At 44.9% G+C, this 247,277-nt stretch overlaps 1 protein-coding gene and 1 pseudogene across 3 annotated transcripts; one reads left to right on the top strand and one right to left on the bottom strand.

Annotated features, from left to right (window-relative positions):
- Positions 1 to 8,997: 8,997 nt before the first annotated feature.
- On the top strand, positions 8,998 to 232,227 carry TULP4 (TUB like protein 4). 3 transcript variants are annotated; one of them, XM_067011103.1, is made up of 16 exons: positions 8,998 to 9,120; positions 60,792 to 60,889; positions 74,190 to 76,413; positions 165,860 to 165,988; positions 172,813 to 172,974; positions 187,495 to 187,675; positions 189,995 to 190,129; positions 193,536 to 193,702; positions 203,273 to 203,497; positions 204,817 to 205,051; positions 211,917 to 212,061; positions 214,723 to 214,867; positions 216,929 to 217,022; positions 220,516 to 220,659; positions 223,130 to 225,645; positions 227,339 to 232,227. In XM_067011103.1, exons 3-16 carry the CDS (start codon positions 76,162 to 76,164, stop codon positions 227,453 to 227,455), a joined length of 4,647 nt encoding a protein of 1,548 aa, XP_066867204.1. In that variant the 5' UTR covers positions 8,998 to 9,120; positions 60,792 to 60,889; positions 74,190 to 76,161; the 3' UTR covers positions 227,456 to 232,227. The 3 variants fall into 3 exon arrangements, with proteins under 3 accessions (XP_066867204.1, XP_058939514.1, XP_066867205.1); XM_059083531.2 differs by lacking the exon at positions 60,792 to 60,889; XM_067011104.1 differs by lacking the exons at positions 8,998 to 9,120; positions 60,792 to 60,889 and adding an exon at positions 46,838 to 46,949.
- LOC131768006 (actin-related protein 3 pseudogene) lies at positions 90,434 to 91,789 on the bottom strand (annotated as a pseudogene).
- Positions 232,228 to 247,277: the final 15,050 nt, after the last annotated feature.

Consider the following 247,277-nt stretch of genomic DNA (forward strand, 5'->3'; position numbering starts at 1 on the left):
TAAATAAACAAAAATTTGAATCTTGATCTGATTCAATCTGATATCATGGTACTGAATAAGTTATTCCAGTAGGAGGAGCCCTGACCAAGAGTTTTAAAAGCACAGACACATATTATCTGCTTTGAGGATCCAGACCTTCCATGCCCTAGAACTTGTCCTTCCTTGCTCCCTGTGTCACATCAGTGAAATAAAATACTGCTGCAAATTATATTTTTTTCTCCTTAGAAGCAGTACATTGGAATAAATGAACTCGATTTGGATTTCAGATTTAATTTCTACCAGAGAAATAATGTAATTATCTTGTTTTGCCAAAAAAGCATAATTTCCTACTTTAATAAACATCCACATTTGAGGATTTCAAACAGTGTATATATATATATATATATATATATATATATATATATATATATACATATATATATTTCCTTCCTTTAAGACCACTATATAGAAAACTTTACAAATGCTTTTTTGGCCTCAGACCTCAAATTTATCCTTATGTTTCCACACTCCCTTTACTATTTAAAAAAAACAACAACAAAAAACAAAGCCCCACACAGAGATTCTGGAGAAACACGCCTTTATCAGCAAGAGCCATTTTTTGTAGTTGTGTTTTAATTTTTATTAATTTAAAAATATTTTTCCTATTTTATTTTGACTTTTTTTTTTTTTTTTCCGGTACGCAGGCCTCTCACTGCTGTGGCCTCTCCCGTTGCGGAGCTCAAGCTCCGGACGCACAGGCTCAGCGGCCACGGCTCACGGACCCAGCCGCTCCACGGCATGTGGGATCTTCCTGGACCGGGGCACGAACCTGTGTCCCCTGCATCGGCAGGCGGACTCCCAACCACTGCGCCACGAGGGAAGCCCCTATTTTGACTTCTTAACCTATGTAGTCTTTAGAGGTGTGATATTTTTGTTTTTATTGAGGTATATTTGATAATTAAGTTGTATGTATTTATGGTGTACAATTTGATGATTTGATATAGCCATACATTGTGAAATAATCAACACAGTCGAGCTAATTAACATATTCAACTAACTCTTCAGATAGTTCCACTTTAGCAAGAGCCATTTTAAATAAGTATAATCACTACAGGGAAAAGAGAGAGTATTCCAGAGTGAAATTAATATTTTCCAAACTAACCTCAATATCCTAATATGGGGACAACATACGTAGTTTGTTCCTAACGATCATCGCATTATGCTAGCATTATGAGTTCTTACATTTTTGTCATTTATCTCATAGTTGCCCTTGAAGAGCCTGATTTTAAATCAAGTCAATGAAAGAGGACATGTCTCATAATCTCAGGTTGCTAAGCAACAAGTCTACTTCTCCACAGCATCTCTTCTTTTGTTCAGGAGAATCTGGAAGGTTAGCAGAAAGTATGTACCATTTAAGACAAATATATATATGTATATATGTGCATGTCTATATATACTATTAAATTATTATAATTATATTGATCATATTTACATATCACAAACATATATATTTTAATAGAATAATTTCTAGGAAAACTATCCAATCTGTGGACTTTGTGTCCCCTTATTTCTCCAAGCCAACTACCTATTCCATCTTTCAACCTTATTAAGACAAATAAAATTAATATTTAGAATTCTTCTTTAGAGAAATGAATGTCAATGCATATTTTCTCAGGACTTCCCTGGTGGTCCAGTGGATAAGCCTCCACGCTCCCAATGCAGGGGGCCTGGGCTCAATCCCTGGTCGGGGAACTAGACCCCGCATGCATGCTGCAACTAAGAGTCCACATGCCACAACTAAGGAGCCCACATACCGCAACTAAAGATCCCACATGCTGCAATGAAGATCCAGTGTGCCGCAACAAAGACCCTTCGCAGCCTAAATATTTTTTTTAAATGTACATTTTTTTCTCATCCCTTAAAATTTTTCATATAAGATTTAAGTTATTTGGGGGTCTCCTGGTGACCTAGTGGTTAGGATTCTGGGCTTTCACTGTCTGTGGCCAGGGTTCAAACCCTGGTTGGGGAACTGAGATCCTGCAAGCCATGCAACATGGCCAAAAAAAAAAAAAGGTTTAAGTTTTTCTTAAAACTAATACCAAAACCAAATAATTTTCTTACTGTCATACCAGTTGATATTCATAATTGTCACTGTATGTGTTTAGGGTTGCAAGGCCAGAACTCCAGAAGCTGATGATTTCCTGTAGGGTAGCTTGCCTATAATTATATGTACTTAATTTATAATGATTTCTCATCTTGTATACTTTTACTTCTTAAAATAATAATTAAAAGACTTAAAATAGTACTCATATTAAAATAGATAAATACAGAATCTTTAACCAATATATCTAATCACTCATTTAAAAGAGCAGAGAATAGCAAGATAAAACTCATCATCCAATCACCTTTCCAAGCTGAACATTCTCTATCACATCTCACACCCCTGCCAAGTGGTTGTCCAGTCTCTTTATTCTTTAATACCTCCAGTTATTCCTTTACTCAACATATCCAGAAATAAATACTAGTTAACGTGAACATTTCCCACAAATACTTAGTGTTATTTTTTCCAAACTATTATAGTTTCCACATGAAGACAATTTATTCATGCATCATCCATCCATCCACCCATCAATTTGTTCATTCATTCATTCATTTAGTCATCACATATTTAATCACTACCTGCTACTGTTCTAGGCACTGGAGATGGGGATACAATAGTAAACCATGAGACTTGCTCTTTTTCCTCCTAAAGTAAAAAACTTTTCTGATGTCTACTTAGAGCTTCAACAGTTCAAGACAGCCGAGCATCTATGTTAACATTAGCTGCAGTTTTCAGAAGCTTAACAAAATGAAATTTATTTTGTACTCCTTTAGCAGTCCCATGTAGGTATTTCTTGTTGGCAGTCAGCTCTCCATCCTGAGTGATTCAGAAATCCAGGCCCTTTCCATCTGGTGGCTTTGTTCCCTGGGGCCTCAAGTTCTTTGTGTTGAGCTGGCAGCCAGGGGAAGAGTTAGGGTGGAGAAGCACACCCATTTCTTAACTGCTGTGGCCAGAAGTGACACATGTTACTTCTTCTCACATTCCATTGGCAAGCAGCAGTCATATGGCCCCAATTAGGTAGAGAGGGGTGCTGGGGAATGTTGTCCCTGGCCAGGCAGAGACTTCCTAGTTACAGCCTTAGCTTAGGGTGGACAACTAGCCACCTCTGCGACCCTATCCCAAACTCTTGCATTCTTTTGCAGGTGTGAGGAAGGTTACTTCAATGTAAGCAATGGGGATCACTTGCCTATTTCAATGTAATGTTGCTGGGATGCATCTCTTTTGTAGCCTGGTACTTAAACAGTACTTAAATACTTAGATCTTTCAGAGCTTCCCTCCTTCTATTTTTTTTTATACAACAAAAGTTATTGAGTATCTAATAAGTGATTCTCTTTGGAGCAATGCTTAATTATATAGGTATGACTTCATATTTGTATTCATTGGTCTTATTGGTAAACAGCACTTTCATCAGAGTCTCTGATTCTCAGAATTATCAGTTCCAAAATCTAAGCTTTTTACGGAGCTAAACTGAAAGTGGCTATGATTTACATAGAAGTTATCAATTTTACAAAACAGAGACTGTAATGGTTTAAGTAAATGGTCTTAATCAGAGATTTATTTTCCTAAATGTGTGTGGGTTCTAGTATATTTTCACTGATTTGGCTATTTAGAGTGCTGATAAATTAGAGTGCTGTCAACTTTCATGAATGACAACTTTATCACATTTTATTCTCTATTCAATTTTTGTCTCAGGGCTTCACTGTCTTCATTTTGTAAGTAATGTCACTGATTTGTTTATGGAAACATAAGCAAAATGTGTGTAAACGTCACTGAGGTCCTCAGAACTAAATGTAAAGGACAATGGTTGCGAAGATTTTTCAGCTAGTAAGAGGGAACCCCACCTAAAACTGCTCAAGCAAGAGGGGGATTTATCATCTCAGAGAACAGGAAGTTCAAGATAGTGAAAGATTGTAGAATACATACCAGGGTTGGGTCTTCAGAGGGTCAACGTGGCCTCACAGACCAGTTCTCGCTACCCTGCCATCCTGGCTGTGTGAGCTGACACCTCTGGTGGTCACAAGATGGCAGCAGCAGCCCCAGACACTGCATCCTTGCCCAAAGGAGCAGCCTTCGGACTTTCTCAGGACTTCATCCTTTACATTCTCAACAATTAAGGGCCCCAAAGAGCTTTTAAAATATAATTATATGGGTTATATCTATCGATGTTTACCACTTTATAAATGAAAACTGAGAAACTTTAAAAAATATTTATTCGTTTATAATAGTACATCTTTATATGTTAATATAAATCACACATTTTTAAATGAAAAAACAACTATGTTTTCCAAAACAAAAAAAAATCTAGTGGGAAGAGTGGCATTGTTTTCCTTTTTTTTTTTTTTTTTTTTTTTTACAAATCTCTGTAATGTCTTTTAAAAAATTTTATTTATTTTTGGCTGCGTTGGGTCTTCGTTACTGCGGGCAGGCTTTCTCTAGTTGCGGTGAGTGGGCAGCTACTCTCTTCATTGTGGTGCTTGGGCTTCTCATTGTGGTGGCTTCTCTTGTTGCGGAGCGTGGGCTTCAGTAGTTGTGGCTTGCGGGCTCTGGAGCGCAGGCTCAGTAGTTGTGGCGCACGGGCTTAGCTGTTACATGGCATGTGGGATCTTTCCGGACCAGGGCTCGAACCCGTGTCCCCTGCATTGGCAGGCGGATTCCTAACCACCGCGCCACCAGGGAAGTCCTGTAATGTCTTTCTTAATAGAGAACAAGTGGGTTCTCGTATCTACTTCTGCACCCAATCTGTTGTGATATCGCACAGCATGTAACCTCTGGATAAGACCAATGTACATTCATGAGAGAATGAGAGTGAAAATACAAATGACATCTTAGTATTATCAAGAAATCAGACCCACAGCTTTCCCGGGAAAATGTCCTCATATTTTTTTTAGGAGCTAAAAAGCTGTTTTCAAAAGGCTTCCCTTGCAGACTATCACTCAGGTTTAATTGACCAGAACAGGATCACTTGCCTATTTCTAAGAAAAGAGAATAGAATTGTCAAGATTGGTTTATACCAGTGATCCTTCCGTGTGGGTCAGAATCGCCTGTGGAGTGTGTTAAAACACAGGATGCTCAGCCCCCAGCATGAGGGTTTCCATCAGAAAGTCTGAGGTGGAGGCTAAGAATGTGTGTTTCTAACAATTCCCAGGTGCTGCCGTGCCTGGCCCGGGATCCACTGTGAGAACCGGTGGCTGAGACCCGGATGGGGCTGGGCAGTGGCTAGGCAGCCGGGAGCACCGGTCAGTGGAGGACTTGGCCAGCTTAGCACACTGAGGGCTGTTAGCAAGCAAGAGGGGAGAACGGTGGTTGGTCCAACCGTGTTTGCTGTACTTATAGCCTCAGAAAATTTATGGTAGATGCCTGCAAAATGGAGAAATACTTGAACATTGGTCCTGTTAGTGACTTCATACTGGTGACCAAGTATATTTTGGATTCATGGTCAAGGGAAGAAAAGGGTGAGTGAGGGAGGAGGGACAGAAAAGGAAGGGATGGGGTAGAGACAGAAATTCGATTTTAAAATGCTCTTTCTTCTTCTACGGCCTTCCTAGCTTAAGAAATGTAAATTGGGTAAATTTGACATGGAGAAACTAAATGTTACGGGGGAGGTCTACGCTTCGCAAACTCATTTTGGCACTTTATACTTTAACAAGTCCACTGAGGTCTACAATTGCGTTCAGCCAAGCCCCCACCCCCTGGCAGTTCATCTTGTCCTTCACTTTAGCACGACCAAGTTAAATGAAATATTCCTGACAGTGGGTTGTTATGAATATTCCAAACTATAGAGAAGCCACAGGTCAGGAAAGGGTCCTATGTATTTCTCTCTATTATCAAATCTCATTGAAAGAATCATAGAGTTTTAGAGTGGGGAAGGATCAGGGACCAGCACCGCCCCCCCCTTTTACAGGCTGAGCAGGGAAGGTCGGAGAGGTGGAGCATGTGTCCAGGCTCACCCAGTCCCCAGGCGGTGGTACGGGTGATAACCCCGGGCCTCGTGACGATGTCTGTCCTTCCCAAGTTCCAACTAGTTCTTCCATGTGGTGGCTAAAGCAAAGACAAAAAGAAGGTATAATAAACAGGTTGTATACGACAGAATAACAGCTGAGATGCAAGTGTTTAAGGCATCTGATATTGGAGTAAAGTTGTTTCTGCTGTATTATGTTTTGGCTACCAGACTTACAGCCTGATCATCTTCAGTCCCAACACGACAGCCCTCGGCTCTCAGCTCCATGACTCTCATCCCCAGCAGCTTCCCGGAGGGCAGCCAACCTTATGAGGTTTCAGACCAAGCTGGTTCCAGCCCCGCCCTGGCTGTGCGCGCAGCTGCCCCTGGCCAGCCCCAGGTGAGGCCACGATTCCATCTTCTCTGCGCTCTTGGCGCCTTCACCTCCGAGGCCTCCTAGCCGTGGCTGGCCTGTCATGGCCCTGACACTGAGCCTGGAAGAAGCTGGAGGCAGGGGGGCAGCCACTCTCCACTCACTCCCCCTCCTTCAAGAGTAAGGCAGTTTTAGGACCTCGCCAGAAAAAAAAAAAAAAAAGTTTGCCCAAGACAACGATGTACTTTAAACACAACAAAATTAGAACTGTTGCACCAGGGGGGTTTCTAAGGCCAGTGGTAGGGTCCGCATTGCCAAATCTCCTTCTTCATGGCCCCCAGTTGCCTCAGGCAATTTTTATTTCATAATTTGAAAGGTTTTTTTTTTAAGCTTAAAATGCTTAAATTCAATAGATTTCTGTAAATGAGCCTTCAAGTTAAAAATGTCTTAAGGAAACCATTTTCATCCTGAAAAGGCAGAGAGAGGGAATAGGGAAGGGGTTGGTGGAGGTACTGCAGGGGATGAAGGGCACCCATCCTGAGTAACAGGGAACAGAAAGAATAGTAAAAATAAGAACCAGCAAGGCACAGCGTTTGGCTCGTGGCAAGCATTTAATACACCAGAGCTCTTATTTTAGGTTGAGTACCTATTACGTATCAGGCACTATACTCAGTGCTTTACATAAATTATTTCATTTAATTCTTTCAGCAGCCCTGTGAGGTAGATATTGTTATTTGAATGTACTGTTAAAGAAGTGGTGTTAGGCATGTTCTTGTTATCACTTGTTCCTAAGTGGTAGAAGCAGCACTTCAATGAAGATACTTGCTTAGGAGACCATTCACACCACCGCTCACGCTGTGGGAAACTGCAGAGGTGGAAGACAGACCTGAGAGCCTTTGCAGTTTTGCTGAGAGTTGGCTGCATTTGTGCCAAACAGTGCTTGAATAAAAGAGAGTTTGCACATGTGAGCCACAGGAAAACTATGGTATTAGGAGAAGAGTGGTTTCAAGGTTAATATTTTTTCATTTTGCAGAAGAAAGAACACCCACGTTGTTCATGGTTAATGGTATTTGTTAAATCATTTTTAGGCTGTTATATCCATTGCATTTGTTAGGTCAAGAAAAGTTCTTCAACTGCATATTTTCATCTTTCATCATTTTACTAACTCTTTAAGGTCTAACAGTCAGGGTCAGATTTTTCAAAATTTGCTCCAGGTCCTGATTTCTGACCCCAGTTAATGCAGTGGAAGCAAAATACTCATTATGTTGAAATGGGGGAGGATTATCTTTTATGTTTAAGGTACTCTAAGACTTAAATGTAGTTTTACTTCTGAAAGGTGTCAAAATTAATTTTAGAGATGTTATAAAATGCAATGAAATAACACTCATATTAATACTTCTCTTGAACACATTATACTTATGTGCATACGTTAATGAGGCAAATATTATCGTTTAAAAACTTTTAAAAAATTAAAACAATCTAGGCAGCACTTGCCAACATTTGTGAAATTGTAGGCATGTAATTTCAGGATTTAAAGACTCTAGTCCAATTCTTTTATTTTCTTTCTGACAACCAGAAATTCACGGAAGCCAGAATTCTTAACTCTGAAGCTGAAGCTGATGTGAAAATTTTGGTAAATAGGCAAAACAGAAAAAAGTGCGGAACACTTGCAAAGATTAGCTACTATTACTTAAATATATAGGGCATGTTATGCCTCAAATCAAGAAGAAAGGGTGCTGCTCTTGTCTATTTAAAAAAAATACACATACATGAACAGTCACACACTCAGCAGTGTCATTTCTGTGTACGTGATGGAAAATGAAGGACGGATGCATAAAGTTTCCGTTCCTCGCAGGACATCAATTTAATGGGGGAAAAAGGCTGTGAATGCTTGTTCCTCTGTGTGAGTTAAAATGACGCTATCCAGTCCTTTCCCCATTAAGACCAACTGCAAAAGATACGATATGTCTGAGATCAGATCATCACCATCAAAGACACTTCAGTGACTGTCTTCACGGAGACATACGGTGGCTCACACTACAAGCAACGTGCGCTTTCTAGAGACTTTCAACTTCAGTGTGATAACCACTTCTGGCTCAAATTAAGTTCGGACCGCACACAAATCATTACATTACCGGGTAGGAAGGATTCCTCAAGGAAGCGGGGTTCAGACTGGACTAGTTACTGTTTTCACTGTTGTCCAGGCTGTGTAGTTGCCCCGAGGGACGAAGACTGCGAGGTGCGCGTGTGTGACACGTGCGTGAGAACGGGTGGGCGCGCGAGTGGGTGTTCGGCTGTTGTGTGTGCGCGTTGAGGGAGTGCTCGCGAGTGTGCAGTGGCTGGAGAGTCTGTTGAGTTGGGGTTTGGCGCGTGGCAGCAGGTAGGTGACGAGCGGGCCAGCAGCTCGGGCCGCGGCAGAGCGCGAGACGAGGGTGGCGGGGGCCTCGATCCCAGTTCGGAGCCAGCGGCGTCAACGGCCGGGGCGCGGGTCCCCGGGGGCGCGAGGGCGCGAGGCCGGCGGGGGAGGCGCCTGCCAGCCGCGCCGGGTCACGTGGCGCGGTCACGTGGCGCACAGCCGGGCCCAGCGGCGGCAGCGGCGGCGGCGGCCGAGGGAGGCGGAGACTCCGCGGAGACACTGGGGGAGGCGGCGGCGGCGGCGGCGCGGAGCTGCTGGAGGCGGAGGCAGAGAGGCGCGGAGGAGCGCGGGGCCGCCGCCACCGGCGCCCGGAGGTGAGGCGGAGCTGGGCTCTTGTCACGCCGTCCCGGCCCGGGCGCTGCCGCCCTCCCGTGGAGGAGGTGGCGGGCCCGACCGCCGGCCGGAGCGCCCTCCGGAGCCGGGCCGGGCGCCTGTACCCTCGGGGCGGGCGCTCGGGCCCCCAGCCCCGGCCAGGCCCCTCTGCCGGGCGCGGGCGGGGGTGCGTCTGGCGGCCCCCGGCCGGGGCTCGGGCGGGGGGCGGCGGGCGGGCCCCCTCGGGTGGGCGTTCCCGAGGGCGCGGTGGGGAGACGGTGGCCGACACCCGGCTCCGGGCGGCGCTTGCTGCCGTTTAGCGGTTTTAGTCTTTTGTTTCAGTGTCTAAGAAAATGGGGCGATAGAGGAGCTTGGTGTGCGCGCGCGCGCGTGAGTGTATGTGTGTCTGTGTGTAAATCAGGAGGCGTTTGGCTTGGAGCCATTTTTTTTTCCTTAATTGTGGAGACAGAAAACCCCTTAATTGTGGAGACAGAAAACCACCTTAATTGTGGAGACAGAAAAAACGGTTTCCCGGGGGAAACTGTGCTCCTCCTCTTCCTCCCCGGCGTCTGGATGGAGTGGATTTCCCTCCCGGCCTCTGCCCGCCTTCTCGTCCTCCAGGCTGTCCCCCTCCCTCCTGGCCTTCCTGCCTCCCCACCTCCGTGAAACCCCCTAGCGAGCGGGGTGTCTGCAAAGCGGCCCGGTCACCTGCCGTGGCAGCTGCATGGAAATGCTGGCGCTTCTGCTGTTTGGTCTGTGCTGTTTCCTCTGGCAAATCACGGGGATTCCGCTCAGAATGCCAACCCTTCCTCTTTTCTCTCTGCTTAAAAACAAAGTGCATGATGCTGCGTCTGAAGTTTGACCGGCTCGGGCAATTAGTAGGGAGAGGTGTCTACTTTTTCTTGTCACACCACTTTAAGGTTGGAAAGGTGAGGTTCGTCTAGCTTTGTGGAAGGAAATAAGGGTGACACAGTTCTGTCGGGGATGGATGTGACTTATCTGCTAAATTGCCATGGTGATCAGAAAGTCTTCTAACACTTCTCCCCTGATGGACAGTCAGCTCCCCTTACAGGGAGCTCTGCCCTGGATTTCTCTATTTGGGGATTGTCCTCCTCTTTGTATTTTGCAGTAGCTTAGCAGCACCTTAAGGATACCCAGTAGGCAGGTTCTTAAAAAAGCACAGGGAAAATAATTTATTTCTAAGGTTTTGAAGAATGTAAAAAATCATTTGGGAGTCCCTTTCTTTGTGCCTCTCTGTGTCTCAGGTTTGCATTTCTTCGAGTTTAGTTCTTGCAGGCAAGGCCACCGGGAATGGTGCTGTGGTCCTGGACGATGCTCATCCCCAGGCCCTGCAGCACCGATTGCTGGGATTTGGGGTTGTGATGGATGGAAAGTGACAGGGCTCCTTGCACATAGCCACGCTGCAAACCAGAGGCAACTGCCTGGACTCCTGGTGATCGGTGGGGCTGTTGGGAAGCTGATGTCAACATTGTACCAGGATAGCTACACTCAGATTGGGAGGAACTCAGCCGTCCCTTTCTATTTCTTGGTAGTTTACTGTTGTGGAAGTGAGTATATGAATAAATTGTGAATAGCTAAATCTAGTGTTTAAGCATAGTACTTAATTTGTGTGAGAGAGATGCTAGAGGATGTGAATTTCTTTGGAGAATTTTAAGTGCTCTATTTTAGTAAGGGCTGTGAAAGTAGCAGTGTTTTCCTGTGATGGGGGGAGGTGTTGTTGACCTCTAGAGTTGGAAGTATGTAGTACTGAGTTAGAGGGATCATATAGGGAAAATTTTTTTAACACAGTGAAGCTTTATGACATGGGAGAAGAACAGAAAGCCCGAGTTAACTTCCTGTGCCCGAGGAATAGTAATATATTTACTACTGTTTATTTTAAAACCAACTTTTCATTTAGAAAAGATGTGTGTATCATATTGAACTTTTTAGTTTTCATATGGAGCTATACGAGTGGTAGTTTGATTATTTACATTTTCCCCACCAAAACCCTGAATGGGAAAAATCTTTTTTAAGCCATAAAAGGATATGTGGTTCATGAAACCTGTTTTATATTGAACGTTATCCAGCATTGATGCTGAGATCCCCAGTGATGAAAGAACAATAAAGAGACAGCAGCCTTCCTTCAGGCCGCTTGTTAGCCCTCTCACTGGGTGGTGTAGAGGACAGAATGCAAAGCCCAAGTTATCTTTTGGTTTTATTGCAGGTTCACTGAGTATCTGAATTTCTGGAATGTTTGTTGAATGCTTTCCATGTGCAGGGCTGAGCTAGGACATTGTTCTTCATCTGTTTCACTGCATTTACAGTATCAATTATCTCTTTCCTGTTCTCTTCTGTGGACGGAGAAAGATTGAAGATAGATTGAGTGACCCAACTATGCATGTGACTCATCAAATGCATTAAAAAATTGAGTAAAACTTCTGTTATGAAATGTCTTGATTTAGTTATTGCATTGGTTTCTGTTGGTTCCTACCCTGTGAAGTATTTTCAGTATTACCAAAAGCTTTTCCCAAATTATGCATTTGTCCTCAGTGAGACTGCAGAGAATATGTAACTGAAATGTCGAATTTCTTTTAATTTGGTTGGGATAATGTTAATTTAGTCAACTAAATTTTAACATATTGAAAATACTAAGTTTTTTATGATAAAATATACATAACGTAAAATTTACCATGTTAACCAGTTTTAAGGGTTCAGTGACATTAAGTACATTCACATTGTTATGCAAGTGACACCACCATCCATCTCCAGAACCTTTTCATGTTCCTGAACTGAAACGTTGTATCCATTAAACAATAATTTCCCATTCTGTCCTCCCCCCCCCAACTCCTGACCACCACCTTTCTACTTTCTATCTCCATGAATTTGACTACTTTAGGTCCCTCATATAAGTGGGATCATACAGTATTTGTCCTTTTGTGACTGGCTTATTTCACTTTGCATGTTCTCAAGGTTCATCCATGTTGTAGCATGTTTCAGAATTTGCTTCCTTTTTAAGGCTGAATAATATTCCATTGTATGTATATATTACATTTTGTTTATAAAGGTTCTAAATTTTAACATATTAAGTGTTAGCAACTGAGGTAATCTCATGATGATCAAGAGCTCTCACTGGAAATTATTTAATTATGATTTGTTTAATTAAAACAAAATCAAATTAGTTATTTTAAAATTTTATTTAATTTTATTTTTTAATGCACAGAACCTTTTTAAAATTTTATTTACTTATTTTTTATACAGCAGGTTCTTATTAGTTATCTATTTTATACATATCAGTGTATATATGTCAACCCCAGTCTCCCAATTCATGACCCCCAACCCCACCTTTCCCCCCTTGGTGTCCATACGTTTGTTCTCTACATCTCTCTCTCTGTTTCTGCTTTGCAAACTGGTTCATCTGTACCATTTTTCTAGGTTCCCATGTATGTCTTAATATACGATATTTGTTTTTCTCTTTCTGACTTACTTCACTCTGTATGACAGTCTCTAGGTCCATCCATGTCTCTACAAATGACCCAATTTCGTTCCTTTTTATGGCTGAGTAATATTCCATTGTATATATGTACCATATCTTTATCCATTCGTCTTTTGATGGACACTTAGGTTGCTTCCATGTCCTGGCTATTGTAAACAGTGCTGCATTGAACATTGGGGTGCATGTGTCTTTCTGGATTAAGGTTTTCTCTTGGTATATGCCCAGTAGTGGGATTGCTGGGTCATATGGTAATTCTATTTTTAGTTTTTTAAGGAACCTCCATACTGTTCTCCATAGTGGCTGTATCAATATACATTCCCACCAACAGAATGCACAGTACCTTTTCAAAATATGGGAACCATGGGGGATGAAACTAACATGTATGTTATATCCTTTCTGGGTCCTTTAATTTCCCTTCCACATGGATAGTGACATATGGTACATCTTTCTGAAATTTGCAGCTGATGCAGATGATGTTTTTTTTCTCAGCTAATGTTATAATGCTGGTATATTTTGCTGTATGGAAGAGCTTGAAGGACTCACCCTGAGGTATATATTGTATAGGAATGTTTGATTATTTCCCTTTATTTGACACTTTCCAAAATCATGAGTTGGTTCCCTACCATCTTCCAATGGTAATGGAGCTAGAGTCTTTTCTTTCCTTTTTTTAAAATTTCTTTTTGAGGATCTTTATGAACTCCTCTGTTTTAGCATATATGATGTATTTCAGACCATTTCAATTATTGTCCTTTTGATGCTCAAATTGCCGTATCTTTGGGGAGATAGACTTATTCAGTTTGGCTCTGAGTCCTTATGACACAGCTCTAGTAGCCTATAGTAGCTTCCTTGTTTTCTGGTGTGACAGGATGTTCCAGGCTCATCCTATACCTTTCCTGTTCCAGGTTTAGAATCAGAACAGACCATTTTTAAAAGAAAAATAAAAGGGAAATTAAATGACCAATAAATATATTAAAATATTCAATTTTACTAGTAACTGAAGAAATGAAATTAAAAGCAAAAATAAGATACCATTTGTTATGAACCGAATTTCTCTCCCCCAAATTCTTATGTTGAAGCCTTGTCCCCCAATGTGATGGTATTTGGAGATGGGGCCTTAGGGAGGTAATTAGGGATAGGGTGGAGCCTTCATGATGGGATTAGCACCCTCATCAGAAGAGACAGACACCAGAGAGCTCACCGACCTCTTCCAAAACACTTCCCTCCCAGCCCCTCACCATGCACAAAGAAGGGGTCATGTGAGCACATAGCTAGATGGCAACCACTTACAAGCCAGGATGAGAGGTCACAAAAGAAATCTGCCTTGTTGGCATCTTAATCTTGGAATTTTCAGCCTCCAGAATGGTGAGAAATAAATTTCTGTTGTTTAAGCCACCCCAGACTGTGGTATTTTTTAATGGCAGCCTGAGCCAACTAAGACACCATTTTTCAATGATTACATTGGCAATGTAATTTAAACTCAATTTAGACCTTACTAGATGTGAAACAATTTGGTAAAACTTGATATAAAGTATTATGTTATTAGGATTATTTCGGGTATCGCTTCTCTTGGTAGTCTTAGTATTTGGGCATTTCCCAATTTGGAGTGGGAATAAGGATGATAGTAATTCCCAGTGCTGGTGAAGATGAAGGGACATGTATACTCTTGGTCTCAGTAGAGGTGTAAATTGATGCACTTATTCTAATGGGTCTTCGTTGCTGCATGTGGGCTCTCTCTAGTTGCGGTGAGCAGGGACCACTGTTCGTTGAGCCGTGCAGGGCTCTCATTATGGTGGCCCCTCTTGCTGTGGAGCGCAGGTCTCAGTAGTTGCGGCACGCAGGCCCTAGAATGTGCGGTCTTCAGTAGTTGTGGCTCGCGGGCTCTAGAGCACAGGCTTAGTAGTTGTGGCTCGTGGGCTTAGTTGCTCCATGGCATGTGGGATCTTCCCGGAGCAGGGATGGAACCCGTGTCCCCTGCATTGACAGGCAGATTCCTAACCACTACGCCACCAGGGAATTCCAATGCTCTTATTCTAAATAGCTATTATTATGTGTCAAAACGTAAAATTTGCATAGCCTTTAACCCAGCAAGCCCACATTTAGGAACTTATCCTAAAAAATAGTAGGAAAAGTTAGCAAAGATATATGTATACAGTAAAGAACTATTTACTATATACAGTTATTTAGTAAATAACTTTAAGTAAGGAATTGATTAAATAGATTAGGGTACCTTATTTGCATACAGCCATTGAAAATAATGATATAAATCTATATTAACCAATTGGAATGATGCCCGTTATATATTACTGAGTGAAAAAGAGAAGTTACAGAACTGTAGGCATAGCAATTACATATAATATAGGCATAGAAAATGCTGAACGACTAGGCTTTGGAGACCAAGAGTCAGACCTTGGAGGAGGTAGGCTTCAGGAACTGCCTAATGGGCAGTCTGTTTCAGGTGTCATGGTCTTGAAGACAGCACCCACTGATTTCATTCTTTAGTTTTCCTGGGGAGACTATGATTGGCCTTGTTAGGTAATTTGCTGTGTGCGTGTGTGTGTGTGTGTGTGTGTGTGTGTGTGTGTGTGTGTGTGGTGTAGGATTGCTCTCAGTTGACAGTCCCACAAAGATATAGAATGGAGGAATCACAAGGTGAGTTGGGGTGCTTTTAACTAAAGAACGGGAAGACATTCCAGGAAAACAAGGCGATAGATGCCTGCTACACATTCAGTTAAAATTAAATACATTCTTTGCTGATAAACATTGAATTAATTACTTCATCTCCATAAATTACTACAGACTCTGATAAACGCTTTCTTTTCCTTTTAACTTCTGTTTTTGGCATGTTAGGACCTATACCAGTGGGTCAACTCTATTTGATTTCTGGCTTTCATAGAAAATGGGTCAAAATTAAAATTTTGGATTTTTCTTGGATTTTAAAAATTATGCTATTTTCCCTTTAAATGTGGTTAATTCATAATCAAATAAATTTCTCCGATGTCAGTAAGTAGAAATAGAAGTCTTTGCACTTGTGTGGTGACAAGGATACCCACCTTTAAGAGAAAGAGTATTTTAAGAATAGAATGGAAAAGTAGTGTTTATGGAAAGCCTCCTAGTAATGGCATAGTAGGCTGTAGAGTGTAGAAAATTATTCTGTAGGTGTGCAGAGGTGCTGTGCAGATAATACAGACTCACTTGAACATCTTTCTCACTGGTATTATTTCTAATCTAAAGCACAGTTAGAGTCAAAATGGATGTGAAAGAGCTTTGAGAAAGATAACACACAATACAACTTAAGATTTACAGTTTCTCACTTTTTAAAAATTAAAGACTTAATTTGGACCTTAATGGATGTGAAAGGATTTGGAAATGCATAATATAAGTTATTATGTTGTTAAAATTATTTCTGCTATTTCTTTTTTCAGTAGTCTTATTCTTCTTTTTTTTTTTTTTTTTTTTTTTTTTTTTTTTTTTGCGGTACGCGGGCCTCTCACTGCCGTGGCCTCTCCCGTTGAGGAGCACAGGCTCCGGACGCTCAGGCCCAGCGGCCATGGCTCACGGGCCCAGCCGCTCCGCGGCACGTGGGATCTTCCCGGACCGGGGCACGAACCCGTGTCCCCTGCATCGGCAGGCGGATTCTCAACCACTGCGCCACCAGGGAAGCCCTCAGTAGTCTTAATACTTGGACATTTTCTCCCAGTTTGGAATGGGCATAGTAGAGCCGCTGGGTTAAAGTTTTTCTTGTATCAGATCTGTTCGTGTCTGATTAAGGCTAAGAAGTTGGCCTTTTTCATGAATAATTTTTATGACAGTCTCAACCTTTCCTCTTAATTCTCACCTGTTGATCCCAAGCTAGTTACTGTTTGGGACACTTGGTTCTACAGGCTGTTCGGTATCCACTTTCTAAAACTGTTGCTCAGCGTTTTCAAATTCTGCTTTGATAGAGACAAATATCACTGGGTTCAGAAGTTTTTCATCCTAACTGAATGTTTCTTTGACCAGCTTCTTGCAATCAGCAAGGGAAGATTAGTTTAAATTTCGGAGGCAGTTACACCTGTGTGTGTGTGTGTGTGTGTGTGTGTGTGTGCGTGTGTGTGTGGTGTGCGTGTGTGTGTGGTGTGTGTGCATGTGTGGTGTGTGTGTGTGCGTGTGTGTGTAATTTTCAGTCTCTGGCAAGAGAAATGAAGAGTCTTGTGTAGAACATACTTTGAGAACCATGTTGTTGACCCCCTATGAACCTTTCCTTCATCTTTGGTTTTTAAGAGTATATGATACTGTCCTGGGGAACACATGGCATTGTGTCAGAGTGCCAGAGGTCCTCCATGATTACAGGCTGGGTAGTACTGGGACAGTTTTAATATTCCAGAAAAGCTGATCAGTAGTGACGTTACCATGTGCTGAGAATATGCAGGATTATCTTCACATGTAAATCAGTTTCTTAAGCTTCAGACAGTCCTCTTAGCCACAAACCAGATGGACAAATTCAGCTCCAGTGGTTAGAATATCAAAACCTGCATGATAAGAAGTTAGCCTGATGCTGTGGATGAAAGCGCTGGACACCAGAGCTGACGTTTCAGGCGGCCGTAGTTACTGTGTTACATCATCAGGAAGTTTATGTATTAACATCTGTCATACTACACAAGAATGCCTTCAAAAAGTCATTCCTGGATTTAACTTACCTGAAAGAAAGAAGTTTAAGGAGGTTGGATCATGGGGACAGCTAGGTGGATGAATGTGGCTAAACCCAGGTCACATTTTCCAGTGCCTACAAATAGTTGGAACCCTTTTTGTTTTTGTGCTTGCCGTCTTTTCCCAGGAAATGAGAAACCCAGTCTGTGTTTCCTTTGTAGGAAGTTAACTTTTCAGAATTTTCTGATATCTGAATGATGAAATAAATTCTGTAATATTTGAAATGCTTGGAATAAAATACAACAACTCTTAGTAAAAGAAAGCTCACAGTTTGCTTATCTTATTCCAATAGTAGTAATTTTTAATACTGTGACAGAGTGAGAATGAAAGTGGCACACACATTGTTCTGTCTCCTCACCCAGCTTTGATTTTGAGGGACTCGGGGATAAATTAAGTAGCGTGGGATCGGGGTCCCGCCCACAATCCATCGGTCATAGCTAACTGGAGCATCACTTCCCAGCCTTTTTGGATTTATGGCGTCCTGTTTGTGTTTGATTTTGCATCTGCTTCCTCCTCACCATTTCTTACAGCTACGACAGCCAGGTCTCTGTTATCAGTGGAGAGCAAAGTGCTGATATATGAAATCCACAAGTTATCACCATAATTCAGTTTTATCTAATTATGTCAACCTTTAATTTTAACTAATCAGCACCAAATCTTTTCTGGACCATTAACAAGCTGCACAATTACATTGCTGTATGGAATAGATTTATTTAAGTTTTTGATCAGCTAATTAACGTTGTTTTGAAAAATTTCGTGATACAGTACAGTGAATAGGACTTGTACTTATGTGTATTTATGTGCAAGAAGTGGGATAGAGAAACATTAAGTACCATTGTAGGTCCCTCCTAGGCTACAAATGCTTTTCTGCACAGAGGTATTTATAGAAGCAATAATGTTTATGAGGTGCTTTGACATCAGTCTCCTATGAATTTAATGTAATAAGTTTATTGTAAGTAAGTAGAGAAGTCTCAGGATTAACCCGTGGTTCAGAAATGGTGTATCGTTTTTAATTCTGAGAGCCTTGGGATATCCCATTGTCTTCCCTTTCTTTGCTGTCTGTGATTTGCAAGCACCGGTGATCTCTGCTGATTACTGGTCATAGAAATGGAATCTCCTTGGCCGTCCTTCACCCGTGTTCAGATGGTGAAGTTTTTCTCTTTCATGTGACATAGAAGGATGTGCGTGCACTTGGCTTTGGGGAATTGAGCTATTTCTCTGGTGTATGTAAGACAGCTGAAGCTTGTGGGAGAGGGGTAAGCACTGTCCTGTGAACTATACCAATAATCACCGGAGGTCAATTTAAGCCAGTTACTTCAAACCTTTTACTAGATGGTTAATGACGAGCGCAATTGGTTTGAGTTAAACCTCCTTTGGTGCTAATGAGCAGTAAGGTGGACCCAGGGTGAGATGTCTGAGGAAGGAAGTGTGCTGGGGAGTCTGGAGTTATTCACAAATTAGATCATGAATGAGCTTCAAGAAGTTAAGATTGCCTTTAATTCTGCTCTTCGTTTTGTGTCTACTTGGCTTTAAGTACTGTCTTAAGTACTTCGAGTTATTTTAAGACATGAACTACTATCTTGTAGCATAGGAAACTCCAAGTAAGTAGGGCAACAGAAAGTCTGCCTAAGGTTAATAGAAGAATGTAATCAACTGGGATGCAAACTTTTAGCTCCTGAATTTTTATCTAGTGGTTTTAATCATGGTCACACTATTCTGCGTGAAAAATATTTTATTTCTTTACTTCTGTATTGTTTTATGTATGGAACTTCAATGTTCTTTTTGCTTCTTAATTTTAATATGATAATATGACTAACATTAATTCTTAGTATAATTCTAACTGACATAAAGTCTACATATATGGGGACACCTTGAGAGAAGTATATTCTTTCTTCAGATTCTCTGGTCCCCTTCAAAATTTAAAAGCACAGAAATAACAACAACCAAAAAATTACTAAGATAGGTTGGTTCTAATATAAACTGCTGAGTTAGTTGTAACTGTATTTTATTTTAAGAAGGTGCTTTTTCTTTGAGTAGGTGTGTCTCTCTAGAAATCCAGGTAAAGGGGGCTCCAGGTGGGAGGCGACTGCCCACCTGTGGTGAGTGCTTTTCTGATTCCTTTTTTTCTGATTGGCTGGTGCTGAAATTTGAATCTGGTTTGGACCTGCGAGGTCTTTGCACACCTTAGTCTTTCCTCAGGATTCCCACTTCTGGTTGTGGTTTGACCTTGTTTTCACTATTGTGGGCACCAAGTAGGTAGACTTGACATATTGTGCTCATAAAGAAGAAAAGAGTCCTAGATTCTAGAAGGAGGCTTTGGTTAGGAGTGGCCCAACAAATTGAACGGGGTTAGCCGCCGTGGGGAAGGCTGCACTGAAGCTCTGCTTTCTCCAGCAGAGCCCCCAGGTGTGGGGGGCCGTCAGAGGCAGTGGGTGGAATGGGAAGAAACGTGGTTTAAGGGGACTGAATTCGAGTTTGGACATACAGATTTGAAATGTGTGAAAGCAGTTGTAGCAGATGGAGTACCTAGGCATGTGGTCTTTTTTTAAAAATTAAAAAAATATATGAAGTTTGCTGTGTTATGTATATTAACCCCTTTTCTCGTGTGTATATTATAAATATTTTCCCAGTTTCTTGGTTGTCTTTCAACTCCAACTCTGTTCATGGCATATTTTATGTATAAAAGTTTAAATTTTCTATGTAGGCAAGTCTTTCAATCTTTTTTCCGTAGTTTCTACTCTGATGGTTTGCTTAGAAAATCTTTTCCCACGGAGTGTGTTTTTTTCCCCCTTCTTTTTTTTTTTTCTTTTTCGTTTTTTAAGCAGACAGGTGTTTTAAACTTTTTAAAATAAGCTTTGTATCTTAGAATAGTTTTGGATTTACAGAAGGTACAAAGATACTCGGTACAGATAGTTCCTCCGATCCTTCACCCAGCTTCCTCTAATGTTATCCTACAAAACTATAGAACATTTGTCAAGACTAAGAAATTAACATTGATACGTTGTCATTAACTAAACTCTAGACTTGCTTCTGATTGCACCAGTTTCACTGATGTCCTTCCCCAGGGCACTACACTGGATTAAGTGGGGTGGGTTTTGAAGAGGCAGGACCACACATGGCAACGTGCTCTGTGGAGAAGCTGAGCTGGAGACTCTGCACTGGTGTGGGACACGGCAGCTTTATGGTTTACAGAATTCTTTCACACATACACATGATTTAGATGGAAAATATTCTTGATCATCAGTTTTATTAGACACACCTGCCCCTTGGAAGTGTGTGTCTTGGGCGTGGCACTGTTCTGCATGTGTGCGACCACAGGGACTTGGGCAGAGAAACCCCTCTCAGACTGTCCAGACTGCCAGGTGCTGCCTCCGTTTTCCCTGCCTAGTAATTCCCTAAGATGTCTTTGCTCTCACACTGTTGCCTGGTTCTTCTGCCTGGACTGGAGTGGAAAATCATATGTTGTTGAGTTTTTAAGTCTTGGAGAGAAAGGCACCCTCATTGTGAGGAAGCGTTTTCAATTCCTAGACGTCAGAGTAAGCCCAGAATATCACTGCTTTCACCCTCTAGAATCACGGCACTAGGCATAGCTAGTCTTCTGACTTTATTGCCCAAACGAAGGGTGATGTATCTAATGAGAAAAGATGTGGCTGGCGTAGATGAACGCGTATCTTACTCTTCAGATGGGTTTGAGACTCTCTGTGGCTCGCTTGCCCATCTCTACCCCGCGGTAGGTGGAGACAGATGCATGAAGTAAGAGGTGGGGCGGGCAGGTGGAAAATTAGCTAGAACACAAGCCATGTTGGGCGGCTCCGTGCCCACACTGCCTGATAGAAATAGCGTTAGCAGACAGGCCTTAGTTACCTCTGCACTTAGTATCTGTAGGCATCGCGACTCACACGTTAACGTGAGTTGGGCTGAGCTGTCTCGTGGGGAACCACTGGCTTCTACTTGTGCATTCAAATCAGTCTCGCCTCTCCTAACTGAAAACACTTAGATTTTGGTTCTCTTAGCCTTTTCTGACTTGTAAAACACCACCAGCCTGTCTTTTGGTTTAGAAGGCAGTGAGAATATGACTGCTGTGCATGCCTGAGGAGGAGGGATCAATGACAAAGCGAAGAGGACCCTGGGTTGGCTCTCTACAGATGCCTAAGACAGTTTCTACAGGGTTCTGTTCCACCTCAACTCAGAATCGGTAGATCACATTGGAAAGCCTCCGACCAAGTCATAAGTAAATCAATAGAAATACAACTTTTTTTTTTTTTTTTTTTTTTTTTTTTTTTTTGTGATATGCGGGCCTCTCACTGTTGTGGCCTCTCCTGTTGCGGAGCACAGGCTCCGGGCGCGCAGGCTCAGCGGCCATGGCTCACGGGCCCAGCCGCTCCGCGGCATGTGGGATCTTCCCGGACTGGGGCACGAACCCGTGTTCCCTGCATCGGCAGGCGGATTCTCAACAACTGCGCCACCAGGGAAGCCCAGAAATACAACTTTTAAAGCAGAGATCCATTAGTAGATTATACCTGCTTCAGTTTGGCCAGAGACAGCTTTTTTTTGTTTGTTTTTTTGAGGAGTGTTTCTCCGTGGCTTGTGACTTTTCACATTACAAGTTTTAGTCATAATCATTGTTTTTACAAAGCCTTTTTCCACATCTGCCATTTTATCTGGTCTTCACAGTAACCTTGCACATTATGTCAAGCATGTATTTTTTTATTTTATGAGAAAGCTGAGGTCGGGGGCTTGCCCCCGGTCACGTAACTGTTAAGCAGACGTCTTGGGACTTGAGTCTGCACCTGCTGGTCGAAAGTCCCGCATCTCTTCTCTTACCCCCTCGTTTGCCCTGTGGCCTCCCATCCAAGCTTCTGCTGCTGGTTTTATAGGTGCATGTGGGTGAAGCTAGTGGGGTTTTCTCTTGGCAACAACCAGCACGTATCCCAGATTGATAACTAGCTGACCCTGTTGAGTGCATTTCTAACATCCTTTCTTCCTTTCGTCATGGAATTGGGGTTTTGTTTAGATACCCTCCCCGTCAGCATGTGCTGTGGGGAAGGCGATCCATCCCCAGCACGGGGGGGGTAAGTCCTGATCTGTTTGAGCAAGTCATGCAGGTCCCACACCGTCGGTGACTGCTTTGGGGGTAAGCAAGAGGCCTGGCTCTGGTCTGCCAGAGGCTCTGGGAAACTTCTCAGTCTTAAAGTGACAGCACTAGGAAGGATAGTCCTTTTCCTCTGAGTACAGTCCTGTCTGGATGTGGTGCCTGGAGTTGTTACAGCTGCATTGCTACAATCTGAACGTGAAGCTGGTGCAGGGGAGAAGACAGAGCTGAGAAGAGAGCAGAAAGAACTCCTTGGAGCCTACCACATACCTGCCTTTGGACTTATATGTGAAATAAATTTCCCTATTGTTTAAGGCAACCTGGGTTGAGATTATCTGTTACTTGCACTGAAAGACATGCTAACTCATTCATTCATTCATACCATGAAGGAGAAATACAGGGTATAAAGGTGGGATTTGATCTGGTCAGAAGGTCAGAGATGGTTTCCCTGAGGAAATGCAGAGGACTTAGTGAAAGAGATGCCTTTTTGTGCTGGGCCTTGTATCCCGTGTTTAAGGGTTTGGGTCTTTATTGCAAGAGCAGAGCCACTGAAGGGTTTCATTACTGGAGAACGTTGAGCTATAGTTAATTTAAGCTGCCTCTGCTAAAGAAAACCTTGGCTTAGCATTCCCAAGAGTCCCGTTTGCTCGGCTGAGCAGGCAAGGGTCAGTCAGTGGTTAAGGCCCTGGTGATTGTCAGGTACGTCCACAAAACATGAAGGAACATCTCTGCTTGGAATCTGATGAAGTAAACAATCTACTTTTCCTTTTCTTCCTTCTTGCCAGTGTGTGTGTGTGTGTGTGTGTGTGTGTGTGTGTGTACACATATGTACATATCCATGCACAGAGGCAGCTTTCATGTTTTCTAATTTAGGCGTAATTTGTGAACAGTCTGTCGTTCTCTTGGTGTTTGATTATTTAAGTTAAAAAATTGCAGCTAAGAAATCTGTGTTGGAGTTATAAAAACAGGATAGATGATTTCATTGTAAATAAAATTTTAAGGATATATTAATGTGGCTGAAATTGAACTTTTAGCATCTCCAGAGGTTTTCCTCCAGCTTTGATGTAATAAGAGCTGCTCTGATTCTCATACATATGGATATATTAGAAAACTGGATTCCATCCCAGTGTAATCAGGCCGGGAACCAGCCTGAGTTGCAGAGTGGAACTGCAAGGAAAGCTGCAGTCTCCTGTAACCGTATTAGGATGCGATGTGGCCCCTCCCTCTGTTTATTAATTAGTGGAGTTGTAATGAGGCTCCCCCCCATGCTTTTAAGGATGCCGATCATTGGGCATCTGGGCGGCATTTGAGTTGTGTTGGGAGCCTTCTGTGTGCGGGTGGGAGGGGCCAGTGTTTCCGGTGGCGGCAGGTGAGCCTCCCGCCAAGTCGGCATAATGGCAACAGGACTCTTCTGGGTTGCCATCTGTTTGTGGCGGGTAGGAAACCAGCAGTGACTTCTGAGGAGTTTATGTTGAAATACTTAGGAATTAGTAATGCTGAGACTGTGCTGATCAGGTATGAGGAGGTAGGGGAGATAGACTCTGGAGTGGCTTTTCATCACTGCTGGTTTCAGGACGTGGCTGCCTCGGCTCAGCCGCCCCCGCTCCCACCTCCCCCACACCGCAGCTCTCTTGTTCCCACCTGGACGGCCACTCACGTCACCCCGGTTCTGTACTGAGTTGCCCGTGGCAAGGGGACACATTATTGACATGACTGTCTCAGATAACACCGTGCATGGTGTTTGTTGCAGGGTGGGGGCTCAGTCTCTGTGACTCTTGATGTATCATGTTTTTTTGTTGTTTTAAATTGTGGAAAAATGTACATAACAAAATTTACCATTGTAGCTATTTATAATGTGTACAGTTCGGTGGCATTAACTACATTTATGCTGTTGTGTGACTATCATGATGGGTCATGTTTTAACCAAGTAAAAATAGTGGATGCTTCTTCTCTGTTTACCAAATATATGTATAAAAAAATCATCAGCATGCTCTGTCTGATTGATGTCCCCTTGGTTTTTAAGCTGGGATTTGCTTCCTTTCCACATGGGAGTTGACTTGGTGGGATAGAGGGGCCGTTCCCCTGTTGCTCTGGGTTTGGTTTGCAGTTCTTGAACCTGGGAAGCTCTGCCCTCCAGGCACAATGCTTTTTGACGGTACCCTGAAAGCTGCTCTGCCTCTCCTGTATTCTACTTTAAAGCAAGGGTGTGGAATAGAGAATAGCTCACTTCCCTTTTAACCTAGCATTACTTGGTAGGTTAACTAGAGGAGTTGCCCTCGGGTGGCCTGCTGAGGATGTGTGAGGTTGGAGTTACTCTGTTCACCTCCTGCCACTGCATCAGGTTCTGAGGTGCTGCCTGCCTGTCTGACTTGCAGACCCTGCTGGGTTCCGTCTGCCACCTGCAGGTTTCTAGCTTGCCTCCTTCAAAACAATCAACAGAAAGGACCACAGCGCCTTCTGTTAGTTAGCGGACTCCTGGGTATAAGTTAGAGAGACCTAACTGAACTCATTTATACACTAAAGGCAATTTATTGGAAGGATTCTGTGCTGTGTCCTAAAATCTCTGCAGGGATACAGCTGGGCTTCAGGCCAGGAGAACACTGAAGCTTCAGGCTTCAGTGTTCCAGAGACTGGAACACTCTGTGGAAGGGCCTGGGAAGCTCTTTCCTTCTCTCTGTCCCCATCTCTTAGCTTCCTTCAGTGCTTCGAGTTCTTTGTTCCAGACCAGCATCCTCTACTCCCTGGTCCACGTGGCACAACGTGGCTGCCAACACCCATGTTCTTCATTGTTATGAAGAACAGGTGTCTAGAGACTATTTTCTCTGTTCCAGAACTTCCTGGGAAGAACTGATGAGTGGTCATAGAAGATGGAACCAGACTGTGAAAGCACCTAATAAGCTTTGCATTAGAAGTTAAACAGAACAATGAAACTCCAAACGAAATCAAAACAAAGTGCTGCCATCTCCACTACCAACAAAAAATCCACTAAATTGAGGAGATGAACCTGCCAAACAAATTCTGGAATTATGTTTTTTAAAATTAAATTTCTTTTTTAGTGAAATAAATTGTAGCCTATTTTTATGTCAGCATTGTTTGAACTCAGAGAAATTGTGGCCAAAGTTTAATTCAGCAGGGTAGCTTGATGTGGGAGATAGATTCCTGAAAACCTGAGTATAAATAAAATATTTTTAATTAAATTATATTTTAAATACACAAGGGGAGTCAGTGGTTAAGGCCCTGACTGCTTGCTATCAGAAGGAATCCTTTTGTAAATCTTTTTCTAAAATGCAGTAATTTTAACCTTATGAATTTGAATCTTCCTATCTCCCATTTACTCAGATCAAAGTGTACCGGTGGATTGTCCTTCCTTGCCGTCATTATCTTGTCGGGGTCACTGGCTCTCTGGCAGATTGAACACTCCACCGACTTCTGAGGTTATGGACAATAGCAGTTCCTCTTTTAGTTGTTTGGTTACACCCATAGATCCCCTGTATGAATTTGAGAATTCCTCTGTGAGTTGGAATTAGATTGGGATTGAACACTCTCTCTGAACTGTGAAGCTGTGTGCAATAATCCAGGCAGGTTTGAAAGTATCACTTAGTGATTGCAAGAAAAAGAGCAGCCTGACAGTTCTGAGAATCAGTGCCATTTGAGAACCGGGGAATTGGTCGTGTTGTCAAATGTGCGGGATCTGTTGTATTTGCACATCAGTCGTAAAGGTGGTTTATTACCTATTTGACTTATTAGTGTATTTAAAATTAAAAACTCAGTTTCCCTCCTCAGAAAATGTGGGTTGTGTGGCAGTATGAGTATCACTGGCCTTGAGGGGAAGGGCGTGATTAGCACTTGAGTAAATATTGACGTAGTGGAAGATGACACCCTCTGGAAGGTTCTCTATCTGACATGCCCCTCACTGTACTAGATTTCCTACCCTCAGAAGGATAGGAAACATTTATTACTGCTCTAAAGGATTTAGAAGCCACTGGTATTCTAAAATAGTGTTGAAAGAGCCCTGCTGTTGGATGAAACCTGGGAGTACTGCATGTGGCTTATGGGAAACCCTTTATTCCATATGACCTTTCTCTCCTTGTGCAGGCCTCTTGCTACATACCATGGGGGATGCCTCTGACATGTCTTGTCTTAAATAGAATGCCTTGAACCGTCCTTGTCTCTCAGAAATGCAGAGCTGGGGAGCTCTGAGGATTGGGGAGACTCGGTGCTCTCAGAACGACAGAAGTTAGAAGTAATAATGGAAAAACAGAAAAGCATATATGAGGGGGCCGATTTCATTTGGTGCCTTATGACAACCCAGAAAAAATCAAATTAGTATTGTAAATTTGACAAGGCACCACCTTTTAGTTTATAAAGCATGTTACATTCCTCAGAGCATTTTTATAAACGTTGTCACCTTTGATCTTCATAGTGTTGTCAGTAAAGGTGGTCAAGAGTGCAGCAAATCGACGCTCCATTTACGGATGGGAAGCCGTCTGGGAGCAGCTGTGCGCCCCTGGTGTGTCCCCGCCACTAACTAGCACAGCTGACCTGAGCTCCTCCTCCAATTCCTGCTCAGATTCTTTTCCCATTTCACTTTTTCTGACCCTCCTTTTTAAAAGAAATTTTATTTGATGATAACTTTATTTACTTACTTATTTAGAGCCCAGCCTTCTCCCACAAAAGAGTTAAGGTGGCTTAAATGTAATGACTAAGAAGGAAATTATTTTGATAGAAAATTTTGGCTCAAGTAAGGCCAGTTTTCTTCCTGAACTTTGAAAATGAGGATAAGAGGAAAACTTTGATTAAAATTAAGTCCTCTCTGTGTTCCGAGAGCTCCCCAGCAGTTGTTAGGTCATTGCACAGCCCCCAGATATTAAGCATATATAAACCTTTTTCGTGCCCCAAGTCTAGGACTGTACGAATGGAGGAAGGAGTAGCGCATGAGGGAGCTTCGTGGTTACAGACCCCTGAGCCTCATTATACCTAGTGTCTTTCTAAGTGTAAGCATAGCATGGATTACAGTACATTTATAAAGCGGTGGAAAACCATCTGCGGTCTCCACCATTATTATAACTCTTAAGCATAGCATTATTTTGAATTCTCCTACACACACCTTTGTATGCTTTTGAAAATTGAACATAGCACGAGCATTTTTCATGTTTCTATATAGTCTTCATAACTATACCTTTTTATTGCAACAAAATATATAACATACAATTTACTTTTTTAACCATTTTAAAAGTGTGCGGGTCAGTCGCCTGAAGGACATTCACTTATTGTGCAGCCATCTCCACCGTCCGCCTCTAGAACTTTCTGTCTTCCCAGACCGAAACTCCGTACCCGTTAAACAGTAATTCCCCGTTCCCCACTCCTGGCAGCCGCCCTTTTTCTTTCTGTCTGTATGAGTGTGACTACTCTGGTTACCTCATTATATTCACTTATAGTGAAATCATATAGTATTTGCCCTTTTGTGACTGGCTTATTTCATTTAGCATGATGTCTTCAAGTTTCATCCATGTCGTAGCATGTGTCAGAAATTTCCTTCCTTTTTAAGACTGAACAATATCCCATTGTATGTATATGTCACATTTTCTTTATCCATTCATCTGTTCATGGACACATGGGAAATTACACTTTTTTTTTTTTTTTTTTTTTGCGGTACGTGGGCCTGTCACTGTTGTGTCCTCTCCCGTTTGCGGAGCACAGGCTCGGGACGCGCAGGCTCAGCGGCCACGGCTCACGGGCCCAGCCGCTCCGCGGCACGTGGGATCCTCCCGGACCGGGGCACGAACCCTTGTCCCTCTGCATTGGCAGGCAGACTCTCAACCACTGCGCCACCAGGGAAGCCCCTACACATTTTTAAGGACTGTATAATATCCCACCAAGTAGATAAATCATATCATGATATTCCTCAGTGTTTGTTATTTGGGTTGCTTCCATTTGGGGGCTATTTTAAAGTAAAGATGTAGTAAATATCATTGTACTTTTAAAAATCCTTCTGGGTTGTTTCTTTGCAATGATTATACAAATACTTATGTTCTGTTTTGTTTGTCATTTACTGAGTTAGAATTTAGGCTAAACTTTTGGATGAAAGTAATTTAGATGTATGCTAAAAATAAAAAGCATTACTCTGCATTTTACTGAATATGCCTTAGTTTTAATGAGGAAGGGCCATCTAAAGAATTCTTATTACATCAATCAGTAGAATGCCTCCTCAGTGAGAGAGCATGATGCAGTGGTTTAGAGATGTCAGAGATGATTGATGTTTCAGTAGTTGAAGAACTGATTTCAGGACAGTATTCAAGAAGAGTCTGTGGGCTGATGAAAAGATTATCAGATCTTTGAGAAATTAGTCCAGGGGTGAAACTATAATTTTTACAAGACCGAGTGGTCACGTTGGGGAAGAATTGGTGACTTTGTTCCTGTTTTTATTGTTATCAGTCTTTGGCATGTCTGTGAGTACAGAGCTGGAGTGAAAGATGTGATTCTTGACCTCAGAGATCTTACACCCAGGTTGCCATACCACCACGTCAAACAGTTAGAAATCCAAAGCAGCTAAGTGGTAAGAGAAGCCGGCATTGGGTTCCTACAGAGGAAGCAAAAGCAGGCTTCCCTTGCTTTTTAGATAGTTGTTAGACTGAGAGGAGGGTAGGCCCTAAGAGCGTTCCAGAAGAGGGTCTTCAGTTTGATATCCTGCCCTCCCTCCTGCATCAGCTGCTGCTACATTAGGCCTGTGCGTACAGTTTGCGGCCGTCTAACAGTAAGTCCTCCGATCACTGGGGAGCTTCACTTCTTTGCAAGGCTGATCTTCACCCTTTCCCAGGGAGCTCATTGCTGTGGCATCCACCGTGACCTGCAGTGTCGTTCCCCTGCCCACGGATGCAATAAGAAGGCCTGTGCGGCTCACTGACCCGGCGCAGACAGCCATTCTTTGGCCAGACGTTGCCTAAAGCCCTTCAGTGGTGTGCTTGCCTTTGCCCGGCCGAATTAAGGCTCTTTGTGACTCTTCTGTCCGTCTAAACCTATCTGCTCCACGCCTTTTAAATTCCTCAGGGGCCTGTCAGTGGTGCCTGTCTGTTTTCTGCAAAAAAATTCTTGTGGTACTTTTATATTTGTTTGATCATTTTAAGGGAATTTGAGAGGGGAACTAGGTAAACACATAGGCTCATTCATCACTTTGAATTTATTCTTGTGTGTTTTGTTTTCCCATTTTCCTGAACTCTCTTAATAGTACTTAATGTCATTCAATTCTGTGTGTTTGCAGATGGAAGATTATTTATAAATAAGGATTTTTTGCTCTTTTCATTTTTATATGACTTTTTTTTTTTTGCTGTCATAATACACTTCTTGGAATTTTTAGAGTGATGTTGAACAACACTGTTGGTGAACATCTTTGGCTTAATCCTCACGTTAGCCAGACTTCAGCACTGTTGGTTTTCATCGCTGTCTGCGTATTGCCCAGTTGCTTTCTGGAAACGGGGACTAGTATTGAAGTGTACACGTCACCTACAGCCTCACCAGTGTTGAGTGCCCGGAGTATTGCCAAAGCGCTTCCTAATCTGTAGTTCTGTCCTTTGAACATTAAATTTGAGTTTGCTTGTTGGTTATTTCCTCTAGATATTCTGGAGTCCATGAGAACAGTCAGAGTTGGCCTTTATTCATACGTCATTTTGTTCTCATCAAATACTTAAACACAGCTTTCCCTCCCTATTCCAAAGCAGCTTGGGTGTGGAGTGGAAATTACTGGTAACACAGTTTGGTGGAGAAAGTATGGGCCTTGGAGTCAGATATCAAATCATAGCTCTGTGACTAAATAGCCTGATGATTTTTGATAAGCTTAACTTAAACTCTCTGAGTCTTGGTTAATCATTTGTGAAGTAGGGATTTTACTGTCTTAGAGAGTGGATTTGAATGTAGAGGAAGATGCAGAGAGGGCTCTTAGTAATGCAGAAATCATTCTTGCTCCTTGCCTCTTCTCTCCCCAGTGGGTTATTAGCATACTAAGACCATTGAGCAAGAATTGGCCACGATTTTGGTCGACTTTACTTTTACTCAGAGATAAGTTTTACTCCCCCACCACTCCGATTCTTTGTCCCTAATTTTCCAGTTGAAATCAGGGTGAATCATTCTTGTTTTTACATATCTTTTTAATAATTTACTTTATTCCAGTTTTTTTTTTAAAAAATATTTATTTATTTATTTTTCCGCTGTTGGTTCTTCGTTTCTGTGGGAGGGCTTTCTCTAGTTGTGGCAAGCGGGGGCCACTCTTCATCGCGGTGCGCGGGCCTCTCACTATCGCGACCTCTCTTGTTGCGGAGCACAGGCTCCAGACGCGCAGGCTCAGTAATTGCGGCTCACGAGCCTAGTTGCTACGCGACATGTGGGATCTTCCACAGACCAGGGCTCGAACCCTTGTCCCCTGCATTAGCAGGCAGATTCTCAACCACTGCGCCACCAGGGAAGTCCTATTCCAGTTTTTTAATTGCTTAGTGGGTATAATATAAATAACATTACAACAGCAATGTCTAGTATTTTTTGAGCAACTATACCTATGTGACAGGCAGGTAATTAAAGTACTTTGTATATATTTATTTAATCGTCCCAGCAATCCTTCTTCATAGGAAACTGAGGCTCAGACAGGTCACCGAGGTTGGGAGTGTGACCCAGGCTGTACATCCTGGCAGTCTGACTCTGGAGTTGTACTTCTGCTGCCTCTGGACTGCCATCGTGGTATTGAAGGGTTTGTTCCCTTTATTCTGTATTCCTGAAGCCCATTCTAGTGTGAGTGTGTATACATATGTATGTAGAAAAAAAATCTTAGTTTTTGAAAAGGCTAGTTATTATGAAGTTAGATAGCAAGTGTCAAATGTAGAGCATTCAAATCTATTGAATATGTTCATTCTAATCTGTAGCATTAAGGCCTTTTCCTTACCCAGGCAGTATAATTTGATTTCTCCCCCCTTGAAACTGCCACTCAGATCTGAATCCCTCTACTGTGTCTCTAGAACCCTGGTTTCGTTTTGTCCTGGATTATCATAAAGTCCTCGTTATTGGGATATCCTTAAAATTTTTTATTATAAGATATATCTAACATAGAATTTACCATCTTAATCATTTTTAAGTTACAGTTCAGTGATGTTAAATACGTTTATAGAGCTTCCCTGGTGGCGCAGTGGTTGAGAATCCGCCTGCCGATGCAGGAGACACGGGTTCGTGCCCCGGTCCGGGAAGATCCCACATGCCGCGGAGCGGCTGGGCCCGTGAGCCATGGCCGCTGAGCCTGCGCGTCCGGAGCCTGTGCTCCGCAATGGGAGAGGCCACAACAGTGAGAGGCCCGCATACTGCAAAAAAAAAAAAAAAAAAAAAAAAATACGTTTATAATGTTGTGCAACTGTCACCACCATCCATCTTTATAACTGTTTTCATTTTGTGAAACTGAAACTCTGTACCCATTAAACAGCATCCTCCCCCAAGCCCCTGTCAACCACCATTCCACCTTCTCTCTCTTTGACTAACCTGAATAGTTCATATAAGGAATCAGGCAGTACTTGTCTTTTGGGGACTGGCTAATGTCACTTAGCACAGTGTCCTCAAGGCTCATCCAAGTTATAGCATGTGTCAGAACTTCCTTCCTTTTTTAAGACTAACATCCCATCTAATGTATATACCACATTTTGCTTATCCATTTATCTGTTGATGGACACTTGGTTTGCTTCCATGTCATTATCTGGACAGTCTTATCAGTATATTCTCCTTGCTTTGGCCCATGGTTAAGCTCTTTTTTTTTTTTTTTTTTTTTTTTTTGCTTTGCTATTGCACCATCTTCTTATGATCCTACACTGGCTTTATGTTTCCAGGATCCGTCATTCAGTCACGATGCTCTCAGCTCTGCCCCAGTGCACTTGCTGGCCCTTGGTAATAGCTTATATCTTGTAATGTTGAAGTTTACGTGTTTCCCCCGTCTTCTCCGACCATGCGGGGACCTCCTCAGGGCAGGGACTGGATTTCACTAAACTTCGCAGTGCTAGCTCCCCCTGAGTGTCTGGGCCTGGGTGGTGGGTACCCGTGACCACCACCTCGTTTCTTGTTTCGGTGTTCCTCGGCTGCTTTCCTCATTTCATATCTCACTTTGGACTCTTGCAGCTAAAATTAACACACATCATCTATTGATTTGATGCTTGCCCTTTTTAAAGCCTTCCTAAGCTTTCAAAATTTCTTCCTGAAACTCTGCATCCTTCACTGATTAAATATCTCCTGAATTAGAGGTAATTTTCACCCCAGCCTCCATTGTGCCTAAATGTGGCATCTTTCGAGGCTGCCTTCACTTCTGTCTCAGTTTATATGCCAGCCTATTGTAAACATAGACTGTAATAGGTTTATTTAATGTAAGCAGTTTGGTAGTAGTCTCTGCTGTGTCCTATTGTATTTTGTTTTCACTTGTTGCTTATCAGGTGGTAATCGTGAAAGCATTTGCACCCTCAGGTGGGCAGCTGTTTTGGTCCAGCTTCCTCAGGGTTGTGTCATGAGGCATTGATGAGGAGGATGGGTAGAGAAATATCTAACCCACATATGCTTTGTCTCTTAGCCGAGAGAGATTTTTTTTTTTTTTTTTATTGTACTGCCCTTTTGAAATTTTGAAAGGGAGCTTTGATTCAGGTATAACTATCCTCCCAAAGTAAAACAGAAAGTACTGAAAAGTTGGATTTAGAGTTAGAAAGCACTGAGAATGAATCTGTGCCAGGGAGAGCTTATTGGAAGGCTACATTTGGGAATCTGTAGGATTGCGTTTAAGGCGAGGTAAAGGGCGTGTGTAAAGGGTTGTTGGTGGTGGGGGCTCCTTGAAAGGATTTATTAGGGCACCTGAGCAGTGGAGACCTTAAAAGTATTTGCAGAAATAATGTTAGAATCTTTAATTTTTAATTTAGAAGTTTAGTAGTGGAATTTAGGAGTAAAGGGGTTGAATACCAAGAGATTAGCTCAATAATTGCTGTCTCTGAGTCAGATGTGGATGCGGCCCTTGGGGAGGTTACAGTCATGGGGGAGCAAAAGTTTCCCCACTGGGTTTTTTTAAAAAATAAATTTATTTATTTATTTTTGGCTGTGTTGGGTCTTCGTTGCCGCACACGGGCTTTGCCTAGTTGTGGCGAGCGGGGGCTACTCTGTTTTGGTGCGTGGGCTTCTCATTGCGGTGGCTTCTCTTGTTGTGGAGCACGGGCTCTAGGCGCACAGGCTTCAGCAGGTGTGGGACACAGGCTCAGTAGTTGCGGCTCGCGGGCTCTAGATCGCAGGCTCAGTAGTTGTGGCGCACGGGCTTAGTTGCTCCACGGCATGGGGAATCTTCCCGGAGCAGGGCTAGAACCTGTGTCCCCTGCATTGGCAGGCAGATTCTTAACCACTGGGCCACCAGGGGAGTCCCTCCCTACTAGATTTTAATTACAGTAAGATGCTGAGTTTCATGTGATAAGATGGCAGGTGTATTTCAGGCACCCAGAATAAGAATGTTTGAGTTGGGAGTCACCCGTGGTCACCATAGTTTTCACCATTATATTCTTCTTTTCATTATTTTCCCTCTTTGTCCCCAGAAATGACTAATCTGATTAATAGCTAAGAACTTTTGCTCAGTCTAAGATAATGGTATCAATAGTTCTTACTCATTAGGTACTTAACAATGAGCCCTGTGGAACCCAAACATTCCAGGTCAGGTCAGGCCAGGGTGGAGGAACCAGCAATGGAGACAGAGAAAGAACAGTCAGGAGGGGAGAGGAAAGCCAACAGGGAGTTCCTGCCAAGATCTTAGGGGTGGGGAGGCTGAGACTTTGAGTGGTTAAATGACACAGCTGTCTGCAGTCACGCCCTGAGGAGTAAGCGATGGAGTCCCCCTTCTTAAACACTGCTGCTTCCCAGGTTTACAGGTGTTTCCATGCCCAGTTACAATTTCACCCAAAAACAAAGAAGTGTGACAGTTTAGTTTGTATAACTTTGTCTTAGATAGATGCCTAGCTCTCAGTACGTGTTTTACATTTGTGGACTGAAAAAGAATGCACAACCTAAAAGTTGAGAATTTTGATTTATTTGGCGGACAAAACTGAGGACTTAAGCCTGGAAGACAGCCTCTCAAATAGCTTTGAGGGACTGCTCCAAAGGGTAAGAGAGGAATCAGGGTATATGGGGGGTTTTGCAACAAAAACCAGGTAGTTCGAACATCAAAGGATTACTGTTAATTAAAGAAAACCAGACACCTCAAGTTAATGAATTTAGCAGTTTGTTTGGGGAGATTCACGAGTCTGGGCTCACTGACATCATTCCTTTGGTATATGCACCTCAACCATCTACGGCCAGTATCCTGCTTTTCTCCATCTGGAATCCCCTGCTTTTTTCCATTTGGGGGTGGCTGCAGTGGCTGCGGTGGCAGCTAGCTTGATGCTGGCAACATCCTTTGTTTACTGATATGGCAAGACGGTGTTTTTTGTCCACACACTTTATCGTAGCCCAAAGGCTGGGAAGTGATAAGTACATGTTTTAAGTACTGAAAAATAGCTAATGGACTTTGATTAGTGAGTTTTAGATGCTTAGGGTACTCATGACTTGTGTTTGGGAATCTGGTCCAACCTTGCCATTTTACCTAAGGAGAGAATGGACACCCTTGTTGTTTAGGGACTTACCCAAGACCTCACAGGAGTGGACTTCAGTCTTTTGACTCCAGGGTCAAGTTTTTTTTCACTCTACATGGCCTTTGGAATGCATTTTTTTTTTATAGATAGTGTTGTAAATGGAAGTTAGTTAGAGTTGAAGTGAACACATAAGATGCTAAAAATGCCATCGTCAGAATCACTGGTGTAACCTCCACAGGGCCACATCCAGTGTCTTCATCCACCCTGACGTCCCAGCTGACCTTCTTGCTACATTGTTAAGATTCCACTTGGCTTTCCTCCTCCTCTTGACTCTTCTTTCTCAGTCTTCCCTGCTGGCTTCTCCACCTTGGTCTGACCTGGAGTGTTGGGGTTCCATAGGGTTTACCACTAGACTGTCTTTTCTCCTTCATCTTCATTCTCTCCCTCACTGACTCACCATTTTTTGTAGTTAACTCATCTTGATGTGGATGATTCTTAAATTAATACTTCTAGTCCCATCTTCTCCTCTGAGGTTCAGATTCATTTGTCCGACTACTTGCTTGACCTTGACATTTGGATGTTTCACAGACACTGCAAACTTAACATGCCAAATGGAACCTCTTCCGTAGGCCCTCTGGACCTGTTCATAGCACCCTTCTCCCCCATCCTGCTCTTCAATTATTGCCACCACCAACTGGGAATCATCCATGATGATAATAGTAAGAGCTGACATTTATTGAGAATTTATTATGTGCCAGGTGCTTCCTTACAGGCATTGCATGAATTAACTCAATCTGTTTTGTTCTAACAGCAGTACCACGAGGTAGTGATGGTGGTCAGTAGTCATAATGAGAATAGATGATTTAGCTCCTAGCATATACCAGGCACTGTTGTAAGCGTGTTGTAAATACTGACTGATGGAATTCTCAAATCACTGTGGTAGATACTCTTACTATCCTTCATTGACAGATAATGTCGGAAACTGAAACACAGAGAGATTCCGTTCTTCCTACCGCACTCCAGGTCCCCCAGCTAGTACATGCGGAGCTGGAAGGACAGTCCGGCAGAGACTGAGCACGCGCACTGCGCTGGTGCTCTTCCTTACTGTGACCGCGCCCGCTTCACAGGCGGGAGGCGGCCCCTCCGTTTCCTCTCCCACACCCGGTGTGTCAGAATTTCTGTCGGCCCCGCTCCTACACCTGTCTCCAGTTGTGCGCCTCTTCCTCTGTCTGCTGAGTGTTGTAGTTCAGCCACTGTGGGCTCGCCCTGGATGGCGGCCACAGCCCCTGCCTGTGCTTTCTGCTTTCTCGCTGTGCCCTGCAGGGCTCCTCCACACAGCAGCCGCTCTGGCCTGAGCCTGAAAACCAGGACATTTCCGGCCGCTGCGGAAAGCTCTGCAGGGGCTCCCACTGTGCTCAGAAGTAGACGTGCACTCCTTTCTGTGGCCCTCAGGGCCCCCTAGACCTTGTTTATGCCCTTGGTCTCCACTCCCCCCGCCCCCCGCCCCAGTCTTTTCCGTGTCCTTGTGTCTGTCAGAGTCCTTGCTGCCTCGGGGCCCTGGCACGGCATCCCCTTGGCTGGGAAGCTCCCACCCGCCGCCGGCCTTGTCCTACCTCCGCTGCAGTCTCTCCTCAGGCCCGGCCTCCCCGCCACTCCGGAGCTCTCCTCGGCTCGGCACGTATCACCCGTGGCCTAACTTCCTTATCGCTGCCCTTTTGCCGCTGTTTCTCCATAAGGATGTAAGCTCCCTAAGGGGCTAGAGTGCAACAAGTGTTTGTTGAAAGAAAGAAACGCAGATTGAACTTTGGCTGCCTTAGAAAGCTGGCTTTTTCCGGGTGCAAGCGTGTTCTGAGCCCAGCAGAGCTGCCTCTCCCGGAGCCTGGGACACAGCCCACCGCTTGCTGCAGCTGCTCGTGTGCTTCTGTCTTGGGGGGCGCAGGCGCCAGGGTCCCGACATCCCACCAGCTTCCTCACGCACCACAGGGTCTGAACGTTGTGGCACCACTGCTGCCAAAGCCTCGGGCACTTTGTGGCCCGGGGAAGGGAGCCAGGCGGGGACTCTCACAAGGTGAGCTGGCCCTGCCTGCGACAGACCCCTGTCCCCTCCCTGCAGCTCAGGTTCTCCCACAGCCATGACCTCTCTTCGCTCTGTCTGGGTGCCTGCTCTGTCTCTCGGCAGCTCCAGGTCACTGTCCCTGGGGATTCTTCTAGAACGACCTTAAATGTGCATGTCACTTTATCAGCAAGTTCTTTGACTTTCTTTAGTAACTCATTCTCCCAGGATGGGGTCCAAGGAAATGTGCCTTTTGAGAATTCCTGTACTTAAGCAAAAAGATGGAATTTGGGCTAATATTAGTAAACAGGCAGTAACTGTTAGCAAATTAATTACAGTCTTGCTTGTAGTTCTGTTGTGGAGGACAGTAAGCGATCAGCTTGTCGAAGACCCTGTAACTTCCTGAGAACTGACATCCTGTGAGAGTACGGGATGCGGTGGGCCCCGGCGGGAGGTGTAGGAGTGTGCCGGCGTACGGACTCCCAGACTGGGGCCCTCACCTCTGCCTGAGCAGCAGTAGTGGCTGCGGTGACCTGGGGAGACCCTTCCTCTGAAGCAACAAGAACGTGTTCTTAGTTGACAGTGGACGAGTGAACACGCCCCTGATTAATGACTGCTTCAGCTGTTCTCTGGTCCTGAGCTCACAGTTTACACAGGTAACAGCCTTCGGGTCCCCTTCCCACAGCACTCTTTTGTTTTTAATTTGGAATAACTGGGAAGTGATGGGTGTAAAGCAGCACTTTCTCTGCACACGTCCCAAGGTGTTTCTGTTCTGCAAATAGGGCCTAAGCTATTAGAATCTGCAAATGTTCTTTTGTCTGGCTCCTCCTGGTCCCGAATGTCACCTTTAACAGCCCCTCAGCCAGGGAGGGTCAGGGAAAGGAGACGACTTCGTGGACGTTAAAGCGTGCGGGGGCAGGTGTGTTAGCCCAAGTCCATTGTGGGGTGCGTGACTTATGGGCTCGCCTGCATAGCAGTGATAATGCTTGACTTCACTTCGTCAGGATCATTTATTCAGAGTTCCGAACAATCCACTCACAACGACTGTAACCGCGTAGAGTGTGGACTAGCGGGGAAGTTTGCGGCAGGGCCACCAGAAGAGGGGAATGGCCTGGGCCACACAGGCAGGAGCAGCTCCTCCTCCCGGTCCTCTGCTGCCGCCGTCCTGGTCTGGGGGAGCTCAGGGTGGGCTGCGTAGGATCTTGTTTCTCCTGTCACACTAGGCTCGGTGGCTCTGACCTCTTGGTGGCCTGGGTAACTTCTTGCTTTTGTGTGGAAGCTGTTGCTGTGCACCTTGAGCATTAGATCTTACATGGGACACCTGGGGATGAGTCTCAGCTCTGGATGGTTCGGGTCAGTGATGCGCATGTCCTGAAACCACTCCCTCCTGCCGCCCTACAGAAGTCCCCAGTGTGGGGGCACCAGCAACATGCCTCATTTTCTTTTTCTGACAGCAGTAATCTTTTTGGGCTCTGTGGGGCATCTCAGGCTTGGCTTGAGGCAGCTCTGCTTTCTTCACTCAGAGATCATCCTTGCAGCCCCCGTCTCCTAATTCCTGTTAAGCCCCTCCACTTCCTTTACGCCGGGACCTTCTCAGCAGGAGGCAGAGGCAGCTGTGGGTTCCCTCCGTCTCCTGCTAGATTCCTCATCACAGTCGTGGAGTGACAACTTCAAGGGATCTTAAATCTGCCGGTTGTCAGTCGAGTGCACTGCACTGTATTTGCTTTAGGTGAAGTTCTGGGGGAGGGGTAGAGTCTGTTTTCACAGCTCCTTTCAGACTCTTCAAGGTGTCCAGTCTTGGTGGATGGTATAGTGAATTTTATTGACAATACAGCTTCATCAAGAAAGAGCCCAGTCCAGCCCCTGATCTCTCCCTTCAGTTGTTTTGATATAGTACATTTTGGAGTGTTTGGAGGGGGCAATCTAAAGTATTGGGGTTTTTTTTGCCTCTTGTTTTGAATGTAAAATGATCCAGCATTTCCAAAATATGTTTTTATTATTAGAACCGAAAGATGGTGTTTATGCTCATGTTGATTGAATTGATTGAAATGCTTAATTTTATGGACATATGCTTACCTCTTTCCTAGGATGTTACTTTGATAATACTTTTTGGCTGAGAAAATTTTTACATTATGGGTTTAGAAGAACAGTTGCTCTGATAGGAGTGAAAATTTCTTTTGATCATTTTACCTATTTTATTTTTTAATAGATGCCAGTAAGTATTTATTTGATCAAATAAATCATGATTTTTTTTCCCCTTTAAACATCTAATTGAACAAATACTTCTGGAGGGTCTACTGTCTACAGGACACTATGTTAGGTGATACAGACCCAAGTCACCGTCTCTGTATTAGGGAGTCGTGTAGGTGAGGTTTAGCCTTCCTTTACACAGACTCTGGGAGGGGGTGTGGTCAGGAAGACCGGGCATAGTTTTTAATAATGTAGAACAATTAATAATTGTTCAGAGTTTAAGTCTTGTGTTTGTTTTCTGCCATCTAGTTGAAACTTTTAAAAGATACTGTTAAATTTACACATAAACTGCATTAGTATATATCCATGCTTTAGCTCAGGTATGATAGAAGATGTTCTTTTCCTTTCTCTGTTATAATCTAATCTTTTTTAAAGTTTATTTTTCTATTGTCTTCTTTTTAAAAATATTCATTTATTTATTTTATTTTTGGCTGCGTCAAGTCTTAGCTGTGGCACACAGGATCTTCGTTGCAGCGCGCAGGCTTCTCTCTAGTTGTGGCGTGCAGGTTTTCTCTCTCTAGTTGTGGCACGCAGGCTCCAGAGCGCGTGGGCTCTGTAGTTGTGGCACGCAGGCTTAGTTGCCCCGCGGCACGTGGGATCTTAATTCCCCAACCAGGGATCGAACCTGCGTCCCCTGCATTGGAAGGCAGGTTCTTTACCACTGGACCGCCAGGGAAGTCCCTTTTTTAATCTCATCTTAATGTCATGGGAAGATAATAATACAGAGTTTGGTACTAATATGTTTAGAAAATGCTTCCTAGCCTAAGTATATGATATTCTATATGCATCAGTGAGGAAAGTCTTCATTTAATATATGGTTCAAACGATGGAAAAATCAATTTCAAATGACTTCATCAGTATTTAACTTCAGATAATTATGTTAAAAAAGGGAAGAAAGGAAGAATCTCCCTCTCCCAGCCCAGTCATTTGACACTAGCAGAACTGGGACAGTGTCCCTGGCCAGTCTCCTTCCCCTGCCCCTGGAATGGTATGGGCTACCCTGTGTTCTTGCTGAGACATACAGCAAGTAGACCCCTCTTCATTCTCTTCCAAAGAGTTCTTAGATGCAGCAGACAACTGTGAACACTGGATACTTGCGTGGCTTGGAATTAGCATGTGAACCTCTCTACCTAGAAAGTCATTCTCTGGAACATAGGGCTGTTGCTTCAAAACGGTGTTTGAAATTAGGAGATGCCTCTTTATGAGCAGGCTGAATGTTGAGGCATTAACCGTGTGGATAGACAGGAGATGCATCACGGTAGATGAAAGGGTTTGGCTTTCTCAGTAACTGGGGAGTCAAAATGGATAATTCTGTAAGTGAGAAAATGGCATATTTTAAAAATATATTCTCTCTTCATTTCCTTTTATAGATCATCTTCAGTGTTTGTTGTTGAGAGGTAGGCCTTGGTGTGAATTTTAATTAGAACTGTGGTACAACATTAATCTTGGGGTAGCAAGCCCAATGTGTTATGAATGCATTTAAAAAAAGGAATGGTTATACATTATAAAATGAATAATTGAAGCCATGCCAAGTGCACGGTACTATGCTTTTATGCCATTGTATCTTTTTTTTTTTGATATTGCTTTTTTATTTTTAATACTTTCCACTGGTCATTTATTACCTTATCCTCCCTGGTTATTTAACATTTGTTCATTTTCCTTCACCAGGAACCCATTTTCTTAGCTTCTTGGAGTAAGTGGCTGCCTGAATGTAGATTTTATTTTTACAATGAAGATTAGTTTCTTACAGAAATTCTTCAGTGAGATTAAAAAGTGCTTCACACCAAAGGAGAAAACCATGGTCAGGAAGAGTCCCTTCACGAGTTGATCTCCACCTCAGATGGCTGCCTCGGTGCCTCTGTAGCCAGGAAAGCTGTCGGCACAGTGCCTGCTGGCTGCGGGCACAGAGCTGAGAGCCCAGCTGTCCCAGCTGCCCAGTGGCCCTAGTCGGGTGATTTTGTATTTGAGTCCCCAAGCCATTATCGGGTTTGCAGGAGACAGTCTTACATTCTAATGCTATTTGAAAGGTGCATTCTTATCGTGCAGTACACATTTTAACCATTTAAATTGGGAGAGGGAAACACTGTCATTTGTCATCTAAATTAGAAAGTCAGGGATGTGTTTTACTGATAGTTTCTTCACTGCTTAGCACAGAGGCTGGGGTGTAAGGTGCTCAAGTTGTCGACTGAAAAGAAATGCACAGCCTAGAAGTTGAGAAATACGTATTATTCGGCTGATTTAATGAGGGCTTAAGCCAGAAGGCAGCCTCTCAGATTGCTCTGAGGAACTGCTCCCAAGGGTGTGGGAGGAGCTGGAATATACAGGGGTTTGTGCAACAAAAACCAAGTAGTGGGAACATCAAAATACTAGTGTTAATTAAAGAAAACCAGACATCTCAAATTAATGAATTTAGACTCTTCCATGTATGGGAAGGTACGCATTGAAATGAGCACCTTCAGTGAGTCTGGGCTCATTGAAATCATTCCTTTGATACGCACCTTAGCTATCTGGGGCCAGTATCCATCCTGAGTTCCCTCAGGCCTCACTGTGGGAAGGCGCGGAAAAGGGGGAGCCTGTAGTGGCTGATGGCTTGATGGCGGCAACATCCTTTGTTTGCTGGTATGACAGGCCGCATTCTTAGTCCACAGGTGTTTGTTCAGTGAACTAATAGAGGGACAGATGTATGGATAAATAAATTTAGTTGATTTTTATTCTTAAAATATTTTATTTAGATAGAAATAGCAGGTATCTTATGTTATATCTGAGAAAAAAGAGCCACTTTGAATCCTTCGTGCTCCCAAGTTTTGGGGTGAGTGGCTGGGAGGGACATGGATCATCACATAGGGCCTGGTAGAGCTAGCTGCCTCAGCTTGGGAATGTTCTGGGAAGGATATTCAAAAAGGCAGGAGAAAGAAACGGAATTTTGTCATTAGTTTCCATGCATTTTACTGGTATCTGAGAGAGTTAATTGAGACTTTGGGCTCCCTGGGCTGAAGTCCTGGCTTTAATATCCTTATTTACAGAACCAGCCTAAATAGTGGGGTCTTTTTTCCCCATCCTGGCATTTAATCCTTCCATCAGCGCAAAGGGATGAGGCACTGAAGTGGCAGCACTTCGCAGGTGACAGAGGGAAGCCCGGAGATGGAGTGTGAGCCTTAGGGCCCTTATCTTAATGTGTAACTTAATCTGATAAGCGGCATGCTTCTGTTTGTGGTTTGCTTTGCTGTGCAAAAGCTTTTAAGTTTCATTCGGTCCCATTTGTTTATTTTTGTTTTTATTTCCATTGCTCTAGGAGGTGGGTCAAAAAGGATCTTGCTGTGGTTTATGTCAGAATGTTCTGCCTATGTTTTCCTCTAAGAGTTTGATAGTGTCTGGCCTTACATTTAGGTCTTAATCCATTTTGAGTTTATTTTTGTGTATGGTGTTAGGGAGTGTTCTAATTACATGTAGCTGTCCTGTTTTCCCAGCACCACTTGTTGAAGAGGCTGTCTTTTCTCCATTGTATATTCTTGCCTCCTTTATCAAAAATAAGGTGACCATATGTGCATGGTACCCTCAGAATGGGAGAAAATATTTGCAAATGAAGCAACGGACAAAGGATCAATCTCCAAAATTTACAAAGAGCTCATGCAGCTCAATATCAAAAAAACAAACAGCCCAATCCAGAAATGGGCAGAAGACCTAAATAGACATTTCTCCAAAGAAGATACACAGATTGCCAACAAACACATGAAAGGATGCTCAATATCACTAATCATTAGAGAAATGCAAATCAAAACTACAGTGAGATATCACCTCAAACCAGTCAGAATGGCCATCATCAAAAAATCTACAAACAATAAATGCTGGAGAGGGTGTGGAGAAAAGGGAAGCCTCCTGCACTGTAAATTGATACAGCCACTATAGAGAACAGTATAGAGGTTCCTTAAAAAACTAAAAATAGAACTACCATACGACCCAGCATTCCTACTACTGGGCATATACCCTGAGAAAACCATAATTCAAAAAGAGTCATGTACCTCAGTGTTCTCTGCAGCTCTGTTTACAATAGCCAGGACATGGAAGCACTAAGTGTCCATGAACAGATGAATGGATAAAGAAGATGTGGCACATATATACAATGGAATATTACTCAGCCATAAAGAGAAATGAAATTATTTGTAGTGAGGTGGATGGACCTAGAATCTGTCATACAGAGTGAAGTAAGTCAGAAAGAGAAAAACAAATACCGTATGCTAACACATATATATGGAATCTTAAAAAAAAAAAGGTTCTGATGAACCTAGGGGCAGGGCAGGAATAAAGGCACAGACGTAGAGAATGGACTTGAGGACATGGGGAGGGGGAAGGGTGGGCTGAGACGAAGTGAGAGAGTGGCATGGACATATATACACTACCAAAGGTAAAATAGATAGCTAGTGGGAAGCAGCCGCATAGCACAGGGAGATCAGCTCGGTGCTTTGTGACCACCTGGAGGGGTGGGATAGGGAGGGTGGGAGGGAGACGCAAGAGGGAGATATGGGGATATATGTATATGTATATGTATAGCTGATTCACTTTGTTATAAAGCAGAAACTAACACACCATTGTGAAGCAATTATACTCCAGTAAAGATGTTTTTTTAAAAAAAGTCATGCTTTTTAGGAAGACCGGGACGGACACGTTCTCTGTTCACCTCATAGCACATTTCAGACCACAGTACCCTAACCCTCAAAAAACTGCCGTTACCTATTAACGTTAAGTTTTTATTCGTGTTTCACTCTAGGAAATAATTGTAAATCCTCTTGTACATTTGTGTGAGATTGTTACAGACATTATCTTTTCCATCGTCTGATGGCCATTCTGTAGTGCTTTGATACTGAAATTTTTTCAGAATACAGTAATAGAGAAAATGTTTCTTTCCTGGGTAATAGACAGTTTCCTCATTTCTGATAATAAGCTTTATGTAAGCCATCCTGAGTCTCCTTCTGCCCTGGTTTCAGGCATATACTTAAGGCCAAGATTTTTGTGCTCAGTGTTGACATTTTTTCTGTCTCCTTTTTCTTAACTTTTTTCTTTTAAAACTGTTTTAAGGTGATAAATAATCTTATTTTATTTTGTATGCACTTTTTAATCAGGTGCTTTAAATTCTTTCTGGAGAGATTTGTGGTTTTAATAGACTCATTAAAACAACGGTGCATGTTCATTATTCCTTAAGTACTTGCTTTGAGTTTACGCTTGTTGTACTACAGCCTTTTTTTCCTGCTAACTCCAGTCGACTTTTCTTTCTTGTTTAGTCCTCGGCCAGGCTTAGTATTTCCATATTTAGGTATACTAAGACTATTTTATTTAAGATCTTAAGGTTGTGTTGTGGTATAAGAACTTGAAGGAAACAGAACTGATCTGTTTCTTCTGAAAGCTTAAGCTTTTGATAAATGACTCTGAATCCCTTCTGAGAACCTGGGTGATATAAATCATTGCCCTAACCCAAGACTTACGTTCATTATCTCCAGCTGTGATTATTGCCCTTAATTGAAATGCGGTTTCAGGGAAGATTTGGATCATTATCCTTTTTCCTGCTACCCCTGTCTTCTCGTTTGAGGTGATGCTGTTTTCTGGGAGAAGGGTTACTCACAGTGATGAGAGAGCATCATAGTGGAGATTTAAATTCTGCACTTCATTTTCTCATGTTTTATTTCCACACTTACTCAGCCTATGAATTAACTGAATTTTCCCCGACACTTTTCATTCTTGTTAGTGTTACTGTAACAACGCCTGTGGGAAGCAGTATCTGGATCCTGTAGGGGCACAGACGCTTTCCTTGATGAACCCCATTTCATATCAACTTTTTCTCAGTTTTGAATTCTTTCAGCTATTTGATATACAGAACGTTATATTATGTGAAAAGCTACAGAGTTGTGTGCCTGTCAGTGCTAAGATGTGGTGGTGTGACACTAGATCTTTATCCAGCTTCTTTGAGCTTCCTTTTGCTAATTATGACTATCTCCCATGTATGGTTATTACAAAAAAAGAAATAATAAAAAAACCTCTTGAAGCATTATGCTTGACTACATTCAGTAATAATTGAATTAAAATAATAGGCATTTCCAAGCCCTTGGTGATGGTCCACTTATTCCCCAATCTTTATAACCAAATTCCTTTGTAAAGCAGCACCTTAACATGGAATGTGACAAGGTTTGGCTTGTGCTGTGAATCTTATGATTTCACAGTAGCATAACACAACTGATAATTTGTTTACAGTAATGGAACATCCACTTCATTTATCTCATTTCCTGTACATGGGGTTTCCTGTGCCATATCTCCTACTTGAATTTTTTTTTTTTTTTTTTTTTTTTTTGTGGTACGTGGGCCTCTCACTGTTGTGGCCTCTCCCGTTGCGGAGCACAGGCTCCGGACGCGCAGGCTCAGCGGCCATGACTCATGGGCCCAGCCGCTCCGCGGCATGTGGGATCTTCCCGGACCGGGACACGAACCCGTGTCCCCTGCATCGGCAGGCGGATTCTCAACCACTGCGCCACCAGGGAAGCCCTCTCCTACTTGAATTGCTTTAACTTTAGATCTGTGTACTTGTCTTGAATTTTTTTTGATAAGTTATATATACAAATGATAGAGTAATGTTCCTAAATTGTCCTTTTCAACTGGTGGAAGTACTGGTAAAGATAAGCATTGTTTTCTTTTTCTTCCAGTCATCCTTCAGAACTAATTTCTGAAGTTCACATTGGTCTCCTTGTCATTATGAAGTAAACACCTGCGTTTTGTCTTCTGCCCTCCAGGCCTTGTGCGCCACACTCTGGGTCCTGCTCTTCCCCAGCCAGCCCTAGCTACCTCCCAGGTGGGCTTGTGCGTTTCCTTTGCCTGCTCCAGGCATATCCTGCTTTGACTGCTCACCTTGTTTCAGCTCTTGCTCACCTTAGGGATGATTTCTAAACCGACGTTGGAAGGTGGTAGGTGGTAGTGTGTGAACCCCTCCTGGAAATGGAAGCTGACCAGATGTTATGGAAACCTTCCTGCTAGAAACACTTCCACTAGAAATACTGGAGAAAATAAAACAAACACTCTTTTATTATCTTTATTATAAGAAAGTGAGAAACCCACAGGTGGGGAAAAAGATACAGCGGAGTGAACGTTTCTGAGAGAGAGAGAGAGAGAGAGAGGGTTTAAAACCAGAGTGGGACATGACGGTGAGGGGACTTCTACTGATTCTGGGGACCTAGATTTCAAGGAGAAGGTTTCATCTGAACCTCTTTGAAGGGCTAGGCTGGGAGTATGCGTGGGGTGGGAACATCCATTAGCAAAGGGAGGACTTGTCTTCTTAGCTTTAAAAAAATAGTCTCTTTTGAATCTTGTAGGATTTGGGATTTGAATTTATGCCACCTGCATGGTCTGGAAAACCCCAAGATGGGAAGCTCATCTCAGTGCATCTGGGTTGGAAGTGCCCAAGAGCTTGGCAGAAGTAAACACAAATCCCCTCTGGAAGAATGCCACCCTCAACCCCCTGATTATGAGCTCTGAAGTACGGACAGACAACAAAGCCTAGATGTGTAAGGAAATGAGCCACCATAAGGACAGTCACCTTGGAGCCCATTGTGATGTGCCGTTTGTTCATCTCTTCATTCCTCACATCTTTATCTACCAGTCATTGTATATACGAGGTGCGCTTCTCAGTGCTGAGGTTATCACAGCAAAATATTCTGTGGGGAAGTGGGTATTGCTGTTGACCCGAGGCTTTGGTACGTTTGCCCCAGAGTCCTGCCCACTTCAGGTTTCTGAGTCACTTCCAGGAAACTCTGGTGCTTTTTCGTCCCCAGTTTGAAGACCTTTATTTTACAAGTGAAAAAAGTGAGACCACGGTGGTTAAGTAACCTGCCCAAGGTATGAACCTCAGTTTCCTTGTCTGTAGAATGGGGATAATACCTACCTCTTCGGTACTATCATGATGAAAGGTTAACCTACACGTCACCTGCCACAAATAATCCTATTCTTCCTTTTCTGTGCCACTGATAGTCACAGATGGTACGGACTTAGTTCTCCTGACTTTCAGGCTAAATGCTGTTTTACTACTGGTTCGACTCCATGAGATCTAAGACTGTTCAAGCCCGTACAGAGTCCCACACTTTCACCCTTAATTGTTCTCTGATTATTTCATGATTGTGAGTTTTGCTTCCATTAGTTAGACTGTGAACTGTTTAAGGTCAGGGACCAGATCTTGTATTTTTATATTAATTTTGTATTATCTAGTCACGGGCTGGTTACTTGGTAGAGGTTTTATAATATTTGTTTATTGTTGCTTGATTAAGCATGTAATGCCATTGCTATGAGGAAATGAAAATATTTCTGTCCCCAAAAGTTATTATGGTCATAATGTGAGAGTTTTGACAAAGTAAGAAAATACTTCTGCTGGCTGTTTATGATGTAGACATCTGTATTCTGCTCTCTATCCGTGATGGATAAGATGATTCCCACCTGGCTCCCTGCTGCAGTGTGCTTTTGAGTCCAAGACTGCTCATTCATTCAGGGCCGGGCACGTGTGTAAGTGCTGCTCACCAAGCTCCGACTCTGTGTATTGGAAATTATTGAATACCCCACAGCCATTTCTGTGTAGTCCTAAGCACATGTTTAGGATTGGAAATGTGTCCACTTGCATGGGCTCTGGGCCATCAGTCAGCTCTGGTCCCCTGCCTTCCTGCCCTGCCCTCTGCCCCAGGGCACGGCCTCGATGGGCAGTCAGGCGTGCTCTCTGTGTCTGCCCTGTCCGTCTGTTGGCTGTGGGTCAGGCATTCCTGCTCACCATTGGAACCAAGAAGGAATCACTTGGAAGTTATCCCTCCCATAGAACCCAACTGAGGCTGGGCAATAGCTAGGACTCTGTTCTCGTTCAGTTGCTGGCTGCATTTCAGCGATCCATTTGAGCCCACCCCACCCCCCGCCTTTTTTTTTTTTTTCGTGGTACGCAGGCCTCTCACTGTTGTGACCTCTCCCGCTGCGGAGCACAGGCTCCGGACGCGCAGGCCCAGCGGCCATGGCTCACGGGCCCAGCCGCTCCGCGGCACGTGGCATCTTTCTGGACCGGGGCACGAACCCGCGTCCCCTGCATCAGCAGGCGGATTCTCAACCACTGTGCCACCAGGGAAACCCTGAGCTCCTTTTAAAAAAAATTCATTTATTTATTTACTTTTGGCTGTGTTGGGTCTTCGTCGCTGCACGCGGGCTTTCTCTAGTTGCAGCGAGCGGGGGCTACTCCTCGTTGAGGTGCGCAGGCTTCTCGTTGCGGTGGCTTCTCTTGTTGCGGAGCACGGGCTGTAGGCGCATGGGCTTCAGTAGTTGTGGCTTGTGGGCTCTAGAGCACAGGCTCAGTAGTTGTGGTGCACGGGCTTAGTTGCTCCATGGCATGTGGGATCTTCCCAGACCAGGGCTTGAACCTGTGTCCCCTGCATTGGCAGGTGGATTTTTAACCACTGTGCCTCCAGGGAAGCCCTGTGTAATTGCTTTTAACTTATTAGTTTTGTAGTCATATTTCTTTGACACTTATTCTTTAAAATATGTTGAGACTCAACTTTACATGGTAATTTTTTAAAATGTTCTTTTGTGCTTGAGAAGAATATGCATTCTATGAATAGGATACAAGATTCTGTATTCGTTCATTAAGACCAAGTTTGTTAATTGTGACATTAACATCTTCTAACTGTTTACTTTTTTTCCCCCAGCTTGATTTATAAGTAATTGAGAGCTAATTGAACTCTTGTATTTTGATGGTGGATAACTGATTTCTCCCTGTCACTTTTTGCTTTGTGTATTTCAAGGTTATTTCACTTTTAGTTTTATCAGGTTAGAGTTGTGATGTGCGCAGGGTGAATAGGACTGTTGATCACACTGTGGTTAGCTCTCTTCTTTGCTCCATGTTAACTACTTTTGCCTTAAAAATGTATTTTGTTTGATATTAATAGAGTAACCCTAGCTTTCTTTTAGTTTCTGTATACATAGCATATCTTCTTTTTAAAATCCTTTTCTTTTCTTTTTTTATTATTATTTTTAATATCTTTATTGGAGTATAATTGCTTTACAATGGTGTGTTAGTTTCTCCTTTATAACAAAGTGAATCAGTTATACATATACACATGTTCCCATATCTCTTCCCTCTTGCATCTCCCTCCCTCCCACCCTCCCTATCCCACCCTCTAGGTGGTCACAAAGCACCAGCTGATCTCCCTGTGCTATGTGGCTGCTTCCCACTGGCTATCTATTTTACGTTTGGTAGTGTATACATGTCCATGCCACTCTCTCACTTTAAAATCCTTTTATTTTCATTCTTAACTTGATCTTAGGTTTTGGGTATGTCTCTTGTGAAAGCATTTAACTGTTTTTCTGGGTTTTTTTCCCTTTGGTGTAATCTGAGATACTCTTTGAACTGGCAAGACTAGGTCTTTTAATCATTGATGTGTTGTGATGACTAATATATTTGCATTTAACTTCTATCTCTTGTTTTCATTTATTCTGCCTTTTGTTTCATTTTGCTCTTTTCAGAGGACTGATTTGAATCCACTGGCACCTCCTCGGTTTTTCTGTCTTGTGACTGGGGTGTTGTATACTTTGTTTCTGGTCTTTCAGAGATTGCCCTTTACAATTCACCACACGCTTCCCTAAGCGAATCAAGTGTAAAGTCAACTAGTGCTTTAACTTTCTGAACATTATAAGGGCCTTAGGCTATAGCTCTGATCATTCTTCTTTTCACCAAATTGTCTTTTTTTTTTTCTTTTTTTTTCGTTTTCTATTTCCCTCTTCAAATAGACACAGGTCAGTGGTTAATCACAGGGGCTAGAAACCTACAGCCAGTTTGAACCCCAGCTCTGCCACCTACTAGATGAGTAAAGTTGGGCAAAGTGCTTAACTTCCCTGTGCCTCAGTTTCCTCATCTGTAAAGTATGGACAGTAAAAGGACTTTTTTCCTGAGGCCAGGGGTTTTGAATGAGAAATGCAGTACCTATAGAGCATTTAGAACTGTATCTGGTGGTTAGCAGGTGCTGTGTAAGTGTCTGCTATTATTGTTCTTTTTTGAAAAGACAGTGTTTAATTTTACCTACGTGTTTAACATTTCCATTTTCATCGTTTCTTCTTCTATTTTAGACGTTCCTTCTGAGTCATTCTCCTACCTGAAAAATATTCTTTAGAAGTTATTTTGTGAGTTCAGCTGGTTTTAAAATTTAGCTTTTGCCCTTTTTAATCATCTTTGTTATAAACTTTTAATTCTTAGAAGACAGTATTTCTGGGGCTTCCCTGGTGGCACAGTGGTTGAGAGTCTGCCTGCCGATGCAGGGGACACAGGTTCGTGCCCCGGTCCGGGAAGATCCCACATGCCGCCGAGCGGCTGGGCCCATGAGCCATGGTCACTGAGCCTGCGCGTCCGGAGCCTGTGCTCCACAAAGGGAGAGGCCACAACAGTGAGAGGCCCGCGTACTGAAAAAAAAAAAAAAAAAAAAAAAAAAAAAGACAGTATTTCTGGGTATATAATTCTGTGTTACATATCCAGAATAGAATTCTGTATTTTTTGTCAGTGCTTTGAAGATCTTAGTTCATTGATCTCTGCCATTGTTGCTGTTGAGATGTCTGTTCTCAGTCTGTCATTGCTCTGTAAGTCCCTGTCTATTTGGCTCTGTGTTTCGCTAAATGTACTCAGGTGTGCATTTCTTTTTTATTTATCTACCTTGGTGTGTGTGTTTATGTGTGTGTGTGTGTGTGTGTGTGTGAGTGTGTGTAGTGCTTCTTGTATCTGTGGATGTTTGATCAGTTCTGGCCAATTCTGTCTATGTCTTCAGGTATTTTCCATTTTCTTTGTACTATCCTTTTGGAATTCCACTTAGATCTGTCCTCCTTTTCTCTTAATCTTTCCTTTATATTTATATCTCCTTGTGCCTCTGTACTACAGAAGCTTTCATGAGATTTCTTGAGCTGTTAGATCCAGTTCATTAATCCCTTTTTTGGCTGATGTCTCATATATTGCATTCTGTGATAGTGATTAGGCTTTCCTTTTGTCTCTCTCTGGTCAGTTTAGATAGTGTCTTATTGCTTGCTTTTTTATTCCTTTAAGCATTTAACTAATTATTTTATTTCTTCCTTCCTAATCTGGTGAGTTCAACCATATCATTATGGATTTTCTGGCTGTTGGATCTGTCCATTTCTGATAGAGGAGTGTTGAAGACTCCAACTGTGATAGTGGACTCATCTCTTTTCCCTTGCAGTGCTGTCACTTTTTTGACTCACGTAATTTGATGCTCTCTTGTTAGGTACATACACATTAAGGAGTATTACATCTTCTTGGGGAATTGACTCCTTTATCATTATGTAATGCCATTATTTATCCCTGAAAATTTTTCTTATTCTGAAGTCTGCTGTGTCTGAAATTAATATCGGTTCTCCCAGTTTTTAAATTTGTGTTAGCCTGGTATATCTTTATCAATAGATGTAGCTTTTAATCTATATGTGTCTTTTTATATATATATATATATTTTTATTTACCTGTCTTTTTTTAACATCTTTATTGGAGTATAGTTGCTTTACAATGATGTGTTAGTTTCTGCTTTATAACAAAGTGAATCAGTTATATATATACATATGTTCCCATGTCTCTTCCCTCTTGCATCTCCCTCCCTCCCACCCACCCTCCCTATCCCACCCCTCTAGGTGGTCACAAACCACTGAGCTGATCTCCTTGTGCTATGTGCTAGATATCTATTTTACATTTGGTAATGTATATATGTCCATGCCACTCTCTCACTTTGTCACAGCTTACCCTTCCCCCTCCCCATATCCTCAAGTCCATTCTCTAGTAGGTCTGTGTCTTTATTCCCGTCTTACCCCTATGTTCTTCATGACCTTTTTTTTTTCTTAGATTCCATATATATGTGTTAGCATATGGTATTTATTTTTCTCTTTCTGACTTACTTCACTCTGTATGACAGACTCTTTACCTCACTAGAAATAACTCAATTTCGTTTCTTTTTCTGGCTGAGTAATATTCCATTGTATATATGTGCCACATCTTCTTTATCCATTCATCCGATGATGGACACTTAGGTTGCTTCCATGTCCTGGCTGTTGTAAATAGAGCTGCAGTGAACATATTGGTACATGACTGTTTTTGAATTATGGTTTGCTCAGGGTATATGCCCAGTAGTGGGATTGCTGGGTCGTATGGTAGTTCTATTTGTAGTTTTTTAAGGAACCTCCATACTGTTCTCCACAGTGGCTGTATCAATTTACATTCCCACCAGCAGTGCAAGAGTGTTCCCTTTTCTCCACACCCTCTCCAGCATTTATTGTTTGTAGATTTTTTGATGATGGCCATTGTGACTGGTGTGAGATGATATCTCATTGTAGTTTTGATTTGCATTTCTCTAATGATTAATGATGTTGAGCATTCTTTCATGTGTTTGTTGGCAATCTGTATATCTTCTTTGGAGAAGTGTCTATTTAGGTCTTCTGCCCATTTTTGGATTGGGTTTTTTGTTATTGAGCAGAATGAGTTGCTTGTAAATTTTGGAGATTAATCCTTTGTCCGTTGCTTCATTTGCAAATATTTTCTCCCATTCTGAGGGTTGTCTTTTGGTCTTGTTCATGGTAGCCTTTGCTGTGCAAAAGCTTTTAAGTTTCATTAGGTCCCATTTGTTTATTTTTGTTATTATTTCCATTTCTCTAGGAGATGGGTCAAAAAGGATCTTGCTGTGATTTATGTCACAGAGTGTTTTGCCTATGTTTTCCTCTAAGAGTTTGAGAGTTTCTGGCCTTACATTTAGGTTTTTAATCCATTTTTAGCTTATTTTTTTGGTATGGTGTTAGGGAGTGTTCTACTCTCATACTTTTACATGTAGCTGTCCTGTTTTCCCACCACCACTTATTGAAGAGGCTGTCTTTTCTCCACTGTATATTCTTGCCTCCTTTATCAAAAATAAGGTGACCATATGTGCATGGGTTTATCTCTGGGCTTTCTATCCTGTTCCCTTGATCTATATTTTTGTTTTTGTGCCAGTCCCATACTGTCTTGATTACTGTAGCTTTGTAGTATAGTCTGAAGTCAGGGAGCCTGATTCCTCCAGCTCCACTTTTCGTTCTCAAGATTGCTTTGGCTATTCGGGGTCTTTTGTGTTTCCATACAAATTGTGAAATTTTTTGTTCTAGCTCTGTGAAAAATGCCAGTGGTAGTTTGATAGGGATCGTATTGAATCTGTAGATTGCTTTGGGTAGTAGAGTCATTTTCACAATATTGATTCTTCCAATCCAAGAACATGGTATATCTTTCCATCTATTTGTATCATCTTTAATTTCTTTCATCAATGTCTTATAATTTTCTGCATACAGGTCTTTTGTCTCCTTAGGTAGGTTTATTCCTAGATATTTTATTCTTTTTGTTGCAGTGGTAAATGGGAGTGTTTTCTTAATTTCACTTTCAGATTTTTCATCATTAGTGTACAGAAATGAAAGAGATTTCTGTGCGTTAATTTTGTATCCTGCTACTTTACCAAATTCATTGATTAACTCTAGTAGTTTTCTCGTAGCATCTTTACGATTCTCTATGTATAGTATCATGTCATCTGCAAACAGTGACAGCTTTACTTCTTCTTTTCCAATTTGGATTCCTTTTATTTTTTTTCTTCTCTGATTGCTGTGGCTAAAACTTCCAAAACTATGTTGAATAATAGTGGTGAGAGTGGGCAACCTTGTCCCTGATCTTAGTGGAAATGGTTTCAGTTTTTCACCATTGAGGATGCTGTTGGCTGTGGGTTTGTCATATATCGCCTTTATTATGTTGAGGAAAGTTCCGTCTGTGCCTAGTTTCTGCAGGGTTTTTATCATAAATGAGTGTTGAATTTTGTCGAAAGCTTTCTCTGCATCTACTGAGATGATCATATGGTTTTTCCTCCTTCAGTTCGTTAATATGGTGTATCACATTGATTGATTTGTGTATATTGAAGAATCCTTCTATTCCTGGAATAAACCCCACTTGATCATGGTGTATGATTCTTTTAATGTGCTGTTGGATTCTGTTTGCTAGTATTTTGTTGGGGATTTTTGCATCTGTGTTCATCAGTGATACGGGCCTGTAGTTTTCTTTTTTTGTGACATCTTTGTCTGGTTTTGGTATCAGGGTGATGGTGGCTTTGTAGAATGAGATTGGGAGTGTTCCTCCCTCTGCTATATTTTGGAAGAATTTGAGATGGATAGGTGTTAGCTCTTCTCTAAATGTTTGATAGAATTCTCCTGTGAAGCCATCTGGTCCTGGGCTTTTGTTTGTTGGAAGATTTTTAATCACCGTTTCAATTTCAGTGCTTGTGATTGGTCTGTTCATATTTTCTATTTCTTCCTGGTTCAGTCTCGGCAGGTTGTGCATTTCTAAGAATTTGTCCATTTCTTCCAGGTTGTCCATTTTATTGGCATACAGTTGCTTGTAGTAATCTCTCATGATCCTTTGTATTTCTGCAGTTTCAGTTGTTACTTTTCCTTTTTCATTTGTAATTCTATTGATTTGAGTCTTCTCCCTTTTTTTCTTGATGAGTCTGGCTAACGGTTTATCAATTTTGTTTATGTTCTCAAAGAACCAGCTTTTAGTTTTATTCATCTTTGCTGTTGTTTCTTTCATTTCTGTTTTATTTATTTCTGATATGATCTTTATGATATCTTTCCTTCTGCTAACTTTGGGGTTTTTTTGTTCTTCTTTCTCTGACTGCTTTAGGTGCAAGGTTAGGTTGTTTATTTGAGATGTTTCCTGTTTCTTAAGGTAGGATTGTATTGCTATAGACTTCCCTCTTAGAACTACTTTTGCTGCATCCCATAGGTTTTGGGTCACTGTGTCTCCATTGTCATTTGTTTCTAGGTATTTTTTGATTTCCTCTTTGATTTCTTCAGTGATCACTTCGTTATTAAGTAGTGTATTGTTTAGCCTCTATGTGTGTATATTTTACAGATCTTTTCCTGTAATTGATATCTAGTCTCATAGCATTGTGGTTGGAAAAGATACTTGATACGATTTCAATTTTCTTAAATTTACCAAGGCTTGATTTGTGACCCAAGATATGATCTGTCCTGGAGAATGTTCCGTGAGCATTTGAGAAAAATGTGTAGTCTGTTGTTTTTGTATGGAGTGTCCTATAAATATCATTTAAGTCCATGTTGTTTAATGTATCATTTAAAGCTTGTTTCCTTATTTATTTTCACTTTGGATGATCTGTCCATTGGTGAAAGTGGGGTGTTAAAGTCCCCTACTATGATTGTGTTACTGTCGATTTCCCCTTTTATGGCTGTTAGTATTTGCCCTATGTACTGAGGTGCTCCTATGTTGTGTGCATAAATATTTACAATTGTTATTATCTTCTTCTTGGATTGATCCCTTGATCATTATGTAGTGTCTTTCTTTGTCTCTTGTAATAGTCTTTATTTTAAAGTCTATTTTGTCTGATATGAGAATTGCTACTCCAGCTTTCTTTTGATCTCCATTTGCATGGACTATCTTTTTCCATCCCCTCACTTTCAGTCTGTATGTGTCCCTAGGTCTGAAGTGGGTCTCTTGTAGACTGCATATATATGGGTCTTGTTTTTGTATCCATTCAGCCAGTCTGTGTCTTTTGGTGGGAGCATTTAATCCATTTAGATTTAAGGTAATTATCGATATGTATGTTCCTATTCCCATTTTCTTAATTGTTTTGGGTTTGTTATTGTAGGTCTTTGCCTTTTCTTGTGTTTCTTGCCTAGAGAAGTTCCTTTAGCATTTGTGTAAAGCTGGTTTGGTGGTACTGAACTCTCTCAGCTTTTGCTTGTCTGTAAAGGTTTTAATTTCTCCATCAAATCTAAATGAGATCCTTGCTGGGTAGAGTAATCTTGGTTGTAGTTTTTTCTCCTTCATCACTTTAAATATGTCGTGCCACTCGCTTCTGGCTTGCAGAGTTTCTCCTGAAAGATCAGCTGTTAACCTTATGGGGATTCCCTTGTGTGTTATTTGTTGGTTTTGCCTTGCTGCTTTTAAATGTTTTCTTTGTATTTAATTTTTGATAGTTTGATTAATATGTGTCTTGGAGTGTTTCTCCTTGGATTTATCCTGTATGGGACTCTCTGTGCTTCCTGGACTTGATTAATTTCCTTTCCCATATTAGGGAAGTTTTCAACTATAATCTATGCAAATATTTTCTCAGTCCCTTTCTTTTCCTCTTCTTCTTCTGGGACCCCTATAATTCGAATGTTGGTGCGTTTATTGTTGTCCCAGAGGTCTCTGAGACTGTCCTCAGTTCTTTTCATTCTTTTTTCTTTATTCTGCTCTGCAGTAGTTATTTCCACTATTTTATCTTCCAGATCACTTATCCGTTCTTCTGCCTCAGTTATTCTGCTATTGATCCCTCTAGAGTATTTTTAATTTCATTTATTGTGTTGTTCCTCATTGCTTGTTTCCTCTTTAGTTCTTCTAGGTTTGTGTTAAGTGTTTCTTGCATTTTCTCTATTCTGTTTCCACGATTTTGAATCATCTTTACTATCATTATTCTGAATTCTTTTTCAGGTAGACTGCCTATTTCCTCTTTATTTGTCGGTCTGGTGGGCTTTTACCTTGTTCCTTCATCTGCAGTGTGTTTTTCTGTCTTCTCATTTTGCTTACCTTACTGTGTTTGGTGTCTCCTTTTTGCAGCCTGCAGGTTCGTAGATCCTGTTGTTTTTGGTTTCTGTCCCCAGTGTCTAAAGTTGGTTCAGTGGGTTGTGTAGGCTTCCTGGTGGAGGGGACTAGTGCTTGTGTTCTGGTGGATGAGGCTGGATCTTGTCTTTCTCGTGGGCAGGTCCACATCTGGTGGTGTGTTTTGGGGTGTCTGTGGCCTTATTATGATTTCAGGCAGCCTCTCTGCTAATGGATGGGGCTGTGTTCCTGTCTTGCTAGTTGTTTGGCATAGGGTGTCCAGCTCCAGCACTGTAGCTTGCTGGTCGTTGAGTGAAGCTGGGTCTTGGTGTTGAGATGGAGATCTCTGGAAGATTTTTGCCATTTGACATTACATGGAGCTGGGATGTCTCTTGTGGACCAGTGTCCTGAAGTTGGCTCTCCCACCTCAGAGGCACAGCACTGACTCCTGGCTGGAGCACCAAGAGCCTTTCATCCACATGGCTCAGAATAAAAGGGATAAAAAATAAGAAAGAAAGAGAGAAAGAGAGAAAGAAAGAAGAAAGGAGAAAGGAAGAAGGAAGGAAGGAAGAAAGCAAGCAAGCAGGGAGGGAGGGAGGGAAGGGAAGGAAGGAAGGAAGGAGATAAAATAAAGTAAGAAAATAAAATAAAGTTATTAAAATAAAAAATAATTATTAAAAAAGTTTTTCTAAAAAGAAAAAAAAACAGTGGATGGACAGAACCCTAGGACAAATGGTGAAAGCAAAGGTATACAGACAAAATCTCACACAGAAGCACACACATACACACTCATAATAAGAGGAAAAGGGGAAAAAATATACCTTTCTCTCAAAGTCCACCTCCTCAATTTGGAATGATTCATTGTCTATTCAGGTATTCCACAGATGCAGGTGCATCAAATTGATTGTGGAGATTTAATCTGCTGCTCCTGAGGCTGCTGGGAGAAATTTCCCTTTCTCTTTGTTCACACAGCTCCCAGGGTTCAGCTTTGGATGTGGCCCCGCCTCTGCGTGTAGGTCGCCTGAGGGCCTCTGTTCTTTGCTTAGACAGGACGGGGTTAAAGGAGTAGCTTCTCGGGGGGGCTCTGGCTCACTCTGGCCGGGGGAAGGGAGGGGTACGGATGCGGGGAGAGCCTGCGGTGGCAGAGGCCAGCATGACACCACACCAGCCTGAGGCGCGCTATGCGTTCTCCCGGGGAAGTGGTCCTGGATCACGGGACCCCGGCAGTGGCGGGCTGCACAGGCTCCCGGGAGGGGAGGTGTGCTCACACACTGGCTTCTTGGCGGTGGCAGCAGCAGCCTTAGCATCTCATGCCCGTCTCTGGGGTCAACGTTGATAGCCGCGGCTCACGCCTGTCTCTGGAGTTCCTTTAAGCGGCGGTCTTAATCCCCTCTCCTTGCGCACGAGGAAACACAGAGGCAAGGAAAAGTCTCTTGCCTCTTTGGCAGCTCCAGACTTCTCTCGGACTCCCTCCCGGCTAGCCGCGGTGCACTAACCCCTTCAGGCTGTGTTCACGCAGCCAACCCCAGTCCTCTCCCTGGGATCCGACCTCCGAAGCCCAAGCCTCAGCTCCCAGCCCCCGACCTCCCCGGCGGGTGAGCAGACAAGCCTCTCGGGCTGGTGAGGACTGGTCGGCACTGATCCTCTGCGGGAATCTCTCCGCTTTGCCCTCCGCACCCTGTGGCTGCGCTCTCCTCCGCGGCTCCGAAGCTTCCCCCTCTGCCACCCGCAGTCTCCACCCACGAAGGGGCTTCTAGTGTGTAGAAACCTTTCCTCCTTCACAGCTCCCTCCCACTGGTGCAGGTCCCATCCCTATTCTTTTGTCTCTGTTTTTCCTTTTTTCTTTTGCCCTACCCAGTTACGTGGGGGAGTTTCTTGCCTTTTGGGAGGTCTGAGGTCTTCTGCCAGCGTTCGGTGGGTGTTCTGTAGGAGCAGTTCCACGTGTAGATGTATTTCTGATGTATCTGTGGGGAGGAAGGTGATCTCCGCATCTTACTCTTCTGCCATCTTCCGCATCTTACTCTTCTGCCATCTTCCTCAATTCCCTACCTGTCCAGAACAAGAAGCAAACTGAATCCTGCCTGACTCGAAAAAGAATTTTTGAATCTCGAGCAGTGGAGACATACATAAAGCTCATTGGAGCCAATACTTTTCTTTGCACGGGAAGAAACTGAAGATGTCTAGTCCAAGGCCAAGGTGCTTAAGGACTGGGTGGAGACCCACACCCATCCCTCCATGTGTCTTTATATTTACAGTGGTTTTCTTGTAGACAGCATATAGTTGGGTATTGTTTGATCCACTCTGACAATCCCTGTCTTTTATTTGATGCTTTTAGACCATTGATAGTCACAATGATTATTGGTATAGTTGGGTTAATATTTACCATGTTTGTTACTGTTTTCTGTTTGTTGCCCTTGATCTTGTTTTTTTTTTTTTTTTTTTTTTTGTCTTTCACTCCTTTTCTGCTTTCTGTGGTTTAATTAATTAATTAATTAATTAATTTTTGGCTGCATTGGGTCTTCGTTGCTGTGTGCGGGCTTTCTCTAGTTGTGGTGAGCGGGGGCTACTCTTTGTTGCAGTGCGCGGGCTTCTCATTGTCGTGGCTTCTCTTCTTGCGGAGCACAGGCTCTAGGAGCATGGACTTCAGTAGTTGTAGCATGTGGGCTCAGTAGTTGTGACATGTGGGCTCAGTAGTTATGGCTTGTGGGCGCTAGAGCTCATGTTCAGTAGTTGCGACGCATGGGCTTAGTTGCTCCGTGGCATGTGGGATCTTCCTGGGCCAGGGGTTGAACCCTTGTCCCTTGCATTGGCAGGCAGATTCTTAACCACTGTGCCACCAGGGAAGCCCCTTTCTGTGGTTTTAATCATACATTTTATATGATTTCATTTTATGTCCCCTGTTAGCATACTTCTTTTCTCACTATTTTTAGTGGTTACCCTAGAGTTTGCCATGTACATTTACAACTAATCCAAGTCCACTTTAAAGTAACATAGTGCTTTGCATATATTTTAACTACCTTATAATTACAAAATAATGCTAATTCTTCCCTCCTATCCCTTATATCATTGCTGTCATTCTTTTCACTTATAAATAAGCATACATAAACATACAGGTAGCACACATATACATAATTGAATACGTCATTGGTATTATTATAATATTTGAATAAACTGTTTCTGTTAGATCAAGAAAAAGAAAAAGTTTTTATTTTACTTTCACTGTTCCTTCTTTGATGCTCTTCCTTTGGTAAATCTGGGTTTCTGACCTGTATCATTTTCTTCTTTTTAAGGAACTTTTGTTTAACATTACTTTTGAGGTATGTTTACTGTTGGCAAATGTCCTCAGTTTTTGTTTGTCTGAGAAAGTCTTTATTTGTCTTTCATTTTTGAGGGGTAATTATACAGGGTATAGAATTCTAGGTTGGTGGTTTTTTCCCCAACACTTTAAACATTTCATTCCATTCTCTTCTTGTTTGCTTGGTTTCTGACGAGAAGTCAGATGTAATTTTTATCTTTCCTCCTCTATATTTAAGGTGTTTTTTCCCTTTGGCTTCTTTCAGGATTTTTTTTTCTTTATATTTGATATTTTGTAGTTTGAAAATGATGCCTGTGTATGTTTTTTTTTTGGAATTTATCCTGCTTGGTGTTCTCTGAGCTTCCTGCATGTGTGTTTTGTTGTTTGACAATAATTTGGGGGAAAGTCAGTCATTAATGTTTCAAACATTTCTTCTGTTCCTTTCTGTCTTTCTTCCCTTTCTACTATTCCTATTACATGTATGTTACAGTTTGGTAGTTGTCCCTTAGTTCTTGGATATTTTGTTTATTCCAGTATGTTTTTCTGTTTGCCTTTCAGTTTTGGAGGTTTCTGCTGAGATATCCTCAAGGCCGGAGATTCTTACTTCAGCCATGTCCAGTCTGCTAAGAAGTCTGTCAAAGGCATTCTTCATTTTTGTTAGTGTTTTTGATCTCTAGTATTTCTTTTTGGTTCTTTCTTAGAATTTCCATCTCTCTGCTTACATTGCCATATGTTCTTTCACTCTGTCTGCTTTATCCATTAGAGCCCTTAGCATATTAATCATAGTCCTTTTAAATTCCTGGTCTGATAATTCCTATATCTCTGCCATTTCTCAGTCTTGATATGATGCTTACTCTGTCTGTTTAAACTGTGTTTTCTGCCTTTTTAGTATATCTTGTAAATTTTTCTTTATACCTGGACATGATGTACTGGTTAAAAGGAACTGCTGTAAGTGGGCCTTTAGTAATGTGGTGGTAAGGTATGGGGTTGGGGGAAGCGTTCTGTAGTCCTGTGATTATGTCTCAGCTGTGCGTGTGTGTGTGCGTGTGTGAACACAGGTTTTTTGTTTTATTGTGAAAAATGTATAACATGAAACTTACCATCTTAACCATTTCTAAGTGTACAGTTCCATAATGTTAAGTACATTCACACTGCTTTACGATCAATCTCCAGAACTTCGTCTTGTAAAACCAAAACTCTGTATCTGTTAAACAGTGACTCCCCATTCCTCCCGCCCCATAACTCCTGGCAGTGACTGTTCTCTGTTTCTATGGATTTGACTACTTCTAGATACGTCAGATAAATGGAGTACACAGTATTTGTCTCTTTGTGACTGGTTTATTTCACTTAGCGTAATGTTCTCAATGTTCATCCGCGTTGTGGTATGTGTCAGAATTTCTTTCCTTCTTAAGGCCAAATAATATGCTTTTGTATGTATGTACCACATTTTGTTTATTTATTCATCTGATGATGGGCACTTGCTTTGTTTCTACCTCTTGGCAGTGGTAAATAATGTTGCTGTGAACATCGCTGTGCAAACATCTCTTCAACATCCTGCTTTCAGTTCTTCTGGGTGTATATCCAGAAGTGGAATTTCTAGATCATCTGGTTGTATTTTATTTATTTTTCGAGGAGACTCCATATTCCATAGCAGCTATACCATTTTGCAGTCCTGTCAGCAGTACATAAGGGTTCCAATTTCTCCACATCCTTGTCAATGTTTTTTTTTATACTAACCATCCTAATGAGTGTGAGGTGATATCTCACTGTGGTTTTGTGTGTGAAGAGTTCTCATACTAGCACTCTTTTGAGTTTCTCCAGAGCACTGTATTCTCTTGGTCTTAGCCGTGGTCTGAGCACGTGCTCTCCCATTTGCTTGGAATCCCTCCCTTGGCTCCACTATCCCTGACATTGTGGATTTCACATCTACTCTTCCTTCACGTTGCAGCTTTCAGGACACCATGCACCGTCCTTTGTAGCTTTTGTCATAGCTATAATCATTTGATTAATATCTGATCTTCATCACTGAACTGTAGGCTCCTTGAAGGTAGGACCACATCTCTATTTGCTCACTGTTGTCTTTTTAGCACCCAACTTAGAGCCTGGTACATAACAGTAGCAACATTAATAATAATCACTAACACTGTGTAGCATTTATTCTGTGCCAGCCACTGTTTTTCAAAGTTAATATGTAATTTGCATACAGTAAATTCACCCCTTGTAGGGTACAGTTCTGTGCATTTTGAGACGTGTTAACAGTTGTGTAACCACTACCATATCAACATATGGAGCAGTTCCATCACTTCCAAAAGGTTCCCTGTGCCCCTTCTCCCCCTTTTTTTCCCTGAGTTTCATTTTTTCTTCCAACATTATTGAACCATAATTGACATATAACATTGTGTAAGTTTCAGGTGTACAGCAATGACTTGATACACTTACATATTGCAAAATGATTACCGTAGTAGGGTTACTTAACACCTCCATCACCTCTCAGAGTTAGCATTTCTTTTTTTGTGCTGACATTTAAGATTTACCCTGTTAGCAACTGTCAGGTATATAATAGAGTGTCATTAACCATAATCCCCATGCTGTCCGTGACATCCCCAGAACTCTGGGTCTCAGTCTTGTGGTGGGCCTTTGCCTCTGGGCCGTCCTCAGGTATTTTTCTCAGTTTCCCTGCCCCCTCTTAGTTGGGACAGGTTGGCCAGAGTGGGCTGGAGTCGGGTGTGTCTCTGCTCCCAGGTCACTTCTGCTCTTACGAAATCCTGGTTTGTTAGGCCCTGGTTAAATTGTTTTTCTTGAGGGCAGACCCTGTTAAGAAGAGTGGAATGCTCTGCTGTATTTCAAAATGATTCCTTTTCCCCTGCCAGAAGTGAGGGTTACTGTGAGGACCTGCTGAGCTCCTGGAGGTAAAACTCACCAAAGTGCGTCCCCCTGAGGCTTTTATCTTTCAGACTTGCTCACTCTGAGCCTCCGACAGTTCATCATTTACAGTTCAGGTTTCCCTGGGTCCCAGTTGGGAATGTTTTCTGAAGACAAGGTGTGCATTTACTCCACCCTAGCACCGCTGTGCTGGGAGTTTGGGGCAGCTTTAGTTTCCTCCGTGGGCCCTGCTGAACGTGTCATTCAGGTTCAGTCTCTCCACTTTGAGGTTGGACCAGAGTTTGGATACCTGATAGCGTGACCCGCTGTCTTGTTTGCCCGGGATTGAGGAGTTTCCTGGGATGTGGGACCTTCGGTGCTAAAACTGACACAGTTCTGAGGAAACTGGGACAGTTCGGCACCCAGTTCTGATTCCACTGCTTATATCAACATTTGTCCAGCAGTTCTGGACAAATATGTATCTTATGTCTTCATTTGCTGGGTAACTCCGGCTTTCTCCTTTTGTGTGTGTGTGTGTGTGTGTGTGTGTGTGCCTTCCTCAAGAGATTTCTCATACTTTCCTGCAACTCCAGCACAAACTGTTTGTTGTAATTTACTCAAAATCTAGTTATAGAGTAGTGAGCAGGCCCTTCAGAGCATCCTGGGAGCTTAACCTGTAATTTCACTTTTTCCTTTTGGTATTCAGAACATGTTACCATGTCACTCCCTAGTAGCCTACAATATAATTGCTGGTGGTTGCATATTTTTTCTGTTTTACGTGTGTACCAACATTTACTGAACCAATATCCTGTTTGAACATAAAGGTTATTTCAGATTTTTCCTTTATAAAAATGCTGTGGTGGAAACCCTTATAGCTCAATCTTTGCAGAATCCGAGATTATTTCCTTTTGATAAATTTCCAGAAGTAGAATTGCTGAATCAAAGGGTTTGTAACATTATAAGTCTTTTGAATTATATCACCACATTGGTCTCTCATTTCTCTACACACTACATGACACTAGGAATGATCATTTCTTTCAGTCCTTGTCACTTTGATAAATGAGATGCTCTCCTTTTCTAGTTAAGGCACATGACTTTTGAAACCAGTGAGTCCCGTATATAGCACCACAGTATTTTTTGTTTCATTTTGTTTTTTGATTTCAAAAAAAATACCTTTATTGGAGTATAATTGCTCTACAATGCTGAGTTAGCTTCTGCTGTATAGCAAAGTGAATCAGCCATACGTATACACATATCCCCATATCCTCCCCTCCCTCTTGCGTCTCCCTCCCACCCTCCCTATACCACCCCTCTAGATGGTCACAAAGCCCCCAGCTGATCTCCCTGTGCTATGCGGCTGCTTCCCACCAGCCATCCATTCTACATTTGGTAGTGTATATATGTCCATGCCACTCTCTCACCTTGTCCCAGCCCACCCCGCCTGCTCCCTGTGTCCTCAAGTCGACTCTCCACATCTGCGTCTTTATTCCTGTCCTGCCCCTAGGTTCTTCACAACCATTTTTTCTTTTTTTTAGAGTCCATATATATGTGTTAGCATGTGGTATTTGTTTTTCTCTTTCTGACTTACTTTACTCTGTATGACAGACTCTAGGTCCATCCACCTCACTACAAATAACTCAATTTCATTTCTTTTTATGGCTGAGTAATATTCCATTGTATATATGTGCCATATCTTCCTTATCCATTCATCTGTTGATGGACACTTAGGTTGTTGCTTCCATGTCCTGGCTAGTGTAAATAGTGCTGCAGTGAACACTGTGGTACATGACTAATTTTGAATTATGGTTTGCTCAGGGTATATGCCCAGTAGTGGGATTGTTGGGTCGTATGGTAGTTCTATTTGTAGTTTTTTAAGGAACCTCCATACTGTTCTCCATAGTGGCTGTATCAATTTACATTCCCCCCAACAGTGCAAGAGGGTTCCCTTTTCTCCACACCCTCTCCAGCATTTATTATTTGTAGACTTTTTGATGATGGCCATTCTGACTGGTGTGAGGTGATACCTCATGGTACTTTTGATTTGCATTTCTCTAATGATTAGTGATGTTGATCATCCTTTCATGTGTTTGTTGGCTGGCAATCTGTATATCTTTTTTGGAGAAATGTCTATTTAGGTCTTCTGCCCATTTTTGGATTGGGTTGTTTGTTTTTTTGATATTGAGCTGCATGAGCTGCTTCTGTATTTTGGAGATTAATCCTTTGTCCGTTGCTTCATTTGCAAATCTTTTCTCCCATTCTGAAGGTTGTCTTTTTGTCTTGTTTATGGTTTCCTTTGCTGTGCAAAAGCTTTTAAGTTTTATTAGGTCCCATTTGTTTATTTTTGTTTTTATTTCCCTTTCTCTAGGAGGTGGGTCAGAAAAGATCTTGCTGTGATTTATGTCATAGTGTGTTCTGCCTATGTTTTCCTCTAAGAGTTTTATAGTGTCTGGCCTTATATTTAGGTCTTTAATCCATTTTGAGTTTATTTTTGTGTATGGTATTAGGAAGTTTTCTAATTTTATTCTTTTACTTGTAGCTGTCCAGTTTTCCCAGCACCACTTATTGAACAGACTGTCTTTTCTTCATTGTATATTCTTGCCTTCTTTATCAAAGATAAGGTGTGACCATATGTGTGTGGGTTTATCTGAGCTTTCTGTACTGTTCCTTTGATCTATGTTTCTGTTTTTGTGCCAGTACCATACTGTCTTTGTGATTACTGTAGCTTTGTAGTATAGTGTGAAGTCTGGGAGCCTGATTCCTTCAGCGCTGTTTTTCTTTCTTAAGATTGCTTTGGCTATTCGGGATCTTTTGTGTTTCCATACAAATTGTGAAATATTCTGTTCTAGTTCTGTGAGAAATGCAGTTGGTAGTTTGATAGGGGTTGCATTGAATCTGTAGATTGCTTTGGGTAGTAGAGTCATTTTCACAATGTTGATTCTTCTAGTCCAAGAACATGGTATATCTCTCCATCTATCTGTATCATCTTTAGTTTCTTTCATCAGTGTCTTACAGATTTCTGCATACAGGTCTTTTGTCTCCTTAGGTAGGTTTATTCCTAGGTATTTTATTTTTTTGTTGCAGTGGTAAATGGGAGTGTTTCCTAAATTTCTTTTTCAGATTTTTCATCATTAGTGTATAAGAATGCAAGAGATTGCTGTGCACTAATTTTGTATCCTGCTACTTTACCAAATTCATTGATTAGCTCTAGTAGGATTCTCTATGGATAGTGTCATGTCATCTGCAAACAGTGACGGTTTTACTTCTTCTTTTCCGATTTGGATTCCTTTGATTTCTCTTTCTTCTCTGATTGCTGTGGCTAAAACTTCCAAAACTATGTTGAATAATAGTGGTGAGAGTGGGCAACCTTGTCTTGTTCCTGATCTCAGTGGAAATGGTTTCAGTTTTTCACCATTGAGAACAATGTTGGCTGTGGGTTTGTCATATATGGCCTTTATTATGTTGAGGTAAGTTCCCTCTGTGCCTACTTTCTGGTGGGTTTTTATCCTAAATGGGTGTTGAATTTTGTCAAAAGCTTTTTCTACATTTATTGAGATGATCATATGGTTCTTCTTCTTCAGTTTGTGAATATGATTTATCACATGACCAGTTTGCGTATATTGAAGAATCCTTGCATTCCTGGGATAGACCACACTTGGTCAAGGTGTATGATCCTTTTAATGTGCTGTTGGATTCTGTTTACCAGTATTTGTTGAGGATTTTTGCATCTATGTTCATCAGTGATATTGGCATGTAGTTTTCTTTTTTTGTGACATCTTTGTCTGGTTTTGGTATCAGGGTGATGGTGGCCTCATAGAATGAGTTTGGGAGTGTTCCTTCCTCAGCTATATTTTAGAGGCATTTGAGAAGGATAGGTGTTAGCTCTTCTCTAAATGTTTGATAGAATTTGCCTGTGAAGCCACCTGGTCCTGGGCTGTTGTTTGTTGGAAGATTTTTTTTTTTTTTTTTGCAGTACGTGGGCCTCTCACTGTTGTGGCCTCTCCTGTTGCGGAGCACAGGCTCCGGACGCACAGGCTCAGTGGCCATGGTTCACGGGCCCAGCCGCTCCGTGGCATGTATGATCTTCCCAGACCGGGGCAGGAACCCGTGTCCCCTGCATCGGCAGGTGGATTCTCAACCACTGCGCCACCAGGGAAGCCCTCAGCACAGTATTTTAACATCTACGTTTCCATTGTGGATTCATTCTCAGAAGTATCTAGCTCCCACTCTTTTAAACTTGTAATCAGTCTGTTTGTCTTGCAGCCTCCATGCCCTCCTGTCTCTGTACAGATAATTAGATGTTCATATTCTTAGAACTGGCTGTAGAAATCTGGCACAGAAAGTAAATAGGAGTAACCTTCCCTGAGAATGTATCTCTGCAGTTCTCTGAACACAGCAGTGGACTTCAGCCCTCTCCCTAAATTCTTCCACTTGCATGGCTGCAGTGCCTGGCGGCCTCAGGCTTTCAGAAGGCCCAGATCTGAATGGTTGGTGTTAGTGACCACTTAGTCAGCATTTAGTTTCCCTTTTTCTTAGACGACTGTTTGGGACTCTGAACCATACTTAATAAAGTGCTGAACACTTCATTAAACGCACTACTGGTGGGTACTGCAGGTGAGATAAAAATTGGAGTTCGGGTGTTTGTGGTTTAGTAGGTATGGTGGATTATACTGAAAAATAGCTGTACTATGAGCAGAGACGACCCTTGCCATGTGAGTCTGGGCAGTGCTTCTGTGTACTACGAGCATCTAAAGGAGCTAGTGCTGTTTGGAATAAGACAACTTTTCTGTGGAAAGCGTCTCTAAGATTTACAGTCAACAGGAAAGTGATGTGACACTCACACAATTGTAGTAAAATTGCATCTTTTGAATAAGCCTGGGTATAACCATACTTATGTGTCTTTAGTTATTATCTCACTAGCGTGTTTTGAGAATTAAGAGCTAGAGAATAACACGATAAACCTCATAGTCCCCTACCCTTCTTTTGCCCCTCCCCCTTACCTCTCCCACTGGTAAATAGTTTGTTTTCTATATCTGTGAGTCTGTTTCTGTTTTGTTATACACATTCAATTGTTTTATTTTTTAGATTCCGCTTTTAAGTGATAACATACACCATATTTGTTTTTCTCTGTCTGACTTATTTCACTAAGCATAATACTCTCTAGGTCCATCTGAGAGTATCCCTGCCTTTAAAGGCAGTCTTGGAAGGCAGATCTGAGCTAGCCTCCAGGCAGCTATTGAAACTAATTAGGAACCAGTTAGAACTCCCTTGATGTTTGTGGGTTGTGGAAAATTCCCCGGGGAAAGGAGTGACTGTAATTAGAGGAAGGTCAGTGTAGTTACTTTTGTCAAAAAGAAATGTGGTGTTCAGGACCTGTTGCTGTCTGTGGAAAGGAGGCATCAGGGGAGCCCCAGTGCAGCGGCAGCCACCCTCCCTCCACCCTGCCGTGGAGCTGAGCCCAGGACAGCAGGCGGCCAGTCTGGGAGCAGACTCTCGGGTGTGCTTAATTTACACCGCCAATGAGCAAAACTCATGTTTATTTCCTTTTCTTCTCTCAAACCCGCAAACAACTCTGTAGGCAAAAGCTTAGTGTTGGGAATATTTTATTCAAAAGTTTCTACTTTGTTTTTTTTTTTTCCTGTTTTGCATTCATCTAACAACAACTATGTATTTTTTTCCTAAAATCTACTTTCCGCTTCTCATCTCAGTCTTCTGCCTAACTACTGTATAAATTTTTATCCTTTAGAAAGAAATAGAGCTTTATTCTGAAATTTTCTTATATCCATTTGTTACTGTTAATATGTTTTTTCTTTGTGGATACTTTCTTAGCTTGAGAACTAAAATAGCATTTTTGATACTTTATTGGGATTTTCTAGATTGAGAGAGTACTCATTAAGGTTGGATATAATAACTAAAAAAACTCTCTTAATAATTGATTTAAATTATCAAAAAACCCCAGAGAACTGATGCCTAATATAGTTCACAGTGCATTAAACCTGCTTATTGTGAGATGTACCATCCATGTAGAAGAATATGTTAGACACAGAGGTGTAGTAAAGAATAATTATGGAGTGAACACCCCGTAACTACCACCCAGATCAAGACATGGAATATATGGAATATTGCTAGTGTCCCAGCAGTACCACTGTGTGCGCCCTCCCCAGGCACAATTTCCACCCCCCTTTCCCCTTTCAGGTAACTACTAAAACAAGTAAGATGCATTTTTATTCCTCCCAATAGTGAATTTTATCCATGTTGGTGGAAAGTAGGAATCAGATAAAACAGAATAACCTGTAGTGAAGTAGCTTAAGTTAGCAAACAGAATATCTAACCAGGGGCAGCACAGGGGCCTCCTGCGTAATAGATGTTCAGTTAACATTTGTTGGTCGATTAATCCAGGAGTGCCTGTAATTAGTACAGAATTTTCTTGATGATGTACAATTCTGTCCCTGAGTTGTACTTTCCCGAATTCTCGGGCTCCTAATTTGCCATTAGAACTGGATAGTATGGGAAGTTAGAGTGTGAGGCATCTTAAATGTTTACTGTCTCCTAGATCACTGTCAGGTTATTAATTCCATCAGGCACATGTATTACTTGCTTTAAGATTGTAATCTTCTAAAAGCAGATTACAATAGAATTGGTACAATAGAATAGATTTTTCAGTGATTTACTATAGGAATAGTCTGAAAATAAGCTGCAATTAACAGAAGCAGGTTTGGGCCAGAATTCAGCGGTTAGCATTGTTTATTCCTAATGAAAGCCTCCAAGGACGGCTCATGGGCCTGTATTACAGTTTTAGGGTAAAAAACATCATAGTGCCAAACTGAGTATTTACTTTCAGTCTGTTATGAAAAAACTTTGTATGAATAGTTGCTTTTTTCACCTGATTTTAAAAATTGAGGTGAGATATACGTAACAAAATTCACCATTTTTATCATTTTTAAGTGTACAATTCAACGGCCTTAATAGAAGTACATTCACGTTATTATGCAGCTGTCACCACTGTGCACCTCCAGAATTTTTTCATCATCCCAAACTGCAACTCTGTACCCATTCAATAATGACTCCCGTGTCTCCCCGCCCTCAGCCCCTCACAGCCACCTTTTCCTCTGTCTCTGTGAAGTTGGCTGCTCTAGATACTTCATATAAGTGGAGTCATACTTACATGCATTTGTCCTTCCGCGTCTGACTTATTCCACTCAGCATAATGTCTTCAAGGTTCATCCATGTTGCAGCATTTGTCAGACAGAATTTGTTTTTTTATTTTTTTTGAATAATACTGTATGTCTTTCCACATTTTGTTTACTCATTCATCTGTCTGAGGACACTTGGGTTCCTTCCACCTTTTGGTTATTGCGAATATTTGCACATCCATTTGAACATGGATGTGCAAATATCTGTTCCGAGTCCCTGCTTTCAGTTGAATAGTTGCTTTTTAATCTTTTTATACCAAACCCCTTTACTAGTGTGGATTTGACAGTCAGCTTCTCTCAGAAACTAGTTAATCAGTTAGAGCCTTAATTTTCTCATCCTCATGAGAAAATAAGACAGAAGGGAGGTACCCGACATCACCTATTTCTATTAACGGTAGCACTAAGGTAGGCACCGGCCTTTCAGTAATTAGGAGACTATGATAGTAGTTTTTTTGTTAGATTTTTGTATCCATTATCCATTTGAGAAATAATAAAAGCATGTCATTTTTCCTTAAATGATCTGCCTTATTTTGTCTAGCACATATGGCACTCTGTAATTTTAAAAGTTTGATTAAAAACCATTAGCAGCATATATAAAATGAGACACTTATCTGCGCTTTTACTATGGAAATTTATCCTACATACTTTATTTCAACAGTTATTTAAGGCTTATATTCTAGAAAGTTAGCATATGTCAGTGATTTTTAACCTTTCTGGTTTTAGGGCCCCTTTGTATTCTCAAAAATTATTGAAGTCCGTAAAGAGCTTTTGATTATGTGGGTGTTAGCTCTTGATATTTACCATATTAGAAATTAAAACTGAGAAATTAAAAAAAATTACTAATTCATTTAAAAGCAATAAACCTATAAATGTTATAAATAATATATTTTTTATGAAAAATGACTATTTCTGACTAAAAATATTACTGAGAAGAGTAGCATTATTTTACATTTTGGTAAAATATCTTTAATGTCTGACTTATTGAAAAGATAGTTGAATTCCTATATATGCTTCTGCATTCAATGTTACAATATGCTGTTTTTGTTGAAATGTCTGAAGAAAATCTGACCTCACACAGATATGTAGCTGGAAAAGGGAAGAGTATTTTAATAGTCTTTTCAGCTAATCATGAATATTTTTCTTTGATACTGTACTAAAACTCAACAAGTGGTAGTTTCTTAAAGGTTCGTAGCAATGTGGAATTTTAAATATATCCGTGACTTTTTTGTACTTGGTTATATTAAAATCCATTTGTCTTTCTTACACCTTGAATGGCTCTGTCCAGCATAATTGGTATCATCATTCACTGGTCACTTGAAGAATATTGCTTCAGCAAATTATGCGAATCTTCCAAATATTGACACACTATGAAATATACTGTCAAAAATTCACATTATTAATATCACCTTCTGTTGCTTGCAGAGTGTCTTTAAATCTTGGGGAGCTATCAAGCTCATAGTGATAGATACTGGTTCTCCCACAATTCTAATTTTAACTTGAAAGCTCTACTTTTATTATCAGCAACAAATACCATCAGTTGTTTTCTTTAAAGTGACAGCTCACTTTGTTCACATTAGAGAAAAATGTCCCAAAGACCCAACCCTAAATGACCATAATTTGTCATTCATTCTTTCCAGTAAACATGGCATTTCATGAAAAAGCAGTTTGCTCAGCCCATAACTTAAACTATAGCACCAGTGCTTTTTCTCAGGATTACCACTGTAGTGCCATAGTCAGCAGAAGTGCTGTGTGTGTATTTACTGTTTGAAACACAGAATATTAAACAACCATGTCCTCAAGGGGTGAGATGTAATAAATTAATAATTTTTACTGCTGCATTAAGAACTTTTTTTGTTTTTAATATTTATTTATTTATTTGGTTGTGCCGGGACTTAGTTGCGGTGTGCGGGATCTTTAGTTCTGGCATGTAGGATCTAGTTCCCTGGCCAGGGATCGAACCTGGACCCCCTGCATTGGGAGCGCAGAGTCTTAACCGCTGGACCACCAGTGAAGTCCCAAGAACATTCTTAAGTGAAGCTGGCATTTAAAAAAATCTGATGAGCACTGGTGCTGGCTGTTGCTGGGCCTTTATTTGTGTCACAGAGCTGGCAGTTTGACCCACTGTTGCTTTCGCACCGTTGATAGAAATTGTCAAGGCGGTGAAGAAGACAAATAATGTCTTATTTTGAAATAATGTTTTATTTTGAAAATAATGTTGACGTTATAGACCCCTCTCCCTCCAGGACGGTGTGAGGGAACTGATGGTTTACATTGTTGTGTTTAATGTGGGTGCTTTAGTAATCATGGATTATGCTCTTAAATAGTTTAAACCCTGTGTATATATTGCTGGGTCTTGAGAAGTTGCTTTTGCTTTTCGCCTCTGTGGTGCTGTCCCCATGACCAGGGTAGGGACTAAGGGAGTATTATACAGTGGCATTAGAATTTCAGGAGGAAGAACATGGCATAATTTGAATTTTATAGCATTTGTTTTCACTTTTTCCCCTTGGGTACAAGTGCTTCCTGAGGGAATTTGTGTTGTTTTTAGACACATAGGAAGTATATGTCCTATGACTCATCTGAATTAGGGTATCTCCAGGAAGTTATCTGTAGCTGCTGCCTTGCCCCCGCCTGCATCCTCTTACAGACTTTTACTGAGTAACTTGTTTGTGCTAAGCTCCTTGCCAGGGACAAGAAGGGTAGGCTCCCAGCCTCTAGACGCAGTGAGAGGAAGACTGTTGCACGGGTTAGTACGGAGTCTCTGGGAAGCTTCACGGGAGAGGGGGTGTTCGGCGGGTGTTAGGGGGGTACGGGCTGGCTGGGCAAAGGAGCAGCAGGTGTGGAGACATGAAGGAGAGGCGGAACTCGGTACCTGGGGACATGGTTCAGGGAGTGGCCAGAGGGCGACGGCTGCAGCACAGGCTGGACGTGGAGGCTGTGGCAGAAGAGCACAGGTTGAAATCACATCCTAAGGGGTCTTGCTGGGACTTGATCTCATAGGCCATTGGTTCTCAAAGCTGGTCCCATACCAGCAGTGTTAGCATCTCTCAGTAGCTTGTTAGAAATGCAGATACCGAGGCCCAGCCCTTGACCTTCAGTGTCAGGTATTTGGGGGTGGGGCTGGGCTGTCCAGTTTAGCTAGCTCTCGGGGTGACTGCCTGGGCGGGACGAGAACAGTTCAGGCTCTTGGGGCAGTCTTGAATTTTAGAAAGATCGCTCTGAGGGTCCTCTGGAAGGTGGGGTGGTGTGGGGAAGTTAGGGATCAAGTTGTCCAGTGTCTTTGCGGATGTGACATGGGCCTGGACGGAAGGCAGCAGGAAGGAAGAAGGGATGGGTTTGCTGGAGGTAGATTCTCTAGGACTGTATTGCTAGTAGATGATGTAAAAGCCGAGAAGACAGCTGTGCCTTGTTCTGTGACCTGCCGGCAGTTAAAGGCCTTCGCTGCCTTGTGTCTTCAGGGATTATTTTTAACTGAAAGTGAAAACATCAATTCAGATAACTTGCCTGAGTCTCTTCTGTCTCCTTTTTGAAGATGCCTACTTAACTCAGGATGATGACCTCTGGATGGTAAAGGTGCACCTTCAGGGCTCACAGTCCTAGGAGGGACAGTCTTAGGTGTTATTTCATTCACTGTGCACAGCTGCTGGCAAATTTAGTAAATGGTACCTAGCACTCAGACTCCTCATGTTGTCTGTAAGCTGGCGAGGAGCACCCTTTTACTATTCCAGTGTTACCAGTCAGTTGCTCCATTTGATATATGTAAGTGTCCAGATGGGTCTCTGGTTTCAGTTACAGTGATTATTATGTTATTATATGATGTTCATATGTTCATGCAAAAAGCTGTATTAGAACCTTTATTCTTCAATATTTTAAAGTTCTTTTTTTTATGTCCTATTTTGTTTTACAGATTTGTAAGACTCCAGGGCCTTCAAGCTGTGATTAATCCCATGGTTCCTGAAACGGCTGGGAAAACAGACGTTTCGTGTGCCAGTTGAAGAGTGTATGTCTCTGTATATTTAAAGCCTTCTTTCTGTACATACACATTTACACGAGAAGGCAGGCTCATTCTTGTGTGCACTTGAAGAGTTTTACAACTGATGAAAATTAATTTAAGAATCAGATGGAGCAACTTGACACCACTGGGCTTGGGAGCCCGGGGAGAAAAATACATCACTAATGGCCAGTTTTCCATATGGTCTTCACGGGTAAAGAAGGTTTGCAAAAAGAAGAAAAAAAAACTTGCACAGATCAAGCCTCAAAAATACCTCTCCAGTTTAAAGAAGGAACTAAGTGAGAAGGTGACTGAGGGAGAAGTGTGATTTCAAGCATTGCAGATGGGAGCATGCAGTGCTTTTTGCACTTTATTTTTCAGTGGGTCTGGTGATTTGGACAGAGGTGAAAATTCTGGACTGAAGAGTGGCTCTTACTGTGTGGTTATGACTGGAGGAAAGCCAGTTAGGGTATGATGGGACAAGTTTGAACAGTGAACTGATTCCTTTGCCTTTTTTCAGTTAACTGTATTCCAGAAATGTTAATTTATTACTTCCCTTTTCCTTTCCTACACCTATAGGATAATACCTTAAGGTAGCAGTTGGAACTGATAATCACAAAATAATTATCAAGGAGCATCCGAGTGAAACTTCTCTCCTTGGACTGTACACGTGGCGTTTGGAGACGGTCTCTGGAGGTGATCAGGAAAGTGCCCATCAGCCGAACGTGGCCACTGCATAGGGGGACAGTGGGGAAGAAGCTGACTCTCACCTGTGTTTCCGTTTCACGGGATTCTCTTCCGTGCTGAGTCCAGGAATCTTTGTATATAAGCGGAAGGCTACTTGATGGGCTTATTTCTGAGATTAGTTTTTTTCCTTCAAGTTGGAAAAGTATGTGATCTTTACAGGCGAAAAGGGGAGAAGTGACTAGGGTAGGAAGGGAGGAGACACAGCCTGCAGCCCAGCTTGGCTCCCGTTTGCCAGCAGGATATTTAGGGTTCACCGGGGGCCCACACTCAGACTCCCTCCTGTGAGCGCTTTAGGCCTTCTGGCTCTGCTGAGGGAAGGGGCTTTCTCGCCCACCTCTATGGCACCGAGGGGTGCATCAGCCTGCAGAGGGGCCCTCCCCGGGGACACAGCCACCTGCTGGGAAGCCAGGTTGGGCTCTGAAGTTGGAGGTTTCTGGTTCTGAACAGTGGGGAAAGAGTCCTTTTTTCTCCTAAAATTTGGACTGCTGTCTGCACAAACTCTGGTCTGTTTTGCACGGTTTGTGTGCCTTTTTTTCCCTTTATGCAATCTTTTTCAGCTTTAGCAGCAGAGATTTGTCTAGTTGAGAAAACAAGCCAGAGGGTGGCTTCAGAAGGAAGATGATCCCTGTGTATTCTGTCTCTGCATCTGAGCTTTTGAAGAGAAGATTCCAGCTCGAGGGATTCTTAAAGCCTTAAGTTACTTGAAATCTATGTATTTGCAGCCCTTTGTCTCTGGAATCGCATTACACTAAACTGGAATCTCAGGCTGAATAAGAAGAACCAAGCTGAGTGAAAAGAACACTCAGTTTCTTTATCACCACTTGTTAACAATGCTCTTTCTCCAAAGGGTCAGCCCCCTCTTCCTCTGAGGACTTGAAAATAAAAATGGACCCTACGTTGTTTTTAAGCATTACCTTTTCTTAGCAGACTGCCATCATCTTTTATAGAGGAATTTTTTCACTATGCATTTGGTGGATCTTTATAAAATACTGACCTTCTAATTAGAACCGGGTCAGTCTTAAAAAGGGGGTCAGGGAAAACAGCGCAAGCCAACCACAAAAATAACATCGATCTGTCAGTGAAAGCAGTTTTTCAGCATTCAGCATTACTTTTTAAGTAAAACGGTTCTTCAAAAAAAAGTATGTATGCAGCGGTGGAGCATGGGCCTGTCCTGTGTAGTGACTCCAACATCCTCTGCCTGTCCTGGAAGGGCCGTGTCCCCAAGAGTGAGAAGGAGAAACCCGTGTGCAGGAGGCGCTACTACGAGGAGGGCTGGCTGGCCACAGGCAACGGGCGCGGCGTTGTTGGCGTGACCTTCACTTCCAGCCACTGCCGCCGGGACAGGAACACTCCGCAGAGAATCAACTTCAACCTTCGGGGCCACAATAGCGAGGTGAGCGGGCTTCTGTTTCACTTTTGCTCTGGTCACTAACAGTGGATTTGAGCCCGTGCCGCATGGATTCCAGTTTCTCAGACTTGCTGCTGAGGGAGACTTTTCAAGCGTGAACCCTGTCTTGTGTGTGTGTCCCAGTCGGAGACAGTTCCCAGAGGACTGTGTCACCTCTCCAGCGTCCCTCCTCCTCCTCTCCCTGCAGTGGGTGGGCTGCCCCCTGGCAGGGACACCAGGGCGGCTTTCTCACCAGGTGTGAGGTTGGATGAGGCGATCCTAACCTGCCTGTCACGCTCTGAGCCTTTATGGTCGTCTGTATCCATGGCAAAGAGTCACTGCCTCAATGTCAGACAGGCAGTGCAGGCCATGGCAGTGGTGCTGTCTTGGCCGTGCACAGTTCACATCTGCACGCTTTGTGATGGTATAACACCTAGCTTGTATTCTTGTACTGGGAGGTAAACAAAGGAATTAATTGGACAGAGGTGAAAGGAGTAATTGGACAAGAGTCATGGTTTTTCACATCTATGGGGTATATTCTGTTGAGGAGATTATGCTGTGTATACATGCGTATAGATTCCTCTGGGCTTCTGAAACATAACCATGGTCATTATCTTTGAAATTCCTTCAACCAGCATTTAGTGAGCAGTGTGTTTACAAGAAGAGGTGTATTTGCGTAGCGTGTTAACCTTATTCATGCTTCACTGTTCACTAGTTTCTTATGAGGAATCCACCTTGAATTGTCACTAGATGGTTTTTGGTTAGTCGTTGTAAAGGGGAAGAATATTTTTGAAGTGTAGCATACAGTAAAGTGCATTAACCTTACGCATACGTAGGTCTCAGTGATTATTTACATACGCAGTCACCCATGTAGCCTTCGCCCAGATCAGGGTGTAGAACATTTCCAGGACCTCTCACAGGTACCTGCTGCCCCTTCCCAGGCCCTACAGCCCACTGAGAGGTGACCCCGACTCTGGCTCTGTCATCACAGATCAGCTGTGCCTGTGCTTGAACTTCACGTAAGTGGAATCATTCATTTTATTCTCTTTGTATCTGGCTTCTTTCCCCCAACATTGTGTCTGTGAGATTCATCCCTGTTGTGTGTGCTGTTAGTTTGTTCTTTTTAATTGATGGTAGCTTTCCACTGAAGGAAGACACCACAGTTTTTCCATTCCTCCATTCTTCAAATGGTGAGCATTTGCAATGCTGCTAGTTTCTCGCTGTTTTGGTGAAACCTGCTCTGAACATTCGTGTGCGCGCCTTCCGTGGATCTGTGCACGCATGACAGGTTTCCAGGGGACAGCGTGGGCATGCACTTAGGTTTAACAGGAATGGCCAGGAACACTTTTCCAAAGTGATTGTGCCGTTTGATACCCCTACCATCAATGTATGAAAAGTTTCAGTTGTGTAAGAAACGTCGTTTGGATTTGAACTTTTCACATTAAAAAAGGTACTTTTATGCAAGGAATTTCGGTTTACAGATTCTTCTGTCCTTACTGCACACACACACACCTGTAATTTTGAACTGGATGCTCTCTTAAAAGACGTATTTTTCTTTTTTTAAAAAATAGGTCTTTGTTGGAGTATAATTGCTTCATGATACTGTGTTAGTTTCTGTTGCACAACAAAGCAAATCAGCCATATGCATACACGTGTCCCCATGTCCCCTCCCTCTTGAGCTTCCCTCCCATCCTCCCTATCCCACCCCTCTAGGTCATTGCAAAGCACCGAGCCGATCTCCCTGTGCTATGCCGCTGTTTCCCACCAGCTAACTATTTTACATTCGGTAGCGTATATATGTCGATGCTACTCTCACTTCACCCCAGCTTCCCCCACCGCACCGCATGTCCTCAAGTCCATCTTCTATGTCTGCCTCCTTATTCCTGCCCTGCAATTAGGTTCATCAGTACCATTTTTAAGATTCCATATATATGTACGTTAGAATATACGGTATTTGTTTTTCTCTTTCTGACTTCACTCTGTATGACGGACTCTAGGTCCATCCACCTCACAAATAACTCAATTTCATTTCTTTTTATGGCTGAGCAATATTCCATTGTATATATGCGCCACATTTTCTTTATCCATTCATCTGTCGATGGACACTTAGGTTGCTTCTATGTCCTAACTATTGGAAATACTGCTGCAGTGAACATTGTGGTACATGACTCTTTTTGAATTATGGTTTTCTCTGGGTGTATGCCCACTAGTGGTATTGATGGGTCATATGGTAGTTCTGTTTTTAGTTTTTAAAGGAACCTCCATACTGTTCTCCATAGTGGCTGTATCAATTTACATTCCCACCAACAGTTCAAGAGGGTTCCCTTTTCTCCACACCCTCTCCAGCATTTATTGTTTCTAGCTTTTTTGATAATGGCCATTCTGACCGGTGTGAGGTGATACCTCACTGTAGTTTTGATTTGCATTTCTCTAATAATTAGTGATGTTAAGCATTTTTTCATGTGCCTCTTGGCCATCAGTAGGTATGTCTTCCTTGGTGAAATGTCTGTTTAGGTCTTCTGCCCATTTTTTAACTGGATTGTTTGTTTTTTGATATTGAGCTGCATGAGCTGTTTGTATATTTTGGAGATTAATCCTTTGTTGCTTCATTTGCAAATCTTTTCTCCCATTCTGAGGGTTGTCTTTTTGTCTTGTTTATGGTTTCCTTTGCTGTGCAAAAGCTTTTAAGTTTAATTAAGTCCCATTTGTTTATTTTTGTTTTTATTTCTGTTACTGTAGGAGATGGGTCAAAAAAGATCTTGCTGTGGTTTATGTCAAAGAGTGTTTTTCCTATGTTTTCCTCTAAGAGTTTTATAGTGTCTGGTCTTACATTTAAGTCTTTAATCCATTTGGAGTTTATTTTTGTGTATGGTGTTAGGTAGTGTTCTAATTTCATTCTTTTACATGTAGCTGTCCAGTTTTCCCAACACCACTTATTGAGGAGTCTGTCCTTTCTGCATTGTCCCTTGTCATAAATTAGGTGCCCATATGTGCATGGGTTTAACTCTGGGCATTCTATCCTGTACCATTGATCTATATTTCTCTTTTTGTGCCAGTACCATACTGTCTTGATTACTGTAGCTTTGTGGTACAGTTTGAAGTTGGGGAGGCTGATTCCTCCAACTCCATTTTTCTTTCTCAAGATTGCTTTGGCTGTTCGGGGTCTTTTGTGTTTCCATCCAGATTGTAAAATTTTTTGCTCTAATTCTGTGAAGAATGCCATTGGTAGTTTAATAGGGATTGCATTCAATCTGTAGATTGCTTTGGTAGTATAGTCATCTTCACAATGTTGATTCTTCCAATCCAAGAACATGGTACATTTTTCCACATGTTTATGTCATCTTTGATTTCTTTCATCAGTGTTTTATAGTTTTCTGAGTACAAGTCTTTCACCCCCTTAGGCAGGTTTGTTCCTAGATATTTTATTCTTTTTGTTGCGATGGTCAATGGGAGTGTTTCCTTAATTTCTCTTTCTGATTTTTTGTTGTTGGTGTATAGGAATGCCAGAGATTTCTGTGCATTAATTTTGTATCCTGCAGCCTTACCAAATTCACTGATTAGTTTTAGTAGTTTTCTGGTGGCATCTTTAAGATTTTCTATGTATAGTATCATGTCATCGGCAAATAGTGACGGTTTTACTTCTTCCTTTCCAGTTTGTCTTCCTTTTATTTCTTTTTCTTCTCTGATTGCCATGGCTAGGACTTCCAAAACTATGTTGAATAACAGTGGCGAGAGTGGACATCCTTGTCTTGTTCCTGAGCTTAGTGGAAATGCTTTTAGTTTTTCACCATTGAGTATGATGCTTGTTGTGGGTTTGTCATATATGGCATTTATTATGTTGAGGTAGGTTCCCTCTGTGCCCATTTTCTGGAGAGTTTTTACCATAAATGGGTGTTGAATTTTGTCAGAAGCTTTTTCTGCATCTATTGAGATGATCATATGGTTTTTATTCCTTAATTTGTTAGTGTGATGTATCACATTGATTGATTTGCGAATATTGAAGAATCCTTGCATCCCTGGGATAAGAGATATTTTTCTAATGCTGTGTAACAAATCACAATCGACTTGGTGGCTCATAACACCCACTTCTTATCTCACAGTTCTGTAGGTCTGAGGTCCGGGCTGGGTCCTCTGCATGGGGTCTCATGGTGGCATCAGGGACTGTGAGCTCCTCTGAAGCTGGGGTACCCCTCAGACGCATTCAGGTTGTTGGCAGAAATCAGTTCCTTGAGATTGTAGGACTGAGGCCCTCAGCTCCTAGAGGCCGCCCACCACTCCTGCCATATGGCCCTCTCCACAACATGGCCATTTGCATCTCAAAGGCCAGCAGGAGAGCATCTGCTGTAGTTTTGAGTCTGACTTTCCATCTCTGAAAAAGGGCACATCTGATTAGGTCAGACCCGCCCACACTCCAGGTGAGGGAATCATATAGGGTGTACACACCAGGGGCTGCTGTTTTAGAATTGTGCCTACCACAAAAGAGGTAATTATATATAATTCCTAGGGACATAGATATTTCACTACTGAAACTGTTTAATGTGATTTTTCCATTTTGTATTTTTACTTTTAATTTCTGTTCTTTTTTTTAAAATTGAAGTATAGTTGATTTACAATACTGTGTTCCTGATGTACAGCAAAGTGATTCCGTTATATATACATACATACTTTTTCATATTTTTTTCCATTATGGTTTATTACACGATACTGTAATCGTTGCCTGTGCTAATTTCTGTTCTTAATATGAGAATAGTTCCTATTTATTGAGTGCCTGCCAAGTAGGGTGACCAGCCATCCTGGTTTCCCAGCATGTGTGACTGTCAGTGCTAAAACTGGAAAAGTCACAGGCAAACTGGGATGTTTAGTCATCCTACTGCTAAGGGCCAGGCACAGTACCAGGTGCCTTGCAACCTAATTACTTCGTGTGGTTTTCACAGTAGACTTAGGGATAGATACCACTTTCCTGTTTTACAGGTCAGAAAGCTAAGGTTTATGGATGCTAACTGGTTTGCCTAGGTTCATACAGTTTGTATGGAGGAGAGCTGGAGTTGGATCCCAGAGCTCTGCCATTCTCCTTCAACGTACCTTTATTTTCTTAAACTTGTGTTAGGTGTAACTTCTCAGTCCCTTATCCACAGTTGTGAAATCTAAGGGCTCTGAAAATGGAAAGTTTTTGCATGACTCATTTAATGGCAAGACATGAACTGATGTGAGGCTATTTTTTGTCATCATCCTGTCATGTCAGCTGCAGAAATATTTATGTTTTATTATGGGTGCCGCCCAGACCCTGCTGAGGGTGTTATATATTGATGGTGTCTCCTGTTTTCAGACCTAAAATTTCAAAACCTCTGAATTTCAAAACTTACCTAGCTGCAAGGATTTTGAGTACATGATTGTGAGCCTGTATCTTCCTTTAAGGGAATCGTGAAAAGCAGCCTCTGAAGAGTTTTATGTTTTTTCATTTTCAGGAAGGCTGACATTTAAGTCATCTCTGTCCATTGCTTAGTTACCTTATCTTCTCTGCCCTTCCACTCGAGGAGCCAAGTCCCCCTGCCCCACCCTGCCCCACCCTAAAAACTCTAGTCAGGAACTGTCGCAGGATGTTACTGTCTTCTGGCCACGGGATGACCAAACTGCGCCCATCAGATCTTGTGATCTGCTGTTTCACAGCTGAAAAACTTGGGAATGTTTTTCTTCTAGACAACAATTTATTACGGTTATTATTGATGACATGCAAGTTAGTCACTGATTCTTCATTTAATGAGATTTTCTTCACTTAAGTGCGGACAGGCATTCATGCGTGTTTGGTGGGATTTGTTTCATTACAGGGACACATCCACTGTAGGAATGGTGTCTCCTGGATTCTTGGATCTGGTTACTTCTTCTCTGAGAAGGTTTTTCTGACCCTCTCCCCCCACGACTCCCCACCCCAGCCTGTACACTGTACACCGTACACCGAACAGACTTCTGTGCTTGCCCTGGTAATGCCTTATTACAGTTACCTGATTGTGTAGATGGGTAAACTTAGTGAAGATTGTCTGTTCTTGTGTCTTAATTTCCTCACCTCCTACTATTTAAAATGTCATTCGTTTGTTTTAATTTCCTTTAACTTGTTAGCCCACTTCAGTGGGGCTTCTTTTCCCACCACTCCACCGAGATGGTCACATTCCCAGTGACCCCACGTTGCTAAACCCGTAGGCCACTTTATTGCACTTGCTGTCTTGGAAGCATTCAGTGGAGTTGCAACGTTATTTTCTCTTGCTTTCCAGGACACCAGGCTCTCTTGATTTTCCTCTTACCTATCTGGCCTCTACTTTCCACCCTTTTTGCTGGCTCTGCCTATTTTCACCTCATTGTTAATAAATGTTGGAGGGCCCCAGGCACGCATCTGTTTCTAGATAATCTCTCCAAGTTGGTGCTAAATCTACCTATATGCTGATGATTTCCGAATTTATATCTTCCACCTGCCATCACCTTCTAGTTCCAGATTCTCTTCTTCAGTTTGATATATGAGATATAGAATTGGACATCATCAGTCACTAACCTTCTCAAACTGCAGGTCCTCTAAGAGAGAGCTCCTTTTCCCATTGCCCTGTTAGCCTCCATCTGTCTTCTCCATCTCAGGAGGTGGCCCCGTGGCTGGCCAGTGAGTCGCACTGTATGCTGTACGTGCGGCAACCTCCCTGCCCTTTCCTTTTTTCCAGATCCAGTTATCAGCAAGGCCTCCCACTGTATTCGACTTGCAAGTGATGTCTGAAACATGTCTTCCTTTCTCCTTCACACCATGCTGTACAAGCCTACTCACAAATCTTTTGACTTAAACTCTGTTGTTAACCCATTGTGCTTACCAGGGTATATTTAGTTTCTCAAGTATTGTTAAAGTATTCTAATTTATATCTGATGTACTTCAGTTTTCTTTTCTCTTTCCTAAAAATACTGTATGACATAGGTCATAATTCTGAAAAGAATGAGAATTTCTGGATTATAAGAATGATCTCCCCTTGTAGTTGAATCTCAGGTTTCTGTTATGCTCCGTGGTGTGTCTGGTTCACCCCTCCTTTCTAGAAACCCCAGGGCTCCGGGTGGATTGCCGAGCCTGGGCTTGTTTTTGCATCACTGTGCATGGTGATGGTCAGCTTTCTTAAACTTAAAAGAGATTTGAAAACTGCTTTAGATTTATAAACAGTTGTACAGGATTCCACATATTTAAGGGTCATACACTAATTCCAGAGAGAAAATTTGACAAATTTTAGATTAAAGCCATTGAGAAGACTCAGGGAATCTTTTATCTTCCTTCTAAATTCTTCATAAAAAATGACTTTTGGTAGATTTGTGGTCACCCACTATGGTATCACAGTGATCGATGGAAGGGAGGACAGTGATTTACTGCCTGTGGTGATGGCCTAGTTCTCCGCTCTGTTCCTGTTTTTCTATATCTCTATTCCAAGAAGTTCTAGCTCTACCACTTAACTAGCTGGTGTGTCCAAGCTGTTCATGTCCTTATTTTACTCATGGTTAAGTTGAGATAGTAATTTCTTTCTTTCAGAGTTGTTGTGAGAATCTATGAGAGTATATTTTTGAAAGGACTTCTGTTTTTTTTTGAAGAACATTTTATTAGCCTAATCACATAAGTTTCTATTAATTTTCATTTCCATAATTAAACTCATGATTTTATATAGTTCCCCTGACCTGCAGTCATACTGTAAGCTATTGCAGCACACCGAGCGGTGGAACCCTGTGAGGCCAACTATATTCTTAGCAATTAAGCAGCAAAGTAAATGTCCACTGAGTACTGCTAATATCTGTGTCAAGTCGGTTGTCTTTCATCCCTGCCTTTGAAAGGACTCTGAAAATAGTGAATGCAGTGTGTATAAATGGTGATGTTAAAGTATTTCATACTCTATTTACTTACTCATTTTGGCTTCTGTAAATACTTGAGGGGCCACACTAGGCTGGAAACTGCTGGACTTTGGCTCCACGGTGATGAAAGAAGAGCCCAGATGACCTGCGTGTCAAGAGAATGGATATGGTTTGCAAGGAAATAATGTTGCTACTGCTGATGACAGTTGCCACATATTATATGGCCACAGTTTTTTATGTGCTTTATGTCCACTGTTTTGTTTAGCCCTCAGAACAACTCTCTACAGCTTTGTTTTATTATCCCTGGTATGCGGTTAAAGAACCTGAGGATCAGAGGTGTTATGGGAGTTGCCCGAAGTGTAGAGCTAGATGCCGACAACGCCAGCCTGGGATTTGAATTCACGCGTGTGTGTTTCCTTCTGTAAGATACAGCTTCGAAAGGGTGAGCCATAACGAGCAGAGGAGCAGAGTTATGAGTGAGGCGGGAGTGTAGCCACTTACAAACTGGACGTGTTTGAGAAGCAGCTCTTTTATTTTATTTTTTTTTTTTTGCGGTATGCGGGCCTCTCACTGTTGTGGCCTCTCCCATTGCGGAGCACAGGCTGCGGACGCACAGGGTCAGCGGCCATGGCTCACGGGCCCAGCCGCTCCGCGGCACGTGGGATCCTCCCGGACCAGGGCACGAACCCGTGTCTCCTGCATCGGCAGGCGGATTCTCAACCACTGCGCCACCAGGGAAGCCCGAGAAGCAGCTCTTTTAAAAGTGTCTTATGAATTCTAATTTTGAGCAGAGAACTGTTCTAGTGAAGAGGCAGAAATAGGCATGTTTCTGGATCTTTAGGTCAGAATTTCCTAAGACAGAATTTGTAAATCATAAATTTTAAGACTTGTGTGTCTGAAAATACCTCAATTTTGCCTTTACTCCTGATTCATAGTTTGGCTAGGTATATATTTCTAGGTTGGCTCCTTCAGAATTTTGAAGGCATTTTTCCATAGTCTTCAGAGTTGCAGAGTTATTACTGAGAAGCATAATAATTAAGAGTTCAGGCCCTGAAGCTGGACTCAGTTTGAGTCCCAGCTTTATCACTCAGTGGTGTTGTGACTTTAAGGGTATTGTTTAATTTCTTTGTACCATAATCTTCTCATTTGTGAAATGTGTTGGTTGTAAGGATTAAACGAGTTACTATATGTAAAGCATTTACAACAGTGCCTAGTGCCTCATGAGGACTTGGTAAAATTGGCTATTATTATATTATTATTCTAAGTCAGTTATATGTGACCTTTAAAAAAAACCTGACATCTGCTCATTATCCCAGATATTCTGAAATTTCATGATGTTTAAAAGTAATGTATTGGAAATCTTTTTGTCACCTCTGTGTGTATGTGTGTATAGGCCGGGGGGGGGGGGTATTTCAGCTGATGGGCTTTATTGTGGAGTAATCTGGGGGAGAATCGACTTCTGTTGCTGACTGCTAAATGTCGGCAGCCAAGCATATTCACGGGGGTTGTTCAGTTTCTCTACGTAAGGCCCTTCCGGTTGCACGCCTGTGAATTTACTCCTGCTGTCAGCATTCTGAGAGCCTGAGGAGGGGGTGTGTGTGCGCGTGTGTGTGTGCGCGCGTGCGTGTGTGTGCTGGGGGAGAGGTAGTGGTGGTAGAAACAGAAGGGGCAGGGGGAGGAGCTAATATTTATTGAGTGCTTGCTGTGTACTGGCCCCACTGCAAGAGCTTTACCTCGTTTAATCCTGGCATCCGCTCCAGGCCTTTGAACCTATTTATTATCATCATCTTATAGATGAGGAAACCAAGGTACCGAGATGTTGAGCAGCTTGCCTAAGGTGACGCACCTTTGCTAATTGATGGAGCTGAGACTGAGCCTGGAGCCCCTCAGAGTCCACACACTTTTTTTTTTTTTTTTTTTAATGATTCCATTGATTGGCGTTACCTCCAATGGTCAAATTCATGGAGACAGAATCTAGATTAGAAGCTACTGGGGGTAGGGGAAGATAGACTCCACACTCTGAACCTCTGGGAAAATGCCCCAGTTGTCAGGCCTCTTTACTGTCTTCCCTGTGCCCAGTGTCCCCAGGGGCTGCTTTCTGTGCTTCCCTCTGCCAGGGGATTAAGCCTTCAGGCTCTGACGCTGCGGTGAGAGTTGCCTGGCGCTGTCTCTGACAGCTCGGGGGACGGGGGCGTCATCTGGCCGCGTGGGTGCCTGCGCTAACGTGCTCACCCCTGCCCTCTGGCTTCAGCCCAGCCTGCACCTCTCGCGGTCCTTGAGCCTCATTCCTGAGCCTTTCCGGGCTTCCTTCTCCCAGGCACCTCTCTGCAGGCACCCTGTTTGGCCTTCCTCTGCTTTGTGAAGCCAGTTGCCACGTTCCTTATCCATTTTCTGTCTTCACATGCTGTGGTCAGGGCACCTCGAAGATGGCTTTTGTGTGTGTTTTCATGCTCCTTGTTTTGAGGTGATTTCTAAGAGATGGATTAGGATCTTCTTTATTTTGACGTCTTAAATCTGAAATCTCCTGTTAAGATATTTTCAAAAGATTCTTAAAGGCATTAAATGCAGATTTATTTTCCCTAAGCAAAACCCAGAATATAATAGAATTATATTTTATTAAGAAAATAGGGCTTCCCTGGTGGCGCAGTGGTTGAGAATCCGCCTGCCGATGCAGGAGACACGGGTTCGTGCCCTGGTCCGGGAAGATCCCACATGCCGCGGAGCAACTAAGCCCGTGAGCTATGGCCGCTGAGCCTGTGCGTCCGGAGCCTGTGCTCCGCAATGGGAGAGGCCACAACAGTGAGAGGCCCGCATACCGCAAAAAAAAAAAAAAAAAAAAAAAAAAAAAAAAAAAAAGAAAATAGAATTTGTCAAAATAATGGCATTGTTCATTTTTTCTCCTTTAGCAATGTGGTTTGTCTAATTTTTTTCTCTTAATAAAAATAAATGATCATATCTGAAAGTACTTTAGACTCATGGCAAGCTATCTTTGGGGTGTACTTTTGCTAGAGAGAGTGAGAGAGGGATGTGGGTACAGGACAATAATTTTTTTGGTAGTAGCTTCTTCGGGAAGCAGCTTCAAGCTTCATGATGTCAAAATGAGAGCAAATGAGAATGAGATTGTTACTGAAGTCCTGGGCAAAGAAATACTTCCTGAACTGTGGAATCTGTGTTCATGATTTATTAATAGCTGAACCTATGGATTCTTGAGCCAGATTGCTTGGGTTTGAGTTGACCCCCTTTCTGTGTGATTTGGGACAGGTACTTACCGTCTGTGTGCTGTGGTTGCATTATCTCTAAGGGAACATGACACCTGCCACCTAAAGTGGTTGTGGTGACTGAAAGATGTGACCCACAGACAATGTACGTAGAAGGGCTCATTAAGTCCTAGTTCTTACTTAATTATTTTTAGACTCACTGTCATCCTTGGGTGTTTTACCCATCTGCATTTCCTCCTGAAGCTAGAACAGTGGACATGGCCTCTTTTCTGACACTGCATGAGTTGGCCTCATGATGGCAAAGCACGGAATGGAATGTGAGGTGGGAAGCAGATGAGGGGTTAGGAGCAGGATGGGAGGGGTGGGAGGTGTCCCAGCCGGGAGGGAGGCTGGGACCCTGTGCTGTGAGCCAGTTTGGTGATTCTAATTGGTTCCGTCCACATGCTTGACCCCGAACTTCCAAAACAAACACACCTATATGCACATTGCCCAAGACTATACTGCTGGGTGTCCTTATCGTACCTTCTGGCAACCTACGTTTGGTTTCTCTCCCTAATTGTTGCTGTTGCATAGAATTCTTACTGACATTTGTTGTTTTTCCATTTGTCCTAGTTAGATGTGGATAACTAAAATACAGAGGAAATTGTCTCTGTCCCAGGGACCTTTCGTTATCCTGAAATAATCCTATTTAAGCTCGTGCCCGGCTTTCCTTTCTCCTCCCTGTGTATAATCCCTAAAATAGTGTTTCAAACAAAAACCAGTTTTGTCTGTCTTAGCTCAGTTCTCCTCTTTTTTTTTTTTTTTTTTTTTTTTTATTTATTTTTTTCGGTATGCGGGCCTCTCACTGTTGTGGCCTCTCCCGTTGCGGAGCACAGGCTCCGGACGCACAGGCTCAGCGGCCATGGCTCACGAGCCCAGCTGCTCCGCGGCATGTGGGATCTTCCCGGACCAGGGCACGAACCCGTGTCCCCTGCATCGGCAGGCGGATTCTCAACCACTGTGCCACCAGGGAAGCCCCCAGTTCTCCTCTTTATGTCCTTCTTAAACCTTTAGAGTTAAGGAAGAGTTTGTCAGTCAGAACCTTAAAACGGAAAAATAAGTAATGTTGTAAATAACATTGTTATCAGTCAAGTTTACTTCGTAAACTCCTTGGTAGCAGAAGTAACTGTTTAAAGGCTTTGTTTATAAGATACTATAAGTTAATGTTTAGGATTTGGGAAGTTGATGTTATTCATACAGAGTTTGAAAACAAGTGTGAAAACCATCTATTATTGTCTTCCTATTCACTTGGTATTTTCATGAGTTTAGATTTTATTTTTTCTCCTCTTCAGGAAATTTGCTACAGATGGGATGGGATTTGTGGCTAATCAGGTAGTTACTTAAACAACATGACCAGAGAGCTCTTTCTTGTCTCCTAGGCCTTAAATTTTTCTTTTCCCTTAATTATGCCTTAAAAAAACCTAATTATCTACTTTATTTCCAAGATTGAAATCACCTTAGGGGAGTCAGAATCTGTAGTGTTCCTTGCCATTTTTCTCTAGTAATGAAATACTTGTTTAAGAGATCAACAAACACCTCTTTTCAAAAGTATTATTATATTTTAGATCAGCATTGTAAGAGAAATACAATTTGAGCTACACGTGTAATTTAAAATTTTCTAGTAGCCACATTATAAAGTAAAAAGGTGAAATTTACTTTAATAATATATTTTATGTAACCCAATATGTCTAAAGTATCATCTCAAATGTATGTAATCAGTATAAAAACTCTTAATAGGATAATATATATTCTTTTTCATATTAAGTCCTTGAAAGTTGGCACGTCTCAATTTGAACTAGCCACATCTCAAGTACTCAATTGCCACGTGTGGCTCATGGCTACCATATTGAACTGTGTCGTTTTGGACATTCTGCTTCTTTTTGAGGATTATGGCAGAGCTGCATGCTTACCCCTGAGAGCTTATTTATTTATTTTTATTTATTTATTTTTTTACAAAAGAAATGTGTGCCTTTATTAGAATGGTGTTAGGCTTTAAATATACCGATCTGGGTAATCAAATTATTCATTTTTTAATAAGAAATGACACTGCAGAACTGCAATACTGGTCCAACAGTCTTGTCTTTACTTTTCCTTTAAAGTGAGAAACAGAATGCGAGGAATCAGAAAGCACTAGCAGGCATCAGTTAACCCAAGATACTAGCTTCTTAGTTCCAAAGGCACTTGCAAAGAAAACCGTTGGGGGGCACAGGGTATGGAAGCACTTCCTAATAACTGGAATCCCATGAGTGTGTGTGTGTGCCAAGTCTCGAGGCTATTTTTTGTATTTATCCTTTACTTGGTCACTTTTTTTCCCTCAAGTACTAGTTTTTCTTTGACTTTTTGTCCTCGAAGTATAAAAAGTATGAAATATAAACAAGCTCTTGCATTGCACACTTCAGAGTGTACAATTCAAGCATTATAGAGCTATCTACATACCGATAAATCCCATCAAATCTTGGATAATTCAATAATATACAAAATAGCAGGGCACAGAAAGAACTAAAACCCACTTCTTTTTGTTACACATAAGATTCAAATATTCAATCTAAAGAAAAACACTTAATCGTTTTGGCTCTCCTCTACATTCGCATGTTGATATATTTATTAAAATATTCCTGTATAATTATGTTTGGTCTTATTATTTCAAGTCAGGTTTACAACCTCAAAACCAGCCATCCTTGGGCTTCCCTGGTGGTGCAGTGGTTGAGAGTCCACCTGCCGACGCGGGGGACACAGGTTCGTGCCCCGGTCCGGGAGGATCCCACATGCCGCGGAGCGGCTGGGCCCGTGAGCCATGGCCGCTAAGCCTGTGCTCCGCAACGGGAGAGGCCACAACAGTGAGAGGCCCGCATACCACACACACACACACACACACACACACACACACACACACAAAAAAAAAAAAAAAACCCAGCCATCCTCCAGACAAAACAGGTAATCAGAAAGATTATTTCTTCCCCACCTCCCTAACCCCAATAACTATAAAGCCAATTTTACGACATGACTCCAAACACTGGATTGTGATGACAAATGCTAGGTCCAATTTCTTCATAATCCTTTTTGGTGTGGCATACTTTGTAGAACTCAGGTGTGGAAGCCAGCATGGATCCTCCAAACCAAACTGCATATCGCTGCATGTGGTGTGTAATGACTTGTACATCAATAGGTTTTGGCTTCAATCTACCACCACTCAATTCCTCACTTAATTTCAGCCTGGCATCTACAGTTCTTTTCAAATCTCTTTGCAAGCGACGTCCGAAGTCCCTGAACATGGTTGAACCTCCAGAGAGGACAATATTCTTGTAGAGAGGACATCTGGCATCAATAGGACAATTCTGAATTACTTCATCTACAACTTCTGAGATAGGCTGAGTAAAGTCTGGGTTAGCAAACTCTGGATGAAAAAATATTTCAGGTCCCAAGAATCTCTCATATCCAACATCAGTGGAAAATTCTTTCTTTGAGATAGCGTTGATTCCAGTATACTGTTTAATCCACTTGGATCCATCTGTATCATACTTGTTAAATTCTTTTACTAAATCTGAGCAGACATAACTATAGCGCTCCTTTACTGCCTTAGCAGTTTCCAGGGATTGCTCTGGAGGAATTCCTACTTCTCGGTCTCTCAGCAATTGCTGAATAAAATATGTTATATCTCGTCCTGCGATTGGAATGTGCTTAATACAGCTGCTAGTCACATACCCTTCAGCCACAGGGATGACATGAGTGACACTGTCTCCACTGTCTATTACCGTACTGGTCAACGTCCGTTCTTCTACTTGTCTGGAGGTCCAGGATGCAGCTAAGGCAAGGACAGCCTGGACAGCAATGTACTAGCCTGGAACATTGAGGGACTCAGACATTATTTCAGCAGTATATTCCCTGTTTTCTGGAGTACTCAGTGGAGGTTCAGTCAAAAGAAAATAATGGCCTTCAGGTTCTGCCCTTAAATATTTAGAGATCACTTGCTCCATAAACCTTTCCACCAAGTTCCAATCTTCAACTATACCATGGCGGATTGGCCAATTTGTTGCATGTGTAGGTTTTTCTATTGCTTCATCACCAATGAAGAAGTCTGGGTCATCAACACCTTTCTTCACCCTCCTTTGAGCTTGATCACCACTTTTGCTGACTCCTTAATAGCAGTACAGGAAGGGATGATAAACTGTGGTTCCATATTTCCAGCATATCCTAGTTTTGTACACCCCGTGCCACAGTCCACCGCACAGGCCGGCAGCCGTCCCGCCATCTTCCTCCTTGCCTGCTGCTGCCGCCGTCTGCTCCGTGCCGGTTGGGGCCAGGGATGGGCGGTGAGAGGTAGAGGCTATCTGACCATCCACAGCCAGGCCGCCCTCTGCGTCCGCGGGGGAGCCGGGAAGCCAAAGCAGTAGCGAGAGAGCAGCAGGCTCGGTCAGCGGCTACCACTTCCGCAACCCCGGCGGGCAGGCAGTCCCCAGAGAGCTTGTTTTTTATTTTATTTTATTTAATTAATTAATTTATTTATTTTTTGCGGTACGCGGGCCTCTCACTGCTGTGGCCTCTCCCGTTGCGGAGCACAGGCTCCGGACGCGCAGGCGCAGCGGCCACGGCTCACGGGCCCAGCCGCTCCGCGGCACGTGGGATCCTCCCGGACCGGGGCACGAACCCGCGTCCCCTGCATCGGCAGGCGGACTCTCAACCACTGCGCCACCAGGGAAGCCCCCCACCCCCACCCGAGAGCTTATTAATGTATGACTTAAAAGGCTTTTTGTCCAGGTCCTAAAACCTTTTTACTTGGAAATAATTTCAAACGTACATAAAAGTTGCAAGAAAGTTAAACACTTAGTCTTTCCACAGATTAACCTGTTGTTAACTTGTGCTTGCTTGTGTGTGTGTGCGTGTGTGTGTGTGTGTGTGTGTATTTCCCCTCCCAAACCATTTGAGAATATATTCCTTGAATTTTTTACCCTGATATACTTCAGTGTATAAATTCTAAGAATAAGGACATTCTCTCATAGAACCACAATAGTACAGTTATCACCTTCAGAAGATTTATTGATAACATTGATTCGATGCTTTAATGTACTGTCTATATTCCTTTATTTTCCCCCACTAAATGTTCATATTTATTGCTAACTTGGGGCCTGTTAACATTTAGAAAATACAGTTTCTAAGAGGCAGCTGCTAGAGATTGGCCAATTATAATTCACAAGTCAAAGAGAAAATCTTATTTGACTTTAAAATTCTGTACTTATTTTCTCCTTTCATGAATTATCACACAGCCAAAGCACCGTGTGTGTGAGAGGAGAGATACAACAGACTTGCTTCCCAACTGTCTGCAAAAATGCACCACCTCAGATGACCTTGGTTCTTTCTACACTAAATAAGGAATTTCCTTGTTTTGATTTTACAACCGATTTAATTACAACAAAAAATTGTGTGAATAAAATAGATTGTGATTATCTTTATCTGTTTTCAGTTTCTATGAGGAATCTTGAAATGTCACCAGTTCTGTAGGAGAGCGTTTGAGTCATTTATTACAGTGTGCCTCCTGTATCGTGATACATCCAAAAGTCGTATCAGACCGATGCTTGGTCTCCCAGACAGGTAGTTTTCAGAGCTGGGTTAAAATTCTGAGTATATAATAGTTCTTTTTTTTTTCTATATTTATTTATTTATTTTTGGCTGAGTTGGGTCTTTGTTGCTGCGTGCGGGCTTTCTCTAGTTGCAGCAAGCAGGGGCTACTCTTCGTGGCGGTGCACGGGCTTCTCATTGTGGTAGCTTCTCTTGTTGCAGAGCACGGGCTCTAGGCATGCGGTCTTCAGTAGTTGTGGCTCACAGGCTCAGTAGTTGTGGCACACAGGCTTAGTTGCTCTGCAGTATATTCTGTTTTTTGTCAAAATTTTTTCTCCAGTACAGAATCTAATTTAGGCTCACAGATTGCATTTAGTTATTATGTATGTTTAGACCCTTTTAATCAGGAACAGTTCTTCAGTCTTTTTTTTTTCCCCATGTCATTGGCATTTTAGAAGAATACCCTTCCCCATCTCTGATAGAATGTTTCTGCATTTGGGGTTTAACTCAGGTTAATTGTCCCCAGCTGAACACCCTGTAAGTGGTACTGGATGTTGCCTTCTTCTCAGATACTATGTGGAGGCTCATAGTATCTATTGGCCCCTCATTGCTGATGTTAATTTTGATCACCTGGCCAAAGTGTTGTCCAATTTCCCTGCTGTGTAGTTACCATGTTTTCCCCTTGGATTTGACAGGCATTTTATGGGAGGACTCTTTAAAACCACTCACATAGCCTGTTCCTTATCAGGATGTTCTCCATAGGTTTATCATCCATTCACGATTCTTGCTTGAGCCAGTGTTTATTACGATGGTTGAGAACTGCTGATTTTCGGCTGCAGTACCCCCTCCACAGAATGTTCCCAGTGGACATTCTGCGTAAGCAAGAGCTCCTCATTCTCCCCATCCATCCATTCATTTACACATCACCAGTGTGAGCTTAAGGATTTCAGGTTTTTTCTTCAGTGCTCATTGTACTTAATTGCTGAGACCCAGTTTTGCTGCAACTGTTCCATGTTTGGCCAGTGGAAGCCCCTTCAAGCTGGTGTGTCCTTTTGATGCACTCCAGTCATTGGGGGTGCCTCTACTTTCTGACACAGCAGAAGAGAGCATATTATATATTTGTTTTTTCTCCTGTTTTATTGAGATATAATGGGCAACATTGTATCAATGTTAGGTGTGTATATATATATGCTTTTTTGTACTTTTGCTTTTCTACTTAGCATCTGGAAGTGGCCCGATGTCAGCTCATGCAGAACGTCCTCATCTTTTTTTATAGCCCACAGTGCTCCATTGTGTGAAGGTACCAGAGTTTGTTTGGACAGTGTCCGAGTTTGCATATTTAGAGAGTGTTCTGTAGTTTGTAATTATAACTAATGCTGCAGTGAATAACTTGTACATACATATTTTCATATTGGTTTTTAAAAAATATTTATTTATTTAGGCTGCGCCAGGCCTTAGTTGCGGCATGTGAACTTCTTTGTTGTGGCCTGCAGACTCTTAGTTGTGGCATGCGTGGGGGAATCTAGTTCCCTGACCAGGGATCGAACCCGGGCCCCCTCATTGGGAGCACCAAGTCTTACCCGCTGGACCACCGGGAAAGTCCTGTATTTTTGTATTGTTGGAGGTGTATCTTCAGGATAAGTTCTTAGAAGTGGGATTGCTGTGTTCAAGTGTGAAAACATAAGTAGTTCTGTTGGATATTGCCAGACTCCTTTCCATGATGATTGACCCACTTTGCATTTCCACCAGAAAAAGTATTTTCAAGCTTTAAAAATTTTGTCAATCTTCTAGATGAGGAATGGTAACTCAGAGTAGTTTTGATTTGGATATCCTTTATTATGAGTGAATTAGAGCATCTTTTTAAATATTTAAGCGTCATCTTTATGTCTTATGGGTTGTCTAGTCACATTGTCCGTTTTTCCATAGGATTTTTGATTACTTTGCCACCTTTACATTTTAAAATTTCTTGGTGTATTGGGGATATTAGTTTTTTATTTGTAATATATATTGCAGATGTTTTCTCCCAGTTTGTTTTTGATCTTTTAACTCTTCTTATATTTTTTGCCATACAAAAGTTTTAAAAAAATTATCTAGTCAAATTTGTCAGTCTTTTATTGCATCTGGATTAGAAAGCCTTTTTATATACCTCGGTTATAGAGAAATTCACCCATATTTTCTATAGGTTCAGGAGAAGACTTGTAACAGAGTACTGCTCGGAGAAATCAACACATACTTTGTACTTGCTGTGGAATCTGTCATCCACGGCCTCCTTACGGCAGGACAAATGGTAATTATGAACTCTCGGACCTGCCAGGCAGTTGGGTTTTGAACTGCTTCTGCAAACAGATAAACTAAAGAACAGAGAGAACCATTCAGGTTAAGTTAGAATTTCAGTCAGTGACAGAATTGAGAATGTAACTCATTTTTCAAAACTCTTTGTGTTCTTCACCTATTTTGAGTTAGTCCCTAAGACCGATCCTCTCTTTCCTGAGATTCTTGTTTGTTAATTGGGTCCTTTCGTTTAAGGTGATTTCCTGATTTCCTAGAGCATCCTGCCAAGTCTCACCGACGTCTTAGAGCTGTGTTTGTCTTAGCATAGTGCCGAGGTTATCCGGAGAGCAGTTACAGGCCACGACATTTCTTAGCCATCCTTCGTGACCCCCACTGGGCAGAGGTTTAGGGTGGTGATTACCTCTGTGTGGGCGGGTGCAGAAGTCAGTCCTCACATCCCTTTCTCTGAAGAGCTTTGTGTGAAAGGCCCCCTCAGCAAACGAGCTCCCAGCAGTCCAGGGGCTGGGAGAGGGCAGGTTCCCTCTGTTACTGAATAAGTGAAAATAATGTTGTAGTGACTCATTTTCTTACAGTGAAGTACGAAAACGGGGGCCAGGGAGCAGCAATGAGTAGATGCTGGTGTCTGGTCTCTGCAACTGCCCGTGTGATCCCTGATGGATGGAACCAGTGGGAGGGTCCTGTGCCGGCTGGCAGTCACTGACGTAGGACTGTCGGCCAGTGCTTTCTGACCTTTAATTTCCTTTTTCTTAAAATCAGATGGTCTCCAAGAACCTTCCCAGCTCCAAGCTTCTAAATTCTTCTAGTGTCTTTTATTTGCTGCTTGTAATATAGTCCCCAAACTGCTAAGCACTTTTGAGTCTTCTTCTTCTTCTTTTTTTTAACCGTTCACTTCTTTCTAAAATTTTCTTTTTGAACGCTCTTGGTCTTAAGAGTATTGGTTAGATAAGTAGATTGGTCCTTGACCTTTTGTCATTTCTGTTTGAGTGTAAGCTCCATGGGAATGGGGACTTGGCGTTAGCACCTTAAACTAAAAGGTAAATAGTGTATTTCTTCTTGGTGTGGCTTAGTTTTAGAAGGGTAATCAATTCTAGGGGCTTAGTAACATTGAGGTAGGCCTTAATGTTTCAGGTTTATTACCATATAGACCAGCAAGCTGTCTTTGTTTCATGATCCTACGTTGTACCCTTTCATAATTATGGCCGGTGATCATGAAAGTTCATTGTTGGGTGCAGAAAGGTTGGGTGAGAGTGTTGCTTGATCCTTGCAGATCCATCCTTGAAAAACAATGCAAAATATGGTAATGAATTTATACTGAAGCCACATTCAGTGTTAGTTCCCCCTGCCTCCCAGCTTATGTTCTACTGTTTCACTTGTAAAATGGGATTTCCTTCATATCTGAAGAATGGAGAATTTAATTTTTAAGAAGAAAATCCATTCCCAGTTGGAATGACAGTTTTTAAGAACATTTGGCCCTATTGTTGAGCAGCTATCTTATTTCTCTTATGTGGAAAAAAAAAAAAGCCAATTAAAATTTCAAAGTTGTGACCCAGAGCCAAATGTCACTTGAGGTAGCCCATGTCCCTTTTGTAATGATCAAAGGTACAAAACAATTCACGTTGCCATATAACAGTCAGTGGTTATCATAGAGTTAGCTTAATCAGGAAGGAAATGCCAAGAGTTTTGTGTAATATAAAATTCTTTTAAGTTCCATGGATTTATAATAATTACTGTAAATGGAAGGCTTCTTTTCCAGTGTGGATTATGTCTGTAAAGTCAACTTTTCTTTTCTTTTTTTTCCTAGTGAAAGTGAATTGTGGTGGTTGTTTTACTGTTGAAATTTTAAAAGGTAGAAATACCCATGTAGGGAGTTGCCTGGTGGCCTAGTGGTTAGGATTCTGGGCTTTCACTGCTGTGACCCGGCATCCATCCCTGGTTGGGGAACTGAGATTCTGTAAGCTGTGCAGTGTGGCTAAAAAGAAAAAAGAGAGAGAGGAAAGAAAAAAAAAAAAATTATATATATATAAAAAATACCCGTGTAAAATATTTTGACCCTAGGTTTTTATTCAGCTCATTTGAAAAAATATTAAGCATTTTCTGTGTGCTAGCTGCCATACTAACTGCTGTGGTGAGGGGTGAAGAGGATGAACATAGGTTTAATTAATTATGATACGTTTGGTTGTAAGCACAGAAAAGCTACTCGTATTGGCTTAAGCAATTAGTGAAAGGAATGTGCTGGCTCATGGAACTAAGAACATTCAAGAGATATCAGGTGTGAGTAGTGGCTTGAGCCATCGGGACCTGGTGACTCTCCATCTCTCTGCTTCCGTCTGTGTGGGCTTTGCAGGCAGGCTCATTCGACATGGTTGCCCTTGGCAAGCTAAGCTACTCATCTCCTGGTTCTCACTCTGATAAAAAAGAGAGACCACTCTTCCCCAATGAAACGTTGGGTTTGACTCTTATTAATGTGGACTTAGTCACGTGCCCAAACCTGAACCAGTCGCTGTGGCCAAAGTGAGGCAGTGCTCCGATGGGCCAGGCCTGAGCCAGGTGGAGAGAGTTGTCCCTTTTCTAGCACGACGGCTGAGAGTAGGGAATAGCGGTCCCAGCGGGGAAATCCAGGCTCTGCCCTAGAAGCAGGAGTGCATGGAGTCAGCGGTAACCATTGTCTACCTTACAGCCTAGTGGAGGAGGACGGAATTTCAACAGCAGTGACCGTAAAGGGCGGTGGCGCTCTGAGAGAGCAAACACAGGCTGCCGCGGGGGCACCCGGCAGGAACACATCCGTGCAAATCTTACTTTAAAGTGTAACAAATAACAACCATCAAAAACGCACCCTTAAAATCACATGTTTTAAGGACACGTCATGTGGTGAAGGAACGTGGCAGTTAACCTGATTTTGGACATTCTCGGGCAGCAAACCGGTTGAGTCAGTGCCTGTCGTCTCTTTCTCTTCGGCCAGGTCTCTGCTGGAAGAGGACTGGCTGAACCGGGAACTGCTCCCGGGCCGCCGGGGCAGTGACCTCTCATCCCGTGTTCCCTGCAACGGTGAACATCCTATGTTTCCATTTAACAAGGGCTGGTTCAGTATTGTGATAGTGGGTCAGTCACCTATGTTGCACCTTTAGTCAGAGACAGGCAAGTGGGCTGCAACGGGAGGTCTGCACAGGGACCTGGATCACTGCCCCAGTGATGGAAGAGCGTTTCATGGACAGCATGGCTTTGAGATAGGCCTTGATTATGACCAAGGTTCCTCCTGACTGTGGGAGCCCTGCCTCACTTCGTCTGGTGTCTGCCCTCTTTGGAGTCCCTGAGGATTGCTCTTCTCATGCAGGTGGAAGCGCTCCCGGGTGGGCGGACGTCCCCCATGCGCACCTGGAGGACTTCCTGAGCCGATTGCAGAGCTCAGGGAGCGTCAGCCCAGTGGCCGCCTGAGTGCATTTGAGGTCCGTCTGCTCCTGGGCACTGAGTGGGGCTCACGGTGAGGACAGAAGCCAGGAGTGTGGTCTGACCTGGTGCCTGGGGGCAGCTGCTTGTTCTCTGGCGGTGTCCCCCCCAAAGACGCTGCTTCAGTGGCCACTAGCAGGCATGCTCAGAGATGGTGATTTCATTTGGTGGTATGTACTGTAACTTTGGTAATTTGGTGACTAGTGAAAATGTTATTTTTCTGGGAAGGGTGTTTATCAGAATTGTTTTGTATTTATTTAGCCATTATATTCAACAAACCTCAAATAGTAGTGTAGACATTCAACTATAAGGCTACTCGTAACTAGTGAGTACAAACCAACCATGTTTACTGAATTAAGGCCCCATTAATTCAGTTGTATTTTCTTAAGTTTGTCCCTGAGTTTCTGAGTGTCCTTCCCCACTCCTGTGTGTGTGCGCGTGTGGGGCGGGCGAGTCGGGCAGGGGCGGGCTGGCACACAGCCTCAGGTGGGAAGGGCTTTGCTGGTACTGTTGCTTAGAGGAACGAGGTAGCCTGGACTCGTTCCCCAAACCATCCACCGCAGCACTGGGCCTGCGCCCCCTGCATTGGCAGGCGGACTCTTAACCACTGTGTCACCAGGGAAGTCCCTAAAATATTTTTTAAATTAAAAAAAGATTTTATCTTTAATCACACCCTTCATATCTCTAACAATCACATTTAACTTTGTTTTACAGTTAAAACAAATACGTAAATCCCTTCTGAATATTTATCATGATTTAAATAACAAAGGAAAGGCAAATAAGATATTTTTCCTTTCAAAATGTTCTTTTGTATTTGTGCCACCTTAATTTTTCTGACAAATTTTACTGTCATTTAAAAAAAATTCATGATCGTCAGGGCTGCAGAGAGCAGGTTCTAGTTATGAAAAAAAATTGGGCCCCAAACCCAAGTTAGGATGAGCCAGGCAGAAATTTTTACATGGGATTGATGTTGACCTGTGGTGTGTGGTCTGTCTGCCTCCCAGACGGCTTGGCTCCAGTAATGCGTCTGCTTCCTTCATCCCCACCTCCTGTGGCTCTGCCAGTAGTTTTCATCGCGTTTGATAATGCTTTAAACCTGTGTATTAACTGGGGCCATGTCTCCATTTCTGTAGTTAGAATTCCAGTTAGAATCCTCCAGTATCTCTCCATTTGTCTTTATCTCCCATTAGAGTTTTATAATTTTCTTTAAATAGATTGCTTATGTCCTACTTTAAGGTAATTCCCCCAAATTGCTCTTACTGCAAATTATAATTGCTTTACAATTTCATTTCGATCCTGTAGCTGTGTATAATTTCTCAAAAATTTGGAGCCATAGAACAATAAACATATTCAGTATGTATATATAGTTTAGTACATGCTCTTCATAAATTGAAAGCAGTCTGCGCAGTAAAATTCTCAGTGTGTTCTTGTTTTTTGCTCTACCTGAAAATGCCTTTCCACCTTCCAGCTGTAAGTTTACATCTTCTTTAATTAGTTCAGACATCTCTTTTACTGGGTGCTGTTTGTGGAGAGACAGGTAATGAGAGTGTTAAATTGCTGGATTGCTTGTTAGTTGATATCTTCAAATACAGTACTACTTGTATCTTCTGTCTTTAAATTTTAGATCTCTGAGAAGAGATCATTCTTAAAGTCCCTAACATTTCTTTTTTTCCTGGAGCTTGAAATACTATGAATTCTCTAACAATAAAAATCTCCCAAGTAAAGCCTTTGACTCTGAGATTCTCTCAAGTGTTTTTTGATTGTTTTTTTGTGTGTTTGTTAATGTGGGCACTTGTTAAGGATGTCAGAGAACAACATCCTCTCTGAAGTAGCTGCAGTGGTCGCTGTGGGAATAGGCTCTGGAATCTTCAGGGAGCGTTTCCGCTGACCCAGAAGATGCTGTGTCCTTACCCTGGACGCCCAGCAGCGTTCTCCACCACCACTCTCCGCTAAGGAGCACCTCTGGAATTTGGGGGGTAATTATACGACCACTGTATATTAGGGATTTTTATTAGACGATTGTTACGTCTTCATTTCCCCCAGTATTTGCACTTCTTCTCGGAAAAAGGTATTTAATAATTGTTAGTTGTCAGAAAGAACGAGTGAACTAGTGAGGCTGGAAGCTAAAGTGTGAATAACTTCTATGTGTTTTAACGTGTTTTAGTTCATCTCTAAGGCATCTGGAGAACGTCCAACTGCATGACAGCATCACTGAGCGAGTGCGGCCATGGGTGCGTGCTCTGGTGCCAACATTTTCTGTTACTGTGTTTGCTGACTGGTGTCACCATGAACAGGTCCAAAACTCTGTCCTCTGACAGATTTGGAGTGTGTCTAACGGGCAGGCTTAGTAGAGTGTCAGTTTTTTCTTGTTTCATGGCTTATTAAAAAAAAAAACCCAAAATAGTTGTTGAGGCCACTTGTCGACAAGTGTGAATAAAGGATAAAATATTTGTCCTCAAGATGCTCATTGTCAAGTATAAGTAAAAATTTCCATACGGTGAAGTAGTTGGGTAGAGGTGTGTACAAGGTGTTGGGAGCTGTGAGGAGAATGTGGGGGAATTCTTCGGGGGACGGTTCAGACCAGACGGACTCTAAGCAGTTTCGAAGGGTAGACAGAGCTTTGTGAGGAGACCCGTTTGTCCAAGAGTCAGCGTAGTATGAGAGGAAGCGGGCGAGGTGGGGCCTTGTGTACCGAGTGAGGCACCACGTCCCGTTGATGGTGGGGCGCAGCTGGAGGGGCGAGAGCATTTGCACGTACGCACAGGCTCTGTTTGTGGGGTGTAGGTTCTAAGTGGCGGGAGAAGAGGGCCTGGGAGCTGGGGCGCTGGGCTGCCGCAGGAATCTAGGCACGAAGGGTGCGCTCCGGCCGCGGCAGTGGGAGTGAAGAGGGCAAACTTGAAAGAATGGAGGAGCTCAAATTACAGGGTTGCTGACAGGTCTGATGTGGATGGCAAGTGGGGTGGAACCCAGGATGACTCCCACATTTATAACTGGGTGTGATTGACTGAGATAAACAATGTAGACTTCATTCTAGGACATGTTGCATTTGAGGATCAGGTAGGATACGTATTGAAAATTCAGGTTCAAGTTTACACGCACACAACAAGGATGAATCTCAGGACCCTTATACTGAGTGAAAGAAGCCAGACACAGATAACTGCACACATAGCACGTGGTTCCATTTATGTGAAAGTGTGGCAGAGGCAGATCGCATCTGTAGTGTCAGAAAGCAGGTCAGTGGTTGTCTGGGGGCTGAGTGAATGGGTGGGGTACATAGGTACATTAGGAGAGCGGAGGTTGGATGCAGATGGGCCTGTTTCCTCTTGGGGAGCAGGGTGGAGGAGCCGGCCGAAGGGGCGTGGAGCAGCCTTGGAATAGCTGCCGGGGAAGTGGGAGTGGGACTGGGACATGGCCCCGGAGGAGCACAGGGCTGCCGAGAGGAGTTAAGCCTGCAGATTAGAAGCTGCCGGGGTTCGGACTGGACGGGCTGTCGTTTCTGCAGCCGTGCCCAGCCCTTCAGAAACACGGGTTTCTCTCGCTAAGACACAAGGCGACTAGGTAGCCAGATTAACATTGCCTTTGATCTGGTTCCTAAGGGGCATTGCCTTACGTGCTGCAGAAGGTCATCTCCGTCTGCAGCCCCCCGCGCTGTCCAGGAGGGCGTGTCCTGGGCCCTTTGCCCCTCCGCATCTGTGACCACCGTGCACTGGACGTGAGACTGGTAGGGGTCGTGTTTGTAACTGACTTTGTGCCTCTCCGAGTAAAGGTTTTGTTTGACTACAAATGAGAGCCTTTTGCCTGAGGAGAATATGCTCTCCCCGACCCCCAGCTTTATTGAGATATAATTGGCATGTATGTTGAGTTTAAGGTATATAATGTACTGGTTTTACGTATATATTGTGAAATGATTACGACAATAAGATTAGCGAACACGTTGTTCACCTCACGTAGTTACAGGTGTTTTTTTTTGGTGGCGAGAACTTTTAAGATCTACTCACTTAACAACTTTCAAATGTACAACACAGTTTTTGTTTTTTAATACATCTTTATTGGAGTATAATTGCTTCACAATGGTGTGTCAGTTTCTGTAGTACAACAGAGTGAATCAGCCATATGCATACACATGTCCCCATATCCCCTCCCTCTTGCGTCTCCCTCCCCCCACCGCGTCCCTATCCCACCCCTCTAGGTGGTCACAGAGCACCGAGCTGGTCTCCCTGGGCCGTGGTGCTTTTAACTATAGTTGCCGTGCTGTGCATCAGATCTCCCAGAACTTACGTTCACTTTGACCACCTTCAACGCTGCCCCCCATGCCCCAGGAATATGCTTTCTTTAATGAAAATCGGCTGAAGGAGTAGCAGTTGGTGTTCCCTGGCAGAGTTGGCAGAGGGCTTATGTCAGGCTTAAATCTGAGCCATCAGGCGAGAGTCTCTTGTGCCGTCTTCTAACAGGCATTTGAAATGTGACCCTTAGCTTCCGGTTGGAGGACCACCCTGAGAACACTCTCTTTCCCAGGACCCATGTTGGCGTATAAAGCACCTCTGAGATCCTGTGTAGCAATGACCACAGCAAGCTCACAGGACCCCAGATGCCAGCAATTCCATCAGCTTAGTGGAGAAAGTGCTGTGGTTTCCGCCGTTGTTGTTACTGGCGGGAGAGCTCCACCTTTCTCTGTGATCCTGTGCCCAGAAAAGGAAATGTTTTCTGGAACCAAAAATGTTTCTCTGGTTCGAGGCCTGGCCCTGCCCTGCTGTGAGCGCTGCATGGCCCAGTTTTACCAGGGACTCCCACGTGCCTGGCCTTTTCCAGGTGCTGAGTTCGTTGGGTGAAGCAAGGCAGAGAGCTTTCATGTCCACCTTTGCTGCTTACTGGACTCTAACCTCTTGATTTCTTTGTAAAACTTAGGACCTCAGTTATGTGCTAAATTCAGAAAGCATGGGTTTCTAAAGATCCAATGTAAGTAAGGAGGTGAGGTTGGGCATATCACTCACTTCACCTTCTGCACCTAGTGTTCACCTCTGGCTGGATCGTGATTATGTCTGTCCCGCCCGTCACATTGGAATGCCCTGGGCATTAAATAAGAGGGTTTAAGCAAAATGCTTTGAAAAATTTAAAGCACCACGCAAATGTTAGTTTTTAATGTTGTCCCAAGTCCAGAGAAGACCTTGTTGACTTTCAGCCTCTCAGCCTTTCCTATGCCACCCAAACAGCTGTTTCTCAGAGTCTCCTCCTCAGAACAGCATGCGGGGCGCAGGCGCAGGTGGGGGAGCGGAGAGCAATTGTGTCTGACAAACTCTGACAATTTTTTAAACTAAAGACTCTGTTTAAATAAGATAATGATAGAGCTGTATGAACTCTTCTTTGAGGCAAAAGTGATTCTTTGTGTAAATTTTAAGTGTGCTTTGCCATCATTGTTGCAGAATTGTGCTCAGAATGCTCTACCCTTGCCCTAATTTAAAGAATCCGAATCCATCGATCCTCGTGATGATGTCGCTTTATTTAATTGAGTTGGTCCATTTGGGAAAAACTTGCTGACTCACATGGACTTATGCCTTACTTATCAGGCAGTTAGCACCTGTTTTACAAAGAGAACTTGAGGGTGAAGCCTTTCTCAGTGTCATTCTAACAAGGAATAACAAATGAACTTGCTGGTTCTTGCAGTAAAACAAGTGGCCTCTGTTGTCATATCTTCTTTGGAGAAATGTCTATTTAGGTCTTCTGCCCATTTTTGGATTAGGTTGTTTGTTTTCTTGTTATTGAGCTGCATGAGCTGCTTCTATATTTTGGAGATTAATCCTTCGTCAGTTGCTTCATTTGCAAATATTTTCTCCCATTCTGAGGGTTGTCTTTTGGTCTTGTTTTATTGTTTCCTTTGCTGTGAAAAATCTTTAGGTTTTATTAGGTCCCATTTGTTTATTTTTGTTTTTATTTCCATTTCTCTAGGAGGTGGGTCAAAAAGGATCTTGCTGTGATTTATGTCACAGACCTACTAGAGAATGGACTTGAGGATATGGGGAGGGGGAAGGGTAAGCTGGGACGAAGTGAGAGAGTGGCATGGACATATATACACTACCAAACGTAAAGTAGATAGCTAGTGGGAAGCTGCCGCGTAGCACAGGGAGTTCACCTCCGTGCTTTGTGACCACCTAGAGGGGTGGGATAGGGAGGGTGGGAGGGAGACGCAAGAGGGAGGAGATATGGGAACATATGTATATGTATAACTGATTCACTTTGTTATAAAGCAGAAACTAACACACCATTGTAAAGCAATTATACTCCAATAAAGATGTTAAAAAAAAAAAAAAAAGCCCTGTGTGAGAAATGGTTCTGTACTCACAGGGCTCTTACTTGACAGCAGAAGACATGCTTGTGGGCTAGTAATATACAAACTGTGAAAAATTCTAGAGTAAGTGAAGGACTAAAGCACTGTGATAACTGAGGCATCATCTCTGGTGACATCAGAGAACACTTTCAAAAGCAGGACATTTGAGCTGGGTCTCGATAGGCGATGAGGGGGTTCCCTAATCGAAGAATGGAAAACAAGTGATGCCAGCTCACGGCCCTTGCAAGGGATGTGAGGAGACAGGCAGCTGGTGTTGGCTGGGGCCTGGGAGGGCCTGGCCGGGCTGGAAGCGGGTGCTGGTCCAAGCTGTCGGAGCTGGGTTCATACGTGCACGTTTCTCTTCAGTTCAGCTGCTGTGATGTTAAATTAGAAGTAAGATGTGGTGCGCTTGTGTTATAACATAGCTTTTCATAGGAAGGTTCTGCCCCAGTTCATTGTTTTTATTTGTGTAGGTTTGTGCCATCCGCCCTCCCCTCCCTCATTTACCTAGAACTAAACTGAGAGAAAATGGGCGTCTCACTGTTTACAGAGGAGGTGCATGCCCGTGGAACTGGGGGAGATACTCCCTCTTCTTTGAAAAGACTTTGGTAATTACTGCTCTGTTCCTTCCTAGGTATATCAAAGACAGATAATATGATCTTTTACTGGTAAGTTAAAAAGTTTTAAATGCCCAGCATTTGTCCCCTCTTCTTAGTTAAATAGACCTTGGTACAGAAGGTTTATACTTTTGCTTATTATGTGATGAGCTTGTCTGTGGGCCCGGCAGATTACCTTTTGGTTTCTCTTCAGTTCTGGTCCTTTGCTCCATTTCATCTGACCCTGGGGGCTCGCTGATTATTTGGCTCCACTGGACTGAGGGTTAAAGTAACCGCTGTGATTTTGGTAAACTAAAGAAATTGAAGCTTTTGTGTGCCCTGCCCCCTTCCCCTCAAAGAGTGTGGGGTTAGGGTAATCATACGTAACAGGAATTACAGTCTTCATGCCGGTCGGGGAGCAGCTCTGTGTTTTGCTCCTGTGCACCCTTGTCATTCTTGGTGTCCATTTGTCCATCTCGGAGTGCTTGGCAGGGTCCAAGGGAAACAGAAACCTGCGAGAACTGACAGACCCTCAATGCACCTTCTTCTGGGTTTGCAGCCTCTAATGAGATTATTAGTGTCTGCCCAAGAGGATTCTTATTATATAGCATGTGCCTTAAGAACCATTCTTCCAAGTTGATGCTATTTTTTCTGAGTGATGTGGAAGATTGATTTAAAAATATGGTTGGCCTGCAGTGGCAGCAACAAAGATGTGACATTTATGAAGAATTGGGTCCTATTACCAAATGAGTGAGTAGCAATAACCAGAACACTAGGTGGGAGGGGAGGAAAGAAATCCAGTGCTATTTATTTTCCAGATGTTTGCTGCTCATACGTTTACTGAGTGCTGGAAGGTGGAAGATTATGAGAATACTCTCTCACGGGCAGGCTCTGAGCAAGTGACTCCCTCCCCGATAAAGAAGTCTAGCAAAAGATGCAGCCCATGGTGACATTTTCCCGTCAGAAATTAGCCTGTGACTGCATTTATGTTGCAGAATGACATATAATGTAATTATTGGTACAGTCGGACTCAGGGCTGCTATTTTTCTATTTGTCTTACCTCCTTTTTTCCTTTTTCGATTCGTCTGATCCTCCTTTCCTGTCGCCTTTTGTGTTAACCAAAATTTTTTCCGATGTTCTTTTAACTTGTGGTTTTCAGTTGTTTCTTTGCTGTATATTTGGGTGTTTTTTTAAGTGGTTGCTCTAAGGATTATAACGTTCACTTTTGGATTTGTCACAGTATACTTAAAGTTAACATGCAGTCACTTCTGGCGGATCCAGGCGCCCTGCAGCAGCGCCACATTCCGTTTTCCCTCGCCTCGTCCTTGGTGCTGTCGCCCTAGGGTCTTGCCCTTCCGTCTCAGTGAGTCAGTGAGTTGGGGCTGTTGGAGTTGGGAGCAGAGAAGTGTCAGGAGGGGCTGTTGCTGCCAGGGCTGTGTCCACACCCACTGATGACTTGAACAGAGCGGAGTTTAATTGTAGTTTGTTTAATGACGTTTTTTTCTTTTGAAAACCTATGAGTAGAGTGTTTTTCACTGTTGAGAAATAGCATGTGTTGCTCCTTAGCATTGAGAGAGATGCGTCCCTGAAAGAGAACCTTAAAAGCCTATTTGATCAATGTGCCAGACTGTTTGGCTTTTCCTTAGTTTTTCCTGAAATGGTGGATAAGTGTTATATTTCATTTAATTAGAAGTGAATCCCTATCTTATAGCTTGTTCCTCAAATCAGTTAGCTTTTTAAGTGTTTTTGACTTTTAGAGGTGCAAGTGGCTTATTTTCTTTTTGAAATTAATACTGCACTTTCTCACTGTAAAAACCTGGATGCTGTATAAACGTATGGAGTAAAATGTGAGTTTTTTTCCCTGAAGGGAAGTCTCGTGGCACATGGAGAGCTGCTGTCTCTCACCACTTCCATGTTCATTGCATCTATTCTTTCTAACAAAGAGTGTGTCCTCCTCCAAATAATACCAACTTCCTCCTGATTGTAGAGGTTAACTTACGGATGAGTCTGTCTGTTCCATCTACTTCTCCTTATAGCTTAGAACATTTCCCAGTCACCAGCGTAAAAGTTTTAGGTGGCTTATTGGTTTTGCCTCGAGAATATTCAAGCTCTGCAGCTTTGGAAACTTCTCTGGTAGTTGAAAGATTGGTTTGAGATTAGTTTTATTGGATTCCACAGAGAAGGTCCCATAGCATCATTGAAAGAGTGCTGTTGCATAACTGTCCTGTGTCTAAAAATAACGGTTGAGTAGCATCAGCTCTTGCCCAGGGATGTGAACACACACTCTTTTGGTTATTTGTACTGACTCTGACCACAGACTGGCTTCCAGTGTGTCCTGCCAAGTGATCCTTTATAGGAAACACCAGGCTTGTTCCCGTGCGGTCTGGTGCTGTTGTAGTCACTAACAGCACGGCAGACAGACAGCACTTGGTGTCTGCCCAGGCCTGACCTGCCAACATTGCGGGATTTTCATAATTGTTTTTATACTTCTCTGAGGCCTCGTTGCCTGGGGTTGAAGATTGTCTGTATCTGCACTGAGCCGGTACACAGAAAGTGTCTTGAAGTGAACCTTCAAGTCAGATTCAAAGTCACAGTCCCTGTATTAGGGTCAAGGTGTGTTTTCCAGCTATACACTTTTGAAATTAATACTCCCTTTATTGCCTGTTTTATTTATCACATGAAAAACTGTTGACCCTCCTCTTGCTGGCTGTCTGTACATGGTTACGAATGATTTACAGAGCCTAAAATAGGCAGACAGTTGCTCTGGGATCCAGATGTGGAGATTGTGGGATGACTTATTAGGGAGCGTGTGAGCGTACCAAGGGTTGTGCACAGGAACCAATGTTATATGTGAAGTGCTGTTACAGCTTTGAGGGCATCTATTTTTTTACTCACGTAGAGTGCCAGCTAGACTTTTATCTATTATTTCAACTCCTATTTCCCTTTGAATTAAGGATATGATAGTCACATGTGGTTTGTTTTCATTAAGTCAGTACACAGTTGGTATTTGCAAAACCCACTTTAATAAATGCATATTAAAATAGCAAAATAATTAGGATCATATTAAAAGGAGCATGCAGCATAGACAGAATTTCTCTTCATTTGCATACAAATCAAACACAATTATGAACTATTTATCAAAACTTCACATTTTAAAATTAGGTGAAAAAAATCATGATTTTGTGTTAAATATAGAGGAAATGGAGTGAATTGTTAAGGGCCAGGTAATTTGACCAAGGAAATGCAGAGTAAGTTAAATGACTAGTAAATAACTTCTTTTGGAATTCCTCCTCCTTATATTTATACTCCAGGGAAGTTTTAAAATTTAGAAAGGAGGAATAAGAATCTGAACGTTGTGAAAAGTATTTTGCTCATATTTAGGAGCTGTCAACTTGGGGGTTTTAGATCTGAAAAATTAAGAGACAGAGAATTAGTTGACAGGAAAGAATACTAAACTGGCAGTCAACATACCAGGGTTCTTATTTGTATCAGCCATTAATTAGTTATGAAACCTAAAATAAATCTTTTATTTTCTCTCTTAGCTTCTTATATTACCTTTCAGTTTTTAAAATTATTTTTGTTGAAAAATAATTTTATAAAACTAATGAAGAATATAATATTCTTTATTAGTTTTTGTAGTAACTGTCCGTAGAAGGTAAACTGAGTCTTTATGTTTCAGGGAGAAAAAGTCTTTATTTCATTCTCACTCTTCCTCCTTACAGATTCTAGGTTAACAATGGTTTTTCCCTCAAAACTGAAAATATGAATTTATTGCTTTCTACATACACTTTATCGTTGTTATTGAGAAGTCTGCTGCCAGTCTAATTATTGCTCTTTTAACTCTTCCCCCCCCCCCACTGTGTTTCAATCTGTTTTTCAAGATTCCTTTTTTTCCTTGATGTTTTTCAGCCTCACTACAATTCATCTAGGAGGAGATTTATTTTTATCCAGTCTGCTTGGCACTCACTGTGGTCTTACAGTATCAAGATTCATGTCTTCAATTCTGGAAAATTTTTGGCATTATTTCTAACACTGCTTCCCACCATTCCTTCCGGCTTCATTTCTGGAAATACTGTTAGATGTGTTTCTCTGTCTCCCTATTGTGTTACTTAACTTCTCTGTATGTACTTTATCTCTTTTTCTCCACTCTGAGCAAACTTCAGTTTACTAGTTTTCTCTTTGTGCCTGGTGTTGAGTTTCACCCATCTACTGAGTTTTTAATCAAGACCTTTTTTTTTTTTTTTTTTTTTCATTTCCAGGATTTCCAATAGACTTGTTTTCAGATCTACCTCTTTATCCATTATCTGACGGACTTTGGTTCCAAAAATTTGGGGGTGGTTATTTTTCTTTTGTATCTCTTTGAAGGTTTTAACACATTTATATTAGAGTGCTTTTCAGTTTGCCATGTTTTCATTTTGTCAGGAGTATCTTTTTCTGATGGTTGAGTATTTGTCAGTCTTCTTTGTTTTTTTTTTTTAACTAGATCTTTATCGGAGTATAACTGCTTCACAATACTGTGTTAGTTTCTGTTGTACAACAAAGTGAATCAGCCATATGCATACACGTGTCCCCATATCCCCTCCCTCTTGAGCCTCCCTCCCACCCTCCCTATTCCACCCCTCTAGGTCATGGCAAAGCACCGAGCCGATCTGCCTGTGCTATGCTGCTGCTTCCCACCAGCTAACTGTTTTACATTCGGTAGTGTGTATATGTCCATGCCACTCTCATTTCGCCCCAGCTTCCCCCTCCCACCCCACGTCCTCAAGTCCATTCTCTATGTCTCCCTCTTTACTCCTGCCCAGCAACTAGGAATTTTTTTTTTAAAGATTCCATATATCTGCATTAGCATACGGTATTTGTTTTTCTCTTTCTGACTGAATTCACTGTATGACAGACTCTGGGTCCATCCACCTCACTACAAATAACTCAACTTCATTCCTTTTTATGGCTGAGTAATATTCCATTGTATATATGCACCACATATTCTTTATCCATTCATCTGTCGATGGGCATTTAGGTTGCTTCTGTGTCCTGGCTCTTCGAAATAGTGCTGCAGTGAACATTGTCATACATATCTCTTTTTGAATTATGGTTTTCTTAGGGTATATGCCCAGTAGTGGGATTGTTGGGTCGTATGGTAGTTCTATTTGTAGTTTTTTAAGGAACCTCCATACTGTTTAACATAGTCGTTGTATCAATTTACATTCCCACCAACAGTGCAGGAGGGTTCTCTTTTCACTACACCCTCTCCAGCATTTATTGTTTCTAGCTTTTCGATAATGGCCATTCTGACTGGCATGAGGTGATACCTCACTGTAGTTTTGATTTGCATTTCTCTAATAATTAGTGATGCTGAGCATCTTTTCTTGTGCCTCTTGGCCATCGGTATCTCTTCCTTGGTGAAATGCCTGTTTAGGTCTTCTGCCCATTTTTTAACTGGATTGTTTGTTTTTTTGATATTGAGCTGCATGAGCCATTTGTATATTTTGGAGATTAATCCTTTGTCTGTTGTTGCATTTGCAAATTCTTTCTCCCATTGTGAGGGTTGTCTTTTTGTCTTGTTTCCTTTGCTTTGCAAAAGCTTTTAAGTTTAATTAAGTCCCATTTGTTTATTTTTGTTTTTATTTCCATTACTCTAGGAGGTGGGTCAAAAAAGATCTTGCTGTGGTTTATGTCAAAGAGTGTTTTCCCTGTGTTTTCCTCTAAGAGTTTTATAGCATCCATTTAGGTCTTTAATCCATTTGGAGTTTATTTTTGTGTATGGTGTTAGGTAGTGTTCTAATTTCATACTTTTACATGTAGCTGTCCAGTTTTCCCACACCACTTATTGAAGAGGCTGTCCTTTCTGCATTGTATGTTCTTGCCTCCCTTGTCATAAATTAGGTGCCCATATTTGTGTGGGTTTATCTCTGGGCATTCTATCTTGTACCATTAATCTATATTTGTTTTTGTGCCAGTACCATCCTGTCTTGATTACTGTAGCTTTGTAGTATAGTTTGAAGTCGGGGAGGCTGATTCCTCGAACTCTGTTTTTCTTTCTCAAGAGTGCTTTGAAAATGATACAGCCACTATGGAGAACAGTATGGAGGTTCCTTAAAAAACTACAAATAGAACTACCATATGACCCAACAATCCCACTACTGGGCATATGCACTGAGAAAACCATAATTCAAAAAGAGTCATGTACCAAAATGTTTATTGCAGCTCTATTTACGATAGCCAGGACATGGAAGCAACCTAAGTGCCCATCAACAGATGAATGGATAAGGAAGATGTGGCACATATATACAATGGAATATTACTCAGCCATAAAAAGAAATGAAACTGAGTTATTTGTAATGAGGTGGATAGACCTGGAGTCTGTCATACAGAGTGAAGTAAGTCAGAAGGACAAAAACAAATACCGTATGCTAACACATATATATGGAATCTAAAAAAAAAAAATGTCATGAAGAGATTAGTGGTAGGATGGGAATAAAACACAGACCTACTAGAGCATGGACTTGAGGATATAGAGAGGGGGAAGGGTAAGCTGTGACGACGTGAGAGAGTGGCAGGGACATATACACACTACCAAATGTAAATTAGATAGCTAGTGGGAAGCTGCAGCATAGCACAGGGAGTTCACCTCTGTGCTTTGTGACCACCTAAAGGGGTGGGATAGGGAGGGTGGGAGGGAGGGTGACACAAGAGGGAAGAGTTATGGGAACATATGTATATGTATAACTGATTCACTTTGTTGTAAAGGAGAAACTAACACACTATTGTAAAACAGTTATACTCAAATAAAGATGTTAAAATCTTAAAAAAATAAATAAATAAATAAAAAATAAAAATAAAAAAAGAGTGTTTTGGCTATTTGGGGTCTTCTGTGCTTCCATACGAATGGTAAGATTTTTTGTTCTAATTCTGTGAAGAATGTCATTGGTAGTTTGATAGGGGTTGCACTGAATCTGAAGGTTGCTTTGGGTAGTATAGTCATTTTCACAATATTGATTCTTCCAATCCAAGAACATGATATATTTCTCCATCTGTTTATGTCGCCTTTCATTTCCTTCATCAGTGTTTTATAGTTTTCTAAGGACAAGTCTCTGCCTCCTTAGGCAGTTTTGTTCCTAGGTTTTTTATTCTTTTTGTTGCAATGGTAAATGGGAGTGTTTCCTTAATTTCTCTTTCAGATTTTTCATCATTAGTGTATAGGAATGCAAGAGATTTCTCTGCATTAATTTTGTATCCTGCTACTTTACCACATTCATTGATTAGCTCTAGTAGTTTTCTGGTAGCATCTTTAGGATTCTCTATGTATAGTATCATGTCATCTGCAAACAGTGACAGTTTTACTTCTTTTCCATTTTGGATTCCTTTTTCTTCTCTGATTGCTGTGGCTAAAACTTCCAAAACTGTGTTGAATAATAGCAGTGAGAGTGGGCAGCCTTGTCTTGTTCCTGATCTTAGAGGAAATGGTTTCAGTTTTTCACCATTGAGAATGATGTTGGCTGTGGGTTTGTCATATATGGCCTTTATTATGCTGAGCTACGTTCCCTCTGTGCCCATTTTCTGGAGAGTTTTTGTTGTAAATCGGTGTTGAATTTTGTCAAAAGCTTTTTCTGCATCTATTGAGGTGATCATATCGGGGGGTTTTGGGGGAATTTTTGAATTTTATCTTTATTTATACTGCAGTTTCTTATTAGTTATCTATTTTATACATATTGGCATATATATATGTCAATCCCAATCTCCCAATTCATCCCAACACCAACACCACCACCCCCTTCTGCCACTTTCGGTCCTTGGTGTCCATACATTTGTTCTCTACATCTGTGTCTCTATTTCTGCCCTGCAGACCTTTTCATCTGTACCATTTCTCTAAGTTCCACATATATGCGTTAATATACGATATTTGTTTTTCTCTTTCTGACTTACTTCACTCTGTATGACAGTCTCTGGGTCCATCCACGTCTCTACAAATGACCCAATTTCATTCCTTATTATGGCTGAGTAATATTCCATTGTATATGTGTACCATGTCTTTTTTATCCATTTGTCTGTGGATGGGCATTTAGGTTGCTTCCGTGACCTGGCTGTTGTAAATAGTGCTGCAGTGAACATTGGGGTGCATGTGCCTTTTTGAATTATGGTTTTGTCTGGCTATATGCCCAGTAGTGGGATTGCTGGGTCATATGGTAATTGTATGATCATATGGTTTTTATTCCTTAATTTGTTAATGTGGTGTATCACATTGATTGATTTGCATATATTGAAGAATCCTTGCATCTGTGGGATAAATCCCACTTGATCATGGTGTATGATCCTTTTAATGTGTTGTTGGATTCTGCTTGCTAGTATTATTATTTTTAAAAATATTTATTTATTTATTTTATTTTTGGCTGTGTTGGGTCTTCGTTTCTGTGTGAGGGCTTTCTCTAGTTGTGGCAAGCGGGGGCCACTCTTCATCGCGGTGCATGGGCCTCTCACCGTCGCAGCCTCTCTTGTTGCGCAGTACAAGCTCCAGATGTGCAGGCTCAGTAGTTGTGGCTCATGGGCTTAGTTGCTCCGCGGCATGTGGGATCTTCCCAGACCAGGGCCCGAACCCGTGTCCCTCCATTGGCAGGCAGATTCTCAACCACTGTGCCACCAGGGAAACCCTGTTTGCTAGTATTTTTTTCAGGAATTTTACATCTATGTTCATCAGTGATATTGGTCTATGATTTTCTTTCTTTTTTTTTTTTTTTTTGTGTGATATCTTGCTCTGGTTTTGGTATCAGGATGATGGTGGCTTCATAGAACGAATTTGGGAGTGTTTCTCCCTCTGCAGTTTTTTGGAAGAGTTTGCGAAGGATCGGTGTTAGCTCTTCTCTAAATGTTTGATAGAATTCGGCTGTGAAGCCATCTGGTCGTGGACTTTTGTTTGTTGGAAGATTTTTAATTACGGTTTCAGTTTCATTACTTGCGATAGGTCTGTTTATAGTTTCTAATTCTTCCTGGTTCAGTCTTGGAAAATTGTACCTTTCCAAGAATTTGTCCATTTCTTCGTGGGTGTCCAGTTTATTGGCATATAGTTGTTTGTAGTAGTCTCTTCTAATCCTTTGTATTTCTGAGGTGTCAGTTGTGATTTCTCCTTTTTCTTTTCTAATTTTATTGATTTGCATCCTCTCCCTTTTTTTCTTGATGAGTCTGGCTAAGGGTTTATGAATTTTGTTTATCTTCTCAAGGAACCAGCTTTTAGTTTTATTGACCTTTGCTATTGTTTTCTTCATTTCTATTTCATTTATTTCTGCTCTGATCTTTATGATTTCTTTCCTTCTACTGACTTTGGGTTTTCTTTTTTCTCTAGTTGTTTCAAGTGTAGGGTTAGATTTTTTTGGGGGGGGTTAGATTGTTTATTTGAGATTTTTTTCTTGTTTCTTAAGGTGAGATTGAATTGCTGTAAGCTTCCCTCTTAGAACTGCTTTTGCTGCATCCCATAGGTTTTGGATGGTGTGTTTTCATTGTCATTCGTTTCTATGTATTTTTAAATTTCTTCTTTGATTTCTTCAGTGATCTCTTGGTTATTTAGTAGTACACTGTTTAGCCTCTGTGTATTTGTGTTTTTTACAGTTTTTTTTTTCCTGTAACTGATTTCCAGTCTCATAGCGTTGTAGTCAGAAAAGATGCTTGATACAGTTTCAATTTTCTTAACTTTTCCGTGGCTTGATTTGTGACCCAAGATGTGATCTGTCCTGGAGAATGTTCCATGTGCACTTGAGAAGAAAGTGTATTCTGGCAGTTTTAGGTGGGGTGTTCTATAAATATCAATTAGATCTATCTGATCTGATCTATTGTGTCATTTAAAGCTTGTGTTTCCTTATTTATTTTCTGTTTGGATAATCTGTCCATTGGTGTAAGTGGGGTGTTAAAGTCCCCTACTATTATTGTGTTACTGTCAATTTCTCCTTTCATGGTTGTTAGCATTTGCCTTGTGTATTGAGGTTCTCTTCTGTTGGGTGCATAAACATTTATAATTGTTATACCTTCTTGGATTGGTCCTTTGATCATTATGTAGTGTCCTTCTTTGTGTCTTGTAATAGTCTTTATTTTAAAGTCTGTTTTATCTGATACAAGTATTGCTACTCTAGCTTTCTTTTAATTTCCATTGGCATGGAATATCTTTTTCCTTCCCTTCACTTTCAGTCTGTATGTGTCCCTAGGTCTGAAGCAGGTCTCTTGTAGACTGCATATATATGGGTCTTGTTTTTGTATCCATTCAGCCAGTCTGTATCTTTTGGTTGGAGCATTTAATCCATTTACATTTAAGGTAATTAAATGTACTTAATTACCTTTAATTAATTGGGGGTCATTGTCAGTCAGAAGGAGGCAGAATTTACTTTTGTACAAGCTTCTGAAGTCTGTCTCTTGATGGAGGATTGGTAGAGCTGTTTGTTTATGTTTTAAGAATAATGTTTAATGAAGAACTGCCAAAATTGCAGTTAACATTTTTCGAAAAATAAATAACTTAGCAAGGAAGCAACCATATGGTATCTGTTTAAAACTGGAGGTGTAGAATCTATTTTAAAAAATAGATCTACAAAAAGGCCAAACACAAATCAAAGCCCTCCTCCACTTTAATAAAAATAGTCTTTAACCATTTATGGTTAAAGTTAAAAATTAGACCTAAGAGTTTTAAACTTTTACAAATAGCATATTCAATTTGGCAAGCAGAAGTTCTGAGGAAATGTAAATTTGATCCCAGTGCAGTGGTTCTCAGTGATTCTCCTATTGCTAACCTAAGCAGAAGAAAGAATTGCAGATGACTGCAGTTTTTAGGGAACCAGGTGCTAGGAGAAGAATGGGGTGAGGGCCTGCCATTAATTAGGAAGGAAGGCAAGGAGGTAGTTAAAACAGAGGGGAGAAATGGGCTCCTGAGTGGAGCCCAGGAGGAGAGGGTGGTGCTGCTGTGACCTGATGCCCAGGCCGGCTTCTCACGTGGCCCCCACCTCTTTGACACACACACAGGTGCTACCTGAACATCGGGACCTCAAAACTGGAGTCAGAAGTGACCTATCAGATCTCAAGTGGAACTTTGAGCTATCCATGAATTTCCTTTGTTATAAATTCTGTTGCCTCTTGGTTAGTTTGTCTGTAAAGTAAAAACCTATCTATATAAAATGATTAGAATTTTTTGCATGAGAAGTTATCGTTAATGCTAAAATGATTTATAACAGATTTGAGTTGTACTCTTTAGTTTAACTGCTGGATTCAGTGTAATGTTCTTAGCCCTTTTGAACAGTATCCTGTATGCCTTTTGTCTTATGTTGAAAGCATATCAGAAACCCATCCCTAATAGTCTTTGATGGCATTTGTGAATTGGGCTAATAATTAGCCCATTTGGTTAAAACACTCTTGGAGAGAGCAGGGTATTGCTTCAGCCCCTGGGTTGGCCAGTTAATTTCTTTCAGTTTTCTGAGTACAGAGCCTTGGTCCCCAAAGAGGAATAGATCCTCACATCACCATTATAAAAACAACTTCAGGGTGCACGACTAGGGCATAGTGTGTATGTCAGTACCATTTTCATTAAAATGTATATACACACAATGTCTTTTTTTAAGTATATAAAAATTACATAGTTGCCTCTTGTGGGACAAGCACATAGTTACATTTTAAATACGTTTTTATCTTTGCAGTATTTGTACAGTATTTAGCAGATTATTTATTCACTCCTTATGGTATAAAGATTCCTTATCATATGCTTCTTGGCCTCTGTGTAACCATAATCTTGAAGAAAACTGTGCTATGATGTAGTTTTCTCTGTTTTGAAGGGACTTTTTAGAATTTTATAGTGCCAAAGAGCCACTGTAGGAAATATGGTGCCAGATTGCAAGAAATGTCTCCCTTTATATCTTACGAGAATCAATTTTAAGAATACAAATAGAGTTTCGTTGAAAGGCCATGATTTTATCCTCAAGATAACTCTTATTTTGTGCAGCTTTTATTTTGTTATAATGGCTTGTGATGAATGTCATTTTACGAGGGAGGAGACAGTATTAAGAGGCTCCGAGTTAGCCTCTGCCATAGGAGGCCAGGGCAGGAGTGGAGTGAGACCACCTGGGTGGGTAACTCTGTTGTATCTTGCATTGAGACAGCTTCACTTGATGAGACTTTCAAAGGTGGGAGCAGAGTATGTTTTTTTAAAGCAAAGTACAGAGCAGATGTTGCTGTAATTTGGTTTTGGAAAGTCATACATGTATACTTCTATACGCGTAGACTATCTTCAGAAGTTATTACACAAGAAAATGGTAACCGTGGTTGCCTCTGGTTGTGGTAAGTTGTGCTTGGTAACAAGACTTGGTGGAGTCACATAATAACTCTTATCTTAGGGAATTAATTTATCTTCTAGGCTCAGTTTTCTCAGAAGAGGGGAAAGGAGAATATAGTAGACATCTGTTGTTTTTGACATCTAGTATCCATTCACCCTTTATGGCAGCCCTACTGGGGTTCTTGCTAGGGTTCCAGTGCAGCTGCGGGTGGTCCCATGACCTGGAGCTAGGCTTTAGGGTTCCCCGATCTACAGCGGTTGGCTCAGGAATAGGGTCATGACCTTGACATAGTCAGTGAGAGGTAGAGAGACTTTTGTTAGCACATCCAAGGATGAAATTCTTGTTCGTTCCCACTGGACTTGACTGAAAAAAGGGTGTGAGGTTTGGAATAGCAGTCATCTACGTTCTAACCCTAAGAACCAGAGAAAAAGCCAACAAGGAGGAAAGCATGGAGCCTGGAGCCACAGGTTGGGATCAGGCGACCCCGGCAGCTCGTTCTTCCCCAGCTGATGACTAGGCTCTCCACGTACTCAGGCCAATAAATGCACTTTCTGGCTTGAGTTAGTTTCTTGTCACGTATGTGAGAAAACAGAATCCCAGCTGGTACAGGGGAGTAGCATTTGAATTTTAGGATCACTCGTTGATTAAGTGACACGTATCTGTTAATACGAAGTGTGGTGCCTGGCACGTTGGTCATTTTGGAATATTTAGTCACATTTTACTACTAACTTGCTCTGAGGTGGAGTAGAGGCTGCAAGAGAGACGCTAACAGGTATTTAGCTCCCAGGCCTGGCACAGGTACGCTCTACTTCTGCTCAAGGCCAGATACTGTGTTAAAATAAAACACAAGTCTCTTTGGTGTATTGCAGCCGGGAAACACTAGCTCTGCTCAGGTTTCAGAGTTGATTTGAATTCCCTGTTGTTTTCGAATTAAAAAAAATACAATTCCATTCTATCTGCTACTCTTTTTTAAAAAAAGAAAGCTATGTTGGGTGACTTTAAAAAAATAAAAAACAGGAACTCAACAATAATGAGCATCAAAGACTGATCAGGTCTCCGGAAGACAACACCTCATGACGGCATGATGATTTTGACTACCAGGTCCTCCAAGGCAGAAAAATCAGAACAAGCAACTATAGGGATGGAAATGTGTTGTTTTAGGTTGTTAGCATTGAACCACAGAACCCACTGGGTTACATAATAGCAGAAATATCATTGTTGGTTTTCTGACATCTCAATACTCTCCTAAAAGTGCAGTGTGGCATATTTTTAAAAGATTAAATTGAATTAAAATCAGTTTCTATTCTGAGAATTTGAGTAGAGTGAGATAATTACAAAGGCCCTGGAGTGCTTCAGTAATGATTGATCATTGTTCTTAATGAAAGAAATGAACCCTGAAATGACAAGCATTTTATACCCTCCAGCTAACCTGATTTTTAAAATAAAAATGTTTCTAATGCACAGGGAGCTCATGGCCCCTATCTGCAATAATCTTGACCTTTTTTCCGCTTAGGGCTTTTATGTGATTATCTCATCCCGGACACCATATTTCTGAAGTGTCATCTTTTTTGTTACCAGCAAATATAACATACACAGTATATGGTTTTGTTTTTGCTGCTTCATTGCTTTCACATTCTGAAAAAGTAGCACATATAGCAAATCAGTCAGAAAACCTTAGGCATAAATATAAGGAACCAGGAAATCAAGCTGATATTTAGATTATTTTCACGCAGTAATAATGGAAACTGTTGCTAGCATTCCATCAGCAGGCACCACTGACAGTGAGCAAGGTCTGGTCCGCTGGCCACTGCTCGGAGAGAAAGAACCTGAAGGTTAAAATAGGCAGTGAGTAGAGTAAGGTGGGAGCTTGACCGTAACTAAATGGTAAGTCAGGTTCTTAAAGACGGAGTTCTTTGAAGCCAGTGTAGAGTCTGTCCACAGTGGTAAGAGGAATTAAAACAGCAGCAGTGGTTTATACGTACACAGCTCTCACTGTGTCCCAGGCACTGTGCTAAATGCTCTACATCTACTAACCTACTGAGTCCTCTTAGCAGCCTCCGAGGCAGGTGCAGGGGAGCCAGGGCGCAGGGTGGTGAGGTGACCTGCTCCAGGCACCCAGTTAGCAGGTGTGAGCACTGATGCTGTTCACCACCTCCTGTCTCGCCTCCCAAGTGGACGGTCCCTCTGATGAGCGACACGTTGAGAAAGGCAAGGGGAGCTCTGAAGAAGCCATCCTTCGTCCTGAAGGCTTTGCCCTTGAGCCAGACTTAAACGCCTTGCCCAGCTGGACGGTACGGGTACTTCTTGAAAAACCATTTGGTTGGTTCCACTTACAGTTACAGAGTTCATCTCCTCTTGATAGTACTGTCTTAATGAAATTCATGCTTTTCAAGGGAAAGACATTTGGAATAAACAGGTTATGGTATCCCCAGGTTCCTGAATGGTTAATTCTTCCAAGAAGCTGCCTTTAACTTCCTCAGGCCACACAGATTTTTCTTTAGGATTTATTCATGATACTTATTTACCAACTGCCAAGTCCTGTGGCATGTGAAAAGTTATTTTTCATGTTTATGCATAATTCATCAGATGTTTACTGAGCCCCTACTTTGTTCCAGTCCCTGGAGAGAGGGATTGAGGACCAAACTGGTCCTCAAAGACGAGGTAGGTTCCATGTGGGTGGAGAGACCAAGCGATCTTACTGGAGGAGAACAGCCTGTGCAGTTGTTCAGAGAGGACCATGAGAAAGGCTTATTTTCCTTTACTTTGTAAGATACTTCAAACCTGGAAACTGAATCTCTGGGTTGACGCCTCCTGCTGTTTGGGAATCTTGATTGCACAGACTTTCTGGACTTGTTTTAATAGTGCCATTAGGATACTATTAATAACATAACAATGCAGAGGCCTGCTTAGATGCAAATGCTGATTAGAAGTAAAGAGTAGGCATTTTCCAGGAGTGAATTGGTAGTGTGGATGTATTGCAAAAATGAGTGGTATTTTGTGGTTTACATTGATTTTCCAAAAGTGGAAAGAAATGGGAGAAGAATTATGAAATTCAGAGAAGATACTGCCTTGCTAGTCTTTTAGGATCTGCTCTCCAATTTTGGATTCTGTCCTGGGAGCTGTCACACGGACCAAGGAGGAGGTCAGGAGTCTGGCTTTCAGCCTGCAGCTGCCTTAGGTGACAGGGTTTATCCCTTAAGTTCTCCATATAACTCCAAATATTTATGGTTTCACTCAGTTTCTTAGAAGTGGTTAAAGTTGTTTACAGGGCACGTTGCCCATTCCAACAATGCTCATACGAACGTAGGAAACATCATACTGTCCCAGCCGTCACTATGAGTTCCAGGTTTCAGCTCTAAAGCAGTGAATTTATTCACGAGTGTTACCTCCTAGGACTCATTATATTTTTGTTTTAAAATAGGCCTGAAATGTAACATTTTCCCAAAGTAGCTTATTAAGGATGCTTCTTGGTGCGTTTATAGTTATCAGGGTTTTATTTCTGTCCTTAAAGTAGTAGCCTTGCTATGCTTACCTAAACTAAGTGTTAAACAAAATCAGGTTCTCAGTCATAATTTAAGCAATTAAATGGGAGGGGTTTTTTTTTTTTTTTTTAAGTTAAGCTCTTCCTTTTCTGTTAGTTGTTAGCAATTCAGTATGTATTCCTTTTTCCTCCATTCCTCAAATGTTTGTTGAATACCTGCCGTATGTCAGCATTTGGTGCTGGGAATAAAAAACGGAAGACAGTACGGTCATCCCCTTAGTAACGAAGTGGTTTGGTGAGGAGACAGACCCCCAATTCCAAGATAACAGGACAACTGAAAGGAGTTGAGCGTGGAGAAGGGCGGGTGGGAGAAGAGGACACACAGCCCATCACTAAGCGGTGGAGAGACTCTGAGCGTAGCATGAAACACAGGATGCTCAATTTCCTTTACCAAGAGCTTCTTAAACTTCTGCTCCTTACCTGGTAAGGAGGAAACTGATGTATATAGTGCAGTTATGTGTTGGGATCTCCATGAACAAGAACTCATACTAGATCTAAGAAGCCAGTATAATGGGGAAAAAGAATGTGACTGAATGTAATTAAATTTTTAAAATGTCTGTTATGGACAGGGAGATCACTGTGGAAGTGTGAGGCGGGGCCCTGTCCTGAATGAGGATGTGAGGCCGTGTCTGCTTGTGCTGGCTGGGGCTGCAGCTCCAGGTGCGGCAAGAACAAAGGCACGGAGGCCAGAAATAGCTGCGGGGTCCGGGGAAGTGAGGACCGTAGCTGGAAGGACAGCTCCCTTTCCTAAGCCCCTTCTCTTTGGCCTGCCCCCCACTGTTTTAGCTGTCTGCACTGATGCATAACAAATCACCCCAAAACTCAGGGGCTTAAAACAGTAGTAATCATGTATAATCTCTCACAGTTTCTGTGAATCCAATACTCAGGAGCAGCCCCGTCAGGCAGTTCTGAATCAGGGTCTGATGGGAGGCCTGTCTAGTGGTGAGGGACTTGGGCTGTGGTCATCTGGAAAGCCCTTCTCAACCCCCCACCTTGGGGGGGGTCTGACTGCATGATCTCTTCAGCCCGACTCTTCACACAGAGCCTCAGGGCCCCAGAGACATACGTCCAGGAAAAAGGGAAATCCAGGTGGAGTCTGTATCACCGCCTCTGACTTAGCCTTGGCAGTCACCCGGCATCACCTACGCTGTCACAGAACCCCACCCAGATTCAAGAGGAAGGAACTTGGATCCTGTGTCTCAAAGGGGGAATTTCAGTGTCTGTTTTAGGAGAGCGTGTGGAATGGGGTATATTAGTGTGGCCATCTTTGGGAAATACAACCTGTCACAACCACAGAGCCTGTTCACTTTCTTGGCCTCTCTTGTGGGATGTCAGTGAGACATAAGGAGGAGTTGGCTGGCAGCCCTGGGAAAACCTTTGTTTTCCACGTAACGGGAGCAGACATGACTGTCACTGCCTCGTGTTTACCCTGCTGGATGTGGTGGTTATGCCAGGAGCTGTGGCAGCCATTTTGTGACCATGAGGGAAGGGCCCAGGGAATCAGAGTGGTTGGCTCTGGCACTGTCTGTCATTTCGGGTGCTGTAACAAAGTACCATAGACTGGGTGGCTTATAAACAACAGAAGTTTTATTTGTCACAGTTCTGAAGGCTGGAGGTATGAGATCTGTGTGCCAGCCTGGTTGGGTTCTGGTCATCCTCCTCTTCCAAGTTGTAGACTACCAACTTCTTGTAACCTCACTTGGCAGAAAGTGGGTGAGGTTCTTTTTTTTAAAAAAAAATTTTATTTATTTGTATGGCTGCATTGGGTCTTCGTTGCTGCACATGGGCTTTCTCTAGTTGCAGCGAGCAGGGGCTATTCTTCATCGTGGTGTACGCAGGCTCCTCATTGTGGCGGCTTCTCTTTGTTGTGGGGCACGGGCCCTGGGCACGTGGGCTTCAGTAGTTGTGGCACATGGGCTCAGTAGTTGTGGCTCATGGGCTCTAGAGCGCAGGCTCAGTAGTTGTGGCGCACGGGCTTAGTTGTTCCGCAGCATGTGGGATCTTCCTGGAGCAGGGCTCGAACCTGTGTCCCCTGCATTGGCAGGCAGATTCTTAACCACTGTGCCACCAGGGAAGCCCCTAGCGGGGGGTAAGGTTCTTTGGGGTGAGGTTTTTTTTTTTTGGTCCTTTTAATAAGGGCACGAATCCCATTCATGAGGTTCTACTTTCATGGCCTAGTCATCTCCCAAAGGCCCCACCTCCTAATACCACCTCTTTAGGGGTTAGGATTCCAGTATGTGATTTTTGGGGGGACACATTCGGTTCATTGTAGGAACTTTAGACAGCCCCGGACAAGTGACAGCACCTGTTTGCCTCCAGGCTTCTGTTTCACGGAAGAGAAAAACTCCTGTTTGTCTGCGACACTGTTTCTGAGGTTTCTGTTGCTTCATCTGAATGCCTTTCTAAGGAGAGAGTATGTGATATTATATGGAATGGAAGAGGTAGTAAGATTTTTTTTATTGCTGCTGCATGAGAGTAGTTGTAAATTTAATAGGCAGTGGGAAGCCACCTGAGCTTCTTGTGTAGCGTTTGAAATCAACCTGTTGCTGAAGTATTTATCAGTGTCTACTACATGCTCAGCAGTGCTATGCAGGATGGGAATAAAAAACGCACAAAGTAACATCACTGTTACTAAGTAACTTATAGTTCACTTGAAAGGAGAAAAGCAAGTGGGTAATATTAATACACATATATATGACTTTTTATGTGTCAGGTATTATGCTAAGGATATAACGTGAATTATTGAATTTAAGCTTAGAAATCTTATGTGAGGAAGGTACTCTTATCTCCTTTTTTTTTTAATTGATGAGGAAACAGATGCTTAGAAAAGTTAAGTAGCTTGCCTACTTTTAATTGTAAGGTTTTCTGTTGTTTTAAATGTGAAAGGAATTCGCCCTGGAAGTGCAGATTTTTCAGATCATCGCTTGACATTATTTAGCCTATATTTTGAGCCTCTGCACTTGTGCTGGACACCATGTTGGGTGCTGAGAACACAGAGAGGAAAACATGATGGGACCTGCGCCTTTGAAGAGCCAAATGGAGCGGGAGGCTGACCTCCATGTAACCACATTTGGGAATGTGACACACATCTATCGAGGGCCTTCTGTGAGCTAGGACGTTTTTAATATGTTCCCTTTTAATGCATCAAATTAAGTTCTTTAATGGTTATTTATTGTACCATAACAAACCATTTCAAAACGAAGTATTGAAAGCAACAGCTGTTTATTTAGAACAAGCTTCTGTGCGTAAGCGCTTGGCTGGGCTGAGCAAGGCGGCTCTTCTGTGCTCGACCAGACTGGTCTCACTAGTCACACTAGCCACACCAGTCACACTAGCCATGCGTCTGCGGCCAGCCGCCGGTCAGCTAGCTAGCTCTGCTCTGAGGGTTGGTAGGCTGTCCTTTGGAATGACAGGGGCGAGCAGGCCACACGTCCTTCTTCATCCAGCAGGCATCCAGGTTGGCCTGGGCTTTCTTTCATGGCAACTGGGCAGTATTCCAAGAGAGAGAGAAAGCAGAAGTGTGCAGGGTCTTCCGAGGCCTAGACCTGGGACTGGGACATCCTCTCTTCTGCGGCCTTCTGTTGGCCACAGTCACAGAGCAAGCCCGGTTCCAGGGATGGAGACTAGGCTCTGACTTCTGATGGATGGAGTAGCTGCAGAGTCACATTGCAAAGGGGAAGAGGATGAGTTGTGGCCGTTTTTATAATCTGCCCCAAGTGTTATGATAGAAATGCGTTCCAGTGCATCGAGACCTGAGTAACTGCAGGGTGTCTATCTTAGGAGTGTGGTGATACCATGTAGAAAAATGGAGTGATTGGCACGGGGAACCCAGTTCTGGGGGGGAAGATAAGTTCAGTTTGGAAATGTTGAGTTAGAGGTGACAGTGGCTTATCCAAGCACACGCGAACTTGTATTTAACTGGAAATTTGGACCTGGAAAAGTCAGGGGGCAAAAGAGAACTTTTTGGAATCATCTTCCCAGCGTGACAGGAGGAGGAGCCATGAGAACGGTTTTGCCCTAGAAGGGAGGAGGGCAGAAATCTGAGTGCTGTCTAGAGGCCGTAGGAGGACCGGAGTGGAACAGGGCGACAGTGAGGGCTGCGGGAGTTTCCTGGGAGAGAGACAGGCTGGTGGCACGTGTGATGATGGTGAGAGTGGATTCTGGTAGAGGTGACAGGATTTGCCAACGAAGCACATTGGAGGCGTGAGATAAAGAGAGGACTCAAAGCTTTCTGGCCTGATCAGTTGGAAGGGTAGAGTTGCCGTTTACTGGGGTAGTAAACATTGAGTACCACATTTGCGGCAAGAATTCAGGACTTATTCTTTGAGCTTCAGCTTGAGATGCCTTGGCTATCAATCCAGGCAGTGATGTCAGGTGGGCAGGTTCATAAAGGAATCTGGAGTTCAGGGAGGAGATTCAGGCTGCAGATAAAAATTGGGGGTTAGCTCTGTATAACTGGTATTTAAAGCCACTTTAAAAAAAAAACCCACTAGATTGGATGAGATCACCTAGGGGTGCTGTAATAGATGATTAGGGACTGGGTTAGGGTGGTGGCAGCAGGAGTAGAGAGCAGGAAATTCGAGAGTTATTTAAAGAAAAGTGAATGGGACTTGGTGATAGTTATGATTTAAAACCTTAAAGATAGGGAGGATTTACAAATACCTCCTTGATCTTAAGAGGAGTTTGAGGATAAAAAAGGACAAGCTTCCTGGTTTTGTTTACCTTAAGGTCTTGTCAGCAGACAGTTTTTTATTTTTTAATTAACTGCTTTTATTTTTGGCTACGCCCTGTGGCATGCGGCATCTTAGTTCCCAGGCCAGGGATCGAACCTGCACCCCTTGCGTTGGGAGTTTGCAGTCTTAACCACTGGACCTCCAGGGAAGTCCCAGCCGACAGTTTTTAATTTTACTCTATCTCATATATGAGAACTGTGACCTGGTGAAAATGGAGCACAGTTACGAGACCCTCCCCAGAGGGTGCAGGCTCTGCACAGCCCCTCACCACCTTCCGGACCACACTTCCCCTTGCTTTGACAGTAATGTAGAGTTAGGAGACAGTTGTGCTGAACAGATGTTTCTCAGCCTTCAAACAGCCTTTCTGTGCTCAGCAGCCAGGCCTTAAATAGCTCCGTTTTGTGTCTATCTCACAACTTTAAAGCAAAGCAGAGTTCCAGGAGGAACACGGTGGCCCAGGTGTTGCTCCGCATTGCTGAGGGCAGGGCAGTTCGGTAAGGGTGGTTTGTATCTAGAGTTGGGGTGACTCAGGGGCTACACAGATGAATTTCTGTCGGGTAAGAGCCCAGGCACTCTGCCGGGCCCCAGACGGAAGGACGACGACGACAGCTGTGCCCTTGCCTGCTGAGGGAGATGGATGCGGGCCAGGCAGCGGCGCCAGTGTGCCAGGTGGAGGCCCGTCCAGAGCCCTGGAAGGGCGGGGCGGGCGGCGGGGGTGGCGCCAGAGCCGGAGCGGGTTTCCTGACCAGGTGTGGCACACTGTGACTCGTTTGTACCTTTTGCTCTGACTCTTGGTGATTTGGGGGAATGTCTGCAGGCAGGAAGATAGGTACTTTTTACCTGACCGTGAAAAGTAGTGTTTCTTTGATTTCTTACTTCCCCTATGCTTCCGAAAGCAAATACAGCACCATAATTTTATCTGAGCCTCTGTTCTTGAATTCTGAATATTTTGAATTTTAGAAGGTATCGGACGCACATACCATAGAGTGTGAAAGATTCCTCGCAGGGCTGGGTCGCACTGTAACCAAACACAGTGTTTCAGCACAGCTCCCTAAATGGATGAATAAGGGCCTAACTGAGCCAACGTGCCAGTTCAGAACATGATTTGTGGCCAAGTAATAAGTCAGCTTAGGTTTTATTATCAAACGAGTTAGTGAAAAACATCGGATTTTCAGAGATTTCTAGAGCTCAGAATTGTGGATAACTGATTGTTGCCCCGTATTCCCAATGTAGGGCGCTGCTTCCTACTTTCTTCTTCTGTTACGGACTCGACGTTCATTAGAGCCGCGGGGCATATTTTACAGTGCGGGGGTAACGTGACTGAATTTGTGACTTGCTGTGTGGGTCGAACCCTACATTCGGAGCTGAAGATGTAAACTGCTACCAAGAAGGCCAATTCAGGCGTGCTTATTCTTTAATAATGACAATAGTAGAGTTTCATTTATCTTTCTAAAAGCTCAAGTTATGAATATTTAACTTTTCTTCATGAAACTCCAAGTAGAATGAGTTCTCTCTTAGTATCAGTAATCTGTGTTCCTTGGATCTGGCATTTCGTTACGGGCGACGCCGTTATTTGTCTTCCTCAATAGACAGTAAACCCTTTTCAGGCAGGCGTTGTCTTTTTCTCTCTGGTGTCCGGCATAGGGGACGCTTAGGGCCACGCGCGCCAGTCGGGAGAGCGGCGGCAAGAGGAGGAGGTGCCGGTGGGCGCGCCGCCCTGGCCTGGCACGTGGATGCTGCCTCCCGTGTTCTTCGGAAGCCTCCAGAGGCGTCAGCGTGCCTCTGGTGCTGAGCTGGCTGTCGGGAGCAAAGCTTTCAGAAACAGCTCTCTGAGGGTCCACCTGGCTGGCTGGCTGCTCTGGGGGGGGTGGGCATTTTATCTCTGTGTCTATCTCTTTAGTCTGGGACTCTGTCCGTGGCCTCTTGTGCCCGCTAAGCCTTGAGAAGTGGAGGTTTCGGGGCCCTGTGGAGTTTGGGGACCTTCCCCTGTCCCTTGAGCACGGTAGACCTCTCCCTGCACGAGGATGACAGGATCCCTCTTTTTTTCCCTCTCCATTTGCCATATTCCTCCGGGCGGTAGAATGGGTGAGAAAGAGCTTTGGAGCCCAGCAGACCGGGAGTTGAATCCTTGGTCCGCCATTCCTTACTAGTTTCCTTTTGGTGGAATTACCATGAATCTCTGAGCTAGGTTCTTACCTCTGAAATGTTGATTAACAGATAAGCTCTACCTCCCAGGCCCGCAGCAAGGATGAAATGAGCTATTTCTGTAATGTGGTGCAGGACATGCCACCAGGGCAGCCTGGATGAATGGAATTTCCACCGTTGACCGCCCCTGTGTGTGCCTTGAGCCTTTGGAGAGGAACTCCGGCATTTGTGTGAGCAGTTGAGGTGTCATTACAGCAAAGGTTGACTTATTAATTAGAGCAATGTCCTTTTTACATAAGTGAGTCAAATACCATAATAAATACCATGAATCTTGGGAAATCAAAAAGGAGATCCTCAGAGGCAGAGGGGGTGGTGCTGAAAGTGGAATGAGAAAATCAAGGTCACACGGCTGATTGAGCCCCCCGTGCGTCATGAGAAGTGTTTGCTGGAGCAGTTTGGCACAGTTTGTTGAATCTGGGACTAAACTGAACCCATCTTGCCCTGGACTGTTCTGCTCAGCACCTGCCTTCAAGTCCCACGGCCTTTAAGGTGTAGAAGCTAGATTCAGACCCAGTCCTGTGACTTCTGAGCCGGGCATCTCTTCCCCCTCCCCCTGCCCCACCTCCCGGGGTACGTTCAGTAGGTGCCAGTGATGATGAGAACACGACTTTGTGAATTCTCTGAAATCTTGTATCCCGTTCCCTGCCTGTAACACAGGAATGATTATATTTACTTCTGCGTACTCTTGTGAGTATTGTAATGGAACGAGTCAAGTCAACGTGGCACACACAGCAATTTTATACACATTTCGGCTGTTATTACCAACGTGTGGATTTACATCGTTTGGGTTGGGGTAGTGCCTGTTTTCAAGGCTGTGGGCAACTAGTCTGGAGATGAACCTTATGAAGGTGAAAAGAAATGGACCGTTAGCATTATAGGATGGACAGATAACCGACTAAGCCACACCAGCGTGGGGGTGACAGGCGAGCCCACGGCGACGGGGAGCGAGCGTGCTCTGAGCTGGACTTGGAAGGCCCGGGGGACCCAGCAGAGCACAGCCTGGCCGTTCCGAGTGCACAGGTGGAGGCTGAGTGAAAACCTGGGAACGTGGCCCACGGAGGTACTGGGAGGGGGTGAGGGTGGGCGCAGGGTGGGAACTGCGGACCATCAAAGGGGCTTTGTTCTGATCTGCAGGGCTGACTGGATGAGCACACTCGGTGAACCCCCTTCTAAAGAGTGCCAAAGAGGGTGACCGTCTTCCTAGGAGTTGGAGGTGGCTTGGATAAGGCTTTGGAAGAAAATGAGAGAAAAGAAATATCTGGATTTGGCAGGGAGTAAATGGATGAGGATTCGTACTGCGGAACCAGCCGTTATCTATCACAAGACTTGTGGATGGAGGATATGGGTCTAGCAGTGACGGCTGAGTCTCGTTGGTAGGATTGGTGGGGAGACTTTGGTGAAGTTCGTGAGCTCTGTCCTAACCTTCTGTATGACTGTAGTGTTCTTTCTTTAAAACAAATTACCTCAAATATTCTGAACACAATTTTTTTCCTAGCATATAAAGCCAATTCTTTCATTCCCTGAAGGTAGTAGACATTATGACGAAGTAATTTAATTTTGAAAATGTGACTTTTAGTATAAGAACTATATGCTTGTTTTGCTCTTACCTTTCTATCTTCTTCTTAGTTGGCAGTGGTTGATCCTTTCTCCAGGCCAAGCATTTTAATTGTTTGACAGGCCATCAGCTGGCTGTCTAAGATGGGGTGAAGTGGCATTGTCACCCCAACTAGGATGCGGGGTTGACTCCGTAGCCGTCTGGCGTCGGACCTGAACGTGCCCGTGTTGGTTGTCACCGAAGGGCTCTAGGAGCAGGACATCCGGGCCTTGTTGCTTTGGAACGAAGTCAAGGGCTCACCTTATAAATGTTTGGAGAGTGTTTAACATGAAGAGACTGCAATATCAAACGATCCGCTTGGAAAACTTCCCAGCAGTAGCTTTAGGAATTCTGAAATTAATTCCGGATTATATCTCCCAGTACCCAGCCCCAAAGTTAGGCTTTTAATTGGGTTAAGAGCCCGTTGATGACAGTAAACAAATGGATGCTTTCATCTGGAAAGCAGATGCCCTCACCTGCCTCAGGAGGTGCTGTTGTGAATGTAGGCTCTATTTCAGTACGTCACTCAGTAATTACCAAGAAAAACAGAAAAGGTGCACGATCACCTGCTGGCCTTCCACCTCCATCGCCCACCAAAATGGTCATCTTGGTAAAATTATCAGGGGCTTATGATTTTATGATGACAGTTCATTACAGGCAAACGTTCCGAGGCCGTTCTTGCCGACTTTCTGTTGCCTCTGGCTGCTGTTCTTTCTCACCTGTGCAGTCAGGGCTTCCAGCTCACCTTTAATTAGGTTGTACTATACGTGATAGCCCACAAGGGATGGTTTTGGTCAAAACAAGCAATGCCATCGAAACAAGCAATGCCACGTGGCAGAAAAGAGCATGGGTTCTGGGGTCAGCAGACTCTGGCTTCAAATCCTGCCTTTCAGTTTAGTAAGTGGGTCACCTGAGCAAGCTTTTAACCTCAGAGTGTTCTGTGAAGTGGTGAAACCTCCGCCTCAAGGAGTTGTGAGGATTAAGCACATATATCATATATACATACATACATATATATACACATATTGTATCTACATATATACACCCATATAATTATATATACACTATGTAAATATACATTATAATTTATACATTGTATGTATCATTTACTATAGTGCTTGGTACATAAAGTTCCTTATTCAGTGTTAATTTTGATTCTCCCTTCTTCCCCATAATCATCTTGCCAACAAATAATGGTGCCGTGTAGCTCAGGTTACGTTGATTAAGGAAAAGCTCACAGATACTCTGTAAAATATCTTGATTATAAAGATTGCAGTTGGTAGCTGAAATATTCACCCCAGACATTATTTTATTTTATCTTAGCCACAATTGTCAGATCACTGCCCCCATTAATTGTAAGTTTTATTTCTGAATTAGAATGATAAATTTGGAATTTCAGTGCTCAGACCTTAATAAAACAGTGAATTTTCAAAATTTAACAAAGTAAAACATTATTAATTAGATATAGTTTGGAGAACATCCAATCTTTCATGGTGACGCAGTGAAATTTACTATGAGGTTTGTACTCTAGCCCTCTTTCAAGAGAACAACACCTGCATAAGGTGTTCATAGGTGCTGAGAGACACAGTGGAGTAAACCCATCTTTTTACTAATTTAATGTATATAAGTTTCTTTTTTAAAACAAAATAACATATTACAGACGTAACTTATTTCATGCATAAGGAGGAGCCCTTAATTCCTTGACTACAGTTTAATTTAGCTACAAAGTTCAGATAGGACAGTCCCTATTCAGAAAGACGGTATCTAAGCACACAGACATAAGCCAGACTGCCTGGAGTAGAAATCTGACTTAACCATTTATTAGCTGAATGACCTTGGGCAAATTCCTAAACATCTCTGTTTTCTATATCTTTATTTGCAAAATGGGGACAGTTATCATTCCTGTCTCATTGGGTTGTCAAGGGGACTAAATGAGTTAAAGCTTGGAAAGTACTTAGAATTGTATCTAGCACACAGTGTTAGCTGTTTTTTAAAACTTTGAAAATTGAGGAAGAATTAGTTTATTTTCTGTTTATTCCTCTCATCTCAAAGTGATTACAGAAATAAACAGGTTAGGGAAAATTTGGTGAAGGTAGTCAAAATAGGAAAATGTTGTAAAAGCAGAGGATAAAATCAGGAAGAAACTGTACAGTACAGTTGGGAGAGCAGGTAGGGGCTAAAGCAGAGAGGGAATCATGCTGCCGCATAATAAACGTGGAGCTGTTTGTATAGTTGTCGATTAATGCAAGTTCATTGTATTTTACCAAAGTGCAAATTGAAATTTGAAGGTCACGTCTCGTGTAGGACATCAGAATTGCTATATGCCTTATATATTAAATGCGCACCCGCCAGTTACACGTGTATCCTAAAGCTTCAAGATGTTCTCCAATGTAGCATGCCTTGGCAGATGTCCTTATTTGAAGGGATTGAGACTGGCAGGTGGTTGGTTAATCCAAAGGAGAAAAAAGAGAGAAAAGTTGGATAAGATAAGGAGTCGATTAAAAAATGATGCATTTTACTTTAAACGTTTTACTTTAACTTAAAGCATAATTTCTGAGCAGCAAATTAACCAGTAAATAGTTTTTCCATGTGTTCGCTACATGGATACCATGATGTTTTTTCCATTGTCCAAGACATGTGCTACTTGCCATGAAATACCACACTGCCAGTGTTTTACTCAAGAAAGATACTGATGGGATTTCAGGTTATCTTTCTTACCCCCCCCTCCCCATTTACCCTGAGACAGACAGACAGACAGACACGCGTGCGTGCGCGCACACACACACATACACGCACACATACACTCACACACACAGAGGCTTCTTTTTTAAAATTCACATACCATACAGAATTCACCTGTTGAAAGTTTGAACGTTCAGTGTAATGGTTACAGCCGTTTATTGTGAGCACAACGAAAGCCACTTGGAAGGGAAGGCTCACAGTGGACGCTCTCTCTAGATTATTGTCTCTGATTTTTGACAGTCAGATCACCCTCAATTCAACTGAAATCTTTCTAAGTGACCTGCCTTCATTGAATCTTTGCAAATTCAACTTAGTTTTCATAGTTAAATCATATTCATGAATGTGCATGTGAACAACTCTAACTCAGTCCTCCCAAAAGTGAATTTTTAAAAATTAATTAATTAATTAATTTATTTATTTTTGGCTGCATTGCTACGCATGGGCTTTCTCTAGTTGTGGCGAGCGGGGGCTACTCTTCGTTGTGGCGCGTGGGCTTCTCGCTGCGGTGGTGTCTCGTTGCGGCACATGGGCTCTAGGTGCACGGCCTTCAGTAGTTTTGGCTCGCGGGCTCTAGGGTACAGGCTCAGGAGTTGTAGCACGTGGGCTCTAGAGCACAGGCTCGGTAGTTGTGGTGCACGAGCTTAGTTGCTCCGCGGCACGTGGGATCTTCCCGGAGCAGTGCTTGACCCTGTGTCCCCTGCATCGGCAGGCAGAGTCTTAACCACTGCGCCACCAGGGAAGCCCCCAAAACTGAATTCTGTAATCAGTTCTGCTGTCTTATTTTAGTGTATATAGCATAGTTGCTTAGAGAAAATTGCTGCTTTAAGAGATTCAGGTATCTCAAATGGTTTAGCTAGAGTAAATATAAATTATCACATCTTTTCTGTTTTCTATCTATTCTAGCAGAATGCCAAATTCCATCCAATTCATATGGCATAGGACTTAGTAATTTCTCTGCTTAACTAGCAAATAATTAGTCTTGAAATTTTGTTTATATAGAAGACTGGTAATAAAATTTGGTCTCATCTATCATGTAAGATTCTTAGAGAAAAATAGTATACTCCTTTTCTAATGAATCAAAGAAAGCCCTCATCAAAGGTACAGTTTTTCTGCACATGTATAATTATGTTATTATTTTAAAAAACAGTCGCCTAAAAATTTTTTTTTAGTTTAAATTTAAAAATATCTTCCTGGGGCTTCCCTGGTGGCGCAGTGGTTGAGAGTCCGCCTGCCGATGCAGTGGACGCGATTTCGTGCCCCGGTCCGGGAGGATCCCACGTGCCGCCGAGCGGCTGGGCCCGTGAGCCATGGCCGCTCGGCCTGGGCGTCCGGAGCCTGTGCCCCGCGATGGGGGAGGCCGCGGCAGTGAGAGGCCCACGTACCGCAAAAAAAAAAAAAAAAAAAAAAAAATCTTCCTGAAGTAATCAAAGTAAACTCTGTAAATTAAGGTCAAAAGTAAATTAACTCTGTAAATTATGGTCAGTTAGTGTCACACTGAAATCTTACTAAGAACTGTAAAGCACAGACTAGACTAGACTGGATCACAGTTGTTCTGAGTTCTGTGGTGATAGCGAAGGGGACACTTCCCACCTCGGGGCAGTTTCCACGGTGGCTGCGAATATTTACCGAGAAGAGCACCGGTCTGTTGTCACTCTGTCCAGCGTTCAGCATCCCTGATCCTTATCTGAGGTTTGAGGAGGAATGAAGGTCGCAGCTCAGGATGATGTGTGTTTGCTGATTCACGTTTCAAAGAGATACATGAGCCCAAAGTACACAGTGTCATAGGTTTGCCAGCTATGGTAGGTTTTGCTGAAAGTATCTTAATAGGCAAAGGATTTAATTTTCTCACTAAAACCTACAACTGAAATCAGTAAAAGGCAACTTTTCCCTGAGGTAAAAGTGAGACAACATTTTTTTCCCTTGTACTTCTTATCATATACATAAAAATACATGTTTTGAATGGAGATCAATAGAGGTGGATTTGGGGATTTTATTGTACAAATTATTTCTTAGGTTTTAATTAATATAATTAATCGCAAAATGCTATAAAGGCGGGCATATGAATCGTGTGGTGTGCCTCTTTCCTTGGAGTTGGCAAACGATGCTTTTGATGACATTTCTATTATTAATAAGTGTGGATTTGGCCAGAAGATGGCCAGAGCCCAGTGGTACCCCTCACACCTCAAGTATGGGAAGAGCCTTTGGTTTAAGGTTAGGGTATCTGTTGGAGAGTACGGCCCAGTTCAGGCTGTTGAACAAAAACTGATGTGCACGTGAATAAGCAACCAGGCTAGGTAGTTTTATTTGCTTTGAATAGTGTTAAAACATGTTTAAAACATAAGTCATTCATTTGCATAGTGAGAAATAAAGAAATACGTGAAGTGAAATACCCTCTCCAGTATCTGGGCAAGCAGCTGTTGATAGCAGTTTGGTATTCTTCATGAATTTTTTTGTGCATTCGAGAATAGGCAGAAAGACACGTAACATGTACATAAATGTCCACAGCTTTTTGTAAAACAGAGTTGAATCACGGTACACCTGATCAGCAACCTGCTTTTTTCCTCTGTGAACTTCTTTTCTTATCAGTATACTTTTTTTAAAAAAAAGAAAGGAAAAACAAAAAGGGAAGAAGATTGTTATTCAGTGAATGGATGGAGCATTATTTAATTGTTCAGCCATGCACTGGTGGGCGTTGAGGTTGTTTTCTCCTTACTGATTTGTTAGCATCTTCAAGTTAAAAAAATCACAGTCTGACCCCGTTTGTCAGTTACTGCAGGAAGGACTCCTGGCTGCAGCTGTCTACAGACGTTACTGTACCGTTGACTTCTTCCTAGTTAACTTTATCCCGCCAAGTGTTCAACCTCATTTGAATAGAAGGTGGACCCCTTCTGTTTGGCCTATCAGTCTTTATACTTCATTTCATCAAATACATTTTGTAACTGGAAGTGTCTTTAGAGAACATCTATAGGGCGTTTATGTGACAGTTTCCTAGATACGGAGCTGTTACTATGCCCAACAGATGGGAAAATCAAATCACAGCAGGAAAGGGAGCAAACAGAAGATCTAAGAAGATCGCAACCTGTGTACCAAGTAATTGAAAGGTCAGATGATAGAGAAAAGCACAGTTTATGAAATGGTTTTGTGGAAATTAAAAACTCGAGTGAAGAATTTCCATCAACTAACACATTTATTTTATTATGGATGGGAACTATGTTTATTTTAAAATAGGAATAAAATGGAAATACTTGAATAAATAGCAGTGTGGAGACAGCTTTAGTATTGTAAGGATTTCTTTCTTTAGATAGTATAGTGTTTGTGTATGTATTTATGTCTGGGGGCAGGTAGGGGATGAGAGTCGGTATTTATTTCCTTTTGTAAAATTTAAAGTAAAAACCGTAAGGAAGTGTTTTATTATGAAATGGAATAATATGGATATATCTTGGAAAATTGAATAACAAGTACAGCCCTTGTATACAGCAAGGTCTTTAGCTTTTATTTTCTGTTTCCTTATAGTAATTGCGTTTTTAAAGTTCATCGTGCCCACAGGAGAGGATCACAGGGAGCTGTGACGTAAGCCAAATAGTCACTAGCAACCGTTTAGAATCAGCTATGCTTTATGTGGGTTTGCTCAGGACACTTAAACATAAAGAAGCAAATTTGGTGAGTATTTAAAAAAAATATTCTTTTAGCAACTACATGTTTCCCCTAAGATAAAATTTAAAATAGACCAGAAATACTGAATGGCAGGGGCTTCCAAATGTATTTCCATACCTGGTGTAAAAAACATGGAATTCTTGGGTTAAGGAGAACGAGTTAGGAGTGGGAATGGGCTGCTTTGATACATGAGGTCTGCTCGCTTTCCAGTGTGAACCAGGCCGTCTTGGAGTCTGATTGCAGTTTTATTGTGACTTTGCCAGCATTGGATGTTGTATTTCACAGTCGCCTGTTGTTGTTGTTGTTAGTTTTGCTTATGAATAGGTGCGTAATGCTGTCTGTAGTGCTTAGATGTGCTTTCCTCTGTGCTGTAAGGAGGAAGCTCCACAAGATCAGGCCCTTTCTGCTTTGCTCACTCTGTATCCCTAGAGCCTAGGATAGTGCCTGGAATGTGGTGAGCACTCAGTCACGTGTTGAATGAAGTAACAACATATGCCTGACTGTAGCTTATAGAAGTAGGATTTTGAATCACATAATAGAAAGCCCAGAGGCAAGTGGCTGCTGCCAGTTTTTTTAAAAGCCTGAAGCAGCATCTCTGCCATTCTCTTGGCCTTTTCCTCATGGCCGTAAGATGACTGCTGCAGTTCGCTCCACTGCGTTAGAGTACAAGGCAAGAGAAAGCAGGGTGAGGTGGCTTCGGCCGCTTTCCGCTCACATCTCATTGGCCAGAGCTATGCTATATGACCAGTCCTGACTACAAGGGAGGTGGGGGGGGGGCGGGGGGGCCTTGAAAGTCAGCAGAGGCAGATAAGGAAGGGAGTGTGTGGGGATTGGTTGATAATGGGTAAGTCATCCGCGGTCCTGCACTGCCACGGTATCTGTCTGTTTACATTTACATTTCTTTGCTCACTAGGGAAACTGAGCATTTCCTGTTATTTATTTATTTAGCGTTTTCTGTTCTTAATCCTTTATTGTATTTGATAGACACCTTTTTCCTACTTTAACCTTTTAAATTTACTAATTTAGCCATTTCAGTTAGCATGAGTTACATCTTTTTTGGTTGCCAGTTGTGTAAATCTGACTTGAACTTAGCCCCAAACACAGCATTTATTACTGCTTATGACTGAAATGCCCTGGGTTGCTCTGGCTTGGATGTATTCCGGGCCACACGTCAGGTGGTGTCTTCAGCTCTGCTTTCTCCGTGTGTTGATGGTGTTCACTCACCAGCCTCTTCCACAGAAGCTGGTTTCCGATAGCCCCCAGCTTCCATGACCTCAGCGGTTCACAGCGCCAGGTGAAAAGTTAGACCCGCTGCCTCTGGAGCTGTGACGTCAGCAGCTGCCTGGAAGGCCCGGTTGGCGGCCTGAGTCCTGGTCATCCCGGCCGTCTGGCCGGGAAGCACAGTGACGTGCGGTCCCGGCACAAGCCCCCGGGGTGGATGAGGAGCTGCTGGACTCAGAGAAATGGAGTGTCCGCTCAGACCTGACGGGGGCCTGTGGGTGTTTCTCTACTCGAGTCTCCTGTCTTCCTTTGATTTTTCTCCGGTTGCTTCAAAGCTTAGAAAATTGTCAGTTTTCCAAGATGTTACACCTGTACAATTCTGTTTTACGCTGGATGTGCTGTTGTTTGATAGTTCTGTTCTCCACTCAGTCCTCCTGGAGTTGATCTGAAGTGTGACGCGGGCGAGATAGACGGAGCTGGCTCTTGACTCAGACCCCCGACTTCACAGCATGGCCCGGCCTGCAGCAGCTAAGACATTGAGCAAAGTAGGAAGTCTTCCTGTGCCTCCGTTTTCTCATCACAGAAACTCTGGATAAAAGTAGTTCTCACTAGTGAAGTAATGCTCAGGGTTCAGTGAGGAAATGCATGTAATACTGTTAGCAGAGAGCCGAGCGGGGTGTTGGCCCTGGTGAACGTAGCTGCTGTTATTACTGCTGTTTGCGGTACTGCCTCTCCCTCCAGCCCGTCCCCGTCACAGCTGTCGTGTCAAGAAGCAGCTTCTTTCCTCCCTTTTGTCTTGACCTCATGCTGACTTCATCACTTGCATGTTCTTGGCAAAAATTATCCTTAATTTTAGGCAGTTCGGTCAGACTATGAAGAAACATTTACAGAAAGCTTAACTCTGCATGCCTTCTTTGAGACAGAGGTCCAGTTTTACAAGTCAGGTAAGTACTGTGATAGTCAACTTTGCTCTCTCTACATCAGGTGCGATACTTTAAAAAGGCAGAGTCAGAGGGGTAATGTATACAAAAGGAATTCATTTTTATGAAATAGATCCTTTGAAAATATACTAAAGGGACCAAATTTAATACAACTTTTCTAATTTTTATGTAATCTTTTATATATAAATTTATATAAATAATATATTTATTTTGTAAAAAATATACAGCAGGAAGCATATACAAATCTTTTGTAATCCCATCTCCTAGAGATGCCTTGGGGTATCTCCTTGCAGACTGCTTTTTTTTTAATACACATACACATACGTTGTGATATAACTTAAGATGTTTCACTTAAGTAGTCATAAGTGGGAGAGGTGTTTTTTTTTAACTTACCTGTTTTCACTTCCCTACAAGAAATGTACATGCGTTTTTTTCTTAAGCCCAGGCAACCAGAACCCTGGAGAAACTGGTCGAGCCTGCTTTCTGTCTAATCTGTGGGAGGGCAGCTGGAGGTGTGGTAAGGCTTCAGCTTCCTTGTTATCTTCACAGGACATTAACCAGGGATTGAGGAAAATGGACCATGACGGGATTAGCTGATGTAATTATGAAAAGTGAGAATGTGTTTGCTCTGCAAGAGGGATTTTCAACAATAAGATGAACTTTAGGTGTTAGCTGACAACCACGTGGAGAGCAGCTGGAGGGAAGTTCAGGAAGTGGTCCTGGGAGAACCTGGGAGCAAGGATGCTGCTGTTTGACAGCCTTTCGTTTGCCTTGACTGTGGGCATGTGAGTCTCAGAGTAACCAGGTCAGAGTCAGAAGGGCCTCTTGGAATCTGGCTGTGGTCCCCTCGCTGGTGCCCTGGCTTCTCCAGGGACACACAGCATTGCCCTCCTCCTTCCCTTCAAGGCAGGTGTTTTCAGTTAATTCTCCTTGGCCAGCGAAATACGTGCAGAGCCTTGAAAAGACTTGCTTGACTCTCCACGCCCCTTTTCCCTGCCCTGCTGGTGATGATGGAGCAGCCGGCGGAGGCTCCACCAGCCCAGGTCCCCGGTGAAGACGGCGTGGAGCAGAGCTCCGACTCAGCCACACGGCTACGAAGCACAATCGAGAAAGAAACCGGTGCGATTTTAAGCCTGTGAGATTCGGGCCATTGTTTGTTATTGCAGTGAGACGTAGCCCCCTCTTGATTGATTTGTGGCCTTGGCCCTTGTCCTCACCTGCAGAACCAGTTCACCTGTTCCTGGGTCCAGGCGGCACTGTAATACTGCTTCTGTTAGGTTGGCAATCCTGTCCTCCTAGCTTATGGAGAAGAGGTTCATTTTGGTGTATGAAATATACTGATGACCTCCTATTTTTTCATATGTCATGAAACTTTGAAAGTCAACATAGAGTTAGAAAGATAGATAATAGATGTTCTGCAGGGTGGTGAGGGCAGATCCAGTCCCAGAAAACTACCCAGTGTTAGGTTTGCGCTGGGCCTTCCTGCCTCGGGCTCCAGCAGTCTAGTGGGTCGAAGGGGAATAAAAGTCTCTCTTCTCTACCCGTCTTACATTCTCAGCTGGGCCTCTTAACTAAAAGACAGATGAGCAAGAGCAAAGCTTACTGCACATTTATTTAATATAAGTGTTACGTGACACGAGAGCCTTCGTGAGGAAGTGAGCCGTGAAGGAGTGGTTAAGCCTGAGTGTTTCGTGCTGGGTTTGATGCCGACTGGGAAGTGGTGGGAACGTGATAGGACAGAAGGGCTGTGGCTGAGTGCAGGGAACTGGGGGAGCTCAGCAAGCCTTGTCCGTTCAGTCCTCCCACGTCCCTCCATCTTCGGAGACGATGGTGCTCCTTCCCTCGGGGTACAGAGACGCCACCTCTTACCTGATGGTCTAATGACCTGCTTCAGGGGAGAAGGAGGAGGGCAAGGTGCGAGCCCTTCCCACTCCTGCCGTTTCTCAGATTCCTTCAGTGTAAAATATCCAGCGTGCCAGCGTGTGCATATGTTGGGGAAGTGTGTCCTGAACCCCATCAGGGTGATGACCTAACCAGGTAGCTAGTGCCTGGACACACAGCCAAAGGCTTCCCACCTTCCTCACCAGGTCCTGGGGCTGGCCCTGTGGAGCCTGACGTCCTTAGGTCCATCTGATCTGAGAAGTCAACCAGTTATTTACCCCTGGTAAATACCACACGTGGGAAACGTTTCACTGCTTCTCCAAACCAGGCTCACGGCAGGCAGGCTGCTCTCCTGGATGGCAGCTCGCGACCCAGGGTGACCGCTGGGGCCCGGCGCCGGCGTCCTCAGCTCCCGGTGGTCGTAGGCTTGGTGCCTGGCCCCCGAGGGTTTTGAGGGCCGCCTCTTCCCCACGAGCCCCGACGGTGCTTCCGTGCGCCACTGACCCACATTGCTGCAAATGACGCTGCACCCGTCCTGCGCAGCGAGAGTGCCTTTCGCTGAGGGGCAGCTGTAGCCACAGTTTAATATGCTGCCCTCACCCCAAGCAAAACACTTTTCACTCATGAAACCACCTGTGTAGACTCTGCAGAACCATTTTCGTTAGTGTACAGCTGATGTTGAGTTTTTTTAAATTGGAGTATAGTTGATTTACAGTGTGGTTAGTTTCAGGTATACAGCAAAGTGATTCAGTCCTCTCTCTATGTATTCTTTCAGATTCTTTTCCGTTATGAGTTTTCTTACTTTTAAATGCCTTAACAAAATTACCAAGCCATCGTGACCTCTCAGTGACTGGTATGTCTGGTTCGGTAACACAGGTCGTTGCTGTGCCTGCATCTGAGCGGTGGCCCTGTGTTCCTCTGAGTCCGGCCGTTTCTACCGTCCACCTGTCAGTCAGGGGGTTTCTAAGTAGAGAACACCCTTGATGTGCGTGTGCAGGTGTGTGCGCAGGTGTGCGCAGGTGTGGGTGTGAGCCTTTGCTGGCACCTTCCTCTCATGGGCACCAGTGTTCACTTTTGAAAAAGATGCCTTCCTCTGCCTCAGTTTGGGAGCTGTTCAGAGTAATCCCTAGTTTGCTGGGAATCTGAAAGGCTGGCAGTTTGTCCTAGGACTGCTGAAGTGACAGGAGAAAGGAGAAAAGTCAGGAAGGGCTGATGCTTGGCAGGAATGACCTTGTGGGCTTAAATATGCTCCCTTATTAGCAGCTTTCACCCGGGTGGATTTTCCGGATGCTGAGTGGGTGTCCCAGCATTTTATGTGACCGCACAGCTGGCGATGTGGACGATTAGTCCTGTAGGGCGCTGCCTTGCAGACTTAATTAAACACGCATATGAGATGCCTGTTCACATGCAGATGCTAATTCCCTGGGCCTGGGGTCGCTGATGTTCTGACACTTGGGGTAATTCTGACCAGGCTTTCAGATTCCAGTACTCGAAGAGAAGGTGCTAGCATTTTATAGCCATTGCTTAACAGTCTGTTAGCCTCAGAACTGTACGCTACAAATCACATTTAACAAGATAAAATGTTTACTGATAAACATGAAATTTAACTATGTTATCATTTTACAGAGTTACCATTTTGATAAAGTTTATCAAATTAAAGAATTTTATCTATAAACCTTTTTAAAATTTACTGAAGTGAAATAATGTAAAGGTATTTTGTATACCTTAGCATGAGCTACAAACTCCTTGAACAAGCACCTCCAATCCCCATCAGTTAAAAAAAAAAAAAAAGCACATACTCCAGTAGATGGCATATTTATTTACATATTATATGCTACTATACCCATAAAAAGTGTGTACCTTATAGCATAAACACAAAAGAGAAATTGTGAACGCATGCGATGTCAGTGAAATAGTGAAATAAATAGTAATTTTAAATGTCTTGCCAATCTGATGGATTCATTCCGTCATTAATGTCTGAAGGTAGAGTGCTCAGAAGGCCCCCTGTTGGTTCCCAGTTGTCCTTGTAAATCAGTATCTACGACGGTCATCTCAGTAATTTCTTTCTTGATAAATTGAAATGTGTGTATGTTTATGCATATATATATTTAATATTTATATAGGTTTAATACATGCATGCAGGCCGTGTCTTGTCGGATCTGTCTGGATCAGCCTTGTACTTTTGTCACTGGTGAAGAACCCATTCTGACAGTAGGAAAAATGTCAGTCCTACCATTTTCTTGTTTTCCCTTGTGCTTGCATAATTAGTTTTATCTTCACCTTCGTTTTCTTGGCAATGTCTTTTTAAAACTGGTCGTCCTCTTTGTGAGGTTGGCTTAGGTAAGCTGGGTGCACACTCAGAAACGCAGCCCTGGGTGTGCGTCCGTGCGCGTACCTAGGACGGCAACAGCGCTGCGCGGCTTCCCCTCTTCCTCTGGGGCTTGGCCTGTCGTACCTGACCTGGGTAACCTTTCCGAATTTGGGACCAGAGGGCCCCACTGGAGTTCGTATGTTAAATATTGATAACATTTTTGTTTACTTTAACCTCAAATAGTTACAAGGAAAAGTGTTTTCTCCCCGCGTCCCAGTGGATTGCCTTGTGCACACCTTGTGCTAAGCTGTGCTAAGCTGCCAGGTCAGTTGGAGGAGGTTACGGGGTCCGCCTGTTGGAGCTCTGACGCGGTCCTCAGACGTGGAGGCTTCCTCGGGTGGCAGTGGCACTCAGTGATTGCCGTGTCCCAGTCAAGACCACGGCTCTCTTTACCTTGCAATGGTAGTGTACGGTTCTTCACTACAGCCTTTGGTCGATGATGGTTTCTGTCCTCTTGAAAAATGACCTCATGTTCAGAATGGTCCGGTGTCCGTGACGTGACTCTGCAGTCTCCCCAGGACCGTCGGTCAGGGTTCCACAGGACAACAGTAAGTTTCAGCCTCATAAATGTAAAGACTCAGATTTCTCTTGACTTTCTATAAAGTTCAACTCTACAAATGGCCTCCCTTTTCCAAGTCAATCCCTTGCTCTTACCAAAAATTTTACACAGTGAATCTTGCCTTTCTGGCTTCTGCCGCGGAAATAATCATGCACCGAACATGTGCAAAGGGCCTCTCTCCCTGTTGCCGTGTCCCCCCACCCCGCACCCCCCACCCCGCGTGTCTTCCTGCTGCTCAGGCCTCTCGGGAGCACCCACCCTGGGGCACCTGGCAGGAGCTGGGTTTGCTTTCTCAGCACCTGGAGCTGAAGCATTTTCCACTAAATGGGTACAGCTGCTGCCCTGCCTTCACAGCGCACGTAAGCTCCCAAACGGGTTTCATCGGAATCTCCTGGAGGGCTTGCCAAAACACAGATGGTGGGCCCCACCCCAGAATTTCTGATTCACTTGGTCTGTGGCAGCCTAAGAACTTGCATTTCTCACAGGTTCCCAGGTGATTCTGTGTTGGTGAACCTGGGACTAGACTTTGAGAACCACTGGCTGTGGTAACACCAAGTTTCTCATCAGTCTCATTTTTCCAAACTTAACAGAGCATCTTTGGTGGGCTGGGTGCCCTCGAAGCAGAGCCTGAGATGGGGATTCTTGTTTGAACAGTTTACTGAAAAGGCTCTCAGGAGAGAGGGAGTAGGCGGCATGGGGCAAGCTGGGCCAGACTCAGCACGGGGTCCAGCTTCACCCCTGCAGCAGCAGAGCAATGGGGCAGAGGGCGCAGATCGCCTCCCGGGGCTGCGTGTTTTCTCCCTGAGGAACGTGGGGTGGGAGTTTGGAGACTCCCTAGCGGAGCAGGTGGGAGGGAACGAGAGAGTGCAGGTGACGTGATCCAAGCTGGGGCACGTGTGGACTTGGGGGCTTGAAAGGAAGAGAACGACTTGGGTTTTGTCTGATCACGAGAACACAGGGTGGGATATGATGCCCAGGCCTCTCTCCTGGCTGAGGATTTCTCACCAACGTTAAAAAGCGATGTGCTCCTTAATAGCAGCCACTAATGTGGATGCTGTTTACGGGGCTTGTCCTGTCCAGGCACTGGCCCCAGGGTTGCACTTGCGTCGCCTCTAACAGGAAGGAGGGCAGTTTAGAGGTTCAGACAGGCTTTGGGGTCTGACTGACCAGGGTCATCCCTGGCTCTGTTCCCAGTTGCTGAGAGATTCGGGACAAACTGCTGAGCGCCTCTAAACCGCAGTTTGCTCATCTTTGCGGTGGGGATGGCCCTCCATACCCAGCAGGGCTTTGGCATGAGGATTAAGTGAGGTGCTGTGTGTGAAGAAGCAAGCAGATGGTGAGTCCGCAATGAACGCGAACTACTCTTCTCTCCGGTGGACTCTTGCCGCAGTCCTGTCGGTTAGGTGCTGATGCCTCTGTTTACGCATGAGCAAACTGAGGCTCGGGGAGATTGTGTGACTCACCCAGAGGCTGGCAAGGCGTGTGTCCCATTTTTGGTTAACAGGACTCACAGTGGAGTAGAATTGACTCTTGTTTTCACAGGTTAGTAAAATAGTGGCTGAATTCTTTGGCCACCGTTGCCTTTGATGATTCCCTTCACAAAGAATGTTTGCTCCAGAAATGTGTAGGGCAGTGGATCCTTCAGCAAGATGGAAAAAAGTTGAGCTTTAATAAATAGGAACATAGAGCTAAATGCAAATACCGAGTTGCTAAAGCAGAATTTAGGTTTAAAAGGGATTGAAAGTACATTTCAGGTATTTCAGACTATTGACCGAGATCCAATGAATGGTAAGTTACACTGCAGAAGCACATATGCACAGAAAACTAAACACTGAGAAATATTTTGAAGGGGAAATCTTAAATGCTAAATATATTAGGGAATGTATAATTATAATTTTTTGTTTGTAGCTGTCAAAAAGCCCACCCCAGTTTTCATTCTGAAGGGGAGTACTGGGCCAAAGGGAAGTCTCTTGCTTGTTGAAGGAATTCTAGATAATTAGTGTAGCAGGGAATGCTAACCTCCCCTGGCCCTGGGGGTTTGGAGACACCTGAAAATGTCTTTCCTGCAGGGATCTGTGGCTAAGGAAGCCTCCCCACGCGTTCTCTCTGCATAGAGTGTTTCTGGCACCTCACTGAGCCCATGGTTGTACAGTTACTTACCTGCCTGTCTCCCTGTCCTGAGAGCCTCTCGGGCGTGTGAGCCAAGTGCCAGCCTCGGCTGTCTCTCAGGCTCCAGCACAGTGTCTGGTGCAGGGCAAATGCTCGCTAAGTGTAAGAAGTGCCTCAAGGTCCTCTACTATGTCTTACACATTTTAATTGCAGTGTAAGCCCGGTGTCATTTGCCTATTAATTCTATAGGCTAGCCACCCCAGTACTTTTTGTTAATAATTGCATTGTTGGAAATGACGTAAGTCATCCTGGTAATAGTTTTGGTAACACAGAATTTCTAGCCTTTCAAAGTGTGAAAGAATCATAAATCAATTTGATAAGAAACTCAGCTGGGTTTTTCCCTCCTATAAGTTGTGTTTATTTTGTGTATTTCTGTGTGTCATATAACTTAAAAGAATAATGTCATTTCATTTCTTAACATGGACTCATTGATGGGACAGCGTGGTGTTCTCGGCTGTGTATTGGAATAAGTAAGCAGAAAATAAGGTCTCAGTAAGGCCTCTCAATTGAGAAGAGAAAACCGGCAGGTAGGTGTAGTTCAGGTAGACCAGTTGTTCGCATAAAACAGTGAATGTTTGCCTTTGCTGCTTACTTTCTTCTGTTGCACATGTTCTGGGTTGTAAGTGTATAGTGTCCCACAACCCAATAAGTAAACAGAAGAGGGACTTCCCTGGTGGCACAGTGGTTAAGAATCTGCCCGCCAATGCAGGGGACACGGGTTCAAGCCCCAGTACGGGAAGGTCCCACATGCCGCGGAGCAACTAAGCCCGTGTGCCACTACTGATCCTGCGCTCTAGAGCCCGTGAGCCACAACTACTGAAGCCCGCGTGCCTAGAGCCCGTGCTCCACAGCAAGAGAAGCCACCGCAATGAGAAGCCTGTGCACCACAACAAAGAGTAGCCCCCACTTGCTGCAACTAGAGAAAGCCCACATGCAGCAACAGACCCAACGCAGCCAATTAATTAATTAATTAATTTTAAAATACTTTAAAAGAAAAAGAAGTAAACAGAATATGTCAGACAGTGGTGAGTACCAGAGATGGAGCTGTGCTGGGCCCTTTCATTTGGAGGCGCTGTGGGGACCCGTGTGGGGTGGAGCCTTGGTCAGAGGGTATGGGCGGGGCCTCCCAAGCAGTCAGCAGATAGTCAGCTCTCTGCAACTTAGAGACTCATCACCCGGTCTGTAGCTTACCTGAGCCTAACCTTCTCACTTGTCTCGTGTAGAGTGCTGTCTTCTAACTTTTACTGTTCTCTGGAATCACCCTAGTAGGTGGAGACTACACCTCCTTTCTCTGTTCTTTTGTTTGTTTCTTTTTTCTTTTTTAGGTGGATATGACTTCTTCATAATTTTCAGTGACCATCTGGTTTTTGTAAAAGTGGTTCAATCTATACCTCAATGTGGTTGAAATTAATCACTCAAAAGCAGTGTGGTATTCTGGACTGATTTTTAGGAGCCTGAATCTTCGTGCTGGCTTATAGATAAGTCATGGGAAGGTCTTAGATAAAACTTTGGTGTGTGTTGTCTTATGTGAAAATGCTCCCCGACTTCTGAGAAAGTTGTGAAGTTTCCCGGGGATGTTATGAGGACAAGTTAAGTAGAATTCTTTGGTGCTGCTTTGAGCTTCAAAAGCACAAACATCGCCTAAAACCTAGTTCTGAGTTGACCTCCCATAGATGATTCATACCTTGCATATGGTATTGTCTTCCTAATAACCATGCTTTAAAAAATTGAAATGCAACCAAATGTACAGTGCAATGCAACCAAGGATTCTCCAACAATAATTTTTAAAATACTGGTCTCCCTCCCTTTAACTGAGAAGTAAGAGAAAGTTCAGCTAATTTTAATATGACTATGGTTTTCTGTACAGAACTGCACCATCTTTGTTTCTGTTTTCTCACAGACATCCATTCTTTACTCAACTTTTGTGATACAAATATTATAATTTTGAAAGAATAACCATGGTCAATGCTATCTGCCAGCTGATTAAAAGGAAAAGATGGGGGGGAGGGATAAATTAGGAGTTTGGGATTAACATATACACACTCCTATATATAAAATGAATAACCAACAAGGACCTACACTGCAGCACAGGGAACTATACTCAGTATTTTGTAATAACCTAGAAGGGAGAAGAATATAACTGAATCCCTTTGCTGTATACCTGAAACTAACACAACATTGTAAATCAATTATATTTCGATAAAAAACCCCAAACAAAACACCAATCTGTGATTCCATGTGTGAGCTCTCTGCTTTTCCACTTCAGTTCAGTCCAGACAGCAGTCAGGCACTACCCTCGGGGTTGCGATTGTGCCTGGCGCCGAGATACCGAGGCTCAAGGCACGGGGCGGTACACGCTGCGCTGGGGATTCGGCAACGTGTGGGGTAACTGAGGATGGGGGCGGGGGCAGAGCAGGGGCACTGGGTACGTGGGCAGGAGGAGCTCCCCATGGACGGTCAGCTCGGCTGTGGCCCGCACGTGGTGAAGCCGGTCCTCGCGTGCGCCCTGGTCCCTCTGCGCCCCCAGGCTGAGCCGTCGGCAGGGCTGCCTCGTGCCCTCCTGCTGCTGCCAGTTGGGAACGTCGGGAAGCTCTGCCCTGTGGCCGTCTCTCATCTCACTGAAAACTGTGTCAGTTCCAGGAGCCCCGAGGAGCTCTCTGGTGGGACAGTCCTTTAGGGGGACCGTCCACGGACTCTGGTGAAGATGAGTCAGTGGCGTCCTCGAGGGAGGGCTCCTCACCTCCCTGAAGGAAGTCCGGGCTGGTTAACACGAGCTGCGTTGAGGCGCCGCTTTTCCCGGGCACCAGGCTCTTGTGATGTGGGAACAAGAGGAGACGCGGGGGGTTCGCTCTACCCGTGAGTTTGTGGCTCCGCTTAAACACAGAATTCAGAAGTGAGACCGTGCTCGGAAACAAGAGACTGGTGGTGCGGAGATGATGGCAGGACATGGAATTGTCGTGAGGCGATGTGAGGAACTTAGCTGGTAGAAAGAGGAGGACGAATACACAGTTATTTGGATTAAGGAGTCGTGCAGGTCTGTTCACCAGCAACGGGAAACTATGAATCTGAAGGAATGTGCACCGAGTAGTTAAGATAGTTGTTTCAGAAGTACAGCATCTCAAGGAATGTTCCTTTTCTCCTTACATACTTCGGTAATGTCTGAATTTTACACAGCGTATATTTACACGACTAGAAGGAAGATTAACAGGGAAAATCGTATATGAATATTTGAGAAAAATTGTAAGATATTTGAACTTAATGCTTTAATGTTGCACCAAATGCGGAGCAATCAGAAATTTAAAACAAAAAAATCTTTGTAATTCTAACGTCAGGCGGTGTATTGATTGGGGTTCTCCCGAGAAACGGAAACAGTAGGACATGCTCCTCCCTGCCTCCAGTGTGGAGTAGGGGTCAGGGTCGGTCACCCCGGCCCGCGCAGGAACCCCCTGCTTCGCCTGTCGATTCCGAGGCATGAGGAGCCTACGGTAGCCGCGTGGCAGTGCTCATTCCAGTTCAGTGTCTCCAGGTAGAAGCATTTCTCCCTGTGGAACTAAGACCTCTAGGCCAGCAGAGCATCGGGCTGTGGGAACGGCAAGCAAAACTTTAGCTAGTGGGTCCCCTGGGGTAATAGTGGCGCCATGCCCATCTCCACCCCTTGGTTCCCGGACCTGGGTACACCGGCTGTGGGAGAATTGGCTCCATGTAACGGGACACCAGATCCGTACCCAGAGTGTCCGTTGCAGTCGGGACGGGACCCTGCCCCCTCCACGATGGACCATCGTGATCAGCCTGCCGCGGGGTCGCTGGCTGATGGCCGCGGGGAGGGGTGTGACGTCGCGCTCAGTGCTGACCTCTGCTGCCGGCGGGTTGGGCACTCAGCGGTGGCCGTCGCCAGGTCGGCCTTGGTGAGTGACGTCCACGTCGCCCAGCCCATGTGTCGCCTCCATCCCCGCCGCCGTGGCCCCTTTGTTCACGAGCCCACCGGGCGATGACGGGGGGATACCGACCCACAGAACGGATCATTCTCTCCTCGTGATGACTGAGAGCCTCTTCTGCTGAGGTCGCCCTCTGGTGAGGTCGGCCTTTGGCGGGCATTCGCGTGGGACACAAACATCTTCACCTTCTTTGCCCGTTCCTGGAGGTCTCGCCACATTCCTCCTCCCCAGATTCCTGTGTCACCAGGTCTCCCATCACGTTCCTTCTGAGTATGTGCCCATCGAGCACACCAGTGGCCGCAGCCCGAGGACTGGGCAACAGTTGCACGTCCGGCCATTGCTCCTTCCAAGCAACGTGAGCAGCCGGGCGCGGTGCTGCAGGTTCTGCCGGGGCGGGCATTTCCGTCACCTTGTCCTTCAGGGGTGGCCACGGAGGGGCTGTGGCTCTGCCGCTGTCCGCTGGGGGGCGCTGTCCGCACGTCGGGTAGAACGCAGGCCCCGTCTTCTCTTCGCGGGCCGCTCATGGCGGGGAGCTCCCCGTGAGGCCATAGGTGCGGGCTGGGAGGAGGAGGCAGTGTCGCGGGAGTGGGGGCCGCGGCATCGGGGCCACTTCCTCGTGGGACTTGAGCCTTCCGAGGGCCTGCTCGGGCGGATCCCGTATGTACCGCTTGCGTTCGATGGTGGAGTGCTGCTGTGCACGCCCGGCCTGACGGCTGATGGATCGGGTAGCACCCGGGTCCTGATGGGCAGCTCGGGTCGCACGGTGACTCGTTGGTCCGTGGTTAAGCATTTGGTCTGTTTCAGGCCACGAGCTGTTTCTCAAAAGGAGAGTGGTTGTCTGTGGAGGCTGGCGGGGCTTTGCTCCAAAACCCTAAGGGCGTGCACTGAGATTCATCCACCAAAGGCTCCAGACAGCAGCCCTCTCTGCCGTTGGTGCTTCAGGCACCACTGGATCTGCCGGATCACGTGACCCGGGCGGAGACCAGCTCCCATGGTGGCCTGACCCGTGAGGAGCCTCCTCTTGTTCTGGGCCCCACTCAAAACCGGCAGCTTTTCGGGTCACTAGGTAGATAGGCCAGTGTCACACCCGCATTAGGAGCACGTTGCCTCCGAAATCCAAAAGGGGCCCAATCGATTTGACACATAAAATTAACTATCACTATACATAGAAACTCAATCTGTATGTAACTCTTGAACTAATTACCTAAAAAGTAACATCTCTCAGGTTTTTAAAATTATGAGTGCTTAGGAGGAAACTTTTATTTAGCTCCTAACTCTGAATTGAATTATTATAACATATTCACTCAACTCCCATCAGCTCCCCACCCTCCTGTCAGGTGTTATGTCATGATCCACCTGCTAGATGTTTTTTCTTGGGTGGTAAATAATATTTAACTTTTGCAGGATATTGCACTTAGGAGTGACTAGGCTGTATTTGCTTAGCACTTGACCAAATAGAATCCAGTGTGTCAAAATATTAGAGCTGGAAGTATCTTTAGAAATGGTCTAGGCCAATTTACTTTTTCAGACAAAATGAAGATGCAGGGTGTTAGAGACCGGAGTTGAACTTGGGTTTTCTGTTGTCAGTGAGAAGGGCTTCTCGGTTCTGTCTCTGCCCTGCTTCCTTGGATCTGAGAGGCGTGCTTTAGGCCGGGCTGAGAGTCAGCTTGTTGGGAGATGAGCTGAGGTTCTATCTTCAGTTGGTAGCCTTGGCTACCGATCAAAGGTGGTGACTGAGAGGTAGCGATTTTAAAGAGCAGGATGTTGAGAATCCTGCTATCTTAACTGCTCTGAGAATTGTGGAGGAGCATCTGGAAAATTAATCTACTAGATTAAATGTAAACGACTAAAATACACACCTGGTTGACAAGATTACTATAATATTTAATATATAAATTTTAATTCAAATAGCCAAGTTAACTACTTTAATAATTGAATTTCCCTGTAGCAAATTTAGTGACAGTTTATCACTAGGTAGATGCTTAAGAGCTTAAGATCAGGGTTTTTGTTTTGTTTTGTTTTGTTTTTGAGGCCATAGCATCACTGATACTAAGGCTGCGTTTAATTTTAATTTGTCATCTTGGAGTTGTATGGATGGTGATATGGAGGTCCTCTAGTTCTAATCCAGAAGCATCCCCAGACACACACAGTTGTGTAGGTGAGTTGCTTCCAGGTACCCTTGGCAGTTGGCTGTCCGGCCTCTTTTTTTTTTTTTTTTTTTTTTTTTTTGCAGTACATGGGCCTCTCACTGCCGTGGCCTCTCCCGTTGCGGAGCACAGGCTCCGGACGCGCAGGCTCAGCGGCCACGGCTCACGGGCCCAGCCGCTCTGTGGCATGTGGGATCCTCCCGGACCGGGGCACGAACCCATGTCCCCTGCATCGGCTGGCGGACTCTCAACCACTGCGCCACCAGGGAAGCCCCAGCCTCTTTTTTAAACCCTTTCCAGTGTTCCAGGCGCCTTTTGAAGACAGCCCCTTCCATTGATTGTCCGTGCTCCTTGTTAGAAAGTTCTCTTTCACAGTAAACATTGGGCTTATAATTTGCGCTTACGTCTCCTGGTTCTGCCCCAAGATTTTTTTCTAGTTTTCTCAGTATTTTTCATAGCTCATTTTGGATAGTCAAAAATTCTAGACTAGAGATTTCAGCTTTCTAATTGAAAAACAAATTGAGCATCCTTCACAAATACAGTAGTTTTCCCAGGGTGAATAGGTGTTTTCCTCCCCCGCCCACCCCAAATAGGATCGTGAAATGATTCTGCCTTACTTCACTAAGTAGGAAGACACACTGGACTAGGAATGGAAGTACCTGGTTCCCAGCCCCTGCTCTGCCTCTTGCCAGTTGGGTACTTGGGGCAAGTGAACCTCCCTGAACCTCAGTTTCCTTTTCTATAAAGTGAATATGATAATGCCTGCTCCGGGTACCAGGCCCTTTTGAGAATCAGATGTTTTCGTAGTCTGTCCATTTCCTTACAGATATAGGAGGTTAACTCCCTTGTTTTAGAATGGAACATTTTGAATTTTAAATTTGATTTAGTAGGGGCTTTAGATAACAAGTTATGATGATTAAAAAAGGATAGATGATGCTTTCTCGGAAGTCTAAACCCCATGAATGTGGTGGGTTGACAGTTCAGCTTATGCTTTTCTGTTTTTATTTTAGAGACTGGGAAGAGATTTTAAGAAATTCAAGAAGAAATAAAATGTATGAGTTATATTGTGGAAGCTAACATATTTGTTGGCTTAAATTAACACTGCATACCTCTAGTGCAGTCCATGTGAAGATCTTGGTTTTAGCTGGGATCCTTGCTACCTCCACATTAGAATCAGATCTAAATCCAAGGGGGGAAAAGTATCATTTGCTAATAGACGATAATGACTTTAAGAAATTAATGACTTTTGCTGATTAATGCCTTTTATTCAGAATATTTTAATTTCTAATTTGTTCCTGCCTGATTCTACTCTTCTGGTACTTCAGGAAGTCTGCTTTGTTTACAGCTGTTGGCACCTGAGTTCTCTTTGTTTGCTTCCAGTCAGGCTCACCACACTGGAAGGCTGAACAACACAAAGATGAGCTCTTCCCACTGTGAAAATAGTGGACGTGCGGCCTTTTTCTTTCTTTCCCTTTCCCTTTCCTTTTTAAAATCAAGCACTATGAGTCCATTTTTTCACACACTCTTCTTCTCTCTTGCCAACCAGAAACATGTTACTTATTGAGAAATTAATTCCAAAGTATGGGAATTAATACCCATACAGTGGGGTTGTTTCACATTCAAGGTTTTGGGGGGAAGAAATAAAAATGTGTAAAAGGAAATAGTAATACAGTGTTTCATTTGAACTTGGTGCATGTGACACCGGTTTTGAGCTTTTTGTGTATGTGTGTGGATCATGTTTTACAAGAAATGTTTAGTTCTGTATGATAGCCAGTGATAAAATCTTACATCCTCCTTTAATGTTGTTTGAAACTTCAAAAGAAATGACTGAAAATCAATTAAAGCATGTGTAGTATATTTTAATAAGTTTTTAAAAAGTAAATCAAAGCAATTATACTTAGTATGCTTTAATTATGCTTAATATGCTTTTTCAAGTTCCACATATTCCAGCCCCACAAACCATGCCCCAAAATCTGATATGTTTTTATGTCCTTCTTTGAGATACACTGCCTGGCACATTATCTTATGATTTAATGGATTCTAACTAAAATGTAACCTTAAGCTTGAAAAAGAATGCTCTTAATACTCTGTGCATAATGTGTATCACAGTGATCTGATACCTATGTTAAAAAGAACAACAGCCTTCATTACCAACAGGATAAAAGCCCAAGTCCCTTTAGCCTTTCTATTGAAAGACACTGTTGGACCTGACTTAATACTTATGAAATCTACAGGAGGGGAACAGGTAATATACTTCCTTTGTTTCTTTCAGAGGAGTACAAGGATCAGTTTTAAAAAGCTGGGACTTGAACACAAGTGCCAGTAAGTGTCCTCAGAGGTTAACCTGAGTCATTCTAATGACCCAGCAGTACGGTTGTGTCACTGTGCTTCTGGTTAGCATTTACTCATAACACATGATGTTGAGCATCTTTTCATATGCCTGTCTGTCACCTCTATGTCTTCTTTGGTGAAAGGTCTATGAAATCCTTTACCTTTTTGAGTTCTGAGAGTCAGATCCAAACAAGGTCCGTTACATGAATCGCATTAGGTTGACATGCCCTTTAAATCTTTTAATCTGTGGGTTCGTCATCTCTGTATTGTTTTCCTTGCTTTAGGAAAACCCAGATCATGAGAAATTCTGTAGGAAAAGTGGATTTTCCTAATTACATCCCCAGGATGTTCTTTAGTCTGTTTTTCTGTCTGCTGTATTTCTTGTAAACTGGTTGTTAAGGTCTAGAGACTTCAAGTTTGATTTTGTTTTTTGGGGGGTGGGGTGGGTATTGTTTTCTATCAGGAGGCATGTAATACGTGATTGTCTGCCTTTTTGTGATGTTTACGTTGGTGAGTTAGTTAGGGATCGTCAGTTTGATCCATTCATACTGCAGTCCCATCAACCTTTCACCTACAGCCATTGTTCCATTAGTAGTTGCAAAATGATATCCTAATTTTGTCATTCCTTCTTTATTTATTAACTGGAATACTTACACCAAGAAAAACTTTGCCTCATTAACTGTTTGTTTGTTACGGGGTAGTGTTTATAAATAATGGCAGGGTAAATGTGGGTTGTTTTTTTTTTTTTCCCTCTGTGTGCCTGTTTTCAGGGCAGAAAGTTCTATACCATTCTCTAAAAGTTAACAGTGAAGATTTTATTTTTTAGGATTGTCGTGAACTCATGGATTTTAGCATACATGAATTTTAAGGTACTTGTCTCAGCGCCTTGCACTTTTTGATGATCAAATTGTTCCGGCCTTGGTTACTGGGAGCCCTTTCCAGTTGGGTCTAGAGGTCTTTGGGGATCTGTTTTGCCTTGTGGGATACTAAGATGTCCCAGGCTCATCTTGTAATTTGTTGATTTTTTTAATGTCAAAAGCCGTTCACCTACCCAAGTAGCAATGAGCACACCTAGATCTTGGTTTCTTGGATCTAGACACAGACCTTAGTTTCTAGTACCACCTTCCAATAAGAGGAACCAGGGTTCCATGGAGAAATGTCTTATTCAAGGACTGGAGCAGGAAATACACATGAGTCTGGAGCATCTCGTGGTGTCAGAAAAAAAGGTGGCGCTCAGAAAAGAAAACTAAACACGTACCGTGTCGGGGGTATGTCAAAGGGATGGAGGAAGCGACTGAAACTGCTCCCAGTGGCCAAAGCAGGAACAATCCGAGCAGCAAAATACATGAAGTGGTTTTGGATCATAACCCAGAATGTAGAGTAGACGTCTGTTGATTTCCTTAGCGTCCATACTGGTAAAATTAATGGAGAGAAGGCAAATCTCCTGAGCAGAAGGGTTGTAAATAATCTATGTAGACGCTCCTCCCGCAAGGAGGTGGAGCATAATTCGCCAGTCCTGAAGCGGGGGCTGCCCGCGGTCACTTCCTTCCAAAGAGTACAGGTGAGGAAAGCGGGAAGGCAGAGTCAGTTTACAGTGAAGAAGCTGAACGGAGGCTACTTAACCAGGTGATCCGAGTTAACTTCAACAGCGATCGGTCATGTTGAGAGTGTGTACCACTGATGGCATTTCACCTCTGTGGTCGTCCCCCCAAACTCGTAACTGCAGCCTCTCATGAGGAAAACATCACACACATCCTAATTGGAGGACACCTACGAGTTCTCCTCAAAGATGTCAAAGTCGTCAAAAACAAGGAACGTTTGAGAGACGTTCTTGAGTTGTAGTCAAGAGGAGCCTAAGGAAACGTGACGGCTAAATGTGGTACTCGAAATGGGGTCCTGGAACAGATAAAGGACACTACATTAAAATTAAGGAAATTTGAATAAAGCATGGGCTTTGGTCAATAATAATATATCCATATTGATTTATTAATTGTGGCACTATACCATACAAATGTAAGATCTTAATAATAGGGGAGGGCTTCCCTGGTGGCGCAGTGGTTGAGAATCCGCCTGCCGATGCGGGGGACACGGGTTCGTGCCCTGGTCTGGGAAGATCCCACGTGCCGCGGAGCGGCTGGGCCCGTGAGCCATGGCCGCCAGGCCTGCGCATCCGGAGCCTGTGCTCCGCAACAGGAGAGGCCACAACAGTGAGAGGCCCGCGTACTACAGGGGGAAAATAATAATAATAATAATAATAATAATAGGGGAAACTAGGTATGGGACATATATGGGACCTCTGTACTATCTGTGCAATTTTTCTGTAACTCTAAGACTATTCTAAGATTTAAAGTCTCTTAGAAATTTGAAGAGTTGTTTATGCTTTGGCAATAACCCCAGGAGCTGATATTTGTAGAGTGCACCATTGTCTGCAAACACATTCTCAGTTCCTTTCTTTGAGTTTCTCCTCTAGTTTCTAGTTAGGCAGGGGATTGTTTTTCATGAGCATTAAGGTCATATCTAAAGAAACGTGTTGGAGCTAGCACCACAGTTAAAACAGAACTGGGTGGTGAGGATCGAGCAGAGAGTAATCTTTTCTGCGCTGGCCGGGGTTTTCATCCTTTGTTACCGAACAGCCACAGAGGGGACACCACCCACACTGCAGGAAGCCTTGCCCTTGTCAGGGGGGCAACACCATGTCTCTGCCCAGACGGGCCCCCCACCCAGCTGATGGGCCTGAGAGGCAGGGAGGGAAGTCTGCTTTGCTGTCCGTGTTCCTGCTGTTGACAGATGGTGTCGTTCTCGGGGGAGAAGAGCGCTGGGGGGGAAGAGACCTGTTAGGGATGTGCCACGTTTGCCAGGCCTGTCTGGCGTCCGAGTAGAGATGCTGGACAGGATATGGAGTAAGGGACTGAAGACAAGAACTTGGAAGTCCTCGTGCTTCGAGGGTTAAACCATGGATGTAAAGCTGGGGCTAGATCAGATGGCTAGGCAGTCAGAGTAGACTGAAGAGGGCAGGGTCGGGGCTGAGCCTGGAGCTCTGCGCCTCTCGGAGGCTGGAAGAGGAAGAGCTGGCAAAGGGGAGACTGAGGAGTACCGGAGGCCGCTGTGTGTGCACCGTCCCCCCACCGCAGTGCGTGTTGGACACTGAGGCCGCCAGCCGCCAGCTGGTCCCCTGCCCCACTCCCCCGTCCCCGTTCCCGCCAAGCGGCCAGCAGCCCATGACCAATGCCCGGGGTGGCACTGGAGGCCACCCCTGCCTCAGAGCGGGGCCAGCTGTGCCGGAGCCACACACCAGGGCTCCGTGTGGGCCAGGCTGAGGAAGCCGGTCTCCAGCGACACATGTCCTTCCCTTACACCCCAGACCTGTCCTGCCTCGCTCGCTGCCTCTGTCCTGGGAGGAACCACAGGGAAAGGCTTCCGTGCGCGGGTCCCCGTCCCGGGCTCTGCTTTCAGGGACCATCACCGAAGACGCCGGTAGAGAAGACTTACCGAGGGGTGAGGCAAGTGCCTTAGCGAGTGTCGGCTGTCATCGTTCCTTTTCCGGGCACAGACCTCCTTCCTGGAGCCCGGAGCCCGGAGCGTGTCCCCCGCGGGACGGGGAGGCCGCGGGCAGAGCTGGGGGAAGTTGGGAGGCGGGAGCGGCGGGCCGGGCCGGGGGCTGGGGACACAGAGGACGCAGTGCTGTCCACGAGAGGTGGCGACATTGCCACAGAGGAAGTGACGTTTGAACTGCGCGTTGAAGGAAATCCTGCACCAGCTTTAAGGCTTAACTCGAGACCCACGCTGGAGTGGCCCTGGGCCCCCTTTTCGGCTCTGTCGGCTTCAGCCTCCCATTTGGGAGCTCTCCGGGCTCGCCGGCCTGCAGGATATTCACTTTGGAGCCCCGGCGAGTCGGCCCAGAGGAGTGGAGAGGAGGACCTCGAGGGTGCTGTGACGTGTGCGGAGCTGGTCGGGTCTTTAGGCCGCCAGGGCCCACCAGCTGCCCGGTCTGCCCCCTTCCTCTGCCCGCAGCCCAGCTCCTCAGGGCACGGCTCTACCGCCCGCGCTGCTCGCCCTCGGCGGGCCTGGTGGCGGCTGTGTGGCGGGTGCCTAGAGATGCCTGTCGGGCTCGTAAGACGACTCTGCGTTCTTCTCGGGGGAAGCCATGAAGGGAGGCCTCGGTGGTGGGTGCACAGCCGGGAGCCGACAAACCGTCGTCCGGAAGCGCGGTGGAGGGGCGGCGAGGGGCAGAGAGAAGGAAGAGCCTTGGCCTGTCCCCTCCGAGCGTGGCACTGAGACGTGTCAAGTAGAGTAGAGTGGGAAAGTCTGTGGAGATACGGGAAAGTTCAGAAGCGGAATCTGCAGTGATTTTACACGTGTCAGGTTGGAAGACATTTTGAAGCCTGGCCGGGTCGGGTGCATTCGGGCCGAAGGCGCAGCGGGACTGCTGTGGGGGCGCGCGCCGTCCGCCCGCTCTGCAGAGGTGGCGCGCAGCGTGCGGTGGAGGCAGGGCCGCGCCTGCCTCTGCTCCAGCGGCTGCCCGGCGCGGACTCGGGGGAGCCCTGCTCTGGGTTCACGGGAGCTGGTGGCGGCGCGGCCACAAGCGGCCGTGCCAGTGTGATAAAAGCGGGGAAGAGAGGGACGGCAGCCTGAGTGTCTGTCCGCAGGGCGGTGAGGTCACAAGCCGTGGTGCCACAGTGACGCCGGGGAAGCAGGGAGAATGGACGAGTTGGAGCCACGCTTGTCAACGAGGATGCGTGTCACAGCCTGATGCTGAGCTGAAGAATACATAGAGGTTTTAAAGCTTGAAAACATGCAGAAAGCCTGGCCGTGTTTAAGCTGGATGGCAGGTGCATGGAAGGTTATTATCCTGGTTGCTCTTCTTGGGTGTACGTTTAGTTTTTTCTGTAATATTTACAATTTTTAAAGAAACACGAAATACTGAAGTGAGGATGCATACGTATACGTGGGTATAAAAATGCATGTGAATTAAAAGCATGAAATGCCCAGGAAGTGTTTTTTGCCTCAGAGGAGGGAGGGCTGAGGTGTGGGAGGAGCTCACGGGGGCTTCCGATGGTGCTGGTGATATTTTCCTAAGCTGAATGAGGACAATACTTCAGGTGCATTTTTCTTTAAACTGTTATGTCTGCCATAAATATTGTGAAAACTCTTTTTTAACTTTTTTTTGAAAGGCTATGGAAATATTTGTACCTTCTTTCAGCTCCACTTTTTAAATCTGTGACATGGGAGGTTAGAATAACGGTATACCTCCTCCTAAGGTATCTGTGAAGGTAAAATGAGCTAATGTATGTGAAAATGACTTTCAGACTCTTGATTATTATTATTATTGTGAAAAGAAAGTGTTCAAATTCCTTGCTACAGAAATAGGTGAAGCTGGAAATACATTCATTTTGTGGGAAAATCAGAAAACGTAGAAGAATTCTGATGAAAATCCCTTTACTTCACCACCGCTAATGTTTCCGTTTATTTCTCTTTAGTGTATGATTTTTGTTTTCTTCTGTCAGAAGTAGAGTTTGTTGGTACAGCCGTTTTTCAGAATATTTCTGCATCGCGGAAGGCTGACGGCAGGAGTAAGAAAGAAGGCGCGAGGCGGCTTCCGCAAGCTCCCCCGGGCGCTCCTTGAGGGCAGGGCGTCCGCTGCGTCTGTGCGGGTCCCGCGAGCAGCGCCTTGGTGGTGCTGAGGGACTGACGGCCCCGGGCCAGTCCGGTTGCCGAGACAAATGCCCCGCGCCCTGGACCGGAGCGAGGAGACTGAGGCTCTGGCCTGGAGCCTGACCTCCCTCGAGCGCTCCGCGTGACCTCGTGCCGGCCGCCCCCAGCCTCACCTGTGAGGCTGCGTGGTCGTGTCCGCTCTCAGCTGCCTAGAGCCAGTAACCGTTGTCTATACCAAGAGTATTTGGGCGAGAAGAAGTGGGAGGTGACGGTGGAGAACACGTGCTTTGCCCTGGTAAGGTGCTCGGTAAGCGAGCAGCGTGGAGGTGGGAGTCTCAGGGCGTGTTCACTGCACTGGCTTTGAGATGAGCACAGATCGGAAAGTGGCCACGAGACGAAGGCACGGACGGTTGGGTTTCCTACAGACTGTACTTTTGGATAAAGCCATTCAAAGCATTTTATATAGTGCTTTAGTGGAAGACGCTCGCTGCCACCTAGTCGATGGGAAGACATGGGATGGTAATTTTGCATTCGTATCAGGAGACTTGATAGAGCTCTTTTTTTCCTAACTCAGTCCTGCCTGATAATATAAACTCTCCCCCAAAAGAAGAGGTATTATTTTCCAACAAGAAGGTTTGGAAAACATCAGGAAGGAGTGTGTAACTGTGAGTTTCCTGAGAAGCGTCTTGGGGAGCCAGGACTGCGGAAGTCACGCCCATACAAATTCAGATTCAGGTTTAGAACCACATAGCGGCACCTTGGTCCCTGGCCTAGGGCTTAGAAAACCACAGACCCGTGTTTTCTGCCCTAAACCATTTCCTTCGTGGAGTTCTTATCAGCATGAATGAATGAATGAATGAAGACTGGATCTGTGAATATGTAAATGAGAGAAATATATTAGATTGTATGGAAATGAAAGCTAAAGTTTCCCTCAGACAGCACGTTTCAGAAGGCTTAGGAAGAGAAACTCCTGCAACTCACTAATAAAAAAGGCAACCCAATTAAAGAGGGACACAGGATCTGAATAGACATTTCTTCAAAAAAGGCACACAGATGCCCAGTAAGCACTTGCGAAGATGCTCAAAGCCATTAGCCGTCAGGGAAATGCAAATCAAAACCACTTCACACCCACCGGGATGGCTATAATCCAAAAGACATAATAGCAAGTGTTGGAGAGAATGTGAAGAAACTGGAACCTCATACATTGTCGTTGGGAATGTAAATTGGAGCAGCCACTTTGGAAGACAATCTGGCCGTTCCTCAGAAAGTTAAACGTAGAATTATCACTTGACTCAGCAACCCCACTCCTAGGCATATACCCAAGAAAATTAAAACTTACACACAAATGTTCATAGCAGTATTATTCATAAAAGCCAAAAGGTGGAAACAACCCAGATATTTTTCAACTCAGTCGATAAACAAAATGTGGTATATCCATACAGTGGAATATTATTTGACCATATAAGAAGTAAGTAAGTACTGGCACATGCTCCAACATGGGTAAACCTTGAAAACGTTATGCTGAGTGAAAGAAAAGAAGCCAGGCACAAAAGGCCACATATTGTATGATTGCATTTATGTGCAATGTCCAGAATAGGCAAATGTGAACAGACACAAGATCAGTGATTGTCTAGGGCTGAAGGGAGTATTGGAGGCTGATGAAGATGTTCTAAAATTTACTGTGATGATTTTTGCACAGCTCTGTAAATGATACAGAAACCATTGAGTCTTACTTTTTAAACGGGTTGTATGGTGTATGTCAGTTTTGTCTCAGTACAACTGTTGGCGCCCCCACGCCCCGCCCCGCCCTGCCCCAAATCTCACTTGGACTAGTTTTAACATCTTAGTGTTGAAAGAGAACAGTATAAAGTTCTAAAGATATATGGTTAATCGTCCTTCAGGAATATTTTAACTTAGAAAGATTTGTGGAGCGCTACTGTGTGCCTGGCGTCGTACCGGGCTTCAGGAATACAGATGCAAAGAAATCGTCAGGCTGGTGAGAACCAGAGGTGGTGTGCAGGGCACGAATGCGTGCACCAGAATTGGGTAGGGGGACATTGCTGTGCGCCTGGTGCTGCTCTAAGGTCCTGTCTCATCATAGTTTTCACAGTAGCTCTAGAAGGATCGCAGCTGTTACCCCCGCTGCAGATGAGGAAAAGGGGCCCAAGTGGGTCACAGGGTGCCCGAGGCCATGCAGCTGGTGAGCGGTGCGGCCGAGGCTGAGCTCTGGACCTCACGGGACCGTCGTGCCGGTGGGCATGAAGCCATTGTTCACATTGAATTTCTTCCAGCCTCTGTTTCAGGGTGCTTTTGGTTCTGTGTTAAAAGACCACTAAATGTATCTAAAATTCAGTTGGCACTCGTTTTGTTTTTCTTGTACAAGTGAAGTCAGTGCTGTTTCGCTTAATACATTACAGAATGAGAAGAACTGGATGGTAATAATCACAGGGGTTTATAAGCTGAGCTGTTTGCATTTAGCGTGTATCCAAATTATATCCTTTTAGGGTTGAGGGAGATACTTCTGAACATTGGTGATGCTGGTGGTTCACTGCGGCAGCTCCCTGTATGTATCTTTAAAATAGGAATTATATCTGCCAACACCATTTGAAGGGTTCCTGCCTCAAACGATGAACATTCTTGGATGAACGGGTGCCTTAGATTAACTGGCACTAGAGTTTTGTTCTGCCTAAAAATAGTTCTAGAAGTAGGAGGTGAAGTGACTTATTGAGGGCATTAGAGTACAGCCCAAATAGGCCTTCAGCAGACCTGCCCTGTATTTTTAGTGTAGATTTCTCTACCGTTAATTGTACTCAATAAGCATTTATTGATAAGAATAGCTATAAAATGGTAGAAATCTTACATTGGAGAGGGTGACAGGCTGGCATTTTGGGGGAATAGTCAAAGACCTGGGTCAAAACTTGGCTTAGCCTCTGTCTGTAGAGGAGCACATACTTCAGCTAACATGTAAAATGCTGAAGTTCTTTTGTGCCCAAAGCAAGCGGGAGCCCCATTTTCCTTTAAAAGGGAAGGAAAGCTCTGCCTTAGAATGCCTGGGCAGCTGCTTAGCACCCTGCCACGTCATCTGGGCAACCGAGAACCCAGCTGGCCCCTGCTTGGTAATTCCTCAGCACTCTGGTATGTCCTGACATCGCCAAGCAGACTGGAGGGATTCGCAGAAGAGGAAATAAGCGGTCGGGAGATAAGACGGGCAGCTCTGAATCGCAGACGAGAGCGGAAATGAGAAAACGAATCCAGGGAAACAACATCGCAGTTTAACTTTATTTTTAAACCAAGGATCACTGGAAAGATTTCTCTCTCTAATTTAGGGGAGCAACCCACCTATATTCAGTTATACCGGTTATACTCACAGCAAAGAAGTGTGTGTATGGGGGCTGCACCTCTGTTGACTGCTGCATCTCAACTGATCAAGAATTACGAAAAGATGACACTGAGTCTGTGAACTCTTTGTTTCTCCAACAGCTACTACTGTGTTGTCGTAAAGCCAAGAAATCTTTAACGTTAGAAATAACTTTAAAATATTTTTTTGCCTCTGCTCTTTGGTGTTTGTGTCATGCTGCGACTTGCAGGCTGCCTTCATGAAGAAGAGAGGTTTCGTTACTGATAATAACTAAATATGCAATCATGTGTGGCGACGGTTGTTAAAAGAAAAAGGCAAAAGTATAGAAAATGTGACTCACCTCTGTTCTCTGAAATGTGATGCCTTGTCATCAAATATTATTTTATGAGGAAAGTCATAGTAGATGAATGTTCACTGTATTTAACTTAGGAAATAAATGTTCTTATTTGTCATATTCCGCCCTCTTGTAGCCACCTTGAAGTGCATTAGTGATTGTGGGCTTAGGCGACGCAGGTGTCTTTAGGGACCAAATTGCAGCACATTGTAGGCGGCACTGCTCTGGCCGATTGTTGTTGGGGCCGAAAGAAGTTTATGAAGTTGGCTTTTACTGGCTACTTGGAAATTCTAAATTTTATGACACATTCAGTGCGGTGCGTTTAAAGACTTTTATTGTGTTGGTTTTACAATTTTTTAAAATTAGACCGGTAATTTAAATACAGAATTTTTGAAGCTAGACTTAAAAAAAATGAATCTGGATTTGTTGCCCTCCTGTCCGCCTGTTTTGAGTATGTTCACGACTCTGTACTTGTGTTTAGAGCAGGATGTTATGTCTGCTTAGTGAGCTGAACTCCGCAGGGACAGAGACTTCCTAACTTTCTCTCCTCGCAACCTGACAGTTTGTAACAGGCAGTCTGTCAGTATTGGCTCTTGTTAAAGCGCCTTTGGGAGTCGAAAGTAACCTACTTGAAGTAGTTTTCAAAGCAGAACTGAATGAGCATCGTAACTTACGTGTGGCCGTTTGGCGTGATATGCTCAGCGTTCCTGTGTGTCAGTGTTCAGAGGTGAGCACGCCTCTGCCCTTTTCCTCCGGTGGCCCCGCTCAGGGGGAGGAGGGCGCACGTAAACCTGTGGTGATAGCAGGTGGTGTGAGCGGGGCACCTGCAGAGCGGTGACCAGAGCGTGACAGGCAGCCCCGGCGGAGGGACGGAAGCTGGATGGGGCTGCCGGCAGCTGGCAGTGTCCGCATCCGTGCAACTTGCATCCGTTTTGCAGGCGGGCCACTGGCTGGCTTAGATTTGGCCGACAATTGCCAGGTCTCAAAAGATTGCAGCCTTTCAGCTCTTGATGCACGGTTTTAAAAAAGAGCTACAGTATCCTTACATTTTAAGTGGGTAGTAATTTCCTCTTGGACAATTTGAGGATTTTAGTATGCATCTTGTAACAAATGCTGATACCACCAAGCGTGGTGGATCAAGGCTGGGGGGCCTCTCCTAGCTCTCTGGTGCCCATGGTACAACTTTGAGAAGGGGCAGGGCTTCTGTGTTGGTCTGTGGTCTGGACGCAGATGCACGTGAGGCGGGACCTGTGCTCTTTGGAGGTCCCTGACGATCAATGCTTGGCCTCAGCTGCTCGCAGCCAGTATTTTAGAATATAAGTGGAACGTGGAGACCATATGCACCAGTGCCACGTATTCATGAGGGCTGTTAGCTTATTAGGCACGAAGTCCTGGGAGGAGACGGGATTCGCATCTTATGAGCAGCAGGTGTGCTCTTGCTGGCTAGTAACAGTCCTCATTTGACTGACATACGTCAGTATGTGTCCACGTACCCACGGCTGCTCTGGCTCCCAGCTGGACTTTGCACTTGCCGAGGGCAGGCCCCGTCTTCTCCACCCCCGTGTTGGTCACGCGGCAGCGCGCAGCATGGATCTGATGAGTACGAGCCGAACGAAGGAAACGATCACGGTCAGCAGTGTGGGCGGGCCAGGTGACCTCCGGAAGCATTCCCCGTGGGGAGCCCGGCACTGGTTTTGTGCCTCCTGGGACCACTTCATAGCCTTGTGCCCTTACAGGTTTTACTGGGCTCTGGGAGGGCTGATCCCACAGACCACCTACCAGCGGCCACCTTTTACATGAACCAGTGCTAGTTGAGAAAGATGAAAATGATTGTCCACGTTCAGGATTTTTCAAATTTAAAAGTTAAGTTCTCATACTCATCCGTTTGGAAGCTTATAATTTCTTCGTATTTCCTCTGTGATAAATCCTGAACAGCTTAGATATTTCAACTGTGTATTTTTTCCAAATTGGCATGCTTAGATGCTGAACCGCTTGGAAATAATGTAGCCTGGCAAAGGTACAGAAAATTTCACTTTGGGAGAAAATGAGACTAAATAGGCCGCACCCTTTCTTCCATCTGTACCAAGCAAATAGCGCCCTGACTCAGGTACACGGTAGGTTTCGAGGAAATCATTTCCCCGCCCCCCAGGGCCCTCAGGCGAGCGAGCCCGGCGCTGTGGAGGCAGGGGGCGCTCTGGGCCCGCTCTGTGGTCGCGGCGACGGGCGCTGCGGCGCTCTGGTTCGTGGTTTGCCCGGTGCCTGCTGTTTGTCAGGAGGCCACGTCACGTGGACCTGGTCCCCTGAGGCGCTGCCGTGTGTCCTCTCGGCTGGACTCCCCAGCCCCCGTCCTCCCCGAGTCCGTGCCTGTGTCCGTGCGTTCTAGTTAGTTCTGGGTCTGATAACTTCCTAGATGTGCTCACGGCCCACGGGCTCCTTCCCCGCAGTAAGTGTCTTCTTGGTCGTTTCCTAGGTCGTGTTGGTGAGGTGGAACGAGCCGTACCAGAAGCTGGCCACGTGCGACGCGGACGGCGGGATATTCGTGTGGATCCAGTACGAAGGGCGGTGGTCTGTAGAGCTGGTCAACGACCGAGGGGCCCAGGTGAGCGGGCAGGAGGCTCCCCCGGGGGAGGGCGGAGGGCGGATGAGTGAAACGGGCACCCTGCTGCTCGTGCTGCCCGCTGAGCACGTCCCTGGAGCGAGAGGAGGATCATCCTGCCCTCCCTTCTCCCTTCCGCCCTGCGGCCGTTGTGAGAACGCGCCAGGTGCCAAGCTTTCATCGAACCTGTGAAGGCGTTTCTCACCGCTCAGCGTTGCGATTACCGGTCACATTCCGATTTAACGCAGCGCTCCTTCGCCGCCCTGTAGCAGGTGTTTTCCCGTGTTGTCGTCTCCCTCGTTCTCCCACGGGGAGCTCCACACGACCGTCTCGCAGCCTGCCCCCCAAGCCGAGTTTTTAACACTCCCTTCGGTCAGGTTTCACTCGGCGGGGCCACCTGCTGTCATCGCTCAGCTCTCCCTTTCTGGTACCAATTTGTCGCCGCTCTGAGGACAACAGTTGCTCCAGGGACGCCCTGCCAAGCTGTGCTATTTTAAACACCACCTCGTGGGTTCTTGTGGCTGACGGTGTGGCCCTGGCTCTCCCTCCCCATGAGGGCGGCCGCGCGGAACTCCTGTCTCGTGTGTTTAAGGACACGGGTCCCGTGCCAAGGATTTGACGGGCCCAAGTGCTGGGGGAACCTTTATTGACAAGGGGTTCCTTAGTCTGTTTGACTCTCTGGGGTGGTTCCCCTGTGGCTGCCTTTCTATACATTCCTAAGGAAATGAATTCTCACCCTCTCTCCTCCCACCTGTTGCTTAAATAAGCTACGCGCTCTCCAACTTCGAGAGATGCACACCGGTGAGGTGACATAAAATTGCAGGGAATGAAGCTCTTACTAGCAGTTACTGTTAGGCTGAGGAACTTTGTAAGATGTCATCACAGAAGGCAAACCTACCTCTGGGTGCAAACAGAACATACTTTCTTGTGTGAGTTTATTTATTTGGTAGGGTCGGTGTAATAATTTTGGCTGACTCTGGTAAGGCCTTACCGGTTTCCTATATTCCGCCGTGAGTGGAAAAAGGAAGAGGTGGCGCCTACGCTGTGACTACTAACTAACCTTGAAATTGAGCCACAGATGGGGAAACCTCCATGCCCATAAGAAGTTCACGTCACCTAGAAGGTGGGTGCTGTGGTCCAGAGCCTGAGCTCTGGAGTCAGCGTCTCAGTCCATGACGCTTCAGTAGGAGATACTTTACTTCCGTGCCTCAGTTTCCTCATCTGTACACAGGGAGTTTAATGGTACTTGCCTCCACGGACCACTGGGAGGATTACAGAAGATCACACTTGGAAGGCAGTTCCCTGCTAGCCCAGTGGTTAGGATTCCAGGCTTTTGCTGCCGTGGCTCAGGTTCAGTCCCTGGTCAGGGAACTGAGATCCTGCGAGCTGTGTGGCACGGCCCCAAAGAAAACAGATTAAATGTGGAAAATACTGTGACACTGCCTGCACGTGACGGTTGTCCCCACAAGTTGTGATGGTGCCTGAAGCACTTACGAGGTGCCAGCACCCCGTAGCCGCCGACCACAGGGCGTACCTGCCCTTAAGTCGTCGCCATAATGTCATCACCAAAGACCAGCTTTAGGCCTTGAGGCAGCTGCTCTTCACAGCTTCCCGTGAAGTGGAGACTCTTCTGAACTTGCCCATGAGGGTCTTTAAAGTGTCCTTGTTCTCCCATCCACCAGAGTGTGAAGCCTTTCCCTAGAAAGGCCCAGTGATCACGTGAGACACGTCTTCAGACCTTGGCCGGCAAGAGGTCTTAGAGAATGGCACTCAGCGCTGGCCTTTTCCAGGCGTCATCCGTCACCTCCGCAGGAACCCTGTTGGGAAGATGTTGTTACTCTCGGTTAATGGAAGAAAAAACCCAGCTCGGGGAGGTTGGGTAACTCACCCAGGGAAGTTAGTTCATGGTTTGTAAAGCCAGAATTTGAACCCAGGTTTGAGTCTAAAACTCTGTCTTGTTCCCAGACGATAAACTGTTTTCTCTTTAGCAGAAATGCATATACTCATAGTACATCCAGAGAGCTCAGGTTTCACTGCCATTGGCGAGTCCGCCCCCCCACCCCACCCCCCGCCAGCCTGGTGGTGCTGCCACACTGTCTCCTGCTGACGGCAGCTTCTCTGAGTAAGGAGACATCTGTCACCTCCACGTCAGAGCCGTGTGGCCTCCGCCACCGCCATATACCCTCAGCCTTTCTTTTCATTGAGAGTTTGGCGCCAAAAAAAAGCTTGTTAGAAACAAGAACGGATGAATTCAGACCTGGAAGTGAATGAGCTTACATGGACCATAGGACATCTGGAAGCACCTAGAATCTCCCAAGAGCCTGTTCCTTTCAGGTTCGACCAGAGTAATCACTGTATCTTGTGATCTGATCCAGATCTTCATATAGCTTTGCTGTTTGCCACTCTGATTCTACAGACCTCAGAATCCATTGAGCAATTGTTATCGTTAAGCACTTGCATTTGGGGGAGATTTGCCTGCTTTTAATTGTGGTGGAGTCGCGTCTTGTATGAGAAGCGTCACGCACTGGTGGAGGGAGCGGAGGGCCCGTGCACCGGGAGCGGTGTCTGGGGGCAGGAGGGACAGTTCTGTGCCTGGAGGAGGAGCATCCTTGAAGTGATACTCTTTAGAAGAGGTGACAGGTGATCTCTGTTATATAGCATGCCTTTCATTGTCATGAAGTAATCAAACATTTGGCAGAAGCCAAGTGAAGCTTTAACACTCTTTTGTTCAGGAGATGATTATGAGTCCTTTATTTCAAAAATGAGTCTGGAACAGTGCCTGCATTATTTCATAGCATTGGTCACAGGCCGGCTGCGCCAGGCACAGGCCCCGGACCGTCTGAGGAAAGGCTGTCTTGGGCGGCGGGCCATCCAGGCTGCTCCTCAGCTTTGGTCAGTCGTGTCGAGAGCGCCCTGACTGTGGGGCAGGAGTGCCACGGCCGCCCGCATCGGGTGGAACCCAGCAGAGGGCTTTCTGCTCATTCCCTTAGTAGCGCTAGGGACTCAGGTCCCCTGGTTTTGTTTTTCCAGTTTTGGTATAGTCTTATCACTTTATGCTAACCTAATTTAATAAACGCAATTAGATCATGTAAACATCCTCTGTTATCATTTTTTGTGACTGTAAGATGGGTGGTGCCTTGGAGAAGCATCTTGTCGCTGGCTATACGTTTTCGCACTCTAGTAAGATGTTTTTCCTTTAGCACAAAGATAAAGGAGTTAAAACCCATGTAAATAAGTAGCATTATCTTTGCAAAATGAAAGGACTTTTACACTTTATTGCAGAATTAATGTGTTGTCTGTAAAAAAAAAATCTTTTAAGTTCTTAAGAAAAACTAGATAATGTAACTGGTTGAAGCATAAGATCAGAGAAACCAAGATTCCGAGTTGAAAAACAAACAGCTTTTTCCAGTACCTTCAGACCAGCTGTCGAGGAGCTGTCTCACACACCCATGCCATTGTCATGAGGGGGACATGCTGACCACTGATAACCTATAACCCCTGCTGGGAAAACAGCAAGAAGTTCATGTCCTTTTGGTGTTTGTTCATTTGTTTTATTACTACCTGAAGTGTGAAAAGTCCAGTAACGTTACAAATTTCAATGAAGGTGAAAATTTCCAAGTATAAGCAACAGTGAAGATGATAGATAATCAATTTTTTTAAGTTAGAAAAGATTTTAAAAGTAGTACAGGGCTTCCCTGGTGGCGCAGTGGTTAAGAATCCGCCTGCCAGTGCAGGGGACACGGGGTCGAGCCCTGCTCTGGGAAGATCCCACATGCCGCAGAGCAACTAAGCCTGTGTACCACAACTGCTGAGCCTAAGCTCTGCAGCCCGCGAGCCACAACTACTGAGTCCACATGCCTAGAGCCCGTGCTCTGCAACAAGAGAAGCCACCGCAGTGAGAAGCCCGTGTACCGCAACAAAGAGTAGCCCCTGCTCGCTGCCACTAGAGAAAGCCTGCGCGCAGCAACGAAGACCCCATGCAGCCGAAGATAAATAAACAAACTAGTTAATTTTTTTAAAAAAGAGAATATATATCCTTAATTTATGTATATTAGAAAGGAATAAAACTCTGATCAAATGAACAACAGAGTAAATCCAGTAAAAGGAGAAAGAAAATATAATTTAAATAAAAGTAGAAATTAATGCAATAGCAAAATATGATACAGTAGAGGAGATCAACAAATTCAAAAATTTGTTCTTTGGAAAAAAATTTATGAAGTAGACAAACTGCTGGCAAGCCTTGAGTAAGAGAAGAAAGATAAAACCTAAAATAATTTTATGAATGAAAAGTTGAGCATAACTGTAGATAAGGTAGAGATTACAGGGTAGTCAAAGGTAAATAAAAGATGCGTAGGTAATTCAGTGGGGGAAGAATCATCCTTTTTTTTTTTAAATTGAGGTATAATTGACATAAAACATACTGGTTTCAGGTGGGTGTACAACAAAATTTGTATCTACAGGGAAATGATCACCACGATAAGTCTGTTTGACATCCAAGGAATAGTCTTTTTGAAAAATGGTGCAGAAGCAACTGAATATCTGCATTTAAAATTTAAAAAGTAGAACCTTGATTCTTACCATACACCCTGTGCAAAAATTAAATGAACCATAGACATAAATGTAAAAGCTGTACACTTCTTCTGGAAAGTTTGGGTTTGCCACCTTGGGTTAGGTAAAGATTTCTTGGATTGGATACAAAAAGCATGAAATGTAAGAGAAAGAAGTTGATATTGGACTTCATCAAAATCTAAAACTTACTTTTTGAAAGATACCCTTAAGAAAATGAAAAGCCAAGTTACAGAATGGGAGAAATTATTTGCAGCACATATTCTGATAAAGGATAGTATCTAGAATTTTTACAACACAATAAGAAGGTCGAAAACGTCTATATATCTGTATACATACGTGTATGTGTGTGTGTATTTACGTATATAATGAATAGGTGAATGTGAACGGATATACGAATAGATATATATGGCAAGGGATGTGAATAGAAAGGTTCCAAAAGATGATGTGCATATGATCAATAAGCACATGAAATGATGCTCAGCATATTAGTCATTGGGGGAAATGCAAATTAAAAGCACAGTGTCCTACCACTACACACCTGCTAGAATAGCTAAAATTAAAAAGACTGGCAACACCGAGTGCTGGTGAGGTGTGGACCTACTCACATATATTGCTGATGGGAATGTGAAATAGTTTAGCCACTTTGGAAAAAGCTTGGTAATTTCTTATGCATTTAAACATACACTCAGCATATGACCCAGCAGTTAATTCCATCCCTAGGTATTTACTCAAGAAAAATGAAACCGTGTGCCTACAGAAAGTCTTGCACGTGAATACTCATAGCAATTTTGTAATAAGCAAATACCGGAAACAACCCAAATGCCCAGCCCTTTGGGGAGATGAATAAATTGTGGTATATTTATGCCATGGAATATTACTTACCTATAAAAAGGAATGAACTACTGATGCACACAAGAAACCAGAATACTCCCAAAATTATCATGCTGAGTAGAAGCAGTCATAAACAAAAGTGCACATACTGTATGGTTCTATTCATGCGAAATTCCTAGAATGAGCAGCTAGTTACAGAAGTTAGGTCACTGGTTGCCTCAGACCAAGGGTGTAGGGCAGGGAATTGACTGCCAAGGGGAACTTTTTTTATTGCACGTAAATTATAGCTCACTAAAGGTGATATTTAAAAGGATAATAAGTACTATTAACAACTACTTGCCAACAGTTTTGAAAACTTACATGAACTGGACAAATTCCTAAAAAAATATTTTAATAGAACTGACTCAAGAAGAAATAAAAAGAGAAGCTTGACTGCTGCTAACACTCTTAAATAAATTGAAGCAATGATTAAAAATCATCCCCCAAAAAAGTGCAAAGCCAGATGGTTTTACAGGCATGTTCCACCGAACTTTGAAGGAACAGGTCGGCCCAGTTTATACAAATTCTTCCTGGCCGTGGAAGAAAAGGGACTACCCTCTAACTCGTTCTGAGAGGTCGGCATTAACCCTGATAAATTCAAACAAAGACGTTATAAAAAATGAAATCACAAGTTTGCCTCGCTCGTGAATACAGATGTGGAAATCCCAAACACATAATCAACTTCAACTGTATGTGCAAAGGACAATACTTTACCTCAAAGTTGGGTTTCTTCTAGGTATGTAGGGATGGCATAAAACTGGGAAATCCATGGAAGTAATTTGCTGCAGTAATAGATTAAAAGAGAAAAACATGTGGTCCTTTGAATAAATGCAATAAATGCATCTGATAGAACTCAACACCCAAGTATAAGTAATGTGTTCCGGTTAGAGATTATTTCTCATTTTGATTGCGGGAATGTTGTTAGCAAGACTGAGAAACGTATATAATCAGAAACTGAGAGCTTTACTATCTTGATAAGTGACCACGAGACACTGATGGAGAATCTGGTACTGTAAGGGGCAGGACGTAGACCAGTGTCTAAAAGCAAGGATGCTGGAGCCGCACAACCCTTGCTCATTCTTGGCTCTGCCCCTCGCCAGCTCTGTGAGACCGAGGAGAAGTTACCTCTCTCCGCTGTGGGAGGTATTACCGTGGGCTTCATGAATTACCATGTGTGAAGCACTTAGCACCTCCACGCTGGCATATGCTTTTCAAATAATGTGTTTTATGAGTTACTGTTAAAATACATGCAACAACATATTGTATTGTCTCTTTAAGGCCATCTCGATCTTAGCCAAAGGCTAAGGTAATGACGACGTCTAGTCTTTGATAAAAGCGCTTTCCCTTTCAGATTACCAATTGACTCCTTTTATCTGTGTGTCCCAAAGGTGAGTGATTTCACGTGGAGCCACGATGGGACTCAAGCACTTATTTCGTATCGAGATGGGTTTGTCCTGGTTGGTTCTGTCAGTGGACAAAGACACTGGTCATCTGAGATCAACTTGGAAAGTCAAATCACATGTGGCATATGGACGCCCGATGACCAACAGGTAACGCCTCATGAATGTGATGTGTCATGTTAAAACTACGTGAGCTGAGGGGGAAAAGAGGGGGGAAAGCGCTAAGTACTAACGGGGGTGGGGTGGGGTGGGGGAGAGCTGGCTCAAAGGCTGGTAAAGAGTGACAAAGGGAAAGAACACTGAGCTTGTCCAGGCAAAAATTAACACCAAAATTTCATGTGTTTATAGATTGGGGAAATAACATTCCCCACCAATACTGTAAATACTGAGTTAACAGTTTAATTATAGAAAATACTCACACAAATTTACTGTAAAATCTACATAAATCGCCAATTGATAAATGGATAATGGACATAAATCTGGGGGTCTGGGTGAACACTGTGCCTCTTCAGACATGAACATTTCCAAATATGCATCCAGCTCGCCTTGAGTCTTACCTGAGTATCAGTTCACTGTCAGAGCCTTTCAGCTGGCTGTGGAGAACTTGAGACGCGTTTCCGTTGAGAAAGGTAGAGATGCTGGCACGTGATCCAGCATGTGTCTAGGAGTTAGCACTGCTGTCCCAGGAGGAGAGTGAGCAGCAGGTGGATCCGTGTCCGTAGGAGCGGGACAGAGGAAAAAGCCTCAAACTTACGTCTGACGAATTTAGGTTAGGTGAAGGATTTTGTGGTTAAAGTTCTGAGCACAAGAAGAAAACTCCCTCCTTTGCTTTGCGCCTTTCCTGGGAGAACTCGGGGAAGGCGTCTCCCAGAAACATCCCTCTGCGGTGGGGACCAGGGCTTCTGCAGAGGACTTCTCAGGCTGCTGAGGGCCTTGTCCCATCCTTGTCCCAGTTGCCGCTTCTCTGTTACAGCTCCCACGAGAGGCACGTGCGTGGTCTGGGTGCGCCAACCGTGTTTGGATTCGTTTTCAGGGATCTCGGGCGTCAAAGCCACGAGCCCGTGAGGCACGTTAGCGACTCCTGTTTGCACGCAGTCAGTGCAGCCCCTGATCAAACAGGACTCATTCAGTCCCCGCGTTCGCAGCCTCCCTCCCCGAGCCAGGGGTCCTTCCCACTAAACCCAGTCCCGGCCTGCTGGCCTTTCTTGCCACTTCGCCACACTTTCTCCTCGGGTTGCCTGCCCCCTGGGCCCCCGGAGTCTCGGAGCATCTTCTCCCTGGGCTCCTGCCGCGGGTGCAGGCTGTCCTCCAGGCAGCCCGCAGCTTCCCTGGCTGCCGCCCCACTGCTCAGCCCCTTCGGCCCCAGGCCGCACGTCGCTGCTGGCCAGATCCGGCCCCTGTTCCAGCCTCGTCTTCCCCGTCGCAGTGCCGCCCTGCGCCTGCTGCTGGAAACCTTCCCCAGCTGCCCTGTGCTGGAGCTGCCACCTGAGGCTCCCCAGCTCTGTGCTGTGCCCACGTCTCCCTCGCATCCTTGACACTGAGCCCCAGCCGCCCGCAGACCCCGCTGGAATCCCGTGTGGTCCGCTCTGTGGTCCGTCCTCGTTCCTGCCCTGCCCCTCTCATTGCCGATCGCCTAATGCCCCCGACCGGGAGCTGTGCTTGACTTTCCCTCTTCCTTACCTGCACCCTCTACTTAGTCACTAAACGCTGTTGAGTCCACTTCCTAAATACTTTAGGGCCAGGAATTGATTTATTTGTATTTAAAAGTGGCAGACGACTGTGCTCAGACCAGCGTCAATGAAGGTAGGTAAGGCTCCACGTACATAGAGTTCTGGAGTCGGGCTGGTTGATGTGGGGACTCCAGGTTCTTCCCACAGCGCCTCTTCTGCAGCTTCGTCCCTTGGCTGGTTCCTTCTGTCGTGTCCGGGGGCTGCTTCTGCCAACTGGGCTGCCTTTTTCTTGGCTCGTGTCCAGTGAGGGAGGGAGTGGCTCTTCAGCTCTTTGAAGTTGCTCGGAGGTTCCCCTTGGCTACCGCAGTGGCTTGCACGTGGTGTGCGTTCCTCACGGAGTTGCGTGCGCATGCGCCTACCTGGGGCTGGGGGTGGCCTACGGCCCGGGGGGGGGGGGGGGGGGGGGCGGAGCGCACCCAGCAGGCCCCGGGGCAGCTCCACTGCCGTTAGTTTTCGATGTGAGGTTGGGGTGGGAATCTGCTCCCTCTGCACAGTCTGCTTCCGCTCTAACTTCCTTTCCTATTTACTTTTACCAATTTTTATTAAAGAGCTGTAGTTTTTAAAAGTCAAATAGTACTACTGGGTTTATAATGACTATTTTTTTGAAAAACACAAAACACAAGCGCCTTTCAGTTCCCTGTGCCGTCCCTCCCGCTCCCAGATTCCTGCTCCCCGTGCTCAGCACTTCTGCTTGTGCTTCCCTCTGCGTTTCTGAGTTGCGGGCTTATGTGCCAGATCTCGGTCTGGTTTTGGACTCGGGTATTCTCTGCTGACTTTGCACGTGGGAGATGAGGGCTTGGCTGTCTCCGAAGGCCCCCTTCCGTGGCTGCCTGCCCCCCACCTCCCCTCCCCCCAGGGTGCTCTGTCTTCCCACTGAAGGCACCACTTGCACACAGAAGAACCAGGACAGCGTTGCCTTCCTCATGCATTCATTTGCTTTTTCCAGAATTAGCAAAGTTGCTCTGTTTATGTCCTTAGTTTCCTGCGTACCAATCACAGAGGCGTCCCTCTGCTCTCCCCAAATTGAAAATCTCCTCTGAAATGTGCCGCCACCCCAAGCAGTGCATCCGACTCACTTGTTTCCCCGCCACCCCAAGCAGTGCATCCGACTCACTTGTTTCCCGGCGCTGTCCCTCCCCGGGCCCTCAGCCGCCTGCTCCGGCCTGAACCGGTTGCTCTTGGCCTGCAGCACACCTGGCATCCTGAGCACCCGTTCCGTCATCTCCTCCTGTTTCTGGGACGAGCACCTTTACTTTTGTGGTTTGTCCCCTCGTGTTGGTGGAACGTGTCTTCAGGGTGTTGTATGTTTCAAGATGCTGTGCTTTGTCTCTCTCACCTGTTTGGCTGGGACATGGTGGTCATTTTCCAACTTGTCCTTCACCTCCAAGGACTTGTCTTAGTTCTCTGATATTTTCTCTTCTCTTTCTGGAAATCTTATTATTCAGATGACAGTTCTTTTAGGTTGATGATTTGATTTTAATATCTTTTCTCTCCCTGTTTCTTTTCTTTGCCTAATCTTGTTTTTTGGATGATGTCCTGAGCTATATCCTCCAAGTTTTCTTTGACTTTTAAAAAATTAATGCTATCACATTTTTAATTATTAGGAGCTCTTTTTGTTTTGTTTTGTTTTCTGATTGTTCTTTCTTTAAAAAAAATCATTTTATTCTTATCTCATGGAGAACAAAACAACGTGAGGATTTTTTTTTTTTTTTTTTTTGCGGTACGCGGGCCTCTCACTGCTGTGGCCCCTCCCGCTGCGGAGCACAGGCTCCGGACGCGCAGGCTCAGCGGCCATGGCTCAAGGGCCAGCCGTTCCGCGGCACGTGGGATCTTCCCGGACCGGGGCGCGAACCCGTGTTCGCTGCATCAGCAGGCGGGCTCTCAACCACTACGCCACCAGGGAAGCCCAATATGAAGATATTGATTTGAAGTTTTGAAGTATTCTTTTGTATTCTTCATTGTCTTTCTCCTCCAGGTTCTTTCTGGTTTTGTTTTGGCTTCTCTTTTTCATATTAGATGCTTTTCTCAAATGTCTGGTGATCCTTGGTTGTCTGCTTATATTTAAGAGGTGGATACTAAAAAGTACCTGGAAGCCTGTGGAATGGGGTAATGAGTGGACCTGTCCTCCTACTTGGAAGACCCATCTGGACATCAGAGTCTGTCTTTGAGCAATCTTCCTGACCATGGCAGTGTTGGAGGCTGGCTGCCTGTGGGCCTTACCTGGTGGCTGAAGTGGGCTCGCTTTTAGCATTGAGTTGCTGGGTTTTTCACGCTAGGCCCCTGAGCTGTGTCTGGCCTTCTGTTCAGCCCCTTCACAGAGAGTAAGATGCGTACCCGCCTGCCTGGGTGGGAGAGGAGATGCGGAGGGACGACCATTCCTTTTCAGGACTTCCAACCAGTCCACTCTGGGAAGGTAACCCTGATCAGCTTACTCTTGTGTTCCCTGATGGAGCTGTGGGCCTCAACTCGCTCTGGTCTACTCTGTCACTTAGCACGTGCCCATGTGCTGTCAGTTTCTGAGTGGTGACTTCTCTGTCTGCTGACCTCTTCTCTCCGCTGACCTCTTCTCTGCAGTTCTCTGTTAGAGTTCCACGCTCATTACCCTTAATTGCGTGGGGCCCGGGAAGGTGTTGCGTCCATCACGCGACCCCTCGTACCTCTCGGCTCCTCTCTGCCCCCGCTCTCCCCTTCACACCCGCCCTGGCGGGCTGGCTGACTCCCCAGGCCGCGTGGCTTTCCTGCTTCCCTGTGCGCTGGTCCTTCTGCCCTCGCCCCTTGTCTGTCCAGTCAGCTTCCAGTCACCCTCGGAGGGTCAGCTCAAGCATCGCCTCCTCTGTACAGCCTACTCCCTGCCACTTTCCACCACTCCGGCCCAGGCAGAGCTAATTAGACTCTCCCTGCAGTGTTCCAGGAGCGGCTCCCTTATACCAGGAGCACATTTTGTAACGTTTTCCGCATTGCATTGTAGCTGTCGGTTGCATATTTTCCTTCTTACCAGATGCGAGGGCGGCGGCCGTGCAGTCACGTGGTGCGCGCGGGAAGGATGCTTCCTCTAGAGGCGCCGGCCTCCCCTCCCCTCCGCCCGGTGACGGTTAAGTCCTTATCCTCGCCTAGGGAGTTGCCATGTTTCCTCCCGTGCTCAGGTACCACACAGTCGGGAGAGGGCTCCTTAGTTTACCCCACATAGGCTGTCCTGGGAGGGCCCGGCATTCGTTTTTCATTCACAACTGTTTCATACAGAAAAGTCTAATTGTTTGGTTTTTCACATCTCCTGATACTTGTGTGGAATCTTTCATTAGTTAAGGCTGGTTGGATTGAGGGGTGGGGCGGGGCGTTGTAGGTTTTCTCCTCAATGTTTTAGGCTGTGTGGTTATCCCTCCTTTAGAAAGCAGTTTGAGTGAGGATCCTAATAACTGGATTCTTCTTCCTACTCAAATCCAAAAACGGTTTCTGAATATGAATTGTCAGCTTCATCTTGATTCACGGTATAGAAAATTCAACTCAGTGACAATTACTAGCTATTAGGATATATAGTACCAGGAAAATGCACGTGGTTTCCTTGGATGAAGGCCTTTGCAAGATTGCATGTTTCCATTTCCCGGCATGGTGTCCCTGCAGTGCCGCCTGAGGACGGCGGGTTAGGACTGATGACGTCTCCACAGACCACCCCACCCTAAGATTATTGTCCTTTTTTCTTCCTGTGTCTTACCTGGCCCCGCTTTTTCCCTCTCTTCCGTCTCTTCTTTACAGTAATGAGAATGTTTTTATCCTGAACCAGCAGACTCTTCAGTGTCAGTATTCTGAAATTCTCCTCTTTCCCCAGTGTGCCTATGACATATATTCATTTTTTTAACTTTAGTTGTAAGTGAATTACGCACCACTGTTACCATATTGCAGACCTTGGTCTCCGTGGTGCAGGGGGTTACTTAGCCTCACCAGGATTCTCTCAGTAGTATGGTGAATAGTCATTAGTTATTCTTCTTGTGCAGGGGAGCAAAGTCAGGAACGACGATTTCACCAGCTTGGTGACATCATTCCCGATAAAAACCCAGGATGAACATCCTGGAATTACATTCAGGAAGTCTGTAGCCATAGGAGGGACACTTTAAGGCTCTTTTCCCTTAATGAGGACACAGGTCAATATTTTTAAAAATCATAAAGGCAAATACTTGTTCTTCATAAAATTTGGAAGTACTGATAATTACTTTGTAGAGTTTATCCAGGTGACGACAGATACAAACTATGATTAAATTATACAGCAGAGGTTATTGTGTGATAATGATGAACTTCAAAAACAGGAGAACGATACTATACAGTAGAAGAGAGAGAAGTAGACTATGAAAACAAATTTTCTGCTCCAAAGGATTTACAGACACAGTCTTATAAGTGAAACCTATTATTTCAATAGACACACACTATGCTTGACCTTCAATTATAATGAATAACCAGCGGTTTCTCCTTTGGAATGTTCTGTTAGGAAACAAACATTTGTCACATAGCTGGAATATTTAAGTGTTTGCTACTGATGTTAATAGTCCTAAAGAAATACAGGTATTCTTCACTTTATATACTAGATTTTTAAATGTAGGTGAACTGAGTTTTTGTAATCATAATTATACTTAAAGTATCCATGTAAGGAAATCTTTCCTATTTAAGAGAATATTCTGTAGAAATTGCCCTCATTTAGAAGGCAGTTTGGTATGAAATGGGAATTCTTCACCTAATACATCTTTTTGCTAAATGTCCAGACTTTAGTTTACCACGAGTAGAGGTAATGTTTGTTTATATACTAAAACTTAAAACCTGATACTAAATACTAAAACCTTTTTCAAAGGAAGTCTTAAATACTTAAATAGACTTAATATTTTCTTAGGCACTTCAAGCCACGATTTCAAATAAACTAGAAGGGGTCTGGGGTTGGTACGTCTTAAACAGCCCCAAGAGAAGGCTTTCCAATTTTCGAGTCTTAGCACACGCAAATGTGAGTGGGGTGAAATCCTCTCCTCTGGCCTCCATCCTGGTGTGTTGTTTTGTTGTTTTTGTTGTTTTTAACCGAGGAAGAGAAGTTTATTCTTTTTGCTTTTGGATACAAATGGTAGATCCCAAGCCTCCTCTCATCGGCTGAAAGTAAGTTTTTCACAAAATGTGTTCCCTCCTGATCCAGTGTCTGGTGTCTGCTGATGTGACCAGTGATCCACCAGCGTTTTTACAACAACTTTAAATGCAGTCGGTGAAAGTACCCTTTGTGCCTCTGTGACATCTGTGAAGTGAAAGCTGTTTTTATGTACACGCTTCGTAAGAAAACATGACCTTTATTTCTCGTTTGGAGTAGACTGGAGTCAGGACTTGAGTGGTGTAGCAGGATCGTTAAAGGGGATATTTCAGTGCAGGATTAATTCATTTAGTTCAAATAATTTTAAAAATAAAAAAATTTAAATCACTACTATACAGCATCTTTCCAGAGATATGAATTGGTGAAAAACGAACTGTTATGGTACTAATATACGCTTAAAGCTTTAACACATTAGTCGGTTGAAAAGAGTAATTATTCATTTAATTCTGAAATATGAGGCTATGAAGTACCAACACAGAACTCAAGTAGATTTGCTGACTCCCTCGAAGTATTTTAAGTAATAAATGATTCTGTAGGGGTTTTTAATTTTATAAATTTTAAAACTTTGATTATAAAAAATTCAGTAACATGTCAAAAATAAAGAAAGAACCCAGATATTTTACCACATTTGCTATTTTATCCCTTTATTCTTTTTTTTCTGTGCTGTATTTAAGGCAAATTCCAGATAGCATGTCCTTTCACTCATACTGATTTCAATATAAATCTCTTCAAAATGTGGGATTTCCTTCCATAACCACAGTGCTGTCATACCACCTCTTATCTTTACTTTGAAGAAGGTCTTGTCAGATTAAAGTAAATGATTTGTTTGGGGCTTAGATTAGCCATGGCTTTAAAGGAGGGCATCTGTTGCATCAAGAAGATGGGTGTTCATTCTGAAGTTTTTCTTTGTCTTGCACTGTAAGATAGGAAATGGTTTACAAAGGAAACTTTAAAAAGCAATGTAAATCTTTACTTTATCAGCTAAAAATGTGATGTTGCCACCATAGTTTTATAAATGAAAAGTAATTTACTGATATTTGACATACAGGAAATGACTGCCTCATAGATGAGGCCCGATCGTTGACAGAAAAAGAGTCAGACTTACAACCAAAATAAAAAGAGTCACAGTGTGTTATTTGCAAGTTTTTTCTTCACCATAAGAAGATATTCTGCTCTGCTGGCTGTGTCAGTGCTGGTTTTTGGGGTGACTCAGCCGACTGCCCCCCTCAGTGCTTCTCCCACCTCCTCCACTGAGCCGGCATCGAGTCCTTTTAGGTAGTAATTGCAGGAACTGTATAGGTCTTAGCGTCCCTGGAAAGACTTGAAAGCCATTGTGCTAAATAACACAGTGAGAGAAGAACATGGAAATCTCTTACGCAAGCTCTTGTACTCAAATTATTTATTACTGTTATTATTTTTAATCCACAAACTCACTAGAGTAACAACTCAGTGAACCATTCTTATTCTGAGGACCCTCAGTCGCGAGGGAACTGTAAGTGGGTTAAAGGACCTGTGGAGTAGAGCTCCTGCCTACTGGCTTGTGGAAAAATAGCTTTGAAATCAGATTTAATCTAAACCAGTGGAAAAAGTGATTCTCCTCCCTCTCTTCCCATTACATTTTCACATGACTTTTTAGTGGTGCATGTACTAAAAAAGTACTGTACAAGGGAAGCTCATCTTTATTTAAAGCCTTGAACTGAACATATATAGGAATGCTCTTTGCCAAAGTAGGCAAGGAGGATGTGAGTAACAATTAAGGAAAATAATGGAAACATACTCAGGAAAGGAAATCAGGAGATGGCCTCCCACTCATTATGGCTATCTTTATACTACTATGAATACCATTTAAATTTTTTTGAATTTTGTTTGTACGTGTGTGTTCTGGATATTCTGTTGAGCTCTTCATAGGAGAAAATAGATTTCTTTAGCAAAAACAGGTGAAACTACTGTGTTTGTACTATTCTGTGCTATTTTGGTTGAGTGACGTTGGCAATTAAGTCATTTAAAAATTAGATTGCTCTCTGTTTATCTCCAGACTCAGATCATTGTTGGATCACTATATAGAAAACTCAGTATAGATAACTTATAAAATATGCTAAATAGAAAAATCTTTCTTGAAATTTACATTTGGCAATTTAGGTTAAGAATGAAAGATGGGGGCTTCCCTGGTGGCGCAGTGGTTGAGAGCCCGCCTGCCGATGCAGGGGACGCGGGTTCGTGCTCCGGTCCAGGAAGATCCCACGTGCCGCGGAGCGGCTGGTCCCGTGAGCCATGGCCGCTGAGCCTGCGCGTCCGGAGCCTGTGCTCCGCAACAAGAGAGGCCGCGACCGTGAGAGGCCTGCTCACCATGATGAAGAGTGGCCCCCGCTCGCCGCAACTAGAGAAAGCCCTCGCACAGAAACGAAGACCCAACATAGCCATAAATAAATAAATAAATATTAAAAAAAAAAAAAAAAAAAAAGAGCAAAGGGACATCATGGCCTGTCCCTTCACTCCTCCCTCCACAGTAGTGCATTTAGACGTTTGCCACCAACGGAGCTGAAGTTACTGCAGGGCGTATCTCAGGCATGTTGTGGGCTTGGTTCCAGACCACTGCAATAAAGTGAGTCACGCAAATTTTTAGGTTTCCCAGTGCATATAAAAGTTATGTTTACACTATACCGTGGTCTGTTAAGTGTGCAATAGCATTATGTCTAAAAGAGCAATGTACATATCCTAATTTAAAAAGACTTTTAAAAAATTAATTTATTTATTAATTTTTATTTTTGGCTGTGTTGGGTCTTCGTTTCTGTACGGGGGCTTTCTCTAGTTGTGGCAAGCAGGGGCCACTCTTCATCGCGGTGCGCAGGCCTCTCACTGTCGCGGCCTCTCTTGTTGCGGAGCGCAGGCTCAGTAGTTGTGGCTCACGGGCCTAGCTGCTCCGCGGCATGTGGGATCTTCCCAGACCAGGGCTCGAACCCGTGTCCCCTTCATTAGCAGGCAGATTCTTAACCACGGCACCACTAGGGAAGCCCTAAAAAAGACTTTATTGCTAAAAAGTGGTAACCGTCATCTGAGTGAGTCGGTGGAGGGCCTTGTCTCCGTGTTGGTGGCTGCTGGCTGTTCAGGCTGGTGGCTGCTAAGGCTGGGGTTCCTGTGGTAGTTCTTAAAGTGAGACAGCAGTGACGTCTGCCCCATCAGTTGGCTCTTTCTTTCATGCACCACGTCTCTGTAGCATGCAGTGCTGTTTGACAGCATTCTACGCACAGTGGAACTTCTTTCAAAATCAGAGTCACTTCTCTCAAACCCTGCTTTATCAACTAAGTTTATGTCATTTTCTAGATCCTTTGTTGCCATTTAAATAATCAGTTAAGTTCGCCATCTTATATGGACATGGTGTGTGATGCCCCAAAATAATTACAATAGTAACCTCAAAGGTCACTGATCACAGATCACTCTAAAAAAATATAATAATGAAAAAGTTTGAAATATTGTGAGAATTACCAAAATATGACACAGATACACAAAGTGAGCACATCCTATTGGGAAACTGGGACTTGCTTGGCACAGGGTGGCCACAGACCTTTAATTTATAAAACACACAGTATCTGCAGAGTTTAATAAAATAAGGCCTACCTGTAGTAGGCATTTGTAATCACTTTGTTGTCCTCTCCCCCAGCTTTAAATCACAAAAGCAAATAAATGGGGCAAAGTCAATTCCTTTTGTAGCTAGTTCCAATGCTACTGGTTAAATTCTACTACAAAAAAAGGTGAACAGTTATAGAAGCACATATTTTTATAGTTGGAATCTCCTAATATGGTCTTTATTTGAGAATTTAGATGCGTACCAGTCTCCAAAGGTAAGATCACTGGTGCCATATGGCATCACTGGTTCTAAAACATAAATCTTTGGAATGATTTGCTGTCTTCTTCCTACCTCCTTTGGTCTGTGGCTTGGTTCGTTTTTAATTGCTGGTGATAATTGTGTTACATTTTAAAATAATTACATCTAAAAATAGTTTAGAATGGAGTACATTTAAATGGAGAGATTATATGTGGATACCACAATTTTTTAAACATTGCAGTGATACTAAGCGCTGCCCTGCAATAGTGTCCCGTGTCCCTGAGGGACCGCCGTGGAACTGGTGTGGCCTGAGGGCTGGCAGGTTTCTGCCACCTTCTTTGGTTCTTAGTGTACCCATTACAGAGGGAGCATTGTCCCTGCCCCTCTGTGAAGCCTGCAGTCCAGTAGAGAAAACAGCAGGAAAAATATGAGACAGAAGTTTATATCATCCATAACTGAAAGTGTTTTGGAGGCCAATTTTATGGGAGGTTTAGTTGAAAGAAGAAAGGAAAGAAGTTGTTGCTTCATTTGTAGGAAAATTTGGGCAAAGGCCAAAGCTTTGGGCAGAAATTTGTCTGCTAATAGTCACTGAGCATCTGCTCATGACAGGCGGCATGGGAGAACCTGGGGGTGCAGACCTGCCCTCAAGAAGCTCATGGTTTAATGGGAAAGACGGACATGCAAAATCAGAGTGTTGTGGGAGCCGTGGTTAGAGTGAGGTTAATTCTGTGTAGGGGGTCCAAAAAGCCTCGTCTGAGCACCTGTAACGTATCGGACACCATACTGGACACTGGAGATAAAGCCACAGTCTTTGCTGGCAGAGGACCTGCTGTGTGGGGGGGTCAGGGGGTGGGTGAGGTTATGAATCTCATCTGGGACATGTTGATTCTGAAGGGCCTGGCCTTCGACACATCCAGGGGTAGGCGGCTGGCAGGCAGTTGGACCTGTGAGTCTGGAGCTTAGGGGAATGGCCTGGGCAGGAAGCCAGCCCTGAATGGGGTCCCTGAGGCTGTGGATGTGACTCTGACCTCCTAGAAAGGGAAGGAGGTCTGGGGCCAAGCCTAAAAGAGGAAACAGAGCCTGGGAAAGCGGAGCCGGCACCATTCTGTCCAGAGCACCGGAATTAGGGAGTGGAAGCTGCAGAGATGGCTGCATTTGCCGGTTTGTGTATTTATTATTATTATTAGACTTTTCTGTCTTGTTCTCTTGAAGTCGTTGTCTCATAGAAGCTTTATCTCATTGCAAGTGATTCGGCATGAAAAGAACTTGTAATAGAGGAGATTTTTGAAAATCTGATTTTATGTCATATCAGTGTTCTCCAGTTATCTGACACACTTGTTCCCAAACAGAGTAACTTCCTCCGTCACTGCTTGACGACCTGACTGTTAGGGTTGCCTCTTTCCTTCTCTCTGATTTTAACAGTGCATTATCTCTCAAGAGAGACGTAGTCGGAGTCGATTTGGAGGCTGGTTTTTTGTCCTCTTTTGCTTTACTCTGATGCTGAACACTGTAAACTCATGAAGCCACCAGGCCTTTATTCAGGAATTAGATGGTGTCTCTTCTTCTCCAAAATGGAAAAATGTGAGTGTTACTCAAAAGATGCTTCATTTCCTCCTTCCCGTCACAAACCCTGCCATGTGTCATCTGATATGACAGGCCCTGGGGAGATTGCAGCGATCAGAGCAGACATAGTCCATGTCCTCAGAAGCTTACAGTCTAGCATGGGAGTCAGACAAATCAAATAACCACACAGTGAGATATGAGAATAGTGGTGATTGTGCCAGTGGAGACTGTGGGAGCCATAATAGGAGGGGTCTGGGAACTTGTTTGGGGTTGATACATTTTAATCCTGGGCACTTGAGAGGAATAATTGTTTGCTCGTGCCTGCTAATGAGCTACGTTTAGGAGAAACAAAATCACAGGTGATGAAGTAACCCCTTCACGTACACCATGGTACGGGGCTGCCCTTCAGACATGCTTGAACAAATGGGTGAGGATGTGGAAAGGGGAGAAGAAAAGCCTGCTTCCTGGGGTGTTGCTTTACAGTGGGGTTCCCACACGCCTTTTTCTTCTGAAATATGTAAATTGTACATTTCAGTTGAAGTTACAGGGGGTCGCGTTGCATGTTTATCTGCACTGCAGACTGCTCAGGAAGCGTATTCGGTGTCTGCCTCTGCCAGGGCTTCAGTGGCTCTGACCCGCCGCTCCGGTGCCTGCCTCTCTCTGCCCATGTCGCACGAGGTCTTTGTGGACATGCTGGTGGATACTGTTTATTTTCTCTGTTGGCAGCCAAGAATTCAGCTTTTTCTAAAAATGATTTTTACTGTGTTCCTATTACGTCTTATCTGTTTTTCCTTTAAGCAGCGTTCGATGATGATTCATCACTGGCCTTGGGGGAAAACTGTTTTAGCTTCTTTTTTTTTAAAGTTTACAGTCATTAAAAATGTAGATCATGTTTAAAGGAATATTTGATGGACAGTTGGTTTATCTAAAACAGCTCTGTAAATGCTGTGAGCCTATGACTGCTTTAAATGAAATACATCTTCCCTTGCAATTAATCTCTCGTAATCATCAGGATAATTGCCTTTTGATCGTCACTGACTTTAATTCACTTTAATTCATGTAACCGTAAACACTTATTGAGTGCCCACTGTACCCAAAGCTCTGTTAGCTGTCAGGGGTACAGCTGTGGACGTTCTTGGCCCTCAAGGAGCTCAGTGTCAAAATCTAAAAACCAAAAAGAAGTATGGACCTAAAAGTTTTAAATAACTTTCCCTTTGTATAGATCCTGGTATGGTTCTCACAATGAGTTGTTGGTGGATAAACAGATGTCATTAGACACAAAAGATACAAAGATTTCCATGCTGGCAGATGCAGAAATTGCAGAGCCTAGCACACAAAGCAGGAGGTAACACGGTATACTCCTCAGGGAGGTCCTGCTTCCCAGGCCCCAAGGGTCCCCTCCGGGTCATCCAGGGGGATGACACAGTCGGCGGGGGCGGCGGGGGGGTAGCTTTGAGCAGCCACGAGCAGCTCCTCTGCTGCTCGGATGGAGGGCATCCACCGCCGTCCAGTCTCCCCCGCCTGCTTGTGCGTTAGCCCTGGCCGTGTGTCTGCCTGGGGGGCCCTAGGAGTGGCCCTTGGCACACAGGGCGTCAGGCCTGTCTCAGCTCCATGCCAGCAGTGCTGGCACTTAGCTCCAGGATTGTTTTGACAGTTAATGAGGTAAACTGGTTAGAATAGTGCTTGGCCCAAAGTAAGCACTTAATGAATGTATTCATACCATGAATTCATTAGAACATTATTACTTAAATACATCAACACCATTATTCGTCTCAGTGAAATAGAACATGAGGCAGACATGCTTACATACACTTAAAGTTTTTCTTTAAGAGATTTTTAACAATGAACCTCTGCTGCTGCTTTTTATTTTTTAAGAAAAAAAAGAGAATATTATCCTCTTCTTAGCCCTCCTCCTTCAACCAAAAAAACAAAACAAAGAAAACAGGGCTTCCCTGGTGGCGCAGTGGTTGAGAATCCGCCTGCCGATGCGGGAGACACGGGTTCGTGCCCTGGTCCGGGAAGATCCCACGTGCCGCGGAGCAACTAAGCCCGTGAGCCATGGCCGCTAGGCCTGTGCGTCCGGAGCCTGTGCTCCGCAACGGGAGAGGCCACAACAGTGAGAGGCCCGCATACCGCAAAAAAAAAAAAAACAAAGAAAACAGCCCACAAAAGGTGAAACAGTGATTTTGCTGGTGTTTGAAAACGTCCACATAACATAATGAATATATTTATCATAGCATTAGTCACATTTCACTAATAGAGGACTAAAATTCTTCCAGTAACAGCCAGCTAAGTTTCCGCCACTTCCTGCTTTGTATATTTCCTCAGTTGCTTACCTGGTCTCTTTCTTTGGTCCTGGTGGACAAGTCAAGGTGGTGAGGTTTGCCAGAAACCACAGACCTTTCTCCCTGTCCGTCACGAGTCCTGGTCCTTGGTTGCAGGTGCTGTTTGGCACGGCTGACGGGCAGGTGATCGTCATGGACTGCCACGGCAGGATGCTGGCCCACGTCCTCCTGCACGAGTCAGACGGCATCCTCAGCATGTCTTGGAACTACCCCGCCTTCCTGGTGGAGGACAGCAGCGAGAGTGACACCGACTCCGATGACTACTCCCCGCCCCAAGGTAGCGCGCGGGCTCCGTGGGGACGAGAGCGTGGCCGGAGACTGAACCCATCCGCGGGGCAGGGACAGGCCCGCCGTGCGCACGGCTCCCTGACCTACCGGGCAGGGTTCTCAACGGAAGTGCGAGGCAGAACTGGCCTAACCTCTGGTCCTGGCCGGACCGTCTTCTCGCTGCCATCCCTTTTTGCAGAATCACTGGTCAGGTTGACGAAGCTCCGTTGGCTTAGGTTTTCCTGAAACAAGACTTACGGCCGTTTCCATGTCCCTGGGGTGTCGTGGGACTTAGCTGCTTAGTGAGAGGAGGGAGAGCCGAAGATGAAAAATGCTGCACTATTCTTATACCCTAATCTGTGGTGTTTCAAGTCCCTGACGTTATTAAAGCCCGTAGCTTTCGTTGTGTGGGGAAAGGATTAGCTCTGCCCGTAGTGCAGGCCGGTACACGGGGCTGGCATCCACGCGCCTGTCTGTCTTTTTTATTTCAGGCAGGAGGTCTGCGCTTTCTCAGTTAGGTGAACCTGCCGCCCTCACCCGCCGCCCCCAAGCCTCACAGTGACGTTAGATTAGAGTAGATGACGTCGGGGCTTCTTAACGTTTGGACCAGTAATGAAAGATTGTTTCAGACCCTCGGTGGGGATAATTTCAGGTTCCAGCTTCCTTCACCCCTTGCAGTGTGTCTTAGCCCCAAAGCAGAAGCCTTTGGTGTCGACACTGGCCGTCACCAATGTCAGCCCTCAGCACTGGCCCACTCAGGGCTCTGGCTCTTCCCCAGTGTCCCATCCCCTGCTGCAACCTCTCTTTTTAAAGAGGAGAATATGTTAGGGACAGCGGAAGGAAGGCTCTCCCCGTGGTCGCCTGCCGCGGGGCTTCCGGGCAGCTGTGCTCACACTGCTGGCTGAGTGCCCTTAATGGGCCAAAGGCACAGGCTGGACAGTTTCTACCCCTCCCTGTGGCTGTGGGCATGTTCCGCCTGTGAAGGGCTGGTCCAGGGAGAGTATTTTTAACTTTCTCCCCCATCAGCATCTGCCCTCACTGGAACTGGAGTCTTCTCCCTCTTGTCCCGGACGTGATAAAGTGTCATGCTTCCCAGAGACGTACACATGTACATAGTCATTCATTCAGTTAGGGAGAAGGCAGTGTTCAGATCAGTAATGAAAGATTGTTTCAGACCCTGTGAAAAAAATGTCGATTGGCGGTAGTGTTTCCGGATTGGTGGGTCTCGGGAGGGAGAGCGTTCGTCGCTCCTGGAAATCCATCAACCTAGTGGGGCCCCAGCCTTGAGCGAAGTGCTGATCCTTCCTCCACCTCGTGGTGATGAAGCCAGTGTCTTTCAGCACTGGACTCAGCATCCTTTTAAAACAGGACTTTGCTAGATTGAATGCATATTTGCTTATCCACATTTATTAGGGGAGGAAACAAGATCCAGAGACCAAGTTGATAAAGCAAGTCCAGAGTAAGTCTAAGAGCAGAACGCAGTTCCTGGCTACTACTCTAACCTGTTACCCTCTTCAGAAGCAGAGGGCCAGTTTGGAGGATGACTGGGATTTGCCTTTCAGATAGAGCAGGGTGTTTCTTGGTGGCCTAGGGAATCTGAGCACAGAGGTAGGTACCTGCAGCATCTTAAAAGTGAAGCAAAGGAGAGTCATAACTGGGGACCCTCCACAGGCTGGCCCGCCCGGTGGGAGGATACAGAGCCTCATCCCTCGCGGCTCCCTCCTTAGTGCGCAGTCTCCTCGCACGCACAAAGCAGGGCTCCTTTCTGCTGGCTGGGCACTGGGTGTGAGCCACGACCGACCATGGCCTTCTCTCCGGGTGTGGGGTCTCTGCTGGCAACAGCAGAGCTCCTGGTGGCCGCTCACTCCCTGCAGTGCTCAGGGTTGAAAGGCAGCTTCTCTGCGCTTTGGACCAGGATTGAGAACACGTTTCCACCCCTCTTCCCACCTTCCTTATACGTTACGCGACGTTCAGATAATTTACGTTTGCCCATCATCAGAAACATGTAAACCCGTGACCACAGAGGTTAATAAACTCTGCACGCATATGCTCTCAGCACGGCATACAGAGCCCAGGGAGCCCTGCCTGGTGCCCCCGGGGCTGCGGTCACCAGCGCCTCTCATTCCAGGGTGCTCCGGGAAGCGCCCCCGATGCTTTGTGTCGTTCCCGAGTGCTGTGCAGCGTTGCCTTACCTGGTAATATCACAGCCCAGAGTCTGATCGGCACTGTTCGGCAGCTTCGAGGCGCTCCGCGGGATTGCAGCACGCAGGCCTGGATTCCGGTCACGTGCTCGTTGCCTCGTTTTCACTCGGCGCTTCTGTCCCCGCAGATGGTCCGGCGGCGTATCCCATCCCAGTGCAGAACGTCAAGCCGCTGCTCACCGTCAGCTTCACCTCAGGAGACATCAGCTTGATGAGCAACTATGACGACTTGTCTCCTACTGTCATCCAGTCGGGGCTGAAAGGTACGGATCAGCCCGGGGGGGCCAGCCTTCCGAGCTGGGCGTCACAGCCAGGCCTGTTGGTCCCCGGCCTCTGCAGTGGCCTCTTCCGGGCTGAATGGAGTCTGTTCACTCCTCTGCTTAGCTGACAAGTCGATTCCTCTCTAGTCTCACCTTGAGGAGGGATTCCTGACGGTCCCCTTCGTCTTCACCTGCCCTTCTCCCCCCACGGCGGGAGTGATCCTCTCGGGCGTGGGCCGCTTGCCTCCGGCCGGCACTGCGGGTGTTGGGCGGCAGCAGGTGACACACAGGACACCCGAGGCCTCGGTGTGAAGGTCAGCAGTCGGGCTGATGCCGTCCTGGGGGACGTTAATGAAATGCCGTCTCAAGGGAAGATAGGCGTCTGTAAGCATTCGCAGGGTTCTGAATTTTGCAACTCAGGGATACCGTTGAGGTTGCGCCTCTGGTGAGTTCTTCAGGGTTGAATGGTGCGGTGCAGACATTCCAGGGCTGCTTCTGGTCCTCGAGGTGAGGGGACCTGCTATAATCTGAACGGGAGCCATTGCCGGGCCCGGCGGTGGGGAGGCAAACCGGAACCTTCAGTTCAGCTTGCTGATGTCCTTCGAAAGTGGCCATCAGGCCAGAGAGTCCTGGCCATGTTGCTGCTTGTCTGAGTTGTTCAGGAATGCCAGGGATATGGAGAATCAAGTCCACGTACTTAACTGTTGATAGGCGGGAATGCACCATACCTGCCTGCACGCCCCACAAGCACTTAATTCTGTTTCAGAACTATTGGATATTCTTGGAAACAAGTTAAACTCCCTCTTTTAAGTGTCCCACTTGCTGTTTCAAAACTTATAATTGTAAGGAATTATTTAGCCTATAAATTCCGGAGGGACATGTAGAAGTCCTTCTTTATTATCACAAATGGACCCTTTAGGAGCTGAGTAAGTTTCTTTTTACGATGATGGTGAACTTAAATTCCTTGGACTTTTCTGTAAATTCTTTTCTGAATTTTCTGTCTTTCATGGAGCTAAAACAAAAAGATAGTCATCCTAAATTCTCTCATACGTTTAGTGATCCAAGCTCTACTTTTGTTCTTCTAAAATTCTGTTTTCAAACCTTTTGACCAAGTTTATTAATTTCATCAGTACCTGCCCCTAGTTCTGCCGTCCTGAACTTCGTTCTCTGCCAAGTGTCTGATCGGGACTGAAAATATCATAATGACCACTCAGTTCCTTTGTATTCTTTATAGGGTGAGTTTTTCACATTTTTCACCATCTTGGAAACTACCTATGGAAACTTTATTTTTTATTCCTTGGATGTATTCTTTTGTTCTCTATCAAACTAAATTATATTGGAGCAACCCTTCTAACACATTCCCACAATGGGCACGAGAGGATTGGGAACATGAAGGTGAGGTGACTTGGGAAGGCGACCCTAAGTACCCCCCCCAGATGTGAAAGTTCTTGACTTGAGCTTTATGCTAAAAATACAGGCAAATTTAGCATTCTTGCGATGACCTAACTAGAAATCTCAGGCTAAGCTCAAAATGTTTTCAATCATTTATGCCCTCGTGACACGAGATGCTTTTGCACTGTCTTCCCAATTTCAGAAAGTTAGGTGACGTTTCAGTAAATTGGTGTCATCCAGTAGGTGCTGCATGTAGGCAGTTTCTTCTGTCTTGGTTTCAGAATATCTCAGTCTTACGTGTGGTATGGACAGCAGTCGTTTTTTGAAAATTTATTTATTTTTGTCCACCACTTTACGGGATACGTTAGTAAATGCTGGGAAGAGGTCTCCGGGTGCTGTCAGAGACGGCTCACTGCAGCTTCTTCCATCTCACCGGTCCCATCGCGGACAGGTCGGTTGTTTGACTCGCAAGGTGCCGACGGTCCCTGATTGACTGTGGTTCAACCGGGGGTTTTTCAACTTTATGACGGTGCAAAAGCGATATGCGTTTGGTAGAAACCGTGTTTTGAATGTTGAATTTGGATCTTTTCCCAGGCCAGTGATACGCAGTCCCATCCTCTCTCGTGATGCTGGGCAGCGGCAGTGAGCGCAGCTCCCAGGCAGCCCCGCGATCACGAGGGTCAAAAACCGATACACTTAAAACCACTCTGCACCCGGACACTTTGTTTTTCACTTTCGGTACAGTATTCAGTTAATTACGTGAGACATTCAACACTTTATTATAAAATAGGCTTTGTGTTAGATGATTTTGCCCAACTGTAGGCTGGTGTAGGTGTTCTGAGCATGTTTAAGGTGGGTGAGGCTAAGCTATGATGTTCGAAAGGTTAGGTGTATTAAGTGCATTTTCAACTTACACTGGGTTTATCCAGACGTAACCCTGTTGTAAGCCAAGGAAGATCTGTAGACCAAAAGGGTCTAGTATTTCTTTTTTACTGTCTCGAAGAAACATCATCAGAGAACTTTTCCAGTGAAGAAAGGTGACTCCTGGTATTCCCCAGCTGTCACCAACACCGTGATCTGTGTCATGTGCACAAGAACGTACAGTGCTGGGCCCCTCGTGGTCTCCACGGCCAGCCCGCTTTCCCACCCTTGTCAACTCCATTTTCATTGCAGATTCTTGGGGTTGGGGGGATTTTGCCTTGCTGATGTTTGCTGAGGAAGTTCTGCCTCGAAGAAAAATCTGCTGAGTATCCCACCTTTGGGGAATTCTGTTTATCACACAGTGAACTGTAAATTGGTTCCCCTCATTGGGGGTTTTTACCCTTTATTGTGACTTTCCTCCTTCTTGAGGATGTAGCGGGGAGGGGGGGAAAAGGCTATTTCCCCTCTACCCATCTTAGGCTCTCAGACCAGGCCCTGTAAGTTAGACTGACAAAAAAACTGATTGACCAGAGAAAAACACACAGAAGTTTAACAACACATGCACCGTGTTTACCTGCGGAAGCACAGAGATGAGTAGCTCAAAGGGTTTAGATAGCATGTTAACAAAAGAACAATACATTTTTTGGAGAAGTGACAAGACAAGGAGAAGACTTGAAGTTTCTAGGACAGCAAATTGTGGGAAGGTGAATATATGGGGGAGCTAACGGAAGATAAGGGCCAGTTAGTAAAGTTTGTTATGCAGATTCCCCTGGTGTTGATAATGGTCTAGAGTTGTCACCAGCGGTTCATTTCTGTCCTTCCTGGTGGGGGATGGGTAGATACCTTCACAGATTTATGTCCTGCTTTTAGGCAAGTAGGGGGAAGGGAGAGAGCTTTTCTTCTATCTGTTTCTTCTCCATTGCCTTCAGCTCTACATAATTCTCATGCCAATGTGGCATATTTTGGGGTGCACACTGTTATCTTTCAAGGAAAAATAATTCAGTCATGAATTCAGACTCTGACCAAGCCAGAGCATCTTTGCAGGAAAGCAAGGGTCCCACCCTCGTGCTGACCAGTTTCCTCTCTCTGCTTTCAGAGGTGGTGGCCCAGTGGTGCACGCAGGGAGACCTCCTGGCAGTCGCTGGCATGGAGCGCCCGAGCCAGCTCGGTGACCTTCCCAGTGGCCCTCTTCTGAAGAGTGCCATGGTCAAGTTCTACAATGTTCGCGGGGAGCACATCTTTACACTGGACACGCTTGTGCAAGTAAGGATGTGCGCCAGACAGCCGGCCGTGCCTCTGATGTGCTAGTTTGCACCCAGCCTCCGTTATCTGCTCACTGTGATTATCTTTGACTGATTTTACTCTTTCGTTGACCTGAATTAACTTATGGGGTATAAACCAGAAGAAGTAAGGGAAAAAGGAGCTTTTGCCTCTTAACCAAAATACACCCATTTCCATTCGCAAACGAGTGCACAGTGAGTAAGCAGAGTGAGCTGGTGTTTACCATCATTCTGAAGTAAAAACCAGAAGCTTGCAGAGAAGTAAATGCTGGATTTACATGTGTTTACTCTGATTTTGTTTGTTATGCCAGTAATGTACTTTTACAGTTAAACTAAATTATTGTTAAACAGTCAGTAAAGAAGCTTAAAGGTGTTTAAGAAAGTGGGCACATGTGGGCCCCTTTCTATTTGTTTTTATTTCCCAGAAAGCTTTAGACCGCCTCGTTTCTGGTCTGGATCAGTTATGGTGGAGGCAGAATTCCACCACAGTGGAGTGTAGTGGGGTGTAGTCTGCGAGTGAGTTGACGGTTGATGGGCGTGATAATAAACTAGGACTTATGTCCTAACCTTACCCAGCGCATCAGAGAGACAGGTACACCAGATTTGGGGAAATTTGTAATTAGGTGCAGGCATGAATTATTTAAATGTATCAGGGCTTCCCTGGTGGCGCAGTGGTTGAGAGTCCGCCTGCCGATGCGGGGGACGCGGGTTTGTGCCCCGGTCCGGGAGGATCCCACATGCCATGGAGTGGCTGGGCCTGTGAGCCATGGCCGCTGTGCCTGCGCGTCCGGAGCCTGTGCTCTGCAAAGGGAGAGGCCACAGCGGTGAGAGGCCCGCGTACCGCAAAAAAAAAAAAAAAAGTATCTTTTTTTAATTGTAGTAAAATACACATAACATAAAATTTACTGTCTTAACCATTTTTAAGTGTATTACATTATTTTGTAACCAATCTCCAGAATTTTTTCATCTTGCAAAACCAAATCTATCTATACCTTCTTGTTTCTGTGAATTTGACTGTTCTACGTACCTCATATAAGTGCGAGCATACAGTGTTTGTCTTTTTGTGTCTGGCTTACTTCACTTAGCATAATGTCCTCGAGGTTCATCCACATCGTAGCCTGTTTCAGAATTTCATTCCTTTTTAAGGCTGAATAATATGCTATTGTATGTGTACACTACATCTTGTTTATCCATTCATCCATCAATGGATGTTTGGTTTCCTTCCAGCTTTTGGCTGTTATGAATAATGCTGCTGCGAACAGGGATATACAAATATCTCTTTGAGTTGCTGCTTTCAGTTCTTTTGGATAAATGCCCAGAAGTCGAATTGCTAGGTTATATGGTAATTCTGTGTCTGACTTTCTGAAGAGCTGCCATACTGTTTCATGGTGGCTGCAGCATCTTACGTCCGCCCCAGCAGTGCCCAGAGATTCCAGCTTCTCCACGTCCTTGCCAGCACTTGTTATTTTCTGGTTTTTTGATGATAGCCATCCAAATGGGCATGAGGTGTTATCTCATTGTGGTTTTGATTTGTATATCCCTGAAGATTAGTGATGTTGAGCACCTTTTCCTGTACTTGTTGGCCATTTGTATATCTTCCTTGGAAAAATGTCAATTCAAGACCCTTGCCCATTTCCTAATTGGATTGCTAGTTTTTTTGGTTGCTGAGTTGTTACAGGATTTAAATGTATCTTTTGACAGTGTAATATCTTCTGTGGGCAGATAAGCGTATTTGTTTGCTCATTTGTTCAAGCACCCAGCAAACATATTTTGAGGGGCTCCTACACAGCTGGCCCTGAGCTCAAAGCTCTGAGTGCTAGTGCATCGAACGTGATGCAGGAGCCCTTCAAGGTAACAAGCTGCAATCAAGCCCCGGCCAGAGCAGGACAGCGTGGTTTTAAAGTGAGAGTCAACGTTGCCCAGGCCGCCTCTGCAACTCCGAGAGGCAGAAGTGGTACAGGCAGCCTGAAATGAGGAATTGGAGAGATTCATGTAGCAGAGAGACCAAAACTGGAAGGAATTCAGGGAACTGCAAAGGATGGTATAGAAATGGACAGCCAGGGAACCTTGGTGGGTAGCATCTGCTCTGTGACCTGAGACTGGCAAGTAATATAAAGTCGTAATAAGGCATGTTCAGGAAGAAGTGATAAACACAGGATGGGAAGCTGTTCTTGGATAGGAAACGCAGATTCCTATTTTAGACGTGAAGTAGTTCTAGGTGATGAGGCGAACCCAGGAAGAGCTAAAGTGGAGCAGAGTTGAGGCCGTTAGCATGAGGCCAAGGTGTGTGGCAAAATAAACGTAGATATTGGAGTCCACGTGGATTTGGGATTGAAGGAGAGATTACCTTGTTTACACAGTAATTGTTACCCTACTGCCAGTGCACTGCTTAATACCTATGGCATGTATTACACTTTTCTATTTATTTGCCTATTTTCTTAAAGTCAGAGACCACGATTTGTTCATTTTTTTCTGATCTTCACTGTGCTTAGAACGCAGTAGAACCTCTATGGCCTTAACCATTGATTGCAAAAGCTCTCAGCTCGCCCATGAAATTAACGTATAGGTCCTGAATTTAAACCACCTGAGGCTCAGGGATGAGAGGGGCTTGGCTCACCTTCCTTTGGAGAAAGATATTCACACTGCGTCTCAGCATTTTAATAAATTGTTGACTCTCTTTTCATTTGAGAGTCTGTTTCAACCATTGGAAAAATTGCCTCAATAATATAAAGTTAACTAACGATGCTATTAAAAACCAAGTACAATACTGATTATATGTAGCACCAGCTTAACTGTTGTCTGTAATGATTCTAGAATCACATGTCTGTACTATGCTATTCAAGTTGTCCAAAGGCAGGAACGTTTTTATAGCAGGAAGGAAGTTAGGTAATTTATTGGGCTGTTTATAAAAAGAACTAAATGCAGTTTAGATTGGATAATTTATTTACAAGTTAATGAGATTGCAGGTTATTGCGTACAAAGCCGTTGCCCAGCACAAACTTGCGGCAGCCTCACTTTAAAACTGATTCTCCTGAGTTACTCATAACAGCAGTGCCTGTGGCTGAAGCTCCTAGAAGGAAAAAAAAGCTCCTGAAGCTCCTGTAATTTATTTTCTTTTCCTTCCTGTCATAATTTAAAAGTCTAGAGTCGATCACACTAGGTGCTCTCTGTAACCATCTGCATGTAATTGTATATCTGATCCTCTGACCACAGATTTTGAGGGTTAGCACCACTGTCTGAAGTTCACAGGCTTCAGTAATTCAGGTCTATGTGTTTTCTATTTGGTTGGATGGTTGGGTTTTTTGGGTGGGCTGGTTGGTTTGTGTGTGTGTTTTAGCTTTATGAACTTTTTTTGCATTAAAGGCAAGTTGGTGGAGTTGCCTTATATTCTGTAAGGTTCAGGTGTTGATGTAAGATATTTGGGTAAAAAATTAAAAGAGGGAGCTTCCCTGGTGGCGCAGTGGTTGAGAGTCCGCCTGCCGATGCAGGAGACACGGGTTCGCACCCCGGTCCGGGAGGATCCCACATGCCGCGGAGCGGCTGGGCCCGTGAGCCATGGCCACTGAGCCTGCGCGTCCGGAGCCTGTGCTCCACAACAGGAGAGGCCACAGCGGTGAAAGGCCCGCGTACCAAAAAAAAAAAAAAAAAAAATTAGAAGAGGAAGATGGTAGGTGTGGGAACCGAAAAATCAAGTGAGAGAGCGCATTTACAGTCATAGACTTCCGTGCTCTTGAAGGAGAATTCTTTAGCAAAACTGTATTTGCCCTTTTTTTGTTGAGAATTAATTGTACCTGTTCTCTCAAAGCTGCCACAGGTGTGCTTTTCCCATTGTTTGCTGTAAGTAGCTGAGAAAGTCCCTTCTGGGCTGTCTGCTTATAAAATACAAGAACGGCATGTTCTTTCAAAACGGAGATTTGGGCGACTGAATCCTGAGCTAGCTTTTATTACTGCAGCTTAGTTGGTGGCCAGATCATCGTAACTTAATATTCAAAACTGTCCATGGCTCCAGCCAACACAGTTTTACGGTGAACAGTCACCACCTTGGTCTATTTAAAAGTGAACTCTTCTGGAAGGCTTTCCTCCTGTGTACTCGCCTGTACAAACATTAAACACCCCCTTCCACCAGGGGCTGTGAAACATTTGAAGTGCATTTCCTCTAAGACAGAGATCCCCACCTTCTTCCTAGGGGAGCTCAGAAAGGAGGGAAAGCGATTGGGAGACAGGAGACCCCTCTGACATTCCCGGGGTCTGACTCCTCATCCCGGGGCTCCATCAGCCAGCAGCTGTGCACCTGGATGGCCTCTTTTTCTCTCTCTTGGGCCAGTGTAGCTGGTTTGACCCTTTTGTTGCCTCTTGACTCTAATCCTGCTTTAATAGCTTATATTTAACATGGCAAGGACACCCCGCTTTTTATTCCCTTTTAAGTTTTTCGAGGATTCCACGCAGCGCACCGCTGCACACAGAAACGGTGTTGTGGTGAGGAAGCTTTCAGGTCCGGCCACAAGCGTCACCAACTCACTCATCTCAGCCCGCTGCTGAAACTTCCTGCATGGAAGCTTTCTCTGCTCCCCAGCCCCTTATCCTACTGTTGTTACCTCGTAGCATTCTTCACTAGCTGACGCCACCGGGTGGTCCATCCCTGTCACAGAGCCTGGGGCACTTCTCTCTCCCTCCCCTCCCCAGAGCGTCAGCTCCGAGAAGGCAGGGAGCTGCTTCTATTCCGTGTCAATCCCGACGCCCAGCATGTGTCTGGCCCACTGCACACATTTGACAGGGATTTACTGACTGACCGATTGACAGCTCAGGAGGCGAGTACGTGATGGGACGGATGCGTGGCGTGGGTCGTGCGTGTAGCAGCAGGAGATGAGGTCGGGAGGTATTTAGCATCTCTTCGCCTGCCGTAAGGGGTTGAAACAGGCCGTTGACCTTCCATGATGCTGTGGCAGCAGAAGGAGGGTGAGCAGACGAACCTGCTGTCCTCGTAAGTAGCCGGCGTCTGACACAGAGAGAGGGACGGCCTGACTGTCCGTTGGCCGCTTCTCTCGTCCCTCTCCGGCCCAGGGACACCTGGCATCGGGCCAGCAGATTCGCCAAAGCACCAGGTTCCCGCCACATCGATACTCCCCGAGATACAGCTCGTTGTCCTGCCCTTTTGCCTTAGATTTACATGCCGAATTCCTACACAAATTAAGTTCTAGCCATCGTTTCTAAAAATAGTCATTTTGTGCAATTTGAGAAAGCGATGAAGTCCACACATTTACAGCTGAGTTTCTCCCTAGCAGACGGCAGCTGTTCAAAAACAAAAACATTCATCTGCGGGCGTCGCGTCTGTGTGCACCCTCTCGTGCTCCCAGGTTCGCTGGAAGAGAATGTTGGACACGGTCCTCTTCCGCTGCAGCTAATCCTGGTGGGTGGGACGTGCCGGGGGAAGGTGCGCTTGGACACGCTCTGCCGAGGGCAGTGAGCAAGGGATTCCCGTTCTGCCCGCAGCGGCGGGTCCCAGGGCCCGGGGCCGCTGAATCAGGACGCCCCTACCCTGTGTCTGCGGGCATGTGCCTTTACCACCGCCTAGATTCCTGTCCTTTCTGAGAAAACAGCACGCTTGTACTGAGGGCTTTGCAGGCTGGAGCACCAGTAAACAGCACCGGAAGATGAGCACCAGCAGGAAACGAGACTCTTGTAAAAAGTAAGACGACATGTAGAAAACTATAAAAGTACAAACAAGGTATAAAAGGATTTTGTTGTGTGTGTTCATTTTCTTATTTATTTATTTCAAGTTTTATTAAGATATATTTGATATGGACACTTTGTAAGTTTGAGGTCTACGACGTCTTGATTTGCTATATGTGTATGTGGCAGTATGATTACCGCCGTGAAGTTAGCTCTCAGCTCCCTCATGTCACATGATTACCATTTCTTTTCTGTTTTGAGAACATATAAGATCTTCTCTCTTAGTAACTTCTAAGTATTTGTACAGTATTGTTAACTGTAATCACCGTGCCGTGCATTAGATCCCAGGTAGTAGGACTTCCTACGGGCTTACAGGACTTACAGGGATCCTGAGAGGTCATGGCCCTACTTACTGGCCTCAGACTCAATGGTAACTATGACAGTCCGTTTCCCCATGTCAGTGATACCTCAGAATCTTCAGACAAGAATATCAGCTTTCACTAGTTGTAAATGTTTCCTTACTTTTCTAATACAGCTTTAAGATGTATTATGGCAAAGGCACCAGTATTTATTTTGCTCCTTTATTATCTTACGTGGGGCATATGCTGTAAAAATAAATCAAATGAGTGGGATTTCCCCCTTTGGTGAAATAAATAAATCATCACTGACTTGGGCAAGTAAGTGAATGCTGTACCATACTATACTGGACCATAGTAAATTCCTAGTGGTAGTGGTCTTGTCCTGCTCTTAGAAAAGGGGGTTTCCTGGCCACCTTGCTCCAGATAACAGGTCCTTTGAGACCCTGCAGGCATCACTTCTCCAGGCCAAACTATTCCAGGTCTTTTTTCCCCAGTTCTAGTTCTCAGTCCTCGCACGCCTCCTTGCTGAGAATTCTCGTTGTTCCTCACTTCGCGATGCCGGGTGTGGAGGGCGCAGCCCCTCCTCCGCCTTCCGCTGCTTCCCGCTCGCCCGGCAGCCCTGCGTGGCGGCGGGGGTACCTCCGAGTGCGGGCCCCCGCGACCTGGGGGCTCTTCTCCGCCGTAAGGAGTCATTCCGGTCATTCTCCACTGGCGGTTTATGCAGCTCGTTTCTTCTCTTGTCTGTTTGCCTTTTCTACACGTCCGTTGCTGGGTCTGTTTCTGAGTAAGATAGCCTTGACCGAGCGGATTAAGGGAGGAACTGTGGGGAGAATTTGGGTTCATGACTGTATTTGCGATTGACAGAGAGGCAGCGTGTTGCAGTAGGATGAGCATAAGCAGTGGGGTTGGGGGGTGGGTGAGAATGAGCTCTCCTGTTGATCAGCTGTGAGGTACATAGCTCTCTTAGTCTCAGTTTCCACATATGTTAACTGGGAATAACGATGCCTGTGTGGCAGAGTTGAGAGGATTAAATGAGATAATATGGGTGCTTATTAGGATACCTTAATGTGCTACTGGAATGTAGTAAGTTTTTAAGACCTGATTGTTAATTTTTGTTAAGATGGGTAGTGATTATACCTGTAATTATGACAGATAGGATTTTTATCTGTTTATAGACTTGAAAGTCTATAAAGTGGCTTAAATTCCTTTTTTACAAAGCTGTGAGATAACATACTTATCGTAATGATAATCTTATAGGAGACCCTCCCAACACATGTAATCAGCTGTTAACACAGAGGTAATTACTATGAAAAGCAAACCAGGAGGAGGGAGCGGAAGAGAGGATGAATATATGTGTTCTTGCATTGTGACCACTGGGACATCAGGTAGCTGGATTCAAAACTCATGGAAAGTTGGAAGAAAGAAGTGTCTGGTATTTTTGCAGCCAGTTCCAACCAAGTCACGTTGTGCTAACTGGAAACGGTTCTGCATTATTTGAGCTGTAGGTTGTAAATACTATCTTTGGAGACTTGGGGGTTGTCAGGGTGCTTTACAGCTTTAAGATCAAGCATGATTATGCTACTAACAGAGCTTTGTCCCAAACTGCACTTACGGGGGTTGGTCATACTGAAGAAACTCTCTTCGTATATTTTTTATGTGTCGTCTGCCGTGTCTTCGGCAGTGATTATGTCTTGCTCTAACCTAACAGTTCCCTCTGTGGGGGTCTACCCTCTGTGAGGGATCCTTTTATAAGGAGGCCCTTCTTGGAAGTACTCTGAGGCCCCCAGACTGAGCTCCAGGCCCTACGATCCTCCTCCAGGGGACTGCGGCTGTGGTCCTACCCATCGGCTGCCCGGCCTCGCCATGATGGAAATGAAAGATGAGTTATCTTCAGCCTTGCATTTTTGTTTTGAATTTGAAGCTAGAATTAGCTGATCCTGGAGGCTATTTTAAGCAAGTGTCTTCATGTTTCTTTTATCTTGATGCTTGTCACTAAAGTGTTGTGAAAGTTCTCTTCCTGTTTTGTATAAAAGGTCTGGTATCCCCACTTCTGATCTTTGAAACCCCTCAAGACTTCATTAAATTAGAACTCCATCTGTCTGGATCAGAATGAACAAATTCTCTCGCTGCTTCTCCATCACAACCACCCTCCACCTCTTTCTTTCTTCCTTGGCTGATCTTTCCTAGATGGCACCCCTGAGCTTTGGATTTTTTTTTCCAGTGCAACCAGTTTCTAACTTGCATATTTGGATTCCAGCCTGCCTCTTCAAAGCAAATAATGGCCACAAACCCCTAGAGCAGCTGCCACAGGAACTGTGTTCCTCTCTCTCCCCTTTCCTGCCCCATTGGCTCAAGGATGGCTGATAATAACAGTGATTGAGTATCTGTGGGTTATCACCTGTGATGAGTCCCAGAAGCACTCTGATTTCTTTCATCTCCTTTAATCCTCTTTTACTCATGAGAAAGTATGAGACTTTTATTATTCCCTGGGTCATGAGCTTGTGACTCAAATCTAATGTTGATCTGACTCTGAAATGTTCCTTATAGGGACAAAAGGAAAGGGCCATCTGGTCTACTTCCTCCCTACCTCTCCAAGCCTTGGAAACTACCCGTTACTTGAGGATCCAGGTAGCCAGAACCTCAGTAAGGAATACGGGTTACTGTACCCCAGGCTGATTGCATCTCCTGGCAGAGATGTCATTATATGGAGCTAAGTTAGGTTTTATGTCACCAAATTAAATGAGATAATACATGTAAAAGAACTTGGTAACACTGTTCCGGTGTTTTGTGCTCTGGCCTGGGGATCTAACTGCTTTTCAATGAAAATACTGACTTTTTTTCCCCTTAATTAATTAATTTTATTTTTGGCTGCGTTGGATCTTCGTTGCTGCACGTGGGCCTTCTCTAGTTGCGGCAAGCGGGGGCTGCTTTTCATTGCGGTGCGCGGGCTTCTCACTGCTGTGGCTTCTCGTGTTGCAGAGCGCGGGCTCAGTAGTTGTGGCATGCAGGTTCTAGAGCGCAGGCTCAGTAGTTGTGGCGCACGGGCTTAGTTGCTCCACAGCATGTGGGATCTTTCTGGATCAGGGCTCGAACCCGTGTGCCCTGCATTGCCAAGTGGTGGATTATTTTCTTTCTTGCTTTTTTTTTTTCTTTTTTTTGTGGTACGCGGGCCTCTCACAGTTGTGGCCTCTCCCGTTGTGGAGCACAGGCTCTGGACGCGAAGGCTCAGTGGCCGTGGCTCACGGGCCCAGCCGCTCCGCGGCATGTGGGATCTTCCCAGACCGGAGCACGAACCCGTGTCCCCTGCATCGGCAGGTGGATTCTTAACCACTGCGCCACCAGGGAAGCCTGAAAATACCGACTTTTTATAATGTAGGATTTAATACCCTTGATTGTGCTTTTTAAAACCAACATTCTAAAAATCTGTTAGATCGTTTTATTTTGCTTGACACAGAGAGCATGATCTTTCTTTGCTTTTCACAAGAGCAAAAGCTTACACATAGTCTCCCTTCACTTCCCGGCAGCGCCCCATCATCTCCATCTGCTGGGGACACCGGGACTCTCGTCTGCTGATGGCGTCAGGACCGGCCCTGTATGTGGTACGTGTGGAGCACCGGGTGTCCAGCCTGCAGCTGCTGTGCCAGCAGGCCATTGCCAGCGCCCTGCGAGAGGACAAGGACGTCAGCAAGCTGACCCTGCCCCCCCGCCTTTGCTCCTACCTCTCCACTGCCTTCATCCCCACCATCAAGGTAAAGCCTTCCCCCTCCTCCTCCTTCACCCTGCTGGCTGCCTGCCTGCCCCGGAAGGACCGCCGGTAGGAGGGTGGGGTCAGGGAGGCGGGCGCGAGGCCCGGAGCAGGACCACGGGAGTCGTGCGGCCCCCCAGAGCTCTGCCGTAGTCCTCCCTGGGTGCTGTCTGTCCCTGGCCTTAGTGTCCCTGGGAGGGGCTCGCCTTGTGTGATGGATGTGAGCTTTCTTGTGGTAAAGGCAGTATTCTGAGCCTGACTGCCGTGGCCTCCCGACGGTCAGTCCGTCCGTTCAGTCCTGACTTGCGGGCAGATGCTGCCATTGTTCCCATGTGAGATGGCGGGAAACGTGTTCCTAGAGGTCAGGTAACTCGCTCCATGGATAGTTATGAGAATGGTCTGGATTGAGCCCAGGTCAGTCCTAGGGCCTGCTTTCCTCACCACTGTGCTGAGGAAGCCGACCCCTGCCAGCACTCACTGTCAGCTGTCCTTTATACGGGTTGTAACCCAGAAACTAGTCTGTTCTCAGTGGGAGTGTGTGGAACATAGCTGCCAATTGCTGTTCAAGGCTGGGTTTCCCCCTTAGCCTCTGGCCTTCTGCACCTTAGGTTCTTTTCTGTATTCTCTTTTTTTGTTTTTTATCTTTGCTTCTAATTATCAGATTGGCTTGTTGGTTACTTTTTTTTTTCTAAAACATCAGAGTTGGGCTTCCCTGGTGGCGCAGTGGTTGAGAATCCGCCTGCCGATGCAGGGGACGCGGGTTCGTGCCGCGGAGCGGCTGGGCCCGTGAGCCATGGCCGCTGGGCCTGCGCGTCCGGAGCCTGCGCTCCGCTGTGGGAGAGGCCACAGCAATGAGAGGCCCGCGTACCGCAAAAAATCAGTTTTAGAACCTGTTATGATTTTTTTTTTCAAGTTGGTTTACAATCTTGGTTTTGCGATAGTGATTCTCAAGCCTGGCTGCACACTGACATCACCTGGGGGAGTTTTAGACAATGCACGGGCCCAGGCTTGTCTTATCCCCCGGAGATTCCAGTTTCATTGTCTGAGGCAGGATCCTGGCTTAGGTATTTTTTGAAAGCCCCCAGGAGATTCTTTTTTTTCCCTTTGGTCATACCACGCGGCTTGTGGGATCTCAGTTCCCTGACCCGGGATTGAACCCGGGCCCCAGCAGTGAAAGCGCCAAGTCCTAACCGCTGGCATTCTGACACACACCAAGCACTGCACGTCCCTGTTTCATGGCACATAGTTAACCCTTCCTGAGCTGCAGCCAGTGCAGAGTATCAGTGGTGCCCACACTCTCTTCCTTCTGTGTCCTGCCTCCAGCCCCCAATTCCAGACCCCAGCAACATGCGAGACTTCGTCAGCTACCCATCGACCGGTAGCGAGCGTCTGCACTGCACCATGAAGCGCACAGAGGACGACCCCGAGGTGGGCGGCCCCTGCTACACGCTCTACCTGGAGCACCTGGGCGGGCTCGTGCCCATCCTCAAGGGGCGGCGCATCAGCAAGTTGCGGCCCGAGTTCGTCATCATGGACCCGCGGACAGATGGCAGATCAGGTGGGGCCCCCTCCCCCGGAGGCACTGAAGCCCTGTCGGGTGTGGTTGTGGAATAGCCTTCCTGGCGAGCTGTGGCGGGGGGGGGAGGGGGAAGCCTGTGGATGAAATGTGAGCCTGTCCTGGCTGGCGAGGAGCATCCCTGAAGCTGCTCCATTTCCAAAAATCCCGTTAAAGTTAATGACTCTCTTAAAGTACTTTCTGATGGGTTTTTAACAGCGTTTTGTACGGCTTCCGTGTGGCCCGGGCTGTAGAGGCCGCGCGTTCTCCAGTCGCGGAAAGCTGGCAGAGGCCTTCTGGAAATGGCGACTTCCTCTGTCGGTTACTCATCAGGTGTTCACTGAAGACCTTCGTGTGCTGTGGAGGCCATCGGAGAGTAGTAGTGAGGTGCTGTCCCCGCCCCCCAGAGGGCGCGATAGAACTGACGTTGTCGGGCCTTCGGCCTGCTCCCCGGCCTCCCGCTAGCACCTTGCTTCTAGCCGGCCGCCAAGGAAAATGCTTGTAGACTTTTTGGCGTGGTGAACCACCCCTGCCTTCCAGAAACCCTCCTAGACTGGTCTTCATGACTCGCTGGCACGTCCAGGTGCTCTCTGCGTGCTCCTCTCTGGGAGCCTCGAGGGGAGGAACCATGTTCTTTTTGTTGGTACCGTGTGTGCTAGCCCGGGCCCCCCCCCCCCCCCCCCGGTGACTGGCACGGCCTGCATGTCCCCGACAGCAGGACCTGCCGGCCCGAAGGTGTTGCCGCCTCCCTGTGGAGTCTTGCCCGCCTCCCTGTCCCTCGGGGCCCCCGGTGGTTGTCACGCCAGGGCTCTGTCTGGCCCCCGAATCCCGGGGGCCTGCGGGGAGGGAACTGAGTCGTCGTGGTACCCCCAGGGCCTGGCACGCACCTGACCTTGAAACGACACGAGCTGAATTGGGTTTGTTTCCATTAGTTCATCTTTATTCTCTCCCTTTCCCGCCTCCCACTCACGCTCCTGCCCATTAGACAGGGCTCTGCCCCTCGTAATGTCCCCAAAGCTACAGGTCGTGGCTAGTGTCACAGTGCAGTGGGCTTTCTCAGCCTCCTTTTGCCCCTCTAGTGTTTTATATAGTCAGTCCACCTCTGTCTGCTTTTCTTTATTCACTCAGCATCGGTGGCAACATTCTGCTACCAATGTTACTGTATAAAATTGAAAGCAGTACAACTGTACTTACTTAGTCAGTTTTTTGTCTTCAGGAGCAGGGAGAGCAAGGAGGAGGAGTGGAGGCAGGTGAGGAGGCAGGTGAGGCAGGAGGGCAAAGGGAGAAAAACAGGCGAGTGGTGGACGTTAACTTGGAAGGGAAATGTGTTTCAGGGGACGGGACAGAAGAGAGCTGTTGACGGTGCGCGTGGCCGACAAGGGCGCGTGTGGAGAAGGGCTGAGCGGCACACGCGTCCCGGCTGCGCACGGGCCCTCTTGCCTCCCAGGTTCCTCCCGGGCACGTGACTTCATAGAGCCTGTGCTCAGGTGCCATCTGGAGGGGAACTTGGGTGAAGAGCTTGCTTCTGTTCCCCAGGTGCATAAATTCCCTGCTGAAGAACAGGACAGAAGCTGGGGGGTGGCGGGAGGAGATGTTTTATTTTTGTAGTTAAAAGAAGTTAAAAGTTGTAAAGCACAGTGATTCAATAAGGTGTGTTTGGTGCCTACTTTGTACACCGTCCTTGAATCTCCTGCAGCTGTGAAGCAACGCCAGGGCGTCTCTGCTTTCAAGGAGTTTATAATCCCTTTTGGACTGCAAGACAACACTCGAAAAGTTCATTTAAAAAGTCAAGATTTAAATGCCTTGAGACAAAAATAGAAGATGTGTCACAGGCAGAATATGACTAATTGCCAGCTGAATGGTGAATGTAAACCGGGTGCAGAGGAGGAAAAGCTCCCTGACAGGGAGAAGCCAGGAATTTCTCATCGTGAGGAGCGGATTAACTCTTTCAAACCTCCACATCATTGTTTCTCACATGTGGTCCATGGGCCGCCTCCCTGTAAGTCACCTGGAATACTTACTTAAACAGAGATTCCTGGGCTTGCCCCTTAGATTAACTCAACGGGTCTGGAGGGAAGCCTAGAAATATGCAAATTAATGGGTGTGTAGGTGATTGTTAGGTTCTAAAGTTTGTGATCCACTGTTGTAGATATTCTTCAAGCAACTTAACAGATACGTTCCTCAAAATTACTGCTGTATGTTTTTATAATAGATAACATGAATCCCAATAATTTTTTAAGCAAAAATCCACCAGTTCTCGAAAGGAATCCTTAGAGCTTGCGATGGACTGAATTGTGTGCCACCCAAATTCACATTTTCAAGCCCTAACCCAGTGTTACTGTATTTTGGAGACAGGGCTTTTAGGAGGTAATTAATGCTGTCAGAACGGTGGGCTCCTAATCCGATAGGACTGATAGCTTTCTAAGAAAATGAGGAGGGAGAGCTCACTCGCTTGCGCTCTCTCTCGCGCGCGCTCTCGTTCGCTCTCGCACGCTCTCTCGTTCTCTCGCGCGCTCTCGTTCGCTCTCGCGCGCTCTCGTTCTCCAGCGCGCGCTCCCCCCGCCCCGCCACCGTGTGCACACACCAAGGAGAGGCCATGGGAGCACATAATGAGAAGGTGTGGGTCTGCAAGCCAAGGGCACGGCGGTGCTGGCCCCCTGACCTTGGGACTTCTCAGCCAACAGTACCACACAAGCCTCTCGCTCCCTTTTCCTGTAGGTGTGTGGAGAACCCTAATACAGACTGTAGTACTGAGAAGTGGGGTGCTGCTGGAACAGAAACCTGAAGATGTGGAAGCAACTTTGGCGCTGGGCCCTGGGTAGAGGCTGGAGGAGTTCTGAGGGACACCTTGGAAATAGGAAGTTAGGGTGATTTCTGGTGAAGTCTCGGGCTGAGTGAGGAGCATGTAATTGGAAACTGTAGGAAAGTGACTCTTGTTATAAAGTGGCAGGGAGCGTGGCTGAAGTGTGTCCTGGTGTTTTGTGGAAGATAAAACTTGCAAGCGAGTGAAACTGGATCTTTACCCCCTGGAGATTTCTAAGTGGTTTGGAAGGAGTGGCTTGGTTTGTCTGGACTGTTAGAATAAAACGAGAAAGGGGAGGACGAATTGAAGAAGGAACTGTTAAGTACAAAGGAACCAGAACTTGAAGATTTGGAAAATTCTCAGCCTTTCCACACAGGACGAGATGAAGGCAGGCTGTTGGACATCTTGGATTTGCCAGGATGGGATGAGAGAGCTGTTTGTAGGAACGTACTCTGTTCTTCAAGAGGGAAAATGACCCCAGTGGCGATTCAGAGGTCAGCAGGGCCACTGCCTCGGTTTCAACAGGCAAGACGGCCTCAGCCCAGAGCCTTGAACCCCAGCCCAGCGTGCCACGGAGGTGACAGAGTATTGAACCAAAGGGGATTATTCCTGAGCCTTAAGATCTAATGGAATTCCCCTTACTAGGTTTTGGACTTGCTTAGGACCCATCACCCTTTCTTTCTTTCCTTTTTCTCCTCCCTTTTGGAATAGGAGTCCCTCTCCTGTGCCTGTCCCACAGCTGTATTTTGGATGCACATAAGTTGTCTGCTTTCACTGGTTCACAGCTGGAAAGAAATTTTGCCTCAGTGTGAATCGTACCTTGCATTTCACCCACATCTGATTTAGATGATATTTACATGAGACCTTGGGCTTTAGATGAGAGCGTTGATGCTGGTATGAGGTAATAAGACTTAGGGGTCTGTTGGGATGGGATGAGTGTATTTTGCATGGGAGCTTGCCCTGAATTTGAGTGGGGCAGCAGGGGTGGGATGCTGTGGACTCCGTTTGGAGTTCGGGCTCTTAGGGGTAATTAAGGTTGAATGAGGCTGTTGTAAGCGTGGGGTCCTGATCCAGTAGGACTGGTGGCCTTGTAAGACGAAGGGAAGGAAGAGATCTCTCTCTCTCTCTCTCTCTCTCCCCCTCTCTCCCTCTCTCCCTCCCTCCCTCCCTCCCTCTCTCTCCCTCCCTCCCTCTCTCTCCCCCAACATGCACGCACTGAGGAAAGTCCTCGTGAGGACACAGTGCAGAGGGGACCATCGGCAAGAAAGGAAGAGAGCTCTCACCAGAACCTGACCTTGCAGGCACCTTTATCTTGGACTTCCAGCCTCCCAAACTGAGAAAATAAATTTCTGTTGTTTAAGCCCATGTCCGGTATTTTTGCCACAGGCCTCTTGCCATAGACACCTTTGCTGTGAAAAATAAAATAACTGATTGACACTTTGGTTTGACAGTTTGGTTTCGGCTGGTTGAAATGCACTAGCATTTCTCCCAGTTAGCGACGTTACTGATGGCTTTATTGGGCTGACAGATGACGATGATTTGCCCCGAGAGTTGGTTTCTTATTTTGAAACACACTACGTTGGAGGAGAAGGAAGCCGAGGGCCTCAAAGGTGCAGAGCTGAACCCATGTTTCTTGTAGAACTTTGGAACATCTATCAGCGGACCTGGCACCGTATGCCAAGAACAAGAACAACAGTGTAGGGGCTTTCCCAGCTCAACACAAAGCTCAGCCACAAATATGCAGCCTCGTATTTGGAAACCAGTATCTCTCTCTCTCTTTTTTTTTTTTTTGGCTGCACCGTGCAGCATGTGGGATCTTAGTACCCCTACCAAGGATTGAACCTGTGCCCCCTGCAGTGGAAGGGTGGATTCTTAACCACTGGACCACCAGGGAAGTCCCAACATATATCTGTTAATGAAGGAAGAAATTTGGCAAGAAAAAAAAATGTGCAGTGTCAAATGAGGAGACAAATAAACAAGCAAAAAAAAAAAAAAAAAATATGAACAAAAGACTTGGAAGACAAGTGCTTAGTTACAACACACAAAATAAAATCAGTTATTTGCACAGTGTTGCCATGAATCAATACACATCTTAAATGCATTCACATATTTTGTATTTCACAATAAAGTCTATAATTTTGTTACTTCCCATGTTTTATTATGTCCTTTCTAATGTTCCCCTTCCATATTTTATTATTTTTTATGACGAAATTATACACTAGGGAGGCAGCTAATAAAGTAATTACGAATGTTTGTGCCCCCATCCCAAAAAAGGATTCAGGTGTTGAAATTCTGACGCCCAGTGAGATGGTATTAGGAGATGTGGCCTTTGGGAGGTGATTAGGTCATGAGGGCAGAGCCTTTATAATCATGAGATTAGTGCCTTATAAAAGAGCCTGCAGGAGGATCCCTGGCCCCTTCTGCCACGTGAGGACATGGTGAGAGGTCAGCAGTCTACAGTCCCGAAGAGGGCATGACCAGAACCCGGCCATGTTGGTACCCTGACCTTGGACTTCCAGCCTCTAAAACTGCAAGACAGTAATTTCTGTTGTTTATAAGGCACGCAGTGTGTGGTATTTTGTTACAGCAGCCCGAACAGACTTAAGACTTCAGTGAAGGAAACGAGCAAACGGTATGGTGTGTAGCAGTGGTTAACAAGTGTAGGTCAGTGTTGAGTTGTGTTACTGAACTTGCTCAGGTCTGTGGACTGGCTCTGTGCTCATGAACACACGGAAGTGTTCTGTGAGCTCACATGCCTGTTTGAATCATGGCCAAGCTTCCTTTGATCCAGGAATAATTTGCGATTAATTATAAATGAAGTAATAGAAAGCACTGCTCGGGGCGCGGTGGAACTCAGACGCACAGCGCTCTGGCTTGCTGGGTGCCAGAGCTGTGCGTCTTGATTCAGGCAGCAGTTTAAGGGGGTGAGGTAGTGACGGGCTGGGCATCAGCAGCCTCCCCGCCGAGTTGTTCTGCTTTACCTCCTGTGGCCTCAGAGAGGCCCCTGTGCACAGACGTCATCTCCACATGCTTAGAAACTTAGCGCCGAGCTTGGATTAACAGACTCATCCTTTCCAGTATAAACAGCCCTTTGGAACCATCTGATCACTCACATTCTATAAATTAGTTCATGGGCCTTTTTCTACTACCTGGCAAGGCTCTTGGAGCCTGGAGGGATGAGGCTTTGTCAGCAAAGTGAGTCTGAAGAACGGGGTACTTCCAGTGAGGGCAGAGCTGAGTTTTGGGGGGTGAGGGGCGTGAGGGGGTGAGGAAGGCAGCAAAGGAGAAGGGATTTGGGGAGGATGTTAAATGTGAACTTCGTCTGCTCTGCTGTTCGGTGACAGCCAGCTCTATGCACATCACCTTCTGCCTGACGGCCAACTGGCCCCCATAGAGGCCCCTCAGCGGAGCCCACAGCTGCCGCCTAGTGTTCTGCTGCATGGGTCTCCTTCCAGCCATTGCTCGAAGCAAGGCAGCAGCTCCGGCAGGAGGAAGAGCCAAGGCTCACTGGCAACCTTGTGGCACTTCCAAGACCACCTGGCATCCAGACGTAAACTTCTGGGAGTCCCTGAAACAGACCTGACATGGGTCTTAGTCCAGAGTAGGCCTGGAACCAACAGGGGTCTTCCTAGGTCCCAGGCCAGCAGCAGGCCCTCAGGGGAGTCACTGAGTCAGCAAGCCCCCTGCTTGGCGTGGGTTCCGGGAATGCCGCAAGCCTGTGTGGCCCCAGATGGATGCCTGGTGTGTCAGGAGGCGCAACAGCACAGCCGTTTTGGCTCCAGCCTTCCGCACAGTAAACGGGGCCAGACTGTATTGTACATTCCAGAGGCATTAAAATTCATGCCCATTTTGATAGCAGTAGAAGTAAGTGCCTACTTTTGCTTAGGAAATGTAAGAGCATAAAAAGGTAGATGGAAAACAATGTCCTGCTCCTTTCTGTTTCAACCTCTGGACTTAAACTGATGGCCTGGTAGAGTCAGTCTGTCCTCTGGTTTCTAGTAACGACCATTGTTAGGGTCTAATTGACATCACTTCCCTAAATTTTGCTGATTGGTGTCTTACCAGATGAAATCTATGGAAACAGCTTGATTTCCACGATGATTGACAGCTGCAACTGCTCAGACTCCAGTGACATTGAACTGAGTGATGACTGGGCTGCCAAGAAGTCTCCCAAAATCTCCCGAGCTAGCAAGTCACCCAAACTCCCAAGGTAACTTCGGTCTTTAGGGGTGCGCTCCCTTTTTTTGTGTCTCCAGAGGTGTGTCTGTCGTGTCTGCAGCAGAATCCCACTGAAACCAGCAGCTGAACGGCACGGCCAGAGGGCGTCGTCGCCTTTCATCTGGAAGATCTGCCCGCAGTGATCACAGCTTCCTTCATCCTTGCCTTCGGGATAGAAAGAGACATGCAGTAGGAAGTCTTGCTAAACCCGCAGAACTTCCAAGCGTGCTTAGCACTGATGGTGGGTGGCGTGCAGCGGCCATAGCCAGGGAGCTTGTTTTACCTTCCAGTTTGAGAAAAGTAAGACAGATGTGTTTACAGGGTATGTAATGTGTTAAAGAAAATGCAAAAATACATGCCTGTAATTCTGTAATAGGGAAAAAATAGCGAACTAAAAAAAAATAGATCCTCGGGTTTGTCCTAAGGAGTGGCCGAGAGCTGAGAGGAGGTGGAAGGGCCTACGGTGTTGTAGGTAAGAAACCCCGCGTGCCCCATCCTGGCTGCCCAGCCCGGACGCCACTTTCCTTACCTATGGAAGTTAAAGGGTGGACCGGATCTTCACCGAGGTCCTTCTGTGATGCTGTGCAAAACCAAGGTATAACTCACATGCAGGTAGAGTCCCGCCCAATCTTAAACACATAAGCACGCTGTAGTTGATAAACCAGTGTATCCACCACCCAGTTGAAGATGAGATTTCCGTCACCCTGGAGAGTTCCCTGGGCCTTTCCTGTTCGACATCTGCTCCCTAGAGTAATCACCGTCTGACTTCTATTGCCGTAGGTTGGTTTTGCTTGTTCTTGAACTTCATATAGATGGCGTCAAACAATACATGCTCTTTTTTTTTTTTTTTTGGCTTTTTTGCTCAACATAACGATTTTGATTCATGCATGTCGTTGCGTATATCAACAGTTTCCCTTTTTTGCTCTATGAAATTCCCTTGTTACGAAATACTATAATGTATTCCATTTACCAATTGATGGATATTTGGTAGTTTCTACTTTGGAGCTATTATGAATAAAAACCACTGTAGACGTTCCTGTACAAGACTTTCTGGGGACATATGCACTTGTTTACCCCTGGTATATACTTAGGAGGGGAGTTGCAGGGCCATGGGGTAGACATATGTTTAACTTTATGGAAAACTGCCGAACAGTATTCCTAGGTGCCTGTACCATTTTAAATTCCCACCAGCAGTGTATGACAGTTCTCACTGCTTCCATTCTCACCTGCAGTTGAAGGTCACTTAAAAAATTGTGTGCACTTTGGTGGGTGGGAAGTGGTATTTGGTTGTATCGGGTTGGCCAAAAAATTCGTTTGGGTTTTCCCATATGATCTTATGGGAAACCTGAACAAACTTTTTGGCCAACCCAATAGTTTAATCCTAGTTATCTCCAGTGATTGATGATGCTAAGCAGGTTTTCATATGTTTGTTGGCCATTTGGGTATCTTCTTTTGTGTTTTCTAACTATGAGTCCTTTGGCAGATAATATGGATTATCATATAATCTAATATCTGAATTTCTTCTTTTATGATTAGTGCTTTTTTTTGTCCTGTTTAGGAAATCTTTGTCTACCCTAAGGTCATGAAGACATTCTTCTGTTCTCTTCTGGATGCTTTGTAAAGTTTTAGCTTTCACATTTCGCTCTCAGATTAATTTTATACCGCAGATTTAATTTTTGTGTATATATGATTTAGGGGTAAATGTTTGTTTTTTTCCCCACGTAGATATCCATTTGCTCTAGCAACCTGATTGATTTCTTTTTTCATCTTTATTCTAAGCTTGTTAATTTGCAAATTAGATTATGAAATTTCCTACACTTCTGCAGTGTTTCCACTTTTCCTATTACTTAAGCAGAGAGGCCATTTAACACATAAGTAGTCAAATCCTTCACGTGTAAATGTCCATTTGAAGTTCCTGGGTGTGGCAGTCTCCAGAGCTGGTCCTCCTTCCTTCCGTCTTTCCCAGCGTTGAATCCCCTACACAGCAGCCAGGCTGGTTGTCCTCGCACGGAGATTTAACCAGCTCTGTCCCCCTCAGCCCTAGGTATCTTATCAAGCTCTCAAGCAGCATATGTGAGGCTTAATGGTTTTCCTTCATAGAACGCCATCAACCTTACCATGTTCATTTTTATAATACTCTCTTCGAGGTAGATTGGCATTAAACAAGTATGTTCCCCATATCATAAGCATAGGAAATGAAGACAAACTTTATTTTAGATCTGCGGATCTAATTTAAGTATTGCAGGTGGTGGAATGTTAGATAAGTCTGTTGAGTTCCAAACATTACGTATTAGGAGTTGTGAAGTCAACTGTGGTCTTCAGGTGAGAAATAACTCTTCCCACCCACCATTTAAACCCCCGGCAGAAGGCATTTCTAAACATAACTCTTTGTCAATAGGAAGTAAAAGTTAATTCTCAGGGGTTCCTTACAAATGAATCACTTCATCTAATCACAGTATACTTTAAATATATGCTATTTGATATACGAGTCTGTCCTTCTTTCCTCGTGTTCATAAGGCAAAAGCAGGTGGGAGGGACTTGATTAAATTAAGGGCCCAGCCTCTGAGAGAGTGGACACCACGGGGGACTGCTGGAAAGTGAGGAGGGTCCGGGAGCGCCGGTGGGCGCCTGACCTGTGGCCTCGTCTCCGCAGGATCAACATCGAGGCTCGGAAGTCCCCCAAGCTGTCGCGTGCGGCTCAGGAGATATCCCGGTCTCCTCGCCTGCCCATGCGCAAGCCGTCCATCGGCTCGCCCAGCCTGACGCGGAGGGAGTTTCCCTTTGAAGACATCACTCAGGTAGTGTCTTGAGCCCCGCCACGCACCCCTCCTCGTGTGTGCATGACAGCGGCCGAGCCCTCGGGACTGTCTCCGTGCCTGGGATGGCAGTGCCCGACACGGGCGCCCTGGAGAAGAGCCCTGGTTGCCCTCCTCGGTGCCCCCGCCACCTCTTCATCCCGCTGACCTTCCTCCCACCTCGGGCATCCCTGCTGCTGCCACGAGAACCTTCTCCCAGGCAGCTCTGCTTGAGACATATCTTCATGTCCACCTCTGCTCCCTCAAACCGCTCCTGACCCCTCAGTGACTCCCAGTGTCTACGGGAGCCCAGCCCCGGCTGCGGCCCCTCAGTCTGGCCTGCCTGTCTCCCTCCTGGTCCCCCTCACCCTGGGGGCCGCAGCCTCATCGTTGACTGGCCTCTTCCCACCTTTGTGCCTTTGTTCTGCCTGCGTCTCCATCTCCGGGTCAACGGGCCCATCCTCTCGTCTCCTCCCTCTTGTTTCTGCCTTCACGCTTCCAGATATAAGTTCACCTCCGTGCCGAAGCCTTCCTTCGCTGACTCAGCCAGAGTAACCCCAAAGCATGTTGTTTATAGCTCCCTTATAACATTTCTCAGTGACTCTCTGTCTGCAGATAATTACAAGCCTGATCTCCTCCATTAGGTTATGAGCTCTCTTGAGTGAGTGTGTGTGTGTGTGTGGGCGGGGCTGGGGGGTGTGTGAGTGTAATTGAGCTACAACACTATGTTAGTTGTTCCAGGTGTACAACATAGTGATTTGATACTTTTATACATTTCAAAATGGTGACTATGATAAATCTAGTTACTGTCTGTCACCATACAAAGTTATTCCAATATTATTGACTGTAGTCTCCATGCTATACATTTCATCCTTGTGATTTATTTATTTTGTAACTGGAATTGTAGCTCTTAATCTCCCTCACCTGTTTCACTCATCCCCCTCCCCTCCCCTCTGGCAACCACCTGTTTGTTCTCCATGAGTCTGTTTCTGTTGTGTTGTGTTTGTTCATTTGGTTTGTTTCTTACAGTCCACATGTAAGTGAAATCATACAGTATTTGCCTTTCTCTGTCTTATTTCACTTAGCATATATACCCTCTAGGTCTATCCATGTTGTTAAAATGGCAAGATTTCGTTCTGTGTTATGGCTGAGTCATATTCCTCTGTGTGTGTGCGTGTGTGTGTGTGTGCGTGTGTGTGCGTGCGTGCACGCGTATACCGCAGCTCTTTATCCATTCATCTATTGATGGGTACTTCGGTTGCTCCCACATCTTGATTATTTTAAATAATACTGCTATGAACTTTGCGGTGCACATATCTTTTCAAATTAGTGTTTTGGGAGTTTCATTTTCAGAACAATACCCAGAAATGGAATTGCCGAATCATATGGTACGTTCTATTTTTAGTTTTTTGAGCAACCTCCACACTGTTTCCCACAGTGGCTACACCAGTTTGCATTTCTACCACCAGTGCTGGAGGGTTCCCTTTTCTTGAGGAGCTAGATTTTATTCGTCTTTATTATTGCCTTTGCACATGCGCAAACACACACCCTACACATATGTGTGGTTTGCGCACAGTGATAACTTTTTAAGTTTTTTGAAATTTAATTGAATGAAAAACCATAATTGGGTGGTCTCAGGACATACTGGTATCAATGCAACTGATATTTCCGGGAGAAATATCAAGGCTAAGCATGGAGTCAGAGCTTGGTACCTTGTGTAATAGATCAGTGACCGGGGCAAAAGGAGAGGTGAAGAAAAATGTGCCCACGTCACTTCTGTGACCTTTCTAACCTACCCACACACGGGCACGCTGGGACACCACCTGCCCCTCGCTCCCAGACCCAAGAATCAACAGCCCGTGAGCCACCACTTAAAAACAGGGCCTGGCATGCTCTAGTCGGCGTCTGGTATTGAAAACGGTGGCATGATACAGAGAATGAATGTCTCTGTCAGTGCCCACCAGCGACTTTTTAAGCAAAAAGTGTTGGCATGCTTACTTCTTAAGTGATTGATAGAAAATATGGAAAGAGATTGTGGTTTTTCTTCTTTTTTCCCCCCCACAGCACAACTATCTTGCTCAGGTCACGTCTAATATCTGGGGAACCAAATTTAAGATCGTGGGCTTGGCTGCTTTCCTGCCAACCAACCTCGGTGCAGGTAAGCACTGCATGCATCCCAGCTGGAATTCAGGCTGAGAAGTCAGTTTTGACCTCCAGTGGCCTAAAGTAAAACACGAGCTCTTCCGACACCAAAAGATTAGCATGTACTTTACCTCCAAAGTTTAACATCCAGGTTAGCCACCATGATTTTGTAAAAATTAGAATTACTGGTCTAATTGGTTTTTGTGGGTTTTTTTGCCAGTGGTGCTTTCATTTTTTTCTATAAGCCCTGACTGATAAAAATGACAGAAATAACCAAAAGCTCTGATAGGTTTCTGGTTATTTTGGTTTCTGGCCTTTTACCATGGGCACATTTTGGTACGTGTGTCTTTAGGTTCTTGAGGCAAAAGAAACTTCTGAAGAAAGTCGAGAAGAGAGCATTGGAGGCTATTAGAACACGTTGGCTGACTATTAGTACAGTTCTTAGTGGTAAATCTTTGTAGATTTCATTTCTAAGTACCAGATAAATATCCTGTCTGTTGGAAGCTTGAGACATCGGGGAAAATGGAACCAACGGAGGACAGAGCTGGGCGAGAACCCAGAGTGTGCGTCCTCCTCGGTACCCGGCTTGAGTGAGTAGCACTAATGTGTCGCTTTTACTCTGGGCCAGTGAGGGAGGGAGATGACAGAGGTCCTTTTCCAAGTGGCTTCCTCCTGACAGCACAGCCCTGTGTGGGCTGAGCAGCTGTGTTGTCCCCCACCTTGTGGGGTGGCCTGATCATTTGACATGCACACACCTCTCCAGAAGGCCGCCTCGGCCAGCCTATGGCCGCTGGCCCCATCTTGAATGTGCTATGTGTAACCTACTCAAAATGTTTTTGTTTTTTTAAAATTCTGAATCTGCCTATTAGAGCTGTCTCAAACACAGGTCCTTTAAAATAAATCTTGCAAAGCAGACATTAAAAGATATGTTGCTGTGTATGTATCTTCAGAGGCTTATTAAGTAGTGCTGCAGGTGGATTTTTCATTTTGCCGTTATTCAGCTTAAAGGAGAGGAGTAATAAAGGTAAAATATAAAACTGACTTAGGGGCTTCCCTGGTGGCGCAGTGGTTGAGAGTCCGCCTGCCGATGCGGGGGACACGGGTTCGTGCCTCGGTCCGGGAAGATCCCACGTGCCGCGGAGCGGCTGGGCCCGTGAGCCGTGGCCGCTGAGCCTGCGCTTCCGGAGCCTGTGCTCCGCAACGGGAGAGGCCACAGCGGTGAGGCCCGCGTACCGCACACACACACACACACACACACACACACACACAGAAAAAACACTGACTTAGGAAACAAAAGTAGACTATCCCTGTACATAATGCAAAGAAATCTCTTAGGGTATTTTCCACGACCTGGACACCCTCTGCAGAGCACGACAGCCCCGTCTTCCGTAATCCCGCAGCGCACTGCCGGCGTACACGGGGCTTCTGCTGCCTCCGTGTGAGGGTTGCTTGCGATCGTCCACGTGTCAGTACGCTGAGAACTCAGCCATCTGCTGACTATCAACACTGAAAGGAAAGTGAGAATTTACTTACTGGATCTTTTCATTCTTTCTGCCCTTATTTCTTGGGCGTTGAGTAGATCCACGAGTAGGTCAATGAGACCTTAAGATGGGAGGGCGCGTAAGTGCCTTTGAGGCCCATGCTCTGCAGTGTGAGGAATCTGAGTGCCGGAGACCAAAGCCTTTCGTATGACTGTGGTGAAGTCACTGTCCTAGTCATTGACCTTTTTAAAAAGAGGGTTTTAGCTAGTACCATACGTCAAGCAAAGAGAATTTTCCATTTGATTCTACTAGAGAGAAGAAATTAATTCTTGGATTTTAGAAGGTATATTACATATGGGCACCCTATTCAATACTCTGGTAAGCTTACCAGTGTGGATGGAAAGCAAGAAGTCTGTATGGCCTGGCCTGTGGTTATTAAAAGAAGAAAAAAAAAAAAGGGCTTCCCTGGTGGCGCAGTGGTTGAGAATCCGCCTGCCGATGCAGGGGACATGGGTTCGTGCTCCGGTCTGGGAAGATCCCACATGCCGCGGAGCGGCTGGGCCCGTGAGCCATGGCCACTGAGCCTGCGCGTCCGGAGCCTGTGCTCCGCAACGGGAGAGGCCACGGCAGTGAGAGGCCCGCATACCAGGGAAAAAAAAAAAAGAAAAAAAAGTGAGTGCTGTTGGTTCCTTTATATTGGATAATTGGATAATAATTTGTTTCTTTCTATTAGAATGATCTGGCCTGTGAAATTTTCTATTTTTAATTTTTTACATTTCTTAATTTTAAAAATATGGAATAAATTCAAAAGATTTAAAGGAGTATACAGTTAAGCTGTCTCGTCCTCACCCACAGCCACCTAGGTTTCACCCCCCCCCCCCGGAGGCAACTGATATTATTTCTTAATCCCTCCTGAGATTTTAAATTTTATTTCTCTTTGTCAATCTGAATGACAAAGAATAGCACTTTAATGCAGTAATTCTTAAGCTATATGGCCATCTGGAGTTTTTAAGCCGAAATTCATATTCTCTTCTGTGGGCAAGGGAGATGAAAAGGACCTGTAAGGACTGCTGGGTTCGAAAAATCATCTTAGCCCACGCCAGTCCAAGCACCCACCTTACAAAGGTGCTTCGAAAGAGAAAGTCTACTGCTCCCTGGGGCTGCTGGCCAGTCAGCCACCAGGCTGTTGGAGGTGACAGCTGTGGAGATAGGGTTTGGCTTGTTTTAACACAAAACTTAAAATAGTAATAATTAAAGCAACTCTACATATGTCACAGGAAAGAGTAAAAACAGAAAGTTGACGGGGCAATTTCATCCTGATTCTAATCTACCGTGAAACTTAAATTCAGATTCATTATTTTTTTCAGCTTATTTTGTCTCTAAATATTTTAGTTGCAGTCTAGGCCTTCTCTTAAATGTCCCCATTAATCAAAGTAAACCTTAGTATTTAAAGAAAGCATGTGGCAGTTCCCCGTTAAGTATCTATCCTGATCATGAAATTGAAATAGAAAGTAAGATAAGAATTCAGTCCTGAATAAAAGCAGCATTTTATTCCCGCCTGAGTCACGTCACCCCTCGGTCACAGTTGCCTTCAGACAGCTCCTTGATTGCCGGAGATTCCCCTGAGCTCGGCACTCTATTATCACAACCATTTTCACTAAATTATCCTTCTGATTGCAAATGAGATTTTTAAAAAATTTTTTTTTCATACCCAGCTCATTCCAAAAAAGAGTGTAAGTTTTTAACATTTGAACTGTGTGGTTCTGTAGACAAACCTCTGGCAGAGTGGCCGGGCTAGACCGAGAATTTGTTGTCACCGAATCTGCACTGTGTCCGGGGTGGCGGGTCGAGCGCCAGGGGAAGATGCGGAGCTGCCCTCAGGCTCTCAGTCCGCCCGCACAGATCTGTCTTCCGAGGGCAGGGACACCGCAGCCCCATTTCTCTCCCCGTGAGGGACTCTGCTGGCACCCTGGCTGTCCTCTGCCGTGTCTCTGTTGACCGTGCTTTCCTCCTCCTCCTCCCCACCAGTAATCTATAAAACCAGCCTCCTGCATCTCCAGCCGCGGCAGATGACCATCTATCTCCCGGAGGTTCGGAAGATTTCCATGGACTTTGTTAATTTACCTGTCTTCAACCCAAATGTTTTCAGTGAAGATGAAGATGATTTACCAGGTGTGTTCACGCATGTCAGCTGGTTTGTCACAAGCCCACACCCTCGCTTAGTGGGCCGTGTTGGGGGACAGAGTGGTAGTCGTTGAGGGTTACAGCACGTCAGCCTGTGCCTGCTGCCTCAGTGAGGCTGGAAGGCATGTGAGGTGTCACGGCAGGAAGGTCACGTACTGTCACTGGTTTGGGGAGGAGGGGGGCTAGCAGAGCAAGGACGACCGAGCTGGCCGTGAGCGCTTCGACCGCCACCTCGTTTTACCCTCGCGGTGATCCTCCCGGTCACGTGCCCGGACAAAGAGGAGTTAACGGGACCAGTCAGAAATCAGAACCGAAAGAAACCCTGTCTCACGGGCCCACGGGCCCTAGGCCAGCCCTCGTCCTCTCAGCCCCTGCTTAGAGAATGACGTCACACCGATGACCCTATGCCCACGAAGCCCAGTTTCTCAAACCTGCCCCGTCTCCCAGGCAGAAAACCTGTGCATTTCAACATCTCTCTCTTAAGAGCAGTGCAGGTCTCCATGCATAGAATAGAAGCCTGGTATGAGTTAAAAGTAAAATCTGGTACAAGGTTTTAAAATCCCAGTTTACAGATTTTGAAATATCTATAGCATCTTAGGTTAATTTAAGTGCTTTCTAGTCAGGGGGTCCTATTTTGATTAACAGACTAGAATGAATTCTAATTAGTCTCCCAATTATTGTCTGTGACTATTCTCAAAAAAAGTCCACCTGCAACAATTTTATAAACACAGAGATTCCTCTACTTACAACCAAGCAAGGTTCTGAAAGTCTCTGGTTTCCGAGCCAGAGGAACCCTGCATGGGCCACTGACTTTTCCTTTACCTGGTTATTCTCAAACAGAGGGGCTCTCGTCTCGCCAGGGGATGGGCTGGACACTGATCCCAGCTCAGGCTCTGAACGTGGGGCAGTTGTCTGCCTTCTCTCAGCCCAGGTTTTTACCTGTACAATGACTGTGCTTTCTGACAGTAGCCGCCTTTGGTCCTCTGACAATTTACCTCTCCTCACCACGGGTGGAGCAGATGTTCTGGACGCACGCAGTCCTGATGGGCAAGGTCTTGCAACCGTGTTAGCCTGCGGTTTGGCGAGCGTGTAGCCTGTGCCCTGCTAGTTCACAGCCTTGGATCTGGGAGTATCTTTTACACTTTCTTCTTATTGCCTTCCGTTCTCCCAGAACGTGACTGACAGAGCTCACTCTAATGCTCAGCTGTTGTTGTGATCGTCTGTGGTTCCCTGCGGAGGAGGGAACGTTTGGTCTCAGAGTTTAAACTCACTGCTTCGTGACGCAACAGAGACTCTCGTTTCGTTCAGCAGGGAAGACACTTGCCGTCAGTATTCCATACCGAGGAGAGAACATCTGGAAGAGGAAGCTGAACAGGAATAGTAGAAAACTTGGGACAGGGCTCAGATTCGTGCAGCCAGGAGATAGTTACCTCTCACGAGAGGACCCCCCGGGAGGGGGAGAGTCTATTACAGGCGCTGAGGGCGGGCTTAGCTTTTCATGAACCAGCTGGTTTCATTCTGAAGTTCTGGTGAAAGGTCAGCCAGCCTCTGCAATTAGCCTGTTAAATTCTATTTCCTGCTCGGATACTAGTTGCCACACAGCACTTAGAGGCCCACGTGAGCCAGCTTGCCGTGCTTGGTGAGCACTTCAGACAGGGCAGTTCAGACAGTGGCTCTGAGCCACGTGCACGTGGTCTGCAGATCATCGCTCAGATGCATACTTTATTAAATCCCCACTGTGTACAGATGGGATATATTTACAGGGTTTATTCAATGGGGCTCACCTTATATACCATTTGAAATGCTAAAAAGCAGCTAAATTAGGAAATGACCCTTCCCCTCATATGCAGATTTGCTAGAGGAGTCATTTCATTCGTTTCTCTACTGCATTTCACATGGTCCTATTTACAGAAACTTAATTGCTGTACAAATCGCAGACGCACACCTGCTGCATGACACTTCCCACACTAACCAGTCCGTAACCCTGGATGAATCCACTCAGAAGAAACCTAGGCACTGAGTCCTCTGGAGTTTCATACTGTACCAGGGCCCTCTTCTTGCACAAAAGAGTGGGCCGTTTTATGAATATCACAAGTTAAAAGCATCTTTTAAACACTTAATCGTTTGCCATGGTGCCATTCAGGTACATGGTACTAAATTCAGAAGGTTCAGAGGTATTTATTGAAAAGCTCTGGCAGTGCCCTTAGCTCACGGACGACTGCAGGCTGCCCTGAAGAACCCATCGGGATTGCCTGTGTGTCCTTCTAGAAACAGTTAGGGAAGTGTTGTGTAACTTGTGTGAACTGTCCAGCTTTCCCTAAGCAAACACACCTTCCTCTGTAGTGATAGCATTCTGTATGCAGAAGGACTGGATGAGTAGAGATGTGTTGCTTATTCTGACACTTATTCAGGGCAGTGTTTTGTTTGTAAGCAGTTCATCCTTCTAATTTCCTTTCAGTGACAGGAGCATCTGGTGTGCCCGAGAACAGCCCACCTTGCACCGTGAACATCCCCATCGCCCCCATCCACAGCTCGGCCCAAGCGATGTCCCCCACGCAGAGCATCGGGCTGGTGCAGTCCCTGCTGGCCAACCAGAATGTGCAGCTGGACGTCCTGACCAATCAGACCACAGCCGTGGGCGCAGCCGAGCACGCAAGCGACAGCGCCGCCCAGTACCCCGTGGGCAGCCGCTACTCCAGCCCAGGTCAGGTGATCTTCGGGGGCGTAGAGATGAGCCGCGTCATCCCCAACCCCCCTCAGCTGTCCCTGCCGCCGCCAGCACAGGGGGCCATCCAGCTGTCTGTGCTAGACCACGGGGACCGAGACCACGAGCACTTGCAGAAGCCAGCCAAGGCCCTGCGGCCGGTGCCACAGTTGGCCACCGAGGGGGACGCCGTGGTGTTCAGCGCCCCCCAGGAGGTCCAGGTGGCCAAGATGAACCCCCCACCCCCCTACCCAGGAACCATCCCCGCGGCCCCCACCACCGCGGCACCACCGCCCCCACCGCCGCCCCCACCACCCCCGCTGGACACGTGCTTGAAGAAGGGCGACTTCTCGCCCTACCCCACGGCGGCGCATTACCAGCCGCCCCTGGGCTACGAGAGGATCACCACGTTCGACAGCAGCGGCAACGTGGAGGAGGTGTGCCGGCCCCGGACGCGCATGCTCTGCTCCCAGAACACTTACGCGCTTCCGGGCCCGGGCAGCTCGGCCACGCTGAGGCTCACCGCCACCGAGAAGAAGGTCCCGCAGCCCTGCACCAGCGCCACCCTGAACCGCCTGACGGTCCCGCGCTACTCCATCCCCCCGGGGGACCCGCCCCCCTACCCGGACCTCGCCGGCCCGCTGGGCGCCCCCGGCCCTGGTCGCGGCGCGGGCCAGAGACCCGACGGCGGCCTCATCCACGCCACGCTGCGCAGGAACAACCGCGAGGCGGCGCTCAAGGCGGCGCCGCTGGCCGAGCCCCCGCGGCCGCCGCCACACCCGCCCAGGCCCAAGGGCGCGGCGCAGTTTCCGGCGCGGCCCCCGCCCGCCCTGTACACCTGCAGCCAGTGCAGCGGCGCGGGCGCGGCGGGGAGGCCGGAGCCGGGTGCGGGGGCGCAGCCGGGCGCCGCCCTGGCGCACGCGGCCAGCACCTCCCCGTTGACCTCCCAGTCGTCCTACAGCCTCCTGAGCGCGGGCGACGGCGCCCGCGAGCGCGCCGACTATGTCAACTCGGCCTTCACCGAGGACGAGGCGCTGTCCCAGCACTGTCAGGCCGAGAAGCCGCTGAGGCATCCCCCGCTGAGCGAAGCCGCAGTGGCCTTGAAGCGGCCGCCCCCCTACCAGTGGGACCCCGTGCTGGGGGAGGATGTTTGGGTTCCTCAGGAAAGGACAGCACAGACCGCGGTGCCCAATCCCCTGAAGCTGCCCCCTCTGATGGTAGGTCAGAGCCAGCACCTGGAGGTGTCCCGAGTGCCCTTCGTCTCCCCCAGGCCTCCCGCCAGCCCTACTGCCACTTTCCAGACAGGCTATGGCATGGGAGTGCCCTATCCGGGAGGCTATAACACCTCCCCTTTGACGGGGGTGCAGGCTCCCTGCTCCCCGAAGGACGCTCTGGCCCCAGCACAGTTTGCACAACAGGAGTCCGCCGTGGTTCTTCAAACGGCCTACCCGCCCAGCCTCTCCTACTGCACCCTGCCCCCCATGTATCCGGGAAGCAGCGCCTGCTCGAGTTTACAGCTGCCACCCATCGCCTTGCACCCCTGGAATTCCTACAGCGCGTGCCCGCCCGTGCAGAACCCCCAGGGCGCTCTCCCCCACAAGGCGCACTTGGTGGTGGAGAAGCCCCTCGTGTCCCCACCGCCCACGGACCTCCAAAGCCACCTGGGTACAGAGGTGATGGTAGAGACCGCAGACAACTTCCAGGAAGTCCTCTCCCTGACGGAGAGCCCAGTCCCCCAGCGGACGGAGAAATTCGGAAAGAAGAACCGGAAGCGGCTGGACAGCCGGGCCGAGGAGGGAAATGTTCAGGCCATCACTGAAGGCAAAGTGAAGAAGGAGGCTCGGACTTTGAGTGATTTTAATTCCCTGATCTCCAGCCCCCGCCTGGGGAGAGAGAAGAAGAAGGTGAAGAGTCAGAAAGACCAGCTGAAGTCGAAGAAGTTGAATAAGACAAATGAGTTCCAGGACAGTTCGGAGAGCGAGCCGGAGCTGTTCATCAGCGGGGACGAGCTGATGAACCAGAGCCAGGGCAGCAAGAAGGGCTGGAAGAGCAAGAGGAGCCTGAGGGCAGCCAGCGAGCTGGAGGAGTTCAAGTGCAGGAAAGCCAGCGAGAAAGAGGACGGGCGGCTGGGCAGCCAGGGCTTCGTGTACGTCATGGCCAACAAGCAGCCTCTCTGGAACGAGGCCACCCAGGTGTACCAGCTGGACTTCGGGGGGCGGGTGACCCAGGAGTCGGCAAAGAACTTCCAGATCGAGCTGGAGGGGAGGCAGGTAAGAAGCCATGTGCTGGGGTGTGGCCAGAATGCTACTTTCTGGTCCTGACAGGTCTCTGGACTTTGGCCTTTGGGAGCATTTTGCAAAAGGCCAGATGGGAAATGTGGGAAACAGCTGATGACTCTTAGCTGGGGCCGGTCGGGCTTGTAATTTTCAGTGTGCCTGTTGCTATCTTTTCTTTATTTCTCCCCAAAGTAAGGCATGTCCTGATTTTTGGAAGTCAGATGGTTCTGTGAGACCCCTGAGGAAAACAGCAGGCACCTGCCCACTGCCCACAGCTGCTCTCCAGAGGCCAGCTCTAAGAACTCTGTGTGCTGCTTCTGGTGTTTGCCACCATGCTTGTGAAGAACACATTCCTACTTCTATCTCTTGATTTTTCAGTTTGGGGCGTCATGTACTGACTTCTTCCTGAGCACCATGAGGGTTCATTTTCTTCACCCCAACGCCCCCCAACATGTGAACTTTCCCTTCCCCCTTTTCGCAGGTAAATCAGTAGTCATTGGTCCCCTCTTTGGGCCACTGAATATGGTTCATTTCTGAGCCATGTATTATGGTTTAATTACAGTTCGTTTTTTATTGTGTAGGATTTTTACTCTAGATGTAATAATTACCCAGTTTTTATTTGCTTGTTTTTCTGTGTTTCTGTTATTAAGTCCTTCCCCACTTCTCTGGCAGAACATACATCTCCTCTTGGTGCACTTGAGCACTTTGTGTAGTTTGTCAGTTCTTCCTGCTCCAACCTGGAATTGTTGCTGTGGTCCCACTGCATAGCTGTCGTTCTGGGGCTACCCTTCTCAACCATCCTGGAAATTCCCTTCACTGCTCATATTTAAATCTCATCGTCATTAATTCACTCAAGAAATGATTATTGAGCAATTGCTATATGCCTGGCAATCCTCTTGGCCAGGAGTTGGGAAATTATGGCCTACAGGCCCATCCAGCCTGCAGCCTTGTCATATAAATAAAGTTTTATTGGAACACAGCCTCGCCCATTATTTCAGTACTGTCTGCGCTGCTTCTGCCCTGCAACAGAGGTTCAGTAGCTGTGGCAAAGTCCATGTGACCTACAAAGTCTAAAATGTTTTATCATCGGCCCTTTACAGAGAGTTTGGGAACCCCAGTTCTGAGTGCTGAAATTTAGAGCACTGGGGAAAACGGAGGGAGATCTCTGTCCTCCTGGAGTTTACAAAAATGGGAGAAAGACCATAAACAATTAAATATGTGTAACATCATACAATAACATGATACAGTGTGGTCACAGTAAGCACTGGGGTGACAGGAAGGCAGGTGCAAGAGGTGGCGTGCAAGGGGGACCACGTCTGCTCTGCTTGGTCCTTCTCTGAGCAGTGTGCCATCTGACAGATCACAGGAGGGGATTCTCTTAAGCCTCTTTTTAGCCCGTAGATGTTTTTCTCTACTTTTCCTTTCTCCTTCTGTTTCCTTGGTGGAGAAACCGCTTCCTTTGACCCGAGGAGCTTTCCACGCTCTGAATTTTGTGTGTGGCCTCCCCACCGCACGATTTAACATGTTCCTCCATCTGTTTATTTCCGACAGACTCATAGATTGAGAAGCTGTCAGAGTCGCTTTTGTTGGCAGAAATATCTCACAGGCCGCGCTGTCTGCTTCTATCAGGAGCCGCAAGGAGGTTTTCCTTTAACGTCTTTGCTTCACTGCCCCACCCTCACCCCAGGTGATGCAGTTTGGAAGGATTGACGGCAACGCGTACATCCTGGACTTCCAGTACCCCTTCTCCGCTGTGCAGGCCTTTGCAGTTGCCCTGGCCAACGTGACCCAGCGCCTCAAATGAAGAGACTGGTGTGGGGAGGAGAAAGCTGTCTGATCGCAAACGCTGGAGGAGCCTGCACGGCCTGGTGCCCGGGGGGACCAGAAGACAAGGGCAAAACTGGAAACGTCTGTCAGGCCCAGGGGAGGGCACTGACCTTTGGTGTTTGTTTGTTTGGGTTTTTATTATCCTTTTTTTTTTTTGTCTTCTCTTATTTTTTTAAACAAAAGTAAAATACAGGAGAGTGGCGTTTGCAAGCAAAGGGCGTAAGGCACCTACCTGGTGGTGTTTAGGAGGCGTGGTCGCCGTGGGAATGTCCCACTGGGTTTGCTTACGTCGGCGACGGGACAAGGGGCCCTTCGGAAGGAAGGTTAGACTGCTTCTCGCCTGCTGTTCTTCTAGACTAGGAGTGTACATTGTTTTCATTCTCCACAACATCTAGCTTTTGTTATTCCTTCAACATCACCACTAGTGTAAATATAAAAAACTTTCTACGAAAAACACAACCAAAAAATCCTGAAGGTACAGGTTCTCTCGTGGGGGGACAACATTTAATTCACACATATTATGTTATTCCCCCAGAGGTAACTTGATTAATGAGGGGTATTTTGGCAAAGGCACTGTGTTTGACTAATAAAAGTAGGCTTTTTACGGGGGTGCTATCACCAGGTATAAATACGATTTGCTCATGAGCTCGCAGGGTAGCTGGTAGGGAAAGGATGACGGGCGAACACCTGCAGGTGTTCACACGGGTGGCTCACGTCGTGTGACTTGAAGCAGGACAAGGGCCACGCTCCTCTCCAGAGGAGGTTTACACTGAGGCCTCCACTAGTTTCCTAATATATCAAAATTCCGTTGGTTCAGTAATCATTCAGTCTGATTGACTTCGGGAGAAAGATCCCGGAGTGGTGTGGTGTGGGGCAGCGATTTTCTGGGCTGTGGTGGTGGCTGGTTAAGAGACCTGCTGCTGAGAAGTGGGCTTCACTCCCTCTCCCCTCTCATTGTTGAACCTGGGAACGATGCCAGAGACGGTGTCTTCCCCATTAGGTACCACTGTTCTACACTTGCTCTTTCCAAAAATGCTGACAGGGCTTCCCTGGTGGCGCAGTGGTTGAGAGTCCGCCTGCCGATGCAGGGGACGCGGGTTCGTGCCCCGGTCCGGGAGGATCCCACGTGCCGCGGAGCGGCTGGGCCCGTGAGCCGTGGCCGCGGAGCCTGCGCGTCCGGAGCCTGTGCTCCGCAACGGGAGAGGCCACGGCAGTGAGAGGCCCGCGTACAGCAAAAAAAAAAAAAAAAAAAATGCTGACAACACAGTTGAAAGCACTCCTTTCCTCTTTGGAACTGTATTAAAATTCAGTTGGCTAGAGATGTTTTCCAACAGATTAGAAATGTAGCAAAAGAAATGTTAGGCATTTGCCAGCGTATGAAAAGATAAGAGTTATAATCAACTCTTTTGACAAGAGCCCCACAAGCTTTTCTAGAAAAAAAAAAGTTTATTAACTGTACAGACTGTTTACTGAGGAGATAAACCACTGAGAGAACGTGGTTAAAGTTACAGTACTTAATGTAGTTGGTTGACTATTTGTTAATTTCAACAACAACAACAGATGCAGAGATTATCTTTTCCCACCTCCCCCTCCACAGAGGGCGATATTCAGCCCTGATAACATGACCCAGTTCATAGTTTTCAGTTACTGATGTCTGTGGTGGTGTTTAGAGCAGGAACACAAGAACTGTCTACCAGTTTAGGGTCCTAAATTTGGATTTTGTTTGAAAACAAACAGGTGGAAGATACTGCAGAAACGTATTTTCCAAAAAAAAAAAATTGTTTTTAATCTTCTGTTTTAGTTTAAAAATTAGAAAAGAAATAGGCCCAACGCAAGATGACATCACTTACCATTTTCTTCAGACCCAGAAGAAACACAGGTGAGGTTTCAAATATGGTGAAGGACATCTCCCAGCTAATACTAGAGCTTCCCATTTTATATTTTAAAATATTAAACCGGATTCTTTGGTGGGTGAATTTTTCCAGAAAGAATTTAGCAATGTATTCAGAATTATATAATTCTTTTATATGAGTTTCTGTAGCTTAACATGATGTTTCAATGCTTATTATCAGCTGTGCAATAATGGTTATAGCCTATTTCTAAATAATTTAAATGCAGTTCCCCTGTTTTATTGTCCAAAAGTTAATTATTTATCTTGCTTTCATAGTGTTCGTAGGAATTATTTTGTTACTATGTTCTGGTGAGTTATGCCCACTTTATTATTTATTTAGAAAAATAGTATGTTTGTAATGACTTACTTGGTGGCAGTATATTTTGCTGCAAGAAATAAAAGGATATGATAGAATGTTTTTTAACTGGACAATTTGTAACTTTTTCTAATTGGAAAAATTCCTATTAATCCTTTAAAAGCAATTTTTTTTTCATTTTGTGGTATCCGTTACATAAAAGGAGAAGATTTCTTTGAGGTCACGTATCCTAAAATATTATTTCCCCTTCTGTTGAAAACTTTATTTTTAATGAAAATAAAAGGTGAAATGAAATGAGAGTTAAGAGAATGAGTAGCACAAAAAAGGACTTATAGTAGTAAGTTTCAGTTTTTCAAGTTTTGGAATGAACACTGCAGTTGCCTGTGTGAAGAGAAAGTATGTGTCACAAATAATTAAACTTACTAAATTCTTAGCTCACTCCCCAAAGGACCTTTTTCCCACCTGGGGACAAAGGCTTCCATCTTGGATCCGCCTCTGGATGAGCGGCGGTCGCTCAGCTCTGTGGCCCCGGCCTGAAGGAAGAAGACGTAGTCCCCAGTCCAGTCAGACAGGCGTCTGCAGCCGTGGCGACGTGTGTCTTTTCACTTACTGGTGATGTTTTCACTTACTTGAAAAATTGCTTCCATTCGGTCAGTCTCGATTTATTAAATGCTACCAAAGTCAGTACTTTAAGCAGCAGAATTCTACATATTTAGTGTTCATTAATAGCAACTTATGAATGTTAAGATACCTCAGTGAATCTCTAAAGTTAAAAACATTAGCCCAGTAAATAGCCAACCACATACAGAATCCATGCATTTTTGAGGGAAGCAGTATGTTAACAAACGTGAGAGCCAGTTTTAAATTTGGTTTTACCCCATCAAACCAAAGGCACAGCTTGGAGCATAGCATACCCATTGAATGTCTGTATATCCTAAGAAAAATCGGTACCAGGAAAGCAGGAAGACGTCAAAGCTCTCGTGGCAGGATAGGTCAGAGGGCTTGCAGTGTTTTCATCCATGGCTGTTGCTTCCTCATCGGGTGCCCCACGAGGGCACGCGAAGACGTGTAATCATGGACGAAAGTCAGGAGACCCCGGGAGCCAGCCGGCTCTGCCACAAAGCTGGAGGGTGACCATGGGCCTCCATTTGTCTGTAAAAGAAAGGACGGCCTGGACAATTTTCTAAACTCCTGTCGACCAGCTCGAGCGGCTTGAGGGCCCGAAATGCAACAGTTTCATCGATTCCATTTTACAAACTTGGAAGGAAGGTTTCAAAACATTGCCCTTTATAAAGAAATATTTTTTTTTCCTGTATTAATGAGCTACCTACTGAATGTAAACCAGTGCATTTAAAGTAAAATCTTTGGAAGGTTCACCTCTAGAAACGAATGCATCTGGAATCATGTTTGTTCTCGTAAAATTATACAAAAGCACCGATTCCAGGTAAGACAGACAAGCGTCCCCATGAGTGTGCCCTGCTCGGTGGACACCCCAGAGAACAGCCCTAAAATAAGTCACCACTTTGCCCTGAAGAGTGAGTTGACAAAAGACCAAAGGAGTTTATGCGTAGGCTGGCTTGAGTTTTTGAGTGTGCTGTGCAGTGTTGCATGAGCTTTGTGTTCAGAAGGTTTTCTCGAGAAGGAGCCCATTGTGTCCCCATGTGGGCCATCTATCATTTGGCCAAGTGAGTGGTTGTGAGCAAAGTTAGCTGAAACAAAATGTGTCCAAGTGTTTGAGTTCCTGGAATTTTGTCAGCACACAGCTCAAAACTCTTCACCCTTTGTGTATTTCCTTGCCTCTGGCTGATGAAGCTCTGAAGGGTTGTGGTTTTCATTTCTTTGGCTTTGTGCAATTTTCTTGTAACTTTACTTGTACCTATATTTTCTGTTTATATGTTCTTTTAAAGGGGAGGGGGAGGGTTCTAAGATCTTGTTGTTTATTGTAGATAAAATTTTTTTCGTGTTGTGGAAAAGCATGGATTATGCATTTCACTGAAAAAGGCACTGTATTATTTACCAAAGGGGTATTGTTTTTGCATTTGTTTATAAATGCATTATTTTGGTACTGTAAACTTGGATATAATTTCTGAGTTTATTACTACTGGCATTTTCTTTTTCCTTTTTTCCCCCCTAACTGTAAGTGTGCGATGCAGGTGCACAGGTCCCAGACCAAACCAGACCACCAGCATGTTCTTGTTCCTGCCTTGGGAGTGGCGCGCTGCTATGTGTGCCTGATCCCTCTCATGTTGGTTTGTTTGTTTTTTAACTCAGCATCCTGCTTTGTTTTACTTTCCAAGCAAGATCTGTTGAGATTTCTGATTTGCATTCTAATGAGCTCAGCCTTATTTCCTCTCTTCTTATGTATTTTGTGTATTAGATTGTGCAGGAGGTATTCTAGAAGGCATTAATGGTTTGCATTCAAAATGGCGTGGTTCGTCCAAGGTATTTTCTGTCTTTATTACTGAGATGGATTAATCTCCTTATTTTTTTCCTGATGATTTGAAGTTGTAAGAGTTGTCAGCTATTGCTTAATAAAATTTTACAGATCAAAAAAAAATCAGTTACTTGTGTGCAGAATTCAGATGCGGTCTTGAGTCCTTTGAGAAGAAATCACCGCTCTCCATTGGCATGACCCACCCTCTAGCTGCTTCTCCAATCCCTGGGTTACTGCCAGGGGTTGCTTTGACACCTGAGATCTTTATCATCGTTGCTGTTTCTGAGAAGTCAGAGGTTGTGCTGTTTTCCTGGTGAGTTGGTTTGAGTTTGTGTTTGTTTTATTTTTCCTTGCTTTTTCAAAGAGGAGCCATCTATGTCTCTATTTCTGCTAAGATCATCTGTACCATTTTTTTAGATACCACATATATGCATTAATATACGGTATTTGTTTTTCTCTTTCTGACTTACTTCACTCTGTATGACAGTCTCTAGGTCCAGACGCGTCTCTCCAAATGACCCAGTTTCGTTCCTTTTTATGGCTGAGTGATATTCCATTATATATATGTACCACATCTTTTTGTTGTTGTTGTTATTCTCTGCCTCTTGCATCTCCCTCCCTCCATCCATCCCTCCCTCCCTGTCCCACCCCTCTAGGTGGTCACAAAGCACCGAGCTGATCTCCCTGCGTGTACCACATCTTCTTTATCCATTCGTCTGGCGATGGACATTTAGGTTGCTTCCATGTCCTGGCTATTGTAAATAGTGCTGCAGTGAACACTGTCATGGTAGAAACATTGAACTTTGGTCCATATCATTCAGTGTATTCTGATTACATAAATGTTCATGATCCATCCAAAGAAAAGAGGATCTGATTCGCGGAGCTTCTGTCATAGCACCTACAAGATCTGAGGTGCTAGATACGTCGACACCTTTTTAAATTTGTAGCGAACTTGATAAAACCGGTTTTGAGCAATTCCACTACAAGTGCTAATATAACTGTTAATTGTTGTTATTACTAATGAGTCTTAGTGCACCTCCTTGCTCCACCCCAGAGTTCCCTCTGACCGTGGGAGGGAGGCAGGGACTGGGGGGTCAGAGGGGGCGCATCTGTGAACACTGTGGTTCCCATGTGCATTTACAGAACCACCCATTTGTTTTTTTCAGAGATAAAAAATAGACATATAGTCACTCAGGCTGTCATCTCTAACAAATTCTTATCATTAAGTTTTAAAGTAATCATAGGACTATAAATCTGTGCTTTAAATAGTAGTAACCATACGAAGCTAACCCGAATTTTGTACGAGAATCTAAATATATCTCGTTTTATTGTGAAAGTCTGTGAACTTCAAATTAATATTCCTTGTATCTTCACCACTTAAATCAGGTAGCAAGGAAACCTGATCAGGAACAAGCCCCCTCCTCCCCTCCCCCCAAAATCAAGGGACCAAGACCCTAACAGCCAGGCTGTGTTGGTTGGTGCCAAGGACCATGTACAGGAGTCGGGTTACCTTTTCCACCAGCCCAGCCCCAAGGTCAGCTTTGGGGCCGTTCAGTGTGAGTTGGTGTCTCCAGAAGTGATTTGTTTTTTAAGTAAGAAAACTTGGCAAATCCCTTTCCTTCTACAGACTTATTTTGAAAAGGATGCATTCTATTTTTATTCTGGTGTTCAGTATTCTTTTCCCGGTAATGTTAAGAGAAGAGGGAATCAATTTAGCTCTCACATCCTGGTCCCCAAAACTCATTGTAGAAGAGAAATGACTGCCTCATGGAGACTGCATTGCACAGGTAAATCTCCAAACTCTACTATAAAGTGGTTACCTTTTGCCTTCCTTTCCTTTCAGAAGAAAATTGAAGCATTGAGAGATTGAAATGATTCCTGGATTCCATAGACAAAAAAAATGATCCTGAAATAGAATTGAAGATTTCTAGGTCATATTAATGAATAGGCCTAGTTTATTCCAGCTTCTCACTCTGGTGTTTCGTAATGATTTGCCTGTAATGAGCTCTGAGCCACTTACACTTAGTCGTCTCCCTTGAAAGGGGGCAATGTAGGTGGGCCACCCTCGCCCATCAGCAGGTGAGCTCACCCTGTCCACAGCCCTTTCTTGAGTTGTCAGAAGATAGAACGGTTAACTCACCCAGGCATCCCAAAGGAGCAGGTCTGTGTGGATTTGTTTCTTTGCGTGTCTTAGAAAGAGTTGCTCAATCCACTAAAGAAGGTGAAACCATCCACGTGAAGAATGGGCTCATTTCTTAAATCTGCTTGAAGTTCCTGTTAGAACGATAGCTTCAAATGATAACAGGTACACCAGCACAGAAGCAGGACCCCAGCCGGAAACTGAGCCAGGTGTGAAAATAGTTACACCTCATCCCTTCTGCCTTCCCTTTTCTTAGTTTCCTGCTTTCCACGTCGCTTCCCTCTATAGGGAGTGCGTTCTCTGTGCTTTAGGTGACCTTAGAGCCACTCCCTTGAAGCTTCCCTTGCACAGGGGTGGGAGCTTTCAGTGCGGTTTCAAGCCTCGTTCCTTGAAACCTTGCTGTTGAGGCAAAGTAAAAGCTCGGTGGGAAATTATAAAACCATAGCAGAGAACTTAATTGAGTTTATCTTAAGGACAAATAAGCCTGAGGAATTTCTTAAACCTCCGTCACCTTCAGGACAGCATGCACACACTTCGCATACCATTTTTGTCTTTGCCACGTGAAATATCTGTGCCTCTGGTTGCTTGATCGGAAATTCCGGTAGCCCACGCGCCATTTAGCTCTTGCTCTGTTCCAGGCACTTTCTAAGTCCCGTGATTATGCAGCGTTTCCACCGCACGTGCTCCTTCCCTCCTCTGCCCCCGCCTCACCAAAAAAAAATGGGGGGAGCTTGGATATTAAAGGCTGGCCACATCGCGGTATCTCAAAGTACTGATCAAGTCGCCTTCTCTTAGTCAAGCCGGTTACCTTAGTCATTTACCCCACCTTCAGCCGTCAGGGTGCAGAGAGAACCTCATGAGTCCTCTTCCACTCTTCTTCAAAGTAGGAAGAAGTGGCCAGTCCTGACACCATTCCCCGTTGTGTGTGCGGGGAGCCAGGGGTCGCTGCGCGTGTTCTAGTTGGGCCTCCCGCTTGTTCAGACGGTCTCGTGGTTTCTCCTTTCACGTGGATTAATTCGGTGTTGCCTGCCTGCCTCCCTCCCTAGGTGTCACCTTGAGGGCCCACCGTGAACCACCTGTCACAGTGTTGCGTCCACCCGGTAGTGGTGCAGCCGCTGTTGCAAGAGGAGAGATCCTTGCGTCCTTGAGTCCCGTTCTTTTCACACCTGGTATCATGGAAACCTGGGCTTTGCCGGTGATACTTTTTCTTTCTCTCCTGGTAAGGTGAGTGACCCAGACACCACAGTGCTTGAGACACAAACGTGGGATGGATTCCCGCTGTGAGGAGCAGGACTGTCCTCGAGTGACTCATTTCTTTCTGTGCTGGAGCCCCACGGGGTCCTGGTGAGTCTCAGTCACACGTTCCTCAAGAGCCTGTACTGAGTACAGGAGGCCCTTAAGCCCCAGGATTATGGTTTCTTGCCAGTACTGAGGCTTGACTCCTTTGTTTTAAATCATAAGAGAAAACATTTCTCCGACAGGAAGAGGTCGTCTCCGCTCATTCCGTTAGAATAACCAGCCCCAGCCGAGGCTTGGTGCCCAGCAGTGTGGGAGAAGGTCCCGTCAACGCCAAAGGCTTCATTTGTTGACGCGGATCCCAAGCCAGTGGGGGAGGCTAGTTGCTCTAAAAACTGCAGAACGTTGGAGTTACTGAACCCTCAGGATTTCTGCCCCAGCTTAGCCACGTGGAGTTGGCCTCCTTTCCGCTAGCCCTCCTGTTGCCTTCTGTTCCTACGAGCTCCACCGCAGTGGGTCTCACCCTTGCTTCGGGGCTCCCCTCCCATGGGATGAGTTCATAAGCATCCTCTTTTCCAACACCCGTGCCTCCTGGCAGGTGCTGAACCCCTGGGAGGCTGAGAGAGTGAGTGCGACAGACTTTGAGGGGATCAGCCAGGTTTCTCCGCCAGCGTCCCCGGGAAGCCCTCAGACTAGATCACACCCACCTCTTGAGAGTATCACATTCCCCAGACCTGCTCGGTTCCTGGCGTGTAACTCACCGGGTGGATTCTGCCCGCCAGCGGCTGGAAGCAGTGAGGGTGACCCCCCTCCTTCTGGGGGGGTGCCTGCAGCGACCTGCCCTCCAGAGGGGTTGCAGCACGGGGCACACCAGTCTGTCTCTTAATGTTGTGTGTTCATGATGTTGGTCTCTCAAGTTCATGCTTGAAAAATGTGATCTGTGTGTGCAAAGAAGAACTGGTAAACCTGTATTTGAAAGCATAATCATTTTTTAAAGCTAGCCAGATACAAGTGCATCCGTTCCAAGAGACTTTTATTTGCAGCCTGGTACTTTTTTTTTTATCCTCAGTACAATATAGAGACGCAGCTAGCTTTTTAAGTAGCTAAAGGTCTTCTGTTTAACTGGTACAACACAGGGCTGTCTGGCTGTATGTTAGTATCCAAAACCAAAGCAAAGGTAAAAATGACACCAACAACGCAACGCCATAAAAACAGCAAGTTTTGCAAAGCGCAGTGGGAAAGTATGCCCTTGTGGCATATCATAAATCCCTCTTCACAGGCCCTTTGTGGGAAGGTTTGGTCCCAGTTTAGAGATGGGGAAATCAGGTAGAAATTCCTGAGTGACTTTGCTCCAAGCCGGGCAGTGTTGAGAGAAAGCCAGGAGCAAATCTCAGAGCAGCCAAATCACCACTGCTCTTTGAAAAGGGCTCCTGTGAAGCTTCGTAAATGACAGAGAACAACAGCACTGACACCTCCCCGCCTCCAAGCCACGGTGAGTGGGAAGCCGCCCTCCCCCGGGGAATTGATGCCCAGACCCAGAGCCCAGGGCGAGGCTGAGAGCTGTCCTCAAGGTTTGCCCTTCACTTACTCTCTCCTTGACGGTCAGCTTCCCCAGAGGGATGTGACGCTCCAAAGACCCAGGTTTCTCTTGTCCAGAGCCCTGACCAGGGTGTCTCAGAAGTGACAAGAAACCCAGTGCATTAAAGTTCAGAGAAGAGAAACCACTGTGAAGCACAGCTGACTTTTCATCAGAAAGACCTGCCTGGGCGTGAGAGGAAGGGACTCTGCCCGAAGAGAAGAGCCAGAAAGGACAGTGCGCCCAGAATTTTCCACACCAGCCACCCTCCAAAGGGGAGAAAAGAGTTGATCTTCAAACCTCTCATGTGGGCCAGACAAAGAGCTGCATGAGGTGGAAGAGACAGGGGCCTGACCCAAACTTCCCTGCACAGAGGTCTCCTTTAGGCTGCTTTGTGCTATGAAGTGTTCCAGGCTTTGTTCCCTCTTGTCACAGAAGCAGTGAAGTGTTCTCCCAGGGGCCTGGGCTCCTAAGCGCTTCAGCCCTGCCCAGACCTGGTGCCTGGCCAGCTCCACTGGGACAGCTCCATGCTGTGCACCTTTGGAGCTCCAAGGTTACAGGTAAGGGATGGGGCAAATCAGGATTCCAGCTTTAAAACCCAGGCATTTTTCTTGGAAACAGTTCAGATTTCATTTACAGCTTATAAAGTATTCATGTCCTTAACAAATGCCTGTGTGCACCCTCGGATGGCAGAGTTATAATTGAGACCAGACTTGCGTGGAAAGTCCTTGGTAAAGGCTGGGTCACAGCACTCTTTGAATGAGTAGTGACAAGACTATACGAACTGTGAACGGGTTCTAGATCAGTGAGAATACCTGGTTGGGGGTGTCACTGTCCCGTGCCTCGCGGGGAGGCAGCGTGGAGTAGGCTGAGGAACACTGCTCCGCAAGCTGGGAGATGAAGGAGCTTATCCTGCATCTGTCACCAAAATTGCGCAACCTAACGGATAGATGAGGAGACGGGATTAAGTCAGTATTCCCCGGGCGTGGGCCATACTTCCCCAGTAATTGTGCACACTGATGAAAGGAAAACACGTTCCTGTACTGTAGGATTTTCTAGAAACATCAGTATGCTAATGTGTTGTGCGTGGTGGGCCACCAAGAGGAGGAAATACCAAACTTTTTTGCTCTCAGAATCCTATTTTAAGGGAGCTCTTGTAGGACCAATGGCCCAAGGGGTAGATAGGATTAGGGAAATTGGACTGGATGCTCTCCAAATTCTTCCCCAGTTCCAAATCCTGTGCTTTTGTGAATTTTACTGAAAACTTAAGGCAGGTTTCTTTCCTCCCTCTTCTGCTAGGATGAAAGATCTACTTCGCTTCTGTTCAAGTAGGCAAGAGACCCTTGTTCAAGTGTGAAGTGTGTTTGCTGAGCTGCAAAGGTGTAGAGTGTTGTTTTGTTTCTACTGGGTACTTAACGAAGCAGAGCTGTTGGAAACAGATGAGCTCTTGCCCATTACGGCCCACCAAGATGCAAATATTTAGCTTGTTGAGTTTGCAGTTCTAACTCAGACAGATACAGTCCTTCCTAAGGTAACTGAGATTGAGGACGTCGGGTTCATTCTGACCCACCTCGTCTTCTGTCCCTAATTGGTATTTCCAGGTTTCTGTTCTCTAGTTTCACCGGGAGCCCTAGACATCATCTTTCACTCCGTTTAGAGAACTTACGGACAACCAAGCGTTCATCTGGGTTGAAGCCAGTACAGTACACCCTAAGGTCTGTGCTCTCTAGGGGTTGCGAGTTCATATCCAGAAATGCGGTCATAAATAGAACTTCAGCTGGCTGGGTAGGTGATTTACAAAAGTAAACGTCTCTCCTGAACTCTTGCAAAAAGACTTCTTGTCATTTCAATTGCCAGAAACAAGCCAAGGGCTGAGAATATTCATCTAATCTGAAAGTCAGAGCAAATCATGTCCCCTAGGGGCCCCTGAAGGCTGGCATCCACCTGGGCCCTACCTAAATGGGAGGGGGCCAGCTGGTGGCCACCTGGGGATGGCTGAAGTGGGAGGGGGTCTGGGCCTCGTTGTGTGTTCCTGGGAGGGGCCCAAGCCCCTGGTGAGGACCTCCCTAGGGGAGGCCTGGTGCTGAGGGCCCCGAAAGGGCCACTAGGGAGATACTGAATTGTGCCCCTTGATTCCAGGGGGACAGCTCAGGAGTCAGGGTTGCCTCAGGATGATCTGGAAGTTCCTTGTTGTCTTACATTTATGGAAGTAAAGACCGACCAAATGGTGACAAGCAAAGCCTACTTATTCAGAGCTTGCTGGAGCAAGGGAGTCAGCCGTCATCGCCGAGACTGGCAGGGACGCAAAGGCAGCCAGAGGAGTGGGGAAGCTTCTCAGTGAAGAAAGGGGCAGCTTCAAGTGTGTCCTGCTGGAGGCGGCTGACTGGAAGCCTGGGATCCGTGATTGGTTAGCTAGGGGTGCATATTGGCTTTCTCTGGCTGGTCCTAAATTAGAAGCAGGGACAAAAATTAGGGGAACTGTCAGTTATTCGTCAGGTTCTGACTGTTCGGGGCCAGTTGTCACAGGGGTGATGTGTGTTCAGTGCATCGCCAGAACTTTACCCGGACATTAATGACACGAGCACTTTCTGTGATAAATCGGATCACAATTTCTGAATACCGGAAGAAAATTTCCTCAGTTTTTTGGTGCTATTCACGGTGTAATGGCTACTGACATGATAACATTTTTCAAGTTAAACTTCATTATCAACATTGTCTCTATGACTTTCTTAAGTCTAGAGCTTACACTTGAAGCAATAAACAAAACCAAGTTAATTCCTGATTTATGGCTTTTCGCTGATTTTCATGGTGTAAATATTCCCACCAGAGCCAATTTCAAGCAACCAACATGTCACCGAATGTGGAGTTAGAAAGAAATGCGCAGTAAGTAGCAACTTAACGTTTAATAGATGACTGTGTTTAACAATAAGGTCTCAAGATTCCTGAAAATAGAACCCTCGTGAGCCAGTACGAGCCGACTCCAGCACGTCACTTGTGTGCATTGTTTTTCAGAATACAGAGCAAGCCTGGCCTCAGATCGCATGGCGATGTAGGGCTTGTTGAATCTAAGGAGGCTGAGTGCTTCACCAGAAGTTATTCAGCTCGTGGGTTCGAGACATAGATTTTTAAAAATTCTTCCATTAATTCAGCAAATATTAATGAAGTGCCTAGTACGTGCCAGTCACCATGATTCCTGTTGAGACAGGAAATCCCAGGGTGAATAAAATAAGCGCAGCCCTGCCTCACAGAGTGTGTGGTCCCAGCGAGACTCTGCTGAGTCCCTTCTCTCCCAGGTCAGCTCATCCTCTCCACTCAAGGCCTTAGTGTTCTGGAACCCAGGAGAAGGGCTCCCAGCTGTGCAGCCAGCCTGGTGCACTCCTCTCTTCCTCCTCCCACGATGATACACCACCAGGTCCCATCCGCCTCTCCTCCCGGGGCTCTGGAGCCCTCCCACTACCCCACCTCGGCAGCCTCGACCCTGTCGAAGCCCTCGTGACCTTCCGCCTAGACTTCTGGAGCCTCCTAACTGGTCTTCTGGCTTCTTCTTCTTCCCCTGGACCGCTCTCAACTCAGTAACAAGGGTGATTTTTTTTTTTAAATTCCTGTTTTTATATCATTTCTCAGCTTAAAATCCCCCAGCAGTGGTCAGACGTGGTGGTGAGAGACGCCACCTCTAGATCCAGCCTGCTTGGGTGTGTTGCCCACTAGCTGGGTAACTTAGGGCAAGATTACACAGCAGCTCTGGATCTGGTTCCCCACCTGCAGAAAGAGGATAATATAGTGCCCACTGGACGGGGTAGTTTGGGGGATTAAATGCGTTAGCAACGTGAAGTGCTCGGAACGGTGCGTCCCCATCCTTATCATTGGGAAAAAAACCAAACCCCTTACCTGCTTCTGACCACTCTTCCAGCCTCAGCTCTGTGCTCCAGAGCCCAGTGCCTCTCCGCACGCTTCTCACCACGCTGGCCCTTTTGCCCAAGCTCATCTCACTGCCTGCCACACCTTCCCTTATCCACCCAGCTTCCCCTTGAACTCAGCTCACGCTTCAGAGCTCTTTCAAGACCATGTTTGCAGTGAAGCCTTCCCTTGCCCCATTCTAGATCAAGTATTTTGTTAAGTTCCTTCAGAGCACATGTGCCATTGTACTCACACGTGGGTTGGGATGACTGTATAACAGTTCATGTCCTGTCCACACTGCGGACCCCACGAGAGTTCTCAGTGCCTTGTAAAGTACCTGGAACAGTATATGTAAAACCTCTGTAATAAACAGGACTTCCCTAAGACCCATCTGTGAGACCACTCATCGAAAGCAAAATTCTCATCCAGCAAAATTCCAGTGTAAGTTGAAAAGTTTGGCTGCAAGCCTGATTTGCCTAAAGGTGTCATTTGAAAGAGTCAGATCTTTCACCCTAATACTCCCATTTCCCGAAACTGCCAAGAGCCCCGCTTAGCCCCTACCAAGTGCTCAGCATGACGGGAAAAGGAATAAGGATTGTATCAAGACTTTGGGGCCTTTCCAAAGTGTGTTACCCGTGAGGGTCGCTAGCTGTTAAGCCAGCCAGACTTCCCAAGACCATCCCTAAAGATCTCAGTGGGTAAGTAGTTGCCACAAACACTTAACTGAGCACCCCCTGAATACAGGACGTCACTGCAGCTGCCTCACCTTGACTCTGTTTACCAGGAAAGACTGAACTAGAGAAGGGGTCAGCTTCCCAAACGAAAACCTGGAAACCATGGAGGTTCAGCTCACTAAGGTCAAGCAATTCTTTCCTCGTAGGTGCGACACACTTTGTTTATATGTTGTAAGTCCTTATGAGAGAAAATTACTGAAGTAAAAACGTTGTATCAGGGATTTGCTTTAATATATCCCAACAGCAAAAATGGTAGGGAGATCAGATGAAACAAGAATGGCGCTGGTAACGCAGGCTGGGCAAGAGATGGTGGATACGTGGCTGGGGAGTGAATAAGGGAATTCATTAAACTAGACTCCTTTTGAGTATGTGTGAAAATTTCCACAATGAAAGTTTTAAAATAGCCTCAAGAGCAATGAAAAAATGATGGAATGTGGACTGTGTTTGGCACCCAGGACACGGCAGGATGATACCTTCATGAAGGTCCTTGTTCTGCGTGGCATCCGTCAGCTTTCACCCTTCATCCTTCACTTTCGCTGCTGAGCTTGGCTGTACAAACTTGCACTTCCATTTGATAACATAGATTCGATTTTATTTTACCATTTGAGAGACTACTAATAACTAAATACTGAAGGAGAGAGAACACTGAGGGAATGCATTTTTTTATTGTGGAGTGTTTAAAAAAGGTAAACTGCTGCCACTAGAATATGTTTTTATTTAAAGTGGGATTGATTAATCTAGATTGAAGGAGGGGCTGTTCATTTATTGGACCCATTTCCTTAAAATCCAAGCATACCGTCTTTAGGAACAGCTGTAATTTGTTAAAAAAACATTAATTTGGGGTTTTTCCCTGTTCTCAGTTGTCCATGTACATACACATAGTCATATTAAAAGAAAAATCTGTTCAACCAAAAAAAAAATAGCCTCAAGAAATATATAAAGCAAAAATTAATGCAACTGCAGGGATTCATTGACAAATCCACCATTGTGGTGGGAGCTTACAGCACAGCTCTTTCCATTGTAGACGGATCTAACGCTCAAAAGCCTAAGCTCACGGACATAAGTGAAACGTGGCACCCAACAGCTAGAGCATACAAAATCTTTTGAAGCAAAAGTGGAACATTAATAAAACTTGATCACATAGGAGACCACAAAGCAAGTATCAACAAAATTCAAAGAATCAGTACCGTATAGACTACGTTTCTGGAACACAATGCACTTAAGGTATAAATCAATATAAAGAGACAGAATTGTCCAGATATTTGAAATTTTGAAATGCATTCTAAGTAATCCAGAGACTAGAGAAGAACTGTATGATAATGAATCTAAATGAAATGCCATGAAAACGGACTTGGAGTTACATTTGTAGCCTTAAATGCTTATTTTTACATAAGAACAAAAACTGAAAATTAGCAAAATATACATCTTCGGACATTGGAAAAATAACAGAAATTTTTAAAAAAAGAATACAAAGATAAGAACAGATTTTAATTAACATAAAAAACAAAAACATTCAAGAAATGGAACAATGGCTGTCCCTGTGACCTCTCAGTGCTGTCCTGGCTCAGCTACCGACCTTCCCTCTGAGCCAAAGCTAGTCCTGGGGCTGGATTTTATTCTTCTAAGTCATATTTACTCTCCACCATCAAGCATTCACTGACCTCAGAGGAAAGGTCTATGAGCGGTGTGTGCTAGTGACTCTCTCTTTGCTCGCCTCCCCAGATCCTGTGCTTTCTCTGTCTAGCTCTGAGTCCCAGGAGACTGACACCGGTGGACTGCACCACTCAGCAGCCTTGATCCCTGGCTTCCTATCAGGTTGGTTTGGTCAGTGGGAGGCACTGGCGTGAGATTGGCAGAGGAATATGTATGCGTGATTATTACTATCACAACTGTAACAGGACCCTAAACATTTTAGCCTCACTTGTCCTTAAATATAGGGTGTATCTTCAATGGGTCGTGTGATGATGCTATATGAAATCAGGGAAACAGAGCTGTTTCTTAATGGAACTGCAGTAGCTCTTTCTCCAAGTACAACTGGTCTTCAGTGGGGTGCCTCAGCAGAGACTGTACCACGTATTGAGTAAAAGTGAAATCTCTGCAGTCTGACACGTCTGGGATCAAATACAGCTCCTGTTACTTGCCGTGGAATTATGAGCAGATACTCAATCCCTCTAAGCTTCGGTTACTTCAGAATGTCAATAATAAGAGTAGCCACCTATGATGGTTAATTTTATGTGTCAAGTCGACTGGCCATCGGGTGCCCAGATCAAACATTATTTCTGAGTGTATCTATGAGAAGGTTTCTGGATGAGATTAGCCCTTGAATTGGTGGACTCAGTAAAGTTAATTGCCCCCTTCCCAACGTGGGTAGGTATCATCCAGCCCACTGAGGGCCTGAATAGGACCAAAGTCAGAGGAAGAAGGAACTTACCCACTTTGTGTCGGCCTCACTGTTTGAGCCGGGGCCTCTCATCTCCTGTGGTCCGCAGACTGGGACTTATACCATAGGCTTCCCTGGTTCTTAGGCCTTTGGACTTGGACTGGAATTACACCAGCAGCTTTCCCAGGTCTCCAGCTTGCAGAAGGCAATCGTGGGAGTTCTCAGCCTCCATAATCACATGAGCCAGTTCCTCATAATAAACACATATATTCTGTTGGTTCCTGTTGTTTCTATTTCTTTGGAGAACCTAATGCACCACCTCGTAAAACTGTTGAGATAACTGAGTGAGACAGTGCCATCACGTGCTTATCACAGTGTCTAGCACACGGTATGAAATGGGTCTATTATGATAGTTGTTGGTAATAAAACTACCGTTGGGGCTTCCCTGGTGGCGCAGTGGTTAAGAATCCGCCTGCCAGTGCAGGGGACACGGGTTCGAGCCCTGGTCCACGAACATCCCACGTGCCGCGGAGCAACTAAGCCCGTGCGCCACAACGACTGAGCCTGCGCTCTAGAGCCCGTGAGCCACAACTGCTGAGCCCAAGAGCCTAGAACCCGTGCTCCACAACAAGAGAAGCCACTGCAATGAGAGGCCCGCGCACCGCAACGACGAGTAGCTCCGCTCGCGACAACAATAGAAAGCCCGCGTGCAGCAACGAAGACCCAACGCAGCCAAAAAAAAAAAAAAAAAAAAGAGTAAAGATGGGTCAAAAATCATGATGGATCACTACAGACCACTAGAATGGCTACAAGTAAAAATGTCGAAATCGAGAGTAGTAAGGACGTGGTGCAACTGGAACTCCTGCACATTGTTGGTGGGAATGTAAAATGTCACAGTCACTTTGGAAAACAGTTTGACCGTATCTAATTAAGCCAAATATATGTGTAATCTATAACCCAGTGATTTCACTAGGTATAAACCCAAGTAAAATGAGTGCTTATGCCCCTCCCAAAAAAATACAAGAAAGTTCATAATCAGAATAACCAAAACCAGATAAATTACACCATATCTATATACTGGCATGCTGTGTAGCAAAAACAAAGAAACCAAAACCAACAAAACACTGCATGAAACAACATTTAAAAATACAACATATTAAGAGTTCCACAGTGAAAATAAAATCTATGATTTAACTAGTCCAAAAAAAAAAAAAAAAACAACATAATATTCAGCTAACAAAAGTCAAACAGAAGAATGCATACTGTATGATTCTATATAATATTCAAACATAGGCAAAATATGTTTATAATGATAGAAGCCAGAATAGTGGTTACCACTGGGAGAGGAAGTGGCGGGGAAAAGACAAGACAGAGCCTTCTGGGGGCTTGGAATTGTCCTGTATCTTCATGTTCATAGTGGTTACATGGATGAATATATATGTAAAAGTTGGATAATGTCTACACTTAAAATTGCATAATATTATGTATGTTATACCTCAATTTAAAAAAAAAATAAACAGGAAGATAGATGGAACGTCTGATAAGCAGTTAAATTCCCAAATCTATCTCCACTCTGTGCCAGTAGGCAACTTCCGTTCCCCAACATTGGTGGGAAACTAGAGGTTGATTTCCTAGAGACTATGAAATTGAGGGTATCTGGACTGGGACATACTGGGCAAAATCACAGGCAGGGAAACTGTGCTGAAAACAGGGGTATAGAAGCTAACCTTCAAAGATAGCCCCAAACAGTTCCCCTCCTCCCTAGATGGGCATGAAGCAGCTCCCATCAAGAGGTTGAGTCCTGTTAATTCCATTAATCTGGGCTGGGTCTCTACTGCTTCAACCTGTGGGATACAAAGAAAGTGCTGTCCTGGGACTTCCAAGCACTGGCATTAAGAAGGCCTGTCTGCCTACACTATCTCCTTCTGAGAACCTACCGCCATACTGTGAGGAAGCCCAAGCAACTTCATGGAGAGGCCGACATGGAAGAGAGTCAGGCCCTTTGCCAGCAGCTCAGCCGAGCTCCCAGCATCAGACGGCCAGCCATGTGAGTGCGGGTCATGGAACTGGGTCCTCCGGCTGGAGGAGCCACCCTGGCTGATGTCTTATGGAACAAGCACAAAGTGTCTTTGCTAAGCTTTGCTCAAATTGCAATATTGTCAGTAAATATATGACTGTTACTTTAAGCCACTGATTTTGCAGCCCAGTAACTGATTGCCAAAACAAGGAGGATGAAGTAAATATGAACATGAACTGCATAAGGACCCTTCCCATCCTTCCTCCTCCCGGAATACTGGCAACCAGACCTTCACCTTCCAGTAAGAAATGAAAAGAAGCCTTCTCTACACAACGGGATTGACTGTGTTCGTTTTCTGTTGTGGCAAAATGAACGATCTCAAAACATCAACGTATCGTGATTTTGTCGTGATTCTGTCTGGGCTTAGCTCTATATGTGGATCATTGGTGTTTCTCGTGTGGCTGCCTTGAGTTGAGAGCTCGGCTGGGGCTGGGACGTTCAAGACGGCCTTGCTCACACGTCTGGCAGCTGGTGCTGGCTGTTAGCAGGAGCACCTCAGTTCTTCTCTCTGTAGTTCACATCTTCTAGGTCTCTCTCCACAGGTTCTCTCCAGCAGGAAAGCTCAGACTGGCGTACACAGGCTGGCTTTCAAGAGGCTGAAACAGAAGGTCCTACAGCCAGAGGACGTTCATTGTAACTCCCAACTCATTTTACTTGTCCAAGCAAATTACAGAACCAGCCCAGATTCAGGGTAAGCGGAAATGGATTCTGTTCCTCGGTGGGAGAAGTTGTGCAGTCACAGTACAAAAGGGCGCCCTTCGGATTCCAATCTCAGAGGAAAGACCTAACCATGTTGACATCGGGAGTTCGTCAAGGAAATAGCTCAGCCATATTATGTACAGCAAAGCCCCCTCCCTCCACAAATACACACACACACACACACACACACACACACACACATACACACAGACACACAACTTCCAAACATGTTAGTGCTCCACTCTTACATGGGAGCCTTAAACCAAATCACTGGACATCTGAAGAAAACTTCTAACATGAAAGATAGAGACACAGCCAAGGAGTAAAGAGCAACTTGGAGAAGGTGGATTATAAAAGGGGAAGGACATATTTTTAAACTATCATTAATATTGAGATAGGAGGGAGAGAGAAAGATAAGA

Source organism: Kogia breviceps, chromosome 13 (assembly GCF_026419965.1).
Source record: "Kogia breviceps isolate mKogBre1 chromosome 13, mKogBre1 haplotype 1, whole genome shotgun sequence".
In the NCBI taxonomy this organism is placed as follows: Eukaryota; Metazoa; Chordata; class Mammalia; order Artiodactyla; family Physeteridae; genus Kogia; species Kogia breviceps.

Coding starts and splice junctions, on each gene's coding strand:
- TULP4 (XM_067011103.1), top strand. CDS start 76,162: ATGTATGCAGCGGTGGAGCATGGGCCTGTCCTGTGTAGTGACTCCAAC. Junction 172,975..187,494: donor GGACGCCCGATGACCAACAG/GTAACGCCTCAT, acceptor CCTTGGTTGCAG/GTGCTGTTTGGCACGGCTGA. Junction 217,023..220,515: donor GCCAACCAACCTCGGTGCAG/GTAAGCACTGCA, acceptor CCTCCCCACCAG/TAATCTATAAAACCAGCCTC.